Here is a 247,283-nt window from a genome sequence, read left to right as displayed (position 1 = left end):
GTGGAACTGACACAAAAACAGTAAACAATGTTTTGCTACCGACGTCTGGGCACTGCAGTTATAAGACTGAGATTGAACAAACTGGAACATGTCCAGTGGAGGGGGCAACTAAGGAGCTGAGAGCTCAGGAGACCAAGTCCTTATACAAAAAAGGTTGATGGCATTGGATAGGGTTAGAGAAGAGAAAAATAAAGGACTACAATAGCCATCTTTAAATATTTGCAGGGCTGTCACATAAGATGATGGAGCTAGTTTGTTTTCTGTAGTTGAAGACAGGACCGAAACCACATGCCCTGAATTTCAAGAAAGTGGCTTTGGACTAAACATTAGAGAACTGCCTGATTGTATAAGCTACCTGACAGTGGAACAGACACTGTCTTAGAAGGTGGTGGATTCTCCTGCGTTATAAGTTTATGGGCAGAGGCTGGATGCTGTAGTAGCAGGAAGTTGGCCCACACAGCCTTTGAGATCCCTTTGAGCTCTATGATGCTATGAAATCACATTTGAGTTTATGCAGAATGTGTTTACATTAGTACATTACCATGTTTATTGTTTTTATCCTACAATTAGCTTTGATTGTACAGTGGTACCTTGGTTTACGAACTTAATCCATTCCGGAAGTCCGTTCTTAAACCAAAGCGTTCTTAAACCAATGTGTGCTTTCTCATAGCAGCGGGGGACTCAATTTACAAATGGAACAACACACAACAGGAAGCGAAACATGTTCTGCTTCCAAGGCAAAGTTCACAAACCAAAACACCTACTTCCAGGTTTGCAGTGTTCTTAATCCAAGTTGTTCATAAATTAAGCTGTTCTTAAACCAAGGTACCACTGCAATAGAGACATTAAGCCAATATTTTATAGATAAAGCTGTATGCTGTAGCGCATATACTAGCTCTTAAAAAGGTTTGTTATAACTGAAGCCAGTGTATGGTCCTTGTGACAATAGCCACAAATGGACCTCAACATTTTAACAAACCAGTCTGAATGCCTGGATTTTTCAGCAAAGGGTCTCCCACCCTGCCTTATATTAAAACTGCTGGAGATTCTGCCCTTATGTTGATGGGGCCCGGGGTCTGGAGGCCTCTGCAACATATATTGGATATACATTGCCTTGAAGCCAGGCTGGTGCACAAGATAGCACAGAATCCCAGGGGACACGGAGCATAAAAGGTTATGCAGAGGCCAGATGTATAGCGGTATGTGCAGTCTCCACTCATACACTCTGCCTCTACAAAGAAAAAAGGGTGATCAGATTGCAGAGCGTACATGGGGATGGGTGGGTTGGGGTTTGCAGTCTTATCACACTGCACAACAGCGGAACTAATCTTCAGTGGACTGAAGGATGGAGATTGTGATGAAACATATTGAAAGGTGGGGAAGAAGAGACAATCTTTCTTACCCGTATCTTTTATATAAAAACCCTTGAAAAACCACAGTCAAACTGGCATTTTTTTATTTAAAAAACCCCAATCAGTTAAGACTGCAGCAGTTCTTATTTGAAAGCAATGAATGATGACTAGCTAGTTCAATTTACATGGAAAAAAGTAAACATGATGCATAGCACAGTGCTGAGTGGCATGTTTACTGGAGCAAAGGAACTGGCTTACATATTTTTTCTGGAACGTCTAGTTCTTTCACCCCAGATAACAAATTCATATGTTTGTGTCTGACCTGTATAACCACAGGAGTCATGTGGTTTGAATGCTCCTCTATACCTTGATTGCACTGTCTGCCTCCTGACTCGTATTCCTGGAAGAGAACAGAAACTAGATGATCAGAAAATGTGTAAAGAAAGAAAGAAAACCCTTCCAGATATTAGTTTTACATGGTCATGAATCACTGCTGCTAGGGTCAGCGAGTACCACCACAGATTTTTAGTCAACTGATATTTAATAATGCTGTTTACATTTGATGACCTTCCCAAATAACATTTTACTTTCTGCTCCGGTGTGGGCCAGGGAGGCTGAGCGAGGACACAACATGGAATACTGAGAGTTGGACATTAGGATTTACATGTGCACAGGACTTGCTGTGTCCTGACATTCCTCTCACCAACTGGGCAACTTAAGATTCCAGTTGCTATGGTTGAAGAACTGAGGTGTGTGCCTGGGTTTTCAGAAAGGAGACCTATGAGAAGGTCAGACTAAGTCATTGTCACCATACTTAAATGTACGTACACACAGATATTGAGAACGATTTTCATGTTTTCCTTGGTAAAGCCCACCGCTGAGAGTTGCTGGTAGAACACACTTCCAGCTACATGAGTGCATAGGTGGATGTGTCATTAGTGTGCAAAGTAACACCAAGACTCACAGAATGCAGTGAGTACAGACACTGCCTGAGTCAAAACACATGATTTTGAGGGCTTCCTCAAAAATAATCAAGTAACGTAACACTGAAACACATACCTCAATAGGACAAGCAAGAATTGGACACCAGATATGCTTAAAAGGTCTCAAAGGGAAGGATTCCAGGGAAACTTTGCCAGTGGGAGACACAGGTAGAGAGTGACTCACAAGCTACAGGACTGGTTCCCCCTTCCCTAGATGACATATAATAGATGGACTGGCAAAGAAGCTTCCTCCTTTCCCAGCCTCTTCAGGAATGCCTACATCCCTCTTAGTTGCGAATGAGAATTCGAGTTATATACAAATCTCGCCAGATGGACAGAGACACAGCAAGCACAACCAAACCTATTCACAGCGGCAGAACGTAATGGCAAGCCACTTTCTCTCCTTTATTACTACATCTTAGTTAGCCAAACAAAGTTTGCAAGTAAAAAAAGATTAATCACACAATACTTTATACATATATTGTAAGCAACCAAGCATTCACAGCTGCAAAAGTAACACACCTCTAAGCATTGCCCCAATATGACAGCTCCATCAGTTTTAAATACTGTACAGAAAGGCTAGAAATTCTTTTTTCTTTTTTTGTAATATTTCTTTCCCCTCCCTCCCAGCACTTAAACAGATAAGATTTTAAATTTATACATCACAATCATGTAGCCCATCTCAAGACTAACAATGTGCCTCATGCTTTGGCTTCTTGGGGTGTTTTAAGCATTTGCCTCTTGGAAATTTCTCTTCACTCTTTTATTACGTACATACACCAAAAAGAGGTTATAGCTGCACGGTGTGTGCTCACCAGCAACTGCATAACCTAGAGCTTCACATTATTCAAAAGCTTATAGAAAAAGAAAGTGTAAACTTCTGTGCATGCCTCTGGTGGGGCCCGACAGCAAGGATAAGGGACAGTGCTTGATGGATGCAAAAGATGGCAGCAGATCCCGAGGAGGAAAGAGTAAGCAAGATCTTCCCAAGATACAGCTCTCAGTTGCACTCTGGAAAAAGGGAGTCCCCTTGAAGCTCAGCTCTCTGCAGTCCATAGCACCATTTGCCTCCTCTTCTGTGGCTCCTCCCACCTTGCTCCCCTACTCAAAATGGAAGAGTAGCCACTTCTCAAAACAGGGTGGGCAGCTAGGTGATTGGGGGATTGGGAAAGCTTGCTTGTTTTCGTTAGTGTGTCATCATAATAAAATACGTGGCCCATTCCTCTGTCTCTTGGGGAGAAGAGGTGCCGCAACCACATCTGCATGAGGAATGTGATGACACATAGAAACACAGACAGATCCCCCCCACTGTCTGCCCTTTCACACAATTAACAGAGTGTCTGGCAATGCAAGCAAAAAAGAAAAAAGGAGAAATCCTTTCTTGTCCCTGTCCTCAAAGGGTACTAATGTCAACTTAATTTCTTTTGCTGCTCTTTTACCAGCATGGCCACAAAAGATTGCATCCTGCAGCCTCCCAACTGGAGAACCGCTACCTCTCAAATCTTAATCTGCAACACTAGAACAACTAACTAATATCCGAGTAAACACAAGATTCGTGTCACCCTGTTCAGAACTAGATTATTCAAGTGGGAAGGTGAAAGAGGGGCACCCAGGTCATGATCAGAGGAAGGGAAATACAAGGGTGATTGTGACGCCGTGCAGATGTGGGTACGCTGAACAAGGAACAGAATGTAACCTCATCTAGGATGCAAAAATATGAATGTATCGCCAGTCATGATCTGTACCACAGCCGGCAGGGAGGTGGCGGTGGTGGTTGCACACCACCTAGGATCAGCCTAGGATCAGGGGATAGGAAATAACAGTGACTTACAATAAAGGCTGCAATTTTAACTTAAGGATGCTGGACTAGGGAAACCCATTGTCTATATTAGCATGGAGGCTTGTTGCTATAAGTCCATAGAGATACAATGTCAGACAGAGCTGCCACTTTGCAAACACCTAAGTGAAAGGCGAAATCGGAAAATGTGGGCTGCACCATGCAATTGTTCCAGCGCCATCCTGAGGTACCTCGGTGTACAGAGTTGAGTTGGTAGCAGAGTGTTCATGTATCCAGGAGAGTAGCAGGCTACGCTATATGCACTATTCCCCTCTCAAGGCAAAGTGGAAAGAGATATGCTGTTCAGAAGAAATTGTACATTTTAAATAAGACAGCAGGTAATCCTCAGAAAGCCAGAGAGGAGGTGCTGAGTGTGGACCACATCAAGGACAGCTCACCTAGCACTTCTGTCTCAAAGTGGCCCATACAGTCAAGCAAAAACAAACGCCTGATATCCACCACTTTGTGGCTCTCTTGAAGCAAAAGTCCAAGCCTACACCAATTTCCGGGGTATTTATCTCCTCAGCTCACAGCAGCGAACCAAATCACGAAAGCGCTCAGGACTGGCACAGAGCTGAAAATGTGGGCTATTCAGGGCTTTCTAACTGACCGGCTTTAGTGACATTATGTCTGAAGGTAGAGAGGAGCACTGCACCTTCCTCACAAGATATAAAACCACAGCACTGCATCTTCCTCACAAGATATAAAAACAAGGCTCTCCCCAGGCTTAAATCAAAAGCCTTCTCGACCATCAAGATCACCCATAGCACCCAAGAGGATCACCCAGGGAAGAGGGAGTGCCTTTGCACCAATAGGAGTTGAGAAGATCCAACGCCAGCTTCGCACAAGATCCGGCATGGAAAGGTCACAGCTCCTATTCTCTCAGGATCAACCTGGAAACAGGAGCATGGTGTGGGGGTGTGCATGTGTGTGTCGCTGTGCAGAGTTGCTCAACCATCCTGGGCACCTGGAATGTGGGAGGGGGGAAAGAGAGAGAGCCTAAAATGAGTTATGGAAGCTTCTGCTTTCTCTATAACAAACCAAGCCGAGGAGGAATGAGTGCACTGAGAGTCTATTTATTGTTAACAACGGTTGCTAGCTGCTTCCTCCTGGCTTCCCCTCCTTTTCTGTGCGTCTGTCTGCCCCTAACCGGATGTTTCATTTGTCTTCTGTCCACTCTGGGATGTTGGCCTCTACTAAGGCAGCCCGGTACTGCTGCAAGACTCCGCGGATGCTCTTTATGAACCCCTTGGACAGTGGGAAGAGGGGGAAGCCGATGTCGGGGTAGCCGCTCCTCTCCGGAAGAAAGCTCCTGTAGCTCTTTCTCCTTTTCTTTGGTTTCACACTAGGCTGAGCAGCAGAGTCTTGGGCAGCTTTACCCTCCTCCGTTGGGTCTCTGGCAAAGTGCGTTGCCCTGGCCTGGCCCATGCTCTCCGAGTCCGAATATTGATGGGCGTCGCTGGCAGCAAGCGTCGACATTGCGCAACCAGAGTCTTCCAGCTCCTCCTTGCCGTCAGGCAACTGGCTAACTGTGGCGGCGGCAGCGGCAGCCCCTAACTCTAGCTCTCCCAGAGGCCCCATGCCATCTAGAGGGCTCTCTGCCAAAACACCGCAGGCTGAATGCACAAAGGAAGGCTCTCCCAGGCTGAGGTGGTCATGACTCCTTTCCACCAGCTCGTTGGTCTCCACCCAGGACTCGATGCGGTGGACCAGGCGCCAACCGTTGCAGCAGAAGTGCTCGAAGATCTCCTGCTCAAAGACTTCCACCGGCTTGCGCAGCAGCTGCATCATCGACTGAACGACCCGGATCAGAGCCATCTCATTGTAGCAGCGGCTGTTTTCGTAGCCCTCTTGCAAACCGCGGTCACTGTCAAAGCCAGCCTCATTGTAATAAGGCTCGTTGACTAGGATAAGCCCTGATGTGAGAAAATGGAAGGGGAGGAAGAAGAGGGAGCAGGGAGAATAAAGAATTTAGAAGGTTGCAACGATGTCGGAAATGCACACGGCTGCCTTAGAGCAAACTATGGGACATGGCTGGAAAGGGAAAAAAAGGAAGGAATTACCGTATTTTTCGCTCTATAAACATGCGCCCGACCATAACACGTACATAGTTTTTAGAGGAGGAAAACAAGAAAAAAATATTCTAAACGAAACAGTAGATGTATGAGTTTTGTGGTTCATGCTGTGGCCACAGACATGTGATCTGACAGTGAGTTTGGAGTAGCCCAATGCAAAAATCCTGAGGATCCATGTGGATCCATGCTTTGTAACCACGTTTTTGCACCACTGCGGCCCCAGGCAACAGTGGGTGCGTGATTTTTTTGGTGCAAGATGTAGCCATGGACATGCTATGTGATCTGAAGGTGAATTTGGGGTGACCCAGTGCAAAAATCCTGAGGATCCATGTGGATTCGTGCTTTGTAACCACGTTTTAAGTGGGGAGGGAAGGAAAAGCACTCAAGGGACAAGGAGCACACGTGGGGTGGGTGGAGAAGGATGCTGCTAATAATGCAGAAGAGGGGTTTAAGGGGAGAAGAAGCACGCGTGGGGTGGGTGGAGAAGGATGCTGCTAATAATGCAGAAGAGGGGGAGAAGGGGAGAAGAAGCACGCGTGGGGTGGGTGGAGAAGGATGCTGCTAATAATGAAGAAGAGGGGGAGAAGGGGAGAAGGCTCCTCTCCTCGCCCACTTTGCTCCTTTAAAGCAAGCAGGCTCTGCTTTTCTCCTTCTTCCCCGCTCATCCCTGGCTTAGCAAGCTGAAAAACTTTGCTGCTATGTAGCGAGCTGAGTGGGGAGGAGAGAGGGACAGAGAGCCTGCTTGCTTTAAAGGAACCAACCGGACAGGAGCCGCTGACACTCGTGTAAGCGGCTCCTCTCCTCTCCTGCTTTGCTCCTTTAAAGAAGCAGGCTCTCTGTCCCTCTCTCCTCCCCACTCAGCGGCTCTTCTCCGCTTTGCTGTTTCAAAGCGAGCCACAGAGGAGGGAAGGAAGGGGAACCATGGATCCTCTGCTCACGACTGCAGCAGATCCTCACCACCAGCCGTAGGCATTCCCTCCATAACACGCACCGACATTTCCCCTTACTTTCTAGGAGGAAAAAAGTGAGTGTTATGGTGCAAAAAATACGGTAAATGTACCAGGAATAAATAAATAAATAAATAAATAAATAAATAAATAAATAAATAAAATAAAATAAAATAAAATAAAATAAAATAAAATAAAATAATAATAATAATAATAATAATAATAATAATAATAATAATAATTTATACCCCGCCCATCTGGCTGGGCCTCCCCAGCCACTCTGGGCGGCTTCCAAAAGAATATTAAAATACTGTGATACATCAAACATTAAAAGCTTCCCTAAACAGGGCTGGAAGCACTATTTAGAACTTAAGGGATGGGTGGGAGTAATCTCAGTTTTGAAAACAACCAAACTAAAACCTTATTTATTCAGGCTCTGAAGCCCAACAATTACTCCAAATTTAAGGTGGTTTTAACACCCATTTCAGAATTCTAACCCAGAATTACTAGGCTCATTATGTAATGAAGCTGAAACCTCCACCATGCAAAGTTTTGATGAAAACTAAAGCACAATTCCACAGGGTGACAGCACTTTTGGAAAGTTTTCTTTTAAGAAAAAAACACCTCTATTGGGCTTGGATGCCTTAATTACTGGCAGTAGACAAACTGTTCTAACTGAAAGTCTTCCTAGCTTCTTGAGATAATGGTCCAGGCACACCAATTATGTTAAATTATATTAGGGGACAAATCACCCAACAATTTCTCATGAGAAGAATGCACTTCTTGACGTCTTCTACCTGCATGAGGCCCATTGTCCCCTGAAATGTACATCCTACACACAAAGCTACTCGTGTAGGCGCTCCAACCTGCCTCTGGACATGCCAGGTTGGGTGCTGAATCATATGCAACTGTGGCCCTTCCCTTGGAGCAAGTAGACTGCGGAATGCACACCTGCAGAGAGCAACAGTGATGCAAAATCCACCTATGCAAAAATAAAGACTGCGTGGGCTGGCTTGGTTGCTTATTGGCTTTTAACGGCCAGCCAAGCTCAAGTAGTTACTTGCAGCTCCTTCTGTGAGCTGGCAGCTGTCTAGGTGGTGGTTTTTCTTTCAGGACATGAAATAGAAAGTAAATGCGTATAGGCATCCACAATTATAGAGTAATGAAATTAGCCTACAAAGTCAGCTAGCTGCGGAAGAAATAGGTTATTCTACCTATTTTCTCATATTCCCTTGCTGAAGGGTACTCTTCGGCGCCCACCTTTCTCCCCTGCTCCAACACTGGAATTTACCTTGGATTGAGATGAGTACTTGTAGAAGGCTGGATTTACTAGTCCACCTCTCTGTGCCCTGGAATAGACAAACAAAAAAGTAAGCCAATGTATTTAATGTTCTTTATTTTAAAGCTTTACATGAGAACAATGAGTTCAATATCATGTGGATGGGCTGGGCATTCTATGTAATTATGGGTGCAACATCTGCATTATGTTAGAGGCAGCTTCCAGGACCTGTGCTGATGCTCAGCACTGTGGTGACGCCACACATGGCAGAGCATCACCTCCTAAGTTATGTGGTAAGGGCTGCCTGTAGCATTGCTGGGTCCTGGTGGCCAGAGACTACACTGCTCCACTAGCCCAGAGATCACTGCACTGAAGAACAGGGCTGCTACGTGAGTTGCACGTTGCAAGCCAAATGACGGCCAAGGCAGCTGCAGAACTGGACAAAGCCAAGAGACGGCGCTGTCACGACAACGTATATAAGATCTGGTGGAGTGATTGTGTTTTGAGCCCCAACAGATTTCAGTAGTGAGGTTCCACTTATATATCACTATAGCTTTTAATAGTAAGTTCAGCTGGGAAAGAGCTCCGAAGTGTGTCGTGAAGAAAGGAAGCCTTTTCTGACGAAAGCTTCTTGTGTCATTTTGCTATGTGCTGTTCCGCTTCCTTCATAAACTTAGGAGCACTTCTCTGAGCCGTGGCTGTGACCAGCTGGGAGAATGGAAGCCCTTCCAGCAAAAAGCTATGGAGCCCATTAACTAAAGCAATGGTTTAACACTCGCAAGCTACAGTTAAGGGGTGCATATATACTTCTGAGATATGTGCATGGGCAGCGAACTGTAGTTTAGAGTAGTATCTTCAAACTGCTAGCACAACACCCTAACCTTGTCTTTTGAGAGGAAAAAATGAAGGAGAGGAAGAGGAAGAGGAAGAGGAAGAGGAAGAGGAAGAAGAAGAAGAAGAAGAAGAAGAAGAAGAAGAAGAAGAGCAATCTGAGGCAATTTATACAATGGTACTTGGAGGAGCCAGACCAACATCAATACGGAAATAGTTTGAAGTTGTATTACCTTGCCTATCCAGGTCCCCAAAAGGCTTACGCAGACTTTTCCATTGTCATACAAGTTGGGGTTCAGTCTCCCACTACACTGGGAGAGGTAACGGAAAAGAGGGGGGACAGCCGGGTAGATGTTGGGAAGCTGGATGTCAAATAAAAAGAGGCCATCCTCATATGGTGTGCGCGTAGGCCCTTTGACGAGTGCCGAAAAGAGATCCTGTGAAGAGAGCACAAGCCAAAGCATAATTCCATGAAGAAAAATCAACTTCAACTTCTGAGGAGCCTCTGTAGTGTTAACTAGGAAAATAGCTACATTACATTACATGGGCTGCATGCCAGATAACAGCACTGTGTTGGTAAAGCTGTTGAACTTCACCCCCTGCTCCCCCACTTGTTCCATTTATGAAAATATCAGAGCAAAAGTACTTAACTTAACCCAGCTCCTAGAATTTAGTTCCTGTCAGGTCAGCAAAACAGTTAATTTACTTGCTGGTGTAACAGAATGCAACACTGAAAGATTTATTTGCTATTGCTGTGGCCAAAGAGAATGTCAGATTTCTTTTGGTGTGATAGATAACCCATCTCACTACTTACGGTGGCTATTTCAATCATTTTGTGGGTGCTTAAGGAAGTTTTCTGGAATATATTGTCATTTTTCTGCTCTTTATTCTTTTTTATGGCATTCAGTTATGTTTGAATGAATGCAAAGTTTCTACATTGTACTCTATGCAAAAGTGTGAGATGAACACACAGAACACAATAATGGGATTATTAACAACTGCTGTATAAACTGAGGAAGTCAGAAGCAGAGATGCTAGTGATAGATGGCTGCAGGAGGAAAATGAAACCCTTTTCTATCTGCCTGAAGGCTGGTCAAAGTCTTCACAAATGAACGATATGGTTCCTTCAACTAGGACGCATCTTAGACGATGGAGTCATTTTTTTGGATCCTGGCTTGTGTTTCAATGGTTACAGCTCTAACAAGGACGAGGAGTACCAAAACACTCTTGGTGGAGTGTCAAATACACACTGGGTTGTGTGAACTTACCATTCTGTCTTCAAAGGTTTTGACCATGATACCATCTGGCAACGAGGTTGCTAGCAGGGCCATTTCTTTCCTCACTGTGCTGAAAAACTTCTTGGCTTCTGGAGGCTGGAATTCCATTTTCTTGAAGGCATGGCTATCTAATGGGACAATGAAAAAACCAAGACAGTGGGTTAAAAGAACCCCCTACCCCACACAACCATGCAATTATCCTTAAGGAGATTATGCTGCTTTTGCCTAATACTGGTCAGAAATTGCTTAAAATATTATGCTAGTTGGTGAAGGAGAAAGATATAGCTCTTATATTCTACCCTTCTATTCGTGGTCAAAAAAGCTAGCAGGTGTTTCCATCACACCTTTCCTCCCAGGCCAAATAAAAAGCTCAGCCATGAAAAAAACCTCTCAGAGATAAAGAATAATAATCCATGGCCAGTTATCACACCAAGATACAATGTAAAAAGTCAGGACTACCTGACTTTTACTAAACTAAATTTTACTCAATATATAATTATTCATGAAAAACAGCAATGATAAAATACAATGCATATTTGTAAAATGCAGGTAATTGCAGTGTAACAGTCTACAAACACCTACAGTGCCAAGGACCTTCTGGCGGTTCCCTCACTGCCAGAAGTGAAGTTACAGGGAACCAGGCAGAGGGCCTTCTCAGTGGCACCTGCCCTGTAGAACGCCCTCCCATCAGATGTCAAGGAAATAAACAACTATCTGACTTTTAGAAGACACCTGAAGGCAACCATGTTTAGATCTGATGTTTTATCATGTTTTTCATATTCTGTTGGGAGCTGCCCAGAGTGGCTGGGGAAACCCAGCCAGATGGGCGGGGTATAAATAAATCGTTGTTGTTGTAGCTGCCAAACAATGGGATGAAATGGCTTCTAAGTACAGTAACAAAATGCAATGTGTTTTGAAAGTGCTGTTGTTTATTTGCAACAGGCCATTAAGTGCAAGAGACTGAATGCAAGTTGAGGCACATGCTGAAGTACAGACACAAATTCTGCAAAGTTTACCTTTATCCCACCTTTAAATACAGGCTTCTATAGAATGAAAGAGGGATGCTGCTGCTTTATTGTCCAGCACTGCCTTCCCTGAAACACGGTTGCCTGCCACTCACCTGGGGCACACTCCAGTACAGAGAAGACTTCCCCCTTGGCACTGGTGAATGTAACGCCAGGCTTGCCTCCATTCTGCTGGCAAAGCACAGGAGTCTCGCTAGGCCACTCTGACGTCACCGGGGTCTGCGTCTGCGCCTCTCTCTCTTCCTTCTTTTCTGCCTCTGCCATGGCCTCCATCTTTTCTTCTTCCACAATCGCTACGTTGTCCAGGGTCTTCTTCAGATTCTCCTGCAGCTTCTTGATATCGTCCAGGAACTTCTTCTCGCGGGTGGGCTTCTCGGGTTCGACCGTCGGAGAAGTCGGGTAGCCCGTCAACAGCTGCTCAACGGTCATGTTCTTCAGGCTCTCCAAGATCTTGATGGCCTCCTTCAACTCCCGGAAGCTCTTTGGGGTCCCTTCCTTGCCGGATTTATCAGCTGCCAAGTCGGCCACTGCCATTGCCACAGCGCCTTGAACTTGCTCCTCTACCTTTTTCACCTCTTCCACAGGTGGCTCCTCGGGCTCAGCTTCCTCTGCTTTGGAGTGGTCATCTTCCATGAGGCCGTTGTCCGTCTCCCAGCTGTCACTCTCATCTTCCCACTCATCTGAGGAAGCGCCACTCGTGCTGCCATCTATGGAATCAAGGTCTGTTTCTTCATCCATCTCGGATTCTATGTTATACAAATGCTAGAAGCCAGAGAGGGAGGGAGAGAGAGAGAGAGAGATCTATTAATTAAGAAAAGGGTTGTCATCCCACCAGTAAAAGGGGATGAGCTACAGAAGCCTTTCTTCACTCTAAGGACACATTGGAAGCAGACGCTGGGGGAGAAATTAGTTTGGTTTGCATTTTAATGCAAGTCTACCTGATGCTCACCTCCTAAAATAACGAGCCAAAGCACAGCTATCCTACACTTTCTGAATGTTGTGATGCACTTGTCCAATAAAAAGAGGACAAAGTATATATTAGGGAAAGTGTGTGCAAAATACTTAAATTAGTGAAAATAATGTGCAAAAATGCTTTATATTATAAGGGAAAGCTGCACCCCAAAACGCAGCACCAGATTCAACTAACCAGAAGCATGAGCAAGGATTTCTGCCACTGCAATGGGGCTTCCCCTTCCCACAATTCGGCTCTATGGGGAAGTTGGGAGAATCCCCAGAGAAGCGCTCAGGGGGAAGAGAGGAGAAATTGATGGAACAATCTATTTAGTGCTCTGTGGAAACCTCCCTCATATATTAGGCAAAAACATGTACAGTTTTCATGCGGACTTCAAAAAAGTTGCACGCATACTGATGTGGAAATGAGGAGAACTGAATCTGAGATTGAAAGAATGAGTAACTAAGAAAAAACAAAATGGACAGATTTGCCCATCACTAGGCAAACTCCCACTGGACTGACTTTCAGGTGGATTCTACATGCCTCGACTGCAGATCTTATGCAATATCCATCTACAGGATTCTGAATCAGCACTTTACCCTCAAAAAGTAGGGCACCCTGGGTTAACTGGAACAGTTTATAAAAAGGCTACAGTGAGCTTGAAGATCTGCAGCAGACTAGAGAGCAGCAGGCATTAACTCTGCTAGACGGAAGATCCCAGGATACTGAACTCCTCTTAACAAGTCTATTTATTCCATGCTGCCATTTATCACATTTCTCCCTTGCCGTTTTTGATAAGCTGCTTGATGTTTTTGTCGGAACAGGACTGAACCCTCCACTTTCAAAGTGACAACCTGTGAACTACACGGAAATGCCTATCGCTTTCCTCCTACAAGGAGTTGTTCTTATGATCCGAATAATTCTCAAGCTGCTGCACTCCACAGCGCTCTGTTTCCAAGGTGTGCCCCTTCTGATCTCTGTTGTGTATATTAGGGATGTGACTTTTCAGAATACGGCCCTCTTGTCCTCCACCACCCAGCCCAATTTTCTTTCTGCTCAAACTGCAGGGGGATTTAACAAAGATGTCTTGGAGGTTGCATGAGATGTACAGATACCCTTCCGCGTATGGGCTTTGGTACACCTTTTCACAGATCCCTGCCATGATGGAGGGAATATATATATATATATATATATATATATATAAGCATTGGTAGCTGCAGAAGTAGTAGTTTCCCGGGGAACCTCTGTTTGCTGTAGACCTTAATCTACAACCACAAATCAAATTAACAGGTTTTTTAAAACGGTATAAACTTTTATTATAGGTTGGGTGCGGAATTGTACGGAGACAGTTGTCCTTTGTGGAAGTGTACGCCAGACCTGTGATCTGATCACATGTGACAGGAGTGGAAAGGGAGACAGCAGAGGGCTTTGTATCCCACTTCCATAGCTCAGGCACTGGACCATTCTGCTGCAATTAAAGGAGAACTGCTGGTTCAGAAAAAGAAAGCCTCGAATGCCAAGCATTTATGCACATGAACAGGCTTCTGAGGCAAAAGCAAACCACTGCGGGTGCTGGCTATAGCAGAGACGCAGCAGCTATCTGGAAATGAAGAGACCAGGCATGAGCTAAAAAGCTTTCAGTACTGCGGTCTCCTCTAACGTTGCTTTGGGACAAATTTAGCTGTAATGCCTCTCCCAGCGGATCTTTTTCACCTAGAAACACCAGCTTATGCAAGGATGTTACACACACTCTGATCATCAGTGTTCTAGAAGCAGGAAAACTGGAAATGGGGGCAGGGAGCATGGCTGCTGCACTGCAGATGCTCGAGCTAGTGAAACCCTTGGGGTAGTCAACAGTGTGCCCTCCAGATAACTGTTGGACTCAAACTCCTATAATCCTGGGCCACTGGTCATGCTGGCTGAGACTGATGGGAGATGGAGTCTAACAGCACCTGAAAGTTGCCATGTTGCCTGCCCCATAAGCTTATTCCCAAACCATTCTATTTCATCTGCTCCTCCTCCCTTTCTCTAATTCAACTAAGGGTATTGTTTTACAATCATTCATGCATGTGGAGAGTGCTTTTCCATGAATCCTGGGCTTCCTTGAAAGCTCACCAGGAGTTCTGTCAATGAGATCCGCTGTGTACAAGTGTTTATAACATAGCTATCGGAAAAGGGCATGAACTGAATGCACCCTACAGTGTGTGACAGTGTAGGCCAACGGTCCTAACCAGGACCCTGCTTCAACTGTGTAATGCCCTTGACATGCATGTAAATATGAAAAATTAGAAAGCTATTGAACTAGAGCAATGGGTTTCTCCTTTGGGGTTTATTTTGGAGAAATGTGCCTACCTGAACTTCATATTGCTCTCTATGCAAGCGTTGAGAGGGCTACATGCATGCTACACCTACTTTAATTCAGCGATTGCCTTCATGGGAATCAGTGGCACAGATGCCATAGCTGAGGTTTTATTTTATACCTTCCATCCCATCAGGGTGGCTCCACAGAGCCCTCAAAGCAGCTAATCATAGGAGAAAATGAAAATGATGGCTTATCCAAATAGCCCTTTGTGAACCATCCAAACAGCTCCTGCAAAGCTGCAGGTTGCTTCTGGAAGGACACAAAAGGGTCTGCACACCCAGGAAGGTGAGAGCGGGGAAGCCCTACGGCATGAGTGGAACTCTGCTTGCAATTCATTGGATCCACTTAAAATCGGGAGTGGGAGCATCTCCAGATGTTGGTGAACTCCAAATCCCATCAGGCGCAGCCAGCATGACCACTCATCATCAGGGGCAATGGGAGCTGTGGTCCATCACCATTTGGATGGCCACATGCTCCTCTTCCCTGACTTAAGTTAAAAGCCAGCAGAGAGAGTACAAGTCAGCAGCATCAGAAAACCCAAAACTCCATCTAGCAGTTCCCGCTGCTGCAACCTAAAGTTCCAAATAACTTGTTAATCTACAGGCCTCAATATGCAAAGCCCCACTGAAACAAAAGAAGTCTTCATCGACCTTCTGAAAACGTGTGAGGTGTATGTCAGAGATGCGTGAGCAAGAAAAGGATGGGCTAAGGACAAAGGAGACCTGGATCATAAAGAAGGCTGATCGCCGAAGAATTGATGCTTTTGAATTATGGTGCTGGAGGAGACTCTTGAGAGTCCCATGGACTGAAAGAAGATCAAACGCATCCATTCTTAAGGAAATCAGCCCTGAGTGCTCACTGGAAGGACAGATCGTGAAGCGGAGGCTCCAATACTTTGGCCACCTCATGAGAAGAGAAGACTCCCTGGAAAAGACCCCGATGTTGGGAAAGATGGAGGGCACAAGGAGAAGGGGACGACAGAGGACGAGATGGTTGGACAGTGTTCTCGAAGCTACCAGCATGAGTTTGACCAAACTGCGAGAGGCAGTGGAAGACAGGAGTGCCTGGTGTGCTCTGGTCCATGGGGTCACGAAGAGTTGGACACGACTAAACAACAACAAGGACAAAGGGGGAACTGCAGATTGCAGGCAGGAGCTACTAGCAAAACTCCATGTGTATAAAATTTCCCTTCAAAGGCATTCAAAGGATCCTGGCCTTTGCAGAGAAGGAAAACGGAAGCAGCAAGTTTAGACTGCAGAATAAAGAGACATCAGTAGTGCCACAAGTGGGTTTCATCAACAGATTGCATCCAGAGCAGAAATCGCCAACCTTTTAGGACCAGGGGCACATTTTTAATTCTCTGAGTGTGCAGAGGGCTCCAGTCACAAATTAGCTGCTTTTGGGGCGGTTGGGGGTGGCATAACACGAAATGGCTGCCACAAGCTGCATGGTTTAACCCAAAATTAGAAAGAAAGCCACTCCTGACAAGCTTATGCTTAACATGGGAAATCAGCTATGTCTTGCTCTTCCTGATTGTGAGATCACACAATATCGATTTTACACACACAAATATAGATCCTGCCACTGTCTAATAGCAACAAGAAATGATCCTCAGTACAGTGGTACCTCGCAAGACGAATGCCTCGCAAGACAAAAAACTCGCAAGATGAAAGGGTTTTTGGTTTTTTGAGTTGCTTCGCAAGACGATTTTCCCTATGGGCTTGCTTCGCAAGACGGAAACGTCTTGCAAGTTTGTTTCCTTTTTCTTAACACCGTTAATACAGTTGCGACTTGATTTCGAGGAGCAACTCATAGAACGCGGTGTGGTAGCCTTTTTTGAGGTTTTTAAAGACTTTGGTGATTTTTGAAGCTTTTCCAAAACTTTCCCGACACCATGCTTCGCATGACGAAAAAAATCGCAAGACGACAAAACCCGCGGAACGAATTAATTTCGTCTTGCGAGGCACCACTGTATCAGGAAAAATATACAAAGTGGCCACACCATACTCACTCTCATGTCACAGGAATTGCTTGGAAGGTTTTGCTCCATAGCTTTCTTTTAATGATAGTTCAGAGTCTTGGGCATCAGCCCAGGAGCACAAGTAAAAATGTTCATGGGCACCATGGTGCCCACAGTCACTGACTTGGTGACCCCTGACTTAGAGCAATCCATTTCCAAGTTTCAACAAATTCAAAGCAAATTTAAGAGCTGATGAAAAAGAAACAACAAGCATTCCCAGTTTCAGACAAAATGCCCCCTCCTTGCTATAAAGGCATGGGACCCAATGAACAAGAGCTCCATCAAGTAGAGGCAGCTTACCTGTGGCAGAACGATTGTCCTGGAGTTATCAGCCCACACAACTTCCACTTTGCTGCTGAAATCCACACGGGCCACCTGACCCACAGAGGGCTAAGGAAACAAACACAACAAGCCTTAGAGCCAGCTTAACTCGACCTTCTAGAATACCAGCAGTTAGCAACTACTTTCTTCAAGTGAGTGGGGTGCATAAGCAAGAGGAGGATATCAACAGAGTAAGCCAAGAGAAATTGTAATGATTCTTGCTGCTGCTGCAATTTTACGGAGGGGGATGTCCGGTGCAGGATATTTCCAAAACAAATCCACCTCAAAGACAGTGAACTGTACATCAAAACGACCTCAGCGCTACTCATCTCCAGTCTCTCTGAAGAATCCATTTTTGAAGTATTCGACAGGGCTGCCATCTTGCGGTGGATTGAGGAACTGGCGTTTGAGCCTTTCAAACCTTTTCCCTCTCGGCAGATGGCGTCTTTATGTGGTTTCCTCACAGAGATGATCCACGCTGAACCTGGCCTTGTATATATGCTGAACATGTTCACAATAGGCTGTCTCTGTCACTTGCTCAGCAATGTTCAATATGATGCCGGAGACGAGACTTTAAAAAGCCCAATTAAAATTGTACCCGAAGCCGAGTAAGTGATATGTCGTTGTTCATAAGCTGTTTAGAAGTTTCAGGTCTGCAGATTTCTCTGCACAGCTTCATTACTGAAGAAGGCAATTAGGAAGAGGCATGATGGCCTTTTAGGCTATTAATTCATGCATGTATCATCTCTCCACTCAAATTATGTAAGCTTTATGCTTCTGTAGCCGAAAGATTCCAATGACCTCATTGTTACGTTCTGGTTAGCTATTGCATCTGCTACAAGGGGAGGACCTCATTTCTATGTATGTGCCGAAAGAAAAGAGCCTCCCTTCTTCTAGAAAGTGTGCAAGGATGCATGTCTATTAGGAACACTAAGCAGGACAAGATGGCCTATCTCTTTTCAGTCCAAACCAAGGCACAGAGGAATCTGGCAACTGCATTTTCCCCTCCCGCAGTATTAGGCCCCAAGGACATGCAAGACCTACCTCATTTTCACCAACTGAAGCACCATCCTCAGCATTGCCAATGCGGATCACAAAATCAGTAGTGCGGAAGCGGAAGTCTGGGTGATCAGCGATGTCATACACACTGACATCTTCTTCCTCCCCAATCAGCTGGCGAAGAACACACACCATGTTTAAGACCAATCCTCGTTCAGATTTTCCAATTCCTACATGCTTCCAAGAACAACATCCTGGAACTCATTCTGCTCAACGCTGCTGCTGCGTTGAAATATCTGGTACAAGGCTTCATGCATATATAATTTTTAAAAGAGCTCTGAAGAGTTGACTAAAACAGGTAGGCACTCACAACTTTTACCACACTGTGGTGGAAAATTCATAACAAGAAACCTCCACGTGCATTTCCAAAGTGGTAGAGTCACGTGAAAGGAGGACTGTACAGTCCTGTCCATCTGCACCAAGCTATAACCTTCTACAATACACTCATTCGGGGCTCCTGTTCTCCCCCACATGGCACCAAAACAGAGGATGAGAATAAATCAATCCGCCCAAGTCAACATTTAACATAAAGGAGGATCCAGTAAGAGGATCTGAGAGTATGAAAAACACACACACACTATTTTTTACTTAAGTTCTGACACCTAATTTTGATCTGGCATGGAAAGAAAGATAAAATCTGCATTAGGGTTTATTGGGGGAAAGATTGGAAAGAAAAAAAGTCAGCGCAGTATCTATCACTTTTAAATACAGCTTTTCCAGTATACTGAAGTGTATAATGAATAAAAGTCCACATAAACATAATAAGGGCACAAAAGACAAGGACCTTTGCTTCTTACCTCAACATCATCTCCACTAGGCCTCAACTTGAACCATTTCACCACACAGGTGCGGCCAACATGGTCACCTGACTGCACCACTCCATACATCCCAGGATCCTGAGAACCCTGTGCTATTTAGGATTGAAAAAAGAAGACTCCAGTAAGAGAGAGCAGCATACTGAAGTGTCAAATCCTCTTTTTCTAGAGGCTTAGGCAAACAACAGTGGGAAAAGGACTAATATTCCACAAGGATTAGAATCATAGCTTTGCAGAACTGGAAGGCACCCCAGGGTCATACAGTCCAACAGCCTGCAACGCAAGAATCTCAACTAGATCAGGCATGTCCAACAGGTAGATCGTGATCTACCGGTAGATCACTGGATGTGCGTGGTAGATCACTGGCTCCCCCCAAAGAAGCTCAATAACTTATAACTTTGGCTCCCCTAAAGAAGCTCAACATTTTAGCCCTGCACCCCCCCAAAAAAACGGTGATTTCTTTCCTCCTCCCTAAAAAAGCTCAACAACTTGACCTGAACCCTCAAAAATGGAGTAGATCACTGCCAGTTTTTAACTCTGTGAGTAGATCGCAGTCTCTTGAGAGTTGGCCACCCCTGAACTAGAGGATCCATGGCAGATGGCTACCCAACCTCTGCTTAAAAGCCTCCAAAGGAAGGAGAGTCCACCACCTCTCGTGGGAGCCTGTTATGGACTGGAAGTCTCTTAATAGATAAGCAGAAAGAATATTCAAACACTTATTTGCGCTCCTCAGGTCATATTCAACATAGAATTAAGTGGATTGTTTCCCTCTGCTCCCCCTGTGCACCCACTAAATCTGGTCTGAGGGTTCCCCCAACTCTCTGGAGCAGATTTGGGGACAGCATGGGGCACACATAGGGAAGGAGAGGGGGGAACTCACACTGCACCAGTGCTAATCCTATTTAAATGAATACAGCCCCTTTTCCTTTCATCTACGGTCCACTAATTAAAACACTGTATGGAGACGGGTTTTTAGACACAAACTGAAGAGTGGCTTATTCTCTCTTTGGAGAAATTCTATCTGCCAAATATAATAGGCACAGTTGCCATATTGTATCTGAGGTACTTGGCATCTCAAGAGGAGGACTACCTGTATGGTTTTTTAAAAAACACCAGGATAGATCAATTTACAATATGGTGACTAGGCAAAAACACCTTTCACTACTGCTTGAATACAAAGGGGTGCCACATTATCCAATTTATTACTTTAACAATTGTGAGGGTCAAAGTTCATCAACAAAATAAGATTCTCAGGAAAAATGCTAAAAGTGAACAATGCTGGTGTTATTACATTCAATGTTATTGGCAGTCTAAAGATCCAGACTCAAAACACAATTGTAAAGGTGAAAACAATGCACATCACACCAATTACCTCTTTTGTCCACCACAAAATCCCCAGGGCAAAACTCGTTGTTGTCCAAGTGATGGACAGGAAACAGCTCATTGGAACGAATGGTTTTCTCCACTGTGCCATCCTGCCACATCACATCAGCTGAAGTCATCGTGGTCACCACTTCCACAGCAACCCTGTGACCAAAAAAGGCAGCGAATTACAGAAGACGCCTCCTACAGCAAGGGGAGTCAGACAAAATGGGGCCTTCTGATCGCACCAATAGCAATCACATCAGATGAAACTAGCTCCTTTCAACTATGTGCTTCAGCAGCTTCTGTTCTCATCAAGCACCATCCATTGTTCTATCGAACTGGGAAGAACAAGTGGCCCAAAATGTCTCAAGAATGATCTTGGCCAGCTGCTGCTGAAAACATTCTGGGTACCATTAATTTCTAAAAAAGCTTATATATATATATTTTAGGCTTGAAGGACATGACTCAAGATGAACTTGCAATTTTATCTAATTGGCTGGAAGCAATGGGTAGTGACTAACAGATAACCTAGCTGTCAGTACTGTACGTACTTGATTTTAAACCACCTTGTAGTCACTTGTAAACTTAAAATGGTGATGCATGCCTATTGCCTCACAGCTTAATTTCCCCCTCTTTTTAATGGTGGTAAAAGAGGTTGGACTGACATCTTACAGATGAATGGGCATGATATTGCAGCTCATATACAGTACAGTGGTACCTCGGGTTAAGAACTTAATTCGTTCTGGAGGTCCGTTCTTAACCTGAAACTGTTCTTAACCTGAGGTACCACTTTAGCTAATAGGGCCTCCCGCTGCCGCCACGTGATTTCTGTTGTCATCCTGAAGCAAAGTTATTAACCTGAGGTACTATTTCTGGGTTAGCGGAGTCTGTAACCTGAAGTATCTGTAGCCTGAAGGGTCTGTAACCCGAGGTACCATTGTACTTCTTAAAGCAGGAGTGGATAACCCTAGGCCGATGGTTTAAATGTAGTCCCCCAAGCCTCTCTATTTGCCCTTCCTTGGGACTCTTCACAGGCCTCTCTATCTCCCCTCTCCAGCCACATCCAGTACTGGCCCTTGACTGTGTTTGCCTGGATGGAATGCGCCAACCAACGGGGATAATGCTTCTTCCTTCCCTTGATGGAGGAGACATAGGAGTGTGGAGTGTATGTGTAGAGACTAGTGTCCTGCATAAAGAGTAAGTGCTACCTTTCTTCATTGCTCTGCCCTCCTTGACTCCATTTCTGAGGTGCAGGGATCTGGAGCAGAGCCCCCTCGCCCCACCCCCACATCTCATCCTCCACCCCTGCTAGCTGGCGCCCTCCGCTTCATGCCTTCCATTGGCAGCGGCCCGGATGCTGAGACCGAGGCAGAGCTCAGAGTCACCAGCTGCAAGCTCATTCAGGCCCCCGGGATCCTCCTGAGCCCCCTTTAGCATGTTTATTGTGGCCTCTTTCTCTCTCCTGTCTGGTGGACTTGACTACCCACCCGCTTGCTCCCCTCACTGGCCACCTTTGCCACCATGTTGGCAAAGGTTTGGATGAAGAAGCTGGAGGAGCTGGTGGTGGATGGGCTGTGGCACTGCTGGACTTCCCAGTTGGCCTCTACACCAAGCACAGCAGAAACAGTTAAAATTGGATAAAATTCTACTCAATAAAATTAAGACTGGATAAAATTCTACTCTTTCCTAAAGTGTTTTTTTAATTCCCACATATATCGGAAGGCAGGTGTTTATAAGGCTGCAGTAGAAACTGGGGTTTTGGGTTACTTGGTCCTAGAGAATGGGAAAAGGCAGTCAGACTGGTGCCTTTAATTTTATTCATTCTACAGAGATCTGTGTGGCCTGAGTTCACACACTTGCCTCATATTGGGCATCCATGGAGTCATTGCAGTTTGCTCTTTACATTTCTCTTGAAACATGACCAAGGTGAACGTTCTACACAGGCCGTCAAACTAAAAACCCAGCCTAATGAGGTTGCACAAATCCTTGTGCCATGGGCATTTTAAATACACACTCACATTTGACTGTGAAAACTCAGAACTGGCAGGATTTAATGGCATGTTTAAGGGCAGCCTTACCTGTCTCCTGGCTTAAACTCGCGGGAAACCTTGGTTTTCTTCTTCTTATGCTTCCTCTTGAGGTTTTTGATGGAGAGTGGGATACTCTTCTTGCGCCCTGTGCCACTGCCGCTTTGGGAAGAGGCTGTGGAGCTGGCAGAAGAGGTCACAGAGCTGGTGTCGTCTGTGTCATCTGCTGCTTCATCGTCAGCATCCTGTTCTATTGACTGGAGCTTGTAGTCTGAGGAGCCATCATTCCGTTTCAGAACAAATGGTGGTTGCAACTGCAGCCCAGCTGCTTCGCAAGGGACGCCTTTTCCCGTTCCATCAAGGTGTTCTTCCTTTACTTCTTGTAAGCTTACAGCATCATGGGCAGAGTCCTCTAGTTCACATTTTAAGCCAGCTTTAGGTTCTTCAGATGGTTGGTCACCCGCTGCGGCAGATTCTGCTTCAGGGAGGTCAAGGGCACCCTGCGAGTCTGGGGATATCGACATGATCTTCACTATCTGCTTCTTCAACAATCTCCTCACCTACAGAAAATAAAGGATGGTCAACAGATGCAGCCCAAGATGTAGGAAGAGTTTTAGCCAGAGCTAATCATGCTGCTGAGTTGAGCAGATGAACGGTTTTGTATTCTAAGCAATCCTTGGACTCTATTTTCCTTTAGCATTTTGGCCCTTGACTTAAGACTGCTTTCACTGGAAGACTGATGGGCAAGTCTTCCTTGCTAGCCCAGAGTTCTCTACAGGAGTAGTGACCACTCTATTGAGAAGCAACAAGCAACTGGGTTGCATCCAGCAATCTTGTCCCATTAGCAGAAGGACTTTTGCCTGTACAATTGGCTCAATTCAAAGGACACTGGGGAGAGGAGAGGGAGAGGAATTCCTTTTGCATAGGTAGAGGGGTCCTTGTACCAACATTACTAAAACCCACAGTGGTTATGACTGGCTGACCGAGGAAACACCCCTGGCAAGCCATTTCTAGATTTCTCCATCAGTGTGACTCAATTCTGGATGTCGCAAAGTAGGTCCAGTCCATTAAGGAGAGCAATGAAGACAAACCAGCACGACAACATCATGTCACTTTCAGGTATCCAAGGTGATGTGGATAAAAGCACAAGTAGCCAAAGGCCACAGAGGCCTTAAAGAGGCCAGCATGGGGCCAGGAAAATACAGTAAGAGGAGAGTGTGGAGGAAGAGACTTTAAAAGTTCATTAGCTGTAAATGCACTGGCAAGGTGAAACCCAACAGTTCTTGAGACATTCTTAAGGAGGCCTTATTAATATACTATGTTGCCCAGTTGGGACTCAGTTGCCTAGCCTTCTTTACAATGTACCTCTCTCACCAAGTTTTTTTAATAGCACCATTACTATGGTTTTCTGTTCACACTTATTTCTTAAGTATGTTTACTGGCATTTAGCAGAAACTGCACTGCAAAAAGTGGCAGGAACAAGTCTCCGAAGTCGTGATGCTTTCCTTGCTTTTCAGGAGGAAGATTAACTTTTTCTAGGAGGACTTCATATCCCCAATACTACATCTAGCTTCATAGCAATAAATCTAAAGCCATTATACCTTAACGTTAAGTCATGGAGGGAATACAAAGATTCAGCTATGATTAAATATAAAACTAAAACCTTATTCATTATTCAAAGCCAGCAGAGCACCATCCCCAACAACTGTACTCCCCACCAGATTCTGTTCTCTTTCTACCCAAGAGCCAATTACCCCGACAGAAAGTTTAGTAATCAATTTATACATTTAAAAAACCCCACAAACTCCTGTCACTCTAGTTTAGGGACTGAGAACCTCCGGCCTGTGGGCACTTTCCCCCAAATTGAACTCACTTGCCCCACACCTGACATTATATGTGCAATCAGGTGTGTGGCAGGTATAGACATCGCTGGATTGGAAGAGCAACCGACTTTTCCAATGGGGAACTGCAGCTGATCCCTGCAGAAAGCAGGATTGAAGTCACTGCCCATCAGCTTGTTTGTGGTGGCAAGTATCAATATAAAAACCCAAGTTTTGGGGCTCATTACAGTCTATAATGTGTCATAACTGACACAAGGCAATTCAGAGTATTGTAATGTCAACACATACCAACACTGAGAGACAAGTGAGGTTCCCAACTGTGTTTCCCTCATATTGCAAATACAAAAGGTGGTGGGGGGGGGGGGAGAAGAGGACGTGTGGGGGAGAATCAGCAGGTGGAATACTTTAAACATGATTTTTCTGCACCGTCAGTTCTCCCCTGTAAATGTGCAAGCCAGATGTTAGTAACTGGTTCCCACATATATCCTGCCAAGTTTCAAAACCAGAAGTCCTGATGCAGAGAAAATTCCCTAGGAGGTACTTGCACAAGAGAACCTCCAGGTTTAGGAGGCATTTATGCTCTCCTTCCTCCCTACTTTTTACCTATAAGTGTCCTCATGCCTGCAATCCTCTCACTACAGCAAGTAAGAGCTTAGAAACCTGGATGGTAATATTTAGTTGCACTAACTGGAGTGGATACCATTTATGTTGTCCCCTTGGGGTTCTGTAAGAAAGGAAATAAGCAGCATCTAAGGCAGCCATGAGAGGAGAAAACATGTCAATAATTCCAGACACTGCCATCATCATGCTCCTGTCCCCAAGTGAAAAGATATTATCTACTTCTATAGCAAAATGCAAAGCACTGCTGTCAGGAGAGCAAGACCTGCCAACACCCCTTCTGCCTGGTGACCTCAACCAGCAGGGGCCTCCTCTGTCAGGATGGGGAAATAAGTGTTGCAGGGAATATTATACAGATTTCAGTTAAAACATGCACTTTCCTCCTGGCATATTTCTATCACACGGACAGACATGAATCTTATTATTACTAATTTAGAAGATTATCAAAATTATACAAAATGAAGTTAGAATTGGCTAAGCTGTTCTTAAAAAGGTTAAGATAACCTTTCCCTGGAGGAGGAATTATGGCACTTAAAAAGAATGACACCTACAAATACTCTTTTAAGTAATGTGGGTTTACCTAGAAAGAGATCAACAAATGTCAAAATCTGCTGATGAGTTTACATGGAAAAATAAGCTATTTAGAATATTAACAGCCTTTTTGGAGGAAGGTGGCATTTGCATGCTGAAATTGGAGACACTTAGCTACCGTACAGGAGGAAGTTCAAAGCTTTTTAAAAACAGATATAGAACAAGTGTTTAGTACAGTACCTTTTCAGGCTTTACGTTGGATACGAAACAAGGACAGGCCATCTGCAATATTAAACACCACAGTTTTGGTATTATTGATGAAAGCATGGGAATATTTAAAGAGGAAAATTAAGTCCAAAGAAATGATTCACAGTTTGATTGCATCTTATTCATATTTTAACCCAAAGGGGAGATTTCAAAAATTTTGGTTTCATTTTCTTAGAAGTAAATGCTGATTCTGTAGGGGGGAAATACCACTATAGTGACACATGAAACCACTTACGCAGGCTGCTAAACTAGTGAGCCAAGCAGACAGACAACCATGTTTCGTGGCCTGTCAGATGCTTAACAACCTCCCTCAAAAAGATCACAAAAACAGGGGGTTAAATTGAGCCTATGGTAAACCACTATTAATGCCTGTAGACTGCACTTCATTGGATTTGCAAGCAGGATTAAGGAATGTAGTCCCCACAATTCTCATTAAAGAAATACTGTAATGAGAGACACAGACCTACCTGTTATTAACAGAGTTAAGCAAATTGCACTATGAACAGCTAGAGTAAATTGTCCATAAACTAAAACTACAAGGGCAGAAATGAAACTTAGCACATTATTACAACAAGACACTGGAAGACGCTAATAAGCTGTTCTATCCTAGTTAAATAAGAGCATTCTTTAGAAATATGTGAATTTCCATATTCTGTTCATTATTAACAAATATGTTAAAAACCTTTTCACTGTCAAAAGTAGCTGCTAGAATGGTATACATCTGATAATGGAAAGATACCAAAACCCTCAATATATTTGAATGGCTATTAAAGTGAAGATATTTAGCAGTTGTAAGTATTAAGAAGCTACATCCACAGGCTAGGCGGGGTGGGGGGGAATTCACTGAAACGTAAGTAGAGCAGAAAGGTCCAAAAGTACTTCAAAAAGGAAGGAGGCAGCTATATCTAGCACAGTACACCTTAGCTGTATTATTTTAATTGTGTAGTTTCCTTTCTACACTTGGTAGAAGCAATATAAACATGCATGGGAGAGGGACAGAAACCATGACAAATGCATATTCATACTTGACCTAAGAGAGATGCTTGTTAAATTCAATCGATACACACAACTCTGGGCTAGCTACTTTCCCCCTCACTGTGCATTGAAGTGAATGAATAATCTCAGGGGGGGGGATCCCATGTAGCAACATGGGTGGAAGTTGTAGAGAGCCATTGACCTGGGTTGAATCTAGAAACATACAAAAAACGCTGTGAAAATGCTTTTTTAAAAGCATTTTGAAAAATATATTGAATTTGCCATAAGCTCACCATTGCCATCTAGTGTCACATTTGTATAATGCACTTAAAACACACGTAAAACATTCTGTTTGCAGCTGTACAGCTGAGTCCCTGCTACATACATAACACCAAGCCAAGCCATGCCTTAGTGGGAATGTGCAGACTCTTGGAGAGGCAATTGTGGGTGCTTTTCAAATTCTCTGCCGTTGCTGCGCTGTTCTGCAATGGTTTGGCTCCATCTTTTTGTCTGCACCAAGGGCTGGTGGTTTGTTTTGCTCTAGACAACCATGAGCCCAGGTTTGGACAACACACTAAGCCAATATCATTGGTTTAGCTCAGAACAGTAGCAAACAGGGCCAGAAAAGGAGCAAAGCAGCTGGGACTTCTCCAGGAGCCTGTGCATTCATCCTAAGTCATGGTTTGGATAAATATTACATGAGAACAGAGCCACTGTCTCAGAATGGTGAAATGAATATGTTGGGTGGTTAAAGCTAAAAAGAGAGTGTTTTTTTTCTACTTGAAATCACTGAAAGAATTTAAACAACCACCTGCAATGTGGATTCTAAACAAATCTCCATCTCGCATTTAGAATCACTGAAGGGGCCAATCAACAGAGATTTACTCTGAAGACAGCGCACCATTAGTGGAATGCATCAAAATCGGATGGACATTCATATGCCCCTGCTAACATATTTTTCACAGAAATTGATTATAGGAGGTTACAAATCACTTCTCAATCACTTCTTATCTAATGAATGCAACAGTTGCCAAATGAAGGCAAACTCATCCCATAACAACTCTCTGTCTATAGACCATTCAGCTCAACAAGTTCACATTTTCTCTGATCATTAAGTATCATATCTTTTGTGCCACAGTGCTACTGGCAATTTGCTTTCTTAACTGTGGGATCACACAGTTTCACTGTAGCCACTGAAAGCCACTGCCTCCTTCCTGACATATATTTTAGGGAAACATGAACACCAGTCATGCAATTATGGTTAAGACTAAGCAGGGACTTCACTTAATTGGTGTTCTTCTGGCACCTGAAGATGGTTAAGAATATTGGTTAAGCAGGGCACCTACTCAAACCCTAATTGCAATCAACACTGGTGCAAGTATTTCTCTTATGTGTGGGTAAGGGAAAATGTGCTCTCAATAAAGAGGAGGCTGCTGAAGGAGTACAAGGGTGCGTAGTTCCCAAATGCTCACTACCATTATCTTAATCACATCAGCGGATTATCATCTTAACAAGACTGTCAAAACAGTCTAGAGAAATTCTGAATAAAAGAACTTTGCAAAGAAGTTTGATGTTCTGTGAAGCAGTTTGATATTATCAGCCAAACGACGCCAGCATACATACCTTTTTGGCAACAGATCCTTCTCCCAGAACACAGTTTCTCTCTGGGCACTCGCATGTGATTTTTGCCGGCTCCACTTTCTCAGGAAACACATAGAGACACCTTTCTCCAAGTTGCCGCTCAGCATGGTCAAAGCACCCCAGGCGCTTTACCCTGTCAAAAACAATGTGACCGTGATACCACCTTGCTGCTGGCTGATACAGTTTTCCCCAAAGTCCTAGCACTGCCTGACACCTCTACAGGGGCTTTCATATATTACAAGATGATAACTTTTTTTTGGGGGGGGGGAACTGTTTAGGAGAGAAAGACAGTACTTCCTCATTTTACATGGGTTTAGGCTTAATTCAACAGTGCAAAAGTATTTGTTAATGCAGGACAAAGGGGAATGTTCTCTTATATGAAGCATACTATGAAGTTTGAATGTGCAGGAGGAAAATAAACAGATTGTTAAAGTCCTTTTGCTCTGTAACAGCACACAAACAGCTGTACACATGCCATTTCATATTATTAGATCATTCACCATCCCACCTCAAATGTTTGCACCAAATACTATAGCAATAACTCTGTTTTCATCCAAGTAAACTATTGCTCTTCTGGTAGCAACCTTCTGGCAGAATGTAATTTAATGGGGCGAGTGTTTTTAGGGTATTAATATGAAGAACTCCTTACCTAGACAAGTTCTCTTGGGTGATTAAAGACGGTGGTGGACTTATACTATCTGTGCCTCCAGGACAGAAACTTTTAGTGATCCAAGTCACTTTCAACTCCACCACCTGCACCTAAGGAAAACAAGGCAGAGGAGAGGAGAAAATGGTTTTAGAAAATTCCACGAGATTAAATATCAAGTAGCATTTTGTTATTGAAGTTGTTAAGACACTCATACTTTGGTATCTTTTGTCCAACTCACAGAATGCCTTTAAGTTTGTCTAGGACTATTATCTTGGTTTAGGTGCTGCATAACCGTATCAGACCTAAGTAGCTATAGCATGAAGAAGCAGTTATTTGCTTTTTGGAAACAATTCAAACAAACCTGCTTTTTATCAAGCTGGCATCACTTACTGAGGATTGTTCCATTCATATACCAACCTTGATACAATTTAAAATGAAGGTTATTTTCATCCTACAGATCTTTCATGGCTGGGCTTGAATGGGGACTCAAATCAAAGAACCAATCAGGGAGTGGAAGTGAAAATGGGGTCATTTCTATTTTAACCAAAGCACAAATGATAGGTGAGGTCCTCACTCACAAGTTGTACATCATTTAAAAACAAATATTGATCCTAAACTTTTGTAGAATATTTTTTCATCGCGTTTGGTTCAAAGAACACAACACAGCTTGTTTTGTGGAAAACTCCAGGCAAGGCGGTGATCCCTTAACACAGTCAAGTTCACTGAGCCATACCTCTTCCACCACCACTCTGAACTTGCTCTTTGTGCTAAGAACAGGTTTCACTCCTGAAAGCCACTGCACATTCGAGAAGACTTTTGATGGGCCAATGAGAACTTGCCCGGGGTAAAAGCCATATGAATCATCGAAGAAGAGGCCCTGAAAAGAAGAAGCAATACAAGAAAGAAGTGCAAGTCAGAGCCAGGTATGATTAAGACCACATTTTGTCCCTGTGGGATGAGATTCCTGCGTTCCGGGTCCAATGCTAGTCACTCACAAAATTCTTAAGTGAACAGAACTTGTTCTAAGATTCCTTGGTCCTGAAGTGCTCTTTCTCTGCTACAGTCAACCACAACAGCAGTTTCTAAGGCAACTAGGGAAATCTTAGGTATGCAGAATAACGAATAGTGGAGGAAACGTCATAAGGTACTAGAAACAAACAGCTCCTAGTTTCATTTGAATTACTTCAGTACCAAGTAGCAGAATTTCAAAGGTGGAAAATCTACCATGAAAATATGATTGAATTATCTTCAGTGACTTCTGGAGTTCTTGCATTCAATGGCTCTATTTCCCTAGTTATAAAGGTGGAAACAATTGTTCCTGACATATGAAATTTCAAACAAGCAAGGTGGACATCTGAACAGTGTGAGAGCTGTGTATTTTTGACACCCGTAATAACAACAATGTGATAATAATAATTTATTATTTATATGCTGCCCCAGCCACACTGGGGGGCTTCCAACAAATCAAAAACATTAAGCACAGTAAAGCATCAAACATTAAAAACTTCCCTATACAGAGCTGCATTCAGATGTCTTCTAAAAGTCAGATAGTTGTTTATTTCCTTGACATTTGATGGGAGACCGTTCCACTGGGGAGGGGGGTGCCACTACTGAGAAGGCCCTCTGCTTGGCTCCCTGTAACCTCACTGCCATCCCATCAGATGTCAAAGAGATAAGTAACTATATAACCTTTAGAAGACATCTGAAGGAAGCTCTGTATCAGGAAGTTGTTTATGAATAATGTTTCATTGTATTTTTATATTTTCTGTTGGAAGCCACCCAGAATGGCTGGGGCAACCCAGTCAGATGGGCAGGGTATAAGTAAGTAAGTAAGTAGTAATAATGATGATGATGATGATGATGCTGGTGTACAGAAATTTTTGTAAAATAAATAAATAAATATTCTTATATGAAAACAAGTACTTTCTCCCATATAAATGGAAGGCTGTCAATCACTTGGGGGGGGGGGAGAGGCACTTTACTATTGTTGTGGTAGCAACAAAGCCTGCTCCTTACCTCCAAATTTCCAACACATCACATAGATGTGAACCCCACAAGTGGGGCCCATATGATAAAAGGTATCTCTACAAACTGAGAACTATTCTAACAAAGAGGGGGAACTTACTGAGTCGCTGACATGTGGACAGACATCATAGAGCTTTGCTGCATCCTCTGTGCTCATAGAACACCTAAGGAAAAGCAGTAATTGTTAAAAACACACACACACAGATTTTGCAAGAGTCAGCACTACTTTCTTAATGGCAAATATGTGTTAACATACTCTTATATCAAGATTTAACAACACTAAGCCCTGCAGATGGAAGATATTGGATATCATTTCATTTTAAAAGTACTATTCAATGTGTTTAATCTGGAATAGGTATGGGGATGCTTTGAGAAATATTACAGGTCAGGGACAAGCTATCATATTATCTATCATATCATATCAAACTATCATATGGGGATTATCTAATTGATTTTTGAATTTTATTGTCATTCATGTTTTTATACTGTATTTTATGCTGTTTTTATAATTAAGCGTTTTAAAGTGTTTTAAATTTGTTGTTAGCCACCCTGAGCCTGGTTTTTGAACCGGGAAGGGTGGGGTATAAATAATAATAATAATAATAATAATAATAATAATAATAATAATAATAATAATAATAATAATAATTATTATTATTATTATTATTATTATTATTATTATTATTATTTTACCTACGACAATTTTGTAGGATTTGCACAGGCAGCCTATATATTAGGGGTGAAGAAGCTGCAGTCTGCAAAGCCTAATTAGGCCCACCAGTCCCTTTTGCCCAAGCCTCACTTATCTGCCCTTTGCCTGATGTAATATGTGACATTAGGTGTAGGACCAGTAAAGCTGTAGCTGGACCAAAAGGGGGCTTGGCTGATTGGCGGCACCTGCAAAGTCCTGTGTCACGTACTTTGACACCCCCCATTATCAGCCGATTGTCTGTGCTTGAAGAAAGCCCTGCATGGCCAAAGCTTCAACAATCAACTGGAATTGGCTGTGAAAGGGAGGTTCCCCCCCCCCTTTGAATCTCCCTAGTGTTGTTGAGGGGACTGCAGGAAGCAGCTTAGATTCAAAGTGATTCCTGCAATGCTTTGAATGCAAACTGCTTTCTCTGGGGGGGGGGGGGGATCAGTTTAAAAACTGAGCTTTTTTTCTTTCCAGAGAAGGCAGTTTGTCTTCAAACCAATGGAGGAAGCATTTTGAAGGTGAACTGCTTTCTCCACAGAAGGCAAGATGCTCCATTTTTAGGAACATTTTGCCCCCCTGCAGAGACTCCAAAGGGGCTCCCTGTCACCAACGATCAGCTGATGGACAGTTGCAGCAACCTGCTTTGAGCTTTGTCAGGTGTCAATCACCTGTTGCCATTGTGACATCAGATGATTCACTGGTGGGTGGTTCTGCCTAGCTGCCGAAGTTGGGCTACACATGTGAAGAAGGGGGAGATACTGATCAGGTTCACTGACCAAATCAAGGTATTCATACCTGGCCTATATTTTACTGGGTCAAATTCAAGGTGCTAACTTTAAAGGCTTAATGTGTTAAAGATGTGGGACCTGGGTATTTGTTGCAGCATCTCTCCTCATACCAAACTACCTGAGTCCAGAGAACCAGTCTCTTTTTTTTTGGGGGGGGGGGCTTCAGATGCTTGCCTGCATAGCTGAGCGCACAAGCATAGGAAGATCTTTAGCAATATAACTGCCCGGTCCTGTGAGTGTTTAGGCAGACGTTCTATCAAGTTTAATGGGACTTGTCCCATGAAGTCAAGGTGCACAGGATAGCTGAAATCTGCCACCCTTCCCCAACCCGGCGCCCCCTCCAGTTGTTTTGGATGACAACTCCCATCAGCTCAAGCCAGTATAGCCAAAGAGAGTTGAAATAATAATTAAAAAAACATATGGGAAGGCTGTCTTACATTTACTCAACCAAGAAATTAAAGGCATGCTCTGTAACAGAAGCAACAGACATACCTGGCACCATTAGAGAGCTTCAGGATGATTTGGTTCTTTAAATCATACACTTTTCCAAGCCACCAATCATAGGCAATGCAGTCACCGTACATGAAAGGCTGAGGGGTAGAAGAAAGTTATGATGCCTGCTTCCTTGGTTCATATAGTCACAACTAGAGCACGTTGTTCAGCTCATGGAATAAAATGAACTGAAGTTCAGGATTAGGGTACATCCGGCATATAAAAGAATTTAACACTTGTACATTTCCCAGATTACTGAAATAGGTTTTTCCGCCACCCCACCATACTACAAGATTGGGGAGATGGAAAAGTGTGTTACTGACAAATTTCATGGGAAAGATGAACAGTAACATATCAAGTATACTGGGTAAACTCAAGGGTAATCTCACAATCACAGTTAAGTGATTGAGGAAGCGCAACTGCCCTTCTTTCTTACAATCAATTCGGAGTTGCATCTCTCTGCCTTGTTAAGAATACCAGCAGAAATATTTATCTTCGTTTTGGAAGGTTTCAGACTATAGCCAAAACCATTTTGTAGACCCATTCCCTGCCCCCTTTGACAAAAACAGCAAAAAATGAAATAAAGGTAGGAAATATCTAGAATGAACAAACGAACTCAGAAGTTACAGGCAGCCAGTTCCTGTACATTTTTTATGTACATACTTTGTTTCTTTAAAGATTTTACTAACACCATGTTTTAACTGTACTGCAGCTCAGGATCACGCTGTTGCCGTGGGACTGCATTGATCAAGTGATCATCCTAGCTAATCACTATGCAGAAGCTTCTCACCCCATTTGTTATAGACTAAGCCTTTGCTCAGTCTGACAGAAGCTAGCAACGTATTCAGAAAAGAACTAGTGTGGCAGTAATGCAAGTATTGCATCATTTACTTCAAATATTTATATACCACCCTTCAATATTAAAAGTTCCAGGGCAGCAGTTTACAGAGATTAACAATTAAAAACAATTAGAAAGTATGACAGCAGATAAGGAACTCCTTAAGATTAAGTCAGAGTAGAGAACTAAGCCAGTTACAAACTGGGATTAGTTTTTTTAAGGGCTTTTACTTTGTCTTTATAGTACCAGACAAATTAGGTTTGCTTGGCCCCAGGAAAGGCATGCCAGAGTCAGGATACTACAACCAAAAAGGTCATAATCCATATAAGAGAGCCCAGGGAAGTGCCTTACAACTAACATCTTAATGTGCAGACAAGTTTATGTGGTAGTAAGCAGTCCTTCAGGTCTCTGAATTGCATCTCATGTAGGGCTTAGAAGCATTACTCTCTTCAGAGAAGACTCTAGTCTTGTTAAAAGAAACCACTCACATCAGGGGATGTAACATCATCCCTGCCTGTTCCTGATTAAATCTGTTAAGTTGTTAGCTTTCATGCTGTGTGAGGATAAGTAGTATTAAACACACTCACCCAGATATTCTGAAGATCTTTGCTGTTGACCGGATAAAGGATACAGTTGGTCCCCACCAGTTTTACGGCACACTCTATATTCACATCAATTACTGTTCCACACTGGCTGTCCTGGAAAGGTGAATGAAAGGTTTTTCAACTGCAGGACACACAAGTTGTGCAGAAACAAGACAGCCCTGAAAGTTTCACCTGCTATTTATCAGTAGAACACAAATTCAAGACCCAAGAAAAAAAGCAAAAAACAGAGTCCCTTTTATGCCTTCTTTCTTGAGAGAATTATTGAGTCCGCATTCTTTGCCTCCTGTCAACCTTCTTTGGAACCCAGATTATATAGGTTCCTTTCCCTGCAAGTTGGGGACCCCTGTACATCATCAGATAGTTTGCTTGCTAAACAAGATGTTAACTGCCTAATAAGTAAGCTCTCAGACCAAGACTGGTCTCTTCATTTTACCCATAAGCCGAACGAAAGTAATGTGGTAATTTCTGTAGAAAGTCGGCATTCTCTCAACCTCATTATATTGCAATGTGGGGATAAGACTAATGTAACAATATTCAGGTATCGTGCTCTTTGAAACACTTGAAATATGCTGTAGAAATGTTAGATATTTTGCCCACTATCTGCAGAACAAGTATCAAAGTATTAATTAATAAATAAGCCTGGTTTATTGTGTTGCTTTGAGTCTGTAAAGAAAAGCTCAATTGTGCCTGCATACTGTTTGGCTTGCTTAGGAAGAGGATATGAACCCAGATGCATCATTAACTCATAACTCAACTAATTCTTAGTCAACTGGCAGCTGCTGTAATAACCTATTTTTATTTATTAATGAGCATAGTCCATTACAAAATGCAGCTGATGGCTGGGTTCTGTAGCTGTTCCCAAACATCAGGGTCTATTAATGGAAACACACATAGACACACACACTTCAGAGGGTTGGTGCTTTATAATATATGAATTAGCTCACTAACCATATGATGATGCTTTTCTCCCTTCCTCCACCTACTGCTGAAACACATTTTAAAAATTGCTCTCATTGCTAAATAGGTGCCTTTGTTCATCCAGAAGGAGGACTCCAAAGGGGAAGAGTAGAACCTTTATGAACTAGTGTAGCCCAGAAAGTCTTTGGACCTTACATGCACGTGGGGTGGGGTGTGGAATGCTCTGAGTTTCTGGGAAATGGGTAGACTCCCAATGCTGGGCTTTTAACTTGTACAGTGATATCTCTGGATGCGAATGGGATCCGTTCCGCGGCCCTGTTCGCATCCTGAAGCGAATGCAACCTGCGTCTCCGGGTCGCAATTCGCTGCTTCCGTGCATGCGTGTGATGTCATTTTGAGTGTATGCGCATGTGCAAGCAGCGAAACCCGGAAGTACGCGCTCCGTTACTTCCGGGTCGCCGCAGAGCGTAACCTGAAAACGCTCAACCTGAAGCATATTTAACCCAAGGTATGACTGTAATACAGGTCAACTGGCATTTTAACCTGCATTAACTTGTAATACAAGTCAGGACCGTGATTCAGAGAAGTACAAGCTATTTTGTTCTATGTATGCCACTCTTTTCCTTCTCCCATTCTTCAAGTGTCTTGCTCTCCCCCTTTAAAAATGACCAAGGCCAGCTCATGGTCTGAGGTGGCAAGGTACATTTGGATGATGCTACCAACATAATGCTTTGTATTTTGTTTCTTAAAAAGGTAATATACTCGCCGTTCCCTGTATAGAATATCTTGCAGCAGCTGAGAACACAATCAATACACACAAAAGTGCTAACTGCAACATAACCATAAATTGGGGGGCTTTAAATCAGTTGGGGTTCAGAAATTCTCATGATCACCAAAAGCAGCTGAAAGAAACCTCAAAAAGGGTTCCAGGAAGAGTGTTTCCAACGTTAGCTACTACACGTCACTTGTTTTGGCAAGTACAGGCATACCCAAGCATCCTAGCACATGTATTGTTCTCTTCTTCATCTGAACACTGTGTTGCATGTCTTAAAAAAAATTATGATGGAAGGCAAGAATATTTAACTTCATACGTCTGAACTGGAGTGACAAAACAAGGCTGAGAGTGTTGAATCCCTCTTCAACAGTTCACAAAGCATCTCCACCATGAGAATAACAAACACTGGTTAGTGTTTGGTACTCTCAGTGTTCATGCAAGGCAACAGAATGTGAAACTGAACTATGCAACTTAGCTGCAAGGGGCATTGTGTCCCTCAGTGTCACCCCTAAATGCCCTCTCCCAATCTAGACATGTTTTCAATACTGAGTTTGATATTGAGTTAGGAATCCATCAAACCCCCGATTCAGGATTTCACGCTTACATCTTGCCATGGAAAAGAGAACAAGAGTGTTTACTAAATCCTGAATAAGGCTACTGATCGGACACAAACTGAAAGAGTACCATTAAATCTACCTTTTCATTTTATAGCTACATTTGTTCCAGGACTCTGAGTAATGGTGCAAACTACTCTCTGCAGAAATCAACATCTGAGCCACAGCGTCATTTGGAAAGGCTTACAGCAATGCACCTCCAATGCTGACACTGCTATTCTGGCCAAAAGGTTCAACGCACAAGATGCATATTAATATGAATGGTTTTGGCTGCAGCTTTTGCTGTAATGTGTTAAGACACTGCATTTGATTCTATAGAATGCCATGCCTGAAACACAGCAAATGAATGTTACAATACAGTCCGATCACATTCAAAGCCAAGTATTTCCTATGTTGCAGATTCAGACTATGCAATTTACTAATTTACTACTGAAACACTAGGCTTTGGTTTCTTGCGTCTATACACAAAACAGCAGCACTTACCCGTGAGCCCATGTGCCTGACAACATCCCGAGGTACCACTGACCGGTCTTCAAGCTTCAGCTGAGAGGGAGGTGGTGGGGAAAAGAGAAAAGAGAGAGAAGATAATTAAGATGGATCCTCACCATACCTTCCTATGTACAACCCGATTTCGAATCAAGTGGACTACCAGGCTGGTATTTTAAAAATTTCTACACGTATAATATATGTGTGTACACACACATTTTGTACCAATATAAGCTGTAGTTGCACAAAGAAGTTATTATCTGTACATTCATACAATGCTGCTGGTGTTCATAATTCCACTTTAGTGATGGACATGGCAACAAGACAAGACTATATGGGGTTTTATTTTGTTATTCCATCATTTAATTTTGTTTACTTGTATCCCACCTTTCTTCCAAGAAGCTCAGACTTGCATAAATAGGTTCTCTGAACTTCTCCCATCCAGGTATTAGTATTGTTAGCATCAAAAATGGAACTTTGTATCTGGGATGAGTATCACTACATAGCATTTACTACTAGAAATGTAGTAGAAATCTTGCTCTCTATCAGATTCCTTAGAAAGAAACTACACGGGCCATTCTGATTAGCAGAGAAAAATATGTTTTACCTCTGCCCAGAGCAGAGACATTTCAAAGCACAGAGGAATGTGGCTCACACAACAAGTGGTAATTGACAGTGCTAGTTTGGAGCGTGCAGGTTAAGAGGAAGATTCTAGGACTCCTGCATATAAAATGGTATGCATGCTTGCTTGATCAGATGTGCCTCTATCTCCAGATTGTTTTTGGAGCAAAGCCATTTCCACAACATATCTTGCCAAATCTAAAGTAATAATAATCATCATCATCATCATCATCATCATCATCATCATCATGCATGCATGCACAAAAAGTAAGAGATAGGTGTTTTATTCAAAATATGCTGTGCAATTCAAATATTATTGATCTGTCAAATGAACAAGCAGATCAAAGCAAAGGGTACTTGATGGCCAAGTCATTCTGTCTAAGAAAAGGCTATCAGTTGTGATGGCAATAGAGAGCATTTTCAAACCACTCGTCCTCCCACTGAGCTGGAACTCAATGACAATCAACACTACGATACAGCATCTGCATTATAAACACCTGCGGAAATGTGAAATAGCAGCTCTACAGATAAATGCTCACCTCACTAAACTTGATCATGCCCGCCACACAACCCTTTCTTTACAACAGACTCATGCTTCTGCCCTAGTCAGCACATTCGGTTGCCTCCCTTCCAACACCGTCTTATGTATCCTCCTTTTCAGCTCACTAAAAATCTATAGCTAGAAGGGCTCCATTCTCACCTTGGCAGCGCAATGCTTGTCTGCAATATTTTCTTAGTTTGTCTAACAACCATAACAACAACAACAGCAGGGTATTATTTAGCATGAGGGAAACACAAGCTCTCATTGCATTCAACAGCATTCTCAAGTCTTCTTGGCAGTTTAGAGATAATCAGCTGCCTGGTTTTGAGAAACACATAAGTGTCACTGCAAGCTTTATGCATCTCGGAAAGCACCAGGATTAACTGTATACTGCAAAGCTATGCTGATAGTGAATCTCTAGCTGTGCAGTCAGCAGAATAATGAGGTTCACTTGCAGCACAGCAGATAATTGGATTGGGTCCTCTCAGCCGCTACCCAAGTCTCCCTAAAAACCTATGTCTTTAATGAAATGGTGGGATGAAAATAAAGGGGTCATTTAGGCCTCCTTGAGATATTGAAGAGACCTTGCCCCATTAAGCTTATCCACTCCATTTCAGCCAGCAGGGAAAATCTGGAGCAGGATCTCCAATACAGATTGGAGAGTATGGGATAGAACTTTCCACGTTACAATCTATTTATAACTTTAAAAGCAATAACCATAACCTTGAATTGTGCCCACATATAGTTTGTAGATGAAGATCGCAAAGAAGCAGAGTAATATGTTTCAGTTAGCCAAGGATCTGAACCTGTGTCTCCACGTCCAATGCTCCTATAACTACAAAACACTGTCTCACGGGATAGATCTTTTTGTGAGGTTTCCTTAATGTACCATCATGTGCACTTGCACAACATACCAAGCAAAGATATCCACAAGATTGGGCTCAGTTCAACGTGCACAGCATTGCACACTGAGGTTATGCTGGTCTGCTAAATATTTCAAGGCAGCAATAGTTATTTGGTTAGATGCTGAATTCAAAATCACACTTGACTCTTAGGCATGCAAGAAATAATCTAAGTTTCACTAAGTCTTCATATCAAGCATTGAAGATGACACTTCCCGGAAATCCAGTTGCATTGTGTGTACCCAAGACATGCATTTAATTTCCCTGATAAACAGAAGGGCCACTCCGGTCACTCACAATGCAGAAGGAGTGTGTGAAAGCACAATGCAGCACAACTGCATCACTGCCAGAAAACTCGGCTGCAATTTCTATTCACTGAAACAGTTTTAACTCCCTCTCCCTTACAGCGATGCATGAGCTGTGGTGGAGGGATGGGGTTGGGAAGAGACATTTTCGAAGATATGCATAAGCCAAGCCAAGCTGAGCTGTACACAGCACACCTGCCGCACTGAATACCTCAGCAGCCACATTGCTCTGCATTCTAGAGATGCAATTCTCCACAAGGAAACTGGCTGAGGATAGATGAGAACGTTTTGCAATCAAAATGGCTCGCACGCCTTTGTGCAGGAAAGCTGCATTTACTTTCAGTGTCAAGACAAGAGTCAAGTACAATATAAATAATGAAATATCAGAGAATGGAACAATAAAGGGACTGAAAGCTGTAAAAACTGCTTATTGTACAATTCTGATTCCAGGCAAAATTCCCAGGACTCCCAAACAAAACTGAATTGCCTGAGGTGAGATATAGCTGAAACTTCATGTTTCTAGTGCTTTTTCCATTTTTAGTACTTCTTTAGCGAGACCACAGGAGAAGCGATCTGCAATAGCTTCAGATCAAGATGCCAGCTCTATATCCATATACCAATATCTTCCTTTAAAATCACCATCATTCTCTCTCTCTCTCTCACACCCCCCCCCTTTCTAGTCCACTTAAAGCAGTCAAGGCATTTTGTTCTATGTTTAAAGATTACACACATAACAAAACTGGTCCAAGAGGCCTCTGTGCTGGGAGATTATTTTTAATTCCTGGAAGGGCTACAAATATTGTATGTTGTTCTGTAGAAGATGTTCTAGTGGAAATAAGAGAAGTAAAAACTCTTGGAAAAGTAAACAGATGGAAATTCATATAGGAAATAGTTTTTTCTTCATATTTACAGAACTATAAGGCAACCTCTAGCCTTGCTTTCCTACTACAGTCAAAAGTGTCTGTAGAAATATGATATGGGCCAGAATTCAGCATCATCTCAGCATTTTTCTTTAAATCAAGTTTCTAGTCCTTATGGTTATCTAGCCTAGCTTAAAAGTTCATTGGTAACACAGCAGGTGAGGCCACAGGGCAAGATTATCAGCTCCACACTTCTTTTCCCTCTTTCCTGGATAGCAAAACTATTTTAAAATATTTTGCAAACATTTTAAAAACACTTAAATCTATATGTATGTGTAAAGGAATGGGGCTTTACTGCCCTGAACTGCCTGTGTCTTATATAGAATGAATATTTTTGCTTGTTTATACTATGAGAATATATGTTTTGCTTGCATGCAAGTGGGATTACAGGGGTAACTTGGAGTCCTAGCAAGTGCCCCACGCCTTTTAACATCAAGACGAAGGTATCCACCACTGCTGATGCACAGAACTGCACATCTCTTGCTCCTGCCTATAGACATTAGGGAGACTCCTTCATTGCACTTGTTCAGATGCCTGCCAAAAACTTGAGTTATATGTTTGTGGATTTTAACGTAACTGTTTTATGTATACCACTCAGACATTTAAAAAATATTTTTGAAGCAAGTTATAATTAAATTTTATTTTAAGAAATTATAAGTAATAGTTTGAAGTCAAAATGATGTTGCAAATTTTATTTACCAAGGTACCAAACCCATCCCTGCCTTGCACATCTGAATTATATTGCTCCCGCCTGTCCATGGATGCAGTCTGAGAAACTAATCAATAGCCACTCTATAAAATGCATTTTGATCTAGATGATGGGCCAGTTACCACTGAGGGGAAAGCCCTTTGCTTCTTACAAATCAGTAATGTGCTGGGAAATTTCTCCTCAATTAGGAAACAAGGTGGAGCTATGTGGTTTCACTCTGCAATCCAGATTTCTGTGACTGGAAGATCCAAAATCCACCACATTTCAGATTGGCTATTCTTTACCATTAGGTCATTGATGAGCCATAGACTGTGTAATTAACACAAAAGGTTATTCTGGAATCTGTCAGACCTAACATCCTGTAAAAGTCTTTGGGTTCCAAATACAATTCACCAGCATCTCTACCTCTAATGTTGATGACAGAAGTAGTATTAAGACAGTCAGTGTCCCTTTTGAATGACATAGTACTTAATAGTAGAGAAATTTGATTTATGAAGCATCTGTCAACTACAAATGTTACACGATTCTGTACCAAAACAGTAAAGATTACTCATATAAAGGCAAGGAAAAAAGCAGTCCTGGCAATCTGAGCCATATCCACGCAATTTTCTTTGATATTATATTTGAACTCTCCTATTAGGTCCTGGAATAAACGGAAAGCTAATTTATGAGCATTAGACACTCTACAACACCATATGGCCTAAAAAGAGTGTGTGAGAAATGGTTACGATTGAAGTTTACTTGTTTATTTACAACAATTACATGCTGCCCAAAAAAAGTGCTCTCTGGATAACTTACAGTTATTAATCTTTTTTTTTTAAAAAAAGGAGGGGGGGGGGGAGACCAACAACGAAACATTAACACAACAAGGTTAACTCAATTCTAAAAAGATTAGTAAGTTAGAAGAGATCTTTAAAAACCTTAAGATGCCTAGAAGTGGGTGGAGAACTTTATCTGGTGCTGAAATTAGGAGGAACTAGGTGAGCCTCCCTGGGAAGACTATTCCATAGCCATAGCACCATCACGGAAATAGCATTCCACATAGTGAGCACCTACCATGCTTCACTTTGCAGTGGCACTTTGAGATCATCATCTGACACTGTTCTCTAAGACTGGATAAGGGAAATTGGGAGGAGAGGACTTTTCAAGTACCCTAGTCTCAAGCTGTTATGGGCTTTCAAAGTCAAAACCAAAACTTTGAATTGGCCTTAGAAATGGTCTCAAAGCCAGCACAGATGATGAATCACTGACATAATATGTTCAGTAGTCCAGTGCATGTTAACCATCAAGCTGCTTCTTCCCAGGCTTACTGGTTCCACGTAACACACTTACTGGTTCCATGTAACACACTGCGGTGATCCAAACAGGCAGGTAATGGAAGGCAGGCAGGGCTGCAATTCGCTTATCAGCCTAAGCTACTAAAATGTGTTCCAAGCCATAGAGGCCTCTTTTTTTTTTAAAAAAAATATTTTTTATTGCGTTTTTCAGGTAAGGATATAAAGTCAGATATAAGAAGAAAATAACAGAGTACAGAAAAATACAGAAAAGAGAAAAAAGAAATCCAACGTTCCAAGACATTTTTTCATAACCAACCGGACTTCCCCACATCTCCCTCACCCTGCATTCTTTACAATAAAAATATCAGCAAATTATTACCTTGTTTCATGCATTCCTTTGTACTTTTCAAATTTTATGTTTTAAGTTTAAGATACTTATTTTCAATCTACTTATACCTTAAATTAGATATAATATCACTTTAAACTTTGACCCTTTCATATTTATAGCTTAAATTCCTGTATCAGATCCTGATTGCTGAAGCTAGATTTTCCAAATCCTGCAAATTCTTAACATTCATATAACTTATAATATTTTTGTAGGTAGTCTTTAAATTTTTTCCAGTCCTCTTCCATTGTTTCTTCTCCCAAGTCTCGGATTCTGCCAGTCATTTCAGCCAGTTCCATGTAGTCCATCAATTGCGTCTGCCACTCTTCCAGTGTGGGCAAATCTTGTGTCTTCCAGTATTTTGCAATGAGTATTCTTGCTGCTGTGGTTGCATACATAAAAAAAGTTCTGTCCTTCTTTAACACTTTCTGGCCGACAATGTCCAAGAGGAAGGCCTCTGGTTTCTTAGTGAAGGTATATTTAAATACCTTTTTTAATTCATTATAGATCATTTCCCAGAAGGCCTTCACTTTTGGACATGTCCACCAGAGGTGAAAGAATGTCCCTTCAGCCTCCTTACATTTCCAACATTTATTATCAGACAGGTGATATATTTTTGCAAGCTTGACTGGGGTCATGTACCACCTATATATCATTTTCATAATATTTTCCTTCAAGGCATTACATGCCGTGAATTTCATTCCGGTGGTCCATAACCTTTCCCAGTCCTCAAACATGATGTTATGCCCAATGTCCTGAGCCCATTTTATCATGGCTGATTTGACTGTCTCATCTTGAGTGTTCCATTTAAGCAGCAAGTTATACATTCTCGAAAGTACCTTAGTCTTTGGTTCGAGCAATTCTGTCTCTAGTTTCGATTTTTCCACCTGGAACCCTACTTTTTTGTCCAGTTTGAAAACCTCTTGAATTTGAGCATAGTGTAACCAATCTCGCACCTTATTCTTTAATTTCTCTAAACTCTGCAACCTCCAGCTGTCTCCAATTTTTTCTATTATTTCCCAATATTTCGGCCAGCCGGCTTCCATATTGGTTTTTTTTTTGGGCCTTAGCCTCCATTGGTGATAACCATCTCGGGGTCTTATTTTCCAATAAGTCTTTGTATTTTGTCCAGACATTAAATATTGATTTCCTGACAATATGGTTTTTGAACATTTTGTGAGTCTTTACCTTGTCGTACCACAAATATGCATGCCATCCTAAAGAATTATTAAACCCTTCCAGATCTAGGACATCAGTGTTCTCTAAAAGTATCCAATCCTTCATCCAGCAGAAGGCTGCAGCTTCATAATATAACCTTAAGTCCGGCAGGGCAAATCCCCCTCTTTCTTTTGCGTCAGTTAAAATTTTAAATTTTATCCTGGGCTTTTTGCCCTGCCAGACAAACTTAGATATATCCTTCTGCCACTTTCCAAAACATTCCACTCTGTCCACAATCTGTAGGGTTTGAAACAAAAACAACATCTTTGGCAATACATTCATTTTTATAGCTGCAATTCGACCCAACAAGGAAAGTTTCAGTCTTGACCAAATTTCTAAATCCCAAGCCATAGAGGCCTCTTGATTCCCTGCTTATCCAAGCTGGATCAATGAACACCCCTCAACAGTGCACCTTATCATTTTAAGAGGAGTGCCACCACCTCCAGAACAGGATGACCACCACTCAACTAAGCAGTACCTCTATATTGTCTGGAATGGGGCTCATAGATAATTGGCCATCATCTGCTGACAAGTTCAAGAAAACAATCTCTCTCAGAGCACAGAATGATTGGGACCCAAAAGTCTCTTTGAGCTTCATACACTATTATTTTGCTTTTTTAGTAAATTTCCCCAGCGTTATATTGTACTGGATAGCAGCACCAGATTTCCCTTTCTATCTTGAGAAAAATGTCTTTACCACTCTCACATCACCACAATGCCTCTTTCTACAGCAGAGAATAGGATCAGAGAATAGCCACGTATTTTAACTAAAATTCCTAAGCATACATGCTCATATACAACCACCTCCACTAGTCCAATAATTTAAATATTCTTCTAAAGCATCTGCCAGGAAGTATTATTTGACTACTGCATTTATGTTAATGAATTCTTCAGATTCATTCAAAGCAAAGCACATGCCCTCTTCGAAGCAATGCCACCCCCTTCTCCCTTGTCATTTGCCAATGCCTATTCATTTCTCATTACCCAAGAGCTATGCACGTTTGAGCTGCAGACAGACATATATGCTATGTCAGGTTTATCCTGTTAGGTACTTAATGGTGTCACACTTCACTGACTCCCCCCCCCCCCACTTCCAGTTACTCTTGAAGGGTGGAAATGCACAAGAGAAAAGAGGCAGAAACACAGAACAGAGAATGCTTACAGTGCTAAGCTCCTAAACATCATTTATAGCCTGGGAATAAACCAGAAAAATGGGGAAGTCCCCTCATTTTTGTGTCCCCCCCAATTTGTTTCAAAAAAATTATGGCTGCCTCTTCTGGTTGATATTGCATGCTCTTAAAGGCTGGAAGAAACCACAAATGATACTACTCTGGCTACCAATCCTGGCTTTGAAGAACTAATGCAGGCACCTGGGGTATCTTTGCATCAAGTGGTAAAAAGTGGAATAAGGCACCCTTCCCCAACCTGGTGCTCCCCCATATGTTTTGGACTACAACCCCCATTCTCTCCAGCCAGTGGGGATGCTCACAGAAGATGCTTCCACTGGTTCAATGCCACTAGGAACACCAATTGCATATCTACCATTGCTTTAAAATATATTATGTAAAAAATAATATGAAAGTACAGTGGTGCCCCACAAGACGAATGCCTCGCAAGACGGAAAACTCGCTAGACGAAAGAGTTTTCCGTTTTGGAGGTGCTTCGCAAAACGAATTTCCTATGGGCTTGCTTCGCAAGACGACAATGTCTTGCGAGTTCCTGCTGGTTTTCCCCCTCCCCCCCTTTTTCTAAGCCACTAAGCCGCTTATCAGCTGATCCGATCAGCAGATAAGCCGCTAAAAGCGCTAATCCGCTAATCCTTCAATGGGCTTGCTTCGCAAGACGAAAAAACCGCTAGACGAAGAGAATCACACAACGGATTCTTTTTGTCTTGCGAGGCACCACTGTATACTGTTCTCAACTGTCAGTCATCATAGGTATGGCATAAATTGTGGAGATAAAAAAAATGGAAAACCCAAAATATTTCCTTGTACAATGTAATCCATTCTGGAATACTGTTCGACTTCCAAAACATTCGAAAACCAAAAACTGAAAGCGGAAGCCTCAATACAATAGGGAAACTCAAAACGGAAGCCGCATGGCATGTTTGGCTTCTGAAAATTGTTCAAAAACCGAAAGTTACTTCTGGGTTTTCAGTGTTCGAAAGCCAAAACATTCAACTTCCAAGACACTCGAAAATCGAGGTTAAGAAATATTGAATATTGACACACACACAAAATTTCTGTTTTCTATTGAAGGTGAGACTATCGAAGTGTACTTTTTTTAAAGCCGTTGAAACAATGTCTTAATGTAAATCTAATTTAGTAGACTGGATCACTGAGGTGGTGAATTTTCATAGTCAGCATGACTATTAGGAAAGAACTGCCTCCTGTTTTAAAGTGCAGCATGTAGCCTACTGTGAGCAATTGTAACAGTGCTTTCCTTACTCTGCAGGCAGTGCATCTACCCAACGGACTCGAAGTATCAGGTTGCTAGTGGGGTGCACTACACTGTGCAAAGCTTCACATACTTAAACAACAGGACCGTGAGAAAGTCAATCGGAAAGTACAGCAGACACTTCAGCAGCATTGCATACTTTCTCCTTTCTGTATGCTACCCTTTGTTGCCAAAGCCCAGTATAGGAAAAAAAAGGGGTGGAAAACTTAAGAGGAATCTTATGAGATGTTTCCTTTTTCAAAGTGGAGCGAATTTTGTTCACTGCATTACAAAGTGGAGCGAATTTATGTTTCAAAGTGGAGCGAATTTATGTTCACTGCATTACAGATTTGGTAGCCAAACAATGAGCTTGCTAACTTCATTTCAGCTGTGGCAAATTATGGTCTGTTTGCCCAAAATGAAGGAACTTGGTATAAGAGGGGGAAGGGGGAACGTGAACAGGCAGAAAGCTTTGACCATATAGTTAAACCATGGTTTCTGCATGACACCTGAATCAGTCTACTCCTGACCTGTCCAACCGGTCGATCGTGATATACTGGTCGATTGCAGGGTGTCCCTGGTCGTTCGTGGTATCCTGACCTCCCCTCCCCCCACCAAAAAAAGGGGGGGGGAAGCAGCTCTGGTCAATCTAATGGGTAGATCACTGCCAGTTTTTTTAAAAATAGTTTTATAGTACAATCGCAGTTTCTTGGAAGTTGTACATGCCTGGTCTACTCTAACATGTTCATAATAGATTCAACACACACATGCTATCAGGAGATCAATCAAACCATATCCTTTATCATCTGAGGATAAGAGAGCAACAACAGCTTACTATTTGCAAAGTGCACACAGCTTTTCTATCATTCAAACGTGTAATTATCTCTAATGTATTAATACCTCTGTGTCAAAGGACAGCCATCTCCTGCTCTCGGCTTTTTTTGCCAAACCAAATATATCTCCCATCTTGAGGTTTTAGGGCTGTGTCTGTGTGTGTGTTTTTAAAGTGCTTTTGTTGCAGCTTTTCCGTTACCTTCCTTGAACAGGAGAGATAAATTGCATGTTTTATTCCAGGTCAGTCCCACCAACGCCTTAATATTTACTTAGCACCTATTATTAGAAAGCCTTACTTGCTACAAACCCGCATCCTTTGTAGCTGCATCATTTTTTGTCATTTGGTCATTGTGCAATCCCCTAGATCGCCTCCCATCCCTCCCCGGGCAATTCTGCTGCTAGCTGATGAGCCCACAGGAGACGGCAGAAGTGCTTATTACTAGTCCCCAACTACATGACCTTACACTCTGCACTATCAAATTTCATCCAATTTCTATTTCTCTATTCTGAGGTCATGCATTACTTTCCTAATCCTTATTTGTATTGACTATGCCTATTGATTGCCAGTCATCAGCAAAATTTGGCAAACAGTTATCATAACTCTTAAGACATTAGAAACAATGAAACTGCATTTAGGCTAGACAGTTGCAATTGTTTCACTTTTAAAAACTTGAGTTTAGTCAATCAGATCTACTTCGCTTCCTTTTGTGTACTGTTTCAAACTCAGGCTCATAAAACAAATCTTTTTTTATTCTCAGTTTCCTTTAAATACAAAAACAATGTTTATTCTGCTTTATCTGTCCTCAAAAACTTTTGAAAATTACAAAATGTAAGTATGAAACAAAACTAAGCTTCTCTTGTTCTTAGCTTTTCATAAATAAAGAATTTAATGTGATCTATCAATGTGACTGAAATATACATTTTTAAAACCCATAATTTTAATCTCTTTGCACATTTCAAGTCAAGTTCAAAACACACAATATTAACATCACCCAGGCCTCAATCACAGGGCCAAACTGGAGAAGAGGTCAGCAGATTCATGATGTGGCTTCCCTTATTTTTAGAAGATAAACTTAGCTAGGAAAACTGGATGAGAGAAAGAGAGGGGGGTTAATCTTTCCCCTTGAACTGCCTCCTTAGTGTTAACCTCCCATGGTGTGGAGGGTACATGCATATTTTCTTGCTGTGGAGCAAATAACTGCTGCTGAGAAAGGGATTTTAAAGAGTGGGAAATGGCACCGGCATAAAGGGTTAAACCCTGTTCCCTCAGGAATGCAGCCTTGGTTTGATCTCCTTGGCTGCATTCTTTCTTTCCAGTTGACTCACTCTACCAACATTTCCCCTAGTTTGGCTCTCACTGAGATGGGAAAACCATGCCTGCACTGCACCAATTCAACAGGGAACATCAGAAGAGCCACTGGCCCATCCAGAACAGCATCCTGTTCTCATGGAGGCCAACCAGATGCACTCGCCCCTCCTGTGGTTTCCAGTAACTGGTATTCAGAAGCATCGCTGCTAGAGCACAGCCATTGTGGTTGGTAGCCATTGATAGCCTCCTCCTTCATTAATCTGTCTAATCTTCTTCTAAAGCCATCTAGGTTGGCGGCCACCATGGACTTCTGTGGGAGCGAGTTCCATAGTTCAACTATATGCTGCGTAGAGAAGTACCTTTCTGTTCCTGAATTCAGCTTCATTGCATCTCCATGAGTTTTGGCATGATGTGAGAGGGGGGAAACCTTTCTCTATGTCATGCATAATTTTATAAACTTCTATGGTTGCCTCCTACTCACCTTTTCTCCAAGCTAAAAAGTCCCAAACACTGCAACCTTTCATCACAGGGAAGACGCTCCAACCCCTTGATCATTTTGGTTGCCCTTTTCAGAACTTTTCTCAACTCTACAACATCCTTTTTGAGGCAAATTGACCAGAACAGTATTCGAAATGTGGGTGCACCACAGATTTGTGTAATATCACTGTGATATTGGTAATTTTATTTTCAACTCCCTAGCGTGGAATTTGCCTTTTTCACAGCTGCCACACACTAGGTCAGCACCTTCGGTGAGCTATCTACTATGACCCCAAGGTCTCAATTCCTGGTCTATCACCACCAGTTCACATCCCATATGTGTATATGTGAAATAAAGACATTTTGCCCCGACATGCATCATTTTACATTATCTACTATGACCCAAAGGTGTCGTTCCTGGTTCATCACTTCACTTCTCCTTCATGCTCCACCACTGGGCAAAGAGCTAGAGCCTGGCTTGCTCCTTGTGAGAGGGTCAGCACACAATTAACTTAGAGGGGAGGCAATCTTTGGGCAACTATAAATTAGTACAAGCTTCACCTCTCCGCATTTCTTTTGGTTGTCTGAAGGATCTGCAAACTAATGGGCAGCAACCCTGTGTCAGAAAAGGTAGCCAGGATTCACAATTGCAAAGGATCACTTTAAGCATGGTTATAGCCAAGACTGGTTTCTTCTTTGTAGTTTGTGCAATCCCACAAAGCCTCTTTGGAGAGAGGGCAGGAAAAGCATGCCAGGAACACAGTGAACAGGATGGGCTGCAGCTCAGCAGTAGAACATGTGCTTTGCAGGCCAAAGGGCCCAGGTTCCGTCTTGGAAAAATTCGTGTCCATAGTCCTGGGGAGTAGCTGCTGAAACAACACTAAACTACAGTGGTACCTTGGGTTAAGAACTTAATTCATTCTGGGGGTTCGTTCTTAACCTGAAACTGTTTTAACCTGAGGTACCACTTTAGCTATGGGACGCAAGTGGCGCTGTGGGTAAAACCTCAGCGCCTAGGACTTGCTGATTGTCAGGCCGGTGGTTCGAAACCCCGCAGCGGGGTGAGCTCCCGTTGCTCGGTCCCAGTGCCTGCCAACGTAGCAGTTCGAAAGCACCCCCGGGTGCAAGTAGATAAATAGGGACCGCTTACTAGCGGGAAGGTAAACGGCGTTTCCGTGTGCTGCGCTGGCTCGCCAGATGCAGCTTGTCACTCTGGCCACGTGACCCGGAAGCGTCTCCGGACAGCGCTGGCCCCCGGCCTCTTAAGTGAGATGGGCGCACAACCCCAGAGTCGGACACGACTGGCCCGTACGGGCAGGGGTACCTTTACCTTTACCACTTTAGCTAATGGGGCCTCCTGCTGCTGCCGCACGATTTCTGTTCTCATCCTGAAGCAAAGTTCTTAATCCGAGGTACTATTTCTGGGTTAGTGGAGTCTGTAACCGGAAGTGTCTGTAACCTGGAGCATCTGTAACCCGAGGTACCACTGTACATGGGCCAATAAGCTGATTTGGTCTTAGGTAGCTTCTCGGATCAGGCTTACACTTTGACTCCAAACACCACTTTCTAGGCATTAGTGTTTTGCATGTGTGCTCATTTCTTGAAGACAGCAGCAGCAGCAACAACATATTGGAAGGCATCCTTAGATTTCTAGGAAACAAGTTACACTTGTATGGCAAACCCTGTGTAGACTTTAAATGAAGTGTCTGGAATTTGCCTAATCAAGCTGCTTTAATATTCCATTTCCAATTCTACTGTAGATTCTACTGTAATCATGCATCATGCATTCACAGAAACACTAGCTTAAAAAGTGAGGTCTAAAATAGCAACAGGAAACTGTTTTCCAAAGGCTTTCCCAGGACAATGAAACGACAGAGGTACAGAGAACTTGTCCCTAGTGCCAACACTTGGTCCAGACATGGTACAAACCACTTTATAAGAAAATTCATTTGTACACTTACTATAGTAAGAGCAGTAGACAACAACCCAGTACCCCAATATAATGCTAGAAACAATGGACAAAATTAATTGACAACTTTAAAAATGGGACAGCAAATTTAAGTATGGTACAAATGATGTAACACATCTCACCCGTTATACATAGGAATTTCTAGATGCCCAGCCTAAGAAATCTTAGAAGAATGGGCTTCATGCTTTTCATGCTCAAAATTATTTACCAACAGCAAAATGGCATATAATATTAAGAATATTCACATCTGATTCATGTCATAGTTCAAATGAAGACTTGAAGGTCATAACCTGAAAATGTGCAATAATTGTGTGCTTAATCTCTGATGCACTATTAGCTTCTGCATAAAAATGATGCAGTATAAAATGGCACGTACAATTCTGAAAAATTACAGGTCTGCAGGCACTACTGTACTAAGGGTTGTACTATAGATGCACCCAGTGCTATTTTTCTAGAAAAAGGCGTGCTGGAACTCATCATGAACGCCTCTCCTGTTCTCTTATAATGGCAACGGCGCCCACCTGAGAGGTGCCAAAACTGAGTTCTGGAAAGTTCAGGCTGAAAAAAAGCCCTGGATATACCAACTAGAGCCCACCCTGGGACCTTGCAATGAAGGACATCTAATGCAATGAAGTAAGACATCTAAGAAAGAATTAAATATGTACCTATATCACATTTACATACTATTTCTACTGGCATCTTTAGTTCAACTGACAAGAGTATGCTGCACCACATTTTTCTTCCCAGAAATATACAGCATGTTGAGGACGGAATTTAGGTGGAGGAGTGAAGCAAGATGTGGCACAAACACATGATCTAATATATACCCGAGTCTTGAAAAGGCTATGTCTACAACTCTCTCATCAGGCATCTTTTAAACTGAATCTGCCAACTTTTACTGGCTGCCGCTACATCTCTGCCTGTTAACAATAAGTTCTTCGGGTGACATTAGCAGGAGATTATGCTGGTTCCTATACCCTCCAATCACCCTGGTTGATTTCTGCATATTGTATGGTTGTGAAAGGTACAGGAGAAGGCCCAGCTGAAGGTTTTCAGATCAACTGGCAATTATCCTTTAAACAGGGAATTCAGCAGCTAAACCAAGCATAGCTGCCCTAAAATCTCCCGCCTACCTTTCTTCCGTGAAGTCTCTGCTGTGCCTACAAAAACTGCCTGCCAGAAATCCAGCTGCTGTGCACATCAGAAATATTTCCTGCTCTCCCACACACTGCTCAAAACTATTTTTACTTATACCCTGTGTTTTCCCCCCACTCATCTCCTTTAACACCTAACTTTTAACATCTTGGCCTACCTGAACTGCAAGCTCTTCAAGGCCTGGTCTCTGAGAATCTTGGTTATCAATATCAAGTTCTAGAGGGTTAGATAGAAACCATTGAATAGACAGAAATCATTGCACAGCAGAATAAGCAAGTCTCTTGACCAACACTGGCCAAAAAAATGCCCTTTTCAAATTATTTTACTGAATTTTGGTGAAGGTTCTTGCCTGTACCAGCGCTATTTTTCTAGAATAAGAAGTTATAATAGCAATGTTGCCCACCAGAGAGGTGCCGGAACTGAGTTCTGGTGAGTTCTGGCTGAAAAGAGCTAAATCAAAACCAGAATGAAAGAAGAAAAATGCCTTTTTATTAAAAACTACAACCATGTTACAACACTCAGAGGTAAAACGTGCATTCTAGATGTTTGCCACCCTTTACCTAAAACAACTCATTTTATAAAGCCTGCAGTAGAAACAGAAAGTCTCTCCAGAAAAATCAGCACAGTGAAATCTATGGGAGGAAAGCTTGCAATATCAGTCAATATCAGTCCCTCATCAAATACTTATCTCATTCAAAACAAGCAATTTCTTATAATTTCTACCCTGAATTTTGCAAAGACCACACAAACACTTTTCCTACACTGCCAAGCTTCAAAACTGCTGAGCCATTTTGAACAATAAGCCATAGAATCCACTGCCCTTCGCCCAATTTCTCATTGTGCCACTCAACCTTAACACAGGGCTATGATTGTGGCCTGAAGTACTGTAAGTTAATAATATTCATAATAAATAAAAACAGAGGCATTTAATTTTTCTGCTCCTGTACCTTCCCCCACTACTACATTTTTTAAAAATAAAATATATTATAGGAGCTGAATTTCAATTTCTCATGGACACAGTTTTGTACAATGCATCTACAGCAAGAAGAAATCATAGATGCTAAGGTAATAGAAGGTGGACAAGGTCACTTCACAAATCCAGACTACTGAATTTTCACACTTCTGCTCTACATCTAAACATATATTGCACTAAGTTTTCTCTCTCATCTTCCTTTTCACATGTACAATTTAGTTGCATTTGCTGAAAGTAGGGATGTCAGTACACAAGCTCTCAAGGTTTGATTTTAGGCATGGTTATGGTTTGCTGAATGTTTCCTATTAAAAATGTATAGGTATACAACTGGTCAACGTGGTAGTACAGAACTGGATTCAAAGACCTCATTTATTACTCAATAATGCAGACTATATCAGCCCCATTCCACTTCTCCTATTACTACAATTACTAAAGTATTCCTGGCTATTAAAAAAACAGCATTTGGGAAGTAAAAGAATTATCAAATAAAAAACAGGACTATTTCTGAACTGCACAGAACGAGGTAGAACCAGCCCTTTAGATTGGAAGTGAAAAGGGGCAGCTTACAAATTAGCTTGCTTATCTAGATGGCTCCACAGATGTTCTGTAATACAGGTAGCCATTGTGCCAACATAAAAGCAATCCATTATGGCTGCATTCATTATAATCCTCTCAAAAGGTCTTTGTTCTAAACATACCCATATTCTAATACTAGAAAGGTCTTTGAGGGCTAAGGAGTGGGCCAACACCACCTTGCTCAAGCCACAATTTCTATAATGCATAATGCACTTTTAAACAGACATCCTGACAGCTTATTAAGTATGAATCTTAGCCTGTATACTGGCTGCAAACAAGTGGGGTTTTTAAAAAAAACGCTGCTAGTTATCAAATTGCTTTGGCAGTTGCTCAGCTACAGCTCCAAGTTTCTACAGACTCCAGGTAATTGTTAGTGGCTAGCTAAGCTCTTTCTTAGTTGTTAGCCCTTCTCATGAATGCGCCCCAAACCATAGCAAAATGTAGCATAGGCCCACGGGGGATGCAAAGGACCAGGACAACAACTTAGATGGCTTCATCTCTACTTCTTACTCTGGGTTTGCCATAGGCGCCGACTCCATGGGGCTTGAGGGGGCCCGAGCCCCCTCAAAAATTCGTTTGGGGGGGCTCCGCCCCCCAATAATCTCCGGCGCCCCCCCAGCAGAGCGCCATCGCCGCCCCTCCCCCAGCCCAAAATGCACAGGGTCGGGCTGCATGCCTCCTGCCCTCCCTCCCGAGCAAAAGCTCCACCTAATTTCCTTCGGAGCTGATTAATAGGCGCAGTACGCTCTCCCCTATTCGCTCACGAGGAGGCGGCGCCACTTTATTTGCATATTCATGAGCTTATTTATTATTCATGAGCTTTCCCGGGCCCCCCCAATATTTTTTATAAGTCCGCGTCCCTGGGGTTTGCCGCCCTTTCTTCACTCATTTTTAAAATGGGGAATCCAGACTCTGTTGTTGGGAATTCAGTGGTTTGACTTATCTTGTTTTTTCAGACTTCATTTGCAGTAGGGGTGGTTTGTTTGTTTGTCTGAAAAACAAATCAATTGCATTACCAGTCGCCCCATGTGAAGAGGCAAGGCACTCTTGTGCAATTGGGACTGCTATATTTTTAGGGAAATACATCCACAGCTTTCTTCTTTCCTTCCCCCTTACTTTTTATCATACCATGTGATGAATGAGCAGATTAGTGATATCAATTGCCTTAGTGTCAGCATCTGCTCAGCTGATAAAGAGGGTACAGTATAATCATTTCCTCTAATATTTTATCGCAACAAAATAGTACTATTTTGCTATTAAAAAGCGAAAAGAGAAAATAATGTAGTATGATTAGTAATTAAATCTTTCCCCTGAGGGGACAAACAGAGACTGACACTAGGGCAATATGGCCCGGGGGGGGGGGGGGACACACGGGACTTTTCTTTCTGGCAGCAATCAAAAGGAAGGAAATATGGACAGAATCTGAAAACAGGAAACTTTTCATTAACACTCAGTGGCGTAGCGTGGGTTGTCAGCACCCGGGGCAAGGCAAGTAATTTGCGCCCCCTAACCTGTGGATTTGCGCCCCCTAACCCGTGGATTTGCGCCCCCTAACCCTAACCCCCAGATGTTGCGCCCGGTGCGGCCGGCCCCCCCTGCACCCCCCACGCTACGCCACTGTTAACACTGGAAATAACTTTTGAGTGGCACTTATAAGTAAACATTGTAGATGGATCTTGGCTAAGGAATAGAGCACAGTGCTATACTAAGTGTAGTGTGGAATCTCAGTTTTAACAACATTTACAGTGGTACCTCAGGTTACATACGCTTCAGGTTACAGACTCCACTAACCCAGAAATAGTACCTCGGGTTAAGAACTTTGCTTCAGGATGAGAACAGAAATTGTGTGGCGGTGGCGGCAGGAGACCCCATTAGCTAAAGTGGTGCTTCAGGTTAAGAACGGACCTCCGGAACGAATTAAGTACTTAACCTGAGGTACCACTGTATAGCTAACTATAAAAGAACAATGCTGCACTAAAGTATGGAACCACCCTAAAAAAAGCAGGCACTGCAATTCTCTTTTTCAGATAAATGGTGTTACCCTTCAGAATAGCAAGGACACATGCTTCAAAGAGACTAATTCCTGCTCTTCCAGTAGCTGTTTTCTTAGATACAAAAATTCTTATTGCGTTATGGTGACTAAAATACTGCTTTGCTCTTTATCTTCTGCCTACTCCAAACAGTGCCTTGGGAAAACAATTGGAAGCCCAAATCTCTTAACTGAGCAATTATTCAACGATCACATACTTACTGAAAGAATTTTATCTTTTCACCAGATTTAACATCAGCAGCTACTTTTAAAATTATTTACATATACTATTATGAAAGCTGAAGAAGTGATACTGTTTCACAGCATAAAACAGTAACTGCTAAAACAACATTGTTTCCAATAAACTGAAAACAGGAACCCAAGGAAGAACATTAAAAAGCAATAAAAAACATCTGTTTGCAGCTGTCCTCTGAAGTAAATGCTACAGAAAAAAGCATGCATAAGTTGCCCTTCATTCCAAACACATGCTTTTTAAAGATAACCAATACTTTTGCGCATATTTGCCAAAATATGGTAAGTTGCAGTTTAGATTACAAAACCAATAAGAAAAAAAATATTAGAAAGTCACACCATTTACAGCTGCTCAGTCTTAAAGCACAATATCTCAACCAGGTCACGTTCACCTGTACAACAGATTAAGAATGATTACTTCTGATCTGACACTATATGATAGTAGGACTAGAACTCTATTAAAATACTTTTTATACCACTGAAACACATGCAATTAAGTGCTTGCTTCTGTCCTTGGGAAAACCAAACATGTAAGCACTTTAATCATTTAATAATCTTCTATTATCACAACTTTTGGTTATACAGCAAAATCCAATGTTAGTAAGAGTAAACCCATTGAAATAAATGGACTTTGTTACACTACCTCAGTTTCTTACATACACAGATATGAGGTAATACTTTGCAGAATAACACATTCAAAATAATGTGTTTACTTTAGTTATAACAAAAACATTTTTAAAAGAGAGACACAAGAACAAAGGTAAAATATTTACTCTAGACAACTGATCAAAATAGTTTGCTACAAAGGCAAAATGCATATTTTCAAGAGGAGATGAAAATTAAGTGTCTATCTCCTTAGAAGTGCTTTGTACATAGAACTTGTGCATTTTGGAGCAGTGAGGAAGCTCATTTACAGCCTAAGTATTTTGAATACTTGTGTAGCTACTGCTTAACTTCCCATTATAGTTTAAACATATCTTTTTGTTTTCTTATTTTATCATCAGGTTATTGCGTTTTAAAAATAATGTGCAATTAAATCTCTTGAGCAGCACTTCTTTGAAAAATTATGGGATTAAAATATATATGCAATGATCATCTTATCTCTCCTGCAACACTGCAGCAGATTAATTGATGCAGTTTGTGTTACAACTGCCTGCAGACAGAACAGAGACAATGACTCCTCGTCCTAAAGACATCTGGAGAGCAAGGAATACTGTACATACATTTGCTACATAGAAAGGTAAAAGACTTCGCGCAGCAAATGTCAGTATACTTGGTGTTTTCACTACTTTCTGTATATTTTAAGACATTTCAATTTTAAGAATTATATGCTTAAAAAAATAAGATCCCCCAAAATCATTAGTCTCACCATACTTCCCGTTGCCCAAATGAATTATACATATTATAACAAATTATACATATTATAACAAATGCAGCCGTAACAAACTTTGTTTGCAGTTTGCATAGAAGTCACATGTATCACATAACATCCTGGGAACCGTTTCTTGTCCTTTTATTGGAGTAGAAGATATTTCTATTTCATTACTTCATTTTGAATAGAGTATTGAATAGGGTCTGTTACTCATTATGTATCTGTGAAACCCTTACATAGAATGATCCAGAACTATAAGGTGAATAGTATTTGGTATGCTAATGAGACTCAGCTCTGTTTTCTACTTTTCATCAGACCCAGGTCTGACAGTGGAATTACCTGACTGGTTGATTAGAGCAGTGTTTCCCAACCACTGTTCCGCGGCACACTAGTGTGCCGCGAGATGTTGCCTGGTGTGCCGCGGGAAAAATTAAAAAATTCGAAAGATTTTTTTTTTAAAAAAGTCAAATTTTCGATTGGGGCGCCGTCACTAGATGACCCCTGGGGTTCCCTCCCTCCCTCCCGCTCTGCGCCTCCCTCCTCCTCCTCCTCCGGGGAGGCCCTTCCTGGCTCTCGGCCAAGGCTTGGCGGCTGCCACTCACTCACTCGCTCGCCCACCCGTCCCTCCATCCCTGCACCCGGCCTCTCCCCTCCGTCCCCGGCGCGGGGGCTGCCGGGATCCGTAGTCCCCTCGCCCTTGGGCTCCGCGCCCGCGTGGGGTGCGCAAACTATGTTTCCCAGCGTGGCCTGGCGGGCCGGGCGTTTTGTTTGAAGCGCTCTTCTCCCGGCCATGGAATGAGCGCAGTGGCGGCGGCCGGGCGGGCAGGGGCTCTTCCGCGCAGACCCCGCGCAGCCTGCCTGCGCCCCCGCGGAGATCGGGCGGCAGGATGGAGCCCGGGGATCCCCGCGGAGGCGGAGCGGCGGAGGCTGCCCCCCAGGTAGGGCTGCGTCGGGGGGGGGTATTTTTGCAATGCTGCATCCGCGCCGGAGGGGACGCATCGGACCGCAGGGAGACCCCTTGGCGGGCGTGCAAGGCAATGCATGCGTGCAGGCGTTGCATGGAGTGCAGTGCAATGCAATGGCAACGCGGCGCCCTGCATGCATGCATGCAACTTCCACCGGCGCTCTGGACTTGGCGGGTGAGGGGGGTCCCCAGTGGGCGGCAGAGAGAGCCGGGAGGGTGAAGGGGAGCCGGGGGGAGCAGCGCTGCTCCCCGAGCCGAGCCCGGGGGGAAACTTCGGCGTCGTTGCGCCGGGTGTTGGAAGCGGAGGCTGGCGGGGGCCCCTCACCTGCAAAACCTGGTCGCCTCTCATATATTTTGTGCATTGCATTCATCGCCCGCTTTCTCCTCCAAGGAGCTCCCGGGGGTGCGCGTGGTTCTCCCCGTGTTATCCTCGCAACAACAGCCCTGCGAGGTGGGTCAGGCGAGTGGCCCAAGGGAGCACCCAGGGATTGTCCTGGCCAGGTGGGGTGATTTGAACCCTGCTCTCTGCCCGGTCTTCGTCCTCATTTAGCCTCCACATGTGCATGACAGTGCATGACTGAGGTTTTCCCCCCTCGTCTTGGCTATGGTGTGAGTCTGTCCTGTTAATTAATGGGGTTCTGCCTTCGGAGAAGATGAGCCAGCCCTCAAGGAGGTGATTATGTAATTTGCTAGCAATTCATGTCCCTCCCGACGTGACGCTGCGCGCTGAAGTCACGGGGCTGTAATGGTGGTGTGCCTCGAGATTTTTTTCATGAAACAAGTGTGCCTTTGCCCAAAAAAGGTTGGGAAACACTGGATTAGAGGGTGTCAACAACTATTTTAGGGCAGTGGGCATATTTGGGAATGTAATAAACTTTGAGGGCACCACACACACATGCTCTGCAACTATGCACACATCTTACACACTCACCCCTCCCACCAAACACTTAGACTCGAAAGTACAGTGGTACCTCGGGTTAAGAACTTAATTCATTCTGGAGGTCCGTTCTTAACCTGAAACTGTTCTTAACCTGAAGCACCACTCTAGCTAATGGGGCCTCCTGCTGCCCGATTTCTGTTCTCATCCTGAAGCAAAGTTCTTAACCCGAGGTACTATTTCTGGGTTAGCGGAGTCTGTAACCTGAAGCATCTGTAACCTGAGGTACTACTGTAGTCTTCTGTTGACTACATTTTTCCTCGCCTTTTGCAATTAAGCTCAAAAACTAAATCCAATAGACTCTTTCAAATCTAATTGGGGAGTAATCTTCCAGGAGAGTGCAACCAAGGAAAGGGTTAACTTTGTGCATTAAATCACCTTCTGTTGGAACCAAATTTCAGGCCTAATGGCTGAGCGTAAGAGATGATGTAGCCAATAGAAGGTTTATTCCAAACCTAGCAGCAGCTTCACAAACACAATTTCATCAGGTTGGGCACAGCTGGGGCGGGGACTATTTATATTTTCATTCCCAGTGGTGACCCCACCCCCAAATGCCCCCTCACTGCAATTAGCCTTCAAAAAATTGAAGACCCAATATTAAGGAAGGGGAGGAAGTCACTGTGGGGGCCAGGAAGGTCCTGACAGGAACACATACACTCACAAGCGCTATGTTGGTAGTTCCAAGGGTTAGGCTGAGGAGGAACAAAGCCAGATATGATGACAGGGAGACTTGGGGCTACCTCCCTTCATTCTCACAACAACCCTGTGAAGCATAGCTGTCAATGTTTCCCTTTTTTTTAAGGGAAATTCCCTTATTCCGAATAGATTCCTCACAAGAAAAAAGTTGACAGCTACGCTGTGAAGTGAGCTTGTCAGAGCATGAACGATTTACTCAAAGTCACCCAGTGAGCTTCATAAATGAACTGGGAGTTGAACTCCGATCTTGCTGGCCTGAGTCAAAATTCTAACTACTACAATAAATTCTGGCATTACTAAATTTGGAATACTTAGCTCTCACCTGTGGCTCCTGGAAGCTGTCAGCATGTGACAGTGGCCACACCCGGGGAATGGCTTTGACTGGCCAGCTAAACCAGGTGAGGGTAGCCGATGTGTCTCAAACCCTCAGTGAGTTTGGGAATTCCCCTGCGAGACTCCAGCAGATTGAGCGGACGAGACCAATAGTGGGTTCAATGGTTAAGAAGGAGGTTTCTACATGTGCTGTAGCGGAAGTGAGGGCAAATGGGGCTTGTCAATTTGGGAAGGCAGCCTATTTGGGAAGGAAGACTCTGATCCTAAACCTTCACTGTCTTGTGGGGAAAGGCTAAGGAGTAAATCCTACATAGTGGAGTCCCCAAGAAGGTTTTATGCCTCCTTCTAGCAACTCCTGCAGCCAAGCTGGTGCCAAATGTATTGATCTGCTTTCCTTTGGACCACGTTAGTGAGGTCGAGGGTGGGTCTTGATGTCTGGGCAGCCTAGGACCCCCATACACACTGCCAGGCTTGCACCCCGGGGAGGTCACTTTGGAGCTGCTAACAGAGCGGTTTGACTTCACACTCAGAGGTGCACTCCACTGTCTCTTGAGACGGATGGATGCTAACAGCACGTAGTAACATTAGCTAACAAAATCCACACTAGCTAATGAATCTTGGGTGTAAGGACTATCCAGAAAGATAAGATTCCCATCACTGCTCTGAGACCGGCTGCTGGAATTGTTATTCAAGGAGACAAAAATAAAGATTTCAAAAGCACAAGCCCCAAGTTTATATACTGAAATAAAATTAATCACAGACTTTAACCTGCAGAGCGAACTAAGGAAAGTAAATGGCGAGTAACCTCGCAATAAATACAACAGTAATGGAGCAGGCTATTCATTCAATTCTGCAGACCTACAGCAATTCCAGTAAGCCTTTTGTTTTCCTTCAGTCTCAAACCACTGTGAATGCCAGGTGGTTCCTAAGTAATCCCCCAAGAGAGTAAAATAAATGTCAGAAGCAAGAGGTTTGCTAGATGTGGTTTCTTAGGTGGGTAACATAGAATAATGTTTCAGAGCATTAAAAACCTAAGCTAATGCATCAGAACTCCCAATTCTTCAAACCAATCAGCATTTATTCTTACCCCCTCAACAATATTTAATGCAAGGGCTGTTTATCTTTCTGATATCCTGTACATACTGAGAGATTTGAAATATATATTGACAATTATGATTCACATTAATGTTTGTAATGAATAAATACTGATTGCCCTGAGAAAAGTTGAGAGTTCAGGATGCTATTTTAGCTGAAAAGCACAACAAACTCAAAGGGGGAAAATAATACCAGCTTTTGTTTTGCTACAGCAGCATTTATTTTATTTTGTTGTACACCACCCTTCAATCCAAGAGTCACAGGGCGGTGAGCAATAAAATACAAGAAAACACGTGAGACTTCCCCAAGTCATTTGCTGAGCTGCAAGGGTGTCATAAAGGGCTCAGGATTATTCTAACTGCCACAAACTTAAACAATCAGCACACAGGGTTCAGGGACAAGAAAGGGTTCAATGTTCTTGGTGTAAAAAGAATTAATTAAGAAACACTCATGAAAGCTGGTGGCGCTGTGGTCTAAACCACTGAGCCTAGGGCTTTCTGATTGAAAGGTCGGCGGTTCGAATCCGCGCGATGGGGTGAGCTCCCGTCACTCGGTCCCAGCTCCTGCCAACCTAGCAGTTCGAAAGCACGTCAAAGTGCAAGTAGATAAATAGGTACCACTCCAGCGGAAGGTAAACGGTGTTTCTGGTTTGCCAGAAGCGGCTTAGTCATGCTGGCCACATGACCTGGAAAAACTGTCTGCAGACAAACGTCGGCTCCCTCGGCCAGTAAAGTGAGATGAGCGCCGCAACCCCAGAGTCGTTCACGACTGGACTTAATGGTCAGGGGTCCCTTACCTTTTACATGAACATAGATGTGTTTCTAGAAACAGAGGACACATCCACAGGTCTCTATGCACCTCTCCACTGGCCTACATATTTGAACTGTTAGTAATCAAACTCATCACCTACCTCTCCAACTATGAGGCTTCTCCAAACCACCATTTTCCTGCATGATATGCTTATACAATTTTGTTAGAACATAAGTTAGACCAAAGCTAGGGGCAGGTGGAAGGGTGACAGCATTTTATACAGTTTCATCCAAAGCCCATGAAATTGTATAGTTTGAGTTTTTTAGGTTTATTAGAATATATTTTAATACTTAAGAAGATGGTCTGTATAAGCTAATGCTTTAACCTCCTGGTTAAAGACATCTTAGTCAATAGAGTATGAGTTTTAATCAATTCACTTTGCATGTATGTACATAAACCCCACAGAATTACTCTCCGGAAAGTGGTGCATGAACGAATCACAGCAAGTAGATGGAGAGGGGTGTGTGTGTGTGTGTGTGTGTGTGTGTGTGTGAAATAAATAATAATAATATAAATAGTTTCAACATCATTTCTTTAAAAAAACTAGTACAGTGGCACCTCGGGTTACATACGCTTCAGGTTACATACACTTCAGGTTACAGACTCCGCTAACCCAGAAATAGTACTTTGGGTTAAGAACTTTGCTTCAGGATGAGAACAGAAATCGTGCAGCAGCAGCAGCAGGAGGCCCCATTAGCTAAAGTGGTGCTTCAGGTTAAGAACAGTTTCAGGTTAAGAACGGACCTCCAGAACAAATGAAGTACGTAACCAGAGGTACCACTGTATTTGAAAAATTGAAGTGTGTACAATATTAAACATGAAACAGAACGTAAAGAATACAAGTGGTGGAATTCAACATCAAGCCGTGCATTGTAGCTTGTCAGATGGAATGATTCCCCCTTTCCCTCCTTCTGCACTGTTCTAAGGGCTCTTTTAACACACATACCCCAGCCAATTTCAAAGGGACAGAAAGCAAGAGAAGGGGGGGAAACCCTTATAGGGCTCCTTAGGCGAATCCTGCCCAAGGTTTGCAGGCTTTAGTATTGAGCACCTTTTACAGCAGGGGTGACTAATTTATATTCATCCTTGGCCAATCCGGGGGTGGGGGGCACATGCCAACAGGGATGCAACCAAAATGAGTCTCACACAAAACACAAACCTTCCTCCTCAGCTGATATGTCTAGATTATCTGGGAAGGGGGCATTGACTTGATGAATGGGGAGGTGGCAATTTGTATCTCCATCAGCGAGCTGGGTTCTGTGGATGCGAATTACCCCCTTCCCAGCTCATCATATCAGTCACCTGATGAATGTAAGTCACCGGACCCAGCTCATCACATGTTGAACCTGATATCTGGAGGGGGCAATTTCCATTACCATCAGGGTGCTGAGCTGGGAAGAGAATACTGCATCTCCTTTGTTTTTTGTTTTCTTTTTGCTTCCTCCAGCACCAAAATCAGTTGGGCCTTAAGTGCCAGATCAGGCCCCCAGGTTGGGAGTTAGCCACTTCTGTTTTACAGTATCATTCTTTAAGCAACAGTACATCTACCACTAGGTAAATACCACGTCAAGAGGAGGATAAATCTCCAAAGCAAATTCTGGACAATTGGCATTTGTACATTACCATGAGCAGGATTTACTTGCAAAATAAATAAAAGGGGCCCAAAATATTTCCAAATTAAACAGGAACACTGTTTTTATTTATCATACTCGTCAACTGAATACATGTTGCAACTCTAGTATAACGGAGAAACCAACCTACAAGGCAAGTTAGATAGCAGCTAACCAATTTATGACCTATTCTTACATGCACTTACACATGGGTAGGCAAACTAAGGCCCGGGGGCTGGATCCGGCTCAATCGCCTTCTCAATCCGGCCCACAGACAGTCCTGGAATCAGTGTGTTTTTACATGAGTAGAATGTGTCCTTTTATTTAAAATGCATCTCTGGGTTATTTGTGGGGCATAGGAATTCGTTCATATTTTTTTTGGAAAATATAGTCTGGCCCCCCACAAGGTCTGAGGGACAGGGGACCGGCCCCCTGCTGAAAAAGTTTGCCGACCCCGGCACTTACACAACTATAGGTTAAAATAAGGCTACACTATGCGAAGCAAACCAAAGAAAAAGAAGTCAGAACAGATTTTTCAGTAATCTCATTTATGAGTCAGCAGGCAAGGCTAAGATATCAATGGAACAAACCATAGGGGGAGAAGGAATGTGCATGCAACTTCTGGTGGTAGATAGAAATTAATACCAATAGCCCAGTGAGTCCTACAAACTGACATGAAATCAATACAGTTTTCATTTTAAGAAAATATATACTGGTATATTATTAATTCCAACCGCAGTAATTGTGTCTAGTTCTCCAAAATGCTGAGGATTTGCAAGTTTTACACAAAGCCACCACTAATAGCCTAGAAAGTATCTTTATTTTGCCAAAATACCTAACTGTTAATATGCAGAAACAAGTACCGTATTAGCCCGAATATAAGCCACACTCCCCCCCCGCAATTCCGACTGTGAAAAGTTAAAATGTGGCTTATATTTGCGACCTTATGATATCACTGCTAAAACAGCTGCCCTAGGTCCGCCACCCTGCCTTGCCTTCCAACGCTGGAATGGAAAGTGCGCGCCCGTCCAGGACACCATCACGAGGGCCGCCGTGGGGGGGGGGGCAGCGCCTCTCCCAATTGCAGCTCCCAAGCCTCCCCCCCAAAAAAGAAGGGGGGAGGTGGGGAGGCTGCCAGCAAAGTGGCACAGCTCCCCCCACCCCAGGAAGCAGCCCGGGAGCATGGGGGAATAGCACCCGCAGGATTTTCTTCTACATTTGCCATTTACGGGTGTGAGTGCCTGTGGAATTTAAAGGGAGCAGCTTATATTCGGGTATTGTCTCCCCCCCCCCCCAAATTTTTTTAAAGGTGTGGCTTATTTGCGGGTATGGCTTATATTTGGATCAATACAGTACCACCTCTTTTCTGTTTCTACTAATGCAGCTGCTATTTTACAATATCTGTATTCCTCACCGTAACAGACTTGAGACAAATGAAAATGAAAGAATTGGGTTGGGCTCTTTGCATTATTTTTAGTGTTACGATTGGATTAATGAGAGATAATTTTACAAAATTGCTCAGCAGCACTTCACAACAAAGCAATGAACCACAACCTATGTATTATGTCCATTATTTCAGACATGCCTTCCTAAACTGCACCACCTAATTCCCAGAGGGGGAGGAAGAGGAGAAAAAGGTGTAATGGGAAATGATTGTTTATATAGTTACCTGGCTTGCATGGGGCAGTACAAACCTGGTTGAAAGTATACACACAGATCTGGAAACATTTCCTGTGACACCTATTTATTGTGATAAAGACAGGAAACTCCAAAAATTACTGACTAGTTGGTATACATTGTGAGATATGCTGGTGAGCTTTGATCCACTCCACCTACTTAGAGAGAAGTAAAAAATTCATGGTGGGTCTGAATCTGAGAAAGGGATTGGTCAAAGTTTTAAAGCCTCTTATCTATGGAAAAAACAGGATGTTCACTCATGCAATTGTAATCCTATGGATTTTAAGCTAGCTGAAACCTAAAATAAAATGTAAATTAAATTCACTCACTTGACACTCAAAGAATATACATTTTGGCATAAATACTGAGTAGTGGATGGCAGTGCTTATTTATTTATTACATTATATCCCACCCATCCTCTAAAAAAACCAAGGTGAAATTTATGGTTCTCATCCTCCCCTATTTTATTCTAATCTATTGAAACAGGACAATCACCATAACTTAGCTCAGGCCAAGAACACTCAGTGAAGTTCTTTGCTTTGTGGTGATTTGAACCAGAATCTCCCCAATCAGCATCAGCATCTCCATCATTTTATTATTTATACCCCACCCATCTGACTGAGTTTCCCCAGCCACTCCGGGTGGCTTCCAACATGTATAAAAACAAAATAAAACACTTAACATTTAACAATTTGCCTATCACCACACCATACTTATGGGCTTTATAGGCTGGTGGAATTCCATGTAAAGTTGAATTTCTAGTACCGTATCGTGTTGGGTGGGTGGGTCTGAATATATGGGAGCTATATATAAATTTAGAAAGGCTCTGTAATGGTCTACACCTACTATTTTGCAAATTCCATGATTTCCAAGTTCTGTCTCACTGTGGAAATAAGGAAAACTAGATAGAATGTAAAATTCTGATGAAGAACCTAGAAATCACAAAGAAAAAGCTTCCAAGCTTATTCCTGCAAAGGAGAAAGCTCATACTGTATTTGAGATATGTGTCCATTTATGTAGCAACAGAAGCCTTTCACTTTTAGGTTGTAGCTTTGAAGGTCTCCCCTGCCCCCAAGTGACGTTGTTATCTGCTCTGCTCTGCTCTGTATGAACTTAATGGACTGTGTTGCAGGGTTGGGGGTGGGGAGACTAAAAGTGACTTAAAACGTGCCGATTTTAAAATTAATGCACCACTTCATTTGAGAGGCACACACAATTTCCATATCAAAGACACTGCTACTCAGAACTGCTTATAGTACCTCCACCCATCATAGCATGCAGTTCCTCTGTTAGTATATCACAAGCTTTTCGATCCATGCAACATTCATTTATAAGTCCTCTTGGTATTACTTTTGTGTCCACCCTTTCCCGCTAATCTCGTGCCTCATATGTATCACCACTCAATGAAATTTGAGAAGTAGTTAGAGTTCACTAGACATAAGGCCCTTGTCAACATTCCAAATAACCTGTAGTTACTAGCTTACAGATGCACTTGTGAGGGAAAATGTAGAGTCATGAACTCACTCAGGTCTGCACCCCATGGGCATACACAGGAGCCTTTTTATTTAGGCCTCAACTTTGCGCTCATTATGTAAGTTACACAGCACAAACATTTACCCATTTCCTAGGTAAACAGGGGGTTGGGGAGGTTGCAGGGGTTTTTGCCCCAATGAATTCCTGGCCTTCAACATCTCACACTTGGAACATTCCCTTTGATTATGCCACAAAGCAATGTCTAGTACAGTGTAGCAAAAAACTGAAAACAACCATATTAGTATAAAATAGTTGTTTAGAGTTTAACAACAGACTGTGGAGAACAATATTAATACCCTCATCATGTTTTAGCAAGCAGCATTACAGAAACCTAAATTAATCTAAATGATTGCTAATGAAATGCACATTAAGTCGTAATTATTCCCGGTAGCTTTCTGTACACCCTAAACAATATCCATCCCCACATATATTTGAAATCCTACAGCTGTACGGTATCATCTGCTTAAAAAAAACAAACTGAATTTAATGCAGTTCCCAGAACAAGAAACCCTCAGCAGATATCACTGCAGGAAGTCAGAGAGGCCACAATTAAGCTCAAGAATGAAGATTTCCAATAGATCACCTGAATTCCCACCCAATACAGAATTGCAGGTAGATGCCCAGATCGGGAGCATGCAGAACTGAGATTGTATCTCTTGGGGAACATATTCACTATTGCGGAATATAGTATTTTCAGGAGCTATGAGCAAAGAGAGAAGAATGTGGTTCTCTCTTTCCTTTGTGGTGCAGAGAGCATAATGGGTGGGAGAAAGGAGGCCTAACGAATAGAAAACCCGTTTGCTCCAGAAGCTGCTGCGCATCCTTAACTGGTGCAAGGTGGGCCCCTGCAAGGCGTGATTGAGACACGAGGCCAGGAGCTGCCTTTCCGCAACCCCCGAGTCAGAGGCCATGCCCAACTTTCCGGGGTGGGGGGCACCCCAGATACTACACCCACATGGCCTGGAGCCTCACACCCCACGAAGGCCCTGCCATTCCTCCTAAGGAGTACTGCCTAAGGAGCCCCCCTCCCCAGCTACTATCCCCCTCCCTCCCTCGCCGCCGTGTATGCAGATGAGATGCAGATGAGATGCAAACGAGGCCCAGGGCGGCGGCGGCGGCTGCTTCTCCTCCTCGGTTACCTTGGTCTCCTTGACGTGCTGCTTAATGCCCTCCGGGTACCACTGGACGCGCACGTAGCCGCGGCGGAGGGGGCTCCCTCGGCTCTCCTCCCCGCCGCAGGGGCCCCCGGACTCGGAGCCCCCCGAGCTGCCCGCTCCGCCTCCCCCGGGGCCGCCGCCGCCACTGCTCCCTCCGCCGCCGCCGCCTCCTCCTGTTCCGGGGCCTCGCCCCCCGTCGTCGTCCTCGGAGTCGGAGTCCTCGCCGTGCATGACGCGGACGAGGCCGAAGCGCACCGAGCCCCGGTAGCGGCCGGACACCAGGTCGTGGGTGAAGAGCAGCCTCTGGGAGCCGGCGGCGGGGAGGGCGGCCGTGGCCGGGGCTGCCGGCGGGGCAGAGGGAGCAGGCGGCTCCGCCATGGTGGTGGCTTGGCCGGCTGAGGCGGGGAGAAGGAAGGGAGGGGGAGAAGGAGGGGAGGAGGAGGAGGAGAAGGAGAAGAAGAAACGAGGAGGAGGGAAGAGGAGGAGGAGGAGGAAGAGGAAGGGATGGCGGCGGCGGCAGCAGCAGCAGCAACGGCGGCCGCTTGGCCCACACAGCGCAGTCACCGTTCGGCGGGGGCGGGGCTACAACGGCTAGGCCCCGCCCCGCCCGCCAAATAGAGGCCGGAGAGGGGCGGGGCCGAGGCAGAGCGCGGAGTGCGCCGGTGGGAGGGGCACGCGCGTGAGGGAGCGAGGAGGAGAAAAACGGCGGGGGAGGGCGAGAGTGAGGGGAATAATCAGGGCGTGGGGGATGGGAAGGGCTTGGAGGAGGGCAAGGGTATAGGGACATAAGGAGGAAAGCGGGGGGTGAAAGGTGAGGTGGGTGGGGAGCTGAGGGAGGGAGGAAATGTGTGTGTGTGGGGGGGGGCCAGGACACTGTCTACCCCTCCACAAAGAAAGGGGCCTGAGTTGAAGATGGAGGGAGGGTCAACAGATAAAACGGAAATAGTGGGGGGTTGGGGGAGAGCCCCCCCTTATAAAATATTTGAGAGGGCCAGCCTCCCCCCCCCCAGTTAATGGACATTGCCATTCAAATAGGGTGCGTGTGCTACGTCATGTGATTGATTATGCGCGGCGCCCCCCCCCCCCAATATTCACATTGGCACCCCTGGGAGAGTGAAGACGACACCAAGGTGGGGAGGGAAGCCCAGCCGGACTGAGCTGCTCAGATTTAGGGATGATCCGACTTGCCACCTTTGGGTTTTTGTGTGCACTCTGCTCTTATTCTTTTGCGCCTCCTGTCATCGTCGGGTAGAGTCAGGATGGCAAAAGTGAGGAGGCAGGAGGACTAGCAGGAACAAAGGGCGGTGGGGAAGGAGACCAGGAGAAGATGATGGGGAAGAAAAGGAGGGTGGTGAAAAGAGAGAGACGGCCAAAAGGAGACAGGATGAGAGATTGTAGTCCACAAAGGTAGGGGGAATTGAAGAAGAAGGGGAGGAAAATGGTTGAAGTGGATCAGACGCAGCAGGAGTTAGTTAGAGACGTGGAGGCAAGGAAGAGAGGAACTTGTTTCTTTACTTAATAGGTACCATCTAGTGAACTCTTAATGACAGTGTTGTTTCTGCACTAGGGAAGGTCTTAAAGATCCTAGCATGGGAACATCTTGTACCCACATAACCTTTCCGGCCACAGATCGCTGCCAGTTTAGATGAAAACAAGTCAAGGGAGTCCGTTGATGGCATGGAAGCTTAGAGGTAGGGATGTCAACAAGGGAGTTGCTGGAGTTAACACCTCTCACCAGCAGGAAACTAGCGCTAGTCCTCATGAGGGAGGTTGAGAATAAAAGCCAGATAATTGAACTGGTTGGAGCATAGTGGCAAATCTGGCCAGTGCAACTTCTTGTTTGCAGAAACAGAGCTAATGGGGATTACTCACACTAATGAGTGTTTGAGTGTTTTATCATTTATGTCTTCCTTTTAAAAAGCAAAGTCCACTTAGTATATGAATGGCAGTAACAGCCATGCTTAAAATTAGTAAACTTTCAGCCCAGTAGCAAGATTGCAGTATAGATGGGGGAAGGGGGTACAAGACAATTTTTAAGACTCTTGGCAATCCATTTCTGAAGTTAGGAGGACAACCTATGTTTCCTACAGTATGGTACACAGGCAGTCTTTAGAGAAGATAGGAGTTTTTTGTTGCTAGGATACACACAGCTCAGGAAATTCCTAGGCTCTCAGCTTCGTGGTGTACATTCTATGTTTATAGCAGCATTCTATAATGTCTCATAATCTCATAAGATTGTACTCATGTTGAAAATCTTATACTCATGTTGATGGAATTTTGATGTACCTGTGTGGAATGTAATTATCCTGGGCTGGATGAAGGGACTTGAGTTCCTTATACAGAAGAATACTTTACCTCTCCATCTTTAATCATAATGTATAGGTTCTCCTTTTGCCAACACTTACTAAACGGGGTGGGGGCATGCAGACACACATGAGATTTCTCATTCCTGTTTCTTCCTCCTGAAATCTCCTGCATACTATTCTTATCTAATTAACTTGCCAAGTACTTGATTTCAATTTCCCCACTGCTTGGATCACAGCCACAATGAGGGAGAGGCCACCATTGTCCAAGTTACTGGGCTTTTCTTTTTAAAGAGTACAAACAGCAAGATAATATTGAGGCTTAGTTGATGTGTTACCTGTGATAATTTGGAAGATTGGTCTAGATCACTGTTTTTCAACCTTTGGTCACCAGATGTTGTTGGACTACAACTTCCATCATTCCCAGCTTAGCCAGTTGCCAAGAATGATGGGCATTGTGGTTCAACACCTGGGGACACATTGAAGAACAATGTCCTATAATTGGTGACTCAGCATAAGACAGATCCTTATTTATCCCTTATTTGTTACCCATATGAAGCTTTCCTGGGCAAGATCAATCTCACATTTTCATTGCACCCAGATCCTGCAATCTCATGGTGCCTAGGAGAGAATTACTGTAAACCAAGTTCTCATAAATAACTCTCAAAACGTTTGAATCATGATTGTACAGTTTTATGAGCATTTTTTCCTCCTTTGAGACACTTCGGCCAAACAATCAGGAAGCGAAACAAGAGGCTGGACAAAATTATTCTAAAACGTTAAGCAAATATGTTACTAGCCAAAGCAGATTTGGAGTTCCTGAACCTCAGGTGCACCCAACTTGACCTGCCTGCCTACATTTCTGCTTATCTTATGAAAGACTCTTGCTCCATCTTGTGGACATTTTGTTATCCAACTGGAAGCACTTTATAAGGACTTCCACGCCAGTTAGTGAGGGGAAATGATTCATGATGTTTACAGAAGGGGAAAAGTGACCAGGATACTTATCTATATTCCCTTGGAGTAAACCTGGGAAATGCTCAGTAACTTACATATTTGGTGGCATCCGAGGAATAGCACTCTACTGGACAAAGCTGCTGCCTCATGTTCCCATGTTGCATTCCTCTGTGCTGTTCAGACTCTAGAGGTGTCCTCAGGCCTATGATCCTGGAGTTACTCTTTTTAAAAATGCCCTTCAAATGCTTGGAAACAGGTTTTTTTCTGGAAGCAAGTGACAAAGAAATGAGCACTAAACTTGCACTATATTCCGCTGCAGTTCCAGAAGCAGCTTTAATATAGCATGAAAGCTCAAATATAATGCAGAACGTAACCATTAGGGGAGTCTCGAAAATGGAATAAACTGTGATGTGAATGCAGCCTGCTTCTCTCTCCCAGATGGACACCTGTGTGGCACTCATAGGTTTCTGAGATTTGGTGGTGAGGGAACAAACTCAGGCTTTGAGTGGGGGGATTAGACCCACGACGAGAAGATGGAATCTGACCCAGGGGAACTCAGGATAACTCAATCGGTAGAGCAGGGTCACGGGTTCAAGCCCCATTTGGGCAAACTATTCCTGCATTGCAGGAGTTTGGATTATATGACCTTTGTGGTCCCTTCTAGCGCTACAATTTTATGATTCTATGCCTTAGCGTGTATGCAGGTTGATGTTTGTGTCTGAGGTGAGGGTGGTCAGACTGCATTAAGACATTTTGTAGTTATTCCTGTGCTAAGTGAGCAGCCAAGTGTATAGTTTGGGAGTCGGGTATGTTGTTGCCATGATCAGTAGTGTACACAGGAGCAGGGCTGCTGCAGTAGCAGGAAGCTGACAGGCCAGGCAACAGGAAGTAGGGTTAGACAGCATCAGTTTCTCCTATTCCCGCTATTCTCTCCAAACTGGGATTTTTCTGGCTGTTGTGTCTGCAGTCCCATCAGGCCTTGCTTGATGTAGTGCTGTTGACTGCCCAGTTAGCAAACAGGAAAACATACTCAGTACATGACTTTATGGCAGCTGTGGTGACTGGTACTTGAGATGCTGGCATCAGGAAGCAGGTTTCTCTTATCATCATCATCATTTTATTTGCATGGCTCTCATCAAGATCACAGCCATAGCGGCTTACAGCATTTCAAATGAACAGTCATAACAATAAAAAGAAAGACACATAGGGTTGCATTCAATTAAGTTCTACTCAGGGCAGACCAGTTGGAAATAATGGGCTTGAGTCATCTTAAATCATTAATTTGAGTGGGTCTGTTTTGAGCAGATTAATGCAACCCATAATAAGGACACTTACAAATAATGTGAGTAAGTAACTACATAATAATTAAAAAAAACAGTACCACCATAAACACAACAAGCAAAACAAATTTAGCAGCTTAAATCAAAGCTGGAGTGCAAATGAAGCCTAACGCAGAAATAAAAATAGTAAAGTATAAGGCCAAAATGATCTCTGTTCCACAAAGGTTCTCCACTATTTACTTGCATTATTAGATGGCAGCCACACTCTTCACTTGTGGCAGCCTCCTCCTCGCTGTCACCAGCATCTCTTCTCTCAGTTCTTTACTGGGGAGGTCAAGATTGCTCCTCCTCCTTCAAGCCCCACATACACTTGCAGTTTTGATAATTGCTTCCTCTGTTCCTCTTTCCAATACTTTTTTCTCTTTGCATTGCCTTCTAGACAGAATGCTTTGTGAAGCTCCAGGAGGGGTGGGGTAAAGCTCTGGAGGTGGAAAAAGATGACTCAGCAGGCTCTGCAATCCCAGGCACAAACTCTACACGCCTGAGTCCCACTAGCTTTTAAAGAATTCTAGAGAATGGGAAGCTCAGTGTCATCCACCCATATACCTATGAATCTAATGTTCTGTAAACACATGCCACTCTGTTTTTCTCCTTGATGTGTTTTGAAAAGATTCCTTTCCGTTTCTTAAAATGTCAGTTTGGTGTATTTCATGTTTCCCAACAGATGGCACTCTTTGACAATATAGCTTTGGCTAGAGAGGATCGTAAGCACACAGTAAATTGTGCTAAACCCAGATATGTTAACATTGCATTTTCACGTTTCTGATATAATGTCCAAACTAACGTTGCAATAAATATAGTGAGCCTCAATCCATGAAGTACAGAGACAGCTGCTTAAAGCATCCTGCTGTTTCTTGAAATATGTTGTTGGCATTTTTCTGTCTTGAGACAGTGGAAGATAAAGTCAAACCATTAGAGCGTTACAGCACTTGCTTTGCCTGAAGAGTCCAATACGGGAGAGAGATGTTTTATTGCAGCTGGGGCAGACGAAGGTGTCCGGTTTTGCTGTTTTTGATGCACCATGGCATTTATTCTTTCTGTGGTCCTCCCTGCAGTCATTTATCTTCTGCTCACTGCTGTAGATACACAGCCTGTCTGTCTTCAGGCACTGTGGTCATCTGCACTGTGGTTGTTCGTGATTTGTACATTCAAAGGCCTAGATGTCTTTGCATACAGAGTTTATCACACGGGCATGAAATGACGTAGATGACGCCTGCTCTATCGTAAGCCAAAAAAATCAGAAATGGAAGTGTTGCGTTTTTTCTGATTGTTTTGTCATGGCAAGCATTTCTGCTTGCCCAATGGATCAATCCCCACCCCTTGTCTCTGGTTTTGTCCATAGCACCCAAATAAGTGTTTTACAATAAACACATTGAACTACAACAAAGTGTAATGCCATCAGCAAGCTCTGGAGCCTGGTTTCCTTTTTTTTAAGTTCTCTTTCCATCTTTGCTTATTTATTATTGAATAGTAGCCTCTTTAAAATGTTCTGCAGAAGGTTGTGTTTCACTTCTTACCATCTAATAGCAGAGGAAGAAATGCACAGCAACATGAATTTGGGAAAGCAGTGTCCCTAGGACTCCTGCAAACAGTAAATTCTCCACACAATTATGGCTGACGCTCCAGAAGCTGCAGTTTTTCTGGTATCTGCAAAAACGTTATCCTATCTGGTTCTTATTTTCTGGAGATGCCCTTTTTGAATTTTGTTAATGTGACCCAGAGGGGATCATGGAAGTTACAGGCTTGCTGCTGGTTTGCTTGGGAATGCTGGCGGAAAGCTTTATTAAAGGTAGAGTGATGTCCTTTGTTAACCTAATCATACCAATATTTGGGCATTACATTTGGAAAAGGATTCCTCCCCCATTTTAAAAGCAACTCCACAGTATAACCATTTGCTGATGTGGCAACTCTGGAGAATTAAGCTATGGGACGCTTCAGCTCAAGGGCAAATCCAGGAGGGCAATTGCGTTTACAGTAATATTGGCGGAGCTTTATTCACATTCAAGGAAGATGCCACGGTAGAGTTTATTGATCCAGTAAAAGCATGCAATGTGTTTCTGCTTCACCTGTTTTCTGTCAGCACCCATCGCCTGACTACTCACCTGTGGCTTGTACAACGCCCTTTGTATCTAGCAATCAGCTAAAACACTTTATCCCTCAGCAGAAAACCATGCCAAGAAAATAAAGCCTGTGGGGATCCTTTTGTTGCCATGTCACCTCCAAGCCCTTTTGCAAGTGTCTGTCACATGAGGGTTTAGAAATGTCTTAAGAGTACCATCACGTGCTTTAGAAATAACAAATATATAAGCTGCAGTTCCCGAAGTCTCTGCAGAATAAAAGCTGGAAGCGCACCAGGAGTCCCTACAGCCCACACTATCTGCTCTATTCTTTCTGGCAGCAACTCTGCAAGAACCTCAGTCTTCTCTCCAGAGGGGGCCACGCATTGGAATCCTGAAACAAAACTTAATGCACAGGTAAGATCAGTTATTTCGGTTCTAACATCTGTGATGCTGACTGCCAAAGCTTTTATTTGCTTTCTTTATTTATTAAATTTATATACAGCCCTTCAGCCAAGGATTTGAAAAGGGAATGCACTTATTTTCTACAGCAGCAGAGTTTTTTGTTTTTTTGTTTGGAATAGCTGTTACTTTAAATGATTACAAGAGGAAAAATATCACAGAGTAATTGGAGGGCACAGTCCCCTCCACAGTTCTGTGTGTTTCATTTATTGCTGATCTGGAAACTGTGTCCCCACCCCAATTATGGTTTGTATGTTTTAGCAAAATCGTCACATTCAGCTAGGTAGTAACTAAATACAGGCACTAGTTAAATAGGGTTTACATGCATGCAGCTTTGCATTAAATCATAGCCATTTTCTTTTTACTATTATTTGTTACTATTAGTCTTGTTCATGATTCCGTGCAAATTTTAAATACAATATAGACACACATTATGTATGGAACGTAAGCTGAGTTAGCAGTGTCCAAGGCCACAGTTTGTAATCCTAAACACTGCAGGTGGATTTCAGAGTTGCTCTCTTCCAAGCATCCTGTCTGCACAAGGATTTCAGCTTGCCAGTTAGAATGACCTTGATTTCCTTCCCCTTCTGTGCTGTTTCTGGGGTTCTCCCAAGCCAGTCTGGGGTGGAGGTTGGAGAGTAGGGACCCCATTGCGCAAGCAGAAGTCCTTTTGCAGGGCGTCTCTGATGGGGCTGGGTTAGGTGAATTCCACCCAGTAGGTGTAGGATTGAGGTTTTAATCCTGCTTTTAACTGATTGATAGTTGGAGTAAGTTACCTAATATAAATATTACATAATGTCAAAGCAAATTATAGGCAGGGATATTTGATGAAGGTTGCAGTTTAGGCAAATGATTTGTGGCCCTAATAATTATTGAGAAACACATTTTCTGATTCCTTTCCCCCCAAACAAAAATGCTACCAGCACTGAAAACCTTCTGCAAGGGGGCAATTTTAATTGAAATCTGTATTTGTGGGTCAGCAGCTAATCTGTTATTACATATTTATTAATGCTTTCAAGTTAGGGGAAAAGGAAATATGAAGGAATTCCCAGATCTCAACTTGTGGCTTGTAATCAGAAAGCATCCTCACATTTCCCAGTAGAACTACTGTAAATTAGTGACTCCAATGCAGATAGTTTGTGGTTAAATTTACTAGGCATGTACATTCTGAGAGTGCATATGAGAGCCTATTCTGTGCACATAAATATGGATTGTACATCTCTATATCTAGAGATACATATAATCTTCTAGGGCATGATTATGAATGAGAGATGTCAATCTCCATGGTGCCACATATGGTGTTGGCTTGAAAGACCGTAATAATTAAAGTCAGGGACAGTCTGTTCTTTCTATTTGTGCGTTGGATAAAGGTCCGTGCTTCTGCTTGAATCACCTCCCCTTGTGTAAAAAGAGCATTTAGGCCCATTGGCTATGTTATTCTGCATTCACGAAGCCTGCCTTTTCTATCATTATATTCTTGTGCTCCGTGAATGGTGTATGAAAAGATCAGCATCCAGCAGCACTTTCTGCACTTTTATAGATTGCAGCATCCAGTTAGCCCTGTAGGTTGCCGAAGAATTTCCCAGATCCTGTCCTTTGGGGTCTTTCAGTACAGCTGGGGAGAAATCCTAAGCCTTGCATGGAAGTTGATGCTAAAGTTAAATTTAAATTCAGTCACTCTGCATTTAAAAAACGTAAAGCCTCAGAAATATTGTAGTTTGCTGGTGAAAATAAAATCCCTATTACGATTCAGCATCTGATGCTAGACAGAAAGGCTCCAGATTTTTGTCACCTAATCCATTTTTATTTTTATTTTTTGCAAAAGTTCATGTGGGATAAATTATTATTATAGCTTGTGCTGCATGCATATGGGGCTGTATCAAGGACTTCCACCTATGCATCATGACTTTCCCTCCCTGTGTATTTCCCATCCCCCCAACCCCCAAAATCTGCTCTGGAGGATTGGGGGGAACCCAGAAAAGGTTGGGGGGTCACAGAGATGTGTGCAGGGAGAAAAAGTCCTGTTGCACAGGCAGAAGTGCTTACGTTAACGGGGCGATTTCATTGGATGCAACCCATAGTATGCTGCTGAAATCAGTTTCATGCTGAAGACCCCAAACCTAGCAGCCTTTGCCATCAACAGATACCCTCAGCTGAGTTCACAGCTCAGAAGGCGGACAGGTTATGGAGTGTGCAATAAGCCTATATATTAAGGAAGACTTGAACCAGCCAAACCGGGCAGATTTGATCAAATTTGGAGTTACCCTTACCACTGCTGTCACTTCCTATTGGCTCTTATTTTGCCAAGAAGCACATACATTCCGACCCTAGAAAGATAGTTGAGAGGGTTGCATAAGACGTCTGTGTACCGATCACTTGTCACGACTATGCACTAAGCTCAAGGACCTGTCGTAATGAATGGGCTAATCTCCTTCATCTGAGCCGTCCCTTGGTTCCCTTTCACTCTGCAAAGCACATTGAGAAACGGCACACTGAGATGTCATACATTGAGCACAGGCACGTATATGGCATTCTCATTGTTCCCTAGGCGTTTGGGGGTCATCACCTCTGCAATGAAGCTGCGTCAAAAGCTCCCGCCTGGGCACTCAGAGGGCCGTAGGAGCACGAACCCTCACAATCCCAGGAAATGGCAGCACTCAAACAGCCCTGCCCACCCTTTTCAGCTCACCCACAGCTGCTAGTGCTGCAATTATTTTGTTTGGCTTTTACTTCAGATCCCATTAGCCACATTGCTAGCCTGCAATTAGATAGGAAAGTGAACACCCGTTAATTATCAGTAATGATGCATCTATGTTTATCTCTCTGCATAGAAACTTGGGAACTACATATCCATATATGTAGACCCTTGGTCCGTCTATCTCAATATTCTCTACACTGACTGACAGCGGTTCCCCAGGGTTTCAGACATCTTCTTCCTGAAGATGCCAGGGGCATTTGGCATGCAAAACAGATGCCCTGCCACTGAGCTGTGGCCCTTCTCTGCAACAAATTGTGCTAGGCATATATCCCAAGTTGAGCAAAACTTCATGGAGAAAGCCTAACATGATGTTTGGAGCCTGGATTTGGTCTGACATTGTCAGGCCCCAAACCTGGCAGATTTTGCCCAAAATAGACATCATGAATCATGCATGCTCCTTGATGCCTCCAACTCAGTTCACAGCTTGGCAAGCGCTAGGTCTATAATGATTGGCCAAAATAGGCAATGTGAATAAATCGTAAGACGCACCAGCTTGGTTTGGCTGCTGCTTTCCTGTAGATATTATAGCTCATTAGACATCTGCCCAAACCCACACAGGCCATTTGGTGTAAAATGTATGAGAAATATGCTTCGGGGATATAGTTGTTGATTTCAAAGCTTGAAAGAATAAACAAGAGGTATCCTTGTACATAAAAAAATTCAAGTTTAGGAAGGACCCAGGCTTGCTAGATTGAAAAATATATATGGTAGAAACGGGTGAATCTAATGAATTACAGTGTCTGGAATAAAGGGTGCTCTATGTAGCTTTTTGGAGCTGTCATAGTTGACCATGGATGAGGAACCTGTGACACTTCAGATGTAGCTGGGACCCCACTTCCATCATTGACCATTGATCAAGCCGGTGAGGGATGATGTGGACTGGAGACCAACAACAGGTGGAGGGTCACAGGTTCTGCATCCCTGCTGTAAAGTAATGGAGAAGGAAAAGACTTCTGTTCTCCCAGGATATTGGGTTGTATCCAATGGTGGTGCTCAGCTGATGGTAAGGCTTTGGTCAGAAATTCCCCCCTCCTTCCTAGATCTGCTCTGGAGACTCCCCAAACCTCTGGAGCAGATTTAGTGGGTTGAGGGCTGCAAGGGAGAGGAGAGATCACCCAAAATATGTTCCTCCCCCATTCCTCTGTAAGAGGCATTTAAGACACCAGCCCAAAATGAAGGCAATACTTGGTGTTTATAGAAGCATAGGACATTCACAACAGAACAGGGCAACCAGGCAGGGAGCATCATTTCCCAACCCGATTTGGAACGTTTCGCTGGCTCTCTTTGTCATTGGCTGGCGGGTTTAAGAAAGCTGATTTCTCGGTAAAAGGATTGTCTGCAGCAGCCTTTCCACAAGAGCACCTGATTAACTTGCCCTTTCAAAAGATTAAGGTTCCCACCCTGGCTACCTCTTAAGAGCACTCTGCTGTACCTTTATTTTCCTCTGAAAGAAGAAACCCTCGTTCCCACAATTGCTTTCTTCTTTTAAAGGGAAAATAACTGTGGTCTCACATCTTTTGATTTGGCTGGTTAATTAACAATCACAGGAAAGCTTTCCAGAAGGCAGAAGATTGGTTTGACAGCATTAAGAGTCTGATTCTGTGCGGAGTCCCAGCATGCTTTTCCTGACTCTGAGCTCTGTCTTATTCCCCTGCAATCTGAGGCACCCAGCACCTAGCAGGAAGTGATCTGTATCTGTCAGGATTAGGTCCTAAGAGCGCTTTTGAGTCATCCAATCCAGCTTCTTGGTGACCTCAGAATAACTATTCCTTCACAGCCCACGTCAGTGTATTAACCCTGCCTATCTTGCCACTTAACCTTGCCAGCCAGCCTCCAAGCTATAAAAGCCACTTCTGATTCCGCCCCCGTTATTACTGCTCTAATGCACAGCATCTGAGCATTTCCTGGATTTCTGCTTTTGTGAGCCGGACATTAGCAAGGACCCACCTCTGTGACCTGACGGACCTTCCGTTTCCACAGCACTGGTGGTGATGATGAGGACTAAGGTGTCTGAAGTCTCAGCGGATGTGTGTGCCTATATAAAGAGACGCAGGCGACTTAACTTGATATGCATTTTGCAGGTATTTTCAGCTGCTGGCTGACTGCTCTGGAGGTGGTGGACTGAAATAGCAGCGCGGCTACTCCAAAAGCGGGCACAGCATTTACGGAAGGCACAGGAATAAACTAGGGAAGATGTCTGTGATCAGCGCCCTGCCGTTTCTCAAGCCCATCCACCTCAAGCCTCCGCGGATCTCCCCTGGGCGCCAACGCAGGCACACTCTGCCCGCCAGCGAGTTCCGGTGCCTCACCCCCGAGGATGCCATCAGCGTGTTCGAAATAGAGAGAGAAGGTAAGGCGCCAATTCCTTTGTCTCCTACGTTTTCTGAACCTCCCTCCACCTCATCCCCCAAATAAATAAAAGGCACTTCTGTCCTTTAGAAGCACTAAGTTACTGGGGTCCTTTATTGAGGGCAGAGTAGGAGAGGAACGAAAAGGCAGGAGGTGGAAGGGAAAACATCCAAGCAAATAGGTTACGTGAGCAATTTAACACCAAGATACAGCAAGAGAGGGGCTGGAATGTCGGCCTTCTTGTGCCTCTCAGGCATGCAGCATTATGGGAAACATCCAGACAGGGCTTACAGCCCCCAAGTGGTCAACGTGTTCAGTGTAAGATTGAATGCAGGAAGAAAGTAAAAAATGGATGTGTACAGTGTGGGAAGAATCACATTCCTAACCTCTCAGGTGAAAGAGTAATGAAAGCATTGAGATCATTGATAAACTGGAGCATCAGTAGCACACTAAAGATCAGTCAGAAGCACTAGGGAAGTGGAGGCTGAGTGAATGTGCTCCTTACAGGCCACCTGCTCAAAAACCTGACAGATGGAAATTAATGTTTTCCACATCTGAATTTCAGTGGTAAGATCTGAGCACTGATGGTTAAATTCAGGTATCTTTATTCGTACTTGGGTGGCTAAACAAATCCTGTTATGGACATTTGAGTTTTGCAGCTGAATTTGAATATTCTGGAACTGAGTTTACAAACAAACAAACAAAAACAAAGGAAATAAATGTATTTGAATATGATGGTGCACTAAGTGCTAGGTCAGACTGGCAGCTGCTGAAAGAGAAATACTTGTTAGCATCAACGGTATCCTAATAAGACAATAGATTTATCCCACTGAGGTATGACTCAGCTCATCCTGCAATGGGAAGCTGAAGGTAGGCTACCGAAGTTTACAAAATATGCCTGGCCTAGCTTAGAATGGGCTACCTTTCTCCTCTACCTGATGAATTCTAATAAAAGATGCCACCAAGACATTTCACCACCAGTGGGAAGGGTTAACTATTCTGTCTTGCCCACCCCCAGGAACCTCAGCTTTCACTTATTGAACAGAAGCAAACAGAAGTCAAATAGGAATCAAATTACCCTGAAAACTGCAGTCCACTAGATTCAGGAATTCAGATCCAACCTCCCACCTAGCTCCATTTTTGAACCTTTGTTCTCAGGGCAGGTCTAATGTATCTGCAGCGACAAGGAAACTGCAGCCTGGATCTAGACAGCAGCATGACATTAACTCCTCTCTCTGTTGTCCTCTACAGCATTCATTTCAGTGTCGGGAGACTGCCCCCTCCACCTGGATGAGATTCGCCACTTTCTGAACTTGTGTCCGGAGCTGTCGCTCGGCTGGTTTGAAGAAGGCCGACTTGTTGCTTTCATTATTGGCTCTCTCTGGGATCAGGAACGACTCAGCCAGGTAGGAAATGGAAATCCTTTTAAATGCATCACTTTCCCATTATGTAACTGACGGAGAGAGAACATAGACTCAAATGCACATCACCTGCTTATACTGATGGAGAGTACAGTGGTACCTTGGTTCTCAAACTTAATCCGTCCCAGAAGTCTGTTCTAAAACCAAAGTGTTCCAAAACCAAGGCACGCTTTCCCATAGAAAGTAGTGCAAAATGGATTAATCTGTCCAGACACAACCCCTAAAACAGCGAATTAACATGAATTTTATTATCTAACAATACCATTTCTGGGTTAGGGGAAGGATTAGAATTAGGGTTAGGGTCACTACTGTTTTATGTTTTCTTGTGAATTTGATTCATTTGCAGTTGGTTTGCTTTTTTCAATTTGTTGTGTTTCTGGATAGTTTCAGTTTTAATTTTAAATGCTCAGCTGTGGAACATGAAGTCTCTGCTTCCCAGCTGAGAGATCCCCATCCCCGCTCCTGCTTGCACGCGAGTAGAAGATGGATGGGCTGCTCAGCTGGGGAGGTGCAGGCTTCGTCACACTTTCCATTGAGGGGTTCATGGCTGGGGGCTCCTTTAAACTTCTCCACTCAAGGCAGAAGTTTAAAGGAGCCTCCACATCAGCATCTGAGCCCCTGCACCACCTGAAGGCAGCCAAACAGAATAGTTGCTGGGGTGACGAAGGTGGAGGCAGCCTGGCAGCTGCATCAGAGAACCCCTAAACTGCTGCTGAGGCAGCTGTCGGGCTGTCTCTGCATTGCCACCGATGCTCCTTTAAATTTCTGTATTGTGAATGCAGCCACGCACCCCTCAATGGAAAAGTGTGACAGAGCCTACACCTCTCCAGGTGAGCAGCCCCATCCAGCTCCTACTCCCATGCAAGCAGGAGCTGGGGCACTCAAAACGGAAGTGTGGCACTGAAAAAAGAAGTGTAACACTCCAAACAGAACAGTTCGGATTCTGAAAAAAGTTTGCAAACTGGAACACCTACTTCCGGGTTTGTGGCGTTCAAATGCCAAGTTGTTTGTGAACTAAGCTGTTTGAAAACCGAGGTACCACTGTAGTACAGGCTTCCTCAACCTCACCCCTCCAGATGTTTTGAGACCACAATTCCCATCACCCCTGACCACTGGTCCTGCTAGCTAGGGATCATGGGAGTTGTAGGCCAAAAACATCTGGAGGGCCGAGGTTGAGGAAGCCTGCTGTAGTACATATGACTTGGGTACTCTTCTTCTACTCTTCACATGCTTTGGTGAATGGGCTAGTATCATGCTTGCACCACACTTTAACATCCCTTCACTCAGCTGCTGAAGTTGTTATATTTATACCCTGCCTTTTCCCCTGATGGGACTCAAGAGGATTTGGGATTTTTGCAGGCATGAGCCAGTATGGTACCTGTACAAAAACATAAATGCATTAATAAGAAACCACATTATTCTATTTGAGAAGACTACTGATCAGGAGTCTTGCCCTGGAGCAGCTCTAAGGCAGATGCTGGATTCAGTGTGAAACGAACATTTCACTTTTTAATATTCTGAATGCTGGAGAGGCTGCCTGCCTGTGAACCTGTGGCCCTCCTGTAGTTGTTGGACTCCAACTCCCAGCAGCCCCAGCCAGCATGGCCAAGGGTTAGAAATGATGAGGCTTACAGTGAAAAATGCCATCGGTTCCTCACTCAGGCCCTAAATATTAGAGCATTTCAGCTCTTTCTCCCCCCGCATGAATCTCATCACATTAGCCTAAATCAGGTCAAGTACAATGAATCTCATCACATTAGCCTAAACCAGGTCAAGTACAATGTGATTTGGAACCAGTGACTTTCCCAATGCAAGCCAGCCAAGAAACCATTTGATTCATCATCATCATCATCCTATAGAAGAAAGTTGTCCCTTGTCTACTATAAGTAGTAGAGTCAGTCTGTGCTAGGGTGTTAACAGTGGGTGGGCCACATCTCTTAACAACCACCTTCTCTCTTTCTCCTCCCTCGGCAGGATGCTCTGACCCTGCACAAGCCTCATGGATCCACAGTCCATATCCATGTTCTGGCAGTCCACCGCACCTTCCGCCAGCAAGGGAAGGGCTCCATCTTGATGTGGCGCTACCTGCAGTACCTGTGCTGCCTGCCGTACGTGCGTCGAGCCACACTGATGTGTGAGGATTTCCTTGTCCCCTTCTACTCCAAGTGTGGCTTCAAGGCGTTGGGCCCCTGTGAGATCACGGTGGGCTCTCTGACCTTCATCGAGATGGACTATGCCGTTCGTGGCCATGCCTTCATGCGCAGAAACAGTGGTTGCTGAGGAGGTGCCTCCCATTTCCATCCACATCTGGCTGGTGTTCTTGGAGGCAGAGAAGCCCAGTTTCCCAGTGATTCCCACCAATGGGTCAGGGGAGTCCAATGGGTGGGTCACAAAGTTGCCAACTTTTCTTCTCTGGGATAAGGAACTTCCACATCAGTGGTGAATTAGGCAAGTGAGCCTACACACACATATTAAAGTTACTGATGGGTCCCTTTTTAAGAAGTTTGAAAACCACTGCAATACGCAGATTGATATGTTCACAATGAATTAACCCAAGCAACTCCTATCATAGCCATTGCTGCAAAGGCAACACAGATCTTAATGCGTAGTAGCATTTTAGTAGCCAGTGATAGGTGTCGTAGCATTGTACCCTCACAACTGCCTTTAAAACTGGTAGCTAAAATGTAGCCCAGTTGTCTTCTCATTTGTGTCTTAGCTGAATTTACGCCCTGCAGCAGTGACCATTGCATACATGGGGCAATGAAAGGCAGTAACTGCTCTTTCCTCAATTTAGCTATGAAGATGACAACAGCATGACATGGTGGTGAAGTTGTAGCCGCTAAGCATTATTCCCATCAACTAAGTGACTGCTGTTGCCAGTACACTATAGGTCTGCAGGCTACAATTCGGCAATTTTCAGAGTAACCATTGACTGTCAACCAGGGCCCCAGCTGCCTTTCTGCCTTATGACATTGGTTACCATCACCCAACAAAACGGTTGTAAGAAGACAAATGCTGCATCTATAACTATGAAGCAAGTCACAATATTGGCGTATACAAATGCTTTCAGAAATCAAGCTTTCTATTCTCAAAAATGTGGTTTCTGTTGTAGCAGGCTGCTTGCTTTTTTTGGCCCTATACCACCTCCTGCGATTAATAGAGCAATTAGGAAAAACATTACCTGAGAAGTAGAATCATTCAGTTACATCTGCCATTTTGTGGAATTACTGTTTGCCTTTGGAAAGGAGCAGCCGTCGCTGATGAAATTGTTGTCTCTTTGCTTGAAGTGGAGAAACTCCATGTCTTCTTGCACTGGCTGCTCTGTTGTTGTGAAATGCATGGAATCTGTGCTTGTATATTCTGTAAAAATATGTATATAAATGTGGTCTATGTGCTAAAACCAGAGCAGGTTTCTTTCTTAGCCGAGTTCCTGCCCAGATAAGTATTTGCCTGACAGATAAATCCAAGTCCCTGTTGACAAGGGGCAAGCCACATTTGCTTTAGGGTGTTCTCTTTCCCTTTCTGGCTTTGACAAGAGGTACCCACAGCACAGAGGTGCAGAACCTAATCCCTCCTCCTCCTCCTGCCCAGGTGCAACAAAGGTCTACAACTAGCAGGAGCAATGGATTTGTTAAATTTGAGGCTGTTCAGCGTGTACTTAACTCATTGCAGTTAATGTACATGCTTTGAAATGCAGTGACTTACTGCTGAAGCAAAAGCACTCGGTGCATGCCCCAAGAATGAGTATGTCCCTCTGCCCCTGGGAGGACTGTGTGTCAATATTAGCAGGTGCTCATATATAAGAGCTGATGATCATTCATGATGGTGGGAGAGGAGGGGATGTTCATGTGTACAATGCTCATCACACCCACAGAGATAAATAGCACATAGTGGGTGGGTGGGTGGGTGGGGGGTCCAGCTGCTAGACCCAATATGCTTCCTGAGCCTCCTCAGCCTTTTGATGTTTGGTGAGTGGGTAGGCGTTGGCCACGTGTCCAGTCCCTTGAAAGGTAAATTGGCTCCTTCAGCATGAACTGGAGGGTCTGCACATTGGGGCATATTGAGTTTAAGGACAGAGTCCAACATGCATCTTCAGTAATTAATCTAGTCTGCACTGAATGTAAGGAAGGAATGTGCCCCCACCATGAAACAAGGCAGGCCTAGGGAAATAATGTTTGGAAGTTGGCAAAAACCACCATGACACAGCTTTCATAGTTGCGTGCGTTGTAGCTCCATGGCTACAACTAAAGTAGAAATGCTTTTTAAGTTTAGTTATGGTCCAGTGCAAACATGGGCATTCTCTTGTGCTAGATTACCTACACATTACAGTCGCAGGGAAAGCAAAAACTGAGGAGGAGCAAGTTTTGGATCCCAAAGTGATCTATTGAAGATGGGTTTCTTATATGCCTTTCTCATGGCCAGAGCAGGTGCCTGTTTTCTTAAAAGCTTTGGGGTTGGGGAAGGGTTTCACAATGAAATAAGTGTAATCTGTTTGAGGTTATACTAACTGTAAAATGGCTGGATTGAAATGTATGTTATCTTGGTGCCCAAGGCATGCGGGTTAGCCCTGGACGCTGATCAACACTTGTAGCTCCTTCCACTAAGCAAGAAAAAGCATTTGTTTTCTCCCCCTCCCACAACCCTTTGCATGCCATTTTTCACTTTGTTGAGTCAGCAAATAAATAACAGTTTTTTTCTAAGGGGGTCTTGCTTTTTATACACCCTTCCTTCACCACTCCCAATTATGTAATCAAATCAGGCAGTGATAAGATGGTGGAATGTAATTTTGTGCAGGCAATGGGGCAGGTTTAAGACTGGATGGGAAGTGGAGAGAAAGGTTGCAGTAAGTTAAAAATACTTATATTGCGATCAGCTGAAGGTCCTGAGGGACATCTGAGTGGTATACAGAATGCGGCTGGCAAGGGCACAGGGTAATGCAACTTGGGAAGTGGCTGGTTAGACAATGTGAGCAACATAAGAAGGCTAGGGCTCTTCCAGACATTAGCTGAATGACAGCTGTAGGTAGACCTAGATATACTTGCAATGGGGCCTTACCCCATGGACCTCCTGTGCTCTGATGGCAATCTCATGAAAACTTGCTAAATCTAGAGAACTGCAAGGAATTACACATTAAATAAAAGGGAGGGTTTGGAGTTTCTTTAATACATTTTTTCTTCGTAAACGCGTTCTAAAAATAAAGTCAGTCACTGGAGCAACAACATTTTGCAGATTTACCAACGTCTATTACGTGGGGCCACTTACAAGACAAACTATTTCCATCCCTGGCTAAAAGGCACTAAATACATAAGGCACTAAATAAATCACATTTTTAAAACACACACACACATTTGCTTTTGATAAATTTAAATTTAATTTATTTAGACCAAAAATATCCTGCTCCACACAACAATCTCATCTGTCGCTACAGCGTGAGCCTGGCCTCTTTATCAGAGTGAAGTTATCCTTCAAGTCTGCTACAGAAATTTAAATTCACTCCGTATAAATACTGGACGAGGTACTAGCACTTCTTCCAGATGCACAAGGTTTCTTTAAAAGCATCAACGCTACTTGCCAGAAAGTGTTTGGTAGCAGAGATCGCAAATGTAAAGGGGCAGGGGAGAAGAGAAATGCATATAAAATATCCCTTGGGCAAAAAAGACCAGGTTGTTTGTTTTCACAGTACAATTCACAGTACCACAAAAAGGCACTAAGGCAGGGAAGATTGCCACAAAGTCCAAGCACCATCTTGTGCCATAAGGCAATTAGGAAAAGGGCCCCAAAAACCAGGAGTTGCATAAAAGGAGGAACTTCAAGTAGGAAACCATAGACACAGGCAGACGGTAAATACGAGCAGTTCAACAGGATGTTGCCTCATCACTGAAGTGCTCTTTTGAAGTGACTGCCTCTCAGGCCTCCATCCCACAAAGGACCTAATCAGTCCTATGGATGAAGGATGGCATTGGCTGCTTTGGCAGCTCATAGAAAGGAACTCAGCCTAAGAGGCAGAGCTTGTAGATTCTCTATTACATTCCAAATGGTTGGTGGTTATCGCAACACCGAAACTTCAGCAAAGATTGCCACCCGCTGCAGGCACTGTAGTGAAGAAGCCTCTCGTAAGAGACTCTGACCCAATTCGGACACCAAACAGGGTGATGTTGCTTGAAAGCTATACCTCTCAATGATGGCTGCTTGGTGCCCAGAACTGTCAGAGAGGAACATACAAGAGACAGGTTGGCTTATGACTTTATCCCTTGCACCTAGGAGTTTTGCAAAAGGTAACAGGTTTTCTGCTTCAGCACTTGGAGCATGAATGTTTCACGAGTGGTACAGGGAAAGCTGGAGAAGTGCAGATGTTTTGCCTTTTTTGACTGCCAGTGTTGCCTCTGTCTATTCCACTGCTGCTCAACATCCGACAGGTATCCCAAGTTTAAAATCCTCTCCTGCAAGCCCCATTCCACAGCCTCCCAGCTCCATCAATGCAAGACCTGGTTCAGATCATACTTCTCGCAGAACCTGTCAGTGAAAGGCAGGCAAGTGAGGTGCTCAATCCAGTGCCAGTTAATAGGGTACACATAGAGCCAGATCACCAGAGATGCGAAGAGCCCGACGAAGACCAGCATCGAGACGATGATCATGACTCTCTTGCGGTACTTGTCCATTGTGCCAAAGGTGATGTAGGGCAGGAAGGCGAAAGAGAGCAGCAGGCCGCTGAGGAAGCCAAAGATGTGTGCAATGTTGTCAATCCATGGCAGGAGGCCGCAGAGGAAGAGGAAGAGGACGATCCCAGAAAGGTTCAGGAAAGCCTTCATGGGCTTCTCGAGGACCTGCCAGCTCTGGAAAAGCTCCACAAAAAGGCAGGCTAACAAGCCGAACTGGGATCCTGCAGGGCCCACCTAGAAGAGGGAAGGAGGAAAAAGAAACTTAAAAATAAATCACGCAAGATGCAGTCCGCTCTTAGGCCAGCCAGGCTTTCTCCTCTCTCCACAACAGAGACTCCTGGAAAAGCAAATGGGCAGCAGAGTCCCAGAAGCTGTTAGTACAGTGATTTATTGTGCTGCACGGTAAACTTACCGTTATTCTCAAAGCTTTAACGATTGGTTTGTTGATGAAGGGGAATGACTATCGGTTCCACTGCAAGAACTTTGAGGTTCAGATCTTGAACCTAGGTTCAGTTTCATTTCCTCTGGGGTTGTGGTTTCACATCCCTCAGATCACAGTGCCAAGAACAAGTTTTGGCCGGTACCAGCAAATGTCTCAGGTGGGGCACATATTTGTACACACACAAAGCCCCACATTCAGTGGGAGGAGAGCTTAAGAACTTAATGTTGCCAATCAGGGTAGAGAACATTGAGCTAGAGCTAAGAGGACAAAATGGGATGAAAGCAACTCATCAGGGCAACATGTCAGGAGGTTGGGGGTTGTAATAAGCCGTACTTATGACCCAACCCTTTGACCCCCAAAGCAGGGATGGGAAAAATCTCTGGCTCTCCAGGGATTGTGGGATTCCTAGCTGCCATCAATTCCAGTGGTCAGGGATGCCAAAAGTTGCAGTCCAACAACATACGGAGGCCCACAGGTTCCCTTGCCCTGAAAGGTAACAGCTTTGTGCTGTGTCAATTCCAGATAGCACAAGCTTAAACGTGTATTCTATTAATTTAGTTAGATTCTCTCCCTATTACATGAGTTTAGGATGGAAGTCTTCATCCTGGTTTTGCAAAGGTTGCACTATAATCACTAAAGATCTTCAGATGAAGGGTGGTACAGTATATAAATTTAATAGTAGTAGTAGTAGTAGTAGTAGTGGGGTTCTGTTTTGCATGGCAGGGCCCTTCAGTTTTGTCCTAAAATATTTCTCAATCTGTGCTAAGGAAACCCCTTTTTTGGGAGGGAGGGGGACCAAACATGCAAGTTCGACATTTGGCATCAAAGGGCATGTTGATCATTTTGCAAAATATTGCATGCTTTATTCTCAATCTGATATTTGAGTTTTTGTAGGGTTTAAAAAATAATAATTAAAAACAGCATTTGGAATTCATGAGATACAGGTACGTAGCTAAGCAGGTACGGCTGACAGTCCCTACCTGAACGCCAGGCCCTTTGCACGAATGTTTACAAAAATATCTTGCTCAACCATGAGAGCTAAATATTTCCTGTAGCCTAAAACAAAGGAAGTTCAGATCTCAAATCTGCATCACCTACTTTCTTTCACATGGGCTTTGACTTCTGCCATCATTCAGCAGCTAATCCCCACTGTGCAAGCCACCTTCCCTGTCCTCAAACAGAACTGGACAGAGTCACACTGAAACTTTCCTTCCATCAGAGCAACACTTAGAAACACCAATATTCAGAATTCAGCTCATAGGTCTTGAGCAGAGCACAGAACTGCCAAGTCAAAATAAAGCATACTTGGGGTTCTTTACTATGTTTTTACCTTGGTTTAGGCCCTAGAACTCATACAGCAAAAGAGAAAGGCCCGAGTCATATTAAAACAAGAAGGGAAATTAAAGGTTATTCAAGGTATTCAAGGTTACAGTGTGTTTGTCTAAATCAAGGGACCATAAATTCACTAGATAATTGAGTCCTTGCCAGATATTTTGGCCTGCTGCTCCCATCAGCTCCAGCCAGCACAATGAAGTTGTCATCCAAAACAACCAGAGGCCACTCAGTTGGCAAAGGATGGGCCAACCAGCCCCATGAAAGTCAGGCTATTGTGCTGGGATGCTAGAACTCAGCAAAAGGTGTGCAGCCCATCTTGGCTGGTTGGAGCCCTTCAGAATGGCCTTAATTTCCTTGTGCCTTCCCCAAGTGCTGGAATAAAGGAGATGGGGGTCCTGCAGGAATGGAATATTCTATGCTCTCCTCTGCCTGCACTCGGGGATACAGACCAATCAGTCATCCAACCAAACACAGAAGCAAGTCCTATGGTTAGTATGCCCCATACATCCTGAGGGACATAGGTTAAGGCCAGGGCAATGTTTTCTGCAATTTTGCTCAAGAGCAGTAGCACTGCTTCATTTGGCACCAAGCCCAGAATTCAGAAACCTGTGAATAACAGGATTTTGTAGTAGTAGCAGTAGCAATAAAACAGCAACACTATGTGGTATAACGTCCCTGTTTCAGCTGGGATGGTTGTTTTGTGAGCATGTGGTTTTCGTTGTATCTGTTGTATTTTATAGAAGTTCTTAGCTGGCTTGAGGGTTCTAGTCAAAAAGCAGGATATATACTCCTCATGAAGATAGCCTCAAAACTAATGGGCAACATCTGGTGAGGACACAGAAGCTGGAGTAGAATGACAATGTCCAGTACAGCTCCTTGCCTAGAAGCAGAGTGAACTGAGTAAATTTCAATCATTGAGACCATTGGCAGCATCCAGTTTTCCTAAGCACCAAGAGATTGCCCCTTCTGTGCGCACAGAGTACTGGTGAAGAGAGGTGTGTGTGTGTGTGTGTGTGTGTGTGTGTGTGTGTGTTCGTGTGTTCAGCAGTCAAAAAAGTTTCATACCAGGGAACTAGAGTTGTGCAAAGTGATTAAGAATAACCTATTCATGTTAGAATACAATTCATTTTGACAACCAGATGAAGAGATAAGTTTAAGAAACTGAAGGTGAAAACACTGCATTTACCTATAAAATGGAACCACATACAAAGACTGCAAACAGTTTGCATAATAAAGTATTATTAAAAAAACCAAAAAATGAACACCACTCAGACAAGTAACAATACCTCTTCAATTATATGGTGCTTTCCAGTTGGCAGATCATTCCTTTTTAAAAAAATATGAACTTAACAACATAGGGCAGCCCCTAAAACCACCAAGGGCTGCCATCCTTGGTGCAACCACCAAGTCACACAGGCTGCATTAGCTCATCCCAGTTTCCAGGCAAATGCCCTATCAAGGTGGGCCCCCCCAGGCTGGTGTGCCTAAGGATGGAATGAATCTGCAATGCTTGAGAATCATTTCAGACGGGGAAGGCTCAGGAGCTTGAAGTGACTCAGCAGCCGGCTGCAGCCGCTGCCCCACAAGGCTGTAGGTGGAGAAGCTGCTGATGAGATACAAGGGATTAGATGGGTGATCTCCTTTAGAGCCTGTCAGGACGTCAGATTAGCCACCTGCCTGTTCCATCAACTATAAAAGGGGGGTGGGCACCCTCACGTGTGAACAAATAGGGCAGCCAGCATGTGCTGGTCCAGCACATGGAAACCAGACAGCTGCGATTGCTAAAGCATCACTTCGCTCCCACATCTGACTGAAGAGAATAAAACCAGGGAGGCTGTCCACAACAGCCAGCCAAAAAGAGGCACTGACACCTCACTGTCAGCATCTACCTTGCTGTAAGCTTCTTAGTTTCTCATATAATGGCCTTCTTTTTTTTGCCAGGAGAGCTGAATTGCATACATAGGTAGAATATCTATTTAAGTCTTTCTAATGAAATTACGTACAAGACAATATTCTTTGCCACTTTGCAGGCGCAGATGTTTCTGCCATCCCTCTTTCTTCCAAACAGAAAGTCTAAAGTTCTGATCCAAAGCACATTTATCTTCAAGTCAAGGCTCATTGGGATTATCTTTTTTAAACAACAACAACAAACAAACAACCCCACAGTTGTAAGCTTCTTTCACCATCTTCTGGAGGATTAAAGTGCAACTAGTTCTCAAAAGGGTTGATAAGACACTAGACAGCTAAAGGCTAATTCACACTAATTTTTGAAGAGTCACCATCAGTGTTATGGCACAGATGACTCCCCCCACCCCACAACATCCAAGCAAGTGTCTTGTGAAAGAGCTCTCATAGTAGTATAAACACACACATATATCCCTCGGCAAAAAGGGGTGGTGTAAAGATTGCTACACTTGCTCTCAAGGAAATAATATGCCTCTAAATTGTGCACATCAGACAGAGCTTTAGTTTTGCCTTTAAGCAACAGAATTTCTTGGGGACACAAACTTAATAATCCTGGACTTCCGGGTTGGCGCGATCGGGAAATGGCGGATTCCCTCCGAGCTCCGGAGGGAATCGGCTCAGCGGTGGATGGGTCTTTGCCGTGCCGGCGACACGGGGACCCTTAAAAACCGCAGGCGCGGAAGCCTGCGGACTGAAGACTCGGCGGGTGCCTTAAGCGCCCCCCCTGATTCGCAATGAGCCTTTTTAAAGGCTACGGAGGGGATACAGGGGACGGCGTGGCACTGAGAGTCGACCGCTACCGCCGCTGAGCGAAGCCGCGAGCCATAACCGGAGAGCGCTGACTTCCTTCCTTGAAATTCGGACTGAAAAAAGAACCCGTGAGTAATTTGGAACTGAACTTTAAAACTTTTACCTTTTGAATTTGAGACGACCGGGGGGTGTGCTAAAAGGAAGTCCCCACACCCCCCCTTGCAGACGATCCAGAGCAACGAAATAAGAACTAAGCTGGAGTGCCTACCCTGTAAAGGGTGAGTTTTAAAAAGACAGTAACTTCCAAGATTTAGAAAGGTAAATTTGAGCAGGAGAGTGGAGTGTTGGAAGAGTCTTTGTTTTGTGGTAAACAACCCTCCCTCCCGGGCCCGGGAGCGACCTGATTTGGAGCCTGTATAGAGGAGCAGAATTTGACAGCTGTCAAAAGCTGTCAAATGGACTATTAATAGTGAAAAAAAATTGCTGTTTAAGACCTCTCCGGATTAAAAGGAGTTACAATTGAACTAAAATCTTGAGAAACAAAGAAACAATAATAGGACAGAGGATTGTTGGAGAAAAGGTTACTCAGTAACCAGATTCCCTCTAGGGGGAATTCTGTGGAATTACAATGGCTGTGGGTGGAAAGATACTGAGAGAAATCGAAAGAATGTTCTCACTGGTGGGAACCCTACAGGAGCAGACTACAGCTATGAGTAAACAATTGACGACCTTGGATTTGGAAACAAGTAGTTCTGCTGAAAGTAATGAGGGCCTGAGTGAGAAAGAACCCACAGCTGAATTTGAAACAATAAACAAAGAAGAGGAGAAGACAAAACAAGAAAGAGAACAAGTTATCTGGGAAAGTACTAACCAGAAGCCGGCATCTGGAGAACACAAGCAAGGAGACTATTGGATTAAATCCACTCTAAGCCTACGAAAGATACAGAAGATGAAAGTGGAGGCCCTGGGACTTTATGGAATTCAGGAGCTCGAAATAAAGAAGTACAATTGGGGCCTTCACATAGACTTTGATTTTGACTATCAGCAAGACTTAGGCCTTGTGGAAATTCCTCAGCAGTTGCCTTTAAATATGGGAAGAGACTATGGACTGACTGGATTGATTGTTAAGGAAATCTTTCGAGACTCGATGATAGACAAAAAGGACTACCAACAAAACCGGCGGAGAGGGACTAAAAGAGAATTGAGAGCCTCGGATATCCGGAATCCAGGCTAAAAACTGTTAATTTGGACATGTCTTGGGAAAGGACGCAAAGCGGGGAGGGGAGGGAGGGAAGTATTAAATTTAAACAACACTCAAGACCAGGGGGTTTAGTATTAAGAAAATTATGTAAGAAAAAAGGAGAAATCGAGGGAAGAGAATTGGGGTCCAACTTAGGGAAAATTTATTTTTGTTTTTTATAAAAGGACTAATATTAAGATGGAAGAAATGCCAACTTGCTGACATAAGTTTGGGAATAGGGATGCAGGGGAGGGGGTGGGGGGAAGTCAAGGACTAGGGTTAGAAAATAAGATTTTCGGGAACTATTCATGTTTGTTGTTTTTTATGTTTGTTTTGGTGTGTTGTTTGTGTTTATATAAAATGTGAAAACCCAATAAAAATATTTTTTAAAAAAAAAACAAACTTAATAATCCTGGCCAGCAGCCCTCCACCTTTGATGTTATCCCCCCACCTCTTAAGTTATTCTGGATTTCTGTAAACATTGGGAGAGGGGTCTCCTAAGTCTGCTGATACCTCCCTTCTTGTGCATGGATAATGCCATTTGAACAGACACTCAAATAATGAGTTTAGTCTTAGTATAGATAGCAGTGGTGGTGAATCTTTCCCATCCCAAGGGTTGCATTCCATAATGAACAACTTTCTGGGGGCCGCATGCTGGGGTGGGTGTGGTCAGAGGCACAACTAACTGTGATGTACAGTAGAGTACATTCTAGCTACAAACAGAAGGTCAGGCCTACACACATAAACACCCCTCTATCATCCCATCCAGTCAAGCAAGTGGCATCACCACGCATTCAAGTCAAAAGCACTCATGGAGGGTTTGCAGCAGGGAAGTGGAAGGGTGTGGCCTGGAAGTTTCATGAGGGACACAAAGAGGGGTCTTGAGCATCCCCTCTGGCCTGAGTATTCCCAGCCTTGGTCCACAGGAGCTGGTCACTGCCTGCAAGGGGAAGGCCCTTCCAGCTTGAACACCACACTGAGCCAGACCACCTTTGCTCCAGAGGAACATGACATTGGAGAGATGCTTTATTGCCTGACATTGGATTGAGAGACACTCTGAGAGCCCTTTGTGTTGAAGAGCATGCAAGAACACATACACACAAATCACGTGGAAGGGAAATTTAAAGCTTGAGTAAAAGGATAGCTCCACCTTGCTGGCTGTAGCTGCTTATGACTCTCTGCAAAATCTCCTTTCTCATATCTTCAAGGAAACCAAAGCAGAGCTTCTTTTTGCTCTCACGTGCCTGGGTGATGCCAGGAGTCAGCTGGCAGCTGGCCAGCTGGCAGCTCACTCAGCGCCATGACATCACTCACCTGCAGTAAGAAGACATCACCTTCACGTGGGCCAAGAGGAGCAGAGGAGGTGGGAGGATAAATCTAAGGGAAAGTAATCCCTCCAAGGCGAGGGAACGCAACAGGAGGCCAATGTGCCAGATGCAGCTCACAGATTTCCCTTTTAAAACCCCATTAGCCAGTTTGCTCCACAGTAACAATGGGCCCAGATGTTTCCATGGCAGACGACAAAAGTCCACCTTCATTCCCAAGCAATACATATGGGGGCAGAGGGTGTGCAGGGTGTGTGCGCGCTTTGTCCAATATCCCGGTTCTGCCATGCACCACCCTGATCTTCTGCATCAAGGATGAAGGCCTGAAGGGGGCATCTAAGCACGTTCAGATGAACACAACTTAAAAGTGTGCAGGATTTCCAACCACATAGAGGTTTCCAACAGGGGTTTCCTAGATAGAAGCCCTCTTTAGACCTTCAGAAATCGATGCAAACGCTGGGGCAAGGCTTGCATGCACAACCCCACCACTTCTTTGCGTTTTCTTTTCCAGGCATTCAAAGGGTTGCCAGAAGCAACTCAAGTTGTTAGCCACCTATCAAAATCGAGTGCAGAAGAGGGTACTGACTCCATAATGGCCAAGAGAGGCTATGGGGAGGCCTACTCAAATATGCTGAAATATCAAATGACACAAGCCCTCTTGGGACTGCCCATCTCCAGACATCAAGCGGGGAGCATATATTTCAATGCTTCTCAATGCACAGGCCTTCCCCCCTGTACACAGAAAGCCAGGAACATGCCTGAAATCCTAGAGAGTCACTGCCAGTTACTGTAGACAATACCAAGCTAGAAGGACAAATGGTCTGACTCAGTAAAAGGCAGCTTCCTATGTCCAGTTTACTTTCAATTACACCTGAGATTCAAACCAAACATGGCATTAGCACACCACTTCCATACTTCTCTTTTTCTGGGGTGGCAAGAAATGTGAGAGCATGTGTGGCGACTTCTGTGTGACTTCAGGAACTAAAGGTATACCTCGAGTAGAGTTTCCAATAGGCAGACATGGTGCAGGAGGGGGCAAGAACTGCAGCCACCTTATTTACATTGTTCACGGGGTGCCTTCCCTAGTCTTTATTATCTCCCCCCCCCACTCAGCAAATGCTTCCCTCTTCTCTTTCCCAAATATTTTTAACACCTGGAAATCTGAATGTAAAATCACAATGGCCTCATACGGATCACGCACACTGCTCATTATCAACCTCATTTCTGCACTGTCAATTTCAGAGCTTGTTGTATAGAGGAAAGGCATTCTTGCCAGCTGCTCAGACTTATCGAACGCCCTTCCCTTTAAACATAGGGATGGGGAAAACCTGCAGCCTGCCAGATCTTGAGGGCCTCCAAATCCCCATCATCCCTAGACAGCATAGCAAATGGTCAGGGATGATGGGAGTTGTAGTCCTACCACATCTGCAGGGCTGCAGGCTTTAGGTCTTCCGGCACTTCTAATTCCATGGGCATGCCCAGTTCTGAATACAGCTGGGGCATTTTCTACTTAGGTTGTCACGCACAAGAGGAAGTCACATGAAGACAAAATGCTGCCGTATGGAGTGCTCTCGTTCAATTGGTCCAGCTAGCAAACTAAGTAGGCAAACTAAGGCCCGGGGGCCAGATCCGGCCCAATTACATGAGTAGAATGTGTCCTTTTATTTAAAACGCATCTCTGGGTTATTTGTGGGGCCTGCCTGGTGTTTTTACATGAGTAGAATGTGTGCTTTTATTTAAAATGCATCTCTGGGTTATTTGTGGGGCGTAGGAATCCATTCATTTTTTCCCCCAAAATCTAGTCCAGCCCCCCCACAAGGTCTGAGGGACAGTGGACAGGCCCCCTGCTGAAAAAGTTTGCTGGCCCCTGAACTAGCCAGCCAGAGCCTGTTGATATCTCCTTCTTGAGAGTGCATCCATAAGAACTGCTGCTCAGATAAGGAATTCACTATTTAGTCACTCTCCAAAAAACCTCCCCACTGCATGAAGGGAAGGTGACACTTACCTCTGCTCTGTATGGAAGGAAGATGGCACTCGCCAGATTACCCGTGATGCCACTGAGGATGTAAATGATGGAGATTCTATGCCAGCCTGCCAGCTTCTCCAAATCCCTGAGGACTGTCATCTGAAAGATCACCGACACCAGGCAGTGGATAACCCTACAGGGCAAAGACAGACGGATGCTTTGCATTTGAGCTCCTCGTGGCATCGCAACAGCATTCCTTCCTCCCTTCTTATCTGTGTTCACACCATCCTGAGCAAACTCAGAAGTAATGTCCGTCATGCTAAATGGGCCTTTGGCAATTTGAGAAACATCCCTAGATTTGTGCAAGTGGTTGTGAAGTCAATATTCAAAAAGAGACGGTTTGCCAGGGCACGTTGCCAGGACTCAGTCACAGAATCAAAGGTCAAATTTAAAGGGCCAAGGATAGGTTAGGCATCCTTGCAAGATAAAGTCCAGAGCAATAAACCCAAGACCATAAATCCAGGCCACAACCAGAAGAGTCTCATTTAAACTGTCTGGGTCAGCCTGACAGAAACAGGTGTGTCAGTTATAATAACAAAATAGGAATCCAGGAAGGATGGGGTGTCATAGAAACAAAGTTAGAAGGTGGAATGTCTCTAGAGCCTGAGATTCCTAATGCAAAAGAAATTCAGGCAGATCAATCTATTCCTTGCAGCTTGACAGGCAAGGCGGGGCCAAAGGCACCTGAAACCAGTGATCAGCTGGAGTGCTACACTGGGCAGAGTGTCTAACAAGGACTGGGGAGACCAGGGTTCAAAGTCTTAATCATCCACAAAGTTCCCTTGTGCCAGCCACCATCTCTCTGCCTGACTGACCAATGCAGCAGAGTGCTGGGGAGAAAATAACTGCACAAGGTGTGGAATATAAAAGCTTGAATGAAAAGGCTTTGACAAGCAAAACAAAAAACCAGCTCAAGAGCCCAAAAGGCACAGACCCAAGGCACTGCACTCCCCACAATCTTCTCACCTACCCTGCATGAAGAAATAAGGACAACCAGAGTCTATAAATCTGATCAGGACTCTCTGGGTTCCGAAACGGCAAGAGGCCGCACACCTCATCCATGCAGTGTACCTGGGGGGAGGAGAGAGAGAGTGAGCGAGCATTAAAGCATGTAGACAAATGGAACCCTCTGAACCCAGTTTTGCTGTGGTGGAATTGATGTTCGTTCACCTTCTTACTGGACTTTCCTAGCATTACTTGCCTGTGAACAGAGAGTTGCTTCTTCATGAAAGTAGCCATGCATGAATTCGCAGTACTCTCGGGTAGTGATCTGACAACTAGTACAAAGAGAGAGAAATGTAGTTATAGGGGTTTAGTTCCTGTGGAAAGTCTCAGTCAATATCCCCTTAACAATCCAAAGTAGACTGTTTGCTTTCCCTGCTCAGTCTCTCCTACACAGGCCATTATGCCACACACCCCACAGCAGCCGTTTTCGATTTACCACACCCCATGGCAGCCATTTTGTGACTGGTGCCCACGCCACTTCCTCAAAATTCCAAATCTACTCACTGGCCAAAAAACATTGGTGACTCCTAAGTTGAAATTACTTCTTCTTTTACCTACCTAAACCTAAGGAGCTAGATCTCAGGATTCTGATGATACAAGCTTTCTAAAAGCTCAGCTCTGGTGTTGCTGAGTGTCCTTTGTAATTCAGCATGTTAAGAAAGGATAATTTCCCTTAACTGGCCTAGGATTGCTAAGGAAGCTGACTGGATCAAAAGCAAGTTCCTACCCAAATAAGAGAAGCAGGCAGGTCTGTGGCTGCTAACACCATCACTTAGGGCTGCATGAGACATGAGTACTTACCTGCCTTTGGTTCCAAGACAGCATGGCCTTCCTTTAATGTCACAGTCTATATGTAACAACCCAGTGTGGTTACTTTTGGCCTGATCAGTACATATCTGTAAATAAAAGGTTTACAATTAGAAGAAAAGGCTTTAAGTAAATCCATGTGTAATTTGCCTTCAGCATACTTGCCAGTTTTATCATTTAACCACTACTGTCAGTTACTACAATGACCTACCAGGCGACAGACAGACTGGAACACAACCAAGAGGATATCCTAAACCAGAGATTAGGAGCCCATAATGCACCCAATGATGCAGGGTTCCAATTCCCATCACCCCTGACAACTGGCTAGGTTGTCTGGGGCTGATGGGAGTTGGAGACTAACAACATTTGTCCCTGTCCTAAACCAACAGTCCTCTTAAAATTGTTTGCACATCTAGTATAAACTCAGGTTCAGGGATTCCAAGACCCCTAGCTATGTTCTCATGATTAGTCCTCCAGCCAGATCACATTATTTTCCAACAGGCAATCACCAAGCAGAAAGATTTGCTAGGAGAAATGTGCTTATTTATTTATAAAATTGCTATGCCTCCCTTCATCCGAGGATCACAGGACGGTTTACAATAGAAAACACACACCAAAAAAATGCATAACATAGCAACAAACAATACCGTCTACCAACAGTATTTAGTTTGGTGTGGGTTACAAGAGAGAGGAATAAAAGAAAGTTGAGTAGTACCATTTCATCATCAACCAAACCAGGATTCAGCCATCATGAGTCATTAGTCAAGTGTGGGTGAGAACATGACAACACCACAGTTTATCCTTCCAGCAGGTACTACCTAACTACAGTGAGTGTTTGTGCCTTATCCTCTGTCCAAAATTTAATTGACAGCAACTAGGTGGAACATGTCCATGTATCTAGGGATGTGAATCATGGTATCACCAAGCCCTGGGCTGTGATTTTTTTTAAAAAAAAGCTTACTAGAGGTCTATAATCCTACACACAGAAAAATTTAGGATCCGTTTCACTGGAAGGCAAGAAGAAAATGGAAGAAGGTATTGGGGTTTGAGTGTGTGCATTTGAATGTACAGTGGTACCTTGGGTTACAAAAACCTCGGGTTACAGACTCCGCTAACCCGGAAGTAGTACCTCAGGTTAAGAACTTTACCTCAGGATGAGAACAGAAATCATGCGCCAACGGCGCGGGGGCAGCAGGAGGCCCCATTAACTAAAGTGGTACCTCAGGTTAAGAACAGTTTCAGGTTAAGAACGGACCTCCGGAACGAATTAAGTTCGTAACCAGAGGTACCACTGTATGTGCACATGTAAATACACTCCTTAACACACACACACACACACACACACACACACACACACACACTGCACAGCTACAGCCTTTCTCCCTCTTCCTCCACCTTTGCATGCATCTGGAATTAAAGGGGGAATCTCAAACCTCAAACCTTTGTCTTTCAATAAGACCATCTCTGTTAAAGTTCAGCCTTGCATGCCATGCAAAAGGCTAGCGTACCCAAGTCTTTCCTTGCTTGCGTTTGATGGACAGGGATGTGTGCATGCAGTAAATGTCCAATGCCTTCCTCAGTGGACTGTCCTATTCGTAAGGCAGTCTCTATGAAGCAGCTTGGACTTCGCATTAGATAACAAGGCAGGTAAAAACAAATCACTTCTGTGTGCCCCCCCCCCGCCCACTCAGCAAAAGTTTCCAAAAGGGCACCCACCTCTGTTCGCACTGTACAAATATTTTGCAAGATAAATTAGTGCCGAACAGTTTAAGGAAGGAAGGAAGGAATATTTACCGGCCACTTGGTGATGTCATCGGGCCAGATGTGTGGCAGATTTGAAGCCGGTTCCTCACATGTCCTGTTGGGGGACAGATAGCCAACAAGTAATGAGGGGTTACCATACACAGCATCACCTGCCCCAGCTCCACTATAGCTCTAAACATATGTACCCCCCCGCCACATGCCCCTTCTTACCTGGGATCCTGAGCGCACACAGCTCCTGAAATCCTCTTCCGACTGGAATTCTTGAGGTCAAAAGCTGGTGAATTATCCGGCCACTTTACAAAAGTAGCCAGTGTTTCCTATGTGAGAAACAAAGAAACGACTTTCTAAATTTCTCTCTCACTCATACATACATAATTAGAATCATAGAATCATAGAGTTGGAATAGACCACAAGGGCCATCGAGTCCAACCCCCTGCCAAGCAGGAAACACCATCAGAGCACTCCTGACATATGGTTGTCAAGCCTCTGCTTAAAGACCTCCAAAGTAGGAGACTCCACCACACTCCTTGGCAGCAAATTCCACTGTCAAACAGCTCTTACTGTCAGGAAGTTCTTCCTAATGTTTAGGTGGAATCTTCTTTCTTTAGTTTGGATGCATTGCTCCGTGTCTGCTTCTCTGGAGCAGCAGAAAACAACCTTTCTCCCTCCTCTATATGACATCCTTTTATATATTTGAACATGGCTATCATATCACCCCTTAACCTCCTCTTCTCCAGGCTAAACATGCCCAGCTCCCTTAGCCGTTCCTCATAAGGCATCGTTTCCAGGCCTTTGACCATTTTGGTTGCCCTCCTCTGGACACGTTCCAGTTTGTCAGTGTCCTTCTTGAACTGTGGTGCCCAGAACTCGACACAGTACTCCAGGTGAGGTCTGACCAGAGCAGAATACAGTGGCACTATTACTTCCCTTGATCTAATTAGTGTTCATATATCACATAAACACATAAACAAAGGAGCAGAATCCCACCAGAGAAGCCTGCTCATACAAATGTTCTACTTGACACAGGAAATGTTTTCTTAATGGCCGGGGACATCACTGAGAATGTGTTACCTCAGGCCCGCCTCCGCCAAAGCATTCCAGTTTTAAGACATAAAGGTAAAGGTAAAGGGACCCCTGACTGTTAGGTCCAGTCGCAGACGACTCTGGGGTTGCGGTGCTCATCTCGCTTTACTGGCCGAAGGAGCCGGTGTACAGCTTCCGGGTCATGTGGCCAGCATGACTAAGCCGCTTCTGGAGAACCAGAGCAGCACACGGAAATGCCATTTACCTTCCCGCCAGAGCGGTACCTATTTATCTACTTGCAGTTCGTGCTTTCGAACTGCTAGGTTGGCAGGAGCAGAGACTGAGCAACAGGCGCTCACCCCGTCGCGGGGATTCAAACTGCCGACCTTCTGATCGGCAAGCCCTAGGCTTTGTGGTTGAACCCACAGCATCATTCTATGAATGGTTTTGTAAATCTGAAACAATCATTAACTTCTCTGGGCTCTGGCTGGTCACATAAATTGCAATTTATCCAAAATGTGAGCAAACAATACTGATGGCAAAGGGGCATTTTCCTACTCAAGTAGTGCCTCTTTGCCTTATCATCCAGAGAACTGAGACCTCTCATGGCATGGCAGATAAAGGCACCATTAATGCAGGGCCATCAAGCCACAGATTGAAATATTATGCCAACGTTTAAAGGAGTTAGTTGCCGCTACCAGAGAAACCCTGACGCAACTTCACTCACCGAGCAGTCCACCTGCAGAGTCTGAACACAACCAGAGTTGTCATTCTGGACGCAGCAACCTGACTCGCGTTCTTGATCCCTCTCTTTCTGGATCAACTTCTCAATCTGTTGGTCCTTCCTCATGCAGGGAGAGTACTTGGCTCCCAGGTGGATCAAGTCAATCTGAAACGAAAAGGGGTGGCGGGGAGAGTCACAATGAAAAAGAAGTTTGGCAGACTAACTTCTCAATGCCAACGCCGCCACCCCAGCATCATGTTGGCCTCATCCATATTTCAAGGCAAGCCCAAGTTACTCTAGGTCACTTTGCTTCTCCCTAGTAGCAGTAGTGATGTATGGAAGTGAGAGCTGGACCATAAAGAAGGCTGATCACCGAAGAATTGATGCTTTTGAATTATGGTGCTGGAGGAGACTCTTGAGAGTCCCATTAACTGCAAGAAGATCAAACCTATCCATTCTGAAGGAAATCAGCCCTGAGTGCTCACTGGAAGGACAGATCGTGAAGCTGAGGCTCCAATACTTTGGCCACCTCATGAGAAGAGAAGACTCCCTGGAAAAGACCCTGATGTTGGGAAAGATGGAGGGCACAAGGAGAAGGGAAATACAGAGGACGAGATGGTTGGACAGTGTTCTCGAAGCTACCAGCATGAGTTTGACCAAGCTGCGGGAGGCAATGGAAGACAGAAGTGCCTGGCGTGCTCTGGTCCATGGGGTCATGAAGAGTCAGACACGTCTAAACAACAACAAGTAGCACATAGGAGAAACAATCCAACATCCCTGTTTTTAATGTTCTGTCCAAACCAGCAAATCACTCCAGACAAACTACGGTCTAGTGTAAGGCAAGCTTTATGGGGGCGCGGATGATTCAAGGTACTTTGAAGAGCCGTGCACTGATTTTCCTCTAAGCAGCATAATCTCAACAAGGCAAACGAAACAGAAGAACAACATTTACCGAGCTTGGGCCAATCCAGAAGTTCTCTTGCTGCATGTACTTCACACTCTCATAGACGCCTTTGTTTCGCAGCACCTGTAGACACAGCAGAGAAATTCCCTGGCTAAGAGATGGGGCAAGCACCCAGAGACAAGGGCCAGATTGGACTCTCCCCGCTCTGCCATCAGGGAAAGCAGGTGGGATTCCATGCCAAGCTAAAGGAGGCCTAACCCCAAACTTTAGCTGAACTGCATTTGTGACCAGTGTCACACATCCGGCAGGATACATTCAATCCTTGCTTGTTTAGTGTCAAGTTATTCTGTTTAGATCTGCTGGCATTTCTAGTTGCAATTTTTTTTGCAAAGCTTTTGACTCCCAGATAGCCAGTTCACTCTACAGCAGTGATTCCCACTCTATGGGAGCAACTTGAAAATTGCTGAGGATCTTGGCAGACCACTTAAAAGGTTTTTCTGCCTGTGGCAGCAATTGTAGTGCACAGTGCTAGGTGCTGTATGATTTTAATTGCTTCTTGTATTTCCTGAAGATCACATTTTATTGTGTTACAATTTGAATTACATAGGGTTAAATCTGTAAAACAATAAATTAAAAGAAGCAATGAAAACACAATTAAATATAAATATGAATACTGAATTTGATGGATGTGCCGTTTCTTGTCTTCAACCACAAATCCGCAGACACTTAGCCAGCCACCTTAATGAAGCTCACAGGCCATGGTTTGGGGGGTGGAATCCAGAGAGCACTGCTATTTGTTTCTGCCTGACAGAGGGCTGCCTTGGTAGACTCTGGAAATGCCAGTCACTCTAAAATGTGGCAGCACTTGGCCTGTCGTTTGCAGCTAGTTTTAGAAAAGCCGTAACATCTGTGCTGAAAGCCTACACTGGGAGCCAGACAGTTTTGAGGTACAATCCACAGTGCTGTTTTTGACCTTTCAAGTCCAAAGAAGATTGGGTCCAGGGTATATTGCAGAATGCCACCAACTGCTCGTGTGCTTGTCTAATATTTGGCTGGTAAAAGAGGCAGAGCACTCTAAGTGGTGACTCCTTCATTATGAATATACTTCCTTAAGAGGTCAATGTTATCTCAAATCCCAGACACTTTATTGCAGGGGCAGGGACCTGGATATGGCCACTGGATCAGATTCTTAACTCTCCCAGCTGCCACAGGCCAACATTGGTTGACTGACAGCTGTCAACGTTCAACAAGGTCACTGTAACCACTAATCAATTGGTTTCCCACAAATGGAGAAAGTGAACCTCTTCAGCTGCACTAGGAACAGCCCTGCAGGATCACACCAGAGGCCCATCTAAATTATTTGCACTGTAGTGATCTGATGTTTTTAATTGTTATTAGCCACTCTGAGGCTTTTTAAAGGACAGTACTGTAGAATGCCATTCACATAGTTAAGACTCACCAATGCTGTTGTCAGATGCTGGGCAAAGCCAATGGGAGCAATCCCATAGGTGCAAATGATCAGAAGGGTGATGATGATATGGACGAAGGTGATCCAGTAGGTGAAGTAGGGTCTATTCACGACATGGAAGAAAAGGTGGGAGAGGAGACAAGCACCATAGGTTATGGTTATTCCTAGAAGAGCTTTCATTAACAAAATACTCTTAGCAATGTACACCTTCAAGGACTTTGCCTGAGATATGCAGAGACACATCTAATCTGACCTACAGAACTGAAGGAATGCACAGCAGCTAGGAACCAATGAGGTGATGCAGATATGTTCCTTGTCATTTAAAAAAAGAAAAAAGGAACCACTGTGGAACCAGGAGGCTTTTTGCAAGATAGTCAAAGCCTTGTTCAGACTCCTGCAAGCAGATGATGGGTTATAGTGATGGCGGCAGCATGCTTTAAGTGAGCAAGTCATGCTCCCACCTGTGGCTGTCCGTGAGCTCCAGCTGGGAGCGCACCACGCTGCTGATGCTCCGCCGATACGTCCTGTTCAGCCACTTGCCCACCACTCCCAGCCCGTAGTATCGCTTCTTGCGGTCGAAGGCAAAGTGTTTCACCCGGGAAGCAATCCGCTTGCCCCGTTTTGGACCAGCCGCCGCCGCTGGCAGACCCCGAGATGGTCCTGCCCGCCTGAAAGAGAAGAAAGGGCTTACGTGATTTGAAGTACGGAAGCAGCACAGATACCCAGACTGAACCATTCCTGGATACCAATGATTTAAAATGCTTCTGTCCCCACCACTTCCCCCCATAAATATAGAGGGTTGGTTTCTTCTCCTGTATTTTAGGAGAGCACCCAATTGCTCATGCATCAAATGTGGTTTTGTTTTGCCTCCCCTACACTGTCCATTCCCATCCCCCAATATCTTTTTTTTTTTTTTGCTTCACTTCCATGCAATGCTGCTGGTGGCAATCTCTTAGAAATGGCTACAGGCTGAAGAGACTCGCAGAAATGCATTGCTATGAAGATCGTGGTGCCGTTCTGAAGCGGAACTGAAGACTTACTGAAATGGCTGCTCAGCCTCAGGTGACTTGCCATCCTCTGGCTGAGGAAGCCCTCGGAAGTAAGTGGCAGAGAGGGGTGGGGACTCAAAGACATCATCTGGCATGGAGCACAACTCATCATGAGCGTCAACCTGCAAGAGAGAGATACAGAAATGTTGGGTTATATCCAACACTGCTTCTATCAGAACAACAGACTTCTGCATCCGCAATGGAACTTTCCCCCTCCTCTACTTCTCCCTGAAGCCCCCGCTCCCCACACACCCTCAAAATCTGTTCCAGAGGGTTGGAAGAGCTTCCAGAGCAGATTTTGAGGGGAGATGGGGAAGTCTCACTGGATACAACCCTCTGCTTGTCATTGTCTAGTTGGCAAGAACAAGTCTCAGTCTTGTTAAATGACTGACATAGTTGCCCAACTTTATGAGAGCCACTGGAACAATGCTAGCTGCAGCACCATTGCAGGCAGTTACAGGAAACAACATGCTCACGTTCCAGACTTTGGTCAATTAAGTCCATCTTAACAGACGATGGGAAGATTTGTGGCTAACAACAAGACATGGATCAATTGCTTAAATGTTACATTATTTTAGCTGGCTAGTTTCAGGGAATGCACCGTGGCTGCTCCATGGGGAAAAAGCAGTACGTGAAAATAAAAGAAGAAAACAGCTTCGGCATCCCATTAGGCAAGAGGGGAGGGATGGGAGCGGGGATTCAGTAAAGCTAAGATCCTCCTACAGCCAACAGAGGGGCTTCATTGAGAAATGGTCGCAGTTCTTTCCCCATGAGAGATTATGGTGGTGGTGGTAGTCCTGAGACATCATCAAAGCTGGGGGGTGGGGTGGGGGATCTTGGGAAGGGGTGGAGCAGGGAGGCCATGGAACCATGCTTGCCTTGCTGAAGAACGAGGAGTCAAACGTATCCATGCCATCTACCACATCCTCATCCATGAAGCTGGGATACATAAAGCTTTGCTTGTTGCACCTCCGCTTCGGTGCCGAGGGCTCCAGAACCGAACGTCCCTTTTCAGAGAAATCAAATTGGAACAGTGAGTGAGCAAGTTCGAAACACTTTCTATTAATAGTCGAGAGGTCCTGGTGTTTGTTACTGGGGTGCTGCCCTTTTGAAGATGGAAGGGGCAAGGTGAAGAGTTCACGTCGAGACTCTTGAACCTATAAATATGGGTTAACTGAGAACGACACATAAGAGCAACACAGCTACACCAGCATCCTGTTCAGCCCGACTGTTTGGATACAAGCCAACTGCACAAATATCAGGAGGGTAGCTTTGCACATAGAAAAACCAAGAACTAATACTGAATGGCTTCCAAGCCGGTTGTTCTCAGTCCTAGCCTGCCTCACTTCCTCTGAGCCATGCAACAGCATCACCTGGTGGTTCTTCTGATTTATTATCTTCTTATGGATGGTTTGTAAACTGCTTTTTCAATGTTTGTGTATGAAGGGGGAAGGAGAAATGCTTCAAATAAGCAAATAACATTAATTAATTAATGGCTCGGGTCGGCAGATCACAGGATTATGTCACAATCCATAGCTGTGTGTCTGTCAGGATTTCCAATGCTTTTATAAGTTTGATTGAAAGCAAGAGTGTTTTGAAAAGACCCACCAGTTTGACACTGGAAACAGCACAGAAGAGCAGCAGCAGCAACCAACTTACTTTTGAAAGTTCAGAATCAAAAAGCATTGGCATCCCATGACATCTGGAGTAGTCTATTTAAGTTCTGAATTTAAAAGTTGAAAAAAGGGCTTGGAGATGCCAAGCAATGCGCCCACCCCAAGGACTCACAGTGCAATCCTAACCATGTCTACTCAGAAGTAAGTCAAACAGAATTTAATGGGGCTTACTTCTAGCGAAGCAGGGTTAATTCCAACCTTAGAGTCTAATGCTTCTCTGTGTACAAGCAGAATGGATTTATGTTTGCACTTCGGGCTTCCCCTCATGCTATCAAAAATCTGCTCTGGATGGTTGAAATTATAGCAACTATTTAAAAAGAAAAAGTGAGCTCCAATGTCTGAGTGGAAGTGCAGTTGCACAACACTGGATTCTGCCCAATGATCACTGGCTCTCGGTGTCTCACTGAAATTAGGATTTGGTATCAATTTAGCACGTTTTGCCAGCTCAATGTACAGTATTATCAATGACATTGTTTGCGAAGTAGGAGCTTGTGTTGATCCTACAAAACAAGTTTTTCTTTTCTGCTCATGGTGATTACAATGGTACCATTCTACCCTTTAAAAAGCACGTGTTGGGGTGGGCCTATGACATACTTTCATATTGACATATATAATATTTTATTCCACACCACACACAAAAAAACCCCCAACCCACTCAAAAAACTTTATCCCGCATGGAGCTTCACAGCCATGATATCACAAAGGAATAAGATTACTTGGAAAGAACTGGAGAATACTAGGATTTCTCTTTATTTTGTTTTTCACCCAAATTGAAACTTCTGAAGAAGGACAACACAAACGCCCCGTTTTTTCAGATATCTGGTTGTACTGTTGCTGAGAAGAGGGATAAGGAAGCAGCGCACACACACACACACACACACACACACACACACACAATCAGCATCTTCTACAGCAGTAAAGAAAGAGGAGAGGAACAAAACAAAACAACTCACTCTGATTATAGCTGCAGCTGCCTTGAAACTCATATGGGCCACCGATTCCCTCTTCCTGCGGGGAAGGCGGCCGTAGCCAGACCGTACGCTGCCGAACGATGTCAAGGACATGACGCCAGGGGTCACTGGGGCCAGGGCAGGGTGTGGAGTGCGTGGGCGATCCATCTCATCTGGGTGCCGGAAGGGACGGCCTCGGGCAAGGGGATCAACAATCTGAAAGACCAAACAAGAGCCCAAATGGCTGCCATTATCCATTACCCTCCATGGAAGTTAAAGCCACGTAGCAGCCTTGTGACTTGCCTCACCTCGGTCCAGTATTATCTGAAGGAGCGTCTCCACCCCTATCGTTCTTCCCGGACACTGAGATCCAGCGCCGAGGGCCTTCTGGCAGTTCCCTCACTGCGAGAAGCCAAGTTACAGGGAATTAGGCAAAGGGCCTTCTCGGTAGTGGCGCCCGCCCTGTGGAACGCCCTCCCACCAGATGTCAAAGAGAACAACAACTACCAGACTTTTAGAAGACATCTGAAGGTAGCCCTGTTTAGGGAAGCTTTTAATGTTTAATAGACTATTGTATTTTAATATTCTGTTGGAAGCTGCCCAGAGTGGCTGGGGAGGCCCAGCCAGATGGGCGGGGTATAAATAAATAATAATAATAATCACCTACCTCCACAACTAATATACGACTAAACAAACAAAGGAAGGAAGACTGCTGGAAAATTTAGCCTTGTATTTCTGTCTCCTCTGATGGGCAGTGGCATTGCAGCATCTTAGGCAGAGGTCTTTCAACATCACCTCTTGCTTGGTCCTTTCAACTGGACATGCCATGCATGGAACCTGGGACCTCCTTCATGCAAGGCACATGCTCTACCAGCCCTCCTCCAGCAAGCTCTTTATACAAATTGGGATCTAAATCCAGCTCCCCACACCCTGCCCCACTCCATCGAGCAAATCCAGGAGTAGCTGATTCACTCGTGCTCTGAAGCACAAGGCAACCACCTCCACCACCAAGAGGTGACCAACCTTGGGCATTTTCTGTGGCTTTGGAGACTCTGTGCCTTGGAAGGAAGGCACTTCCTGGCTAGGCAGCTCCATTTCTCGGTAGGCAGGTTTGAGCTTCCCATACCGCAGGCTGCAGTGCTGCAGGCTTTTGCGCTGCCAATGCTGCCGCTTTCCGTCACAGTCGCTGCTGACTCCAAACCACTGAGCTGCTCCCCTGGGTGTAGGAAACAGAAAAAGGACAACACACATGAAGAAGCCCAGCAAAGTAACCCAGGTTAACATTGCCTGGAAGATGCCAACAGCCTGCACCCAGTCTACCAAGATCTTTCCTCCAGAAACTCTCCACCCTTGCCTTCCAAAATGGCTGCCCTCTGGGTGGGTTTCCACATGGCAGCGACTCTGGGGGAGAGTTGGCTTCTTATTCCTCGGAAACCAAACCAGCTAGCCTGTCGCATGACACATAAATATCCACGTTGCCATGCCCCATGAACCTGCACTGCTTTTGTCCCCTTCCCCAATCACATGCTCCAGTGCCGGGCTTCCCAAACTTGGGTCTCCAGCTGTTTTTGGACTACAATTCCCATCATCCCCAACCACTGGTCCTGCTAGCTAGGGATGATGGGAGTTGTAGTCCAAAAACAGCTGGAGACCCATGTTTAGGAAACATTACCTGTGTGGGTAATCCTCCCCACTTCTGCAAAAGCTTTCAGTATACACACACTGCATCATTTAAAAAGTCTACTGTGAGCAGAGTATTAGTTGTATTATCAGCAACCTGTCTTTTTCTAGCAAGTGCACACCACAGGAACATACATACACGGTAGGGAGTCATAATTGATTCCCAACACCTAGGATTATATTCATGGCTTGTACATAAGATGGAAAGAGCGGAGAAATGACATTTGTCCATCTCATTTTATGCAGTATAAGAAGGCACTGACAAAATACTTAAAATGCATCTGCTTCCACTTTCCTTGTGTGAAGCAGATCTCAAGCATTCTTCTTGTCAAAATAATTATCACCACGAGCAAAATTTTGGAGTCCACAACATGGCTTGCTGTAAAAGCACATGATTATCTCAGTACAGACTCTGCCTTCAAGGTAAGGGACAAGAGAACCAAGAACGCCAAGCAGTAACTCTGCTAAATGCCTTCAAAGGTAAGGGAAAAAACCCAAAACACCTTTCAGGGCCATCACCCCCACCCAACCCAAAATGGCGGCTTAAGCATCTCCTTACTTGCGAATACTGTGGGACAGTGAAGTTTGCCTGTGCAAGCCAGGATGTCTTTCAAAGTTGCTGTCCTGCCTTTTCATCCCGGACTCTTGGAGGCTCACACTCTTCTGATAAACTGGGTTTTTCTTCAGAGGCTAGAAGAAATGTTGAAGTCGAAGAAAGATTGTAAGGAAGATATGATTCAGACACAGAACACCCAACCGATGAATGGGCAATATGCTGAGGTCTGTCCTTGTTATGCAGCTCCCATAACTAAAAATCACACTCCTCAACCAGGGAGGGAGAAAACCAGAAGAATCTTCTCAACTACACTTGTACCTTGGAAGTCAAACACTTTGGCACTCGAAACGTTTTGGCTCCTGAGCGCTGCAAACCCGGAAGTGAGTGTCTGGTTTGCGAACGTTCTTTTGGAACCCGAATGTCCGGTGCGGCTTCCGATTGGCTGCAGGAGCTTCCTGCAGCCAATCAGAAGCCACACCTTGGTTTCTGCACGTTTTGGAAGTTGAGCAGACTTCTGGAACGGATTCTGTTTAGCTTCCAAAGTACAACTGTACTTGGATAGGGAGCCTGGATAGGGAGCGCTTGATGCATACAGGTATGGAGGTTTGGAGGCAGGGCAATATGCAAAACCACACATCTATATGGAGCATCATGCATGTTTGATTACAAACTTCACTTTTTATGCGGTTTACAACTTTGGGTGGGGGCTGTGGAGGAAAGAGAAAGAAATGGACTTAGTGTAGAACCTTCAGCCATACCTTATTAGTAACATTCAGGAAGTGTCTTGATTGAATATTTGGAGTAAAAAAGAAATTTGCTAGAACTTAGGGCAAAGCATGGTTCATGAAGGATGCCTGCTCCTCACTGATTCAGGAAGGGACTCTTATTTTCCCCTACCACAAAGATGCTGTGAGTGTGTGTGTGTGTGTGTGTGTGTGTGTGTGTGTGAGAGAGAGAGAGAGAGAGAGAGAGAGAGAGAGAGAGAATATCTGAGGCTCAAACACAGCATGGTGTGAAGGTGCATTTTTAAGAAAACTCAATTGGCCAGTAATCTCTGACGGTTATTTGTTTTGGGGAAGGATGTTCCTCCCCAAGTCATAATGTGTATCCATAAAATGCAAGAGCTATACCTGAACCCCATGGATCCAGTTTAGTCCCAGTCTCTGAAAGCCACTCCCCAAAAGAGAGGGGTCTTTCCACATGCCTGAGGTGGCACACCATCTTTGGTGAGCTTCCAGAAAAGGCAGTCTAGATGTCTACAGAGAAGCCACAAAGGATGCTTCTCTAAGTGCCAATGCACTGGTTAAATATCCATGGTCACATTGCAGATTGTGACAGGACATGGGCAAAAGCAATTTGGCAGGTGTGGCGGAATCAAATTTAACTTCAAGATCCTGACATCAACTAACAGACACTCCTCCATCTCAAGTAACCATAGACATGAAACAGGCCCGTAAGCATTTAGCGAAAACTGTAGTCATTCATACCACTGTTTGGCTGTTCACATCCTCGGCTGCTTCCACGGGTGGAATTGTGATGGACAGGTTTGGGGGCTTCTTGCTCTGTAGGCGACTGCTGCTGGTACTGGAGCGCCTGGTCCCATTCTTGTCACTGTCCGCCATGTTGAATTGGGTTATTTAGTCAGCCTGATGGGAGGAAAGAAACAGGAGTCAGGGTCCTACAGAGCTCCTGGGCTGAAGCCCCAAAGAAGAAGCACAAGAAGCTGCCTTATACAGAGTCCGACCTTTCTCAATATTGTCTGCAGTAACTAGCAGTGGCTCTCCAGGGCTTCAGGCAGGATCCTTCCCGGCTCTCACTGGAGATGCCAGGGATTAAACCTGTGAGGACCTTCTGCAAGCAAAGTGGAAAAACTGCTTCCTCTAAAGTAATTTTTTCTTTTAAAGGCGGATTAAATATTGAGGCTATCAAGGGGACCACTCTGTCTTATGTCTACTTTAACGGTTTATCAGAACCTCTAAAGAGCTGCATACTATAGTTGCTTAAGAAGGGACAGAAAACTTGGAATGCATCCAGGACCAATGCAGGAACACCTGAGTCAGTGGGAGAACTCCAGCTCAGCTGCATATCAATATTTATTATCAATTCATTGCTACCATGCCTTCGTAAACCTCCAGTAATAAAACAACAAAGAGGCAATGAATAGGTATAGTGTCCATGTTGGATACAGTGCCACAGCTGGTAGTCAGGCTGAATTCCATTTTCAGGAAAACTGTTTCTGTCATGTCCTCTCTTATTGGCTTTGTATTGCCACCCCCTTGACACACACACACACACACACACACACACACACACACACTCTCTCTCTCTCTCTCTCTCTCTCTCTCTCTCTCTCTCTTTCATGACTAGCAAAATTAGACCCATGCACAGTAAACACTGCAGGATAACTTATGTGAAACAAGAAAAGGCATGTGAAGTTCATCAATCAGTAGCACGCATTTGCAGAAGAGGCTTTGCAGATTTGTTTCTCTTATAAAATTGAATTGCCTGGATGTAGAATTTCCCCAGGTTTTTTGGGGAGGGTGATGTTAGCATGGAGGATACAAGTGGCCCTAGCCACAATAATACACAAGACGTAGCCGTAATGTTTGGTGTTAGTATGCGCCGTGTTTCTTTTTTATTAGTGCTTTTGGGCTTGAAAGCCACGCCTCCAGGTTCCCCTCTGCCCCTGTAGGGATTAGAACTTCATTTGTACAGAGTACATTGGAATTCCCCCAGCTTCCAAGCCAGGTGGAACTGCATTGCATCACCACATGAAACCCCATGGGCAAAAACAATCAACATTCTTCCTGTCGCCAAGCCCAGGGTAGGCACCATTTGCTTGAATACCTTAAGAACTGATGCTATTTCCCAATCAGCCTAAGTGTGCTTACACAAGGGAGCCCCTAGCACCTTCTTTAATAATCCTGGCTTTATTCAGGATGGCCAATGATCTCATCCTCTGCAGGTGCAAGGCAGAACATACAGCCAATGCCGGGAGTCACATTAATAAGGGGCTTCCCACACAACGGGATGGGAAGACTCTGGATGGGATTAATGCTGCAGAGTAGGTCAAGCCAGGGTTAATGATCCAGCTCAGTGGTCTCACCCACTCTGTGATTGAAGCTATGTAGGTTAGGCTGTCTAAGCCCAGAGATTGGTCAACGCTAGCATGAGAAGGGTTAAAGCCTCCAGACAGGTAGCAAAAGGAAGCAACACACAAAAGTGACAACATCTTATTGGTACAAAGTAGATGGTGATCCAGCCATTGTAGGTTTCAGGTCAGTGATCTCTCTCTAAAGCTCCATTCCATTCAAACATCCTAAGCAAATCAACTATTGTTTGGAGTTAACCAGAATTTAAAAACACACACCATGCCATAGTTTGAGCTACCAAATATACAAGCAAGCAAACCATGGTTTAGAGCTGTTTGGTTTGCTTTATGTTTGCTATGACCACCATCCCTCAACCAGCAAATGCCCTGCTATTTCAGAAGCATTCTAAAAAAAAACAATTTTTCACTGGTCAGTGTGGTGTTCCTTTCTCCAGGATTAACCTCCCCAAAATTCATAGATGCCTCCAGCTGTCTGCATTTGTGCCTTCAATATTTCACCTTTAAGAAACTCCTGTGCACCTTGGATGTTCAATTCCTGACACTAGGGGTAAGGCTTTTCAGATATGCCAAATGGACACAGCAAGCAGGAGGCAAGGCAGAGGAGATCTCTTGAGTTGAAAGCTTAAGCAATAGGAAAACATACTCTAAAAGTCCCTTTCACACTCCACAGTCGAAAGTATATTATATTTCCTCCAAACATGGAAAGTTCATCTCAAATGCATTGATAATGAAATAAATAGCCACAAGGTGGCGGCAGCACACTTTCAAAGCTTTCTCGGCTAGCCTACAAACAAACTGCAGTCTTTACTGTGTGGGTATAGAAGGAAAAAAATGGTAAACAGTGAAGCTAAAAGGCCACGGAATACAAGACATACAGTCTGTGACATTTCTACTCAAAGTTCAAAAGCACACTGACCATTCACAACAGCCATAATGGTCACTGCACTTCTCTTGTATACAGTGAAACGTTACATGGAAATGTCACAGGCATTTCATGACCTTTTGGCCCAACTCTGTACCCTTTTCTCCTCCACGTTCATACTCATGGGAAGCCATCTCTCTCTGCCAACCCAGGATATAGCTAACATCACACATCTCACAAGGTGAGCCCACAAAACCTCATGACACCAATAAATCTGCTAAGTATTTTTTAAGATGCCGTACAACTCTCCTGACAGTTTTTTGCTGCAAGAGACTATTTATTCCATTGTTACTTATTAAATTTCAATACCACCCTTCAACCAAAGTTTGAAGGGTGGTTTGCAATATAAAAAGCATAAGCCTATCCCATATTTTATGCTCCCTCTTCCACTACATCCCATCCTCAAAATAATTCAGCTTCAGGCGAAAACAACTCTGAAAGTCCAGTCCACATCCAGTAGCAGTGTCACACAGGAACCAATGTTAGAAACTGAGATAGGGAAGCTAGGAGCTAAATGGCACCTTTAAAACAGGCTATGGGCGCAACAACAGAAAGTCTATAACAAGAATACAACGCTGGAAATGAACTGCAGCTAAAATGTTATGTTCATTTTTCACACGGTCCTTCCCTTGTTCAACCCCCCCCCCCAATATTCTTAAGAGGGTCTCTTCTCCAGTCTTCAGAGTAGCTGGAAATGGGGAGGCAGAATTAGGTCCTCCTTTCCTTCTACTCTGCAGTTTTAATCTTGAAATCTTAGGCGAACTACTGCGCCCAGAGCTCAGAAACTGCTCGTGCTAATGGAATTCCCTGTCGCAAAATATGCCTAGAACAATGGGAGTTTTGAATGTGGACAGGAATGGCCCTCTCTCCAGAAGCTGCACCAGAGACTTCTTGTCCCTTGAACCAGCTCTATAGCAGCAGTGGAGGAACCAACGGCCAAAGAGCCAAATGTGGTTGCTCCAGCCAACCCTTGGGACTCTCTCTAGACCACACTCCTTATCCCAGGCCACACTCCTCACCATCCCTTGCCCATGTCTCCCTTAAGTGCTTTTACCAGGCTGGATGGTATCTGAGCTGTAATGATGTTTCTAGCTCGCTTGGATGGAGGTATGTGTGTACAAACCTATGACACTTGTACAGCTGGAATGTAACCTGCTGCACAAAAGGGAAGTCTCACATCCATTGCTCCAGCCATGGAGGAATGTTGCCCTCAGGGTGGAAAGGATTCCCAGCTGTTGATTCACAGTATGCAGGAGGCAGGTGGTTACTTGGGCTTTAAAACTATTCTTTTACCTGGGCGCTGCTGTTTTCAGTTAATTCTAACATAATTGTTATTTAACATATTTCCAAATATTTTACTTTAAGTTGCCCTAACAACTTATTCGAAGGGTGGGGTATAAATACAGACAGAAAGAAAATAAATGAAAGACTATGGCTATCTTGCAATAAGATTCCCCTTATGATCCGAGGCTTGGAAAGAGCAGCAGCTTCTGTAGCAAAGTATCCCACCGGGAGCGCATTACAGATACCCCCATATATTTCAAGGGAGATGATGAGACCATAAATGTTTAAGGACGTCCCTCTCAGCAAGAAGAGCACCGTAATCAATAACCCAGGACCAGAAGCATCCAGGGGGAATGAGCATCCTATCCGGCAATTCTCAAAAGTGCTTGAGTGGGCAAACAAAGAGAGCTCATGTCAATTGTGCACCGAGGGAACTGGCGCCTCAAGCTGCTTATGTCATCCATAATATGCTTTATAGCCAGCGCCATCTCCGAACTTGGAGGGGAAAGGAAATGTTTATAGTCTATTCAACCCACATAACGGGAAAGAAGCATCAGCAAACAACAGAGGTCTTTGGGCTGATGGAAGAGGCACAACTGCCATACAAACAGCCATGCTGTCTGCCATGCAGACAGTCTTTCCAGGAGTTTTGTGTCAAACAACCCCACATACAGTCATGCTTTACTTCCACCTTCATGATCTCCCCCAACAGAAATGCAGCACAGACAAAACTCCAACAGTGCTCAAGTTGGCTCTAAGGGCCACTTCTGCATGCAGCGCTTATTCTGAGGATTGCAAGTGCTCCTGCAGCTTTTAAAATGCACTGCACTCCAGCCCCTACTAGTTATCTACATTCACCTGGTTGATGCCGCTGAACAAGTGCAGAGAACCAGGTGCAAGTCTATGTGGCTGGCAGAGGAGGAGGAGTGTTGTTGTTTCCCCAGGGCTTTCCCTGTCTTTTGAGTGTTAACAGCTGGTTGTTGGAAGCATCCCTTTCCATACAGGAGTCCCTCAGGTGGCACAATGGGTCAGTGCATCCGGCTGTTAACCAAAAGGTTGGAGGTTCGAGCCCACCCAAAGACGGCTATGGGCAGGATTCCTGCATTGCAGGGGACTGGACTAGAGGACCCTCAGGGTCCCTTCCAACTCTACACTTCTATATGATTCTATAACCATACATGCTCTTGTACATATCTGTTCACGTCATATGAAACACATGATGTCAGATAGGTCATCAATCTCAGCGACTTTGGTATTAAAGCAAAAAAAGCTAAACCAAGAATTTCTATGCATCACTTTCACGAGTTAACTCTTAATTTCCTTCACAGCGCATGAGGCTTTAGGTCAGGCTGAGCAAAGCGGCATAGTTTACCCTTTCATTCTCTCAGGAAGTGTATGACACCAAAAGACAGAGAGTAAGAAATAAAGAGAGACTGGCTGAGATTGTGCAAGAACCATCCCAAGCCCAGCTCTCAGCATTGCCTTAGAGATTTTCCATGATGCAACTGAGTCATCAGGAGAGGATCAGCTTCCCTTTCCACTTCAATCCAACCTCCTTCCTAGCACTACTAGCAAATTAGCAAGAGTCCTCACTTCCAAAGGCACAATTCCCTGACTCATAAGCTACTGGGAAAAGGCAGTTGAGATCCTAGATGGACCCAAACTTTCTTATTAAAACAATAACACACCACCAAACAGCAACAATATTTGTATAACCCAGGCATATTTGTGTAACCAAGGAAGTATCATTAGCAATAGTGGCAGGTGCTATTTAGCTAGAATGGTGGTCGCTTACATACTTTTCAATGGATGACTGCAACTATGCGGAGAGCCTGTTATCTATTGTATCCACACAGTCAGCAATGTACTATATCTAGGCAAGCAACCAATCAGGAATGTGTGAGGAGGTATTTTATGAGATAGAATTTGTCTCAGGGTACAGTGAGATGCCTGTCGAACGGATAGACAATCTGGTTCTGAAGTTATCCTTCGATCAGACCACCGCATGGCCTATGCTGTCCACTGTGGTCACAGAAACAGGAGAGCAGGAAATGTCCACAGCTGCATGCACAGGGACATAAAGAAACAGAACTTAACGCCCCACCAATATTTCCCAGGGCTTGAGAGTGCCAATACCTGTTGGAATTAGAAGCCCTTCATCCTACTCACTCTCCAAATGAAACCTACTAGGGATCTCAGGACATGTCATGCATTTATCTCTGCATCTAATCTTCATATGTGCAAATGTGCACCCTATTTTTCTTTATGACACAATGTTTATAGGAACATAAAGCCACTGGCATAGTGGGGGGGGGGTGTCACAGGGTGAGCACAAAATTGTTAGGGGTGAAAAAATTTCAAACACCCAGTACTGCCTCAATACAGCTGCGCACTCCCGTCACTGGACTCCATTGAAAACGGCATCTCCATGCAAACCAGGAAGTGGCCTCTCCAGAAAACAGAATGACTCTTCTTTTCTCATCTCTGTATCTGCAATCTCCTGAGTGACTCGGATGCCGTTAGGCAGTTGAATGAGCATGCGTACTCTGTCCATCTGTCCCCCACCTCCACGTGGCCCCCGGGCACTGACAACCCACGCTATGCCACCTCAGAAAGCATTAGAGTGAAAAAACTATGAGCAGGAACTCATGTGCAATTGTTATGGACAGAGACTGTCATGCTCAGAAACTAGAAGGTCTTTTAGAATGTGGCATCACCCCCCTCTTGGGTTACTGAGGCCATCCTGGCATCTGTAATACTCTATTTAACATGGTTGCCCGATACCGGTCTGCACCTAATGCTAAGGCATATTTTATTAACCAGTGGTTTATTATGTGTGAACTCCATCCTGTGACTTATCCAGACTTTGCTTACTGCCAACAAAATACAGTCTGAAACTATGGTTTCTTATAAACCTTGGTTTGTTTTATCTATGGCTAGCATTACATGTGAATCCAGGACCCTTCCTTAATCATGGTTTCTTTGGTCACTAACTTGCCCACGTGAACCTAAAGGTCACCGAGCCTAAAGGACATATTGCAAGAATAGATGGAAAACACCAGCCAAACTTTGGAGAAACAAGTCATGGTTTGTTTGAAAGTGTGTGGGACAGCTTGTGGTTAACTTTAACGAATCGTGGCCTAGCATTTTGAGCGCTCTGCCACATAGGAAGTGGTTGGCCCTGAAAGTTTCAGTCACTAATACGTAAGCCTGGCCTGTGGCCTGTAAACAAAGACCACATAAAGGAATAGTTTACCAGGCAAAAGTGGTTTTTATAACCCACTGTAGATTATGCCACTGAATATTATTTAGTCACTGCAAGGACAAATCAGGAAGGAATGTTTTTTCAGGTTACATTTGAATTTAAATTCAACTTAAATTACATTATGCACTCCCAAACAACTTATTTATTAAAGATATTCTATTTCCCAAACTTCCTTCTGCCAAGACTTGGCAGCCAATGGAAAATTCATAAGCTTTGAACATCAAGCAAAGCCATTTGGCTTGGCTCTATAATTTGAAAACTTAGATCATTACTGCACTATGGTAGCAGAATCCTTCAAAGCTGCCTGATCATGTAACACACACGCACAAGAGAAACACTGGTGCTCTTTATTCAGTTTGCTTACATGTTTATAGCTAACACCTTGGAATGGATCCATCAGGCAAAAGAGAGGCTTAAGCTGGATGGAAAGTTTCCCCTTCAAAGTCTCTGTGGGGAGTTAGGAGAGAGATTTACCGTATTTTTCGCTCTATTGGACGCACCGGACCACAGGACGCACCTAGTTTTTAGAGGGGGAAATCAAGGGAAAAAATATTATCCCCCCCCCAAGCCCCAAAGAGCAACGGACAGGCTGCATGCAGCCTGTCCACTTCTCCCAGAGCTTCTCGGGGCTGCGGGGGAAGCCCGGGTCCCCCCCCCCAGCCCCAAAGAGCAAAGAAGCCAAGACATTGTGCGGGATCCATAGCCGCGCAACCTCTCCAGCCAGGAGCTAAACCTCTCCAGTGCAGCTAAAGAAGACAAGGCAGCAAGCGCGATCCATCCCGCTCACTGCCTTGGCTTCTTCTTTAGCCTTGCACAGCATCTTTAGTCTTGCGCAACGGGATGGATTGCGCCCGCTGTCCACCGGGGCTGGACTAGATGACTCCTGGGGTTCCCTTCCAACCCTGCAATTCTATGACCTCGGAAGGTGTTTGGGGTCTCCACCACTGGAGGCTTTTAAGCAGCGGTTGGGGGACCATCTGCCTGGCGTTCTTTAGCTGTGATTCCTACATTGTGAGGGGGCTGGGCTAGATGACCCTTGGGTGGCCCTCCCAACTCTATACAGTCCTACAGTTCTGCGGCAGGAGATCCACAGCCACTTCACACAATGCCCACTCCCAATTTTCATCTGAGAGACATGTGTCTCTCAGTACCCCCCTACCTGCCACACTTCCCCCACCCCACTTAAGCTGAGGGAATTTCTGCCCAGAGAAACTCCCAGCAATCAAGGAGGAGGAATCCGCTGCAGCCTTCAGCAGCGGAGGATCCATGGTCCCCTTCCTTCTCTCCTCCGTAGTTGCTTTGAAGCAGGAAAGTGGGAGAGGAGCTGCTTACACGAGTGTAAGCTGCTCCTCTCCCACATTGCCGCTTCAAAGCAATCACGGAGGAGGGAATCCGCTGAAGCCTCCAGCAGCGGAGGATCCATGGTCCCCTTCCTTCCCTCCTCCGTAGTTGCTTTGAAGGAGGAAAGTGGGAGAGGAGCTGCTTACACGAGTGTAAGCTGCTCCCCTCCCACTTTGCTGCTTCAAATGGAGCCCGGGAGGAGGGAATCTGCTGCAGCCTCGAGCAGCGAAGAGGATCCATGGGTCCCCTCTTTCCCTCCTCCGTGGTTGCTTTGAAGCAGGAAAGTGGGAGAGGAGCTGCTTACACGAGTGTAAACTGCCCCCCTCCCACTTTCCTGCTTCAAAGCAATTACGGAGGAGGAATCCGCTGAAGCCTCCAGCAGCGGGAGGATCCATGGTCCCCTTCCTTCCCTCCTCCGTAGTTGCTTTGAAGGAGGAAAGTGGGAGAGGAGCTGCTTACACGAGTGTAAGCTGCTCCCCTCCCACATCGCCGCTTCAAAGGGAACCCGGGAGGAGGGAATCTGCTGCAGCTTCCCCCAACTCCCGCAGAAGCCGCGCGCTCTTTAAAGGGGCTGTGCGGCTTCTCCTGGCTTTTCTGGGAGGTGAGGGGATTCCCCCACCTCGTAGAAAAGCCCACAGGAGCCGCGCAGCCTTTAAAGAGGGTGCCGCTCTTGGGGGCTTTTCCCCCAGGAGGGAGAAGGGACTGCTGCAGCCAGTCAGTCCCTTCTCCCTCCTAGAGAAAAGCCCGCAAGAGCGCACGAAGCTTGTGTGCGGCTCTTGAGGGCTTTTCCCACCTGCCTCCCCCCTGCATTCGCTCCATAGGACGCACACACATTTTCCCTTGCTTTTTAGGAGGGAAAAAGTGCGTCCTATGGTGCGAAAAATACGGTATTTTCCCTCAGGAAGGGAGACAGCACACCAGCCAGACTTGTCAGTCGCAATAGTCAACACCTTGGAGCAGCAGAGGGGGAAGAAGGAGGAGAGGAGGCACTGAAAGCAGAACAAGTAAGAGATCGTGCAACGGTTTATCAGAACAAGGTCAGCAACAGCAGAACAGATGTCCGAGATGCCTTTTGCCATGTTACCAACATTGCTGACATATCTCAGCTGGTTTCCATAACAATGCAAGGTCCTGCCCGGCTCGTTGTGCCAAACCAAGAAGGCTTTCACAATGCCAGCATATAGAGATGCCACAGCTGAGTGGCTGGGCTGGCGGAAGAAAAGCAGACATGACTCACTGGCAAGCCTAAGGACAATGAGTGCCTGAGATTTTTATTTTTTTTACCTACAGGAGGAATGAAAGCTTCAAAAGAAGAAGAGGAGGACATTGAAAGTGGCAAGTGAGAAGAACGCAGCCAGTGACCAGCCATTTCATGACACAACATGCACATGAAGTCAGGCAAAATGGGAGGGAGACTGCAAGCCTTGAAAATCCAGAAAGCACAAAGTTACCTGTAAGGTTTGGTAGTAGCAAGTGGAAAGGAGAGATGCAGACACTTGGAGGCGGCACAGAGGTGGCTCTACAAATTCTTAACTATACTTGGGATGCAACCTCCCCTTCCCTCCTCCTTTTCACATTAAATGAATCTCCTGTATCCTTCACCAAGCAATAGCTCGTGAAGAGGCCTTTTGGTGGAACAGTTGTCGGGATGGGGGATAATATAATAATATAAATTTATTATTTATAACCTGTCTATCTGGCTGGGTTTCCCCAGCCACTCTGGGGGGCTCCCAACAGAAAATTAAAAGCATGATAAAACATCAAATATTAAAAACTTCCCTAAACAGGGTTGCCTTCAGATATCTTCTAAAATTCAGGTAGTTGTTTATTTCCTTGACATCTGATGAGAAGCGTTCCACAGGGCGGGCGCCACTACCGAGAAGGCCCTCGTTCCTTGTAACTTTGCTTCTCGCAGTGAGGGAACCACCAGAAGGCCCTTGGAGCTGGACCTCAGTGTCTGGTGTCCAATGGGGTGGAGACGCTCCTTCAGGTAATGCTGGACTACAACTCCCATCATCCCACACCACTGGCCATGGTGGCTGAGGCTGATGGGATTTTGAGGCCAACAACATCTGGAGGGCTTCATGGATAATCCAACTGTAGGGGGTGGCTCCTCAAACCAAAGATGCTGCAGAGGGGTGTGTGTGTGTGTGTGTGTGTGTGTGTGTGTGTGTGTAAAAATCCCCAACGGTTGCCTCAGAACTGTCAGAGACAGTGTCAGAAAAAGAGTGGGCTGAGAATTTCTAGTCTGGAACTAACTGAAACTGAGCCTTGGGGGTGGGGTCAGCTTAAGTGGCTCTCTCGGGATCTGCTGCCTGTCATAGGAGTGACTGTATGCTTCTACAGTGCTTTACTTGTACATTTGCAACTAAAAAAGGGAGGAGATCATCCAAAGAGGAAAACTAAACCCTTTAGCGCTGTCCCCGGAACTTCTCGTTGCAGGGAGCAGGGAGCATATTATTAAAGAGTTCAGTTGCTATCTAAGGAAAACCGAGTTAAACATATACTTTGTCTCTAAGGTTTTTTGGTTCAAGGCCCCCAACCATCTCTGTGTATTTGAGAGAACCCAAAAGCCCCAGCTGACACTCTTTGAGGGTATACAGAAGGGGTCAGCAACCTTTTTCAGCCATGGGCCGGTCCACCATCCCTCAGACCATGTGGTGGGCCGGACTATATTTTTTGGGGGGAAATGAACAAGTTCCTATGCACCATAAATAACCCAGAGATGTATTTTAAATAAAAGCACACATTCCCGGACCACCCGCGGCCTGAGAAGGCGATTGGGCCGCATCTGGCCCACGGACCCTAGGTTGCCTACCCCGGTATACAGCAAAGGCCCAGTTCTCCCCCCACCTCACCCTCTCTCTCTATAATGCAACAGGGACATGGCTAAAACCATTCTTCCTGACATCTAGTTCTGTTCCGTTTTTGTCTGGAGAGGTGGCTTTTTAAGATGATGGAGCATACTACCGCATGAGCCCCTTTCCATACCCTGATGTGGTACAGCCCAGATGCAGGTTTGTCACAGTTTTAGCACTGGCATCAACTTCCCAGTTTTTGTTCTAATTACCAGCTTTATTCCTCCCTGTCCAACTGCATTCAGAGTTACAGCGACATGCCACAGCTAGCAGCCACTTCCCACCCTTCTCAAATATATTCTGTCAAGCAAGTGCCAAGCCAAGAATTGAATCAGCTCCAAAAACAATAACAGGACAAGGGCCAATCCTAGGAATGGGAAGCAGGCGAATTCTAAAGAAAAATCCTACCTCCCCTCCTAGCCTCGCCCCAAGGAATACATGGGGAATCCCTGCCTACTGGAGAAGTTTCATTCAACAAGTCCCAACACAGCTCTCTCCGAAGCCTACCCAGGCAGCACCTGTTTGCACTGTTCGGTAGCCAGAAGGCTTAAGGGCAATTACAGGGTGACATTCCTTACTCATGCTGGCCCAAGGACAAGGATGTTTCAGAGCATCACATTACCAGAAGCAGCGAAGGGAGAGTATATTATTTTGAGCTGGAAACACATAATAAGAGGGAACAAAACCAAGACACAAACCGACAATTCTAGGAAAAAGGCCGGGTGTTACCTCGATTCCCAGTGAAAGCTGCCGTTGAACAGAGCCCACTTAAATTATGGAGCTAAATTAGCTGGTAGATTTACATTACACCTGTGTGCATGTGCAGATAACATGTATGCATGTGCAATAAAAATATTACACGTATGTACTCAGTGAAGCCAAGGGCCATACAGTGCAAGAGACTTAGTCTCAAACATGTCTGGGCAAAACTCAAAGTGTGTATACAAGTATGACGAGCCCCACCCTCACAAATGCAGTAACAGGCAATGAAATAAATTAGCAGAACAGAGATAGGATGATTATCATGAGTTATTGCCATTGTGAATAATCTCTGTGCTTGTATACATTTTGGGCTTTATGCAGATGTGGCACAATGTTATTGGAAGGATTTAAAAGAAGAAGCCCAGGACCTTGACATTTGATACTATTGTTTTTAAATAAATAAAAACTGAACAAGGCAAACGCTCCAGAATTAAAACAAAGACTGTGCTGCTGCAAACCTGACGGTGATCACAAAATTTCACTGTGTAATTAAATGAAAGTTTGTTTTTGTTTTCAATATCCTTCTCCATTTTTTGGTACAGTACTCCAACTGCACTTTCCAAAGGAGTACTGTACCAGGGCAGAGCAGGGGTGGGTGTGAGGTAGGAACACACTCTTAATTTCCAGCATAAATAAAAAATAGAGATAGGAATTAGTGACTTTCTTGTCTTGTAAAAAGGGACAGCACAAGCTAGGGGGGACAGCATTTCATTCTCTGCTATCCAAAAGACAAAATATGTACCATATTAAAATACACACAGCAGGTGGCATTTCAAAACAGATTTAGCAAAGCTCCTTTAAACAGGAAGAGGTGACCAAGTAAAAATAATAAATATCATATATTCCTCATTTGGTTAGTACTAGAAAGCCTTGCCCTTCAAAACTCCCAAGAGAAATGCCAGACACTGAAGTAACTTTGGGGCTTGGGTGCTTCACAACTGCCTCACAACAGACCTCTAAGCAGCCTTGCCCCAACAAGATACTGTGCTTAACTCCCTAAAGCAGCCCAAGACATCAAGGCTAAAGCACAGGTTGCCACTACCCAATACTGGGCCCTCTGCCCAGGAGAGACGTGTGGCTCAGGAGCACTGCAGGCCCCATGGTGAGTGCCACCCAGCATTTTGTCACCCCCCCCCTAATGGTGACACCCGGGGCGGCCCGCACCTACTGCACCCCCCTTCCTCCACCACTGCCTCTGCCCAGACCACTTAACTTGGATCTTCTTTATCATCTTGCCTTAAGATCTTCCTCAAAACTCTGCTTTTCAAGAATACAGTGGTACCTCGGGTTACATACACTTCAGGTTACACACGCTTCAGGTTACAGACTCCGCTAACCCAGAAATAATACCTCGGGTTAAGAACTTTGTTTCAGGGTGAGAACAGAAATCGTGCTCCGGCGATGCGGCGGCAGTGGGAGGCCCCATTAGCTAAAGTGGTGCTTCAGGTTAAGAACAGTTTCAGGTTAAGAACGGACCTCCGGAACGAATTAAGTACTTAACCTGAACACTGTATGTTCCTTGATCAGATACAGTTTCTACAGTGAAGATCTCCACCCATTTCTTTACAAAATGGAATCCTGATACGAAATGGCTCTGATTTATGTTTTCAAAGTGTGATAGGGAAGCATAAGGGTTAAAAGGCATGAAAATAAGGCCAGAAAAACAACAACCCTGGTTTTACATGACTAGGGACTTTCCTTGAGAGATTGATTGCTTTATTTTGATGGAGTACACCTGGTAAGTTTCAGTGCACTTTAAGAAAAGCAGTTTCTAAAATCCTCTGGGGGAAAGGACACTCGGTAACAGCCAACTTTAGTTGTACTCTGAGTCACAGCGCTGAAATTAATGGACATGACTTAGGTCCATTAGTTTTAATGCATTTACAACCCACTGCAACCAAAAGTGAGCAGCTAGCATCAATAACTTGGGGAAAAGCTTTAAGACACTTTTGACAACTTATTTGGAACATATTTGAATACCTTTTTTATTTCCAAGCCCAATAGCAAAGTGGCTATTGTCTAGGCCCAATCACCAGGAGGTCTAAGTTTGCATATGAAACCAACACCTGAGAGTCACACGCACCAAGTTCTGTAACAGTTGTTTGCAGCCAAGTGGAACATGCACGATCTAATCTGCTTTTTCTTACGCACATAAAAATGAAGTTCAAAACTGGCTGCCATCTGTGGGACACATCACAGAGCTGTGCCACAGAATAAAAATAATAACATGGTTTTTAGAAATTTGTTAGCAACAGAATATTAAGACCTCAACCTAGAAGTCTCTCTAATGAGCTAGGAAACTGTGTGGAAGTGAGTACACTATGAACCAGAAGACAGAAGTGAGGGAGGCTAGAATAGCAGCGATGAAGGTGAGTTTCATAGATAAGTTTTCAGCTAACCAATTTACACCAGGTATCTAATAATCCAGACACCACAGAAACAATAAAAATATATCAAATCAAATCAGTCATTGTTTTTGAACCAGCTGCACAGAGTTGAATGTAGGGTCCCAAAATAAATTGTATGATCCCAGCAGACTCCAGTTGGAGAGACTAGGATCCCAGTGCCCCAATAAAACAAGATAAAGAAGTTCAGCTTACTATTGCTGTCAAAACCTGATGTTATGATGGAGACCGGTGCCACTTGGCAACAGAAGCAATAAATTTTAATCCTAGCTTGCTACTCCTGGTGCCCAGAAATAATAATAGTAATAATAAAACTCTGCCTGTCTTGTCAGTTTTAAATGGATGGTCATACCTGCTCATTGCTGGTACTGAGGTCCAAATGCTGGCGCTCCTATCTGGCACCAGGGGACTGAAGACTTGTTTGAACACATTGAGGCAAGTTGTATTGTTCCCCTTCAGCAAAAGACATTCTTTCTTTGACAACTGGCAGGCTGCAAAACCATCTCCACAAAGATTTATTTTTTTAAGTCAGTGTATGTTTTGCATACAACCAACCCTTGCCTAAGTTTGCCTGCATGAATGTATGACAAATGCTGAAAAACAGTTCACACTTTTTTAATCTGACCAAATGAGAATGCCTCATTGTGGCTTCTCAGTATATATTCTTTCTAGCTTCTAAAACTAAAAAGAAAAAAACCACTGAACTTAAAAACCCAAATGAAAAAGTAGGCAAGGTAATAAAGATATCCTTCAGAAAATAAGGTTTTTGGCGAGGACTTTGAGGAAAGAACTGGGTTTTAAACATTCAGGGTTTAAACTGGAATATTTGGAGCAAAGATTTCACTTGAACCACATTAACCATGGAAGACTTTGACTGAAGAAGGTAGGATTCCTTCCAGTACTGCCATCCTAAGTGTTGAAAATGAGGCAGAATTGTCACTTTATTGAAAAGCTGTTAGCATTTTGCTACCTGAAGTGGAGCAGCAAAAGTGTCCCTTCCCAGAAAGCCAAGGTACGTATTATCCGAAACCAAGCCAAGTTATTTTAGTGCCCCAGACAGAAAATCCCACAAGTGTCTCTCCACCGCCCTGATAGTAAAAACACAACATCATAACAAGCTAGCCAAGCATTTACTACTGCCTCTTCATGGCACCCAAAATCAGCGCCTGAAGTGGCCACCTTACTCTTTCTAATGCCCCGTCAAAGCTCCTTCCCTCCCCAACATAGGTCATTGTAAAGCACAGTTAAATAGTCAGCACAAAGAACTGACCTTTTAAAAAAAAATGTCACTGACAACAGCTATTTCTGGAAGAATGAAATGTAGGAAGTGAACTCACATACATTCATCACTGTTGTGCAATACGCCCGCAGCTGGTTTCAAAGAACTGCTTCTTGCCCAGTCTCCTTTCCTATCAAGCGTCTCCTTGTCACCCAGGCGTCATCACCAAGGTCCTATTCCCGATGATAACAGACTATCTGGGCGGCAGCAAGGGAGGCTCATCAAAGAAGGCTTTCAAATGCACATAGAGGTTTCTTCTTTTTTTTCCAGGAAAGGGGGTGGGGTGGAACCCATTTATTTGCAAGTTTCAGTGTGGTTAAATCTGTGGTAGTGATGTCAGTGCTAGTGTTTCAACGCACTCCTCCCAAGACTGTGTATGTACACATTTCTGGACACAGCAGACCTCCACAGTCAGCTTTCCCCATCATCTTACTGCTTCTGCTTTGTACTGCCAAACACTGGAGTTGCAAGGAAAATATTTCATGGGGACAGCCAAATTGTGACTTGTGGACCAGAGAGAGCTCCCAAATGCATTGGGCAAACAAGGGTATGGTTTAGCAATGCCTTTTAAGGCCCCCGTGGAGTATAATCAGCAATGAAAGGATTTTCTACCAGGAATAAGTATAATTAATTTGAATGCTAATATATGCTGTGGGGCTTCAGATAAATGTTTCTCCAGCCAGTGTGGTCAATGGGCAGGGATGATGCGAGTTCTGGCAGCAAAATATCTTTGGGCAGCAGTGAATGAATGCCAAAATTAAAGAATTAAAAGGGAAATGTTACAGAGCAGTAAAACATACTAGGGCCAACCGGGTGGTTTAGAAAACACACAGGTAGGCAAGAGCTATCCAATAAGAGAGAGAAGCTTTTTACCACAGTGTGACAAAAGAAATTGGCAAGACTGAGTGACATAAGCCAGTCTTTCTGGGCTCATGGAAAGGCCAACAAGCAGCATTCCATAAGCTATTCCATGGCAAGAACAAGAATATGCCATGCCTGCATTGCTGGTAGTGGCTCAAAGACTGCCAGCCATGGCAATTCCATTGTTGCCCCAGTCTGCAGTGCAGCCACACTCCCGTTTTAAGAGGGCCATTTCTTACTTCAGGAGGAAGAGAGAAACCAAGTACAAGAGGGGTGGGTTCTGAAAAATAGGAAAACTTTTAATAATGTATTAAATTGCTCAGCACGTTTCAGAGGAACCTTCCTCAGAGACACAAGAATTCAGTTTGTTGTTATTCTGGTAAGGCAAAATTGCTCAGCTAATTGAATTCTTATGCCCCCAGTGAAGGTTTGCACTGAAACATTAAGGTTCTCTATATTATTTTTCAGTGCCATTTTGAGGCTTGCCACCCCCAGCTCTTATTAAAGAACATTACAGCCAAAAACTTTTAATGGGGCCACAAAGAGGACTCTATTCTCAGTGAACTCAAATCCGATACTCCCAAGACAGGGATGGTTTTATGCTTCTGTAGAGAATCTTGTGACAATGTCAAGGTCTCACTAATTCCTCATCAGTAGGTAATTATCGGTATATTTTACACACAGAGAGTTTTAACTCGTATCAACATTTAATTGTTTTCAAATGAGTTTCCTCTCTGTTTTCAGCCGTTCCTATTTTTATCTGTAAGCCACCTTGAGTCCCTGTTAGGGAGATATAAATATCTAATAATGTTAATGCCCTACTAGAATGCCGTCTGTTCCAAAATGCAGCTGGCAGCAACATGTTTGCTTAGCCACTACCATCGCCTCGCCCCCTGCTTCTGCTTCCTGCGAAAACAAGACGCAGCAGGAAATAGCCAAGAGATAGGATGAGAAAGATGACAGAGACGTGGGAGTGGGAAGAAAGAGATCTGAAACAACCCAGGCAAGGCCCTAACGGAAGCAAGAGGGAGCAGGAGGGAACCACACCAGGACAGAAGCGCCATCAAAGTAATGGACTCTTCGATGGAATCCCAAACAGCAAGCACTAAATAGAGACCATCCAGCACCGAGGTGGAGAACCTTTTTCAGACTAAGGACCACATGGCGGCAGTGAAGGCATATGCCAGTGATTTATGGGCTGTGGCTACTGAGGAGGCCAGAGACCATCTTGGCTTGTGAGTCCTGGAAGACTTTGCAGGCCTTTTCCCACTGGCCTTGGAGGGTAGGGCCCTGACTGACTGCAGCTACAACAGCTGAGGTTGGGGTGCTGTTTGGGGGTCTTTTAGGGGGGGGGTCAGGGCAGAGGAGATTATTGCTGTTGTCTTTTTGTATCTTTATTTTAGACCTTGTTTTGATTCATGTGGAAATTGTTCAGTTTGGTTGTGTATATTTAAAAGTTTAATTTACTGTTTACAGCTACTTTCATTATGTTGTGGTCACGTATTTGTTTCATGTTGTAAGCCGCTTTGAGCATGGTTTGAACTGTGGCAAGGCAGCATGCAAATAAAAATTATGTGTGTGGGACCAGAGGCAGAAGAGGTCAGAGCTACAAACGCGAGCTTTACCTGTGCACTCAGTGAGGTAGTTCCTTAACACATGCTCTCTCATAGCCCTCCACCCTCCACCCAGGAAAGCAAACAGCTTTCTCCGATTCCAAGGACCCATTCTAGCCAAGGAGAGTGAAAAGAAGGGCTGGAGAGGGGGCATGGCTCAGAGGGGTTTATCACTTGACTCCTAAGAGCCACAGAGAGAGGCCTGGAGGAAAGCAATTGTCCTCTTTACCTGAGGCTCCCCATTGCTGATAAGAACCATAAAATTGTAGCATTGGAAGGGACCACCAAAGTCATCTAATCCAAATTCCTGCAATACAGGAATCTTTTGCCCAATGTGAGGCTTGAACTCACAACCCTGAGGTTAAGAGTTTCATGCTCTACTGACTGAGCTATCCAGCAGCTGCAGAACAAAAACCATCTTTGCTCCCTGGACTCCAACTATTTGTAACCTAGAAGGTTATACCGGCCTACCTACTAACATTTAATGCGGGGTTGGGGGGGGAGAGAACAAGCTCACGTCTTTGCTTCTCATTAAGAAAAGGAACAGATCATGGAGGTGGTGAGTAAATCAGCTGAGGAAGAAATTTTAATGAGGCCCAGTGGTGTGCGATACAAGGAAATGTTTTCATGGGAATCTGCTGCCCCGCCAGAATATTTTCACAAGTCTTCTCTTACTGGTCAGGCAGCACATTTTCAAGTTCAGACATACCGGCCTGTTTTCAATGTCAATTCTCAAGTTATTATCAAAGGGTCAAGTTCAAAATAATAAAAGAAAACTAGTAAAGCTACAGGATACAATGAAAAATTGATACAGTTAACTGAAGTTCTAGATAAAAAATACACAACACCAGTGTTTTCTTCTTGCTGCAGCGTCAAACATCTCGGCACAAGTTACAAACATAACACAAAAATCACTGGAAATGGTTTCTGCAGGATGATTTGCGCCACCAACAGCCAAAGCATGCAATCCAGCACGATGGCTATTAGCTATGATGGCTCTGCTCTGCTTTCACAACCAGAGGCAATAATGCTTCTGCATTCCAATTGCTGGAAACGGCCAGAAGGGAGACCGCTCTTGTTCTTGAATCCTGCTTGCAGGTTTCTCACGGGCATCTAACTGGTCACTGTGAGAACAGGATGCTGGACTAGGTGAGCCCCTGTGGCATGATCCAACAGGCTCTTATGATGTTCTAAACGAGGAGTTCCATCAGCAGATGTAGTTCAATAACACCAGATGGAGTTCCATAACTCCTGGAGGGCACCACGTTGACTACACCTGCTCTACCAGCATTCCCGTGGTGATTAGGGATGAGAAACTCACCGGAGGAGCTCACATCTTATGACTGCAGCAAGGCTAAGCTGCTCCCCACAGCTTATGCTCAATATCCGCCTGTTCTGCACTCTGACTACAAAACTAGGCAGTTGCAGAGTGCAGTGCGTATGTGTCAAGAGACCTTAGCAAGGCATTTGCTTTTTAAATGCCCCGTCATAACCTACAGTGCAAAGAAGTCAGGAAGAATGACATCACTACTAACCCCAGCCTAGGCAGAAAAGGGAAGTAGGGGGCTGCCTGTGCAGACACAAAACCAAGTGTGTTTGCATTAGTAAGATGACCCATGTTTGAGCCATGTGAATTCCCACCAGCGTTGGACTCGGCTGCAGCAGGTGACCCTTCCCTAGGGCAGCCTCATGCTAAGAGGTGGTTTGCTGCACAGCAAGCAGTTTCACCCCATACAGCCCAGTCAGGCTGGGAAATGCAGAAGTCAGAGTGCTCAGTCTTAGGACATCAAAGTCTTACCAGGAAACTGCCTTCCTCTTCTCACTGTTAAGAGTGGTGCAGGGAAGAAGAAAAAAACAGGTCACAACTAGTATGAGAAGCATTGCAAGATGACCACTCTCCACTTTCTGAGCTAAGTGTAAGAAAGATGCAGCATACAGTATTTGTAATGTAACCAAAGAAATTACTACATGGAGGATAAGGGGAGGGGGAGAGAGAACATTTTGAAACCTTGTGCTCCGAATAATGCACACACTAATTTAATCTGAAATCAGTACAGGTATATCACCATTGGTAAAAACAAAAACAAAATCCTGCAGCCTTTTTAAACAAGGAAATGGAAAGAGCAGCAGTATCTGTTGCAACGTTGGGAAATCATGGTCCTCCAGATGTTGTACTACAACTCCCATCATCCCTGACCCTTGGAGTCTAATACCTGCAAGGCCACAGGTTCCCCATCTGTGATCTAGGATACATTGATACCATATATTTAAATCACATGGTTTCTTCCAAAGAATCCTGGGAACTGTAGTTTGTTGAGGATGCTCTGGTAGGGATGAATTACAGTTCCCAAGATTCTTTAGAGGAAGCCATGTGCTTTCAAACTACCTTAAATGTGCTTTAAACTTGACCCTAATCGAACTAGGAAGATTGCAGACATCAAATATAAAATTTGACCAGAGTTTCAGAATATTCTAAACAATCCCAAAGTACCTTTCTATTTGTGAGAGGAAAGAAAAAGCTTCACCATAAAAATTGACCAGAATCTGGATTAGACTCTGCCATCAATTCATCACATATAAAAATAGTTTAGACAAAAATAGCACTCAGACCCTGTGTTTTGTAGTGACATGTTGGTTCCATTTAATGAGATTTTTCAGGGCAGAAGAATTCCATACACATTCAGCAGCCACATTGGAATTAACATACACATGCTCAACAGAACGATATAGCTGAAAACACAGCAATTTTTTACCTCCCCCCCCCCCACCAAAGCAGGACAGGGCAGTATCATTACACACCAGTTCCCAGGATACAACTGATAAAACTATTAACGTCATAGTTCTTTTTTGCTTTCCTTTAATTTGCATTTTGTTCCACATGTATTCACAGGATGGGGAAGTTCTCCCCATTGCTTCCTCACAGCAGAAAAACCTCTGAGAGAGTTCCATGCATTTTTTTTTTTTTTTAAGGAAGGGAAGTTTCACAGAAAATTAATTTAAAATCAGTGTTAGGGGTCTGGCATATTTTTAGATTTCTAAAAGAAGATACACACACAACACTCCTGAAAGAGAGGGGAATAAAAGCTCCCTCTGCACCTATGTAGAATTTTGACTATGTTATGGCCTCAGACTGGCCAAGAGCTCCTCTTTTAAAAATGAGCACACATAACTCTAGAAGGGCTTTCAGCATATGTATCTTTGTGAGCTACAAGAGCAATTCCTCTTTATAAATCCCCATCACTTCTCATTGAAGCATGCACCCTTTGTAATGAAAGAATTCATGTTCCATTAAAATTTCCTACAATCTCAACATATGGGGGTGAGGCGTAAAAGCACGTACACCAAAGTTCAAACACTGTGCAAGACATCCCTTCGTCATGCAACTCGGGCAACACAGAGATACTTCTGCACTGGACATCTATCCCTGAAGAGCATTCCTGGGCTACTAACAGTGCATTTGTGTCACGTCCCAGGGAACAGTCTCCCTTCAAGTTCACCATCCACCCTACTACCACTGATATGTATTGGTACAGCCAGAATGCGATATGGTGTGATAATCCCTTTGCATTATCCAGCAGGAGCTCGAAGTCAAGTCAGAAACATCAGGTCTTGGTTGAGGAACATCTCACCTGCTCTTTTACACAGAGAACATCACCTTTCCTTTTGTCAAGAAGCCCAGCTCCTCAATATTACATGATGTAGACAACTCACTAGGCCGCAAAGAGACAAAATAAAACTGGCCATTCTTACTTCCATGACTTCGTGGCACAGTGTGCCACTTGTCAGAATCACCTCTACTACATTTCCTTCCATCCCAACACAACAAGTGGCCACTTATATTTTTTAATTACGTTTATATTCCACTTCCCTCCAAGGAGCTCAAGATGGCACCAATGGTTCTCCTTCTCCCCCTTCTTGTTTTCCTCACAACCACCCAATAAGTTATCTGAGGCTAAGGAGCAATGACTGGCCCAAGGTCATCCAGTGAGCTTTGTGGCCAAGCAGAGATTTGGACCCAGTCTCCCTAGCCCAACACTCGAACCACTATTTCCCAAAATTCTAGTCCTCCAGAAGAAGTGAATGAGCTTCAGAAAGGCTGCTCAGAACATTCTGGGGTGTCACACTGGAGCTGGGGGAGGGAGGTGGGGTTGGAGAAAGAGGTAGGGGGAGAAGGAGCCTGTGTGGCAAGCTTTAACCATTACAGAAAAAGAGAGTGGGTGCAGAGAAAAACGGGTCTGACAACGCTATTCTTCAAAGGGCATATTTTCCATGAAAACTGCACAACTTCATACTGTATAGCAGCTTTCACTTCCTGCCCAGATTTAAAAAGCAGGCTGTTCCAGCAGAGGCAAGCAAATCAGAGCTGGTCAGATTTACAGATAGCACATGACAATGCTTAGCCCAGAGCTAATAAAATAAGGTCACACTCATGTCAGAGCCAACATAATAAGGTTGCACTCATGCCAGCCTATGAATTACAGAGATAATCTCAAATAATCCCCCAGCACCAACAACCGCATAATAAAAAAAAAGTGTTTGACTAGGCAAGTTATGCGCAGACAGTTGAGGACGAACATGCACCACATGACCCCCAATGTTCCTGGCTCAGTGATATTTGGACTAGTGAGAAGAGGTGCCTGAACCACAAGAGCAAGAGCTCAGCTGCCAACTGCCAGAGGCAGTACAGGAACATAGGGGTCCTCCAGATATCCTTTTTATTGTGCATTTGTGACGGGTTGTGGTCTTGACGGTATCAGGGAGGTTAGACGCAATCCCACTTCCAATACTGTTTGCGCCTGCAAATGCTTTGGGGCAGACATACTGCTTTTGTTTCCAATTAGTGCACATCCCAACAATTTCAACACAATTCCACAGCTCTGCCACACCAGACAGAGACCAAAGCTGGCCAAAGTGCTGGAGTATTAAAAACAGTCCCAGCAGTGATCTATTTAACTCCCTCAAAGGGGCACCCAAACCACAAACTCCGAAGAGCCCAATAGGCAGTTGCCTTATACCAAACCAGACCGGCAATCTGTTTAGTTTGGGGTTCCCCAAACTTGGGTCTCCAGCTGTTTTTGAACTACAATTCTCATAATCCCTGACCAGTGAGTCCTGCTAGCTAGGGATAGTGGGAGTTGTAGACCAACAACAGCTGGAGACCCAAGTTTGGGAAACCCTGATTTAGCTCAATATTGTCTACACTGGCTGGCAATGGCTCCAGTCATGACTGGAAATGCCAGGGACCTTTTGGACGGAAAGGGCAGGTGCTCTACCCACCAAGTTACTGGCCTTCATCATGGGCACTTTTCTCTAGTGGACTAGGCTTGGCTCTGCAGCCAACTTTTACTTTTCTACACATCCAATAAGGAAGAGGAGCAAGGCCAGTCCCTTTGGCTTCAGGCTGCACCTGAACTCCAGCCGCAACAGCAGAAATCTAATATGTCAAAAGTATCCAATATCACACTTGTTTCCGGGCCACCTGCCAATGCTTCTGGTTTGACAATTATGTTTCCCTCGCACAACATGTGTTTTTCCCTATTCTTGCTGCGTGTCTCAGAACGGGACGGAATCAATAAAATTCAATGGCACGCTTTTGACTGGAGAAACACTTGTCGCTGTTGTTTACAGAGCAGTCCTCTATGCATCCACTGAGAAGCCAATCCTATTGATTTCAATGGGTCTTACTCTCAGCTAAGCATGTACAGGACTGCCATCTTAAATCTGGCAGTTCTCTTAAACCAATACAGCACAAAAACCAGACAGAGACCAAGGCTCTCTTTGTCCCGCTCTTTGCAACGAAGAAGAAGCTGGTAGGCTTCAAGACACACAACCACAGCTCACACTGTGAGAAGATCTGTGCTGACCAGCTGCTCAGCAGCTGCAGTCTCAGAAGTCGGGCCAAGCCTGCAGCCAGAACTTTTGTGGCTTGGGAGCACATACATACTTCTTGGGGGGGGGGGGAGTGTCACCGAGTACTTCTTCATGCAGTTTAACTACGGAACTCGCTACTGCAGAGGCTGTAGTGGCCAACTTGTATGGCTTTATCAAAGGATTCAACAAAGACTATCAGCAGCTGCTAGCCAGGGTGGCTGTGGTCTACCTAAACTGTTGGAGCTCTTTGAATACCAGTTTCTGGGAATTGCAGCTGGGCAGTGCTGCTGCGCTTAAGTCCTGCTTGCATGCACACCACAGACACCTGGTCCATAGCTGTCAACTTTTCCCTTTTCTTGCGAGGAATCCTATTCAGAGAACAGGATGCTGGACTAGATGGGCCATTCACCTAATCCAGAAGGATTCTTCTTATGGTCTTATGGACATACTGGGGGGGGGGGTGTGAACCCATGCAAAACAGCCGGAACTTTTCTAAGGATAGATTAACAGGTTTATGTATTTGAAAAAGTTGATTGTACTGAATATTAATACAGTGGTACCTCGGGTTACAGATGCTTCAGGTTACAGACGTTTCAGGTTACAGACTCTGCTAACCTAGAAATAGTACCTCAGGTTAAGAACTTTGCTTCAGGATGAGAACAGAAATTGTGTGGCGGTGGCACGGGAGGCCCCATTAGTTAAAGTGGTACCTCAGGTTAAGAACAGTTTCAGGTTAAGAACGGACCTCCGGAATGAATTAAGTTCTTAACCCGAGGTACCACTATACAGTCAAACCTCAGCTGTCGAAGGTAATCCGTTCTGGAAGACAGTTTGATTTCTGAAACGTTCAACAACTGAGACGCGGCTTCAGATTGGTTGCAAGACCTTCCTGCGCTCAAGCAGAAGCCGCGCCATACGTTCGGGTTCTGAAAAACGTTTGGAAACCGGAACATTTACTTCCAGATTTTCGGCATGCGGGAGCCGAAACGTACGGTAACAGAGGCGTTCAGGAATCGAGGTTTAACTGTAAGATAAAAATATCACATTTTACCCACTGGCTGGAAGACCGAGGGAAGGGGGAGATGTAGGATATCGACTACCGCTTTCCTTCTATTGCCACACAAGTAAACAGGCTGAATGCTTGCATTTTTTTAAAAAATCCCTCAAAGTTCAAGTAAGGACCCTGAAATCTCCCTGAGGGGGCAAAGTCCTCTGGGGTACAGTATTAGTTCAAAGTTGTTATAAACGCAGAACAAGACTGTGCATATTAACCATTAAACATGGAGGTGTTCTAAACTTTCCTAATAACAAAGCCTGCAGTCCTAAGATTACTTACCTGGGAATAAGTCCCATCGTATTCAGTAGGACTTGTTTCTGAGCAGACCATGGTTAGGTTTGCACTGGAAGGTGTCTTGATGTCTATTGGAGAATCTCAGTCGTTATGAATCTACACCTCTCCTGTGTCCCTCCCTCCACCCAAGCCAACATCATTCACTTAGTGAGGCCTAAGAAGAAAAGTTGGACACTTTCAGGTCAGAACAGGAGCCTCTCCTTTTTCAGGCTTTCAGGTGCTAGCAGTAGAAGCAGGTAGACATGGAAAGCTGGGACTAAGTTAGCTCTGCGCATGTAGGATGATTTTGCTGCAGGTTGTGGTGGCGAGTTTCTCTTGGACAGGAAAAGGGGAAGCTTACAGGAAGCATGGCGGAAGAGAGGCCCAGAATTCTCTGAACACACTCAAGTAGATTTATGTGCAAGTTTCATGTGAATTTTAGTCAGATGCATTTCAACTGCAATAACAGCTCTCAAAAAGAAATATAACTGAATATTTATCAGAAGCTTTTCAAATTCAGAATTCTCAGTACAGTGGTACCTCGGCTTAAGAACTTAATTCGTTCTGGAGGTGTGTTCTTAACCTGAAACTGTTCTTAACCTGAAGCATCACTTTAGCTAATGGGGTCTCCTGCTGCCGCTGTGCCGCCGCCGCGCTATTTCTGTTCTCATCCTGAAGCAAAGTTATTAACTCAAGGTACTATTTCTGGGTTAGCAGAGTCTGTAACCTGAAGTGTATGTAACCCAAGGTACCACTGTACAGTGTATGTATGCACACTGAAGTGTATGTAACCCAAGGTACCTCTGGATGCAAACGGTATCCGTTCTGGAGCCCCGTTTGCATCCTGAGTAGAACGTAACACGTGACTGTGCGCCTGCGCCTGTGTGGGTCACGTTTTGCAGCTTCCGCACATGCGCGTGATGTCATTTTGAGGTCTGCGCATGCGCGAGCGGTGAAACTAGGAAGTAACGCGTTCCGTTACTTCTGGGTCACCGCGGAGTGTAACCTGAAAATGCTCTTCCTGAAGCATATTTAACCTGAGGTATGACTGTACCTGTGCTTATTTAAGTTTCAGATTTAGAGGAACCCTTAAAAAACTAAATACATTGTATATAAAATGGAAGCACATACATAGTTTCTTCTTAGCTACACCACTTTACATTCTTCTACCACTATCCCAACAGTATACATAATTAGGAATAATGTACCAAATATATATATATATTGTGAGGGTTTGATTAGCTGCTTGTGCGTGAAAACGTGCTCCCTCAGAGTTTGTGTGCCCCCACAAACCTCCGTGTGTGACGGAGCTCCTCAGACATGTCTGCTCTAGTCACTAGTAGAGTCCGACAGTGGCTGCCTGCGGAAGCGTTTCCAGCAAAGAAGTTCCTTAACGGAAACGCGTCTCCTGGACTCACGGCGTGACAGTTTCCTGCGAGGTATGGGTCTCCCTATGTGAGACTCAGATACCTCCCCACTATTTTCGCTGGAAGCGTCCCTGAGCCCTCCCTCCTGCTCACATTCCCTCAGAGAATCACTCCTCCCCCTGCTGGTCCCTGCTTCAGCAGTTGAGTCTCTCTCATCCTGCCTGAGTCCCTCCACCACCTGATGCTCTGATGGCAGTTCCCTGACATCCACTTCCCCTCCAGGGCCCCCCTCACCCCCTCCCAATTCCTCCCCCCTGGGAGGTGAAGGGCTAAAACCCCGAAACGAATCTTCCTCATCTTCTGACGTCTCGAACAATTCTCTCCATCGATCGTCGTCCTGGCCAGCTGAATCCTCCTCCTCTTCAGAATCTGGGAACCCCTCCAACTCCTCTTCCTCGTCGGTGGTGGCAAAGTATTCCCTTCGGAACCTCGCTACAGGCTGAGGTTTACGTGGGAACCTCTGATGAAAAGTCTCTATTAAAACCTCGTCATTGACATCCTCTGCCCTAACCCAGGTGTTTTCCGACTCCGGTTCCCCTTCCCACATTACCAAATACTCTACTTGATCTCCCTTCCACCTGGAATCGAGGATCTCCGCTACATGGTAGCTGTGTTCCTTCTCCTCCATTGCTGGTCCCCTAGTGACCCTCCCCTCACTGTCTCCTCTATACGGTGACAGCAACGACCTGTGAAAAACTGGGTGCAGCTTCATGTGGTTCGGTAACCGGAGCCTGAAAGCCACTGGATTGACCTGCTGTATGACTTCAAACGGACCCAGCCTTTTGGGTCTTAATTTCTTACAACCTCCTTTGAATGGCAACCCTTGGGTAGACAGCCACACCTGGTCCCCCACCCTGATGCTTTCACCTTCCCTTCTGTTTTTGTCTGCTTGCCTCTTATATTCCTCCTTAGCCCTGTTTAAGTTGAGTTGGAGCTGGCGATGGATCGCTTCCATTTCTTCCACGAACTGTTCTGCAGCTGGAACGCTCCAGTTCTCCCCCTCCCCCCCTGGGAAGGCTCTGGGATGGCACCCGTGATTGGCCAAAAAGGGGCTCATCCCCGTGGACACGTTCTCTGCATTGTTGTAGGCAAATTCTGCCAACGCCAGCTTCTCCACCCAATCATTCTCCCTGTCATTAACATAACACCTCAAATATTGTTGGAGAACCCCATTTGCTCTTTCCGCCTGCCCGTTGGTTTCAGGATGACGGGCCGTCGAGAAATTAACCTCTACATGCAGTAAGCTCATGAGCTTCCTCCAGAACCTGGAAGTAAATTGTTTCCCTCGGTCTGAAACCACCCTCAAGGGGGCGCCATGCAACCTAAACACATTCTCTACAAACAATTTGGCGGTTTCTTCTGCTGTAACCGCATGTGAGCAAGCTATGAAGTGGGCCATTTTAGTTAACAGGTCTACTACAACCATGATGGCTGTTTTCCCTCTAGACCTTGGCAGATCAGTCATGAAATCTATTGCCACTGCTTCCCACGGTCTCTCAGGTGTGGGCAGTGGTTCTAATAAACCAGCCGGCGCCTGCCTCTCCCCCTTGGCTCTTTGGCATTGTTCACACCCTCTCACATACTCCCGCACATCTTCCCTGACCTTGGGCCACCAAAATTCCCTGGTAACCAGCCACATGGTTTTGTGTTGCCCAAAGTGCCCTGCTGTGGGGCTATCGTGCAGCTGCTTGAGTACTTTCTCCCTCAATTCCCCTTCAGGTATATATAACGCTCCCTTATAATACAATGCCCCATTTCTCTCCTCAAAACCACCGGGTTTGTCTTCCTCCCCTCTGAGATCCCTGAGTTTCCCCTGGGCGTATGCATCCTGCACCGTACCCTCTACCAATTCCCTTTGCCCCACCAAAGTCCCCCCACACACCCAGCGGTCCTCTGGAATGATATGGGTTTCTTCGGGTGCTCCCTCCCCCTCCAAATATTCAGGTTTGCGTGAGAGAGCGTCCGCCCTAACATTCTCTGGGCCTGGCACATAACAAATCTCAAAGTTAAATTTGGAGAACTCTTGGGCCCATCTCAACTGCCTTTGGTTGAGCACTCGCGCCGTTCTCCAGTACTCTAGATTTTTATGGTCCGTGCACACTTGCACTTTATGTTGTGCACCAACTAGCAGATGCCTCCATCTCCGGAACGCCTCATGAATAGCAAGCAGTTCTCGGTCGTACACCGTGTAGTTCCTCTCGGATTTGTTCAGCTTCCGCGAGAAGAAGGCACACGGACGCCACTCCGACTCCTCCTTCCCCGGCTGCAGAAGAAGCACCGCCCCTATGGCTCTGTCAGATGCGTCTGTTTCCACCCTTAGCTTCTTTCGTAAATCCACATGCAGAAGTTGTTCTTCAGAGGCGAAGGCCCTTTTCAGTTCCTCAAACGCTCGCTCCGCCTCCGCCGTCCATACAAACTTCTTCTTACTGCTGAGACAGTCAGTGATGGGCGCCGTCAGATGGGCGAAGTTGCGGATGAACTTACGATAAAAGTTTCCAAACCCTAGGAACCTCTGCACATCCTTCTTGGTTTTGGGTGTTTTCCATTCCAGCACTGCCTGTACCTTGCCGGGATCCATGGCCAATCCCTTGTCTGACAGGCGGTACCCCAGGAATTCCACCTCCTTGGTATGGAACCGACACTTCTCCAGTTTGACCCACAGCCTGTTGGCTTGCAGTCTGCTCAACACTTCTCTGACGTCTCTCACATGTTGCTCCTCATTCTCAGAATACACCAACACATCATCTAGAAAGGCAACGCAATTCTTGTAGAGCAAAGGGCCCAGCACGTGGTTCATAAAAGATTGAAAACACGCGGAGCCTGCTTGTAATCCAAATGGCATAACGAGGTATTCAAACGCCCCCAAAGGGGTAAACATGGTGGTTTTCCATTCATCCCCTTTCCTTATGCGTATCAGGTTGTACGCCCCCCTTAGATCCAGCTTTGTGAAAATCTTTCCCTTCCTCACCATGTTCAAAATATCATCAATTCTGGGCATAGGGAACGCCACCGGTTCAGTCACTGCATTCAGCCGCCTAAAATCACATACAAGTCTCGGCTTGTCCGCATTTTTTTTGTCCACAAAGAACACTGGGCTCCCCCCTGCTGCTTTGGACTCTCTGATGAAGCCTCTCTTCAGGTTCTTGTCAATGAACCCTCGCAACTCCTGCATTTCCCTGTCTGACATGGCATACACCTTGCCCACGGGAAGCTGTGCTCCAGGCAGTAAATTGATCTGACAATCAAAGGGTCTATGAGGTGGTAGTTGGTCAGCTTCCTTCTCACTGAACACGTCGCTGAGATCTGCATACTGTGGTGGTACCTTCACCTTCCCCATTACTTCAGTCCCTGCTAGGGTGGCTTGGGCCCCTACTGAACCCTTCTCCCCTTTGCAGTGTTCTAGGCAATGTGCTGAACCAAAGGACACCACTCTTTGATGCCAGCCAACCAGCGGATCATGTAGAGCTAGCCAGCTCATTCCCAAAATAATGGGAGCGCCTCCCAGGGTGGCCACATTAAACGCTATCAGTTCTGTGTGCCTTGCCACCCTCATTATCATTGGGACAGTCTGCAAGCGGACTCCTCCTCCCAACAACTCCCTGCCATCAATCGTGGTCACCTGCAGGGGGTTGCTTAAAGGGATGGTCTGTATCTGGTGTTCAGCAGCAAACTCCTTGCTCATAAAATTGCAGGAGCTGCCTGAGTCCAATAGCGCCTTTATTTTTAGGGGGTGCCCATTCTGCAGCTCTAGCGACACTTCAATCACTAGAGCAGGTCGAGGAGCTTCTGGCACGGGCACTTTCACTGCTCTTTGGCCTGGCTGCAGTGCCCCAATTGTGGCAACCAGGCGTTGGCTTTTACCTGCTCCTCTCCCCCTTCTTCTCCCCCCTCAACAGCTCCCACCATCCCTTGCCATTCCTTCCTCTGGGGGCAGACTCTGGCAAAGTGGCCTGGCTGTTGGCAGAGATAGCATTTCCGGGGGCCCTTTCCCTCCTTCTTAGCTCCCTCGCTGGTTTTTGAAAATGCGCGCGCGCGCGCTGTTCCGATTTCCATCGGCTCTGCCGGCGGGAAAGCTGGCTCAGGAATGTCTGGAATGCGGAACTCCTTCCAACGTTCCCCTCTCCCTTCCCGCCTCTCCAAGGCTCTTGCCTCCTGCCGCGCTCCTATGGTCAGCGCAGATTTGGTCAGCTGATCCATAGACTCCGCCCTGGGGCTCCGTGCCAGCTCGTCTTTCACCCCCGAAGAAAGACCTTCTTCAAATAGCATTTGAACGGGTGCCGCCGATAAATCCCAACTCAGTCTGTGAATCAGCATGGTAAACTCAGTCCAATATTCACGGACAGATCGACTCCCCTGCTTACAAGCCATTAGCTGTCTGCGCACCACCCCTTCCTCAATATCGCTGGAAAACATGATATCCATTGCACGAAAGAACTTCATTGTGTCCTTTAGTATGTCATTGTGCGTTGCCATTAGGGGTCGAACCCAGTCTCTAGCCCCTTTCTCAAGATGCCCAATTACAAAAGCAACTCGCGATTCCTCATCAGGGAACTCATCGAACTGCACATTAAGGGCATATTGCATCTCTGTCCTAAAAGCATGGTAGTCCTTGGGGTCCCCCCCAAATTTCTGCACCAATCCTGGTACCTTTCTGGGGAATTGAGTGGCTCTCCCCTTCTTGTCTGCATCCTGAGCCCTTCTCTCCTCCAGCCTCGCCGTCTGCAGGGCCAGTTGAACCTCCAACGCTCGGTATCTATCTTCCAAGCTTGGACCAGCTCCAGCCCCTGCTCCTCCGGTTCCGGTTGGTTCGCTCATGATGCCTTCTCTTGCACAGGCAGCGTACAAAGACTGTCGGACTGCTGTGAGGGTTTGATTAGCTGCTTGTGCGTGAAAACGTGCTCCCTCAGAGTTTGTGTGCCCCCACAAACCTCCGTGTGTGACGGAGCTCCTCAGACATGTCTGCTCTAGTCACTAGTAGAGTCCGACAGTGGCTGCCTGCGGAAGCGTTTCCAGCAAAGAAGTTCCTTAACGGAAACGCGTCTCCTGGACTCACGGCGTGACAGTTTCCTGCGAGGTATGGGTCTCCCTATGTGAGACTCAGATACCTCCCCACTATTTTCGCTGGAAGCGTCCCTGAGCCCTCCCTCCTGCTCACATTCCCTCAGAGAATCACTCCTCCCCCTGCTGGTCCCTGCTTCAGCAGTTGAGTCTCTCTCATCCTGCCTGAGTCCCTCCACCACCTGATGCTCAGATGGCAGTTCCCTGACATATATATTAGGAGAACCTTGTTGGGACATTTTTCTCCATTATGGAGCAACATGCCTTCCTTTGCTCTCCATCCCCCACCAAAGCTAGTTTCACTTCTAGAAACAGAATACTGTACACTTGTCACTGCCCCCCACCTGCAATGTTTGGGGGGGGGTCAGGTTACACTGTGGATCGTTTGCTTCCAGATATGAGACCAGCCATACATTACGGAAAAGCCATTACAAACGTTTCCGCTGTAATTATTCACACTCTTCTAAGCGGAGAGCGGAAGCAAACAAAGAGAATTTCCCCCAAAACGCATCTGAACATACCATACCCTCTGTGCCACTTGCTTACAAAGTTCGCCGGATTCTTCCACCAGCCGCTGAACACAATTTAAAAACACAGCTGTGTAGGGGGAAAGTTCGTGATCCGACAGGAGAATGTCAGCGAACACCCACCCTTTGGAAAGCAAGAAGGCAGATGCAAGAGCCTGCTGGGGATTCAGGGTGGGAGTCCAGCAGCTGTTGCATGGCTCTGGGAAGAAGAGGAGGAAAAAGAAAGAGGGCAACCACATCCAAAACTTCCATTAGTACATGTTGTTCACAGAATCGCAAGGCTGTGAAACAGTTGGCAAGGCTAAGCAAGCACCAAGGCAATTTCCCGCATTTTTGCCTCCTAACAGAATGGCCCGTAGAAGACATCTTTCCCATGCCTGCTTTGCAGCTCGAAGCTGAAGCAGTGTTAGAAACTCAAGATATACACGCCAAACATCACACAAGAATGCATATTGTAATAAGCAAACACTGGACTTCTGCCCCCACTCTGCTCATGCATTTTACCGAAAGAAAAACATCCACGGATATCTTATGCTCTAATTTTTTACATGCGTATTCTTCCAGGGCAGACACAGTTTGTGTTGAAACTGGTCTACTGACGAGCCAGTCTTAGAAACTTTAAGCTGGTGTAGATTCCCCCTCATCTCCTAAGAAATTTCTTCCTATATGCTTTTCTACAGTTAAGACACAGATTTGATCATCATATAGGCATTGTTTCCTTGTCAAGAACGTAGACCCGAATGCACAGATGTCCACAGCCTTGCTGGAAATGGGCATTTTGTCTCTGCCTGCTCCCAGGATATTCAGCTTGCACAATGACAGGTCTGTGCAGACTCAGCTTCCTGTCACTAACAAGATGAGGCTGCCAGCACAGTGCCTGACTTCCCAGGAAGGGAGGCGTTTTTGCGCTGACAGACTTTCAGAAAAGCTGCAAAAACCAGTTAGGAAAGCAATATCGCAACACACATTAAACGGGTAGAATTCTAATGCACGATCAAGATTGGTTCTATCATGCTGGGTGTCTGGCAAACTGGGCTCTCCCTCTGGTCATCTCCTCATTTGTTTCAGCTCCTGTCCACTTTGCTGGGACCACAGATTCTGGCCAGATTGGAAAAGATGGCATAACTGACTGAGTGCTGAAGGAAACACAGCAAGTCATCTTTGAAGTCCACTTATCAGACTGCGTTTAGCTGCGGACCTTTTCATTCTAAAAAAACCTTTTGAGTTGTTTTCAATAGTCAGTGTTTTGTGAAGTTTTAATGTTAAGGTGTAGTGGTTAGGAGCGGTAGACTTGTAATCTGGTGAACAGGGTTTGCGTCCCCACTCCTCCACATGTAGCTGATGGGTGACCTTGGGCTAGTCACACTTCTCTGAAGTCTCTCAGCCTCACTCACCTCACAGAGTGTTTGTTGTGGGGGAGGAAGGGAAAGGAGAATGTTAGCCGCTTTGAGACTCCTTAGGGTAGTGATAAAGCGCGATATCAAATCCAAACTCTTCTTCTTCTTCTATTGTATTTTTTAATATTTTGTTGGAAGTCGCCCAGAGTGGCTGGGGAAACCCAGCCAGAAGGGCAGGGGACAAATAAACTACTACTACTACTAATAATAATATTTAAATATGGCATTAATGGTAGTGCTCACTGGGGCTGTCTTGCTACTTTGTTGTTTTGATTCTGTTTCAACGTGAAAGGTTTAATTTTGCTCATTTTTGAAATGTGGTAAGCACAATCAAAGCAGGGGGGGATGGGGGGGGGAGAACCATGAATGGCAATCTTACCCAACTATGGGCCCTCCAGATGTTCCAATACAATTGCTATAATCTCTGATTATTGACCATGCTGGCTAGAACTGATGGGAGATAGAATCATTGGGGGCAGGGAGGAACTGGAGCCTGACTGGATATGTGCATTTTTGGAGAGTTTTCTATATTTGTTCCTTTTTATGCATGTATGAAGAACAGCAGGAAATACTACACAAAACAGGAATCTTGTCAGCTTCATTCTTTCTTTGAGCTTTTGTGCACAAGATACTGATCTCATCTGAGCAAACAGGAAAATGGAGGAATCATTTGGCACCACAAGGAAGTTTTTCTTCATTGGCCTTCTCCGAGCTACAAGGCATTCACGTCATTTATAGGTAACATGCAAACACTACAGAGTAACTTAGGACATTTCTCTGAAAACAGTGGCTAACCCTTCCACTATCCTAATGAGATCCAAAAGCCTTTAAGACACAGGTGGTGAACATCTGTGGGCTTCCAGATGTTGCTGGACTATAACTTCCCTTGTCCCTGAACATAAGCTGGGGCTGATGGGGGTTCTCTACCCCTGCTTTAAGATATAAGTCTTGCATTGTCTTCCCTCTTTGGTAAATACCCTACACACAACTTCTTCCTCAATGCAATCACAAAGAATGGGAAAACAGAGAACTAGCTGGCATGTTCATATGTTTTAATACAAAGTGGGAAGTTAGACTTTGCAAGAAAAGGGGAGTCATGGTTTGCTCTTCCTAGGGTATGTGGTGCAACAGAAAAAGTTATTTAAACACTCTCTAATAACTCAGAATCAGTAGGCAAGGAAAACGCTGCAGAATTAAAAAAAGACATTTTTGTGGCACACTGAGCACATCTTTCATACAGTAAACCAGGGTCCACTTTGTCAGATGTAACAATTCTGCAGAATGTTGTTTGGGCCATTTAAAAATTAATATGGCAAACAGACCAATGACGTCTAAGTTACAAGGGAAAATTAAAAGGGGAGTGGTTTTCTAAAAATGAAGTAAAAGCATTACAGTATTATTCACAGAACGCTCAAGACAAATGAGATCTCAAAGACAAGATGACTTTTCTACCAGTTTCACAACATGCCCAAGTAAACCGAAAGCAACAGTTTCCTCCACAGCTCTGGAAAAAACAGAAAGGGCTTGGGCTGATGAGTAGGTCAAAGCCTCGCCAGGCAGAAGCACTTATGATTCAGCATCATTTAATAGCCTAATATTAATTGCTCATTATAGGTTTCTATTTATATGGAAGCCTTTTGGTCATTAAGCAGTGGGTGTAAGCCACAAGCCTTATAATCAATGGAATTCACAGACAGCACCCATCAAAAGTGCTGTTTCACCAAATGGAAGAAACCGCTGTAGCTGCTATACACAGCTTAGGCCCTGAAGCATTACTTTTAGTAAGAGCTCATGGATGATGGAAGCTACTGTTCTGTACTCTTCTTGGTCCTCATTCTTAGAGTCAGTTTTCAGTTTTTTTGAGAGCTAAGGACCATTTTGTATGTGAGAGCTAGCAGGTAGTAAGAATTTATAGAGAACAACAATTTATCTTGCCAACAATCCAGAATTTTTTATTTACAGTGATACCTCAGATTACATACGCTTCAGGTTACATACGCTTCAGTTTACACACTCCACTAAGCCAGAAATAGTGCTTCAGGTTAAGAACTTTGCTTCAGGATAAGAACAGAAATCGGGCTCTAGCGGTGCGGTGGCAGCAGGAGGCCCCATTAGCTAAAGTGGTGCTTCAGGTTAAGAACAGTTTCAGGTTAAGAACGGACCTCCAGAACAAATTAAGTACTTAACCAGAGGTACCACTGTATTGCATTTCTATACCACCTTTTTCTCCAAGGAGCTCAAGATAGCATACAGAGTTTTCTCCCTCCTAATTTAATCCCCACACAACAACCCTGTGAGGCAAGTTAGGCTGACTGGCTGAAGGTCATCCAGTGAGCTTCATGACTGGGTGGATGTTTGAACCCTGGTCCCCCGCAAGGCCTAGCCCAGTGTTTCCCAAACTTGGGTCTCCAGCTGTTTTTGGACTACAATTCCCATCACCCCTGAACACTGGTCCTGCTAGCTAGAGATGATGGGAGTTGTAGTCCAAAAACAGCTGGAGACCTAAGTTTTGGAAACACAGGCCTAGTCCAACACATAGAATCATGAACATTCAGGACTTACATCTCCAGAGTAAATGCAGTCTATCCATCTAGGTTTCAGCTTCTACTAGGCACATCCCAGATACAGGCGAATGATCTGTTAAACACACACATACACAAAACAGCAAGGCAGAGTTCCTGGCCAGATGGCAGGAAGGGAGTTTTCCGCTGCATCACAACCCACACTTTACTGCTATGAGTTCATTTTCCAGGCACTGTAGAATGCGAAAGCCATAATATCAAATCAGATGTAGTCATCTCACCAAGTTTCATTTAGTGATCTTGGGCATGACTCTCTCATCACACAAAAATGAACATTTACAACCTTACAGCATCTCAGTACAAGATACTTCAGCAACAAGACGTTACAGCAGCATCTTAATAATATATTTTAGGTTAATACTGGTTTTACTACTGAAGATCAATGGTTCAAAGGCAGATTTTATTTAAGTTCACTGGCCTTGTCCAAAGGCTAAGAAATATTATTAGGTGACATTGAAGATGATCTTATGGCAGGAAAGACTCTAGAAAGCGCTTTCTTAGGATATTTAAGTGAAACTGCAATAAACAACAAGGATAAATGGTGTATTTTGGAACTCACAGACTTGCACCATTTGCCAAACTGCTTTCAATAACACATTTAGGAAATTCCCTGTAAGAGTTCTTGAAGCCCCCATTAAAAAGCTGTTAAAAACCCCAAGTCTACAAGCTCACATAAAGGAAGATGTAAACAACACAAGTAATTTAACAAGCTAAAGTAGCTGTATCTCTAATCTCTATAACTCGGGCTGATATTCCAGCTGTGGCCATTCCTGAAGCACAAAAGCCTGACCACAGTGCTATGTGTATTGCTAGCCTCAAGGCTTGATTACTGTAATGTGCTTCATGTGGAGCTGCCCTTGTATCAGGTCTAGAAGCTGCAGCTAGTGCAGAATGCAGAAGCCAGGCTGCTCACAGGAGCAAGAAGTACAGTGGGAAGGATTCAGTGCATTGTTAGTGGAAGACTCAGATTTCTACAATTTCTTCAGGACAGGAGGTTGCCAACCTTTTCGGACCAGGGGACCCATTTTGAATTTTGAGAGACTGTGAGGGTACAAGTCACAAAATAGGTGCTATGGGGTATGGGTGTGACATAACACAAAATCAGAGACAGCCACACTCAACAACCTTGTGCATGCTGTGGGAAGTAAGCTATGTCTTACCACAGTCCTAGCTGTGGAAATCACTAAATATTGATTTTACACTTCCAACCACACACATGTACTGTTGCTGTCTCATAGCATCAGGGAGCATTCCTCCGTACCAGGAAAAATATACAAGGTGGTCACAACACTCTCATTTCACAGAAATCTCTGAGAAGGTACCTGTACATTTTGTTCCCCAACTTCCTTTCTAGGAGGGCTAGAGACTGACTTTTGTAAATAAATGAAAGCTCAGATTGTGGGGCACCAGTGAAAGCCAGTACAGTGGTACGTCTAGTTACGAACTTAATTCGTTCCAGAGGTCCGCTCTTAACCTGAAACTGTTCTTAACTAGAGGCGTGCTTTCGCTAATGGGGCCTCTTGCTGCCACTGGCACACGATTTCCGTTCTCATCCTGGGGCAAAGTTCTCAACTCGAGGTAACTCTTCCAGGTTAGCGGAGTTTGTAACCTGAAGTGTTTGTAACCTGAGGCGTTTGTAACTCGAGGTACCACTGTATCTGCAGACACTGGGCTGGTGATACCTGTTTTAGAAAAGAAGACAGTATTATACCACCTGAAAGGCAAGAGCAATTTTTTTGCGATAACCTTCCAGGGACCAGAGTCCACTTCAGATGCATGGAGCATAATTCTAACTTGTCAGGCGTGTGTGATACACATAAACCCACAGTTGGGTGGGATGGGAACAGAGAGGAATGAGGTCAAACCAAATGCTAAAAGATCAGATATAATTATGTATAAGAAAATCAATTGCAGTGCCCATTGACAAGGCAGTGTTTGCAGTAGCACATACGGTCTTGGCACTGACAACAGTGGTATGCAGCATGATAAACATCTGTAATCTTTAAGCAGCAGATAACAGAACAGATGAGTTGTAATTCACAGTCATTCCACCCTAGTGCAAAAACACACATTCACCACAAAGCAAGATATGCCTAACCCCAACTGGGTACGGTTTAGAATGCACCATCATTACAGAGGTATTTCTTGTGACATCAGCCTAATGTACTAAGTTGTGCAATATTTGCAATAGCATTATAACGTCTAACCACTAGATATAATGGATGCAGATTTGTGCCAACGTAAAGAATGCCAATATAAAGGATGCAGATTTGCACACTCATTTTTCTACCATGACTGCCCTTTTCCACAAAAGACTTTCCCATGAGGTTGTAAATAATGCATCTGACAATCATGGCTATACATCTTCAGCTGCATACATGCCATACATATAAAGCACATTATCCCCAACCCCAAGAATCCTGGTAACTGTAGTTAGTGGGAGCTGTAGCTCTGTATGTGGGGTAAACTATAATTCCCAGGATTCTTTGAGTATCTACTTTAAATGGATGCTTCAAGGACTCAACCTATACTTTGCAGTGCAATAGCACCAACCCACTCTACTTAATAGGCTGTAATCCTATGCAGTTATCTGGCACTGGATGCAGCAGATAAGTGGTCAAATGTTCTTCTTGTACACTGAGAATGGGGGGGGGGAGCACCCCTGATTCGCACAGCCCTCTGCAATGCCATGTACAACATTAAGCAGAAAGGACCTATGCACAAAGGGCTCTGCCATGCAGTGGGAAACACTGGCTAATCAAGGCCCCCAATTGCAAGGAAAGGACCATACATACAATAGGATGTGTCCATGACCTTCTCATGAGTATACAACTTTGGGATTTTTGATAGGCCATGAGACTCTAATTTCAGGGTCATAGGTTTGAGCCCCACATTGGGGAAAAGATTCCTGCATTGCAGACTTTTTTAAAAGTCTGTACTCGAAAAAACTAATCTTCTGCAGGTAAGTAAATGTTATTCCTATTTATATCCATCTTGGTTCTGGTCTTTTGAATTGCTGCCTTTGCTGGAATCAGTAGCTCCTTGTGTCATGCATCTGATGATGTGGACCCTAATTCAAAGAAACTTGCTTCATAAAAAGTTGCAATCATAAGCACATCTATCTGGGAATATGCCCCACTGCAGTCAATAGTGTTTACTTCTGAGGAGGCATGGCTAGGATTGTAGAAGCAATGAGCCTTTAAAGCACCACAAGACTCTGCTAGGATTGCCTTGCCGTTCTCCCCCCTCCAAAATTAGGCCACAGATCTTTTTGCTGTGTCTGCTGCAATGGACTAACATAGTTACCGCTTGTGTTTTATCATGATAGTGGCCTAATGTATGTTGTGCTTCTGTTTTTATTTATTTTTTACTGCTAAAGGCCACCTTGACTTATTTTCCCTTTCTGCATAGTGGCAGAAAGCAGGATATTTGGCTTTAAAAACAACAACAAACTTTAACCAATCAGAAATAAAATGAAGGAGGACACAACCAACACTGCAAACCCTCCATACACTTACTTACTTGGAAGTAAACCAGGCAGATATCAAGTCTACTTCTGAGTAAATAAATATGGCATACATTTTCATTGTGAACTATTTTCCCCTTCCGAGTAAATAAACATGGCATACATGTGTTATCCATAGCTAGAGGTTTCCTACTGCTCGAACGTACAGAAAAGTTGGGGGAAAGAAAGAATTGGAGGAGAGATCTGCTGGTTTGTCACTGGAATAAAACTTCGGGGCGGGTGGGCGGAAAGAGAAGCCAAGTGACAAGGAAGAGAGAAGGCCCAAGGCAAGTGCATGATGAAATGAGGGAAGTTCCAAGCTGCATCCATGCTGCCTTAGTAGAACCTCATCCCCGGCGGGGAAACAGGCAGGCTGAGGAAGCAGACACAGCCTTGCAACACGGCCAGAAATACACACTGTCGGGACAGGGGCGGGTGCGCGGGGAGAGAGAAAGGGGAGGAAGCGCGGGAACAAAAAAGGCGGAGGAGGACCCAGGCAAGAAACCATTCACACCTACTCAAGAAACTATTTCAGCGAGGACAGGGGAGGAAGCAAGTGACACAGGCGAGCAAGGAAAGGAGAAGGAGAAAGGAGGAGGCGGTGGTGGTGGAAGAAGCAGCCCCAGCAGCAACAGACGGGGCAAAGAGAAAGCGAGCAAGGCGCGCAGACACTTACTTAGCGGCGACCCCGCGGAAGTTGCGCTGCCTTCGGCCGCCTCAGCGCCGTCGGTGCGAGTCGCCAGGCCGTTCCCGCGCGCCCGCCTTCCTTCCACTCATCTGTTTCCGACCCTCCACTTCCAGCGCTCAGGCTGCGCGTCGCCGTTGGGAAAAGGGCGCAGGCAGGCAGGCAGGCGGGTAGGTGGGTGGGGCGGAGAGCGGCGGGAGGGACCGGATTGCCCCGCTCGACTGTCAAACAAGGAAGCCGGCGGAAAGGAAGCGAGGCGTGCTCGCCCAACACGAGGGCAAAACCACCTCCCGGCCGGGTCGCTGGAGCGCCTCCCTCTGCTGCCTTCCCTCCCCGCCCCGGAGCCGCCGGAGAGGAAGCGCCCGAGCCAGCGCGCCGCCCCTCGACGACGCTCTACCTGAGGAAGGAGCGGGGCGGAGGCGCCGAGGGGGCGGGGAGAAGGGGAAGGGCGCCACCCCTCTTCGGCAGGTGAAAGGGCCCTGGGGCCTCGGGGAGCCGCCGCCGCCGCTTTGCCAAAGGCCCCTCGCAGCCAATTCGGTTTGTCCCGCTCCCCAGACGCGCCGCTGCTTCGGAACGCCGCCCTGCGCTTCCATGCGTTTTTGCGCGCCAAACTCGGTACGGAATCGGGGCGTGGCTGCCGCGCTCCCGCCCGGTTACCTGCGAGTTTTCGGTGGGAAATCGGGTGCAGCTTTTCATTCCAGATGTTGTGGACTCCGTCTCCCAGTCCCCACCCTCATCCCGTCCTGCCGGGGAGCTGTTCTCCAAAATATATCAAGGGAGTCTCGTGTAAAGCTACACTTTAATTCTGATTAATTTATCCACACACACACACACACACACACACACACACACACCCCACTTCCCCCGCACACCTGTTTTATGAATAGGCTTGTGGACTGGATTTGCACGCACGAAGTGTGTCAGATCAGGTGTCTTCAACCTTTTCAGACCCAAGACTTACTTTTAACTCAAACATGCGTTTGGGGGATCCATTTCTTAATCTTTTAACACGCATGTGCATGGTGGTAGTGCTTCTGTCGTGACCCGCCTTGGATCAGGCTGCAACCCACTAGTGGGTCCTGACCCACCCGTTGAAAACCACTGAGTTAGACCCAGTTGTGTAAATCATGCAGCCCCTGAAAGTAAAGTAATCATAATTAGCTCGATTTCAGCTAGTCCCTTCTGAACTGTGATGGTGGATCCACACCATAGATTCAAAGTACATCTAACGCACATTTAAAGTACATGCCTTCCCCCAAAGAATTCTGGGAGCTGGATTTCCCTGTCACAAACTACAGTTCCCGGTACCCTTAAACTACAGTTCCCAGGATTCTTTGGTGAGAAGTTATGGGCTTTATATGTATGGTGTGGGATCTAGCCAGAAAATGCACAGCGGGAAATGCTTCCAATAAGCTTGCATAGGGTGGTAGCTGTCTATCCAGGGAAGCAGAAGAAACAAAAGGGTGATGACTTGAGTTTATGAGTGCCATGGCACTAGAAATGTGCAAAATTCCTGCCTGACCTCAGATACTCAAGTGACACCAGATGGCGCTATGGAGTTCTGTTTGTGCTTTTACTCAATTTCTCATACAAAGTTTGCCACGCTTTTAACTGAAACATGTCTTTGAGTGTCTAGATCCAGTCAAAGACCCAGTTTGGCACACACTCACACCCACACATTTGCGTACACCCACCCACACAGGCTGGGATCCTCAATGGATGCTTTGGATACCCCCTGCATGCTTCACTTGGGGCAAAAATGTTTACAAGGTTGAAAACCCATAAACAGGACAAGCAAATAGCAGAAAGTACAGTGGTGCCCCGCAAGACGAATGCCTCGCAAGACGAAAAACTCGCTAGACGAAAGGGTTTTTCGGTTTTGCCTTGCTTCGCTAGACGAATTTCCCTATGGGCTTGCTTCGCAAGACGAAAACGTCTTGCGCTTTTTTCTTAAAGCCGCTTGAAGAGGCGCAGTTGCGACGGACCATGCTTCGCAAGACGAAAAACATCGCAAGACGAAAAGACTCGCGGAACGAATTATTTTCGTCTTGCGAGGCACCACTGTATGAGAGAAGGGAAAGTTTACTGTTAGACTGTAACAACAGGCCCCATGCACTCCCTTATTGCTTATGTCTAAAGAGGACGCACAAAACTCAGAAGACAGACTTGCGTTAAGGAGGAAACATAATAATTAAAAAGGACTAATATTTATGATTTACATTGGTACCTTGGGCTTTGAGTGTCTCGGAAGCTGAACGTTCCGGTTTTTGAATGCCAAAAACCCAGAAATAATTGCTTCCATTTTTGAATGCGCCTCAGAAGTTGAATGGCTTCCGGTGATGGACTATATGGAACTGGCGGAAATGACTGGCAGAATCCAAGACCAGGGAGAAAAGTCGGTGGAAGAAGATTGGAAGAAATTTAAAGACTATTTACAGAAATACTGCAAAATTAATGAATGTTAGAATGATGTCAGAATGAAGTTAAGTGGTTTTAGCAGTAATGTTATAAAGGTGTATGTAAAAATGGATTGTTAACAGGTGAAAATCCAAAGTTATAATATATTAAGTTAAAGGATTAAGACAAAAGCAAAGAGGGAAAGGAATTGCTGAATTAACTAACAGAACTGGAATACAAAAAAGGGAGGTGTGAGGAGGTCAGGGAAGTAAGGAAATGAAATGTAAGGCATGGAAAGACTGATGTGTTTTTTAAGTGTTTTTTATCTTTTTTGTATTTTGTATTTTTTTCTTTTTGTTTTTTTTCTCTCCCCCCCCTCTTTTTATTTATGTAATCCTTTCTTTGAAACTTTAATAAATATCATTTAAAAAAAAAAAGAAGAAGTTGAATGGCTTCCGCTGCGTGTTTTTCAATTTTTCCAATTGAACTTGCATCCAGCCCTTTGCGCCTCGGTTTTCAAACATTTCGGAAGTCGAACGGTCTTCCGGAATGGATTACATTCGCAAACCGAGGTACTACTGTATTTGATACCTTGTGTTTTCTGAAACAAGACAACTTCCTTACCCCCCATCTCTGTGCATAAACGAGTGGGGGGACGGACGGACAATTAAATTAATAGAATTTGGAAATTATTTGTGTGCAAGCAGGACAAAAAAAACTTTGTAAAAAAAAGAAGACAGTAAATGGAATCTGCAAATAGTTGATAAACTGGACTTTAAAAGAACAATATTTTAATAAGGGCCAGTATCAATTACGTTTGAGCATTCCCAAATTCTACCTAAGGAGAAAGTTAGGAGAAATAATCTATAATAACTTAGACAAAACAACAGCTGCACTCAAGGACAAGTGAGAGTAACCATTGCAATAGAACTGGAAGAGAGCAAAAGAATAAATTGACAAAAAGCAAAGATGACTGATGACACATGTGCAGGGCTGGATTTAGGTTTGATGAGGTCCTAAGCTACTGAAGGTAATGGGGCCCTTTATATATCCAGCTGTCCTTTGTCAACAACAAATTGTTGCTGTTTTTTGTGTTGAATATACACTATATGGTAATTTATGGACCTAATAGGTATCTAAAGCCAATTGTACATGTTGCCATGCAACCAATCCATGCAGAATGTAGGCACCCTATATATATAGAAATGAGCAAACCAGTGATATTTTAGGGAGCAGGCTAGCAGGCGGGTCCCATTACTTACATCATAGGAGCCTACACAACACGAAACCCTGTTGCTGTATGTGCATTTTATTTTATTTGTTTTTTATCTTATATTTTGGAAATGTACATCCAGTTTTTTTCCTTTTAATTTTTTTGGAGCCCCCAAGAGAGGGGGCCCTAAGCTATAGCTTGTTTAGCTTATATGTAAATCCGGCACTGCACATGCCATAGCATCCAAATCAGAAATAACTTTATATTATCATCTAGCAAATTTACTGGAAAGTGAAGAGGAAGAGGCCAACAGAGCAGTGGATAAAATTTACAGAGTGAAATCACCTTGTGCAAAAAGTAAGAGATTACCAGGCGACTGCCTAGTGATATCCATTTCCAGAAATTTCAAGGATAATGTACTGCAAGCCCACTTTTGGAAAGCACTGGTAATTCAAGAACAAAGAATCATCATCTTGAAGGAAATCCTGGTAGGACTTTTTTTAAAAAAAATGAATGAATACAAATTGACAGAAGAAAAAGGTTTCATTCCAGTGGGAATACCCAGAGGCAGTGTCAGATTTACGTATAAGCTAAACAAGCTATAGCTTAGGGCCCCACTCTCTTGGGGGCCCAAAAAAAATTTAAAGGGAAAAAACCCCTGGATGTACATTTCCAAAATATAAGATAAAAAACAAATAAAATAAAACCTACATGCAGCAATAGTGTTTTGTGTTGTGTAGGCTCCTATGATGTAAGTAAAGGAAATAAACAAGGATGTGTGGAAGTAATGAAAGCCAGATCATTTGTGAGACAATATAAAAAAGACTTTGGACAATTAGTAGAACGTCAACAAGAGGAGGTGGAAGAAGGAGAAAGAGGAAATGCAGTTTCTGCAGGTGAGGCAGTGGCAGAGCTGGACCAGTGTCTTGCCTCGGTAATGGATGAGAGCCAACAACCTGAAACTCAATCCAGAAAAGTCTGAGGCACTGTTAGTGGGTGGTTCCCTAGACCAGATGGGTGGGAGATCGCCTTCTCTTGATGGGGTTACACTTCCCCTGAAGGAGCAGGTTCGTAGCTTGGAGGTACTCCTGGATCCTTTGCTGTCGCTCAAGGCTCAGGTGGCCTCAGTGGCCCAAAGTGCCTTCCATCAGCTTCGGCTGGTGGCCCAGCAACGTCCCTATCTGGACAGGGATAGCCTAACTAGTGTTGTCTATGCTCTGGTAACCTCAAGGTTAGATTACTGCAATGTGCTATACGTTGGGCTGCCTCTGAAGATGGTTTGGAAACTTCAGCTAGTGCAGAATTCAGTGGCCCAGTTGCTCACTGGAGCAAGACAGTGAGCATATTACACCAATCCTGATCTGACTGCATTGACTACCAATTAGTTTCTGGGCCCAATTCAAAGTGCTGGTTTTGACCTATAAAGCCTTAAAACGGCTCAGGACCACAATACCTGCCTCTTTCCATATGAACCTACCCGGACCCTGAGATCATCTTCTGAGGCCCTCTTGTGTCTCCTCCTTGAGAGGTCTGGAGGATGGCAACATGAGAACAGGCCTTCTCTGCAGTGGCTCCCCATCTGTGGAATGCTCTCCCCAGGGAAGCTCACCTGGTGCCTTTAGGGGCCAGCCAAAAACGTTCCTTTTTAAGCAGGCCTTTGGTAGATCTGATTGACATCCTATATCGTTTTAAAATGTGGCTTTTTTGCCGGGGGCAGGAGTTATTGTGTTGTTTTTATTTTTATTATATATATTGTGGTTTTTATGTTGATCTTTTCTGTGAACTGCCCTGAGACCTGTGGATATAGGGCGGTATATAAATTCAGTAAATAAATAATAATAAGTGAAGAAGGAGAGTAGATAGGTAGAGACAGAGAGGAGTAAGGAGGAAAGGAAGAGGTGGGAGGGAAGAATTGTGGAGTAAAACAAAGAGTAAAACAAAAGTAAGAGTAAAACAAAAAATAGAGATACAGTGGTACCTCAGGTTAAGAACTTAATTCGTTCTGCAGGTCCGTTCTTAACCTGAAACTGTTCTTAACCTGAGATACCACTTTAGCTAATGACGCCTCCTGCTGCCACCACACCGCCGGAGCACGAATGCTGTTCTCATCCTGAAGCAAAGTTCTTAACCCAAGATACTGTTTCTGGGTTAGCAGAGTCTGTAACCTGAAGCGTATGTAACCTGAAGCGTATGTAACCCGAGGTACCACTGTATCACCAAGGACTTTATCAGATCACAACTCAAATGGTAATCCTACGTGGGGAGATGAGATCACAATGTAGATGGAAATTGAATGAAGAAATATTAAGCAATATAGAAATAGAAGAGGAAGTTAAAAAAACAACTAAAGACTTTATTTATTTATTTATTTAAATATTTAATTATTAATAATTATTTAATTATTAACTACAACCTGCTGTTTAACCAGCCTTATCAGGACCCGAAAGAGGCTTATAGTAATTCAGTCAACACTACAAAACAAACATCCTAGAATGAACAACTGTAAACAGATTCTGAAAGCAAGGAATCAGCCCAAACATAAGGTCCAATAAAAGTTGTTTCATCTACTCCTCCTCCAGGAACCAAAATGTCTTCCGAAGCTGAAAGTTCTTCATCGCTGGAAGAGAATCAACCAGGCACCAAATCTTAGGAAGCGAGTCCTAGAAGGTGGGTAGACAGAATGCCCTAAATTTCACTGCTCAGGGAAGGTCACAGAGCCCTAGATGTGCATCTGATGAACATTGTTTGGGAGACATCCTAATAATATTCCTCACAAATTTGGGGGAAGGGGAGTTCTCTCTCATTTTGAGATTTGATTTGATTCTAAATGTGGTGCTGTATTGATAATGGAATCTCAGTAAGGCAAAAGTCTAACAGCTTGATAGGAGGCTGAATGAAAAAGTCAAGAGGGAGCAGATAGTTTTGTTATCACCTCTGAACTTGTTTGAACTGTTTGCCGTGCCTCGTCCCTGCACTTTGAGATGTGACAGTGTGGATGGCACCCTCTTCTCCATGTGTTTGGATTTATACTTGACCCTCAACGCACCATTCTGCTTTGTTAGGTGTCCTGCGGTGCTTTCCCCATGCTACTGCATTATTGCAATCTGGAGGGGCTCTCTTGCACTTTAGCACTATAGAAGAAGAGCCAGTGTGGCCTAATGGTTAGAGCATCAGGCAAGGATCTGGGAGACCAGGGTTCGAATTCCCACTCGGCCATGAAGCTCACTGGGTGGTGACCTTGAGTCAGTTGCTGCCTCTCAGACTAACCTACCTCACAGGGTTGTTGTGGGGATTCAATGGGGGGGGGGAGAAAACTATGTACACCACCTGGAGCAGCTTGGGGGGAAATGTGGGGTGTAAATGCAATAAATGAATAAAGTGGGACAAGAAAACAACCCCAGAATATTTGTAGCATGAAAAGATTTGTAGTACGCAGGATTTCAGTAGGGACCTAAGGGAAATACCCCCCCCCAAAAAACCACACTTTTGCAGCTGCAAATAATGACAGCAGGAATGCGTGTAACTGCCCCAATATCATTATGAACAAAAATCATGTCTAGAGGAACTCTGAATAAAATACAGTGGTACCTCGAGTAACAGATGCTTCAGGTTACAGATGCTTCAGGTTACGGACTCGGCTAACCCAGAAATAGTGCCTCAGGTTAAGAACTTTGCTTCAGGATGAGAACAGAAATTGCATGGCGACAGTGGGAGGCCCCATTAGCTAAAGTGGTACCTCAGGTTAAGAACAGTTTCAGGTTAAGAACGGACCTCCAGGACGAATTAAGTTCTTAACCTGAGGTACCACTGTATCTGCGAAGAGGATCATTTCATTTTTCACTTATCCCTGCTTTGAACACCGGAGGGCAGTCTGAGTCCACTGTAGCTGTGGCTCAAGCATTTGCAAATGTTGTTTTCCTCCCCTCTCCAGCTATAATGACAGATGTTACATAAAGGCCCCATAGTAGATAAACCATTTCTCGCCGACGTTTTGGTACAAAAATGAAATTTCATTTTTTGTCGAACATTTCCGCAAAATGTTTTCAGAATAAAAAGAGTCTGACGAGCCAGGAACCTATTTTCAGAGTCGGGTCGCATTTACTCAGATCTCTGATTCTCCTCCCAGGTTGGAAAAAATGGCAGCAAGTGTCAACCTGGCACACTTCAGATGTTACTGGACTCCATCATCCGTCGGTCCCATAGGAGTTGCAATTCATCAATATCTGGAGCTCATAAACTTTGCTATCTATGGCATTACCGTAGCACCCAGGCACTTGATAAGATTGCTAGGGCTCTGAGAGTCCCAGGGCCCTTTCTGCTGCCAACAGCATGTGTGGGGACTGCAACAAGACTATGTCCTGAGCCTCACAGGCTTGGATTGGCAGGCTGCAATGCAGGAGGAGCAGGAAGAGGAAGAAATGGAGGAGGGGGCTGAATGGCAGGGAGCTGGGTTGGAGGAGGGGGGCTCTACCCTTTCCACCCTAGCTTCAGTCGCTTTAGAAGGGGGACCAGAGATGCCCGCTCTGCCTTCTGACCTGCTCAGGAGTTGAGAGACTTAGAGGTGACTGGAGAAGGCTTTGATCAGCCGAGGGGGGAGACTGAAAAGGAGGAGGCAGGGACCAGACAGGAAAGTGTAGCCTTGTCCATAAGGCAGATGGGAGCAGACCCACCCAATGTTGGTGGAGTGTACCCTTGCAAGCTTGACATTCCCGTAAGGTGAGAGAGTCTTGGGAGTGAGAACTCCACCTCTCACCCTTCAAAGCTGGCCCAGTGGAGTGGGAAGCTTATCTGGGCATCTTTATCATTTCTTGTCCTTCTCTGGACCTCCTGAACTGTGACTCCTGAGCGTCGCATTTGCTGCCAGGCCTGTGCCAACTTCCAGCATCTACTGAAGACTCTTTGTTCCAGCAGGCACAATAAGTGAATTCTGATTTAATAGTTTAAACCAATTTATATTGTATTCCGTTCTTTCTACACTGCTTAGGGTCCACTTCAATAAAGCAATATGTAAATTGTCTAAATAAATGGTAAGTTTGAGAGAGAGAAAGAGGATGAGAAAGAGTTATTTAAAATGTCAGACAATGTTTGTTTTAGTTTTAATATGTACATAAGCAGCAGTTCTTTCCTGTTGCTCTGTCCCAGCTTTTGCCAACCTAGCAGTTTCAATGCTGCGGTGGGAAGGTAAACGGCATTTCCATGCGCTCTGGTTTCCGTCACGGTGTTCTGTTGCGCCAGTAGCGGTTTAGTCATGTTGGCCACATGACCCAGAAAAATGACTGTTGACAAACACCAACTCCATTGGCCTGAAAGCGAGATGAGCGCCACAACCCCATAGTCACCTTTGACTGGACTCAACCATCTAGGGGTCCTTTGCCTTTTTACCTTTTACAATCAAGCAGCATATAAATTTAAATAAACTGTATTGGTTACAGATTATCTTGTTGGCACCATGTGGTTTAGAAGAAGCCCTGACAGCAAAGAGACAGAGTTTGTGTTTTCCCCCTCTGAAAGTTGGCCTAAATTTGTATCTAAGCGTAAACATTTGCCTGTGCAAATTTGTGTTATGAGCCTGTGCCCTAACTCTTTGAAGTATGTAGCAATGCCCATGAATGGGGACTTTCTGCATACAACACACTGAGCTATGGATCCTTCCCTAAAGTGAAGTGTTGGACATTTGGTGAAGCTAACTTCTCCTTCTGCTGAACTCTGCACAAACCTATTAAAAAACTGGTCTCATGCTCTACAGCCTTTCACGAAAGGCACCGGAGCAGCACAGAGGAGTGTTTGTCTTTGCCGCTCTCAAGCACACTCACACACTGCGGTAAGGAAGCATTAGTGATTACATTTGACTGCCCAGTGGGATATTTTTGTTTTACTGCTTTCCCAAAGCATAAACATGTGCCAGGGACTATGGGAGTACTGTACTTTAGTTAAACAGGAAGACAACACGCTTCCCCCTGGCACATTTTGCTGGAGCATGGTTTAGATGTTCTGATCTTTATTCCCACATAAATGTCCGCCCAGTGAGACATCGTGGCTATAAATAGATCCCCTGGTCTGGTCCCAGAAATAGGCCCCATAGGGATTTCAAAAGCAGGAGACACATTCTCAAGATCCAGGTTGTACTGGGAGATGAAGTCGAGAGGTCAACAGAGAAGAACTTGGGCCTCTCAAATGGATAAACAGATGGGCTGTGTTTAAGACCATGTGCAAGCACACCCTAGTGGGCAGAAGGAAGGCCCACTGTAGAAAATGGGGCTTGCTCCCAGGGAAGTGCACAGTAGCTTTGGAGCCGTGAGAGTACTTAAAGCTGTACCATTGGACTGCCCTTCGATCACAAAATACAAAAGCAGTAACAGCAACTGGGCAAACCCACTTGAGAACATAAGACGAGCCCTGCTGGATCAGGCCAGTGGTCCATCTAGTCCAGCATCCTGTTCTCACAGTGGTCAACCAGATGCCTATGGAAAACCCACAAGCAGGATTCAAGCTGAAGAGCATTCTTCCCTCCTGTGGTTTCCAGCAACTGGCATTCTGAAGCATTGCTGCCTCCAACTGTGGAGATAGAGCATAGTCATAATGGTTGGTAGCCATCAACTGCCCTTTCCTTAATGAATAAAGAAGGCTGATCGCCGAAGAATTGATGCTTTTGAATTATGGTGCTGGAGGAGACTCTTGAGAGTCCCATGGACTGCAAGAAGATCAAACCTATCCATTCTGAAGGAAATCAGCCCTGAGTGCTCACTGGAAGGACAGATCGTGAAGCTGAGGCTCCAAGACTTTGGCCACCTCATGAGAAGAGAAGACTCCCTGGAAAAGACCCTGATGTTGGGAAAGATGGAGGGCACAAGGAGAAGGGGACGACAGAGGACGAGATGGTTGGACAGTGTTCTCGAAGCTACCAGCATGAGTTTGATCAAACTGCGGGAGGCAGTGGAAGACAGGAGTGCCTGGCGTGCTCTAGCCCATGGGGTCACGAAGAGTCGGACACGACTAAACGACTAAACAACAACAAGAACAACAATCCTCTTTTAAAGCCATCCACGTTGGTGGCCATGACTGTTATGTATTCATAGGCCCGTGTTTGCCTGAGCTTGAGTCTGGACTAAGGATTCTGAGCCCCTGTGTTCTGATTCGATACGTGATATCCAGTCACAGAACATTTCAGGATTTGGGCCTCTGCCATTGGCCCTTAAACTCTGACTTATGATTCGCAGCTTGGATGTTTGGACAGCCAATCACGTTTGGAGTGGGAGTGGCCCAAGCCTTCAGAAATGTATATAAGCAGTAGTTGTCCAGTACTGTTTGTTCAATAAAGGTTCTTGCTGTTATCACTGTGTCTTGCCTTGTGGGAACCCACCTACACTTCAGTGACTGCCTCCTGGGGGAGCAGGTTCCATAGTTTCACTATGCACTGCATGAAGAAGGATTTTCTTTCATCGATTTTGGATCTTCCAACATTCCGCTTCATTGATGTCCATGCGTTCTGCTGTTATGAGAAAGGGAGAAACCTTTATCCACTTTCTCCATGCTGCACATGATTTTATACACCTCTGTCATGTGGCCTCTTACTCTCCTTTTTCTCAAAACTAAAAAGCCCCAAATGCTACAACCTTTCTTCCTAGAGGGAGTTGCTCCATCCCCTTGATTATTTTGGTTGCCCTGAACCCTGACTAGGAAGTGGAGAGCAAGAGGAAGGGAAAACCATTTAAAAGAAGAGTAGAATAGTAGCAAGTAGTGGATGATGGAGGGTGTGTGTGTGTGTTCTTTAAAACAAACAATTTTAGACTGCAAAAGGCCGACTGCATCGGATGCACATTAGAAAGCACATGGGGACGTGTGTTCAATGAACCAAGCTGGAGACCTTCCATATGGCTTTGGCGCGACCGAGTCCATGCAGCCGCTACAGGTTCTGCAGAGGCATCTCTCCCCCTTCAGATCATGGTGTCAGCGTTCCCATTCCCCAAGCAGGCATCCTGGGAAGACATCTGCCAACGTCTGCTCTGTGTAAGTGAAAGTATGAAACGGTCCTTGGAGGCGCTTTCATTTTTCAGGTGGCCAGTCTGCAAGTGATGCGTGTCTTCGGCTGCCGTTTAAATATGCTTCCTAGGGGCAGTGGGACTTGCCTGGGAGCAAGCTTGCAATTCAGACTTGCGCTGTCAGCATTGGTTTCCAGCGCTTCCCAGTCACTGGTCCGCAAAGTGGTCTAGTTTATGGAGCAAGGATAAATACTCCTCTTGGAATTCCCTCCATTAGTGTCTGGACTATGCAAAATACAAAAAAACAAAAAAAAACCCAAAACTACCTCGAAGACTAGCTGCCTCATTTGAAATTTCCCTCCTTCTTCTTTTGGATATGTTTATTGCCTCTTGTCTCCTGTAAGAGGGCAGGGGCTACAATAGAATCATAGAGTTGGAAGGGACCCTGAGGATCATTGATAATATTTGATGTGTTTTTAATATTCCATTGGGAAACCCAGCCAGATTAATCAATCAATTATTTAATTAACCCAACCCCCTGTAATGCAGGAATATGCAGTCATCTCATACAGTGGTACCTCAGGTTAAGAACTTAATTCGTTCTGGAGGTCTGTTCTTAACCTGAAACTGTTCTTAACCTGAAGCACCACTTTAGCAAATGGGGCCTCCCGCTGCCGCCGATCGATTTCTGTTCTCATCCTGAGGTAAGGTTCTTAACCCGAAGTACTATTTCTGGGTTAGCGGAGTCTGTAACCTGAATCGTCTGTAACCCGAGGTACCACTGTACAGGGATCGAACCTGCAACCTTGGCGTTATCAGCATCCCACTCTAACCAACTGAGCTATCCAGGCTGACGATAAGATAGCAACAGACAGAAGTCTTCAACCCGCCGATTCTGCAGCCCCTGACCTTGTGTATGAACAGCAACACAACACATCTGGGTGGAGCTTCCAATTTCCCTTGGAATATGTTCAGTTGGGAAGAATGCACGTAGCTTCAGAGGCCAGGTGCTCGCTACAAGAGCGAATGCTAGAGAAGGAACAGAGAGAGGAGTTTGCCCAGGATTAACAATGTGCTGCTGGTTTTTACGTACAAGCAAGTTTCCAGAGAAAACGGTCCTTTGGGAGCAGCCAAAGGGAATGCCCCCCCTGCCTGATGAGCTTAAAATCGTGAATATTATCCCCCAGCCAGACCCCCCCTCCTCCACTTGATTGCTTGGGAGATGTTCACTCTGGTGCACAGCCAGAACCTCAGCTGTGTTTTGTCAGCGAAGATTAAGATATTATTTATAACCAGCACAGTAGCTGAGCGAAGCACCAATCCAGCTGCTTGGAAGGCTTTTTACAGAGGGAGCCAGTGGGCCGGTGTGTGGGGAGACTGCTGCAGGAGAGAGGGGGATGGGCAGTGAGCCCTTTTCATAAGGGCAGGGATGGCTTCTGTCGTAGACACAGGAGTATGAGGAGCCTATCATTGTCTTGTGAGTCTCCGCTTTATGGAATGGTTGGAAGTTTCAGGAGGAAGAAGCAGAAGGCAGGGACCCAAACAAGGCGTAGCTTATTTGTAATGCATGCAGCACCAGTTCCCTAAAAGTACTTCCAGATTATGATTCTATGACCTGTTTGAGGAGAGTCACAAATGACCCGTTTATTGGGCCTTTGAGCCTTTATCCTGATTTGCCCGCAGGGAGGTTAGCTGAGAGGTGGCTATTTAATGAGCATTTGTTCTGATTTGTTTCTGGGGAGGCTAGATAACATGGTATCGAGGCCTGTGTTATCCCACCCTTCCCTGTGCGTTTTCCTGTCACTTTCCCAAAAGTCTGATCTTTTGGGAAAGCAGGGTTGGTGCCTAAAACCTCCCAATTACATACCCTTCAACTTTTCTCTGATGAAAATAGGGACGTCATAAATAATAATAATAATAATAATAATAATAATAATAATAATAATAATAATACCCTGCCCATCTGACTGGGTTGCCCCAGTCACTCTGGGTGGCATTCCAACAAATGTAAAAGCATAATAAAACATTAAACATTTTAAAAAAATCTTTGTCCTGGGGGACCTTCAGATGTCTTCTAAAGGCTATCTATGTACTTATCTCCTTGACACAGGGGTCACATAACTCCATACCCTCCAACATTTCTCTGATGAAAATACGGATGCCCTAAGGCAGCGGTTCTCAACCTGTGGGTCCCCCAGATGTTGTTGGACTACAACTCCCATCATCCCTGAGCTCTGGCCTTCCTAGCTAGGGGTGATGGGAGTTGTAGTTCAACAACATCTGGGGACCCACAGGTTGAGAACCACTGCCTAAGGAAAAGCGGGGCATTCTGGGATCAAATCAGAAACCGGGATGGCTTCTGTAAATCTGGGACTGACCCTGGAAAATAAGGGCACATGGAGGGTCTACGATCAACTTCAATTATGCAACTAGAATTTGCCAGTACTTGATTGAATCTCACTCAAAAATAGCAGTAGTCTGGAAGTATCCTATATTCAGAGCCCTTAGCTGTTTCAAACTGTTTTTAATGTTGTATTTTAAATTGCTGTAACCTGCCCTGAGACCTTAAAATAACGCTAGCAATAATGGATAATAATAGCAAAATTCCATTGGATGGCTATGTTCCAGCTGCCAAACTGTTAGTGTGGCTCCAGCCCTCACCCAAACAGCTGAGATATGTCATAGCCAGTTCCTACCAGCCACCAGAAGCCATTGAGCAGGTATGTTGTTATAGCCACTGCTGCCCATTAAAGAGATACCTTCAACTTCTAGAAGGAATGGCCTTCTCCAATAACATCCAATTTAGATTTTGTCACCCATGGAATAGGCCCTGCTTGTTTTCTGTCATGGGTGGTAGTGAGGAGAACAATCACACGAGACAGGGCATCCTCAGTGGTGACACCCCTTTTCTGGAACTCCCATATCCCTCTCACTATTGCAATTCTTGCAATTCTCAGGCACAATATGAAAACTCCCCTACATGTCCTTGTCCAGACCTTTGGAGTACAATTGGTGGTCTTGGGGGGTGTTGTTTTCTGCTTTTTTATTTAAAATTTAGGATCTGTTTGATGTTTTGAATGTTCTTATTATTAATGTCTTGTTTTATTTTGTCAGTTATGCTCCCTTGGGAGGAATGACGGGATAGAAAAATGGCAAAATGGTTAGGTATCATAGTATTCTGTTTTAAATCATGCAGTGGAGACATTTTACCTGCAAGTTGTTTTTTTCTCTTTCTCTTCTTCTTCTAATTAAACTTTTCCTATTTTCTGATCCAAAACAAAAGCTGCAACACTTTGTTTTTTGAGCTTTCATAGGCAGTAATTGGGCAAGCATGCTTAAATGAATGTCTTTTGGTGCTAATGAGTTATGCTAAATAATTGTTGTTTTAAAAAAAGAATTCCTCAATTTTGCTTTAGATGGACATTCAAGTGAATTATATATTCCCTTTCTCTACCTGCAGAACTATGTCAAGACCACTGGGGTAGATGGAAGATATACACATAGGGAAAGCGCTATATCTCCAATAGTGTGGAAAGCCAATTGCAATTCCTTTGTGTGTTACAGCAACGATTAGTAGCGCAGGGAGACGCCAGTCTGGTAGCAGTTGAAAAGAGACAGGAAACAGACACCAAGGGGCATTTTGCAAATAACTTTTCCCGCATGCAGAAGCTGCTTTGCCAGTTCATTTCCCTCACTGCCATTTCTCAAATGAGAAATCTAAATTTGCCTGACAGATAGCTGTAGATAAACATTGTAATCACAGGTGCTAATGAAAATAGTTTGTGGCACTCAGAGCTCTTCTCGGCTTCAGGTTCGGACAAGCGTGCAGAGAGAAGCCATTGACACTTTCCATAAACATGCTGCTCCTTTACTTGAAGACAGGCAGAACAGAAGAACCATCACCAGGCCAAGGGAAAACCATGATGCACAAAAATCTCCTAACCAACCCCCCATTGTTCAGCCCGGACACTGAGATCCAGCGCCGAGGGCCTTCTGGCGGTTCCCTCATTGCGAGAAGCAAAGCTACAGGGAACCAGGCAGAGGGCCTTCTGGGTAGTGGCGCCCGCCCTGTGGAACGCCCTCCCATCAGATGTCAAAGAGATAAACAACTACCTGACATTTAGAAGACATCTTAAGGCAGCCCTGTTCAGGGAAGTTTTTAATGTGTGACATCTTAGTGTATTTTTGGTCTTTGTGGAAGCTGCCCAGAGTGGCTGGGGAAACCCAGCCAGATGGGCGGGGTACAAATAATAAATTATTATTATTATTTGAGAACATAGGACAGTCTCCATGCTCCATCAGTCTTCCTGCGGCTCCTGAATTCCTGAATTACCTGCTGGCTCAATTCCTGCCTTGGGAGGGGAATTTCAATTCAGTTCACATTCAAAAGCGAACCTACAAAATTAGCATTTTCTGAAACAGTACAGGAATGGGAAGAGCCATATTTCAAAAATCACACTTCTCTGAATTTTGCAGTGGTTATCCAATCAAGTAATGTGCACGAAAATGTGTTTACCAAGGTGTGCACAAAAAGTCAACTGTTAGTGTAAATGACATGCAAATACGCATTAAGTTAGGGGGAATTGCTTTGCAAAAATGTGCCTGTTAGGAGAAAGCACACTAAAATGCTGGTGAGTTTTAACCACTACACCACACTGGATCTCCTTTGGATTTGATCCCTTGGATACATTCCTTCTGCTTGCCTCCTGATCTCCTGTGTCAATCCAAGAAGCCCCAGATCTCTTGGGTGGGTTATGCAGACCCCCTGGTGTCTGCAAGCCACCAACTGGGAGCCACTGCTTTAGCTGATTGCTAGTGGTATGTCGTAGTGATATTTTTTTTTAAAAAAAAATACAAATTATGGTCACTGTACTATTGTCTCTTTTAATGAACCACTCCGAGCACAAATGTTTTGGTGGAAAATGTGACATATAAATAAGCCGCAGTTGTTATCTGCTTTGATTTGTTTGCTTTTCAGTATTGTTTTGTTTTTGTACTACTGTGGTTTCTAATTGCGGCAAACAACTCTGAGCAATGTGAAATGCATGGGAAGAGCAGGGCGGATATAAATCTCCCAGATCAAATGAACCAATAAACATCCAGCCAGAAGAATTGTCCACTTTTTCGAGCCTCCTGGGCCCAGACATTCCACAGTGTTAGTGTTGCGGAGCCCACGAGGAAGGAATATGGACAAGAGCTTGGGTTGTGCAGGGTCAATGTAGTGGCTAGCTATTAAGACTTCAGTCATCATTGACACCAGCTCCTCAGAGAAAGGACTGGAGAGGGAATTGAAGACAGATAATCTTTCTCATCCCACATCATCATCCCACATCTATTTGTTTTTCCAGAATTCCTGTTTTTGTTTGTTCTTATATGCTTTTCCACTACCTCTTTTCTGGTGTTGTGCTATACTTTTGTTTCAATGATATTGTTTATTATGTTGTGTGTTGCTTAAAGTTTTTCTTATTTAAAAAATCAAGCTGTTTATAAATGCTTTTAAATAAAACCAGAGAGATCAGGTGTGCAGAATCTGTCACCCTCCCAATGTTATTGGACTACAACTGCCATCATGCTTCACCATTGGCCATTGGCTGGGGTTGATGGGAGATGGAGTCCAACAACATCTGGCAGGACACAGATTTCGCCATACCCGTTTTAAATTATCCGTGTGTTCAGGACAGCCGGAAGGAGGTACTTTTCTCACAGAACCCACCATTAAATTACACTGGTAAGATCTAGTGGTGGCCATTAGCTTAGGTGGATTGGGGGGGGGGGAATGATTAGGAAAAATTAATAGAGATAGGTCTATCCACAGCTTGTAAGTCATGAGGGCCAAGTGGTACTTCCATAAATTAGAACAAATATATGGAGTGTCAATCAAAGGTCAGGGCTGTTGCTTTCTTGCTCTGTTTGTGAGTTTCCCAGAGGCATGAAACCAGGCATTCTGGACTAGATACAGACCCTTCCTCTGCTTCAGGAGGAGGGGAGCGTGTTGCTACCTTCTTAAGGGGTTTGGCATTTAGGTTCAAGACTTAAAAAGTGGCTGTCATCCACGCAGATCCTTCTGTTTCCTGCTCCTCCCCTCCCTCTCTTCCTCAGCATCCTTGCCCTTCTGACAGTCAATTATCCCTGGCTGTCTCTTTGGAAACAAACAATGCAAAGGTGAAAGGAAAGAGGGGTAGCAGCCTAATCTAGCTGGAGCAGCTGAAGGACTAAATAATTACCTTCTGTCACTTTGCAGCTGCTTAAGCAATGATGGGGTGGGGGTGGGATTGCCAAAGTGAGTTGGGGGGGGGCTGCCTCTTTAGGCTGCTGCATTGTGGATGTGACTTAATATTGCACACAGAACAGGAAGGAAATTGCTTAACCCTTTATTCTACAAATCCATCCAGCTTTGACTGCTAGGCAGCCTGGAGTAGTGGTCAGCTGTTTGCCACCCATGGCTTTGTTTCTATTTTACTTTATTTTGGAAAAATATATAAAAAAATGGCTTGATGGGGGAAAAAAATCTCTTTTGTGCACAAAACAATGAAAAATACTTATCAATAATACACAGATAAAATCATCAAAATTTTAAAGGAAATGCAAAATTATGTATCTGGATGGGATTGTTTAAATTTTTTCAAAAAAATTTTTTAGCAGGTGTCTAAAGCAGTATAATGGGGAGCCTACCTAATGTCACTAGTCAGGGAGTTCCAAAACATAAATGCTACCATACTGAAAGGTCAACACCTTATGGATGTGGGCTGAACTTTCTTTGGTGACTATTTGTAGCCGAGTAAGATTGTCTTCCATACACACGGTTTTAACAATGAGTCTGTTAGTAACTGTGGAGGCCAGTTCTGGATCCACACGTCCTTCCACAGTGGGGGCATTGGTTTCCAGGTGGGAGTTAATCATGGTGTGGATTTGCCAAGCGTCCCTTCCTCTTAGCACATTTCTCCCTTGCATTCTGAGTTTGAGTGTCTTCAAAGCCCATGATACCTTTGGTAAAGGCTGTTGTCCAACTGGAGCGCTCACAGGCAATTGTTGGTGTTTATACTGCTTTTTAAAAAATTTACCTTGAGACAGTCTTTAAACCTCTTTTGTTGACCACCAACATTACACTTTCCATTTTTAAGTTCAGAATAAAGTAGTTGCTTTGGAAGATGATAATCAGGCATCTGCACAACATGACCAGTCCAACAAAGTTGATGTTGGAGAATCATTGCTTCAACACTGGTGATCTTTGCTTATGGGCTGAACATTACATGGCACTTGGCATGCCTACAATATACAGTATTGCACTCCATAGCAGTGAGCAGAGGAAAAATGACCACTGGAAGGAGCAACGCTATGGTGCATCTGCAGCAGCACAACCAGACACTTTCATCTGCCCCAGCTGCAACAAAACATGTCTCTTCCGTTTCAGTCTCTACAGCCACAGCAGGTGCTGTAACTCTCCCAACAGTCTGAGTGCCCTTGATGGTGCAATCTTCCATTGTCTCTTGAGACAGATGGAGGCCAACAATAATTGGCATGTATGGAGTAAACTGGTCCAAAGGTGGTTAACAGCTGGTAAAGAGTTCTTCTAGAAAGTTAAATATTATGATGAGGCTAGATGGGACCTATAGCCAGGTTTCATTTTGCTCTCTGGGTGCCCCCCTCCCCAACCACCAGCTATTTTGCAGGGAGAGGGAGAGGCTTTGACATTTTGCAGTTGTGCTCCTTTCTCTGCTAGAAGATCCATTGCAAAGAATATATTGCAATGAAATTGATCTTGAACTAAATGGGTTGTTGCCCTGCACTCTGCCCTGTGACTCTGGTTATGAAGAGAGACTGTTATGGGGGCCAAACTGTGAAGAAGGGCTTTTGCATAGCTAAAGAGAAGGCCAAGTACGTGTGATGAGTTGCCACAGAAACATAATAGTTGGCAATTGTTCTGCAAAGGGAACTTGCCTCTCCTTCTCCCCTTCCCTGGCTGATGGGGATGTCATCAAGGTGTGAAAGAGAGTATTGGAACCAGGTTGGAGACCTCACTTGTTCTCAGCGAGGAACCAAAGCTACGGTATTGAAAGCACCCTCAGCTGATCTGAGAACAGGATCTGTTGGGAGTGTTGATACGGTGAGCCTCCCATCTCATGCTATATATGTGTAAATAAGCCTTCTATTACTGAAACGCCATCAGCTTCCAGTTCATTCCAAAGAAACAGAACCCAAGGTCTGTGCTGGAACCCTCTCATCTCTTAGCAATTAGAGTGTATGTTACAATATATTTCAAAGACCCTGGAAGAAGTTCGGGGGTGCAGCCAGTTGTAAGATGCATTAACTCTGCTGCTTCTCTTCTGTTTTATGGCTGCAGAGGTATGGGTCCCCACAAGCATCCGTCAAGTCCAAGACAGAATGTCCACTATGTGGACCTTCAGACAAGCCTAATGTCAATGGTTACCAATTACTTACTTACATGGTGTGCATTGTGTGCAAATTAGATATATTCCCCATTCTTCTTCCAAGGAGCTCACACATGGTCTCCCACCCAGACATTGCTCAGGGCCACCCCCTTTAACTTCAGCAGCCCCTTTGCCTTCAGACCACAACGCGGGTCGTGTCCAGCTGCATAAATTTATTGTGCAGTAAACATTTGGTTTTTCTCAAAGTGTCACACTAGTGGCAGGGACTTCAGTGTTTTCTGAGCCCTCGTGTGTTTGACACCTGTGGAAATGTAATCACTCCCCCCCACCCTGATAGGACACACATTGTGATTGCTTTGTGGCAAGGAAGGAGTCACAGCATCTTTTGAATGTTTTGAGACGTTTGTGACAACAAAAGGCGCTGTTCTCCAACTGCATCGTTTTTTAAAAACCTTCCTTTTCTTTTCCTCTTCTTCAGCTCCTGTGCAGGAGTGCTCAGCTAGTGATATTCAAAACCACCACCAGAGAAAAGTGGGAAAAGGGAAAGTGATGCTAATTGACACAGCAACTTCTTGCTAGTTTATGAAACATTTTCTTGGCTGAGCAACTGTTGGTTGTACTGGCTCATCTGACTTTCCAATCATTCACCTGTAACAGGATAATGCTCTTGAAGACTGAACAATTTGGTATGAATGTTAGGGACACAGTTGTATATTTCAGGTTTGAATGCCAGTTCATATTTCGCACCCGTTTTCATGGCAGGAATATCTATATCTCTCTCACACACTATATCTCTATTTCTATATCATTTATATTTATATGAAATAGCTGCCTTGAATTGTTTAAATATTGAAATGAAAGTCAGTTTGGAACCTACTCTGCAGAGATGACGCAAACCACCCAGCCTTTCAATTTCTCCAGCGAATGCCCTGACATCCGAATCACTCTGGGGCATTGTGGGAATCTAAAAATGGCAGGCATCTCTTAAGTCACCCACTACCAGACAGACAGGACTGGGGAGAATAGACAGGTGGAAGGTTCAAATTTGCAGGAGGGATCAGCACGGGTGGGCCAGTGGAGCATTGAGGTCTCAGAATAGAATTTGACCAGGCTTCATATACACCATACATTTAAAGCACTCTCCCACCAAAGAATCTTGCGAACTGTAGTATGTTAAGGTTGCTGGGAACTGTAGATCTGTGAGGTGTAAAGTACGGTTCTCATGACTTATTTTGGAGGGGTGTGGTTTAAATGTGCTTTAAGGTACACAGCCTGGGATGGAAGTTTACGATGTAGCACCCCAGAGTGCTTACGATGTAGCACTGAAGTGTGAATGCCTGCTCAGACATTATCTAGAGTATGTACAGTATTTGGATTCCTTTGCTGAACATTCCTATTATATTTGGTATTAAACATTTGTGACCTCCTGGCCCCCAGCCTGTTCTAAAGCCAGATAATAATAATAATTTATTATTATTAACTAGATGTTTCTAGTTTTGCTTGTTGAAAGGCTTATGGACTGCTGGAGGTTTTGGCAAGCCCAAAAGGACTACTCTATTGTCTCAGCAGCAGCAGCAGCAGCATGTGAGGGGGATGGTGGAGAACACTCAAAATTACTGCCTGAGGCAGCCACTTCACTCTGCCTAATGGTAGGGCTGGCTCTGATTGCAATGCAATTAACTGATGTGAGGCCTTAAAAAATGGTGCTACGCTACACAATTGTTGTTGTTTATACATATATGTTTTAATTATTTGGAGTGTGTATATTCCCCCACCCATCCATGTGAGAGTCAGCTTGGGAGAGTAACCCCTATTCAGTGATAATGGCACAATGGCATCTATGTATTTAACAGATCGCAAGGCACAGGGCAAGGCACACTCTTAAGTGCTCAGAGGATGAAATAGACTAACGGCAAATTCTCAGGGCTTTCCATCACAGAAACTCTAGAAACAGCTGTTCGTTGAGAGTGCTGACAATTCTGAGACACCCCTGTTCCGAAGGGTTCTCAATGTCCTCTGGAGAGAGGGAAACAGTTTATCCAACAACTGCAACTTGTATCAGCCCCAGTCAGCATGGCCAAAGGTCAAAGGTGATGGGAGTTGGAGCCCATCTGAAGAGTCACAGGCTCTCCCCTTGCCCTAGACTGTGCAGAAAAGACCAATTGGTCCAGGGTGGAGTGGGAATCTTGCATTAGTGCAAAGGGCAAGAACATGAGAGTTGCCATGCTGGATCAGACATGTGGTGAAGTAAGTCCCATGCCCAAGAGTCCATCTCATTCCATTGTCTTTTAAGGACAATTCATGGAAGCCTTAAGTTGGTGTATTTTTCTTAAGCAGCGATGGAGAATCTGTAGTTGTCCAGAAGATGTTGGACTTAACTCCCATCAGCCCCAGCCAGCAATGGCCAATGGCCAGAACTGCAGTCCAGAAATGTTCGGAGGACCACAGTTTCCACATCTCCACTCTTAAGGATCAGAGCATTTGAAAATAATCATGTGCAAGCCTTGGTGTAGAATTAACAGTCACAATGAGTTAACTGCTCACCCTTGGGTTTGAAGAAGAAGAGGAGTTTGGATTTGATATCCCACTTTATCACTACCCTAAGGAGTCTCAAAGCGGCTAACAATCTCCTTTCCCTTCCTCCCCAACAAACAATCTGTGAGGTGAATGGGGCTGAGAGACTTCAGAGAAGTGTGACTAGCCCAAGATCACCCAGCAGCTGCATGTGGAGGAACGGATACGCGAACCCGGTTCACCAGATTACGAGTCCACCGCTCTTAACCACTACACCACTTGGGTTACCTTACCTTACCTTACTATATGATGTTGCACTATATAGGCAGACTCAACAAACACAAAATGGTGACACTTATAACAAGGAACACATGTATAAAGATTAAATAAAACCACAAGACAGCATATTGGCAGCATACATTGTCATACAAATAATGCAGAGGAAAATTACAACAGGGATCCATCGGTACGTCGGAGAGTAAACAAGAGGATCTAGTACGATAAGGAGGAAAACGTTCACAAATCACTTTTCATAGCACCAAAAGCCTATTTTATAAAATACACAGTTAAATCATAGGTATTAATATTTATTATTTTATACAGTGCCATTTGGGGGGCGGGGGGTGAATGGCAGTTTTAACAGACAATTCAAATGATAAAACAGCTTCCTGCCCCCCCGAGGGACCCTACTATTTAGAACAGGCTTGGAAGGGATGGAGTTGACTGGGCGAGAGTCAGCAAAGAGCTACATCCAATTGTTCCCTTACCTTCTGCTTACATAAGCGAATACCTAGGCTGCCCTTCCACTGCTCTTAATTTTCTACCTCCGGTTTACAACAGGCAAGATGATGTCCATACATAAGAGTTCTTTTGCTTTTTGCTTTTCATCCTTGCTTGGCTGTTTCTTTCTCACGTGTAATAAAATCTCTCTCATCAAAAGTACATAGATAGATATGGATATATTAGACAGAGAGACAATCACTTTCTGTTTATGGAAAATATAACAGTCAGGCTTTTTCTCATTGCCATTAAAAAGAGAGAGAGAGAGAGAAGCCAAGAGATGTTATGGACTGAAATTCATGGGGTTGGAAAATTACATTCTGAAGTATATTGCTTAAATGGCTAACCAGTTTGTCTCTCTTCCAAAAATACCATCTTTTTCTGCTTTGAAAATTAACTTTAAAGTACATTTAGATTGTGGCATAGGATCATACTTTAATTCTGGATCAGCTTCAAATCTCAACTGCAAAGGTCATAGCTTTTGAATAAGGCTATTTTTAAGGAAGTGGCCTGCTAATGCACTTTTGTCCTTATCTGATCATATTGTTGTTGCTTAATATGTAAATATTAATAAAGTGGCTTGCTGGTAGGATTGCCAGCTTTTTTTCTTTCTTCTTTTAACAACACCTGGTCTTGTGTCTTTAAAGAACAGACTGATTGGCAAACACAATCAGGGGACAATGTTCATCTCCATGCCATGAAGAAACATGTCACCTGCTGATTTTTGCAGATCGACTGTCTACTGAAGGCACAGGAGCAATCAAGCCAGGTGCTACCCGCCCCCTCCTGGGTCAGATGTCAATCTTGATGGAATTCAGACATTGCACCATTCAAAATCTGATCAGCATGAATTAAAAGAATGAAATGTTGATTGTGGCACCGAGCCAATCCTGGTGCTAACTCTGAAGCGGTTATCCTATGCACAAAGTTCATGAATAAATCCCATTCACTTCCATGGGAATTATTCAGCTATAACTGCCCATAGAGTCAAGGCCTTAATATGTGACTATGATTGTAATTCTATGCATATTTGATCCATACATGTGATTAAACCCTATAGAACTCAGAGGGCCTGGAGTCTGAGCTAAAAAGTATAGACTTGGCCAAAAATAATGATATTTTCTCTCTCTCTCTCTCTCTCTCTCTCTCTCTCTCTCTCTCTCACACACACACACACACACACACACACACACACAATATGAGAGAATGTCTTAGGCCTCGTGAGTTGTCTAGAAATGCATGTATCAACATATTCTTTTAATATATCTCATTTGGTTTTTGGTTACACTCGCTTTACGTATTCAAGCTTTGGCTAAATCTCGTCGGAAAGACTCTCCTGTAATCTCATGACTCCTGGAGTTGGATCTGTGAGGGGGAGGAAACACTAGATAATACAAGACTCACGACAAAACAGTGAGCGTTGGAAACACTGTTGATATAATTCCAGAGAAACTCCAGCCTAGAGGAGTTAACAGCAGAGATAAGCAGGAATGATAGACAAGACTAGAATTTGACCCATAGTTAAGATTTTGCAGAATCTAGGCTATGTAATGCTGTGATCAAATGCATGTCCTAAGGACGTGGCTCTGAATGGATCATGCGGATACAATTCTGGACCTAGGTCCTGCAAGCACTTATGCACACGTCATCTAGTGTTCTGAACAAAACAAGGACACGGTTACTCATGAGTGGTGCGTGAGCACAAAAGTGCTTGCAAATGCTAGAGCTTTAAATTCTCACCTTAAGTACAAAAGATGGAAACAGACAGATTCAGTGCCATTTGATGGAATGTCCTCTGCAAGGCAGACAACAATTGTAAATCTCCAGAGCTATAAACGTGTATGAGCTTTTAACAGTCTTGATCTATTTAATATTTATTTTTCCCCCCTGGGGAAATTAAAGATATTCCCTCCCCACCCCCATCACAGTGTACATGATTTAAATTTGCCTGTCTATACTTCGGGGAGAGTGCTTGTGCACAACCGGCCTTCTATAGCTTTGCTGGCCTTTGCTATAGAAATCATAAAGCACTTCCACTCACTAATATGTACACGGGATGTAATTAAAGGAGACAGATGTAGTTCTCTTGGGTGCTATCATGTTCCGGTGCCAGTTTTTTCCTCATGGAGACAGAGCATTTCAGGTCTGCGGGAGGGGCTCTGTCACTTTGCTGATGCTCCTGCCGCCGTCGTCACCGCCGTCACCTGGGGGCTCCTGAGGGAAAAAGCAACAGAGACAACCCGCTAGCGTGATTCAATTTTTAAGGTTTTCTATTGGACAGGGAAGGTAATAGGATGCAATGTCCCTGCAAGCTAAGGTGTGTAAAATACAGTGGTACCTCGGGTTACAGACGCTTCAGGTTACAGACACTTCAGGTTACAGACTCCGCTAACTCAGAAATAGTACCTTGGGTACTTCAGGATGAGAACAGAAATTGCGCGGCGGCGGCAGCGGGAGGCCCCATTAGCTAAAGTGGTACCTCAGGTTCAGAACAGTTTCAGGTTAAGAACGGACCTCCAGAATGAATTAAGTTCTTAACCCGAGGTACCACTGTAATTTCAACACCTCAATACTCCATTAACACTTATAAATAAATGTTAATACCAAATCTCTCTCTGTCTGTCTCTCTGTCTGTGTATCTATATCCACACTCAATGCCAATCAATATAGGGCTGACAATATACTCTTACCATACGAAGAATCTATTATTGTCATTATTATCAATGTTATATCCATTTTTCATCAATTCAATCAATGGTGACCATTAACTTCTAACATTTCCCCTCTTTTTTTCTTCCATCACATAGTCAAACCAACTCTGTTAGTTGATGCATTTCTGCCACTTTCTAAACTTGAACTAGCCAGTAGTTTTGTTCTTCCAGTTTTGGGCTGCTAACATATGGGCAGGTTTTCAGTTCCATACCAATTCCTTAAGTTTAGTTTGGCCATGTAAATAAACCCCAGGAAATTATTAAAGGGTCCTAAGTTATAACACAACGTCATTATACATTAACATATATTAGGGCTGCCATATGTCCAGAATTTCCTGGACATAGCCGGGATTTGTCCGTCAAAAACGGTGTCCAGGTGGAATTTTCAAAAGTGTTGGTTTTTGGGTGAATTGTTGCAAACTTTGGCAAAAAAAACTTAACAACTTTTGTTTCCAGATTTTCCCTTTTCTAATTATGGCAACCCTATCATATATCACAGCGTGATTAATCTATTCTAGTCACTTCTTCCCAGCATTCCATTATTATCTAATGTCTTTTTTTCCTCATGGGGAAGGAGGGGTGAGGTTGGCCTGTGACTTTAAGATCTGCTTTAGAGATCATCTTTTGGCCGGCCCTGCCATCTAAGGCTGACCATGGTCCATGACTGAGGAGGACATCTCAGTTGTGGCACCACACTTGTGGCACAGGGTTGCCTGACAGGAAAACCTATTCTTTCATTCATTCCCATCCCCACCCGCCGGCCCGGCTTTTAAACTTAAATATAATTTAAAGTTACATTTCTTTTTGTTGGGTGGTTTTTAATGCTGCCTTAATTTAGTTAATATTATGTTTCTCATGGCTTTCACATAAGAATGTAAGAAAAGCCCTGCTGGATTAGATCAAAGATCCACATAGTCTAGCGGTCTCTTCTGTGGTAAACTTTCCTTTTTTCTTAATTTGAAAGTTGGTATAAAACACTCTTAAAGCAAACAACATACTCTCCAATATTTCTCCGATGAAAATAGGAATAATAATAATAATACCCCACCCATCTGACTGGGTTGCCTCAGCCTTCAGATGTCTTCTAAAGGTTGTATAGTTACCTATCTTCTTGGGTCAGGGGTTGCATAACTCCATACCCTCCAACATTTATCCCATGAAAATAGTGGAACACCCTCCCCTTCAGATGTCAAAGCGGGACATTCTGAGATTGAATCAGAAACCGGGACTTCTGTAAATCCGGGATTGTCCCTGGAAAATAGGGATAGTTAGAGGGTCTGAAACAAGGGTCTGCTACTGTTTTCAAAGAGAAATTCCCAAACTGTGAACTCAATCCATTAACAGCTCAGTCCTACACACGTCTACTCAGAAGCAAGACCCAATATATCTGTGGTGTTTTTTCTCCCAGATAAGCAGATAAAAGTTTGCAACTGTTTCCAGTGGCTTTCTCTAGATGTAGCACAGCTCATGTCCTATTTTACTCCTTCATAGTGAAATGCAGAATGCTACAAGTTAAGCTGGCCAATTTGTAGCACGGGAAGGAATGGCTTTAATCAACACATCATATATCTACAAATCATGAGGGCAAGTTTATTATTAATTCAAGCGAGAATATTTCCTTTTGGAAGGGAACTGGTGTGTGTGTGTGTGTGTGTGTGTGTGTGTGGTGAGGAGGAGGATTAAGGAACTCGCTGAGTCAATTAAAACTACAGGTTGATTGTTTTATTATATTTGGAGACTCTGGGATCCCTTGGGGGCTGTTGGCAAGAGATTTGCACAAGGGGAGAAATGGAATTTTCCATGCTGCGTCTCTCTGTGAAATGAGAAGATTGATGCTGTGTAATTTCTGGTCATTAACCCGCTTTCTCTGTTCAGGAGAACAGAACAGGAAGTGCGTAGCTACCCACGCGCCACACAAAAAATTAACATCTTTTTAGTGACTCTTTAAAAAACAAAAAACAAAAACAAAAACCACTTCTAGAAATTTGAAAGCTGTCCCTGGATATTTGCCCCCCATATATTTCAAATATATGCTTGCTTTCTGGTCTATACCCTTTGATTACCCCCCCCTCTATTTAATCCATTTGCTGCCAAACATTGGGGAATTAATCTTAGTCCAAGTTGACAGTTTATATTAAGTGATTCTCAGATATACGATATTGCTCTGAGCAGATGAAGCCAGTTCACATTCCTGCCCTGGTATCACTGCAGAAAACCTTCCTTCCTTCCTTCCTTCCTTCCTTCCTTCCTTCCTTCCTTCCTTCCTTTTAGGAGGATGTCTGGGCGGGGGGGGGGATGGGACCCATTGACGTAAGCTATTGAGCTCTGCTTTAATTGAGGAAGCCCAACCTATTTATGCTGGCTATGGGTCTGGTTTTTTACACCCCACCTTTTTCTCTAAGGAGCTTACACTGGCATACATGGTTCTCCCCATCCTCTTTCAATCCCCACAAGAACCCTGTGAGGTAGGTAAGACTGAGAGGGTGCGCTTGGCCCCAGGTCACCCAGTGAGCTTCATGGCCGAGTGGAGATTCGAACCCTGATCCCTCAGGCTCTGGTCTGGCATGCCAACCACAATCCACATTGGCTCTCTATGGTTTTTTAAACTGCAGGTCCAACTCGCGGTGTATTTATCATATGACTGAAATGCAGTGAGTGCAGGATTTCCATGGATGCCAATCAATAATTGACTGTCGGATGATCATGCTCATCCACTCATCTTAAACTTATGTCCTGCATAAATTAGCAATGAAGAGGGTGAATCTAATAATAATAATAATAATAAATAATTTATTATTTATTATTTATACCCAGCCACTCTGGGCGGCTTCCAACAAAATATTAAAATACAATAGTATTTCCCTAGACAGGGCTGCATTCAGAGGTCTTCTAAAAGTCTGGTAGTTGTTGTTCTCTTTGACATCTGGTGGGAGGGTGTTCCACAGGGTGGGTGCCACTACCGAGAAGGCCCTCTGCCTGGTTCTCTGTAACTTGGCTTCTTGCAGTGAGGGAACCGCAAGAAGGCAATTTGCAAGGTAAATCTAAATCTGCTGCTGGGGGGGGGAGCAGCTGAGGAGAGTTTCAGGGGGAAACAGGCTGGCTTTTCCTGAGAGAAAGGCTTTGCACATGCATTTGTGTGTAACATGTAAAAAGGTAAAGGTAAAGGACCCCTGACGGTTAAGTCCAATCACGAATGACTCTGGGGTTGCGGCGCTCATCTCGCTTTACTGGCCGAGAGAACCAGCGTTTGTCCACAGAGTTTTTCTGGGTCATGTGGCCAACATGACTAAGCCGCTTCTGGCGAAACCAGAGCAGTGCACGGAAACACCATTTTCCTTCCCGCTGGAGCAGTACCTATTTATCTACTTGCACTTTGATGTGCTTTCGAACTGCTAGGTTAGCAGGAGCTGGAACCAAGCAACGGGAGCTCACCCCATCAATCGGATTCGACCCGCCGACCTTCCGATCGGCAAGCCTAGTAGTTTGCCCTTAATTCCTCCCAACCATTCTTTTGTGTCCGCCACCGTACAGTTCTTGGCAAATGTTCTGCAATCCAAACAAAGAACGCAAATTGGTATATTTATGCAATGCCATTTGCATGCTTTGTTTAATTTGCAGAATTTGGGTTTGCAGGTCAAACAGAAACAGCTATTTTTAGTTTAGATTCTAAGTACAAGCCTGAAGGCACTTGAATGTGACATTCTCTTACATGCCGCAATCCCTCTATTATACGCAACCCATCCTGACTCTCACTTTTTAGTTTTGTTCTTACTTGTAAATGGCGTTTCTTCAGAGGAAAGCAAAATGGGTACAGGATGACACACAGCAGAAAGCTGATCCCCAAAACCACCCATAACTGATGTGTCTAAACTTGAGTCCTGGTGGAGTATTGATTATAACATCATTAGCAGACCCTCCAAGTATCCCTATTTCCCAGGGGCAGTCCCAGATTTACAGATGCTGTCCCAGTTCCTGATTTGACCCCAGATTCTCCTGCTTTTCCTTAGGATATCCCTGTTTTCCTTGGAGAATTGTTGAAGGGTAATAATAATAATAATTTAATATTTATACCCCGCCCATCTGGCTGGGTTTCCCCAGCCACTCTGGGCCGCTTCCAACAGAATTTTAAAATACAATAGTCTATTAAACATTAAAAGCTTCCCTAAACAGGGCTGCCTGCAGATGTCTTCTAAAAATCTGGTAGGATGTCCCTATTTTCATCAGAGAAATGTTGGAGGGTCTGGAGTTATGCCCAAGCCAAGGAGATAAGTAACTATACCACCTTTATAAGACTTCTGAAGGGAAGTGTAAAAAAAAATGTTTTATTATATTTTTATATATGTTGGAAGTCACCCAGAGTGGCTGGGGCAACCTAGTCAGATGGGAGGGGTATAAATAATAAAGTTGTTGTTGAATAGGACGTTCCTATTTTCATCAGAGAAATGTTGGAGGGTATGCAGTAGGTTAACTATTTATTCTTCCCTTTAATAGGGGTTCTCAGCTTATGCTGTACTTGACTGAGGAAAGATGATTAAAAACACAACTGACTTAGGGCCCCACAGGATTTCTTTTTCATTCATGGTGATTTGCATATGATTTGCCCATGACGGCACAGGGACACGTTTATATCCCATCCCATAACCCAAGCCATCTCTTGGGGATGCCCTAGCTTAGGACCTCCTGCAAAAAGCTACCCATTGAATAAGATGGTCTACAAATCCCCCTAATCCCAATAAACAGTGTAAATGCAAACTGGGTTTGTTTTATTAAATGAAGTGGTGGTAAATCAATCAATCAATCAATCAATCAATCAATCAATCAATCAGTCAGTCAATCTAAAAGTGTTGTAGGAGTTATGAATATCAGGCACCAGTCCAAATTTCAAAATGCTGTGCCTAATAGTTAGATAATTTTGTGAACCATATGTGGTTCCAACCGAGATTGACGACTTGGATGACCATACTTGCTCTTGTCTCATGACAGGGTAGTGCAGCAAAAGAAAAAGAAAAAATGGAGAGTGCCTGCATATATATTGGCTTTCTATAGGGTTGGTTTTTAAAGCAAAGAGCCCATCAGAAATGGCAAGCTGCCCTTGGACAGTAAATCAATAACAGTCCTGCAAACCAACATGACTACATAAAAGTGCTTTGGAGGGAGTGGGTGGAATGGAATGAACAACAACCTACGCAAAAAATGAAACAGAAGAGCTCAGTAAGGAATACATCACCCTGATCTTTTATTCCAGGGGTGCCCAAACTTTTTTCAAAGAGGGCCAGATTTGATGAAGTGAACATGCGTGAGGACCGACCATAGTTGTTGAAGTTGCTGAGGTTTTTTTTTATGATTTTACCCCAGGACATATACTACCATGGGGACTGGATTTTAGATCGACTGGTGGGCCAGATTAGAAGAAGAAGAAGAGTTTGGATTTGATACCCCGCTTTATCACTACCCTAAGGAGTCTCAAAGCGGCTAACAATCTCCTTTCCCTTCCTCCCCCACAACAAACACTCTGTGAGGTGAGTGGGGCTGAGAGACTTCAGAGAAGTGTGACTGGCCCAAGGTCACTCAGCAGCTGCATGTGGAGGAGCGGAGACGCGAACCCAGTTCCCCAGATTACGAGTCCACCGCTCTTAACCACTACACCACACCGGCTCTCAGTGGCCCCTGAGATGGACTTTGGACATGCCTGTTTTATTCCCTGTCACTTAAGGAGGCCCACTTTACACCCTCTCTATTTATTGATCACTAATCAATCATCAGCTTAGCTTTCGGATGATTGGCTTTGCCAGTCCAGAGCATGGATGCACATCCCTTGTCTGTGAATCCTCTTCAGCCCACTCTCTGTGGTTAGCAGCTCTGGGGGATGTGGTGATGCGCACTAGTACATGCAGCATTGCTAGCCAATAGACAGGATGTCATGTGTGGGCAGAATATGCCTGGGATGCGGAATTTTGTGGCAGAGTTGATAACCGCGTGAAAACATGTGATGCGAATTGACCTGATCCTAGCTGGATTCAAACCAGGGCTTTATATGAGAACAATTTTCAAATTGCTAATACAGGCTCCCTGGAGCCTTCTTGTTCCCATCCATACAAAAGTCCTGCTGGCCACAGCCATTCGGGAGAGCTTTTGATGTTAATCTGCTTCCTCTTTGTGTTGAAACTATACACAGGATGTGGTGAGGACCCCAAGGATTGTGTCTGCATATTAAGCACATTCATGTATGGAAACGCTCCCCCCCCCCCAGCCTTACAGGGATAAGTGAGAAATCAGGTTTAACTGGATAGTTACTAATGCTGCACAGCTTTTTAAGCTTCCCTGATGGTTCCTTCAAGATGTTGTTGTTGACTCACTCACTTGTTTTGGCTGTACAATCTGTTATTGCATTTGCAGAAGACAAGATCGGGGACACATGGGGAAGGAGAACAAAACAAGCGATCACTTTTGAATTCCTTTGAGCCACTAAATCTCCTCTCCTTGCAAAAAATAATAATAAATAAATACGGAGGGAATTCTGCTGCTGAAGGAATGTAACAGGAGCTCAGATCCTATCTGGATAAGATAGGAATGACTGGAGTGCTTTGGGGACGTGGCAGAGAACTCTTGACCAAAAGCTACCTTCATCCTAGAGACTAACACTTAAGGCAGGCATAGGCAAACTCGGCCCTCCAGATGTTTTGGGATTACAACTCCCATCATCCCTGACCACTGGTCCTGTTAGCTAGGGATGATGGGAGTTGTAGTCCCAAAACATCTAGAGGGCTGAGTTTGCCTATGCCCGACTTAAGGTTATAGAGTCACTGACTTGAGAAATCGTGTCCTCCAAATCATGGAGAGCCACGTGTTGCAGTGAGATCACCAAACTGCCTTCTTGTTGCTGGGGTGGGCCCGTTTGCATGACCTCCTTGCCTCATTGGTCGCCCCTTTGTTACTGGGGCAGATTTCTGTCGGTTGGGTTTTGATTGGCACATAAGGGGCTATTTAAGGGGCTGCATGTGGCGAAGCACTTCATCTTTCGCATCGTGCAGCGGATCTCCCACCCTCCCTCCCTATAATTTTAGGTTGTGTTTTTGACCTTGCTATGCCTGTCTAGGGGTCGTCTGTTTTTGGAGCAGGGGCCCAGTAGGAATTCTGCCACTTGGCTGATTGGCTGGTGCCATTTGGTTTTTGCCTACCGTGTAGCAAATCGTCACAACTTTGTAAGGTTGGCAGTTAGGCATTGGTTCGTTCTTTGGTGGAGGGGATTATGGATTGGCTGTGCCTGCCCCTCAATTTTTTTGCTGCTGCTAGGGAATTCCGTTAAAGGAATCCAGGGGCTTGATTTGCTCTGTCTGATCCCCTCTCAGGGGTAGGGCCATGCCAGAGTTCCTGGGAGCATCTGGGGTGAACTAAGAGGAGGAAATCCGCCTCTGTGCTCCCCCAGTATGTTTTCCCTTACTGACCTCTGGAGGTGCCAGTTGTCAGTCCTGTTCCTGCCAGTGCAGGTTCAGGTAGTCCGAACCAATGCCTAAGCAACCACTCACATGCTGTAAACAATAAAGTTGTGGCCAAATTAATGCCAAAAATCCTAAACAAATATTCTGTTTCCTGTGTGATTTATTTTGGAGGGGGTTTGGGGGTCTTCACACGCAAAAGGGTCAAAATGGCCATAAACCTCATGCTGCCTTCAAGTTCATCCATAACAATCCTAAGAACACAGGAAGTTTTGCTGGACCAGACCAAAGGCTCATCTACTTCAGAGCTCTGTTCCCATGACTCTATCATATTGCTTCCTATACTGGACGTATTTATTTCTGATAGATTTTTTTTATATATAAAAAACCCATATACCGCTTGATTGTGAAACAGCAAAAACCTCAAAGCAGTACACAGCCATCATGACTAGTTGCCACTGATAGAATTCTCCTCCATGAATTTCTCTAAATTCCTTTTTAAGGCCACCCAAATTGGTGGACATCACAGCCTCCCGTAGGAATGAGTTCCATAGTTTAACTGTGTGCTGCGAAAAGAAGTACTATCTAGTGTCTGTCTCGAATCTTACAACATTCAGCTTTGTTTGGGTGCTAGTATAATGAGAGATAGGGGCGGATTTGTCTATTTTATCAATATCTAGCTTTCCCTTCCTAAATTATAAAGGCCCAAATGTTGCTAACACTTCCTCATGGGGGAAAGAGATTCAACACGTGTTTCTGACCATTTTGACCAAAGAAAGGAACAAGATGGAAAACAGGATCTTTACAGCAACCTCTCGAGAAGCAGGAAAGAGCCTCATTCCTCTGAAAGGGGAAACGGGATGGTGACAAACTTCTAGTGCACATTTGCACTTGGCTCCCTTTCTGAACATTCCCGAGACCTGTCTACAAATGGGTAAAGCCTGGGGTGTGAGTGAGCTGCACTAGGGCAGATTCCCACTCCTTGCATTCACTGTTCCTCTGATCTTTGTTCCACAGGGATTTCTCTGGTACTTGGAATTTTGAGACATACATTGCTTGCATGCCCATCTGTTACTGCCTACAAAATCCATCTCTGACATTCTGATGCCTCTTTTTCATTTCTTCCCAGTGCCCTTCTGCAAGGGACAAGGTGCAAGGAAAGGTGAATCGGGTTCCTTTTTCTATTTTCTTTCTTTTCTTTTCTTTTTCAGCTGAGGTGCTGATGAATAACATGTGAAAACAGATGGCGGTTGCCATGACTTGTCTAGTGGAGCTGGGAGGGGCAGAGGCTAATTTTGAAACCACAAAATTAGATTACTGCTTGATGCAAGGAGTTCTATGAGCACCAGTCCTCATTAGGTGAGGACTGAACCACAAGACCATAACCCCAGAGGGGCTACAAAGTATAATCTGACTCCTTTCCCTGGATCTCCAGCTAAGTCTACAGCCTTTTGTTTTTCAGAAATATAATCTAATATCAGTATTTCCCACCTTGCCCAATACACAGAAAGATATTGGGATGATTGGCATGTTCTCATTTTTCTAATTTTTTTAATGGCTTTTCATTCAATTGGGATTATTTAATACATTGCTATGACATTCAGGGCTCAGCCACACTTTTGATTATACCTGCTTTGTAGGCACTGATATGAGAGGTTTTTAACTTTATTATTATTAATAATAATAATAATAATAATAATAATAATAATAATAATAATAATAATAATAATAATAATTTATTTATACCCTGCCCTGTGGGTGGCTCTCAACAGAATATTAAAAACATGATAAAACATCAAACATTAAAAACTTCCCTAAAAAGGGCTGCCTTCAGATGTCTTCTAAAAGTCTGATTGTTGTTTATTTCTTTGACATCTGATGGGAGTGGACGCCACTACCGAGAAGGCCCTCTGCCTGGTTCCCTGTTATCTCACTTCTCGCAGGGAGGGAACCACCAAAGGCCCTCGGTGCAGGACCTCAGCGTCTGGGCTGAACGAAGGGGGTGGAGACGCTCCTTCAGGTATACAGGACCCAGGCCGTTTAGGGCCTTAAAGGTCAGCACCAACACTTTGAATTGTGCTTGGAAACATACTGGGAGCCAATTTAGGCAGTTTAGGGCTTTATGTGGCCGGAGGGCTCTTGGACCCTGTCGGAGCATTGGCCTCCCTCTCTAAGCCAAGCAGAATCCTCTCAGGCTTTAGGAAGGAGGCACCAGGTGAACATTTAGGGGACTCGACTAGTCCCTCTAGTCCACTGACTGCAACCACTACGGGGAAGTGTACTTCACCAACCTAAATTAGCCAAAGCATGCTGTATGCTAGATTGGCAAAGTGTTAAGGGGTCACTGAACACGCTGTGGCACCCACATTCTGCTCTGCTTCAACTGTTCCCTATCCAGGGCTGTCTTAAGCATATGCAGCACCGGGGTGTAAAGATCCATCCAGCGCCCCCCACAGTTGCCCAGTCCCAGGCACTCAGGAGGGTGGAGCCGGCCAGCATCTCACTGGCTCAGTCGCCCCAGAACTCGTGGCATAGAGCCACCTGCAGCAGAAGAGCCCGCCGCGGCGCTATGACTGGCAGGTGGGCTCTTCCCCGGACTCAACTCTTGGGTCCCAGACTCTCAGCCTGGCATCCCTGAGAGCCCACCGCCCGGGTGCCCCGCACCCCTACCGCCTATGGGTAAGACGGCCCTGTCCCTATCTCCAACTCTATTGATCTTAACGAATACTTCCAACAACATGGGATATGTTTTGTTATGGCTTTTTGTGTGTGTGTCCCAGTTCCCGACAACAAAAAGCAGTGTGTGATGGCCTGGGATTCCGATTCGGAGGATGAAACAGAGGAATCCCAGCCTGCACAGGAGTCCCCGCCTCCAGGGCCGGCTGAACTGGGGCAAGGCCTAGAGGCTGAAGAGCCTGCACCTGTGGCAGTGCAGCAGGAGCTGGCCCCAGGTGAAGTCCTCCTGGCCCCAGAGGAGCCTGATGACTCAGTGGCCACAGGTGAGCCTCCTCCAGGGCCCAGTAACCCTTCGGCCTCTCCTGATCTGCAGAGGCTTAGGGCAGAGAGGCGAAGGGAACTAGTTGCCCCCAGGAGGAGTGCTCGCCTTAAGGCCAGAGTAGGCGGGGCTCCTGGGGGTCGGGACCGCCCCTGACCTTAGAAGAGGATAAAAGCCCACTCATCCCAGCCCCAGGTTGCGGGAGCAACGTCGTTGTTGGCTTCGGACCTTCCTGTGATCCTGATCCTTGCTCGGCCTCCTGTTCCTGACTAACCGGTACTCCTGTTCCCTGCTCGGCTTCCTGTTCCTGACTATCCAGTACTCCTGTTCCCTGCTCGGCCTCCTGTTCCCTGTTAGGTGCTCAGCCTTCGGTTCCAGCGTTCCTGTTCCCCGCCCGTCTCTCTGCATCGGACCTCGCCCCGCTTCGTGTGGACTCTGCTACACTCACGGTACCTTACCCCCGGGACCAGCACAGTTTGCTCCCGCCTACTCCCGCACTCCCCCTTCGTAGGGGTGCGTTCGGGAAGAGCCAGAGGCCATGGAGGACCAGGCGGCTGCACTGGTGACTTTGGCCCAGGAGAACCAGGCCTTAACTCACACCGTGCAGCAGCTCAGTGACGCGGTCGTGGCACTTCAGCAACGCTTAGAAGCCCTACCGGCTCCTGGGGCCGACGCCCCGACTCCTGGCAAGTACCCAGTGGCTTTGCCTGAGAAATTTGATGGAGCCCCGGCCAGCTTTCCTATGTTCCTGGCCCAGGCCAAGCTATATATTCAGGGGCGAGCCCGGAACTTTCCTGACGACCGCACCAAGGTGCACTTTTTGATTAGTTTGTTAAAGGACCAGGCGGCCAAGTGGGCGTTGCCGCTACTCAGGCAAGACTCCCCCTTGCTGGCAGACTATACGGGGTTTTGCAATCGTTTGGAGGCCGCGTTTGGCAACCCCCAGAAAGGGAGTCAAGCCAACCGGGCGATTCGGCGGTTGAGACAGGGCAAGTCCACGGTGGCCGCATACACCACAGAATTCCGGCTGCTGGCACAGGACTTGACCTGGAACGACTCGGCTCTCCGGGACCAGTATCTCGAGGGGCTTTCAGATGAGATACTGGACCAGCTGGCCATGATGGAACGCCCCACCACGCTAGACACCCTTATCCAATGGAGTCTACAGATTGACGATCGGCTAGAGGACCGGCGTCAGGCTCGGGACCGCCAGCACCTCCAGTTCTTGGCCCCAGTGTCGACCAGCAGCCCCACGGGCCCAGCTAAGTCATTGGAGGAACCTATGCAGCTTGGGGCAGTGCGGCCACGCCTCTCCCCCGCAGAGAAGTCGCGGCGTCGGGAGGGGAATCTTTGTCTCTATTGTGGCGGAAGCGGACACTATGCAAGGTCCTGTCCTGAGAAACGCCAGCCGCAGGGAAACCACCAAACCCCAGTAGCTGATGGCCCTGGCTACCGGGGGTCCCAAACAGCACAGAATGGGGCCACACCAATTGAATTACAACACCTTATGGTTCCGGTACATCTATACCCTCCAGGGGGGCCATGGATTCTTACCCATGCGCTGGTGGATTCGGGTGCAACCCGCTCTTATATGGACGCTGCTTTTGCTGCCCAGCATCGGGTGCCACTGCGGAACAAGCCAGAACCGGTGCAGGCGGAGGCAATCGACGGACGGCCCCTGCGTTCGGGTGCCGTCACTCAGGAGACCCAGCCCCTGGTCCTGTGCCTCCAGCAGCACCGTGAGATGCGAACTCTGGATATTGCCTCCATGCCCCGGTTCCCCCTGGTGCTTGGGATGGACTGGCTGGAGGCTCACAATGTGCGGATTGACTGGGTCAAACGGACTGTACACTTCCCAGACCCCAGTTCTCCTGCTGAGACTGAGATGCTAGCAGCTGCGCCCACTGAGGAGGTTGCTGCAACGCTCCCCGCTGAATACCGGGACTATCACGACGTGTTTGAGGAATGGGGGGCAGACCAGCTACCGCCGCATCGGTCCTTTGACTGTGGCATAGACCTCCAGCCCGGAGCGCCTCTACCGGTGAGTCGCTTATACTCGTTAACCGAGCCAGAGCGCGAGGCTTTACAGGACTTCTTGCGCAAGAACCTGGAGCGTGGGTTCATTAGGCCTTCTACCTCGCCCACTGCTGCGCCAGTGCTCTTTGTTAAAAAGAAATGTGGGGAGCTCCGCCTTTGCCATGATTACCGGGCCCTGAACAAAATCACCATCCCGGACCGGTACCCTTTGCCCCTTATTTCGGAGTTACTGGAGCGGGTGCAAGGGGTGCAGGTGTTCACCAAGCTAGACCTCCGGGGTGCCTACAATTTGATTCGGATCCGCGCCGGGGATGAGTGGAAGACCGCATTTGGGACCCGGTACGGACAGTTCGAATACCTGGTTATGCCCTTTGGTTTGTGCAACGCGCCTGCTGTGTTCCAACGGTACATCAACCACGTGTTCCAGGACTTGCTAGACAAGTATGTGGTGGTGTACTTGGATGACATTCTGGTTTACTCCCGTGACCCGGCGTGCCACGAAGGCCATGTCCGGACCGTGCTGCAGCGCTTGCGCGAGCATCGTCTGTATGCAAAGCTCAGCAAGTGCGAGTTTCATCAGCGGTCAGTGGACTTCCTGGGTCACCGACTCTCACCAGGTGGGGTGCAGATGGATCCTGGGAAGGTGGCAGCGGTTCGAGAATGGGCGGCACCTCGGAACCGCAAGGACCTACAGCGTTTCCTGGGGTTCGCCAACTATTACCGAACCTTCATTGCGGACTATGCTCACCGCACCACCCCGTTGACCCGACTACTGCGCCCCAAGACGCCGTTTTCCTGGGACAAGGAGGCGGAGGAGGCGTTTCAAGGGTTGAAGGCCTGTTTCCAGAGAGCGCCAATCTTGCAGCATCCGGATCCTTCTTGACCCTTTGTGGTAGAGACTGACGCCTCCAGTACGGCTCTCGGTGCCGTCTTGTCTCAGCAGCATGGACCGGAAGCGCCACTTTTACCCTGCGCCTTCTATTCCCGCCAGCTCCTCCCAGCGGAGCGTAACTATACTGTGTGGGAGCGGGAACTACTGGCCATCAAGGTAGCCTTCGAGGTCTGGCGCCACCATCTTGAGGGGGCACGACATCCGGTGGAGGTGAGAACCGACCACTGGAACCTGGAGTACCTCCAGACCACCCGCAAGCTGAACCAAAGACAGATCCGGTGGGCGTTGTTCTTTTCCCGGTTCCAGTTTCGGATCCGCTACATCCCTAGCTCTCAGAATCAGAAGGCGGATGCTCTGTCCCGGAAACCTGAAGACAACGCAGACACGGTACAGCAAGCAGAACCCACCACGATTCTACCTCCGGCTGCATTCCTGGCCACCCAGGAGGCGCAGCCACTGCAGGTTCGGGTGCGGGAACAGCAGCGGGTCGACGCTTGGGCCCAGGATCGTCTCCGGGAGCTGGCTGAAGGGTCCAGTCCACAATATCCGGGGCTGGTCCTGCATCAGGGCCTGCTGCTGCACCACGGTCGTCTGTACGTCCCGCCAGGGCCACTACGGCTGGAGGTTCTCCGGATGGCCCATGATGCCCCAGCAGCGGGGCACTTTGGACGGTATCGGACCACCCATTTGGTCAGTCGGGAGTTTTGGTGGCCCCGCCTGAAGGCTGACGTGGCTCGCTACGTTGCTGGTTGTGATGTCTGCCGTCGCGCCAAGGGTCCTACCGGGCGACCCCCCGGCCTACTTCAGCCATTGCCAGTTCCACCGCGCCCTTGGCACACGGTTTCGTTGGACTTTATAGTGGAATTACCCTCGTCTCGTGGCTGTACCTGCCTTCTGGTTTTCTCCGACCATTTCACCAAGATGGTACACTGCGCTCCCTGTCCATCTGTACCCACAGCCAAGGAAACGGCGCAGCTGTACCTTCAGCATGTCTTCCGCCTGCATGGACTACCTGAGCGCGTGGTGTCCGACCGGGGCGTTCAGTTCACATCCCGGTTCTGGCGAGCATTACACCAGACCCTCGGGACAGAGGTCTGCCTCTCGTCAGCCTACCACCCACAGACCGATGGCCAGACGGAACGGGCGAACGTGGTGCTAGAGCAGTACCTCCGGTGTTACTGCAGCTACCAGCAGGATGACTGGGTCGACCACCTGGCATTGGCGGAGTTCGCCTATAACAACGCGGTGAATGCGTCCACCCAGCAGACCCCGTTCCAGGCCAGCTATGGTTATCATCCACGGCTGTTTCCAGAGGTGCTGCCGGCATCCGCGGTCCCGGCAGTGACGGAGTGGCTTCAAGAGCTCCAGTCCCAGCAACAGCTTTTGGTGGAGCAACTGCACCAGGCCAAGGAAGCGTACAAAGCCCAGGCCGACCGCCACCGCCAGGTGGGGCCGGAACTTCGCGTCGGTGACCTGGTTTGGCTCTCCACTCGCCATCTCCACCCCTCTCGACCTTCGCGGAAGTTGGACGCCCGCTTCACCGGCCCGTTCCCTATCGTGGACCAAGTCTCTCCTGTGGCATTCCGTCTCCGGTTACCCGCAACCCTGAAGGTTCACCCGGTCTTCCACAGGTCCCTTTTGAGTCCTGTGGCCCCACCCGACGAGTTCCACCCGAACCGTCCCCAACCGCAGCCAGTGTTGGTTCGGGGAGAGCCTGAGTACGAGGTGGAACGCATCCTGGACTCCCGATACCGCAGGGGAAAGCTACAGTATCTCATTGACTGGAAGGGGTACGGACCGGAGGACCGTTCCTGGGAACCAGCGGCCAACGTCCACGCACCTGCCTGCCTCCGAGAGTTCCATGCGACGTACCCCGGCAAGCCGGGTCCAGACCCTCGGTTGGGGGGGGGCCTGGGAGGGGGGATGGTGTGATGGCCTGGGATTCCGATTCGGAGGATGAAACAGAGGAATCCCAGCCTGCACAGGAGTCCCCGCCTCCAGGGCCGGCTGAACTGGGGCAAGGCCTAGAGGCTGAAGAGCCTGCACCTGTGGCAGTGCAGCAGGAGCTGGCCCCAGGTGAAGTCCTCCTGGCCCCAGAGGAGCCTGATGACTCAGTGGCCACAGGTGAGCCTCCTCCAGGGCCCAGTAACCCTTCGGCCTCTCCTGATCTGCAGAGGCTTAGGGCAGAGAGGCGAAGGGAACTAGTTGCCCCCAGGAGGAGTGCTCGCCTTAAGGCCAGAGTAGGCGGGGCTCCTGGGGGTCGGGACCGCCCCTGACCTTAGAAGAGGATAAAAGCCCACTCATCCCAGCCCCAGGTTGCGGGAGCAACGTCGTTGTTGGCTTCGGACCTTCCTGTGATCCTGATCCTTGCTCGGCCTCCTGTTCCTGACTAACCGGTACTCCTGTTCCCTGCTCGGCTTCCTGTTCCTGACTATCCAGTACTCCTGTTCCCTGCTCGGCCTCCTGTTCCCGACCATCCGGTGTTCCTGTTACCTGCTCAGCCTTCTGTTCCAGCGTTCCTGTTCCCCGCCCGTCTCTCTGCATCGGACCTCGCCCCGCTTCGTGTGGACTCTGCTACACTCACGGTACCTTACCCCCGGGACCAGCACACAGTGTTACAGTGCACGGAGGATGCTTCATTTAGTATGCGGTTCATGTACAGAGGCTGTCATAGAGATCTGGGGGATTTCGGCAGAGCAAGAAAAGGCGTGTATATGTTTGCAGAGGCAGGGTGAATATCACTGGACTAGGTACCATGCCACTGCGCACAACACATCACCAGTTACATTTCCATCATACTGCTCCTTCTTTGTATGAAATGGGCTTTAGCAGGTTCTACTACAATTAGGAATTAACCAAATATGTGTAAAAAATAATAAAAATGCCTCGCTGGGAGATGGACAGTGAACAGAGGTAAAAAGAATTTGCCCACTAAGAGTAAGGGCAGGAAGCAATGCCCTCACCCTGAACTGGCTTTGTGGAATCATCATGTAGCTTGATCTGGTTAGCTACATGCCACTCCTGGCTAGAGGGACGCGGGTGGAGCTGTGAGTTAAATCACAGAGCCTAGGACTTTCCGATCAGAAGGCCGGCGGTTCGAATCCCCGTGACGGGGTGAGCTCCTGTTGCCCGGTCCCTGCTCCTGCCAACCTAGCAGTTCAAAAGCACGTCAAAGTGCAAGTAGATAACTCCGGCGGGAAGGTAAACGGTGTTTCTGTGCGCTGCTCTGGTTCACCGGAAGCGCCTTAGTCATGCTGGCCACATGACCCGGAAGCTGTACGCTGGCTCCCTCGGCCAATAAAGCGAGATGAGCACCGCAACCCCAGAGGCAGTCACAGCTGGACCTAATGGTCAGGGGTCACTTTATCTTTACTCCTGGCTAGCTACAGTGCAGGAAGCATTGGCTGCCAGGCATTTTGGGGGTGTGTGGGTGTTATGACATCATTGCATCAACTCCATGAACCCTGACTGGCTGGGATTGTGTAAAAATGGCACTAAAGAAACCATTGGTCATGCAGCAAACAGCCCTCAAACAAGAGCAAACAAATGAGGGGGAGGGGGGGAAAACACATTACTAATATTTTTTAATGCTGCCAACCTTTTCATTGTTTGTTTAAAAGCAGCTGCAATGTGTGAAAATATCCCAACCAAAGGAACAGGGTTTTGAAAACCCATGCAAAGCAATAAGGACAGCCTCTTTCAATGGATGCCAGACAGAACCTGGATATTAGCAATCCTGATGGCTGTCAACAATCACAGTTTGTGTATGCGTATGCAGGGTTCTTAAAAAAGACGACTACCTATTTAACTACTCATTTCTAACAAAGTAAGATACTTCACCATCTCAGTACAGGTGATGTTTTGAGGAAATATCTCAGCTAAGTAATTTGTCTCAGCAGGTAAGTAATTTTAGTTGCATTGCTGGAATTGAGTCACAGCACTGAACACCTGTTCAGAGGTGACAGTTCTGACTGAAAGCTGATTTGGAAGCCACCTTTTCCATTCGTAAATTCATGATGAGTGATCAATATTCAGCTCTGAAGATCAAGAGGGGGAAAGCTATAATGGGGATCTGCTTATAATTTTCAGCAACACGGATTGTTAAGCACTTTGCACAATTAAAATGCTCTGTAATTAATAAATGCAGGCATCCTTCAAGTTCTCTGACAGCAGTTTCATGGGGTACCAGACTTTTTGGCATTTTAACTCTAAAATTAAAGTTGTAGTTGTTTGTTTAAGTGTTTTGTTTACTTACTAGATCTATGTATCACTTTTTAAGCTTGGACAGTTTTCAAAAGGTGTATATTATACAGTTTCAATTATTAACATATCTGAGAAACATAAATAAAAGTAGATGTAAAAGCAAATCAAGCCACACAGGGAAAAAGAAAAAAAGCAGAACAAGCCATATCCTTAAAACTCCTAATCTCCGAAGGTCTGGTGAAAGAAAAACATACAATAATAATAATACGCACAAGGACATGACAGAGTCCAGAGGCTTTTGCTGAAAAAGTATTGCACTTTGAAGAAGACAACCTAGTGAAATTGTTGTCTGCATATCTCAGTGAATGGATCAAAATCAGTATTTTGAGTTGGGCTCAGAAATAAAACAGTAACCAGGGCAGATGTTCTAGATTCAGGTAGGTAGCTGTGTTGGTTCGACACGGTCTAAATAAATAAATACATAAATAGTCCAGTAGCACCTTAGAGACCAACTAAGTTTGTTCTTGGTATAAGCTTTTGTGTGCATGCACACGAAAGCTTATACCAAGGGCAGATGTTGAATATGATTCTAGTACCTAGTGCCCATCCATAGTCAACCAGCTTATCAGGGAACAACAGGTGACCTGTTGACCAATTTGTGAATCGTGAATTCTCTAGAATATGTTACAAAATATGACAGAGTGGCTGAGGTTTTCTAAGGGATGCATAGAAAGTTGTTGGCAGATGAGTTAGGGCAGAAAGTGCTGAGAGTTTTAAAACCCGTTATGACATACCATTCTATAAGAGCTGCCAAATACTAAATCTTCTCTCATCTCATCTAATGCTGACATATGTCAACCGTCAATTTCAAAGATTGAGATCAGATCTCTTTGGGCATCAAAGACACACAGGAAACATGTGGGGAATATATGGAAAATATTTGAGAATTCAAAGAGTTGGAATCCATCTGTCTCGAGAGACAATGGAGTCTGCCTCTGAGGGCGAAACCAAACTGGTGGGGAATCACAGCACCCGCTGTGGCTGCAGAGATCGGTAACTCATAATTGCTGACTCACATGTTATTTTTGCTGCATTAGCTGCACTGAAGTGATCTCTCTGGGATGCAAGCCTGGGCAGTGTGTATAGAGGTTCTGGGCTGCCCAGATGGCAAGACCACCCCCCCCAGCCTCACCAATGTGGTCCAAAGGAAAGCAGAGCAATACATTTGGCACCAGCTTGGCTGCCGGAATTGCTGGAAAGAGGCATACAAGGCACCGTCCGACTGTCCACTCCAGATTCATGTAGGGTTTACTCATTAGCCTTTTCTTCTCCCCAAGATATCCCGCAATTACAATTTCCAATTCAGCTAGGATTATATGCACATGGTTCCTACCTTGGTCATGGCTGAACTGAATGAACGAAAACCCAACTTTGTTTTGCACAGTTAAAACACTAAAGAGAGTGTTCTCTAGCCTCCCGAGTGCTGTAATTTGCTTGAGTAATCACAGCCTATGGGTTCCTGGACAATCCAATTAGTTCAAGTCAAAGTGTGTTAGATTCACGCCACGAGAACTATGCAAGGCATTAAGCAGAGTAAACATGGCATGATGCAATCTATGACTTATCTACCGAGCACAGAGTGAAACAGAAGAGATAAATGGAATCTGGTTTCCAAGAATTTTCATTTTGAAATGTCTGTTGCTTATGATATGAGAAAGAGTAAGAGAAAAGGCTTAGGATCCAGATATTAGACCTGTATGAAACATGGAGCAGCTGTCTCTCACTGTGTGCGCTAAGGGAGTACCACAACTTGAGCCAAGGTTTTTTCGTCGTTTTTGCTCTTCCCCCTACTTTTAATTCCATTGGGGTTTTTAAAAAATGCATTCCAATTTTTCAGTTTGACTTTTGTGTTTTCTTGATAAATCTGTGAATAAGTCATAAGTCTTTCAGACAGATTTGGAAAGGGAGGAGAACAGAAAAGAGGACAGCCCTTAATTTTCACCACACACACACACACACACACACCAATTTTAATTTTGATAATGTAATATTTACAAACATGTTTTTGTACATGCATATGTTTTATCTTAGTGGTATCCTAGTGGCATGTGTTTTGCTTAGTAGGTTGATACACAAGGGATGGCAGCTGTAGACATCTGGATTCTATTTAGTAACAATTAAGTCTGTAAAGTAATAAACCAGTATTATCATTTTTTTATAATGTGTTTTTGAAGGCTAGAATTTGCTGTAGCAACTTGGCCAGAAACAGAAAAAAACAAAATGGTCAAGTCTGACAGGCTTACAATTATTTTTCTCCACCTGACTATTTATCTAATTCTGATGCCAATGTGCCTAATTTTTGAGATTCCTTGACGTCTCTCAGGCACCAAGTTTAAGTAGTAACAGATAATGTTGTTGCTATGTGTGCCTAACTGGTCAACTGTGATGAATTCCTAAGTTTAATTTCAATGCTCTTATGTGGGAGCTTTCTATCCACAAATAAACTGGCTAAACCGTACTACTGAAATGGACTTAGCAGTGCTTTGAAGCCATCTCAGAAACTTCAACTGGTACAGCCACCAGGATGCTAACAGAGGGCAGAAGGTCTGAATCCATGATACCAGTTTTGTGCTAGTTGCATTTGGCTATATCAGAATGCTGATACAAGCTTTGAAGGCCCTAAATGGTTTGGTTCTGGATTACCCAAGGGAACACCTGCAGCCATATAACCCTGCCCATAATCTAAGAACCTCATCTGAGGTCCTGCTTGTGTGTCCCCCGGTATAGTCAGTTAGGCTGGTAAGCACATGGGGCAGGGTCTTTTCATTAGTGGCCCAGTAATTGTGGAACTCTTCCAGTTCACATTTGTCCTGTCATTCAAGAAGGTATTAAAAATTACAATTTTCTTATTTCCTTAAAGAATGTTGGCGATCTAATTCAGTACCTCTCTTGCCTGTATCTACTCCATGTTCCATACACTGCCTGAGGTTCTGTTGTTCTGCGTATGGCTTTGTGAGGGCTCTGCCTGAAAAGCGATTAATAAATAACTGGAATTGTAAATACCGTAAAGAATGTTCAAATGACTTGGTCATGGGGCCCATTGGGCAGGTCTTTCCCACAAAACCAGCCACCTCCTTCTAGTGCATTGCTAATTCCATGGGAAAGACCTACACAGTTGTTCCCCTCAAATACAGCTGGGTCTCACATCTAATGGGTACCCAAATCTCAGCTACTCTTGGATTCTGGAACCCTGCTGAAAAGCTACAGGGGTCTTCTGGCAACACTCAATATTCTCTTTACTTAAAACTTAACATGTCAATAACTTCCCGGGTGATGGATGAAATGTCTTGGAGGTCCTACATGTCAAGATAAACTTAGTGTGTGAACATTTGAGGGAGCCTGCAGAGATCCTTGATGTCCCGTTGTTTCAAACCCTTCTATCCCTGCTGTGAGTTTGGATGGAATTATAACAGGTTTTCACTCCACAGTTTTTCTTGGAAACATCTCAGCAGTGCAAACAAATATTCCATGAGAATATGGCGTTGGTTCAGAAGCACACTGAGATTCCCAACTAAATCCCCATAATGTTTTGGGCTGGGATCCTTTGCCCTTCTCTTAGTTCTTTATGGATTCTCTTGATATAAGCCTGGATTGGATAGTCTTTGAAGGAGGTACAGGAGTTGTTCTTGCGTCTTAAGATTGCAACTCTGCCTTTTAACTGGTGGCAGAGAACCCTAGAAAAGGACAGTTCCTATTTGCACTGGAGTCCATCGTTAGCTAAGCCAAGATGTTTAGAATTCCAGATGGCTTGCTGTCAGGGTTCAGGTTTTCTCAGAGAATGAGCAAGGGGAGCAGGACTATCTCCACACTGCCAGTGACTCTGAACAGCCAATGGACCCAGATATCCCTGCCCTAACATTGAAGGTTCCCATACTACCTGCCAGGGTTCCTGGACATGTCCCGCCTTCTCTCCCATAGTCACAGGAGCAGAGGTGATGAGGAGCCAAGCAGAAGCTTCAGCACCAACACCAAAGTGCCCCACTAGCTGCATGTGAAGCTATTCAGGAGGAAGAAAGGAATCACTTGTCTGGATAAGGGCCCGGCTAAGAGTCAGGAAGGGGTGGAGCCTCCACTTCCCACTCGTGAGCTGCTTCCTTGCTGAAACAACAGCTCTCATCCAACAGATCACCTTCAGAACCCGGGGGAATGGACAGTTGAACACAGCTTTTCATTCTTTTTCATATACAGGAATATAAAAATGGCAAAGCGAGGTCTTCTGCATCAGTATTCTGTTTGCTGTGATGGTCACTTACACATTGCCAAAATAGAAGAAAGGCATTGCCAGAAAAAGAGGGAGGACAGAGATTTGCATAAATAGAATATATGCATTGCCAAAAAAAGGGGGGGGACAAAGGAGGACAGAGATTTGCATAAAATTTGCATTTGCTAATGTGCAAATTTAGAAATAATTACTATAATTTGAATAGAAATGAGATGATAAATCTGTGTTGTTAAGAACATAGGAAGAGCTGTGCTGGAGGCAGACCAAGGGCCTATCTAGTCTTAGCATCCTGTTTCTCACAGTGGCCAACAAGAGGTCTATGGGAAGCCTCTGGGCAAGACAACAGGACTCCAGACCCCAGGACCAGGTATTCAGAGACATGCTGCTTCTGATTCTGGAGGCAATACAAGGACATCATGACTGGTGGCCACTGGTAGCTTTGTCCTCCACAAACCTTTGATGAAGGAGCACTCAGGCATGTGAACCCTTGACCCATCTGCCACCTGCAGTGACATACCACCCAAATACAGATTTTCCTCTTCATAAGCTGCTTGAAATAAAAATAAAAACAGCTTATGAAACAGCTGTCATTCAGTTGTCAAATTTACTTTAATAATCTCCTGAGGACTAGAAATTTACTTAGAATTAAAAGATGGCATTTACTTCCCTCAAGAAAATCAGGAGAACCTTCATAAATACCCTGAAGACTGCATGCTCCATATTTTTGCCTGAACTGGGAGAGGCAAAATCTTTCATAAATATTCTCTCAGAACTGCTGGCTGAAATCAGTTGTGGTGTTAATGACTTAAGTTAGGAATTTCTGGCTCTTTGCCTCATAGAGAAGAGAGCACTTCCAGATATCATTGCTTCATTTATCACAGACTTCCATATCGTTCTGAATTGGAACGCATGCCCTATTCTGGCTCAATGTCCTTCAGCTCACTAGACTATTTTATGTAAGCTAGCACTGGCCTCTCAGTGCCCTTGTCAGGCTGAAATTGTAAAGCTGCCTTTTTCTTTTTCTTCCTCTTCCTCTTCCTGCAGTTGCTCCCTGCTATGCCCAAGCTCCTCTAAGAGAACCATTTCCTTCCAGGGATACGACACCGACAAATGCTCACTATACGACTGCTACTTTGCAATCTAGACACTGGATCTAAACTTTCAAGGTTGCCTTCAGATGACCCGTTTGTTCAGCATTCATCCTGATTCATTTGCACAAAGTTTGCAGGGCGGTTAGATGATGTTGACCAGTTATTGAGCATTCAGCCAGATTTGTTTGTAGAGAGGTTATAAGATGTTGCATCAACACAAACTTTCCAGTGCATTTTCCCATCACAGAACAAGTCCACTAATTTGCGGAAGCGTTTTCTGAGTGTGCAAAACCCTTCCGAGCATTTTAGTCTATAATGCATCCTTGATAGCATAACTATGAAAGCCAGTTTGTTTCTGTACTAGCAAAAGGGGATGAGATCAGTGGATTCCAACCAGACTGATGGTATGGTTCCTTCTGACTTGAGCTGCTCTTGAAGCAACCCAGGTCAGTGGAAACACTTCACACTTCCATTAGATGATGCCTTGGAAGCAAGCACCATGTTTCCATGCACGCAGTGTCAGCCTGCAAGGTCAGCCGGACTTAGGTCACTTGAGGCGCTTTCAGTGGACAAAAGTTAATGCAAGTGGAACAGTCCTCACACTCTTAGTTAATCTGCTGGAAGGACATTCTGTCAAACATTTGTCCTTCTGTTGCCTGTTTTGCTGCTAGAGATATAATTACAGTAAACAACCTTTCTTCCCTACTACTTTATCCATCCAGATCAATATTTGTATGAATGTTGATGAGGATTTTTGGTAGGTTCCAGATTTGCATGCAAAGAGAGTTAAGATTCCTATTCTCGTGTGAAACAAATAGCTAGGTAGAAAAGGCTAACCTCAAAACACAGAAATGAATTGTCTGCGACCCTGAGAGGAGTGGTTTGGAGCCCAATTTTGTGCAATTTATCAGATTATCCTTGTATCGTGTAAACCCAAATTGACAGGGAAAAGCATTGAGATTAGTGTTGTTTGAGAGTAAAGTCATGTGGATTACACAAATTAAATGGGAATGCAAATAGCTGCAAATACACAGTAAAGTCATATCTCATGTTATGTTTGCTTCAGGTTGAGCTTTTTCAGGTTGTGTCCCGCGGTGACCCGGGAGTACCAGAAAGAATTACTTCCGGGTTTTGCCGCTTGCACATGTGCAGATGTGCAAAATGATGTCACGTGCATGTGCAGAAGCAGCAAATCGCGACCCGCGCAGACGTGGGTTGCGTTCCTTTCAGGTTGCAAACGGGCCTCCAAAATGGATCCCATTCGCAAACAGAGGTACCGCTGTAAATTCCAGTGTGGACGAGCCCTATATCATTTGCGACTTTCTTATCATATTCTTGGATTATTGCCTCTCTTTTAAAGCAAAAAGGATAGCAGCAATCAAAATACAACATATAATGTTCAGCACCCAGGATTAACATAATATATAATGGGTAAGAAGGGTTTCCTTTCCGACAGATAAATGCCCCCCTAGAACTGCTTTTCATGTATATGCAATTTTTTATCATTTTATCTTGTTTAGAGCTTTCAAATTTTGTAATTGGTGTTTTTGCCTTGGCACTGGTCATTGACCATAATAAAACGACTTGTACTTGTATGCCACTCAACTGTAAATAAAACCCTGTGTGTGTGTGTGTGTCATTAAAATAGTTAATTAAGGTCAAGGTTAAATCAAGGTGTGTTTTTTAAAAAATAATAAATATATGAATAAAAACAACCGCTAAAATATATATTATAAACTAAAATTACAGATTAAAATGCACTTTAGCTTTATGGGTTATATTCAACACTCAACACAGTATGACTTATTTATTATTAATATTAATATGCCTTTTCTCCTGGGTGGGACTGAAGCAAAAATATTTTGGGGCAAAGGTAGAGAGAACCAAGGGTTCTTTATCTCCATAGAGGAAAAAAAGCCTGTTGTTCTGTACATTCTCCCCAAGGTATTACTGCTTTGCACACATCTTTGTAGCATAACCGTGTAACATGTGAACTCGGAAGTAAGTCCTACTGTGTTGAGTGCTGTTTACTTCCAAGTAAGTGCAGACAGGACTGTAGCCTTAATTTGGCTTTGGCTGTGAATAAGGAATGGCAGGATTGTTATTCAAGACATAATAACCCAACTGATGTAGTAGATGCAGAAACGCAGAAACACTATTTTGGTATCTCCTGCTTGTGTGACAATGTCCGTGTGCATTCAAGGCATCCTTGCCATTCCTATATAACTGTAAGAACAAGCAACACCTTATTGCCTTGCTGTCTTTTTTTACTTTGGACTCATCCACACTTCTTCTTGTCCCTCCTCTTTCCCCATGGAAAACCCGCAGTTTACCACTGAATCACAGCAAACATCACCCAGGTTTTCTGCAGAACGATGTCTGTCCTGATTCAACAGTAAAAAGCAGATTTCCTGTGGAAAACGGGGGGGGGGGGGATGAAAAACCTCTCAGACCCATGCTAGACTTCCTTTAAAGCCTAGCAGTTACTCACCCATATTATAGTACAATGAAATGCCTTGCATGCTCATTTTATTGTTCCCGGGGAGGGGAGATAGTGCTTCACTATTACAGTGGTACCTCAGGTTAAGTGCTTAATTCGTTTCGGAGGTCCGTTCTTAACCTGAAACTGGTCTTAACCTGAAGCACCACTTTAGCCAATGGGGCCTCCAGGGGCCGCCGCGCCGCCAGAGCACGATTTCTGTTCTCATCCTGAAGCAAAGTTCTTAACCCGAGGTACTATTTCTGGGTTAGCGGAGTCTGTAACCTGAAGCATCTGTAACCCGAGGTACCACTGTATTGCTAAGGGAATGGCAGTCTTGTGTGGCCATCTGGTTCTGTCAACAAGTAAACAGAAGAGACTTCTGTTGGGTCGTTAAGTTAGCAGCAATTGCTCTCTTACAGCACAACATCTACACAGATATTGGTGAAGGAAGTCTTCTGGCCTGTGATTTCCTTCCCTCGGAATCAGCCAGAGAATGACACACACCACCATTACAAACTTCGTCCCTAATTCCTGCAGCTGCTTTACATACTTGCCTGGCTAAACACCGAGTTTGCCTACTATGAGCTGCTGAGTCATTGCTGAGGCTGGGTTGCCTCTGGGAGAATATCCAGAGCCTTGGCGAATCCCTTTCTGCATCAATCTGTCTGACTAAGCCTTTGTTCTAACCCAGTATGAATCAAGATCGGAGAGGGAATCCCAGCACGCTCTTCTAATATCCCTGAGCTCTTTATGAAAATAGGCCAGAACTGACACTCTTCGCCACCTAGACAGAGAGCTGAGGTGAATCACAGGCTTCAACAATTATGCAAGCAAATCACCGCCAATGAAGAAGAACAAAAATATCTCTGGGCTTGGAGAGAGACGAGGCTGGATGATTCAACAACGAGCAGGAGCTGCCTTATTATCTATGATTTACAGGCTAGGAGGAGTTTTGCTGTTGTTGAAAGGATGATTTAATATTGAGCTAGGGATCTATCAGAGGAAAACTCAAGAATTTTAGCATCAACCTAGGTATGATTTATATGCTTTCTTCATAATTAGAGACCAGAGACAGCACTTCCTCCTGGGTAGCCTGTGATCAGTGGAAGCCTCGCAAGATGTTTTAGTGGTACCATGCCTGAGCTTTGGAAGCTCTGCAACTCTGTGGGATCAAACTGAAACCGAAGAGGGCCGTAGCTTACTGCTGGGACATCTGCCTTGCATGCAAAATGTCCTAAGTTCAATTCCCAGCATCTCCGCATACGACTAGGAGAGATTCCACCTGAAATCCTATAGAGCTGCTGTCGCTGAGTGCAGACAATACTGTGGTAGATGGACTGACTCAGTTTGAGGCAGCTTCCTATTGTGGCAGCTTCCAAGGGGTAGCCATGCTGCTGAGGATGCAGACGGGAGCCCACAAATGTTTATGCTGCAATAAATCTGTTTGTCCTTAAGGTGCCACAAGACTCCTTCTTGTTTTATGGATTTGGACATCCTAGCAGCTTGCCATCAATAGCAAAATGGCGGGGTCTAAAAGCCACCGCTGCACTACAGCTTCCCAGTCTGTTGACATGCGTTCCCAGTGCTATACTAAGTGCTGATTTCGTACAGCAGTGGGAAAGCTGAAGCACAGAGAACATATGGAAAGAGTCCCTCATTAAAACGGTTCAAATATCAGAAGGGACAGTGAGGAAAACTGGCTAGCCTCCCTATGAGGACTGCCAAGAATGAAAGGTTAAGCATCATACTCCTCAGAGCATGTGTAGTTCACAGTCCTTGGGAGTGCATCAAAGCACTTCTGAATTCTTTAGATAACTGCATGCCTTATGGGTAGTCAGTACCAGATTACGTTCAATCTTCTGCAATTAGGTTGCTCACAGGCGAGTTAGACCACATTGTCAAATCATCTCTGAACTACAAAGTGTTTCCCCAACTTTCCCCTCTTCCCCTTATTGCTGTGGCAGAATCCTCATCGTTAAGACTAACGAGCCTAGGCTTACGAATCTACTGGGAGCGCAGAGAGGGGTGGCATGTAGTGAGAGCGCAAAGCCTCAGAGGAAACCCCAAGCCCTCCCCAGCCCTGTTTCCCTGGTCTGCTCACATGGTGGAGTTTGGATACTGCACCCAGCCCACCTCCTTGTACGCGGCAGTCACGTGAGTGCAGATGAGGCTCTTCATCTTGGCCCAGGCTCTCTGGACCTCTGGGGAGGTGAATTCATTGGCATAGTCTTCGGCAAGCACTTCCAGTATGACACCAATGAGAATCTGGGAGGAGAAGAGGTGGCAGTAATAAGTTAAGACAGAGTCCCCCATATTTTCCCCTAACAAGAAACTAGTATCTTTGTTGTGTCTCCCTGCCAGCACAATTCCAATTTCTTCATTGGGGTCTATGCTGTCCTTCCATATGTTGCTGACCAGGGCATCTTACCACATTTTTATTTCTTGTTTGCTTATTATTTGTTTTGCTGATCATGTGTTTATTTATTAATTGCCTTCCGCATGCACATTGCAAAGCGATGTACAAAATATAATAAAATGAGCAAATAGATCGTTCTGGCTCACTTCCATTCTGCCTCTCAAATACCTCCCACCTTGATACCTCAAGTGAATTCATCTTAATCTATGTATACATCCATGTATACAAAGTGGAAGGAACCACCTCTGAAGATGAAAGCAGGACAGTTCAAAACAGGCACAACTGGCATGAAAATAAGAACTTAGTGTCCAAAGTCCATGTGAACATTTAAAAAGGAAATAGCTCCTGAGCGTTAGTGGAGAGAAACCTTAATCAAATGCTGATGACCACAGAACATAATTATAAATTTCTTCCATGATTGGAACTAGAATGGAATTTTGGAACCCCAAAAGAGTTAGATCAACAAACTGGGACTATCCCAAATTCTTATGCTTCTGAGAACCCACAACAGACTGTATCAGTGAATTTGTCTCAGTTGTTTCTGATTTGTATCTTCAGATGCAGTGTTGCACTGAGTCCTATTTTTATGTTTCTTCTACAAGTGTTTTTCTTCAATTTTTACGTTTATATTTAATTATTGAATTTATTACATTTTTCTATACGTATACCTTTATTGAGACATGCTCTTTGCAATACAAGTATTTCTATAAATACATTTCCCCTGCCTATTTGCCAGAATTTTATATAGGCCACATCTGCACAGCAGTTTAATGTGCATTCGGAGCTCACTTGTGCCTGTATGCTTTTCCCCGGAGTTCACATGATATCCTCCTCATCCACATGCCAGCGCACTTTTTTTTTGCCACTGAATTAGCATTTCCCAATCGCTGATAATACAACAAGGGAAATAAAGTCTTGCAGAAATTCACACTTTGCCCAATGGTGGACATAAACAAGCACATTGTGGCTTCAGATGAACTCAGGAAGGGATGGAATGTCCTGGCTGTCGACATAAGAACATAAGAAAGCCTGTGGGGTCAGGCCAATGGTCCACTGGGTCAGGCATCCTGTTCTCACTGAAGCCAGCCAGATACCTGTCAGAAACCCACAAGCAAGTTCCGAGCATAAGAGCACTCTCCCCACCTATGGTCTCCAGCAACTGGCATTCAAAAGCATTATTCCTCTAGCTGTGGAAGCAGAGCAGAGCCAACGTGGCTAGTAGCCACTGATGACCTTCTCCTTCATTACTACTACTACTACTACTAATTTTTATTTATACCCCTCCCCCCGGCCAAAGGGCAGCTAACACCAGTAAAATTACAATGGAAACATAAGGGGGGGGGGACACAAACAAAAAAACCTCAATTTAAAATACTGGTTAAAATACAATTTAAAAAGCAGCCTCATTTAAAAAGTAGCCCATAAATCAAAACTGTAAGGGGAGGGAAGACATAAGGGTCTCAACATCTTTTTTTAAAGCCATCACGGCCTCTGGTGTGAGTGGGCTTCATTGTTTAAGTATGCACTTTATTTTTCATTTTTTATTTATGCAAATTTGATCCTTTGCAAATGGATGTATTTAATTTAAAAACAAAAAAGGTGTGTTTGTGTGTGGGGGGGGGGGAATCACGAGCTGGCCAGAATCATAGCTGTCAACTTTCCCCCCTTTTAAAGGGAAATTCCCTTATTTCGAATAGGATTCCTCGCAAGAAAAGGGAAAAGTTGACAGCTATGGCCAGAATGGGCAACCGGCACAGAATCACTGCTTTTTATCTGCCCTATTCGAAGCATTTGCCTGTTATCCATGAATGAACAAAGACTTGGCTTTCTCTTTACCTTAAAGTAGAATGGTTCGACTTTGTGCTTGACAGCATGCGCCTTGCCCACCAAGGCTAGAACGGAGGAGACCTTTTCTGAGTCGTAGATGTTCTCCACCACACTATTAATAGCCCCCATGACCCGCATGCCATGTTTACGCAGCTGCGGACTCCTCTCCATCTCTAGTGGGTCCTCCATGTGCTTGAATTGGCTGAAGTACTGCTTGGCAGATGGGAAGTTGACAAAAAACCTGCACGGCGCAGTTAAGAAGAGAAAGAAAATGGGAAAGCTAAGTCAACCTAAGAGAGATATAATAATAATAATAATAATAATAATAATAATAATAATAATAATAATAATTTATTATTTATACCCCGCCCATCTGGCTGAGTTTCCCCAGCCACTCTGGGCGGCTCCCAATCAGTGTTAAAAACAGTACAGCGTTACATATTAAAAACTTCCCTGAACAGGGCTGCCTTAAGATGTCTTCTGAATGTTGAGTGTAATTGGCCCCTGTCTGCACTATATGCTTAAAGCAGTATCATATCCGTTTAAACAGTCATGGCTTCCCCTCAAAGAATCCCAGGAACTGTTGTCTATTAATGGGACTACCTGCATACCAGGGCAGTGCACCGTATTTTTCGCTCTATAGAACACACCCGACCATAAGACGTGCCTAGTTTTAGAGGGGGAGAACAAGAAAAAAAATATCTCCCTCTCTGCGCAGCGCCCCTTCAGCAAAGCGACAAGAGAAATGGAGCCCCTTCCATTTCTCCTCCCACTTCACTGAAGGGGCGCTGCGCAGAGAAGGAAAGCTGCGCAGCGCCTCTCCAGCAAAGTGAAGCCAGGAGAGCAAGAGGGATCGGTGCTCACCGATCCCTCTTGCTCTCCTGGCTTCAGGGATAGCTGCCTGAAGTCTCCGGAGCGCAGCGTTGGTTTCGCTGAAGCCATGGAGCCTGCATTCGCTCCATAAGACACACATTTCCCCTTAATTTTGGGAGGGGAAAAAGTGTGTCTTACAGAGCGAAAAATACGGTATTTCAAAAACACATATAGCAGAAATTTCAATGCTTATCACTTATTTCATTACCTTTTAGAACAAAGAAAAAGAGGAAAACATATACTAAGAATCCACAAGTACATGGGCATATAACATCAAAATAAACATAAACATTTAGCTCAATTTATCTCTCTCTTTGTGTATGTCAGTCTACTCCATAGAGAGATTTAGAATATAATTGACATAACCAAGGGAGGCAGTTATGAGTAATTCTATATAAATAAATGATATACTGGGATACAATTTTTATTTAAATCACTTATCATATGATTGATAAATGGCTACCTCAACAGCAGCTTTACTTCTTTGTACTTTTAAGTGATATGTGTGTCCCCCCGATACCGCTATAAATAAAAGCTTTTTATACTGTTCATCTAGAGTCAGATTATGTGCATCCTTCCAATTCTGAGTAATAACCAAACATGCAGCAACAAACATGAAAAGAACTAAACCCTTTGGGCATAAATTACATGTTTGGCCAGAAGATAGAGAAAAGAAACGCATCCCAGGTTCATAAGGGACACCAGGCCCCCAAATAATATTCATTTCTCATAAAACCCATTTCTAGTATTTCGCCATCAGGAGTGAAACCACCGTAGATGCAGAACTCTGTAGAAATATAACCGGATTTTGAGGCCAGTAGGAGTCAGGTGAAAAGAGAATTCAATAGGTGTTTTTAGAGAGTCCTAAGAGTCACCTAACTCAGAGATTAACTCAGTCGCAAGTGTGTGTTCATGTGTGCATAATTATTTCTACTGCCATTACATGAGATAAAAAGTTATAACAAACAAATTAGCATTATGACCCTTGTCCCATCCTTTTTCCAGAGGGTCCAAAGTCTTATTTATTTATTATATGACTCTGGGCTTTCTGGAAATGGCTTTATAGCTGCCTTACATATCACTATTTGGGTATATTTTCAGTGCGTTTTATCAAGCACTTGTTGCACATAGCAGACTTATAGTCGCTGTAAGTCTGAAGGCAGTACGTATGGAAAATTGCCCAGGATCCAACATGAAAGAACCACAGCTCAGTAGCTATTTAATCACATATTGGCAACTTTGGATTGCACATTTAAAGTTGATTGGGAGGTTTTGTGCAACAAACCTGCTTCCCCGAAAGACTGGACTTGTTGTGATAAGGGAATTGATGGGGAAATGCGTTTGAAAGTGTGGGAGAGCACTGGCTTCGATGCAAAGTCCTCCCCACACAAACAAATCAAGAGGAAAGCTCAATAAGCAGGTCACATTGAAGTGCCTATCGCCTAACCATCTAATCACAATCAATGCTGAATAAACAGGTCTCCTCTGGAGGAGCCCTGTGTGTTGCATAGGAAGGCAACCCAGAAAATGTTAACCATTTGTCCCCTGAAACCTGCACTGTTTGCACATCAAACACCTGCCTCAGCTCGTTTCACCCTGGCACAGACCGAAACAGATGTCTACACAGCCCATGAATCTCCCTTCCAATGTCACCTCAGCCTCTCTGAGATCCTGGCTCACTGCTCCAGCCCCCTTGTACACACACAACACTACCGAGAAGCAGACTCATTCCCCCTTTTCTTCTGCTCTTCCCACTTGGCTGAATCTCACGCAGGAGGTTGCCAGGAAAACCGTGTGAAGCCGCGAATGGAATAACCATCATCCTTGCTGCCTTCCCTAGACATCTGGGATTTATCAGCCAGCCTAAAATAGGTTTTGATGTGTGAAGAGTGTGTGGCAACAAAAAAAGGAAGAAAAAGTCTAGAGGGGGGGTGGGGAGGAGGAAGTCATTTGTAAGATGAAACAGAAAGGGAACCACTTCTTTTCCGTCTTCTTTTCCCTCTTGTGTTCTGTTTAGCCTTTCTCAAATTAAATCCAAATGCCAAGTCTACCAAGTTTGCTTTTGACAGGGAAATGGGCGCATACGTTAAGAGTATGTTTGCTGTTGGGCTGCTTTTAAACTCCCAGGTGCTTCTACATGGGGGCAAAGTGCTCAGTACAAGCCTGCCCAGTAAACAGCCTGGGAGACTTTGGTCAACAGGCGGTCTAGAAAAAAAATTACCGATTAATCATATCCTGCAAGCAAGGACTCCAGTTCGACAGCCTACCTCAGGGAGCTAGGCAACCCTGATTCAGAACCCTCAGAGTTGGCCATTATTCAGGGGAAACAGGTAACCAAGCAATACAGTGGTACCTCAGGTTACATACGCTTCAGTTTACGGACTCTGCTAACCCAGAAATAGTACCTCGGGTTAAGAACTTTGCTTCAGGATGAGAACAGAAATCATGCTCCGGTGGCATGGCAGCAGCAGGAGGCCCCATTAGCTAAAGTGGTGCTTCAGGTTAAGAACAGTTTCAGGTTAAGAACAGACCTCCGGAACGAATTAAGTACTTAACCCGAGGTACCACTGTATAGGCAGACTCCTTCACAAAATGAATGCCTAATTTATACCTTTCTGAGAACCAAAAGGGCATTAAAAGAATGAGCAGTGGGCGGGAAGATGCCTTTCTTCACTATTGAGGATGGGCATAAACAATTCTGGATTGAAGAAAAACTGCATCTTTGTGCTACAAATGGGTCATTGTGTATGTAGTTTATGAGAGGTGGCGGATGGATGTGTTCTAATTGTCTACAACTGAGACCTGGAACAAAACGCTGCAGCACGGGAGATGTTGACCACTCCATTCCATTCCTGCTCTCTCCTTGCTTCCAGTTTTCCATTTCCCTCCTAAATAGCTAGCCAGCATTCTGTGTCTAGTGAGCATACGTGGTCCCCATTGAGCTGCTTTGAGGGCTCCATCCTTACGAGTTATGTGAATTTGGTAGCACTCCCGAGCCTCCTAATACCCCTCCTCCCCTTGTGCTGGGGTTATTTTGGATACATAAGCACTCATGGCCTGAATGGTGGAAATCTGACCCCTTCATCAGAATCCTTGCTGTACAGGCATACTTTGCAATAATAATAATAATAATAATAATAATAATAATAATAATAATAATAATAATAATAATAATAATGGCTTTTCATTCAATTGGGATTATTTAATACATTGCCATGACATTCAAGGCTCATCCACACTTTTGCTTGTCTCTGCTTTCTAGGCATGGGTATGAGGTTTTTCTTCTTCTTCTGCTTCTTCTTCATCATCATTATCATTATCATCATCACTATCACTATCACCATCACCATCACCATCATTTATTTATACCCTGCCCATCTGGCTGTGTTTCCCCAGCCACTCTGGGTGGCTTTCAACAGAACATTAAAAACAGAATAAAACTTCAAACATTAAAAACTTCCCTAAACAGGGTTGCCTTCAGATGTCTTCTAAAAGTCTGATAGTTGTTTATTTCCTTGACATCTGATGGGAGGGCGTTCCATAGGGAGGGCGCCACTAGCGAGAAGGCCCTCTGCCTGGTTCCCTGTAACTTGGCTTCTCGCAGTGAGAGAACCGCCAGAAGGCCCTCGGAGCTGGACCTCAGTGTCCAGGCTGAATGATGGGGGTGGAGACGCTCCTTCAGGTATACTGGACCGAGGCCATTTACGGCTTTAAAGGTCAGCACCAACACTTTGAATTGTGCTAGGAAACATACTGGGAGCCAATGTAGGTCTTTCAGGACCAGTGTTATATGGTCTTGGCGGCCACACCCAGTCATCGGTCTAGTTGCCGCATTCTGATTTTGCTCTTCCTGAAGCCCAGATATATCTGCATCAGCATGCTGAATGATGGCCATGTTGATTTCAACTTGGGGTGGATAGGAGGCTTTTAAAAAAAGAATAATCTCATGGTGGGAGAAAACAGCCACGTGAAATCAAGCTTCAGAAAAAAATATATTATTGTATATTGCTGCAAGCTTTTGCAAATCTAATATTTGCTATGGCATAACATGCACAGTTCAAACTGATAAAAAGCAGATGCCGGAATACTGATTCCACTGAATTCTTTCTCTGATTAATTCCATTCTAAGCCTCCTCTTTTGTGTTTCAGGACATACATCTGGACAAACATGGACAATATGTCCTTTAAGGCTATTCTGACTTCCCCTGGGCCCTTTCCTCTCTAAGCATTTTGGGAACGTGATTTTTAGGCCCAGTCCATTGAGAAACTCTTTGACCAAGGCACTTTGAAATGAATGGGGCTTAAAGAAAAACTCTGCTGTTGCACAACAAGTGTGTGTGTGTGAGGGGGATTTGTTCAGGAGATGTAGATTTGTGGACTATGCTCCTAATCAACAGCAGAAGTTGGGAAATAATCTCATTAAGGTGCAAGATTGCCACAGGCATTGGGAATGTGTTACGGGGTTCTCTTTTTGAATCAGATATTTGTTCAATATGCTGGAGGAGTGAACTCATTATCTAATGTTTTGTCAGGGACTGTAGTTTGACATCACAATCATCTCTCCAGCATTATCTCAACGCTTCCAAGTTTATAAATGGGTGAACTATATTTGGCAATCTTGTTTCTTCTGTCAGTGCATCTGGAACCATTTAGGATGGATCCTAACAAGTGTGTAACCTGAGGAAAATTTAATCCATGAGACTTTCAAAACAAAGGTCCATAAAACATTTTCAAAAGCTGGAGGCATTTTATGATTCTGACCGCTATGTGGAACTGGGCACTTGTTACAAAATAAAACATCTGAACATATTAGCTTTAATAGATAGATACAGTGCTTTTTTCCTTAAAAAATATGTTTAGGGGTACTGTCATCTTCACTCAAGAAAATCACCATCTTATAGTTCAAATCGGGGAAAATAAATACAGTAAATGGACAAAAGTACAAAGATTCACAAAATGTTTAGGGGTATGCGTACCCCTGCATCCGCCCAGAAAAAAAAGCACTGGATGGATGGATGGATAGATAGATAGATTGATAGATAGAAGATAGATAGATTAGATAGATGATAAATAGATAGATAGATAGATAGATAGATAGATAGATAGATAGATAGATAGAGATAGATAGATAGATAGATAACAAGTTTCTAGTCCATAAAGGACTGTGAAGATAACTTTGGCAATGCCTGGTGAAATCATAGAGCATGGGATATATGTATACACAGAGCTGGCTTTCTAGTGGTCAGGGGTAAGTCTTTCGTGATTTGCAAATTTCTTATCAAGGCTTTTCGAGACTTGTCCATGAATAAATTTTTGCAAAACAAAGAAATAGATGCACATTGGTTAATTAGTTATCACAAAATTCAGCTCCCTCTTTGGCACAAAATCTGAGTAACATTGGCACAGAACTGTTGCTTTGTTTATTGATTTATATTTAGCATCACAACCCTGCCTATATCAAGCTAACAGGACATGTGTGTCGTGAAAAACTTCTCCAGCTTCAGATACACTGCTGGGATAAGCCTCCAGGATGCTACAATAGCTTTATTACTGGCAACTCTAAATCAAGGTAGTCAGAAAAAAGATCTAGAACTACTGGTAGATTTCTAGGTGATTTCCAGCAGATTGCCAGGGATTTTTCCCCCACAATGAATTGACAGCTGCAACAAACTGACCCCCTCCAAAAAACCAAAAAAACCTCTGTAATGATGTTAGTGTGCATTAAACTGCTTTTGTAAACCACCTTGTGAGGGCAATATGCCCCTTAAAAGAGGGCAAGTAATAGGTTCCATTAACTATTCTGGAGGATCCGATTTTGGAAAGCACAGCATAGATTTTCCAGGTTATAGTGAGAAAGCCCACTGACGTTGGGAGTTGGTGCCAGTCTAAGCACCCATTTCTTACCTCTCCCATAGATGCCAAGTTAAGGTGTACCCTTGTCATTTGTTTGAGCCACATTTACCTGTTCTGTTGGTAGCTATCCAAGTGCATTCGGTACTTAAAATTGAAAAAGCAGAGCGATGATATCCCATCTAATCCATCCACCCACCCACCATCTTTCCTAGTATGAATGCATAAGCTTGCTCCACCTCTTGCTGTGTGATATGTGGAAGTGAAGTACCTAACTTGCCTTAAAATGTGGATTTTCTAGGGACCCGCTAGCCAGTCTGAATATACGACAAAGTGCAATGGATTCTCCCTTGCATCCCCATCCTTCCTCTGTCTATCCATCTCTTGTGCAAGCTCTCCTAAAGCCTGGCACCAAAGAAAAATGTGGACCGTCTAGCAACAGAAGGGCTGTTTCTGTTTCTGCCAGAGTGCTAAGCCATTTCAGTTGACCTATTCTAGACAGATGCTCGTCCTTTTCATAACACTGTTATCGTGATTTCAGCAGCCTGGGCTGCTTTGATTTATCAAAGGCTTTCAGAGACGCTCGTCTCAAAGAGCAGAGGCCACCGCTGTGCTCTGAAGTAATTACCAGCTTTACAGAATTTTGTCCTGTGTAGTCATTTCACCACCATAGGCAACACATCCCACTAGACAGCATAATGGCCCTCGAATTCACTCTGTGGCCGTTTCCAGAAGCCCAAACATCCCTTGATTCATAAATCTAACTTTTCACTCTGTGGCTCTGCAATCCCTGCATTCTGACTATCTGTTTAGTGTTCAGGGATGTGAATTGTGCCTGCGGTGCAAAAGACTTTACAGCAATTTCTGTAGCCTAAGCCAAAAATGATCTGATCTCATATTCAGAAATACCCATCCCTGCTCCCCAAAGATTTTGCTGGAAGTCTGATTGCATTTTGCACATTCTCCCCTTTTCTATCCAGTTTCTTTTGGGCAATATTTTTATGTGCTGGTTCTCGCAAGTTGGTACAACAACCCGCCTGCAAAGACACAGAGTTGGAACAGATACGGTACTTCCTTTCGTGCTTCCTTTCTGGCCTCCAAGATAACCCTGGAGAAATCTCTGCTAGAGATTCCAAGACTCTCCACAGGAGTTACAGTTCCCAGAGCTCCTTAGATAAGACCCATGGGAGGAACTAAGCAGGTTTGAAATTTATTCACAATTACATATATAGTGCAGACGTTGGCTGAATCACAAGACAAGAAGACGGTAAAAAATTCAAGCAAACCCTTGAAACACGTTCTATGTGCGAGAGAGTTGCTCTCCTACAAAACAATGGCTGTTCATCAAGTTCACAAGTACCACAACTCTCTTCAGATTTCTACTACTTCTTTCTAAATCAGCCAATTTCATGTCAGGTGTATGAAAGACAAATAAACCTTGCTAAAATACATAGATAGTGGGATGATAGTAAAATTAACTCTATTGTTTTGGGGGCTTGTTTTTTTTTAATGTCTGTCCTTGACTGTGCACTACTTCTGTGTTTTCTTTCTTTCACTCTGCTAACTCATTCACTTCCAGGTCCAATGTTTACTCCACCCCCTTCACAATACTTTGGACAAGCTTTTGGCGTTTTCTGTGTGTGGAGGGGGAAAGCTTATCTGTTTAAATGTATAAACATTTTCTTTTTTAAAAAAATCCTGCCGATCATTTTCTTTATTTCTTTTCACTGGAGGCATGCTCCTGGCTGGCGATGAGTGGCTTTGGGACTGCCGCAAGGGCCAACTAATCAGTGCTTTGCACAGCCAGATGAGCAGGGGCGGGGTGAGAAGGTGGCATTGTCATACCAGCCAATCAGCACTCTCTGCCATTGACTTCTGTGGGAAACAGGAAGAACTTTAGATGTTTTCAGTTCTAGGGGAAAGGAGCAAGTACAGACCCACTGCAGGCTCACCACTCAACATATTCGTTTTTGTAATTTCTTCCCATATCCCAGATGACATGAGATCAACTTTGGCCTGTGAAAACCTGATCTAGAGCTGATTTTAGCCTTATGAGAATTAGATTTGATCGGGTGTCATACTCATGACTGAATATAGTATCTTTAAAATATTCATTGCTTCCTTAGTGGTTTTCCTTCCTTTTCTGGAATGGTTTTGCAAAGTTAAGGGAAAGATTAACCTCCTAATACACACTAAATTAAGTCAAAATTAATATAGGTTTGTCATGTTCCACTGTTACGAAAACTGCCTAGTATTTAAACACAAACTCCACAAAGATTATATAATCTAAAAAATGCTGGGTGCTTAACACTTAAAATACACACCAACTATATTCATCCGTTATCCATGTAAGGTTTCTCAGTCCTGTATAGCATTTGCTTTTGCAAAATTAAATTTAAGATATTGAAATCCAAGTTTGCTTGCTATCTTGGCCGGGCAATTATTGTTTGGCATTCCAGAATTATATGAGACACTGCAGGCTGTGATTTAGAGAAATTAGAAGCCATCCCTGTTAAGTTTGTAGAAGAATGGCTCCCATTCTTAACACGCCTTAGCTCTTAGAAAACATTTTGCAAACTGCCTCTAAAATTTACTTGCATACATTTGTATTAAGTATTAATGAAGTTTCGATTCTTAACAAAGAACACCCAACCCAACTTCATGGTATGTTTTATGTTATATTTCTGCTAACCAGTGCTGAATACAAGAATCTGGTAACTTTATAGATCTCTTTTTTTTTTTACTGTATAACAGTTTTGCACATGCAAAAAAAAAAAAAGCAGAAGCTTTTTCTTTTGTAACTTTATTACGAAACCACAACACAAATCCCCAAATAAAGCAAAATTGAAATAAGAAAGAAAAAACCTAGAGCCCAAATAAGCCAACAGTCATCTTTACTAGTAAACCTTTTTGGTCAAAGTTCAGTCACATAAGTTTCTGGTGCTTTGCTTTCTGCAACAGTGAGATCCTTCTCCACCATGGAGCCCTTCAGTCAGATTCCCAAGTACAAATCTGGCCTGTATTGTCAGGGGTTAAATTATTGTGAGATGAAATTAATGCAAAATGCAGAGACACTCAGTTTCCCCAAGGGAAGAGGTGTTATGCTTTCTCACAGTGAAGGTTTTCCTACTTAAAGCTACCAATTACATATTTCCTCATGGATACATAGGAATGAAGTTCAGGGTTTATCGCTGCCTGGAGCATCATAGCTTCTGAGTGAATGTGTGCACAAGTCAACCACTTGTGTGCAAGACTGTCACAGAGCACACACAGGTTGCATATTAATTCCTAGGTAGAAGTGCCTTCCGTGTAGGGGTGTCCTTAATGCTTAAAGCAACAGTTATTACTCCGTGATCACGGGCAAGTCACTGTCTTTCTCAGCTTAACCTACTTCTTATCCAAGGTTGAAGAGGTTTTAATGACGGGATAATGGATTGGATAACAGATTGGATAACTTCTCTCTCTCTCTCTCTCTCTCTCTCTCTCTGAGCAATTCATCATGAGCCTCTGAGGTGCCACAGTATTTGGGGCATCCGTGTTGCCGCAACTTGAATTAAATGGTCACCATTTGGCAATTCGACTCAATTCAATTGCTGTGAGGATGGATGAGATAGTGAAGTCCTAAAAAAAAATGCTGTTTAAATATCCTAGAATACTGATAATATACACAAAGAACTTTGTGTATCCCACAAGCATTGATTACTGAGGTGATATAATACAATTGCACAACCTTGCTGGGAGTTTTTGCCCATGATGGAAAGATTTGTATCCCAACTTTGCCATTTTAGGTACTGCCTGTGATTTTAGTTCTAAGACTCAACTCCTTAGGCAGCTCTTCCACCAATGAGCTCCTCTTACAGTCACAGACCACAAACTAGCATTGAAATCAGTGGTCTTAAGTGCATCTAGCTCTGAGCTTGGATTGCTGCCAAAATGCTCTTCCTAATGTTTAATTTAAAACTACTGCCCTCTAATTCAAACCTGCTGCCTGGAATATCCATTCCTTGTATGTGATGAACAGTTGTTCCCTCTCCACCTTCAGATTTTGAATGTTTTCTTAAGGCTGCAGTGTTCAGTTCATATGACGTTGCCTCTATGATAACGTCTGCATATGGTGTTCATCATTGTAAGTGTGTGATAAGCTCCCTAAAGAATGAGCCCGGAGTGCTAGGCCCTTATTGGCTAAAGGAGTTTTAAGGTACAACTCAGGAAGGCGTCTCTAGCTAATCAGGAACGGCATGTAGCTAAGCAGATTAAGCTACATGGTGATGCCACAAAGCCAATTCAGGGTGAGGGCATTGCTTCCTGCCCTCACTCTGAGTGGGCAAATCCTTTTTACTTCTGTAACATAAAAAAGTCCCATATTTTGGTTCATTCCTAATTATAGTAGCCACCTGTCATGTATGCTTTAGATAAGACGTCTGCATTGAAGGGTATTGAACTATAATAATTATATAATAATAAATTATTATTTGTACCCCACCCATCTGGCTGGGTTTCCCCAGCCACTCTGGGTGGCTTCCAACAAAAGATACATTAAAATGTCAAAAAAAAATAAATACATTAAAATGTCAGACATTAAAAACTTCCCTAAACAGGGCTGCCTTCAGATGACCCTTGGGTCCTTTCCAACTTGACAATTCTATTATTCTATTTAAGAGGGCACACCTGAGCCAGGATGGTACAGCAGATAGGATGTTGGACTGAAGAGTGGGGAGAACTGGGTTCAAATTTCCATTTAACCACAGGAACGTAGGAATGTGCCTTACACCAGGTCAGACTAGTGGCCCATCTAGCTCAGAACTGCCTGCATTGATTGGCACCAGGGTCTTTCTCAGCCTTACCTGGAGCTTGAACCCAGGACATTTTCCATTTAAAGCAGATCCTCTGCCACTGAGCTACAGCCTTTAGGTAAGCCATGAAGCATACTAGACAATAATACACAGGTCATATTCTTCAGCTGCTGATTCTATTTCCCAGGGACAGTCCCTGTTTTCTGGAACCTGACCCTGGATTAACCATTGCCCATATTATGTCCTTATATTCCTTTTGCCATGCGGAGAAATGCTCTTAAATAGTGACCTTGTCACTATCTGGATAATCGTGGTTTCTTACAGATACCTTGAAACTTCTGCTCCTTTAATAATTTTGTGTATGGGTTTGTTGCTGCTGCTTCTGGGGAATATTTCATAAGCCACTAGCCTTTACAGCAGCCTTTCTCAACCTGTGGGTCCCCAGATGTTGTTGAACTACAACTCCCATCACCCCTAGCTAGCAAGGCCGGAGCTCAGGGATGATGGGAGTTGTAGTCCAACAACATCTGGCAACCCACAAGTTGAGTACCGCTGCTTTAGAGGCTAGGAAAATGAGATAAAAGTCAGGGAGCTATAGTGCAACAAGCTTTGGACAGACCTCGAGTAACTCTGTGGCTGATAAGGATTTGAACCCAGGGCCTTAGCACAGCACCATGCTGCTTCTCTTGTGATCACTTATGGCATGCTCAAATGCAGATGATACAGCGAGTGAGATGGACCACAAATTCTCCCAAAATTTGTACATCAGTGGAGCTGTTGAATTATTTACTGGTGAGAGAGGCAAGCTGCAAAAGCCAGCCGAATACAATTCTGAGTACTGCTTTTCTTCTCGACGTGCCTTCACAACAGCCTCTCCACATGACCTAGTTCTCCAGGAGGGAAGCAATGATCAATTATCCAGCTGCAAAATGTGCAGGCATGAGACGAGTGAGGGAGCCAGCTGGGTGAGAGAGCTGCTATCACACAGGTACTATTCGTTTCAAACCACATGCATCCTGCTTTGAGAGCACACATGCGTTGACCAGAGTAGCTCCAAAGTGAAGGGGAAAGGGGAGGGGAGGTTAGGAAGGGATCTGGGAAGTGTTCCCTAATTAGGATTTATTTGTGCTCTTTCCTTTCCCTCCCTCTCCCTCTCCCACTCTCCTCCACCTCAGCCTCCTTCATTGGCCTCTTCCTGTCATACAGTGACTTATTAGGACTGCATGGGTGTGTGAAAGGGCCCTTTACAAAACCCCTCCAGCATCTTGGAGGAAAACAAACGGGATCTTAAAAAAATAAATAAGTGATAAATGATGTACACAAGACCAAAGCAGAAAAGAAAATGAAAGCAGCCAGAGGCAGGTTTATAGTCCAATGTACTGGTTTCAAAAATTGCCATTTCAGGGGAACAAGACGAGCATCCAAGAAGTTGGCTGAGCAGGACATCCCTTTGCAGAAGCTAAGCTGATTCTTCCTCAGCAGGGCTTCTTCTTCCATGTATTGAATCCTTCTGGCTTTAATAATGCTTTCTACCAATTACCTGGGACGCAAGGTTGGGCAACAGATCTATCTATACCTGACTTCTCTATTTAAATAATGTTGCTATCTTGGCTCCTCTCCAGTCTGTGAAACATGGCTACATTTGACATATGCGTGAAGTGTCGCTGGGGCTGGATCTAGACATATCAAAAAAAAGTTTCGGGAACACACATTGTAAACCTCTTAATGGGAAATCACGTTGGCGGAAGACGGAACTCTACAGCGCCATCTGGTGTCACAGTGTTATAACACATTTAAAATGCTTTTCCTTTACTAAGGTAGCTGAGTCCCGGGTCTCCTTCAGGAGATGATGGTGCAGTTTAGTTGCAGAGAGAATGCACAGGGTTGCCATTGTGGGGGCAAGCATAGCAGTTGCCTTCTGCTTCCCATTTACGCCACAGTACCAATTCTGTTTCTAGTTGATATAAAATAATTCCAACCAATATCCTTATAAAATAATATATCATGCAGCTCTTTTTTGATTTAAAATTACATCTGTAAAAAGCAGGAGTTTGGGATGTTGCTGAAAGTATTCCAATGAATTCAAGAACATCAAGAGTCAAAGACGCATTCAGTGAGCTCATTCACAGAATTGTAGAGTTGGAAAGGACCCTAAGGGCCATTTAGTCCAACCCCTGGCAATGCATAAACCTACCATGAACAAGTAAATTGCTCCCACTTCGCTCTACCCTGGCTCATGCTGTGGGAAAACAAGCTGTGATCCCTGACTTGGCTTTATGTCTGAACTAGGGGTTGTGATTTGTTTTGCTCCAAACAACCTTCAATCTGCAGCCAAAGTTTGTTGAGAGATAACAATAAGTGAGGGATTGTGCTTCATTCCTCCCCAGAGCAAGTGGGGAGGGGAAATGATCCAGCTTGGTGTGTGGATGATAAAATAGTAACTATGGTTTACTGTGATGTGCTAACTAGGCCAGTGACTATAGGTATAATACCCTAGTCCAGTCCTTTCATAGTGTGAGTGATGGGTGGGAGGATTTCAAGGCAGTACGAAAAGCAGGAATGCCAAGTAAAGAAAGTTTGGAAAGAGAAAGGGTGTGAGAGAAAAAGAAGACATTTTCTCAGTCGCATGGATGCCTGCAAGACATTTTCCGGAGGTGGGCAAAAGTGGAACACTGAAAGCAGCTTCAACAAACAATGAAAAGAATAGTGCCTGTTCTATAACTGCTACAAACTTACTATAGTGGTATCTTGGTTCTCGAACGGCTTAGTTGTCGAACAAATTGGCTCCCGAACGCCACAAACCTGAAAGTAAGTGTTCCGGTTTGCAAACCTTTTTTGGAAGCCGAACGTCTGATGCAGCTTCCACTTGGGTGCAGGAAGCTGCTGCAGCCAATCGGAAGCCACACCTTGGTCTTCGAACAATTTCGGGAGTTGAACGGACTCCCGGAACGGATTAAGCTTGAGAACCAAGGTACCACTGTATGTGGATGCCCATGCTCAGTCGTGTTCTTAGGATTTTTATCAGTATTAACATGTTATAGGATGCATTGGTTAATAAGACAACACCTGCTTATTGTCTATTTCTTTTCCATTATTCTCTACAAGCTCTTTGATAAGAAGTGTCTCTGCTGCTTCCATGCACAAGAAGTAGAATTACAAAGTGAGCCTGACTTAACACACTGAGTGTGCGACCCTGTACTCTCTATAAGGCCACTTCAGGACCCTTAGCACTGTGGCATGAGCACTGCTCCACCGGCAGAGATGAAGGTATGCCAGCAGGATGACAGTTATTCCACCGGAAATCTCCTGTTCTGGCATAGATGTTCTGCTGGCAACGTGTTGCTAGCGGAGTTGGAGGAAAGATGCATGCCGGGGGTGAGTGCAGACACATCTCATCCAAAGCCTCTTCGTTTCCTTGATGTGCCCACAGAAAGTGCACAGCTCTACACCAGCCCTGGGTCTGCCATATTTTGTTCCCTCTCATTGTCGGCGCGAAGGAAGGAGAGGAAAACTGGCTCCAGCAACATCTCCCATCTTGCCAACAGTGAAACAGGAGGCCATCAATGCATGGTAGGATCACTTCACCCTGCCTGTTTCCCCTTGCAAACAAACGGTGCTGTTTGGCAGCAGGCTTTTGTTAAATTTCATGGAAAGATATATTGGTTACATTGCCAGATGTATTCTTTTCAGTCTGTAGACTGAATGGCCTTGCTGCACCATTCACACATCAATTCCTGCCTTCATCTATTTTGAAGGTTGTTTTTGAAGGCCACTGTAGTCTTCAAGTTGTTTGCTCTGGCGTAATCCCTATCTAGCTTTACTTCAGAGCAACTAGTCTAAAGATATCAACCTACGTTTTCATCCAAGTATTAGTTTAGTAAGACCATTCAGACTGAAATACTGTTTAATAATATTAATAGTATTGTGAATTCATTGAACATGGTGCCAGAACACAATTCATGTGTTAATATGTTTTACTGTACTATAATTAATAATAATAATAATAATAATAATAATAATAATAATAATAATAATAATTTATATGTTCAGTTTATAACCCTGCCTTTCATCAGATTGATCTCAGAGCAGATTACAACATGAAACCAACAATAAAAACCTCAAATGCAACAATTAAAGTATCCAATTAAACCTCCCCCTCAAGCAAAAGTATGCAGCAGGGAATAAAATCTGGTACCTCAACTCAACACTCATGAAAAGCCTGGGCAAATAGGCGTGTTTTAACTGGTGCTGATTTACTACCCAGGAAAGATGTGAAAGGCAACGGGACTACTGCAGGTCTAAATGTTTTAATGGGCCTCACTTTGTAACAATAGCTATATTTGGAATTGGATAGTAGGTCTCTCAAACTTGAGAAAATGTATCTGTTTTTAGCAGGATTTATTATATTTTGATCCATTTCTACTGTGATTTTCAGTGTCAAAGGTACAAGTCTTGTGAGGTAAGCTTGGCTGAGGAGTACTGGTTCAGCCAAATGTTGTGGCTGAGCACCCAAACATCTCTCTGCTCTGTCACATTGCCGCATTTAGCACCTAGCCGTACATTGGAAAGCAGAAAATCCTTCTTTCCTGACTTTTGGTTTCTAGTTAAGAATGGTTTTCCTGTTGACACAATGACCCAGAAATACCATTTCTGCTGTATATAGGAGTTAGTCTTGTGAGAGGTAAAGGAGAAAATTATTTTTTAAAGCTCCTCTTCTATATCTGAGAAATCTAAACTAAGAGCAGATTATCCCCTGACGCAAATTTTTGTTCCTTCTCCTTTCCCCACTAAGTGATGTTTAGATCTGTTGAGCGATATCACGAACAGCAGTTGATGATCACTTAATCTTTCTTAAAATGCTGTCGTGTGGACCCCTGCTTGGAAATTTCAGCTTGAGCGCTGTAAGAAACAAGGTACGCGACAATGCTTCTGTCTTCCAGCTCCATGGCTCACTCTTTTGTACCATTATTCCTTTTCTCCGACTGCCTCAGCTAAGTTGTAATAACATTTTGCAGCTGTTTTGTACAGGCACTCAATGAATCCACTGTCAATTCTCTACAGGTATCAACTGTTACCTGTACGTGCATTATGAATCTAATTGCCATTGGTTTGACATAACCGCAAAACCAAAGAGGTAGGGACACTGCAGCAATCTGCCATATTCAATTTCTCATGCGGATATCGTTGTGCCACTGGTGTGGACACTAATCCTGGACCTTCCTGGTGTGGCATTTTATCTCCTTTACTTTCCTGTGGGGGGATTATGCCTAAATAATTGGCATATGGATGTTCAAGCAATGGAGAGGGGAAACACAAGATGCCAAATGAGCATCTGGGTACAGATATCCATCAACACTGCATTCTGATACGCATTCCGATACAATTAGCTCAACTAGCTACGTGTAACTACATGCAGCTAGAGCAGGATTGGGCCATATATGGGTTATGAATCACAAACAAGCAAAACAATGTTTTTTTTTCACATATGGCTCGTACTTTCCAGGATGAACCAGGTGCATGTGTTTGCTTGCAGACCCACCTTTGATTTCCTTCTCATATGCACTTATGGTTTCTCACATGCGCTTATGATTCGAGGGAAAGCAGCAACATGGAATGGAAATTGCATGTATCTGTGCATCCACATGTGCCAGCTCACTCTATAAAGTGCCCTTGTTCGCATGACGGTTTTTTCAAAAGGAGGAAAAAGGGAAGGAGAAGTAATTCAGAAAAGCAAGAATATCTAAACAAAATAAAAAAATTCCTTCCAGTAGCACCTTAGAGACCAACTAAGAATATCTAAGATACTACTGATACTTTCTCTAGGCAACTGAGAGTGTGAGGTCTTCAAGGTGCACACAAACGACCTCTCAAAATTCTCCATCCTTATTTGTGGAAAATGTTCAGGGGGAAATATTGGCTCAGATCTAGTACGGGGAGGAGAAAAAGAACAGAAGTTTCAAACATTCCCTAGCATTCCCTCCACTGTTCCTTTTGAAAGAGCCTTTAAGGGGAGCTCGGTGTTTTTGCTCTCCACAGGGCAGCTGCGTTTACTCTTTCTTGCTGCTCCTTGCACATGGCAAGCGGGTAATCTGACATCTTTACTATGAGCATATGCTTCGGTTTTGCACTCCACTACAAACCACACTTCTCGTGGCCAGAGGGGATCTGTATTGCTTCCTTTGCCGTCTGTCACACATGGATCTGCATTTAATGTCGACCTGCCATATTGAAATATAAAGTTGACCTGCTGCTGCTGTAACTGACTTCAGGTCAGTGAAAACCAGCTGCCTGATAAGAATCTAGGAATCCAGAATCTAGGAATTTGGAAATGGAATACTGGGTCTGCCCTACTGTTGCTAGGTTGCGCCAGCAGGATAGTGTTATGTATTTTATGGCCTATGGATCATAGCCCCAAATCGGTAGAGCATGAGACTCTTAATGTCAGGGTTGTGGGTTCGGGCCCCACATTGGGCAAAATATTCCAGCATTGCAGGGGGCTGGACTAGATGACCCTCATGGTCCCTCCCAACTTTACAATTCAATGATTCCATGTTTGAAAGATGGCTGTTATGCATACCCAGGAATCTGTGTAAATTAAAAAGCTGGCATGTCAATTTCTGCTACCAGTATGGGATATACTGGTATGTATGAATGGGCAAATATATCTTCCTGTAATCTGAGTGTGCTTGGTGTTTTCATAAGGTGGGAACCTGAGGCTGTGAGTCAGCGAGTCAGCAGCCCAGAACCTTGGACCCTGGACAACTGCACAGTAAGAGGGTTAAGAACGACACTGCTAGACACACACACACATTCCATTTTGTCGAGATGCAAGGCCACCGCTGGCCCTCCTTGATCCTGTTGCTGCTGCTGCACTGCACTATGCTGTCTCTTCCTCCCACCTCAGGTGTACTTTTTACACTCCTGCGTCAGAACCTTGCCATGGGCTGCCCCATGTATGCCCACTATGGCATATATGGATGACCAACCCATTGCTTACTATGACAGCGATACACAAGAGGAAAAAGCTTGCAGTGCCCTGGATGCAAAAAGCGGAAAGGTTGTTTAAAAAGAGAGAGTAGGATTTGTTTTCCTCAGGAAGAGTTCTACCCGAGAAGTTATCAGAGGGAAATGATTTAAAATTATTGATTAATGATTATTATAGACAGATAAAAAAAGATCTGCTCTACCTGATTATTTTGCGGATAGGTTATAATAATATATAAGCGTCTTCGCAGAAATTGGTACTTGTAAAGCTGATGTGCAGGGAGATGGGAGATGAAATATTCTTGTAATATGATTGGTTTAATTTTATTGAATGATGAAATGAAAGTTGGAAAAAGCTAATGTGCTTGGAGCAGCAATAGACGGAGGGAAAAAGAAGGAACATCTGGGAGGGGGTGGGAAGTCAGCTTTTAAATTTGTATTAAATTTGTATTAATTTGATGGCAATTTTTAATAATAATAATAATAATTTTTATTTATACCCCGCCCTCCCCAGCCAAGGCTGGAATCAGAGCGGCTTAATGGAAAATCAACAAAAAATAATTGGCAAAAAGTGGAGCAGGATGATGCCCAGTACTGGGAAAGATATACCCAAATGTTGTATGGCTGGGAGCTGTGGTTCAAAGCCAGCCTGGAGAATTTGCGGAATAGTTACAACCAGAGCAAAGGGTTCCACACTCTGCAGCTCATGTACGGCTGAGGCGAGATGGGGGCAAAAGAGAGTTTTGACAGTGTGCCCATGACGGGGGGTTGGGGGGGGGTCTCATCAGCTCTGACAAGGACACCCTCACCTGGACAGCAGCTGATACGGAGGCCCAGATCACCAAGCGGTCCTTGGATACAGAGTTTGCCACTAACAAGTACAGGAAGGGCTACCTGGAGGAGACCTGCGTTGAGTGGCTGCAGAAATACTTGGACCATGGGAAGGCGGTTCTGCTCAGGACAGAGCCCCCAGTGGGGAAGATGACACAGCAGGCCCTTCCGGGTGGAAATTCCTCATCTGCCAAACCCCTAAAGAGATCGACACCACCTGGAGGAAGGATGTGGAGGCCATGGAGAACTGCCCCTTTTCCAGGGGCATCGGTCCCAATTGTGACGGGACCTACCATGCCTGGGTCAGCATTGACCCCCCAGATCAGACACTGCTACCGGTGCCACATAGAGCTTGCTGGCCTGCCGAAGCCACTGGTCTTAGCCTGGGAGAAACCTGCCCATGTGGGGCTCACTGTGGGAACTACTTTGGGGGTCTTGGCTGCTGTCCTAGTGATCATCATCATCATCACCGTCAGGAATCAGAAGGCATCAACAAGTAGCCAGGGACCCGAGAATTCCACCAGGGCATGGCATCAAGTTGGTGTGTGAAGTGAGTCTGGAGGGTTTGCTGTAGGGGAGAAATTAGGCTTTCTTCCACCAGGGTGTTATATGTGTGACAGAGGCTACTACATAGGGTTGCTCTGTAAGAGAGCAAGTGATAGGAAAAAGCACGGTGGCAAATTTTCAAGGCTGTGAGGGTGTTTTAAAAACAAAACAAAAACAAAAATAGGGTAGTTTTTCTATTTTATGAAGCTGTAGATTTTGTAAATGTTAGCTATATTATTATTATTAGAATTTATATATCACCCTATACCCAGGGGTCTCAGGGCAGGTCACATAATAAAACCATCAGCATTTTATATAAGCATCAACAGTGCATTTAACTTAAGATATTTAGCAGGCAAAACTTTTCATGTCATGGATATGAAGGGATATTCTTTGTTTCAAACAATGTAACTTGCATAATGTATTTATTTTTATGATAAATAAGTAGAAAAGGGTAATTCTTTGTGAATTCAAGGGAGCCATTTCTGGATATATGGGTATTTTGCTTCAAAGAGAACTTGCGTAAAGCTTTGGGATGCAGTTCTGTTTTTATCCCATTTGGTCAATTGCAATGACACCGTTTATCTCTGTAAAATATTATAGACCTTGGAGGGTGTTTTTTTTAGCGAAGGACTATTCTAACATCATCTCCAGTTTCCTACAGAAAAACTCTGATAGGAAACTTTAAAGGAGGGGAAAGGTGAAAAGGAAACATCAGCACACATTTGAATAGATATGTGCAGCTGTCGGGCAAAGGTCTAAAATCTTCCTCATTCTTCATCAAGCTCAAGTCAATTAATTACTAGACTATTCCTTTAAGAAGTTCTGCAAACATTTCAAGCAGCTCAGAGACAGTAGGGTTAGAGCGAATCAGTATGATAAATGGGTGGGTGAGTGACTATCTCTGGGGGCAGGTTCACTTACCTACACGTGATATGGCAGATCTATGATTGGATCTCCCAATGTTTGCCTTTTTAAACTTAAAAGCAGCCATGAGAGGCCTTGAATTAGACTGGAACACAGTGTTGCAAGAGGGGGTTAATCATTCCCCCTGTATCACTTCCCCACTTAACTCTCTCCCCCAAGCCAAACTATTACAGGCCTCAAGGAGGAGAAAATATTGGTGCCCCTGCTGTGTTTTGAAGAGGGAGTTCTGAATCCAAGCCCAAAGAGGCATTTTCAATCAGCTCCAAAATTGCTTGTTGCTGTTGCCTCCCGTCTCTAACCAGCATCTCAGGCCTGATTTCCCTTCTTACCTGCAATGATTTTTCTCTCTCTCTCTCTTTGTGCATTTGTGGCATGCCCAGGAGAGTCCTGGGCAGTTTCAGAATAACAAAACAAGGCCACTTATGGAAATAACACTGAAGACCCATTATAGCTGGGGGAAAGCCACAAACCACATGACACTTACCTGGGGGCTATTTACAAATAGGGTTTCTCACTGAAGTAAAATAAGCTAAATACAAATGAATGGTTTTCCTGGCTTGGGCAATCACACAGGTGAGAACCCACCTCCGTTTTAAACCTATGCTTCTCGTCTTATGCGTTCCACCTGGATAGCCCCATATAAACACACCTGCCTTTCCGATAGATTTCTGTGACTCTCAATAGCCTCTGCTGTGCAACCATTCACAATATTGTGCAGCCACCTTGCATTTAAATGTTCCTGGACCTCCATCCCTCTGGACCGGCAACCTTCACGCCAGCCCCAGGAGACAAGTTCAGCATTATCTTTTATACTGACATTGCACCCCAGCTGATGAGCAGATGGTACTGACAAGCTTCGGCAGCCCTGTTTCGGATTTATCTTGGCTCGCAAGTTGCTTTATTTCACCCAGGAATCTGGTGTATGCTTAATTCCGTTAGCAAAAAGCTAAATCAGAACCACAGAACAGAATCCCTTCCTTCGACCCCCCCCTCCCCTTTGCACCCACAAGGATAAGGTGACTTTTCTGGCTGAAATATTGATTCTCAATCAACTACAGCAACAGAGGTATTCCTCCTCCTGCTATTTCCCATTCTCTGGTATCTTGAAATCAAAAAGGCAGTGAAATCATTCCCAGCCAGAACTGATCAACTGGAGGGAAACAGTTGCTGCCATCCAGCCCTTGATCGATTTTGCTTGCATATTTATTTATTTTTTGGCTTCTTGTGTGCCATTGTAAATACCTGATCAGAACGGAGACCCCAACGTCCTCGCAGTTGGCGTAGACTCTGCTCCATGTCTCCTGAATCACCTTTTTCTCTGCGTCTGACATCTCTTCGCTTCTTTCCCATCTCTCAATCTCCATTTCTCCTTGGACTTTCTCCATGAAAAACAGCCAGCAAAATCTTCCAGGGAAGCCAGGAGGAAAGAGAGGGGTTTGTGAGAGTCTCTCTTTCTCTCCGTGTGTGTGTCCTTTTTGTGTGTGCGTGTGCGTGCGGGTGTGTGTGTGTGTATCCAGCAAAAAGAGATAAGGTGTTCTGTTTGTGGGTGGTGTGGCTGATACTGTTCCGGGCTTCCTCTCACTCTCTCTCTCTGTGTATGTGTGTCTGTCTATATAGAAAGAGAGGTATGTAATAAGAGATAATCAGGGGGAGAGAGAGATTGTGTGTGATCAGATTTCAGATCTTCCAGTGCAGCCCCTTGCTGTGGTTCACTTCAGCTCAGCGTGTGTGTGTGTTTGTGTGTGTGCGTGTATGACTCTGAAGGGAAACTGACAAAAAGTAAAATATTCAAAGGCATTGCAAGACCAGCCTTTTTTACCAATGTGTGAACGTGAGCTCACTTTTCTCTCTCCTCCCCCCGCCCTCCCTCTCCCTCCTCCTCCTCCTCCTCCTCTGTGTGTGTGTGTGTGTGTGTGAGAGAGAGAGAGAGAGAGAGAGAGAGAGAGGTGCTCTTCAGTGTCAAATTCTCCTGTTTTGAGTATTTTATGACTTGAGATTTCTCTTTTTTTCCCCTCCTTCACCATTTGTAAACAGCTCAGAGAAAATGGAGCATCTGAAGTGAGCAGTTAAACTTATCCCAACAGCTGGCTTAGCTGAGATAGAGCTTTCTGATTCCCACCATATTCCTTAGGAGATTGTTTTTATCAACAGCAGCAAAAATCCTTGCTACCCTGTGTCTTTTTGGAAGGGGCTGGGGCTGGGAGAAGGCGCTATTAAATAAATGTTTATCTTCCACAGAATCTGAATTATACCCGGCTTCCAAGGAAATGTTTCTAATTATAAAATATTTCCCTGCCTTCATCTGAACTGTGAATCAGATATCGGAGGAATAATCTGATTTTAAGCACGTGTGAGGAAAACATATTTGCGGATTCACTTATTGACTTTAATAATAATAATAAAGATTGGAAAGCATGGGGGGGTTTCCAGGCAAGGGTGGAAGAGTGGGTTTAGAAGCAAGGACAAACATTTCTGCTGTTTGGTGGTGGTGAAAATGCTGTGTAGATTTTTTTGGTTTAATTCAGCCTGCACGTGTGACATTTCAACTCATTTGAGGTAAAAATAGTGGTGTTCAGTCCCCTTGCAAGTGTGTAGGAATAGACAATACATCAGAAGTTGGAAAGAAATAGATAGAAAAGGTGCAAAAACAAAACCCTCCCAAAAGGGATAGATATGTTAGTCTTTTGCAGCAAAAACAACAGAGAGTCTTGTGGCACCTTAAAGAGAGTCAGTGGCGTTTAGTGTTAGAGTGGGTTCTGGGAGACCCGGGTTCAAATCTCCACCTGGTGACCTTGGGCAAGTAGCTCTCTCTCAGCCTAACCTACCTCACAGGGTTGTTGTGAGGATAAAATAGGGAGGAGAATTATCTACACCATCTTGGGCTCCTTGGAGGAAAGGTGAGGTATAAATGTAGCAAACAAACAAACACTTAAAAATATTGTGGCATATTCTTTTGTGGATTACAGTCAGATGCATAAAGTTATCCTAAGCAGCAGTCAGAAGGAAATAAAATGTAGAAAAGCACTGTTGCAGAAAAATGCAGATGATGATTATATCATTAGGAGTAACCACTCCAATAATTTTAAGATCCAGTTAACTGTTAACAGACATCCTGGCATTGGTAAACAGGTATGTGCATCAATAAATGAGCCCATGCATGTTATTAATGGACTTCACTTCCACATAGCAGAGGAAAAGTACAGCTTTCTTCCCTCCACATCACCAGTTACAATGTCTGGGGTAAGAAGAATTTAGTGTGGAGTTCCAAGTCCGGAAATAATCTAGGCCTGTTGGATTATTCCAACAAGACTACTGGATGCCCACAAAACCACCACTGTCACCATTGGTCTGCATTATCTCCAGACTGGAATTTAGCCAGTTCACAGATTACTAGGAAGCACACACAGTTTAAGGCTAAACATTACTATTAACCCTAAAATTATATAAAATTCAAACTCACTGTTCACAAAATGGAATGGGAATGGGAATTGCACAACCCCATCACTAATGATTGTCACAATATTCAATGTGTACTTAGGGCATTCAAATATTCTTACCACACAGCAGTCAAAACAGAGATTAATGTCATCTGGAGGAAGGATTGTATTAATCAGGTACAAACACAGCAATTTGGTTTGCAATTCTATTCACACTTACCTGGGAGTAAGTCTCATTGAGTCCAGTGGGACTTACTTCTGAGTAGTGACTTATGCTGTTTCGAAGGCTTGCTATCCTAGTAACTAGAAAACCATTTTAAAGGAATAATATCATGCTGTGTGAAACAAATATGAATTTACTGAGCAAAAGACTGCCAGTGAAGGACATTCAGGAGTTGACTGTTCATATTTTGGATAATCTGATGTTTGACTAAATATTAGTTGCATGGCTCTACAAGAAAATGCAGGCAACATTCTAGAGTGGAAAGCAGGTTCAAATCCCTTCTCAAGACTAAGGGGCCTCACCATCTCTCACCCTGTCCAATTTACAGGACGAAATCTACATGTTCATTCCCAGTACCATCCTAAGCATGTTTACTCAAGAAGTTAAACCCTATTGAATTCAATCTGGCTTTCTCCCATTGTGTACACTTTCTAATTCCCAACAGCATAACTTTGAATAAAATCACAAACCTTGCTAAATAAAAGGGGTGTGGGGATAATCCCATTTGCTTCCTTAGACAATGAATTTGACCCATAAAATGAATGACCCGGAACGTTCTTCTATCAAGATAAGTATCTTACAATAATACTATAGTAGTTTTAAAAGAGGCGACCTATATCTATTGCTAATAATAATAATAATAATAATAATAATAATAATAATATCCAAGAATCTGGAAACCTAGATTGTACCATTTTACGTTTTTAGTAGCCACAATTCTAAGGAGGCACTACCAACCTTGAAAGGTGTTCTCCAGCCCACTATGGCTATCTCAGCAATTATTTTATTTTATTTTCACAGAACAAAACTGTGGAACACCTGCTTTTGAGATAAATACACTGGGGGAACCACAATGCTCTTTGCCACTAGACTTTTGGTGTCCATTTAGATTTGAGGAGAACCTCCAAGCTATACACATTTTCATTCAAGGGGAGCACTACCCCAATACCCCACCCAGAACAGGCTGTTCCTCCAGTTCCTGAATTTGGAAACTACCTACCCACAGAACCTCTGTCTTAGCAGGACCCAGTCTCAGTTTGTTGGTCTTCCTCTAGCCTCCAGGCTCTGGTCCTGCAGCTGCCCAGCTTATCCTGATTCAGATGCAAAGATAAAGCTGGGAGTAATGTGTATACAGTATTGGTGAAACCACACTCCAAATCCCTGGGTGTCTCCCCTCAGTGGTTCTGCATAGATATTAAATAGCATGGGGGACTGGGGGATGATGGAACCTGGCAGGACCCCACAGCAGGACTGCCAAGTGGTCAAGCCAAAGTCCTCCCAAGCTACTCTCTGGTAGAAGTCCAGTAAGTAGGAGTGGAACTACTGGGTTCCACTGAATGGAAGCACTGAGTGCTCCCAACTCACAGAGACTCTCTCTAGGAGAATACCATGGTTATTGGTACCAATCGCCTTCAAGAGGTTTTCCGAGATCAACAGTGCAGTTGTCTCCCCACCAGGTAAGATAAAGGAGCCCTGGATGGTTAAGTCCAGCCCAAGGTGACTATAGGGTGTTGTGCTCATTTTGCTTCTCAGGCCAAGGGAGTAGGTGTTTGTCCACAGACAGCTTTCCAGGTCATGTGGTCAGCATGACTTAACCGCTACTGGCACACAGAGGACTATGGTGAGTGCCAGAGTGCACGGAAACGCCGTTTACCTTCCCGCCACAATGGTACTTATTTATCTACTTGCACTGCCATGCTTTCGAACTGCTAGGTTGGCAGAAGAACAGAGCAATGGGAGCTCCCCCCGTTGCAGGGATTCGAACCACCTACCTTCTGACTGGCAAGCCCAAGAGGCTCGGTGGTTTAGACCACAGCACCACCTGCTGTCTCCTACCAAAGGTCACCCATCAGGGTAACTAAAGCTGTTTCAGTTCTGTACTGAGGCACGAGGCCAGATTGGAATGGGCTCACCCCAGTGGCGTAGCGTGGGGGGTGCAGGGGGGGCCGGCCGCACCGGGCGCAACATCTGGGGGTTAGGGTTAGGGTGCGCAAATCCACGGGTTAGGGGGCGCAAATTACTTGCCTTGCCCTGGGTGCTGACAACCCACGCTACGCCACTGGCTCACCCAGCCAGACATCCCTCCAACTGGCCAGCCACCACCCTCTCAATCACCTTGAATCAGCTAAAGGATATTTGCAACACGGCGGCAGCTGTCCACAACTTGGGGTCCAGGGAGGGCCTATTGAGAACGGAATCAGTCAATGAGAAACTAGATGGGGGAAGAACCTGGGGGAAACAGCATCTTTCAGATAACCTTTCAGATCAAAGCAGGTGTCTGCATAAATCTCTGTCTTTAAACAACCACCAGCAAATGCAGGTGAATCCTTGGTGAGTTTGAGAAATGAATGATGTGAGATATTCTCCCTGCACCACCACACACACAGAGACACACACAGAGAGCAAGACGGTCTTAAAGAATTAAAGTGACATCTTGGAAACACAAGGTTTAACAAATGAGTCTGTGGGATTACCCAGCCAGCAAAATTTGATCCAATGGAGGAGGAAATAGCACAAGAGGCTGGGCGTTCTATGAAAGCCCAGGCAAATCCAGGGTGATAGGAAATAATTGAGGAAATCCTTCATGCAGTTGATTGCCATGACAATAGAGCAAAAGCATTTCTTATGCTCCAGAGGGCTGTGGGAAAACTTTTATTTCTCAAACTTTAATAGGAGGAATAGATGTCTTGCAATGGGAACTGAAGCAACTATATGGGGAGGGAGGCAGAGAGAGAAAGTTGCACATACTCCCTGTAAGTTGCCCCTTACAGTGAGGGGGTGGAGAGTGCCATCATTATTTGCCAACACTGCAGCAACAAAATGCATGCAAAATGAAGCACTAATTGTTTTGGATGGGTGCTCCTGCCAGGGCTCTCATGGCAACTGACAGACTTTCAGGAGACTTAATGAAATCAGAGATCACTTTTGAAAGAAATTTTCTCTTCACTTGCAGGATATTGTTGCTGGCAAATATTACCAGTTGTACCTCTTTCCTCATATCAAGCCACAGTCAACAGTTGTTTGAACAAAAGGCCACTTGGGCCAATATTCAAAAATGCAAGTTGACACAAGCTATGAGTAGATGATTTGCACAGAATGAGCCCTGTGACAACATTATTAGCAATTCTAAAAATCCACCTTTAGGCGTTAACTTTATCAGGCCAACCAAAATGTTATAAGATAGCATGCGATGTTTCAAGTTCTCCTGAATTCTTTATCAGGATAGATGGTAAACAAAACAGGGCACTCCACCCATAACTTCAACATCAGCCAACTTTTCCCCTCACTCCTCTCTGTCATTATGTTTACCATCTAGCCCAAGGAAGAAATCTGGAGAACTCTAGAACTTGCACACTATATTTTGTAACATTTTGGCTGGCTTACTTAAGACACTGATAACATGTGAATTTTGGAATTTTCCTTGTGGGCCAACTTGGCAACCTTTTCTTTTTGAGTTAACATTAGTAATGGTATCACTTTAAAAACAGGAGGGTCAACAGATACTTGTGGCGGAATAGATAAATGACAGAGGATCTTGACAAACAAAGTATTGCAAATGATTTCTCAGTATTTTAGAAGATGTGCACTAGTTACTCCCTTAGAAATTTGTGTTGAAAAAGTATTAAGGGCACGTATTGAACCCTAAAGTGATTTAATAAATCAGATTGCAAGTTTGGCTCTCAAGCTGACTGAAGGAGAATCAGCTGGTAACTGGGTACTTTCCTGAAAAGGATTGATACTTTTATGAATATCGTTTTCTTTCAAAATGGAAATTCAGTGGTACCTTGATTTACAACCATAATCCGTTCCGGAGGTCTGCTTGTAAACCAAAACAGGTTGTAACCCAAGGTGAGCTTTCGCCAATGAGGCCTCCTCCCCCAAAATTGGTTGTACAGTGGTACCTCAGGTTACATACACTTCAGGTTACATACGCTTCAGGTTACAGACTCCCCTAACCCAGAAATAGTACCTCGGGTTAAGAACTTTGCTTCAGGATGAGAACAGAAATCATGCTCCGGTGGCGTGGCAGCAGCAGGAGGCCCCATTAGCTAAAGTGGTGCTTCAGGTTAAGAACAGTTTCAGGTTAAGAACGGACCTCTGGAACAAATTAAGTACTTAACCCGAGGTACCACTGTAATCCCCCAAAAATGGGTTATAATAAAAAAAAAGGGACACGCACTTCCAGGCTTGATGTGGTTGTAATCCAAAACGGTTGTAATCCAAAGCAGTTGCAAACCAAGGTATCACTGTAAGACAATTTCAAGTGAGACTATTTTCTGCTGTGAGTATCAAAACAACATTTGAGATGAACACTTTATATTATTGGGCTCTACTTTCCTCAACAAATATTGTGCAAAAATACGTAGGTATGTCCACAGTAAGATCTGTTGATGTTCTAAACAGTCACTTGGGCTAGACAGCCAAATGAGGAGATGTGAATGCCAAGGAAAGGGCATTTGGAGGGTAGGACTCAAACCAATGGATTCAAGTTACAAGGAAGGAGATTCCAACTAAACATCAGCAAGAACTTTCTAACAGCAAGAGCTGTTCAACAGTGGAACAGGCTCCCTAGTGTGGTTGTGGACTCTCTTTCATGGAAGGATGGATGGCCATCTGTCATGGATGCTTTAGTTGAGATTCCTGCATTGCAGGAGGTTGGACTAGTTGAGCACTGGGATTTCTTGCAACTCTATGTGTGATGGCCTGGGATTCCGATTCGGAGGATGAAACAGAGGAATCCCAGCCTGCACAGGAGTCCCCGCCTCCAGGGCCGGCTGAACTGGGGCAAGGCCTAGAGGCTGAAGAGCCTGCACCTGTGGCAGTGCAGCAGGAGCTGGCCCCAGGTGAAGTCCTCCTGGCCCCAGAGGGGCCTGATGACTCAGTGGCCACAGGTGAGCCTCCTCCAGGGCCCAGTAACCCTTCGGCCTCTCCTGATCTGCAGAGGCTTAGGGCAGAGAGGCGAAGGGAACTAGTTGCCCCCAGGAGGAGTGCTCGCCTTAAGGCCAGAGTAGGCGGGGCTCCTGGGGGTCGGGACCGCCCCTGACCTTAGAAGAGGATAAAAGCCCACTCATCCCGGCCCCAGGTTGCGGGAGCAACGTCGTTGTTGGCTTCGGACCTTCCTGTGATCCTGATCCTTGCTCGGCCTCCTGTTCCTGACTAACCGGTACTCCTGTTCCCTGCTCGGCTTCCTGTTCCTGACTATCCAGTACTCCTGTTCCCTGCTCGGCCTCCTGTTCCCGACCATCCGGTGTTCCTGTTACCTGCTCAGCCTTCTGTTCCAGCGTTCCTGTTCCCCGCCCGTCTCTCTGCATCGGACCTCGCCCCGCTTTGTGTGGACTCTGCTACACTCACGGTACCTTACCCCCGGGACCAGCACAGTTTGCTCCCGCCACACCCGCACTCCCCCTTCGTAGGGGTGCGTTCGGGAAGAGCCAGAGGCCATGGAGGACCAGGCGGCTGCACTGGTGACTTTGGCCCAGGAGAACCAGGCCTTAACTCACACCGTGCAGCAGCTCAGTGACGCGGTCGTGGCACTTCAGCAACGCTTAGAAGCCCTACCGGCTCCTGGGGCCGACGCCCCGACTCCTGGCAAGTACCCAGTGGCTTTGCCTGAGAAATTTGATGGAGCCCCGGCCAGCTTTCCTATGTTCCTGGCCCAGGCCAAGCTATATATTCAGGGGCGAGCCCGGAACTTTCCTGACGACCGCACCAAGGTGCACTTTTTGATTAGTTTGTTAAAGGACCAGGCGGCCAAGTGGGCGTTGCCGCTACTCAGGCAAGACTCCCCCTTGCTGGCAGACTATACGGGGTTTTGCAATCGTTTGGAGGCCGCGTTCGGCAACCCCCAGAAAGGGAGTCAAGCCAACCGGGCGATTCGGCGTTTGAGACAGGGCAAGTCCACGGTGGCCGCATACACCACAGAATTCCGGCTGCTGGCACAGGACTTGACCTGGAATGACTCGGCTCTCCGGGACCAGTATCTCGAGGGGCTTTCAGATGAGATACTGGACCAGCTGGCCACGATGGAACGCCCCACCACGCTAGACACCCTTATCCAATGGAGTCTACAGATTGACGATCGGCTAGAGGACCGGCGTCAGGCTCGGGACCGCCGGCACCTCCAGTTCTTGGCCCCAGTGTCGACCAGCAGCCCCACGGGCCCAGCTAAGTCATTGGAGGAACCTATGCAGCTTGGGGCAGTGCGGCCACGCCTCTCCCCCGCAGAGAAGTCGCGGCGTCGGGAGGGGAATCTTTGTCTCTATTGTGGCGGAAGCGAACACTATGCAAGGTCCTGTCCTGAGAAACGCCAGCCGCAGGGAAACCACCAAACCCCAGTAGCTGATGGCCCTGGCTACCGGGGGTCCCAAACAGCACAGAATGGGGCCGCACCAATTGAATTACAACACCTTATGGTTCCGGTACATCTATACCCTCCAGGAGGGCCATGGATTCTTACCCATGCGCTGGTGGATTCGGGCGCAACCCGCTCTTATATGGACGCTGCTTTGGCTGCCCAGCATCGGGTGCCACTGCGGAACAAGCCAGAACCGGTGCAGGTGGAGGCAATCGACGGACGGCCCCTGCGTTCGGGTGCCGTCACTCAGGAGACCCAGCCCCTGGTCCTGTGCCTCCAGCAGCACCGTGAGATGCGAACTCTGGATATTGCCTCCATGCCCCGGTTCCCCCTGGTGCTTGGAATGGACTGGCTGGAGGCTCACAATGTGCGGATTGACTGGGTCAAACGGACTGTACACTTCCCAGACCCCAGTTCTCCTGCTGAGACTGAGATGCTAGCAGCTGCGCCCACTGAGGAGGTTGCTGCAACGCTCCCCGCTGAATACCGGGACTATCACGACGTGTTTGAGGAACGGGGGGCAGACCAGCTGCCGCCGCATCGGTCCTTTGACTGTGGCATAGACCTCCAGCCCGGAGCGCCTCTACCGGTGAGTCGCTTATACTCGTTAACCGAGCCAGAGCGCGAGGCTTTACAGGACTTCTTGCGCAAGAACCTGGAGCGTGGGTTCATTAGGCCTTCTACCTCGCCCACTGCTGCGCCAGTGCTCTTTGTTAAAAAGAAATGTGGGGAGCTCCGCCTTTGCCATGATTACCGGGCCCTGAACAAAATCACCATCCCGGACCGGTACCCTTTGCCCCTTATTTCGGAGTTACTGGAGCGGGTGCAAGGGGCGCAGGTGTTCACCAAGCTAGACCTCCGGGGTGCCTACAATTTGATTCGGATCCGCGCCGGGGATGAGTGGAAGACCGCATTTGGGACCCGGTACGGACAGTTCGAATACCTGGTTATGCCCTTTGGTTTGTGCAACGCGCCTGCTGTGTTCCAACGGTACATCAACCACGTGTTCCAGGACTTGCTAGACAAGTACGTGGTGGTGTACTTGGATGACATTCTGGTTTACTCCCGTGACCCGGCGTGCCACGAAGGCCATGTCCGGACCGTGCTGCAGCGCTTGCGCGAGCATCGTCTGTATGCAAAGCTCAGCAAGTGTGAGTTTCATCAGCGGTCAGTGGACTTCCTGGGTCACCGACTCTCACCAGGTGGGGTGCAGATGGATCCTGGGAAGGTGGCAGCGGTTCGAGAATGGGCGGCACCTCGGAACCGCAAGGACCTACAGCGTTTCCTGGGGTTCGCCAACTATTACCGAACCTTCATTGCGGACTATGCTCACCGCACCACCCCGTTGACCCGACTACTGCGCCCCAAGACGCCGTTTTCCTGGGACAAGGGGGCGGAGGAGGCGTTTCAAGGGTTGAAGGCCTGTTTTCAGAGAGCGCCAATCTTGCAACATCCGGATCCTTCTCGACCCTTTGTAGTAGAGACTGACGCCTCCAGTACGGCTCTCGGTGCCGTCTTGTCTCAGCAGCACGGACCGGAAGCGCCACTTTTACCCTGCGCCTTCTATTCCCGCCAGCTCCTCCCAGCGGAGCGTAACTATACTGTGTGGGAGCGGGAACTACTGGCCATCAAGGTAGCTTTTGAGGTCTGGCGCCACCATCTTGAGGGGGCACGACATCCGGTGGAGGTGAGAACCGACCACCGGAACCTGGAGTACCTCCAGACCACCCGCAAGCTGAACCAAAGACAGATCCGGTGGGCGTTGTTCTTTTCCCGGTTCCAGTTTCGGATCCGCTACATCCCTAGCTCTCAGAATCAGAAGGCGGATGCTGTGTCCCGGAAACCTGAAGACAACGCAGACACGGTACAGCAAGCAGAACCCACCACGATTCTACCTCCGGCTGCATTCCTGGCCACCCAGGAGGCGCAGCCACTGCAGGTTCGGGTGCGGGAACAGCAGCGGGTCGACGCTTGGGCCCAGGATCGTCTCCGGGAGCTGGCTGAAGGGTCCAGTCCACAATATCCGGGGCTGGTCCTGCATCAGGGCCTGCTGCTGCACCACGGTCGTCTGTACGTCCCGCCAGGGCCACTACGGCTGGAGGTTCTCCGGATGGCCCATGATGCCCCAGCAGCGGGGCACTTTGGACGGTATCGGACCACCCATTTGGTCAGTCGGGAGTTTTGGTGGCCCCGCTTGAAGGCTGACGTGGCTCGCTACGTTGCTGGTTGTGATGTCTGCCGTCGCGCCAAGGGTCCTACCGGGCGACCCCCCGGCCTACTTCAGCCATTGCCAGTTCCACCGCGCCCTTGGCACACGGTTTCGTTGGACTTTATAGTGGAATTACCCTCGTCTCGTGGCTGTACCTGCCTTCTGGTTTTCTCCGACCATTTCACCAAGATGGTACACTGCGCTCCCTGTCCATCTGTACCCACAGCCAAGGAAACTGCGCAGCTGTACCTTCAGCATGTCTTCCGCCTGCATGGACTACCTGAGCGCGTGGTGTCCGACCGGGGCGTTCAGTTCACATCCCGGTTCTGGCGAGCATTACACCAGACCCTCGGGACAGAGGTCTGCCTCTCGTCAGCCTACCACCCACAGACCGATGGCCAGACGGAACGGGCGAACGCGGTGCTAGAGCAGTACCTCCGGTGTTACTGCAGCTACCAGCAGGATGACTGGGTCGACCACCTGGCATTGGCGGAGTTCGCCTATAACAACGCGGTGAATGCGTCCACCCAGCAGACCCCGTTCCAGGCCAGCTATGGTTATCATCCACGGCTGTTTCCAGAGGTGCTGCCGGCATCCGCGGTCCCGGCAGTGACGGAGTGGCTTCAAGAGCTCCAGTCCCAGCAACAGCTTTTGGTGGAGCAACTGCACCAGGCCAAGGAAGCGTACAAAGCCCAGGCCGACCGCCACCGCCAGGTGGGGCCGGAACTTCGCGTCGGTGACCTGGTTTGGCTCTCCACTCGCCATCTCCACCCCTCTCGACCTTCGCGGAAGTTGGACGCCCGCTTCACCGGCCCGTTCCCTATCGTGGACCAAGTCTCTCCTGTGGCATTCCGTCTCCGGTTACCCGCAACCCTGAAGGTTCACCCGGTCTTCCACAGGTCCCTTTTGAGTCCTGTGGCCCCACCCGACGAGTTCCACCCGAACCGTCCCCAACCGCAGCCAGTGTTGGTTCGGGGAGAGCCTGAGTACGAGGTGGAACGCATCCTGGACTCCCGATACCGCAGGGGAAAGCTACAGTATCTCATTGACTGGAAGGGGTACGGACCGGAGGACCGTTCCTGGGAACCAGCGGCCAACGTCCACGCACCTGCCTGCCTCCGAGAGTTCCATGCGACGTACCCCGGCAAGCCGGGTCCGGACCCTCGGTTGAGGGGGGGGCCTGGGAGGGGGGATGGTGTGATGGCCTGGGATTCCGATTCGGAGGATGAAACAGAGGAATCCCAGCCTGCACAGGAGTCCCCGCCTCCAGGGCCGGCTGAACTGGGGCAAGGCCTAGAGGCTGAAGAGCCTGCACCTGTGGCAGTGCAGCAGGAGCTGGCCCCAGGTGAAGTCCTCCTGGCCCCAGAGGGGCCTGATGACTCAGTGGCCACAGGTGAGCCTCCTCCAGGGCCCAGTAACCCTTCGGCCTCTCCTGATCTGCAGAGGCTTAGGGCAGAGAGGCGAAGGGAACTAGTTGCCCCCAGGAGGAGTGCTCGCCTTAAGGCCAGAGTAGGCGGGGCTCCTGGGGGTCGGGACCGCCCCTGACCTTAGAAGAGGATAAAAGCCCACTCATCCCGGCCCCAGGTTGCGGGAGCAACGTCGTTGTTGGCTTCGGACCTTCCTGTGATCCTGATCCTTGCTCGGCCTCCTGTTCCTGACTAACCGGTACTCCTGTTCCCTGCTCGGCTTCCTGTTCCTGACTATCCAGTACTCCTGTTCCCTGCTCGGCCTCCTGTTCCCGACCATCCGGTGTTCCTGTTACCTGCTCAGCCTTCTGTTCCAGCGTTCCTGTTCCCCGCCCGTCTCTCTGCATCGGACCTCGCCCCGCTTTGTGTGGACTCTGCTACACTCACGGTACCTTACCCCCGGGACCAGCACACTATGATTTTGCAACTCATGAACATGAACATGCCATTATGACTGGCTGCCCATTCCTTCAGTGTTTTGAACAGGAAAGCCATTGGAAGAGGACACAGCCAAGCTAAAGCGAGCAGTTTGGAAGGAGACAGGGACCCTATTTTGTAACGAATCATAGAATTACAGAGTTGGAAGGGACCAGGAGGGCCATCTTGTCCAATCCCCTGCAATGCAGGAATCTTTTGCCGAACATGGGGCTTGAACTCACAACCCTGAGATTAGGAGTCTCACGCTCTACTGACTGAGCCACAGCATAAGGGGGAGAAGAGAGCTGTGCTGAATATATTTGGGTGGGTTTCCTAATACAGTGATACCTCGGGTTAAGTATTTAATGCGTTCTGGAGGTCCGTACTTAACCTGAAACTGTTCTTAACCTGAAGCACCACTTCGTGCGCCGCCAGAGCACAATTTCTGTTCTCATCCTGAAGCAAAGTTCTTAACCCGAGGTACTATTTCTGGGTTAGCGGAGTCTGTAACCTGAAGCGTATGTAACCCCAGGTACCACTGTAAATGGATAGATCCTATACAATAGTAGATCAGATGCCCTCTACAGATAGCTTTGTCCTGAGATGGGAGTGGCAGTGGGCAGAGCCCCACTCTCTCCTTCACATTATTGTTAATCATGATGAGGGATAATGCCAGACAAGAGCAGACAGATGCAGAGAAAGAGAGAGATCTGTGAGTTAGTTGAAGAATGGAAGCTATTGCAGGGTGCAGGGCCTCTTCCTGGGGAATCTGTCATGGGATAACAAATCTGTTGCCTTTTAAGAATATCTGAGGGTTGCCTCCATCCGTGCTCTACTTGGATATTTGTAAGGAAAGCCATTATTACAAAAGCACAGCAAGTCCTGAAATCTGAGAGAAACAGTACCATTCAAAATTTAAGTGATTCCAGGAAGGGGACCCACAACTTTAGAAATTACTGGAGGGAACGGAAAGGTTAGGCTCCATTTCCAGTTCAGAAAAACACTGAGAATCGAAACCCAAAATATTGTTCTACAAACTATTTTAAGAGGCTCTATTTGCATTCCTTGTAATGCCTCATAATAACTACAGCAGTGTGGGCCATTGTGCCCTGGCATGACTATTGAATCCACAGTCCATTTCAATTTCATTTCTCACAGGAACCCCATTGTGAGTAAAAGCCACACCTGGAAAGAACTACAGGTGCTTCTGGGAAACAACTGGATGTCCCTGATGACAAAGCAGAGTTTCCACAACTGTTAAGAACCCTTCGGTGGATGAAGGATATGAGACCATCAGAGTGATGGAAAGTTGGCTCTCTCTCTGGAGTTTTGGCGAGGAAGCGACGGAGCAGCAGCCTGCCTGCTTGGTATGTGCTTGGCATAGCCTGGACGTGCACTCTGCTAGGTACAAGGCACCGATGAGGCACACTGATAAAACAGCATCAGGATTTATTCATCTATAACCTCATTTGAAGTAAATACACAACTGGGTTTGTTTTGGTCCTGCTCGCTCTGTTCAGTGAGATTGAGGAGGGGAGGGAGACAGTGGGCAAAAAGGAAATGAGGCGAGAATGTGTACCTGAGAATGTACACACAGGTGTCCGATGTCTGTCAGACTTGGCAAGGAAAAGACAGGTGCACTAATGCCCATTTCGACTCTGGTTCTTCATCCACCAGTCCATCTTGTTAGTTTTCTTTCCCCTGGAATGCTTCCTCTCAGTTTTTGTTAACTTCCCCTTTGCTGCCTCGTTTATCTTCTTTCCCTATTTGTCTCACTTGTTCCTTTCTATGGGTTTTTAATTAAGGCCCCCTGCCTGTTTCTGTCACTCTCCATTCCCCTCGCCTCTCATCTCCATTTCCCTGTATTCCTCCCTCCGCCTCCCTGCCCGCTTTCCGTCTCTGGCTTCCATGTCTTGCCCCTTTTAAAAGCAACCCGAGCATATTCTGCCAAGGTTGAGCCTAGAGTGGATTGGAAATGACAGGAGCCTGACCTGCTGCTTGTCAGGGAGCAAAGGGATCAGAGTCTTGTCAGTTTCAAACTGCTTTGGAAGCAGACAAGAGCGCCTTCCAGCTTTAGCACAGTAGTAAAAGATCAAGTGCATTACAGGACAACCTCCATTTTCGCTCGCTGCTGCAGAAGGTGCTGAAATAGGCTTGTGGGTGATTGCAGTCCTACTGCATACCTGTAACAAGCTCCTTTTGCCAGGCTTTTGGGGCCAGACTGTCACTGTTTTCAGGGGGAAATCGAGCACATGCGAGAAGCCAAGTTACAGGGAACCAGGCAGAGGGCCTTCTCGGTAGTGGCGCCCGCCCTGTGGAACGCCCTCCCACCAGATGTCAAAGAGAACAACAACTACCAGACTTTTAGAAGATATCTGAAGGCAGCCCTGTTTAGGAAAGCTTTTAATGTTTGATGTATTACGGTATTTTAATGTTTTGTTGGAAGCTGCCCAGAGTGGCTGGGGAAGCCCAGCCAGATGGGTGGGGTATAAATAAACTATTATTATTATTATTATTATTATTATTATTATTATTATTATTATTATGCCATCAAATCCAGGTTGCCTAATGAAAGCATTCGTCTTGATTTCTTTGCAGTGGGATACCTGTCCACATCTAAGCATTAGTTAGCTCTTCCCCCCATGTGAATTAGACTGGAGCAGTCCACAACGATGTGGATTTGAATTTTTATATGTGGAGCAACTTTGGTTTTTCCCGTTCATGCCAATAGGCATCCCCTTGTGTGTTTGTCAGTACACAGTTTTGCAGTTTTCTGGTTTTGTGCAAATCTGAGGGATCCAAAGAGAAAAAATAAGCAGAAGGCTATGCTCCTCCATTGCAGAGGAAATAAGTTATGAGTGCAGTGGGAAAAGAAATGAAAGCAACTGTAACTTCTCAGCGCACACTTTTCCGATAGCTGCATAACATCTGGGGTGGAAATTTGGTGATATGGTTTGCTGGAGCTGCTTTCTGGCTTTGTGCAAATCTGAAGGATCAAAAGAAAAACATACCTCTACACACCTCGCGCAGAAAGCATTTATGAGCATGGCTGGAAATGAAAGCATTGGGGAAGTGATGGGTGTGCCAAAGGGGCTTAGCAGAAAGTGATGATTGACCCACCCACTCCAAAACACTGAAACAAATCAAGTTGACATTTTGGAGTCTGATTTCCCACAGCTTATTGCATGGGTAGGCAAACTAAGGCCCAGGGGCCGGATCTGGCCCAATCTCCTTCTAAATCTGGCCCATGGACGGTCCGGGAATCAGTGTGTTTTTACATGAGTAGTGT

The 247,283-nt window shown here is 44.9% G+C and overlaps 4 protein-coding genes and 3 long non-coding RNA genes across 21 annotated transcripts; 4 read left to right on the top strand and 3 right to left on the bottom strand.

The window, feature by feature from the left end:
- Positions 1-5,232: 5,232 nt before the first annotated feature.
- Positions 5,233-68,937, bottom strand: UBE2O (ubiquitin conjugating enzyme E2 O). Of its 2 annotated transcripts, XM_081185349.1 has the most exons (19): positions 68,342-68,937; positions 37,285-37,344; positions 34,477-34,587; positions 33,052-33,149; positions 31,175-31,238; positions 29,783-29,926; positions 29,050-29,159; positions 28,383-28,533; positions 25,758-25,799; positions 22,579-23,087; positions 20,508-20,662; positions 19,118-19,230; positions 18,306-18,434; positions 17,241-17,330; positions 11,702-12,368; positions 10,573-10,709; positions 9,538-9,741; positions 8,486-8,543; positions 5,233-6,088 (listed from the first exon to the last, which is right to left on the bottom strand). In XM_081185349.1, exons 1-19 carry the CDS (start codon positions 68,735-68,737, stop codon positions 5,331-5,333), a joined length of 3,996 nt encoding a protein of 1,331 aa, XP_081041475.1. In that variant the 5' UTR covers positions 68,738-68,937; the 3' UTR covers positions 5,233-5,330. The 2 variants fall into 2 exon arrangements, with proteins under 2 accessions (XP_081041475.1, XP_081041476.1); XM_081185350.1 differs by lacking the exon at positions 25,758-25,799.
- Positions 57,392-85,406, top strand: AANAT (aralkylamine N-acetyltransferase). Of its 9 annotated transcripts, none has more exons than XM_081185465.1 (6): positions 69,222-69,766; positions 74,487-74,602; positions 75,358-75,433; positions 80,318-80,586; positions 81,837-81,991; positions 83,981-85,406. In XM_081185465.1, the coding sequence occupies exons 4-6, from the start codon at positions 80,430-80,432 to the stop codon at positions 84,284-84,286; spliced, it is 618 nt and encodes a 205-aa protein (XP_081041591.1). In that variant the 5' UTR covers positions 69,222-69,766; positions 74,487-74,602; positions 75,358-75,433; positions 80,318-80,429; the 3' UTR covers positions 84,287-85,406. The 9 variants fall into 9 exon arrangements, with proteins under 9 accessions (XP_081041593.1, XP_081041591.1, XP_081041588.1 ...); XM_081185462.1 differs by lacking the exon at positions 74,487-74,602 and adding an exon at positions 73,624-73,663; XM_081185459.1 differs by lacking the exons at positions 69,222-69,766; positions 74,487-74,602 and adding exons at positions 69,856-70,050; positions 73,624-73,663.
- Positions 85,407-87,148: 1,742 nt separating this feature from the next.
- Positions 87,149-153,572, bottom strand: RHBDF2 (rhomboid 5 homolog 2). Of its 4 annotated transcripts, none has more exons than XM_081185357.1 (18): positions 153,430-153,572; positions 112,842-113,000; positions 111,358-111,488; positions 110,142-110,334; positions 109,122-109,334; positions 107,371-107,499; positions 106,484-106,614; positions 105,905-106,111; positions 105,435-105,546; positions 104,024-104,098; positions 103,075-103,236; positions 101,535-101,641; positions 101,355-101,418; positions 99,555-99,649; positions 98,950-99,025; positions 98,719-98,819; positions 97,728-97,881; positions 87,149-88,899 (listed from the first exon to the last, which is right to left on the bottom strand). In XM_081185357.1, the coding sequence occupies exons 2-18, from the start codon at positions 112,974-112,976 to the stop codon at positions 88,480-88,482; spliced, it is 2,505 nt and encodes an 834-aa protein (XP_081041483.1). In that variant the 5' UTR covers positions 112,977-113,000; positions 153,430-153,572; the 3' UTR covers positions 87,149-88,479. The 4 variants fall into 4 exon arrangements, with proteins under 4 accessions (XP_081041483.1, XP_081041484.1, XP_081041485.1 ...); XM_081185358.1 differs by lacking the exon at positions 153,430-153,572 and adding an exon at positions 138,264-138,281; XM_081185359.1 differs by lacking the exon at positions 153,430-153,572 and adding an exon at positions 128,645-128,662.
- LOC308582420 lies at positions 88,907-92,586 on the top strand. The gene is made up of 2 exons (XR_014005679.1): positions 88,907-91,451; positions 91,488-92,586. It is a non-coding gene; the product is annotated as an uncharacterized lncRNA (long non-coding RNA).
- A 325-nt stretch (positions 153,573-153,897) lies between the features above and the next one.
- On the top strand, positions 153,898-162,034 carry LOC308582416. Its single transcript, XR_014005675.1, has 3 exons — positions 153,898-154,053; positions 159,628-159,715; positions 161,175-162,034. It is a non-coding gene; the product is annotated as an uncharacterized lncRNA (long non-coding RNA).
- Positions 162,035-176,280: 14,246 nt separating this feature from the next.
- On the bottom strand, positions 176,281-231,714 carry CYGB (cytoglobin). 3 transcript variants are annotated; one of them, XM_081185457.1, is made up of 4 exons: positions 231,130-231,709; positions 209,093-209,324; positions 206,942-207,105; positions 176,281-178,925 (listed from the first exon to the last, which is right to left on the bottom strand). In XM_081185457.1, exons 1-4 carry the CDS (start codon positions 231,270-231,272, stop codon positions 178,874-178,876), a joined length of 591 nt encoding a protein of 196 aa, XP_081041583.1. In that variant the 5' UTR covers positions 231,273-231,709; the 3' UTR covers positions 176,281-178,873. The 3 variants fall into 3 exon arrangements, with proteins under 3 accessions (XP_081041583.1, XP_081041584.1, XP_081041582.1); XM_081185458.1 differs by having other exon boundaries at positions 206,974-207,105; XM_081185456.1 differs by lacking the exon at positions 176,281-178,925 and adding an exon at positions 199,908-200,010 and having other exon boundaries at positions 231,130-231,714.
- A 12,447-nt stretch (positions 231,715-244,161) lies between these two features.
- On the top strand, positions 244,162-245,485 carry LOC308582423. The gene is made up of 2 exons (XR_014005682.1): positions 244,162-244,318; positions 245,153-245,485. It is a non-coding gene; the product is annotated as an uncharacterized lncRNA (long non-coding RNA).
- The last annotated feature ends 1,798 nt before the right edge of the window (positions 245,486-247,283 follow it).

Source organism: Podarcis bocagei (assembly GCF_964188305.1).
Source record: "Podarcis bocagei genome assembly, chromosome: 2".
Taxonomy (NCBI): domain Eukaryota; kingdom Metazoa; phylum Chordata; class Lepidosauria; order Squamata; family Lacertidae; genus Podarcis; species Podarcis bocagei.
Note: the sequence above shows the minus strand (reverse complement) of the source record. Positions and strands in the feature narration are given on the sequence as shown.

Bases quoted from the DNA above. Each gene is read 5' to 3' on its own strand.
- UBE2O (XM_081185349.1), bottom strand. From the start codon at position 68,737: ATGGCGGAGCCGCCTGCTCCCTCTGCCCCGCCGGCAGCCCCGGCCACG. The intron at 31,239-33,051 runs GTATGTCTGTTG...GCTTTTCCTTAG, and splicing joins AAGCTCTCTAATGGTGCCAG to GTGTTCTATGAGCACAGAGG. The intron at 19,231-20,507 runs GTAATTGGTGTG...AATCCTAAATAG, and splicing joins TTTTGTGGTGGACAAAAGAG to CACAGGGTTCTCAGGATCCT.
- AANAT (XM_081185467.1), top strand. From the start codon at position 80,430: ATGTCTGTGATCAGCGCCCTGCCGTTTCTCAAGCCCATCCACCTCAAG. The intron at 80,587-81,836 runs GTAAGGCGCCAA...TGTCCTCTACAG, and splicing joins GTTCGAAATAGAGAGAGAAG to CATTCATTTCAGTGTCGGGA. The intron at 81,992-83,980 runs GTAGGAAATGGA...CTCCCTCGGCAG, and splicing joins ATCAGGAACGACTCAGCCAG to GATGCTCTGACCCTGCACAA.
- RHBDF2 (XM_081185357.1), bottom strand. From the start codon at position 112,976: ATGGCGGACAGTGACAAGAATGGGACCAGGCGCTCCAGTACCAGCAGC. The intron at 106,615-107,370 runs GCAAGCATGGTT...TCTCTCTTGCAG, and splicing joins ACTCCTCGTTCTTCAGCAAG to GTTGACGCTCATGATGAGTT. The intron at 105,547-105,904 runs GTGGGAGCATGA...TGTCGTGAATAG, and splicing joins GAGCTCACGGACAGCCACAG to ACCCTACTTCACCTACTGGA.
- CYGB (XM_081185456.1), bottom strand. From the start codon at position 231,272: ATGGAGAAAGTCCAAGGAGAAATGGAGATTGAGAGATGGGAAAGAAGC. The intron at 209,325-231,129 runs GTATTTACAATG...TGCGCCGTGCAG, and splicing joins GGGGTCTCCGTTCTGATCAG to GTTTTTTGTCAACTTCCCAT. The intron at 207,106-209,092 runs GTAAAGAGAAAG...TTCTCCTCCCAG, and splicing joins TCGAACCATTCTACTTTAAG to ATTCTCATTGGTGTCATACT.